The sequence below is a fragment of the Tiliqua scincoides genome, chromosome 5 (genome assembly GCF_035046505.1).
Source record: "Tiliqua scincoides isolate rTilSci1 chromosome 5, rTilSci1.hap2, whole genome shotgun sequence".
Lineage (NCBI taxonomy): Eukaryota > Metazoa > Chordata > Lepidosauria > Squamata > Scincidae > Tiliqua > Tiliqua scincoides.
The window spans coordinates 67,484,970-67,773,327 of NC_089825.1; the positions used below are offsets into that span (position 1 = coordinate 67,484,970).

Genomic DNA, 288,358 nt, shown 5'->3' on the forward strand with positions numbered 1-288,358 from the left:
AAGTGAAAGGATCAGAAAATGTTGCCCCCCCCCCCAAAATAGCATCTGGAAAACACAGAAGCCACTTAAAGATACAGAAATTGGCCATCCCTACCAATGGCCATCCTTCTAGCACAGTGATTTTCAAACTATGCTGTGGCTCATTGGTGTGCCATGAATGGTCTGCAGATGTGCTACAGGAGTTTGGGGCACAGCAGCTGAAAATAACTGAAAATCTCTTCTGGTTTGCAGCTCTGTTTCTAGAGCAATTGTCTGTTGTAAATTGTTTGTCCTGCCGGCAGAAGAGAGACAGTTCATTACTACAGGCAGTTGCTCTAGAAACAGAGCTCTAGAATCTGGAAGAGTCTCCAGGAAGTGATATCACAAGAGGTGAAGACCATAGAGGTCAATGTGTCATGAGAAGAAAAACATTGAAAATCGCTGCTCTAGATCAGGGGTGTCCAAACTTTTTGGCAGGAGGACCACAACATCTCTCTGACACGGGGGGGGGGCTGGGGAAAAATGAATTTATATATTAATTTGAATAAATTTACATAAATGAATATTAGAGATGAACTTATGAATGAATGAAGGTCTTGCAATAGCTCAAGGCCTATAAAAGGCCTTGCACAAAGCAAGGCTGGCCTTTCCTTCGCTGCCACTCTACATCACAAACATGAAACAACAAGCAGGGGAGGGAGCCCTCAGCCCACATGAGAGGTCCAGCAGTCACCCTCATGCTGAGGGAGGGCCAGAGGCTCATTAGAGATTGCAGGTTCCCCACGGGCTGGATTGGGGGGCTGCAAATCGTCCCTGGGCTTGGGCATCCCTGCTCTAGATCATGAAGATAGAAGCAGGCTTGATTCTTATGACTTGTTTTCAGTTCTGTGGCATAAAAAGCCATAGCCTGCAAGACTGCAGCATAACTAGGCATCCCACAAGAAACTTAAAAAAAAATTAGCAGGCAAAATTAGCAACCAACCTATGGTTATTGGAGGATCAAATAAGAAGGCACTAATTCACAGTTTGAAAAAGACAAAAAGAACAAGCACAAAACTCTGATGTTGGGACTGCAGTTCATTACTCACTGGGCAGCTCCCTCCCATTGGGTAGGCTTCTGAAAGTACACATGGTGGACAAGATCAAATGTTCCATTGCTAGCATGAGCAGCAGACGCGAGAACTGCTCATGCTTTTACCTTTCCCCCATCAACACAAACACAGGACTCACTCTCACATGAGTTTCATACATAGTGAGATCTGCATCTTCAATAAGATAGATCTGGATTGTGCTATTGATTTCCTTTGTCTGATTCATCCACACATCAGAATTTGCCAAGGCAGCAAAACAAACAAACAGCTATAAGAGTACTTGAAAGAAACTACAATAGTGGGTAGTAAATCCTTGATATATGTACTACCTGAATAGAGTTATTGTCTGCATTGGTAGAGGAATTAGTTCTGACTTTACATTCCAATTAGATTGTTACATTCTTCATCAGCTTTACATTCCATATTAATAATCAATACTAATTCCCTACATTCATATGCACTTGCTTAGTGTTAGAACTAGACCTGTGTTTTGATTTTTCAAAATTGTAATTTTAAATTCTAAATTAATTCTACTGTAAGGGTCAAACTAGATGTGACATTTAACACATCTTTCAATCCTCTACTTGGGGTTCTCTGCATCTGGGTTTTAACCACATGAAAGGGTCAGCCCCCCCTTTCCATTCAATCTGATCCAGATCAAGGCTCTTACAGAAACAAGATATGTCAAGCACAGGATTCAAAGGTTTATTAAATGTTACATCTGGTTCGGATTCCTGGAGCCAAAGCAGAAATGGCACAAAATGTGTAACACCGCCCAGTGGGTTTGTTTTTTGTTTTTGTTTTTAATAGCAACCAGAAACACAAAAGGGAGTAGAGTGGTAGGGGATGGAGGGCTTTAGGACACTGCCCCCAATATAGTTCTATTTCTGATTGTGCTTCAACCCCCACAGAAAAACGCTTCCCTTGATTGACAGAGGCAAAAGTGTGGGGGCAGTGCTCTAAAACCTCCACCCCCACAATGGTTTTCCCCTTTTCACAGCTCAACCTCCCAGCTCCCTTGTTGGAGGTGGGTAGCATGTTTGAGATGGGTAGCCTCCAGCACAGGTGACTTGCAGCAGATGTTATCCCCTCTGGAGCAACCCAATGTGCCCCCTTTTCTCCTTGAACTTACACCAGCTAGAGTGCTGGTGCAGGTCTAAGGAGATGCATTGGCAGTTTAAGGGCATTCCTTTTTGTTTCTTGGCAAATGCACAGTAATTCAGAAGTAGCAATGAGCCAAATTTTAAAAAACCTGGGTTCTTTCAGATTGCTTCCTCAAGAAAGGTAGCTGCTCTAATTCAGCAAGGGAGATTCATACTAGGGAGCAGTACTTCATATATGGATGGATGGCTGAGGCGGTTGCAGATGCACAAATGCATCCTCCTGTATGTTGCAAACTCATCTGGTTCCCACTGAACTGGCCAGATGCACTTGGATGTCTACATTCCCATAAGCTGTTTTGCATGATTATGGTAGCTGCTTGTCAGTAGACCTAGATTGGTTCCATTGTAGAATATCCAAGTCGAGAAAGATTAATTAAACAGGAATTGATAGACAGCAAGACGTTTCAGATAATCCTTCACATGACACTGTTTGTAGGTTCAGTTAAACAACATAAAGATTACTTTGGAAGTTATGGTGCAGAGAAACACAATGTTCGCCTTGTTCCCTCTTCCTGCTCCAGGTTCACCTAAGGTTTGCTTTATGGGTGAATGCCACTTTTCGACCTCCCTCCAGATCTAGACTTCCTGTCACAATCATGGGGTGGTGGACCCAACCAGCAGATGGTGCTGTATCAAGATAAACGTTTGGAAGTGCAAAGACCTGGAAAGGCAGAAAAATTAAGAGTTCAGCTGGGTGAAAGTTTGCATTTCAGATATGAGGCACTCTCTTCTGCTGAGATGGAAATCTCTGTGGATAAACGTAGATGCTCCAGATTGTTCTAATCTGAATAAGTCCTCTGTTTTCAAATGCTTTTATTATTGTATGTTGTTTTTGTATGTTGATTTTATCTTCCTTGTACAGTTTTTATGTTTTAATATCTGCTGTCTGCTGCCCTGGTGGCCTTTGTGGGGGTGGAAGAGTAGAGGTAGATATCTTAATTGAAAAACATTTAATTGGTTTAGCATATGTAACAGTTGTGTAGCTAGAGGGGTGCAAAACACTCTTGCATGCCACAGTGAGGCTCCCTGCAAAGCTTAGTGCTTTGCACCCCCTCTAGCTACGCCACTGGTCGGCACCTCTCCATGTCTTCCGAGAGAGGTAGCAGCTTCTACTAACATTTGGTAACATTTCCAAATTTTTAAAAAAGCTATAGGGGCAAAATTAACGATCCCATGACAATTCGGAAAACTTGCATTTCTTTTCATTTGTGGTAGAGCATATACTGTAATTCATATACAGGAGTAATTTGCAAATATACACTTAAAGAGTAAATTCATACAGTATGCTATTGGCCCTACCAGTATCCAACCAAAGCTGCAGTTTCTATTTGATAATAAATACTGTATATGATCAATCTTGCATTCTATGGTTACTGCATTTATTCTGGACAGATGTTATAGACCAAACCACAGTTTGGCAGCTGGTAATTCAACAGACACAGCTGTTTGAGCCATGAAGATATAGGAGTGGTAAAGCTATGCCTCTTTAATTTCTTCTTCTAACACTTTTTTTTGAATAGCAATACTCAAAAATAAAATTTAAATAAAATAAGATCTCCTAAGCCACAAATGTAGTTTCATAAAGTTCACATTTTACCAGAACAACTCTGTTTAATAGTAAACTCTAGACAAGTACAGCATGTAAATTGTCATTCAGCAAAATCTTATGCTTGTCTACTTAGAGGTAAGTCCCATCATATTCAATGTACTCACAGGAACAAGTTAGAGTAGTGTTTCTCAAACTGTGGGTCACGACCCACTGGGTGGGTCACGAGCCAATTTCAGGCGAGTTCTCATTCATTTAAACCTGTATTTTATTTTTAATGTACTAGATTTGATGTGGCTGTACTTGGGGAAATGTTACAGATCTGTACCTTTAACAGGCTACTATATATAATCTTTTAACAATGAGGCTTACTCCCAGGTAAGCATGGATAGGATTGCAGCCTTTGGGATGTTTGGGAAATTTTTTTTTAAAACAGATCAGCAATTGCTTGGGAGGGTTAGGAGGGTTCTTTATTTTAAATAAGTTTTTAAACTTATTGTAAACTTTTAATGTGCAGCTCAATCCTATCTTGTGCTGGAACAGGCAGGCTAGGAGGCCTGCATTGTATCCAGCACAAGATTGGGGCAAGAATTGGCTCAACCAAAGGCAAGCGGAAACTCTTCCCCTCACCCCTGGTTAAGTCACCACAGCCTCAATGGGTCTCCTTGGACCTGTGCAACCTCAGGAGGTGGCACAAAGAGAACAGAGCGGCTTCGAGCCTCTCCGTGCTGCTCAGGGAACAGGTTGGGATCCTACATAACTGCTGGGCCCCACCTCCCTCCCCCCTGGGCCCCACCTCCCTCCCCCTGCTGGCCGAGCTCAGCCAACACAGCCTTCCTGGTACAAACCACCAGGAAGGCTGGATGCAGCCTCAATGTTCTAGCACTGGGGTGACCAAACCCCGGCCCGGGGGCCACTTGCGGCCCTCAAGGCCTCTCTATGTGGCCCTCAGGGAACCTCTAGCCTCCAGTGAGCCTCTGGCCCTCCAGAGATTTGTTGGAGCCCACACTGGCCTGATGCAACTGCTCTCAGCATGAGGGCGACTGTTTGACCTCTCACGTTAGCTGCGGGATGAGGGCTCCCTCCACTGCTTGTTGTTTCACGTCTGTGATGCAGTAGCAGCAGCAAAGGAAAGGCCAGCCTTGCTTTGTGCAAGGCCTTTTATAGGCCTTGAACTACTGCAAGACCATTCATTCATATAAGTTCATCTTTAATATATTCATTTATGTAAATTTATTCAAATTTGAAATGTAAATTAATTCAGTGACAATTAATTAATTGACATGGTGTCAGAGAGATGATGTGGCCCTCCTGCCAAAAACTTTGGACACCCCTGTAATCTAGTACACCCTCCAAACGCTGGCGCAGCTTGCTCCTGGGGCGCATGTTTGTGACCCTCCTAGGCTGGCACAAGGTTAGGATTGTGCCCTTGCTTACTTAATTCGATTTTATTTTGTCACATAGAGGGTGTTAAAAACAGAGGCCCCTGTGACTGTTTTCCCACCATAACATGCAGTGCATGCCCCATTGACACTTGTGCACCAGCACTGGAAAATTGGATAGGATTGGGCCCTAAACTTCCAGCATGGATTGACTACACTGTCATAGTGTCATAGAGGAGCATAGCAGACAGAAGTGTCTTGGGTCACAATTGGCAGAGCTTGTCTACCCCTAAAGGTCTCTGGCTTTCACTGGCTGAGCTTGTCTAAGGCAAGGAAGTCAAAAGTCTTAAGGAAGAAGGGACAGGAGAAGTAGGGTCCCAGTAAAGAACAGATGGTCTTGAAAAGGAAACTGACCAAGGGGAGCAGATTGGAGGGACAGAATGGGCTGAAGGTTCAAGGGGAAGAGCAAAAAATCAGAGAGAACAAGGAAGACTAGGAGAGTGGACAATGAAAAGCTGGAGGAAAGGTGAAGTTCATTTGTTGATCTGAAGTACAGAATCAATCATGTGGCTCTAGGCCTAGTGTCATCTATTATCCTTGTACCAAGGATCATGGAAATGTTGCTCAGAGCTGGAATAGGGAATTGCTGACTTTCCTTCTGATTGTCAGAGAATGCAGTTGCTATGCATGTATACCACAGGCCAGGCACTTACAGTTAATAAGAAAAGTGTGGTATATTGTCATCCACAAAAGCTGCAAAAAATACTGTTGCCATTTACAATGTGCTGCCTGCTTTAGCATGTACATTTTCTTCTTCAAGCACAAACATGACATTAACATTTGCATGAATATTCACAGTACTATAGGACGCAATTCTGCTGCCTTGCTACATGTCAGCCTTCCATTGGAACCAGAACCTCAGCCGCTGCGACAGAATGCCGTTTTGTGGACTTTGGGGTCAGTTCTCATCTGTTAATAATTGTTTTCAGCACCCTCCATGGCATACACTGTTTAGTACAGGAGTGGCAAACCCAGAGCACCCCACTTCTTATGTAGAGAATCTTGAATGTGCCACTCCATCTTAATGTCACTTTTAGCAATTACCACAGTAGTTGAGCTGACAAATTCAAAGGCAGTATACGAATTGAGGACAGAATCCTAACCAGGTCTACTCAAAAGTAAGTCCTATTTTGTTCAATGGGGCTTACTCTCAGGAAAGTGTGGTTAGGATTGCAGTCTGAGAATCATTATTTGCAAGGGTTCCATTCCCAGAACTCAAGTAGATGGCAAAAATCACATTAAAGCAAGTCCATTCAAAAAACAGTGTCCCTTTGCTATGCAATTTCAAAACAGCCTTTGTGATGTAAGATAGAGTCATTAGGCAGACAATTCATCTATCAGTCTCTCTCCAGGAGCTTAGAAAGACTTTACTCCAGCCCCTCCTTTCACCAAGAGCTGGGAAAGTACACACAGTAATTATCTTTCTTTCACATGCTCAGGGGGAAGGGAGAGGTTGTTGGCTTGGAGTGAAGATGTTCTAAGTGCCTAAAGAAAGAATGATTGATGATTTCAGCCAGCTGCTCTCTCTCACACATTAATAGTAGTAGTTGGCAACCTTCAGTCTCGAAAGACTATGGTATCGCGCTCTGAAAGGTGGTTCTGGAACAGCATCTAGTGTGGCTGAAAAGGCCAATTTGGGAGTGACAATCCCTTCCACACCAGGAGCAAGTGCAGTCTGTCCCTGGCCTGTCTCCCTGGCTATGGGCCTTCCTTCTTTGCCTCTTAGCCTCAGACTGTTGGCAAAGTGTCTCTTCAAACTGGGAAAGGCCATGTTGCACAGCCTGCCTCCAAGCGGGCCACTCAGAGGCCAGGGTTTCCTACTTGTTGAGGTCCACTCCTAAGGCCTTCAGATCCCTCTTGCAGATGTCCTTGTATCGCAGCTGTGGTCTACCTGTAGGGCGCTTTCCTTGCACGAGTTCTCCATAGAGGAGATCCTTTGGGATCCGGCCATCATCCATTCTCACGACATGACTGAGCCAACGCAGGCGTCTCTGTTTCAGTAGTGCATACATGCTAGGGATTCCAGCACGTTCCAGGACTGTGTTGTTTGGAACTTTGTCCTGCCAGGTGATGCCGAGAATACATCAGAGGCAGCGCATGTGGAAAGCCTTCAGTTTCCTCTCCTGTTGTGAGTGAAGAGTCCATGACTCGCTGCAGTACAGAAGTGTACTTAGGACGCAAGCTCTGTAGACCTGGATCTTGGTATGTTCCGTCAGCTTCTTGTTGGACCAGACTCTCTTTGTGAGTCTGGAAAACGTGGTAGGTGCTTTACCGATGCGTTTGTTTAGCTCAGTATCAAGAGAAAGAGTGTCGGAGATCGTTGAGCCAAGGTACACAAAGTCATGGACAACCTCTGGTTCATGTGCAGAGATTGTAATGCAGGGAGGTGAGTCCACATCCTGAACCATGACCTGTGTTTTCTTCAGGCTGATTGTCAGTCCAAAATCTTGGCAGGCCTTGCTAAAACAATCCATGAGCTGCTGGAGACCTGCATTAACATTTATAAGGCTATTGTTAAACAACTTTTTCCCTTTAAGGGGCCCTGTTTTGCCAGATTCCAAGGCAAAGCTCCACCTAGAGAATTATGCCCACTTTGAGCTAATTAGCTCCCATTCTTTCCCCAAGAATGACCCTAGTTCTGCCCTGCAGCACTGCTGGACCCCACAACCAGGGTAGCTAGCCTGTCCCACCTGCAGAGGTCCTCCTTCTTTCCCTCTCCTGCCAGCAGCTCCTCCTGCCACTACAGCAGCAGGTTGGTCCTCCACAAGTCTTGGGCATGGCAACCAAACACCAATCTCAGTGTCTCCATCAGTCTGTTCCAGCAGTCTCCAAAGTCCATTCACCAATCAGTCCATTAGCTCCACAGTCCACTAATCCAGTCTGTTCTTCCTCAAGCTTTCCTCCTTCTGCTACCCACACCAAACTCTCCCTTCATCAGGTGCTTTTATGCCTGAGGGCCCTATTGCCTTCAAGTGGCTGCAGCTGTGCAGCACACCCTCTGTTGAATGCCCAGGCCTTAACTCTTAAAGGGGCCACTGCTGACACCACATCCTCCCTCCTTGACAGATTTTCTATGATACAGGCCCTTCTGTTGAGATAGAAAAATCAGTGGATTTTTCCACTATTTGGTGAAAAAAATCCATGGATAATTAGAATATACCTGTAATCACTTGCAAGACTGTCTCTACAACAGTAAGAAAAGCTGTTCTTTTAAACTGGGATTTTAAAGGGATGCATTTTTCCCTTTCTCCAGGGATCAGCACATTCCTTCTCATTTGCAGTGGCCATTCATGTTGAGACAAATCCGTGTATAAAAAATCCGTGTATAACAAGGTTGGACCTGTATTTCCACGTGCCATATTGTACAGCGCAAGAATCATTGGAGTGCTGCTGTCTATTTGGGGCTTTCTAAAGATACATGGCTGACTGCTAATGAGGCCAGAAAGGCGGACTGCATGAACCTTTAGTCCAGCCCAGCAGGACTTGTTCCAAGGTTCATATAATACGCTATCATTATTATTTAAATGTTTTTCAAAAATATATGGCAACTCTGTGTGTGCCACTTAGAAAGTGACCATGTGCCACGAATGGCATGCATGCTGTGGGTTGGCCACCCCTATTTTAGTACATTTTATAATTGATCTATTAACTTAGAGTATTGTTTCTCAAACTGTGGGAGCAACCCACTTGGTGAGTCACAACCTGATCTCTGGTCGGTCATGATAGGTTGGTGGCCACCATCTTGGAAGCTGGCAAATGAGCTGGGCCACGCCATCTTGGAAGCTGACAAATCTGGGTGTCACCACAGATGAGCAAGTCCAGCATGGTTTGATTTGAGTCATGAGTCTCTGCCCCCCACGTCTCAACTCAAAAAAGAGTGTTAATGGCCAAACTTTCCGAGTCACCCAGAGCGGTTTGGTGACTTCAAAAAACTTGAGTCACTCGTCTTTCCCTTCAAAAAACCAGCTATGGCTCTATGGAAAAAAAACAGAGCTGCTGCTAGGGTGTGTATGTGTGTCAGAGTTCTCTTTAAACACTCCCTGCTGTCCCCATCCCACCTGTAAACTAGGTAGGAGGGGGTGGGACAAACTGCGTGAGAGTGGGAACTGAAGCAGCAAGAGGGTCAAATGCAGCAGCTGGGAGGCTTGCCATTTTGATCCAATCCTTTGCAGCTCTACTCAGAAGTAATCCCATTTGCGCAAGTCATTCAATGAGGCTTCCTCCTCCTAAGTAACACCAGATTCCAAGCGGACATAAGGTTGGAAAGTGTGATTGCTACGAACCGCCAAAACCCCCCCCCCACTTCCCAACCTTCTTTTTTCCCCCTCCCTGGGCTTCTCCAGCCAATTCTAAGGCAATAATCCCCTTGGGTGAGTGAATTTGGGGTACATTTGAGTGATCTGCAGGAGTATGTGAAGAGGGTTGGAAGAATTGGGGTGAGTGAATTAAGCATCTGGGAGATCTGCAGGAGTATGTGAAATGGAGTGTTAGAAAAAGGGGTGAGTGAATTAAGCACTTTGCTATTGGAAAATGGTTGAGAAATAGCCTAATAAATGCCATGAGATACTCTCCCTTTAATACAGTCAACAATTGTACCTCCACCATGTGGTGTTGACTATATTAAAGGGAGGTATAACTTCCTGCTTGATGACACAACTTCCAACTCTGGCATCATCATCATTATTAACAGTATTTATATACCGCTTTTCAATGGAAAGTTCACGAAGTGGTTTACAATCAAATAACCAATGGCACTTCCTGTTTGATTATGTCACTTCCATCCAGGACATCACTTCCAGATTGATTACATCACTTCCAGAGGGTCTTGGACAGACTGTCATTCTCAAAACTGAGTCCTGTACTAAAAAGTTTGAGAACCACTGACTTAGAGAACCATCTAATGAAAGGTCTGTACATATCTGAGCCATCTCTGACTGGGCTCATTTCACGCCACATTCTTGAATGTGCTACCCTGGAGGAGTGGCGAGAGGAGCCTCAGTTGCATCTTCTGCTGTGTAACTAAGACCCCAATCCTATCCTTTCCCTCCTCACCAATGCAGCTGTGCTACAGGAGTGCGCACTGCATCCTGTGGGCTGAGGGGGAGTCCTGGGAGACTTCACAGGAATAAACCTCTGGTGCCACAATTGGTGTACATGGACCTGCACCAGCAATTTCTCTGGCTCAAGTCTGAGTGAACCTGAGAAGATGGATCAAGGCATGGAAGGGGGACAGGATATTGACAGTGTCCAGCCATCAATACCAATCTACCACCCCTGTTCCATCCCTATTCCTCTTCCTACCCCACTCCACCCCTTTCTGCCTCCCTTCCACCCAGGTACTAACTTATTAGCGCTGGGGGATGTGATGGATCCACTGGCAGGCTGCTACCACTCATGGCAGTGAACTGGCTGCTCCAGATGGTGTCTTGTGTTTTGTGACAGCCATCAAAGATGTTATAGCACTAGTTCCAGCAGCATAAGGCCTATATAGAGTCACAACCTGGGCAGTGCTGGTGGCTCCTCTGGAGAAGGTGACTTTTGTCCCCTTCCCCTGGATGCGGGGAGTAGACATGCAATAGGGTCACTCGATTCTATGGTAACCGAAGGATCGCCATAGAATCAAGAGCCTGTGTGTCGGGCCAGCGACCCAACATGGAGGCTCAGGTGGAGTTTTGCTCCACCAGTCCCACTTCCCTCCCACCCCACTCCTTCCACCAGCATGCCTCCTCCCTACCCTCTCCTCACCCTCACCCTCTCCCTGCCTCCCCCTGCCCTGGAATGCCTTCTCCCCACCTACCCCAATGCCCTCATCTACCTCTCTGCGGTCTGCGTCTGCATGACCATGGAGTGATGGAGCAGCAGTGGTCCACCAGCACTAGCCCAGTTGAGCAAGCACCAACGCTGGACCAGCACTGAGGGCCACAGACAGTATGTTTGTGACAGTGCAGGCCGGTGGTAATCTGGTAATCCAGCTAACAATCACAAATGACACAGAAGGTTTTGTCAGTCTCACCTTGCAAGAAACAGAATGCAGAAGATAGTGTGTGTATGTGTGTGTGTGTGTGGGGGGGTCGCTATTGTTTTTATAAAATAGAAAATTTTCATCCTGAAGATCAGAAGCCAGTAATTCTCCAGTATTCTAGAAAACTTTGAGCAGTGATGCATTTTAACTGGATATAAATGCTTACCTCTCTCCTTTCTGAATTATGCCCATGTCCAACGACTTGGATTTTCATATAATTTGATCGTAAAACTGTCAAGAATGTGTAGATTTAAAGAAAGCAGTGCTAATATTTTATCTTGCTAAATTTGTTCTGCCTCTCAGCACACCTGTCAACTGCACAGTTTGGGTGCAAAAATCCATAGGCATGCAGAAAAGTAGGGAAAACAGAATGAATATTTCAAAGGAAAAAGTTACGCATTTTGTATTCCAATTATTTTTAATGCTTTAAAAGTCTCTGTTTGTTTGTGAGAGAGAGAGAGAGAGAGAGAGAGAGAGAGAGAGAGAGAGAATGAAAAGATTAATACCAGGCAGGTTTGGAATACATTGATCACAACGCTTGTACATTCAGAGTGGATTCACACATTTATTATTATTATTATTATTATTATTATTATTATTATTATTATTATTATTATTATTATTATTATTATACAGTTTTTCAACAAAAAAAGTTCACAAAGCAGTTTGCATAGCAAAATAAAGAGGTTAGGATGGGGCAACATGTACTTAAACCAGAAATAAATTCAGCTGAAGGCACAGAAGGAGCAAAACGCATTTTGGGGGGACGGGGACACAAGCTTTATCCCACATGTTCAATTTCTGAAAAAGAAATGACAATGGGTTCATGAACAAGCATCTTTGAAATAATGGGATAACTTAGGCTGCCATCACTGGGGAGTAAACTTCGTTCTACACAATGGGACTTGCTTCTCCATAATTATGCCTAGGATTGCACTGTACATCAAGACTACTAACTTAAGGCCCCAAGCCGATGGGTACTTTCTGCTGACAGAACTAGCGTTCCTTCAGCAGAAGGTTCTGTCAGCACTGCAGGCACAGCATCAAAACATGCAAAGCAGCTGCCAGCACAAATAACTGGTGACACCACATGTGCACCAATGAGGACCCAGCCACCACCAGAAAAGGGATATTGGCACTGGAAGTGGGCAGTGGGTGGGAAGGGGGAGTAACAGGGCACTGCAGAGGATGAACCAGGGAGGTGTCCAGGTGTGTGTTTGGTCATGCATTCTGGATCTTACCCCCCGTTTTTCATCCTCCACCCACCCTCTGGCTCTCCTCTGACTTGTGCCAGCTATATACCTGGCATAGGTCTGAGGAAAGCCATAGGCTATCTGGGGAAAACATTTTCCCTTCTCACAGGCCTCCTCATTGCTCCCACACCGTAGCATGCAGTGCACACCTCCATGACACGGCTGCATGCTTCAGCATGGCAGGGGATAGGACTGGGCAGTAAGTCTCATTGATTTCAGTGGGAATTCCTCATGACTAATTTTATTTGAATTCAACCCAATACAAATTATATCATAATATTATATATTATATTTTTATAACATCATTATCATTATTATTATGAACAAAAAGGTTCACAAAGCCATTTTCAGGGGAAAATAAATAAATAAATAAATAAATTGTTCCCTAGGTTTGCTCTAATGCAGTGGTTCTCAAACTCTCAGGGAGTTTGTAACTCTTTGTGGGGGAGGAGCGAAGAAAGCAACATGATCCCCAGGATTGTGCCACTGCCCAGGGACAAAGAGGGTTTACACCTACCTGCAGCCAGCACTGGCCTCTGTGGGGGGGGGGGTATGGATAGCCCTATGGACACCTCTGGAGGACTCCACAAGCCTCCACAAAGCTGATTGAATCAAATCAATCACAAAGCTCCAATCATGATTGAAATCCACTTCAAATTTTTGATTGTGAAAACTGGGATTGCGAAAACTGGAAGTGGGATTGTGAAACTAGAAGTGCGAAACTAGAAGTGGGAAGAGATTGTGAAGAGCTCCGGAAGGATATCGCCAAACTGGGAAACTGGGCAGCAAAATGGCACATACGTTTCAATGTCAGTAAATGTAAAGTCATGCACATTGGGGCAATGAATCAAAACTTTACATATAGGCTGGTGGTTCTGAGCTGTCTGTGACAGATCAGGAGAGAGATCTTAGGGTGCTGGTGGACAGCTTGATGAAAGTGTCAACTCAATGTGCGGCTGCAGTGAAGAAGGCTAATTCCATGCTCAGGATCATTAGAAAAGGTATTGAGAATAAGACAGTTAATATTATAATGCCATTGTACAAATCAATGGTAAGGCCACACCTGGAGTATTGCATCCAGTTCTCAAAAAGGATATAGTGGAAATGGAAAAGGGGCAGAAGAGAGCAACCAAAATGATTACTGGGCTGGGGCACCTCCCATATAAAGAAAGACTAAAGCATTTGGGGCTCTTCAGTCTAGAAAAGAGGCGCCTGAGGGGGGACATGATTGAGACATACAAAATCATGCAAGGGATGGATAGAGTGGATAGAGGAACACTCTTTTCCCTCTCACATAACACCAGAATCAAGAGACATCCACTAAAATGGAGTGTTGGGAGAGGTTAGGACAGACAGAAGAAAACATTTCTTTATCCAGAGTGTAATTCGTCTGTGGAACTCCTTACCAAAGAATGTGGTGATGGCATCTTGTTTAGATGCCTTTAAGAGGGGATTGGACAAATTTATGGAGGAAAAGTTCATCACAGTTTACAAGTCATGGTAGGTATGTGCAAGCTCCTGGTTTTAGTGGTAGGCTACCTCTGATTGCCAGATGCAGGGGAGGGCAGGGGAGGATGCAGGTTGTGTCTTGTCTTGTGTACTTCCTGAAGCATTTGGTGGGCCACTGTGAGATACAGGAAGCTGGACTAGATTGGCCTTTGGCATGATCCAGCAGGGCTCTTCTCATGTTCTTATGGGTTCTGATTGCAATTTTTAGCTTTGTGGAGGCTTGGGGACCTCTGTAGAGGGGTCTGCAGGACTCTCTGCACCCCCCCAGAGGCTGGCACTTGCTGCTGGTAAGTATAAACACCTCCCCTTTGTCCCTGGCAGTGATGTGATCCTGGGGATTGCATTGCTGCTTTCATCCCACCCCACTCCACCCCTAGGAAGCCCAGGGGCAGAGCCTGGGAAGCCTAGTGAGACCCACCGGTTTGAAAAATTCTGCTCTAATGAATACAGCTATAACGTGTGAGCTGAGCAGCCATGTTCGCTGCAACTCCTGTGAACACCATGACACTTTTTCAACTTGTCTCAGCTAGGAGAGTTGCTGTAAATTATATCCAGCTGTATCCATTTCACATGTAACTTGTGTGCCAATGAACATGTGACCCAGGGATTGCTCATATATACAAGAAACATATTGTATGAACTGCCCCGACACTTTTGCATCACAGTACGAACAGCTAACGTCTTTGCAGCTTCCTGGCGATGTGAGGAAATATGTGTCATTGGCCCTGAGCCAGCAAAGCACTTACCCTTACCCATTTTGTCTCTGCAGGTACTCCATGACCCTTATCAATAGCATTTGAGTGTTCTTAAACCTTTAATGCATTTTTGCCTAGCAACACTACTCTGAGCACAGGAGTCCTAAAGAAGAAGGGGGACCACAATAGCTACAGGCTTTTTCACATGAAACTTTGTGAAGAAAGAAAGAAAGAAAGAAAGAAAGAAAGAAAGAAAGAAAGAAAGAAAGAAAGAAAGAAAGAAAGAAAGAAAGAAAGAAAGAAAGAAAGAAAGAAAGAAAAACTTTCCACAGTGACTACTTTGTATCAGGCAGACTCACAGCAACAGCAGGGCTATGTGCTCTCTGTGCTACATTAACACAAAAAGAAGCTGCACAAAGCAAACTCTGCATCCAGAAAAGATGGATTTGGCAAATTAAGCAGCATAATATCTCTTATTTTACATAATTAAAAAAATTATTTTATATAGTGCGTATCATTGGCGAGGGTGGCCTCTTCCACAATCACTACCCTTTCGCAGCATGCGCACATATTGATCATTCAATATCTCTTCCTCTCAACATGTTCTCCTTTTTAAAAATTGTGCAATGAGTCCAATATTATATTCTATAATAATAATTATTATTATTATATACCACTTTTTAACAACAACAACAGAATGACTTTCCACACAAGATAAGTCAGTACAGAGGAAAGATCATATGACCTGTGAAAGGCCAGTAATGTTCCAAATGACAGCCAGGTTATTATAACCCAATTATATGGTCATTCCCCCCCCCCGGCCAATACAGCCATGTCAAAATGGCTACTGCTGCATCCTGTGGGGGGGGGCAGTTGCAGAGAACTAGAACATAAGAAGAGCTCTGCTGAATCAGGCCCAGAGCCCATCTAGTCCAGCTTTCTGTATCTCATAGCAGCCCACCGAATACCACAGGGAGCACATAAGATTACAAGATACGTACTTGCATCTCACTGCCACTCCTCTGCATCTGGCATGCTATTTACCCTCACACCCCCAACAGGGGTCTCCTTCCGTTAAGGAAAGGCTTGTTCTCTTACCTGGTGTTAAGCCCCTGCAGCATGGATGGGTGGACCTGTGCTAGGAAAATTGCTGGTTCAGGTCCATATAGACCCAGTTCGTGGACCATGCAAGGACCAACACGCTTGATAAGTAGACAGGATGGCGCATTCCAGACCTTTCCCCCAGCCCCACAGTGAGTCTGCATTTACCTTCCCCACTCTTCACATTCCCCTCCATCAATGAGTCCAATGCCACAAGTAAAGCCATGCTTTTTTCCATACGTATCACTGAGAAGTATGTTCCTTCCATTTAGAGGAGGGGCCATGACTCAGTGGGAGAGCACCTGCTCTGTATGAAAAGGTCCACATCTCCAGGTAGGGCCGGGCAAAACCCTTGTCTGAAGCCTTCGATTATTGATTGGATCAGTGTTGGCATTACTGATCTGGATAAATCAATGGTGTGACTCTGAAAAAGCAGCTTCAAGTGTTCATACCTGCAGAGCCATTCTCTGGGTTCTGTTTCTCGGTCACACTAGATCCATATTCAAGCATTATGTCTCTGCACATGAGGGGGACCAACAGGTGCCCACTTAGCCGTGCCTGCTAGCCACCTCTAAGTGTTCCATAACCACCTTGTTGTTGTTGGCAACCTTCAGTCTCGAAAGACTATGGTAACGCGCTCTGAAAGGTGGTTCTGGAACAGCGTCTAGTGTGGCTGAAAAGGCCAATTCGGGAGTGACAATCCCTTCCACACTGGGAGCAAGTGCAGTCTGTCCCTGGCCTGTCTCCCTGGCTATGGGCCTTCCTTCTTTGCCTCTTAGCCTCAGACTGTTGGCAAAGTGTCTCTTCAAACTGGGAAAGGCCATGCTGCACAGCCTGCCTCCAAGCAGGCTGCTCAGAGGCCAGGGTTTCCCACCTGTTGAGGTCCACTCCTAAGGCCTTCAGATCCCTCTTGCAGATGTCCTTGTATCGCAGCTGTGGTCTACCTGTAGGGCGCTTTCCTTGCACGAGTTCTCCATAGAGGAGATCCTTTAGGATAACCACCTGGAGGAACACTTTCCATCATTGGTCTCGTTTTCTGCAGACAAGCACAGAAAGTGGAGAAACAAAGAGTGATGGTTAGTGGATGTGGGGAGGTGTCACAAACAGGTGCATTTTCTCTTCCCATGTTCAATTTAAGAAGGGTTAGACTAAAACTTGAGAAGGGCTTAAAGCAGTGGTGAACTCAAGGGGGCACTGCAGGATGTCCCCAGCACCCTCTTCTTACAGGCTCTCCAGGGCGCTGCTATCTTGAATCATGTGAGATGGTGGTGGGCAATAGTGCTGCTGTGACAGTGCGCCATGACTGCAATGTGCCATGACCGTGGTAAGTTTGGGAACTGCTGGCTTAAAGTGTGATGGAATGCCAGGGAGGGCCTGGAATACTGAGAAGAAATAGAAAAAGATAGTTTTGTGTTAATAACCCCGGACTGGAAAAAAATGCACACACAAATACCTGAACACATGCCAATGATCCTTGATCTTGTAAACAAAGTACACAGTCTTCTCTTGTGGTGAAGCCAAGAGCACAGCCCTTTCAATTTTAAGCTTGGCTATTTCACAGATGGCAAAACCATCTTATGAGATGCCTCATGTTGCACCAACAGACAACTTGCAAGTAAACAGAGTGCAGAGCAACCCACCGTAAATCAGCCTAGTATACAGTGACACCCAAACACACATTACTGTGAGGCTGGCTGCCAGTAGTGATTACTGCACAACTGGCAAGGCAAAAATAAAAACAATTACATTTTCTGCTCCTTTCCCAATGGATATGCTATTTAGTTGCAACATTTGCAGCTATCAAGGCAGCTTGCTTCTCTTCTAATGGTAATCTCAGGCTGTTTCTATTTTTGTACATGCTATGCCTAGTTTAAAAAAAATAGCTGAAGAGTATGTCCTCGGCACATGCAGGATAATCAGAGGAGAATGAACTCTGCAGGATTTATGGGAGCTGCTTGGGGGAAAGACCTTCACAATTTCTGGTAAAAAGACCCAAACCTCTTGGTTTGTGGTCCGGCAGAGACCTTTTAGTTTTTCCAACCCAACTAGGGAAGGCAAAAAATGCCATTCCAGACAGGAAAAGACAGTGTTTAGCCAAAGGTGTCCAGTGAACACTACTGGATTATATTGCATGTATCTGTTGTCCATTTGGGCATAGGCATATATCAGGGGTTGCCAAACTGTGGTTTAACAGTTGTGTGATAGGTAGAAATTCAGTAGATGCAGCATGCTCTGACATAGAAATATGGTGATGGAGAAATCATCAGTTGATGGATTTGCCATACTGCTATTAAAAGCATAATTATAGCCCGACTGGGACAGGGGAAAGCAGAAAGGGGGGTTGGAGCAACCCTATTGGGAATATACTCCCTACAGCTACTCTTTTGAGAGGATGGGAGGAAAACACTTAGGTACCAGATTCTCAAAAGTTACAGCAGCTTAGAAGTAAGATTTACTTTCAACAAATATATCTATGACAATTAAGAGTTCACATAAAAAAAAGAATACACTAATGGCCACTTTGACTACAATACAACCATTAGCCAATCTTCCCTCCCCTGATAAAAACTTCTGCTCTAACGTCTTGGGATAGCTCTGGTCAACTATCCAGTTGCCAAAAGCACATTTCCACCAGCATTGTCTTTCATAACAGCACAGCAGTCTGTAACTTGCATAGGAAAGTCAGAATCCTGCAATAGTTAGACCCCTTAAGTCCAATCATTTCAATAGGCTTAAGGATGCATTCCACTGTGTTAGCTTGGGGCTGAGATGGTCAGCAACGGATACAGCATTGAATTAATTAACTTACACACAGGTCGATCCTACTGGGCTTCACCGCTGTTGGCACTAGAGTTCCAGGAGTGGTTCCTGCTTTACGGCAGACACAAAAGACTCTCTGGCAGTGTATAAAGCCTCCCGCTGCCAAAACACTGGCAGAGAGGCCAAAGCAGCTCCATATGCTGCAGCAGGTCGAGGACGGCTCACCAACTAAGGTAGGTTGGTGAGAGGGAGGGTGGAACAGGGCAGAACAGCGGGAAGACTAGTGGCGTGACAGAGGCAAGAGGGAGTGACACCCAGCACCCAGCACTGTGCTGGATGCTATCCTTGCCACTGTTTGCAGTGGTGTTTCTAAAATGGCCACCGGCAGGATTCTGTGCATGCTGCTGTATGGCCATTTGTGACAGCAGAAACTCTGTTAGCTTTCATAAACATTAGCTAGGACTGGGCTGTCAGCTGGGTTTAGGACTTACCATTTAATGTCAGAATTGGCTGCTTCGACTTAAGAATTATTCAGCAATCACCAGGTTTCTGATATTCACTCTCTCCCTCTCTCTTACGGAATATGTTCAGAGAGCATACACCACGCACTGTAGCCTTTTTTTTAATGTCACAGTTACAACGCCCGCCCCCCCACCCCACTGCAAACCATAAGATGATGTGGGCAGTGGCTGTAGTGTACAGTTCTTAAAGCATCATTTTATTCCCCACTATGCATGTTTCTTTTTGAAATAACTCATCAAACTAACAGCCTGATGACACAGATGATGCTCCAAGAGGAAGAGAGCGGAATGAGAATTGAAGCTTTTCCAAAAGTCCATTAATGGGGATGAGAAGTGACTTCTGAGACACTTCTATAGATTCTGCCATATCAAAGCAGGGAGAAAAGAAATAGAATCAATGGAGACAAATTAATGGATGAGAGGGAAGATTTTGGTTCTTGTTATATTGAGAAAAGATTCTTCATTTAGATATTATAAACCTACCCAGGGGACCTATATCCGTGAGTTTCAACAACCAGGAGGTTGCTTCCCACCGCTATGGCAGATGAATTTAAACTTTATGGGGAGAGATTAAAATATAAACAGAATTTTATCATTCTTAATATAATTTTGCAATTATAATTGTTTAATATACAGCAGGACAGAAAGGGAAGAACATGATTGTAGCTATTCTGTCTCCAAAGCAAGGAAATGAGCAAGGCTGGCCCCAGAGCCATAACTAGGGTTGGTGACAGAAATCCTGGTGTCAGCCCCCATGAACCTTCTCCCATACCAGACCAAACAGAATCCTTACTAATGTTTTTTGCAGTGATGCTATTCGTAAATCGTAATTCCTGTATATCACTGAACGGAATGGCAACAGTAGTGACAAACAACTAGCAAAATTAAAATTACACCTTTAAATTGCAATATCATAGACACATTTAGGATCAAACTGCACATGTATCTAGTAAAATACACATGTATCTGATACATGTGTCTCTGCCATCTTTCACTTTATTTTGACATGTGAAATAAAAGGTTTTCTTACTACATTTATTTCTTGTATCTTTAACAATTTTCTACTACCGAGGTGTTTTCACGCCACTGGTAACATTTTTGTGTCACCTTTCTCTGAGGTGTCACCTGGTACAGTCTGCCCCTCATCCTCCCTAATGATGCCCCAGCCTGGCCCATCCATGAGGCCAACTGAAGCAGTTAGGTGGAAGGGGTGTCTACCTCAGGCTGCCCTACATACCTCCACTACACACCCTCAGAACTGGCTACAACACAAGGTAAGGGGGGGCAGCATTTGACTCTGCCCCAGGTATCAGAAGCCCCTGAGTTGACTCTGGGCAGAAATTGAATTACTTTTTCTGTGGAGAGCTAAAAATCCAGCTTTAAAACACTGAACCCTCCATTCTTATTTACTTCCTTAGAGTTTCCTCTCTGATATATTCTTGTACAGGAATTTTATTAAAGCCTTGGAGGCCTTTACAACAGGGAAAGCAGGGCTGGCTCAGTAATACTTTAACAGAGCATATATTGTTGCCGTAATCATAGCAATAATTCTGTATTTCAGGGTCAGTATTATTCTCATACTGCAGTAGGGGAGTTGAAGCAAAGTGATAATGTCTTGTATGAGGGCCAAACAAGACGTTTAGATTTCTTTCTTTTTACTTAAATAGCAGCTGTAGGTTGCTGGTGGTCAGGACTGGAACCATGATGAAGGAAGGGTTATTTCAAACATTCTTTCCCCCCCCCCCCCACACACTATAATCCCAATTTAGGGGTGTGATTTTTGTGACAGGAAAATGGCACAGAGGTAAAGGGTTAAATACCCCTACTTCCCCACCATGGTCCCAATCCATACTGCACCCCCATGCAACCACTGCTCTCAAGCACCCATCTACATGGTGATGAGTTTAAAATCTTATGCAGTTTGACACAAAGACATAGAGTCAATTCTTAATTTATTCCACTTCTGTGCATATGATAGGATTGGGGAACTGGGGCTGCAAAGCTATACATATTTTCCTGGGAGTAGGCTCCATTGAACACAACGGAACTCATGTCCGAGTAGACAAACCTAGGATTGCATTGTAAGACACACAAAGGGCTCGGCATTGTTTGCATCAGGGCTATTCCAAGACTTCCTGGTGTGCCAAGTGCTGCTCCACCTCTTCACTGGTGATGTCCCTGTCTCTGCTCCTCCCACTCTCTGGATGGGAAGAGAAGGATGGAGCAGAAGAGGAGGTGTGGAGGAGACAATCTAGCCCACCTCTTCTCCACGCTTCATCTTCAGCTCCATCCCGCTCTTTCTTTCCCAATCCAGGGAAGTGGAAGGAGCAGTGGAGGTTGGTGGGTAGGCAGAGATGACCACCCCCTGCCTATGGTGACTGTATCAGTAGGCCTCATAGATAGGCCAGCCCTGGTGTACATGATCTGTAAACACACCAGGAAACAGTATCAGATGAATGGAATTTTTTTTCTGTGCATGTATGCCATAATGGGATCAACTGCAAAGGCAGCGGCGGCGACCCTGGTTAATGTACATGCAGAGGGGCCTTGAGTGGGGAAAAGTGGGTGTAGTGAGAACGTTCAAAATACAGCATTCTGATGCTGCAACATGCCTCCATCCCAGGAGGTTTGCAACTTGAGGATTCTGTTGCTTAACACAGTGGTTTCCTATTCCTTTGGCTTGGTTTTAGCACAATGGAAGGCAGAGAAATAGCAACTCACCCATGCATGGGATCCCTCCTGTCATAAACTGCTAGCTGCTTTATGGCAGATTGTGGTGGATAAGAGGGAGCTGCATCACACATTTATAGCCAAGTAAAAGCCTCACATTACCCAATTTACTTAAATGCCTCAGTTTTGCTGGCTTGTATATTTTCCATTAGCCAGAGTAGAAATTGATTATTTCTTTTATTAGTTTTGTAAGACTAGTAAGACACCTCTTAACCTGATCTACCCTTTGCTCCTTAATTACCTGGCCATTTAATAACTGAAAGCTCTCAAGCTACTACTTGCCAGCTTGAAGGTGCTGGAAAGGATTGCCTGGAACACAAGACAGGCGCTCCTCTGTTCACTGCAAGGGTGTATATAGGATGACATCTTTTCGTTCTGTTCATTCTGTTGATGCCTGGGAATGGGAGCCGCAGACATTGGTGTGCCCTCAGCATCCGACCAACAGGGGTGAGGGGTTGGTGGGAAAAGAACCAGGGAAAGACTGAGATGGAAAAAGTCTCCGCCCTGTCCTCTTCTAGGGTTAAAGGCCTGGAGTTTCCTGGGTTACTACTTGGCAACCCTCCTTATAGGGCTTTTAAATCATTGCCCTTTACCTGCGCAGATGCTTATTCATTTCTGTAAAGGGGAAATTGATTCCTTTCCTGCTGTTTGGGGGGGAGGGGGGAAGTGCCAGGACTATGCTATTTTTAGACGCTCGTATGCTGCTGCCTCATATGGTGTATAGCTACTAGGTTTCCTCTCACTTTAGTATTACAAAGCCATTCATGTGCCTAGCATTCTAGAGAATTTCCTAGGCAAAAATAAACAGGTTCCCAGCCCCAAGGAGTTTACAATCTCCATTTACAAGTGACAACAGAGAAAGAGAGTGATAAACTGACTGCTTTTGTGGAAATGAGAGCAAGACGGAAGAGAAGTGGCCAACGTAGGGTGCCAGGAGCTGCGATGGGATGGCAGTGATGAGATAATGACAAGAGAGGAGCTATCTTGTTTTCTCAATAAGAAAAATTATACCTAATCGCACCTAACCCTGCCCCAGCCGATGCAGCTGTGCCACAAGAGCATGGACTGTATCCTCCAGGGGAGCAGAACCAGAGGTCTCCTCTAAGTAAGGGAATATTTGGAAGTCTTTCCACTATCACCACTTGTTGGAATAGTATCTTAAAGGAAAGGTATCCCAATGAGTAAAAAAAAATAAATTCCTGGATTTGTTTTTGAATCTGATCTTATAGTAGAAGCAGAGAATTATGTTTATTACATTGTGAATCATATGTACATTTACCCATCCTATAAGTTTCAAAATATCTGTTATGTTATGTTGCTGACATTAAGCATCAATAGCAAGAAAAGCATGGAAGTTTAAGGTGGGTCTGAGGTCTGGCCTGGTTGAAGACAACTGTCAGCTAGATTAATGGGATCAATACATACAACCCTAGCTTTCTCCTAATTAAGCTAAAGGGATTTTGCTATTGACATTGGTGAAAACAGCAGCAGCAGGACCAGATGGATATCCTCCACATATATGCAGGCTGTTTTGGCATCTGAGGTCTAATTAAATGTGAAAACAAATTGCTACCAAAACAATTGATCTACAAATGCTTTCCCAACTGTAGCTAATCACTTGGGTTACTGAACTTGGTTTTTTCTTGCTTACATGGTTACCAGTGCAATCCTATGCATTGTCTGCTCAGAAGTAAATTCAATGGGAATTATTCCCAGGTAAATGTTTTAGGATTGCAGCCTAAGGCCCAAATCCTAACCAACTTTCCAGCGCTGGCATTGCAGTGCCAGTGGGGCATGTGCTACATCCTGCAGTTGGGTGGCATTCACAGAGGCCTCATCAAGGTAAGGGAATGTTTTGTTCCTTTACCTCGGAGCTGCATTGTCCTTATGTCGGTGCTGGAAAATGGGTTAGGATTGCGCCCTAAGTTTACTAGTTAACAATTGGGCCAATCCTATAGAGAGCTTATAGCAGTAGATATTGTGATTTACTGCCATAAGTCGTCTAATGCATTGCAAAAGATATACTGCTTTTGTATGTGGTGGAATCTCTGATACAAATGGGTGCAGGTCCTGTGTGTGCCAGTGGCTCCTGGATAGCATGCCAGATCAGGTGTGGTGGTGGAGGGAGTGATTCAGGAGAGGATTGTGATAGGGAGCAGGCTGAACCAGAGGCAATTCAGAGTTGGGAGGGGAAGGATCTCAAGCAGCAGTGCACACCATGATCCCATTCCCACCCTCCTGCCCCAGATCCACCCCCAGGAGTCTCCTTGGATTTCCACCAACAAAAGAGCTGGCATAGGTCTGATGAGACGCAATGGCAGGCAGGTGGCCTACAGAGAAGTAAATAAAAATATTTTTACTTATCTCTCTAGGGCAGTCTGATTGCCTCTCCCACCACAGCAAGCAACACAAATGCATGGTGTGAACTGGTGGGGGGTATATTGGGCTGTATGTTGCATTATGCAAGGATTTCTGAACAATTCATAGCCAACATTTCCAGACAAGTTAAGGAGCCTTTTAGCATTCATATATCATGTTAAGCCAGTTTTTCCAGGGTTATTTACCCCACACTGGAAAAATACTTTAGCTTGAATTGTCACATTAACCCATTTTTGCCCAGCCCACAGGTGTACACATTTGATCCCTGTTGTGTATATGTAACGTTGGGCAGAAATGGCTTATTGGCTCCCCACAAAAAGACTGTGATGAATTCTGCATGTTTCCAAAATGCTCTCAGACTTTGTTGATTTCCCTCATTCTGGCAGCGAACATTTGTGGCCACAGAATATTAATGCAACAGGTCCCATTCGCAGCCAAGGAGATTAGGCAGTTGCTGGGATCTTAGTAACTGGGTCTGCAATCTGGTGGGACGTAATCAGGCCATGTTGCGGGACTTATCAGGTATTGCTTAGAAGTGAATTTCCAGGAAGTTTAATCATAAGTTAAATTTGGAAGCCATGTTTTGAGGAGTGAAGCATGCCCATTTGAGAAGTTATTTTGGGCACCAATAAAATAAGCCTGCATCCATCGCAGAGAGTAGCTCACATGACAAGGAATGACAAGTAAAAACAGTTGCAAGGAAAAAAAAATGCACCCCCACCATAGAGCACTTTGGTATGATGGATGCACTGCCTGCCAGGAATTCCATTCACACACTGGTATCCTGGGAATGGAGCACAGATTTTTGCGTAAGATGCATGCAAAAATAAAAGGAGGGGGCAACATTCATCAAACTCCAACATTACTGATCTTCGATACATTCAGAGGTCAATTGTGAGAAAGATGTATACTTCCAGAGCATTATTGTTATCATTTTCTTCCTATCTCTATAAGAAGAATAGCAATGTTATCAACAGAGGAAAGATATGTCCTCCCCCTTACTTTTTTCAAACAAAAGTAGGAGTAATAATAATAATAATAATAATAATAATAATAATAATAATAATAATAATAACAATAACTTTATTTCTACCCCGCCTTTCTCCCCGAAGGGACTCAAGGCGGCTTACAACATATTAAAAACAATTTAAAAAACAAATAAAAACATATTAACACATACTAAAAACAGCAGTCAGAGTAAAAAAAAATAGGTAAAAAGAGCATAGAGCAGCAGCAAGTCATAAAAGAATCAGGCCTGTAAAAAAAATATTAAAAGATGTTAAAAAGATGTTAAAAGGCCAAGAACTCAGAAGGCCTGTTTAAACAGAAGGGTCTTCAGGCCTTGCCGAAAGGTCTCAAGAGAGGGAGCCATTCTTAAGTCAAGGGGAAGGGAGTTCCATAGCGTTGGTGCCACTACTGAGAAGGCCCTATTTCTTGCAGCCGCCCCACGTACCTCCCTAGGCGGCGGCACTTGTAAGAAGGCCTTCTCTGATGACCTGAGAGGGCGAGCCGGATTGTACGGGAGCTCTAAGATACCCTGGTCCAGAGCAGTATAGGGCTTTAAAGGTCAATACCAGCACCTTGAATTGGGCCCGGAAACGAATGGGCAGCCAGTGCAGCCGCTGGAGAAGCGGACTGACAGGGTCGAACCGCCTATCTCCAGTAACCACACGGGCCGCCGCATTCTGCACTAGTTGCAGTTTCCGAACCGTCTTCAAGGGCAGCCCCACATAGAGTGCATTACAGTAATCTAATCTCGATGTCACCGAGGCATGGATCACCGTGGCCAGGTCTGCACGATCCAAGTACGGCCACAGCTGGCGCACCAGCCGAAGCTGAGCGAAGGCCCCCCTTGCCACAGCCGCCACCTGGGAATCCAGGAGCAGCTGCGAGTCCAGGTGGACCCCCAAGCTGCGGACCTGCTCCTTCAGAGGGAGTGCAACCCCATTCAGGGCAAGCCGATAGTCCAGCACCTGCATCGAGGATTTCCTAACCAGGAGAGCCTCTGTCTTATCCGGATTTAATTTCAGCTTGTTAGCCCCCATCCAGATCCTCACTGCCTCCAGACAGCGCTCCAGGTCCTCAACCGCCACCCTGGAGTCTGGAGGAAAGGAGAGATAGAGCTGGGTGTCATCAGCATATTGATGGCACCCCACTCCAAACCCCCGGATGACCTCTCCCAGCGGTTTCATGTAGATGTTAAATAGCATGGGGGACAGAATTGAGCCCTGTGGCACCCCGCATCTCAAGGGCCAGGGTGTCGAACAGGCATCCCCCAGCACCACCATCTGGGACCGACCCTCCAAGTAGGAGCGGAACCACCGCAAAACAGTGCCTCCAGCACCCAACTCGGCCAATCGGCCCAGAAGGATACCATGGTCGATGGTATCGAAAGCCGCTGAGAGGTCCAGCAGGACCAACAGGGACGCACTCCCCCTGTCCAGTCCCTGGCGTAGGTCATCCACCAAGGCGACCAAGGCGGTTTCCGTCCCAAAGCCCGGCCTGAAGCCAGATTGAAAAGGATCCAGATAATCCGCTTCATCCAAGACCCTCTGGAGTTGGGACGCCACCACCCGCTCAATTACCTTGCCCAGAAACGGGATGTTGGAGACTGGCCGGTAGTTATCCAACACAGTGGAATCCAGGGAGGGCTTCTTCAGGAGGGGGCGAACCACCGCCTGTTTCAAAGCAAGTGGTAACGTCCCCTCCATCAAGGAAGAGTTGACCACCCTCCCTGTCCACTCAGCCAGCCCACCCCGGGCAGCTCTTATCAACCAAGCTGGGCAAGGGTCGAGCAGGCAGGCAGATGGCCTCACACTCCAAAGGAGTCTGTCCACATCCTCAGGCTGTACAAGCTGAAAAGAATCCCACAACACAGGACAAGCAGTTGCCAAGGGGACATCGTCAGACACTGTCAATGTGGCATCCAAGTTGTGACGAATACGATCGATTTTGTCTGCAAAATGTTGCGCAAACACGTCACAGCGGCTGACCGTGTATTCCTCCTGGTCTACTGGGGGGGGCTGATGGAGGAGGCCCCGCACCACACGGAACAGCTCTGCCGGACGGTTGTCAGCAGACACAATGGTAGCAGAGAAGAACGATCTCTTCGCTGCTACCACCGCCACGGAATAGGCTCTATAATGGGCTCTACTCCGTGTCCGGTCGGATTCATCCCGAGTTTTCTGCCACCGTCGCTCTAGACGCCTGCCCTGCTGCTTCATCATTCGCAGCTCCTCAGTGAACCAAGGAGCCGCTCCGAGTCTGCGACGTGGCAGAGGTCGCTCCGGAGCAATCTCATCCACTGCCCTGGTCATTTCCCCATTCCAGAGGTCAACCAGGGCCTCAGATGAGACGCCAGTCTTGGCAGTGGGGAAATTCCCCAGAGCCCTCAGGAAACCTTCAGGATCCATTAGCCTCCGGGGGCGGACCATAGAAAACGGTCCCCCGCCTCTGCGGAGGTAGGAAGTCGCAACAAGCCTAAACCTTACCAGGAAGTGATCTGTCCATGACAACGGAGTGATCTCGATCTCCTCTACGTCCAGATCACTGCCCCCATGCCCAGCTGTAAACACCAGGTCCAGCACGTGTCCTGCAGTATGTGTCGGGGCCAAGATCTTCTGGGACAGGCCCATGGTTGTCATGGCGGCCATGAAATCCTGAGCTGCACCTGACGCAGGGGCCTCGGCATGCACATTGAAGTCCCCCAGCACTAATAGGCGGGGGGCCTCCAATGCCACCCCCGAGATCACCCCAGTCAGCTCAGGCAGGGAGACTGTTGGGCAGCAGGGCGGGCGGTACACCAACAGAATCCCAATCCTGTCTAATGTTAGACTGTCTAAATCAGTCTAATGTTTTTCAACATTAATACACTATTTGCTGGTTCAGATGTCACATAATGAGCAGTTGAGTCTTGGGTTAGCTCCCTGCTTTACCCCACTGAGTTGCTTCAGAGTCATGTGAAGCTAGAATTAAACCATGGTTTCACAAGTCATCCCTTACTCTTGGAAATGCATGCTCCCCCACCCACAGGCATAAGGAAGAATAATTCTATTTCTGATTGTTGTTTGTAACAAGGCAGAGTCAGCCATGACATGCAAACCATGTTTTCAGAAGAAATCATGTTTCCAAAAGACTGCAGTTTTCAAAAGAATGATCACAATCTGAGACCATGATTGAAACTTCAGAATATGATTTATTTTGAAAACCAGGATTAGGATAAACGATCAACTGGCTGATTCTGTGTTACAAACCACTGTTGAAAATATAATTATTCATATAGGGGAGGTGAGGGAATACACATTCCAAGGATGAGGATGTCTCATAAAACCATGTTTTAATTCTGACTTCACATGACATCTGAACTGGCCCAATGTGAGCAGTCCCAAGACGTCAGTGCTCTTGAGGAATGAGAATACCATCTAGAATCTGGGAAATGCAAGCACTCCAGGTGAAACTGATGTAAGAAAAATAGTTCATGAAAATTTGATAAATTTAACTTTCAAATAAGCCTACTTAGAATTGCAGCCTTTGGGTGCAATCCTAACTTGCGCTGGAAACACTCAGGTCAGTGGGCCTGCGCTGTATCCAGTGCAAGTTTGAGACCAAAAGCGGCTCAGCCGGGGCAAGGGGAAACCTTTCCTCTTGTCGTGTTGCAGCGGCCCCAATGGGTCTACTCGTATCTGTGCCACCTGAGAAGGTGGCGCAAATCCAAGTAGTCAGGGACTGTCTATGTGTGTTTTCTCTTAGTGAGTAAGCTTGGAATGGAAGATAAAGAAAAGACTTTCTCAGTTTACGTGACTTTTTCCAAGAAGCCAGAGCAGCACTTCTGAGGGTACTAAACAAAATAGGAAGGTTTTATCCAGAGTTACAAATGGGCATATTTTATGCCCACATTGTGCACACACCGTTGTTGGCAACCTTCCGTCTCGAAAGACTATGGTATCGTGCTCTGAAAGGTGGTTCTGGAACAGTGTCTAGTGTGGCTGAAAAGGCCAGTTCGGGAGTGACAATCCCTTCCACACTGGGAGCAAGTGCAGTCTGTCCCTGGTCTGTCTCCCTGGCTATGGGCCTTCCTTCTTTGCCTCTTAGCCTCAGACTGTTGGCCTCAGACTGCGCACACACACACACTCATTTATTATCCATTTCCTTGACGTGTCATGGTTAGACGTCTGCCAGTATCACCTTGCAAACCACACCCTTTTTATCCGAAGCTTTTGAATGTTGTCCAAGCCATACCAAATAACAAAGTTGTCCTGAAGTTGACTGATCACAAAAAATGCAAATTAATTACCACATGTGTTATTTACCGACCAATTGACCACAATTCTGCATATTTGTACAAAAGGTACCAAAATATGGTTTTATATATATATATATAGATATAGATATAGATATAGATATAGATATAGATATATATAGATAGATATAGATATAGATATATATAGTTATATATAGTTATATATATATAGTTATATATAACCATAACTATATATATGGTTATATAGGTTATTTGATTATTCCAAAAGTCACTCTAATTTTTTCTTTCCTTGAATGTTAGTTACATATGTCTTCTACAGCTCTAAATAGTACCATTAAGTAATTATGATATGCTTAGCAGGGGTCACACAAAAGCTAAGAACACACTGTCCTGCTCTTGGCAAGATACTTCTGGGTGAATCGCTAGTCATAAATGTGTGGTTAGCCATAAATTATATAGATTATTTACAAAGTTTGATATCCCGTTATTAATTCTTAGCCAGAAGTGACATCATTTGGGCTGATGCAAGTATAAAAAGTGCCTTAGTTGTTGCCTTGCTTCTCCTGTCCCTCGTATAGGGTCAGAGACGCAAAAAAGGGACCAAAGTGTTATGAATCTTTGTAAAGGGGGAAGCTGTTCTGTGTAAAACAACATGTCTTTCATCAATGCATTTTTTTGCACATGTTATGGGTAATTTAAGAAAACAATAATACAATGGTTGAAGGATAGCAGAAACACCTAGTAACACCCAATGTGATGGTACAAACATCAAAGAAGATTGCACCACAATTCTTGTTATACTAGAGCAGGGGTGTCCAAAGTTTTTGGCAGGAGGGCCACACTGTCTCTCTGACACTGTGACGGGGGCCAGGGGGAAAAAAGAATTAATTTACATTTAAAATTTGAATAAATTTACATAAGTTTACATATATGAATATATTAAAGATGAACTTATATGAATGAATGAAGGTCTTGCAATAGCTCAAGGCCTATAAAAGGCCTTCCACAAAGCAAGACTGGCCTTTCCTTTGCTGCCGCTACTGCATCACAGACGTGAAACAACAAACAGTGGAGGGAGCCCTCATCCCACAGCTCACATCAAAAGTTGCTCTCACGCTGAGAGCAGTTGCATCGGGCCAGTGTGGGCTCCAACAAATCTCCGGAGGGCCAGAGGCTCATTGGAGACTGGAGGCTCCCTGAGGGCCGCATTGAGAGGTCTCCAGGGCCACGAGTGGCTCCAGAGTCAGGGTTTGGGCACCCCTGTGCTAGAGCAACAGTCTCCAAACACAGGACCACTGCATCTAGAAAATGCCTTCTCCACGCAGCACTTACCATTCTGCACCATAACTGCTTATCTTTCCAGCTAATCACCCTAGCAACTCGTGCCAGGCAGCTGCTTCCACTGCCCATTGCCCCAGCAGGCTATGCACCTGGATTTTTGGGCAGAAACGGCTGCCTGGTGCACGTTTCTAGGGTGATCAGCTGGAAAGAAAAGCGGCTGTGGTGTGGGATAGCAAGCACCATGCCAGGAAGCAGTGGCGTCGCTAGGGTTTGCATCACCCAGTGCGAGATGCCAGCACATCACCTCCCATGCAGTGGGCGGGGCAACACCCCAGGTGGTGGGTGTCGTGATGTACCATCGCCCCCACTGGTTTTTTGGCTGTACCTTTTGATGGAACACATTCTGCATGAAATTACTCATTGATTGATATATAACATGATGGTATTATTCCTCCAAACGGATTTTAGTGGTTTTGGTCACTAGTGGTGTCACACCCCCCTCAGGGTGTCAACTTACTAACACCTTATTGCAGCAGTTCTCAAACTTTTAGCACTGGGACCCACTTTTTAGAATGACAATCTGTCCAAGACTCACAAGAATTGATGTCATGGTGGAAGTGACATCAGGCAAATTAAAATAAAAAAGTATACATAATTAAAGTAAAACAAATAATTAAATAAGCAGAAGCCAGCCCTGTTCCACCAAGTGAATTTCCTCTGAAGCCTGCCTGTAGTAACACCCCCTCCAAAACCAGTAAGGTTTTAAGCTCTACCCAGTGCCCAGTTCAATTTAAGAACTTCTGTTTAAACCAGATCACTGTCAGGATCCACCTGGCTTTGCAAGTCTCACAAAGGTTCACCTTATCAGCTGAAGCCTCTGTTTTGATCCTTCTTAGTGGGGGGGGGGGGGGAGGCTGCCTTCTGGAGCACTTGTTTAGATCCAGGTACATAGGATCAGGACCATTCTGGTAGCCTTGCACTCTCCTTCACCTGATCTTCCATACCAGCCAAAGCTCGTTTGCTTACTCGCGAGTAAACGCGACTGTGAGTTTCGCTTTCCATAGGGCTTAATACATTTAAGGTTTAGCCGCCCTGGGTCCCTTTGGGGAGAAGGGCGGGGTATAAATAAAGTTTATAAGTTTATTATTATTATTCATCTGCTTGGAGGGAGGGACTTCCTTTTCAGGTATTTTTGGGGGCTGCATTCATTGGATCAGGACCATTCTGGTATCATTGGATTCCTCTCAGCCTGCGCTTTCCAATGGACTAAGGCAAGTTCACCTACTTGCGAGTGAACACATGATACGGCTCACTTTCACTTTCCATAAGGATCCATGCATTTTTTTGTTCTCCTGTTTTTTGGCCATAACTTTTGATAGAAAGGAGATATTTCACTCTGGGTTTCTGCATTGCATTCCACTCGAAATTCCACATCCAATGGTATATGATTTGATATGGTTACTCCTAACCACCGCAATTTTAGCATGTCAACCTCCCAGTGTGAGTCACCCCCCCCCGTGCGTGTCACCCGGTGTGGCCCGCACCCCCTGCACCTCCTTAGCGACGCCACTGCCGGGAAGGCATTTTTCAGATGTCAGATCTGGCCGGTGGGTTGAGTTTGGGCACCTACTGTGCTAGAACATTGTTCCAAAAATGGTACTTTTCCTGTAACAATGTGCCCTACAGATGGATGAGAGTTTGCATAAGTAGTGAATGGAAACTGTGGCAGGATCTTTGCATCCTGGACGACCAGGAAATAGGGCCTTCCCGGTAGTGGTACCCCCATCATGGAACTCCCTCCCCCTTGATTTACGAACGGCTCCCTCCCTGGAAACTTTCTGGCAAGGCCTGAAGACACTTCCTTTTCGACAGGCGTTCTGAGTTCTCGGCCTTTTTTTAACATCTGGTTTTTTACAGGCTTAAAATTGCTGCTGTTTGCTCTACATCTGATTGTTGTTTTTAAGATCCTATTTATTGTGATGGGTTTTATTGTTTTAATATTTTAATTTGTGTTTTTAATTGTGTTTTTATGGCTTTGTATGTCTAATTATTGTTATATGTTGCCTTGGGTCCCTTTGGGGAGAAAGGTGGATATAAGTACAGTAAATAAATTAAATAAATAAATAAATAAATAAATAAAAAACCATGTCCCAGCCAAACGTGTCCTGGTCATTGGCACCCCTGTACATTTGTGTCCTTTCTTTTCATTCTGCACATTTGTGTCCCAATATATGTATATTTATATTGGATGTACTTTTATTTTTACAACGCAAACATAGGGTTAGAGCTTAGGGTTAGAGCTTAGAGAATATAGGATCCATATGTTATATAGGTCCTATATTTTTAGGGTTATTGTCTTTTTCAATACAGTACTATTGAACACAATCACAGAACGTCACATAATATGAATAGAACAACTGTGAAAAATATAGGTCAAAATTGTACTCTACTAACAATAAATACTCTATTTTTATAAAAGTATGTCGTTCCTTCCACAGCAATTCAGTCTGTTGGTAGAAAGGGGACAAAGATAAATTCAATGGAGAATGGAAATGTGAAGAGGAAGTCATTGTCTGTTCCACATCCTACTGCACTCTAAATGTTTATTATTCGAGAGCTGGTCTTGACCAGTTTCAGTTTTGTTTTCTTAATTGTTTTCAAAAGAATGGACACTGCTGTTCTCTCTCTCTTTAGCTCTCATTTTAATGAACCATTGAAATAGTACAGTATTTCATTATATACCATTGTCCTTTATGCTTTTATGAAAAAATAGTCAAGACCTATTTAAAAAGAAACAATTATAGACAAGATTTCAGCTCTATTTTTGGTTACCGTTAGGCATAGAAGCATATGATACATAATATGTATAATTAAAGATTTATTTTTGCTTTGTCGCTGCAGATTGTGATAATCACCTAGTGTCACAATTATATCTCCCAGTATTAATAAATATATCTTATTTAATCATGAAACATAAATTCTTTAGGTGACATTCTGTGAAATCTGCACATTTACTCTGCAATGAATAACTGTTTAGCAATGGGAGAAAATGACATTATGGAGCTTGATGGTTGAGCGCCTGGCCTGGCATGCAGAAGCTCCAGTGTTCTGTCTGAGATATCTCCAGGTAGGGCTGGAAAAGATCTCATCCTGCAATTCTGGAGAGTCACTGCCAGTCAGTGCAGTCAACACTGAGCTAGATGGACCAAGGGCCTACCTCAGCAGAAGGCAGCTTCATGTGTTCTGATTATAGCTTACTGCCTCCCAGCAGACTTCATAATTCATATTTTATATATGAGAAAACCAAGGCTCAAATAAGATTTACAGCCCATCCTAACTGAACACCTCCCCCCCCCCCCCCGGCTATGCAGCCATGCCAGCAGGGCACACACTGTATCCTATAGGGGAGGCAGTCACAGAGGTCTTCTCATGGTGAACTTTCATTCCTAACCAATGCTGGTGTAGTGGGGCCAGCGCAGCCATGTTGTCTCCTGTGCAGGAACTGAGCAGGCTTGAGGTAAGGGGATATTTGTCTCCTTGCCTGGGGAAACCCCTGCTGAAGCAGTGCATCTACTCGGAAGCACCTGCTAATTCACCAGCACAAGTCTGAATAGAGCCATGTTGGCAGATCTGACCTGGAAGAGGGGGACAGGGCCCTAAAACCTACTGGGTCTCTGCAAGCCTGCATGCTTACTGGCAGCAGGTGTAGGTAACTGACATCAACTCCTCCCCCAGTCCCCATCAGCAAATGTGCTGGTCACTGGGACATGGGATGAGGCCTGGAAGACTATTTTTTTCATCAGCAGCTCTTCTTCTGCCTCTTCTAGCAGAAATGTTAAAGTCTTTTTCCTCACCACAATCTGTAGCACAGCAAAGCTACTTGATACAACTGATGTTTTAAATGTAAACTGTAGTATTTGCTGTGTGCAAGAAGAGAGGAGTCCCTTTATGACTCTTTTCATGCACATGGCTCAAGATTTAAAACTGTATTTGCTCAATACGAGGCTGTGCAGCTCAAGCCTGAAACTGGAGGGAGATCACAGCCTCCTCGTTCATAATTCACTTTCTTGACGCACATGACTTCATTTATTGCATCATGTCCTATATCATAGGACAGCACATCATGTCACATCATTCTGAATACGGTCACTAAGTGGCTGTATAATATCACTCCCAGAATAGAAAGGAACTGCTATATAAAAATGAGCAACAATTTCTGAGCTGGTTAATGATTTTTCAAACAATTTGCACAGGAAAGAATAAGGCAATACTTATACAAGGCAAAATTCATCAGAAAATGTGCCCTTTGTGTGAAAAAGATAAATGGGAATAGCAGGGTTGAAAGGTTGAAGGGCCATTTACTTCATACATAATGCATTTCCTTTAAAAATGCAACAAGTGAAAAATTCATGTTTGGGAACTTGTGTGTCATACAGAGACCAGCTGGGAATGGCCAAGTTGGGCAATTGGTGAAAGCCCACACCCATTACAGGACCCATCTGACCAGGCCACCCCCAAACCCTCAGTAACAGTAAACTGTACGGTGGGGGTTTCCAATTGGGACCCACTGCAGGACTTTACACCAGTGCCCTACGCAATTTGACACTGGCACCATAATAGTTACATTCATCAGAAAACCAGATCGGCTGCAACTTCCTCCTAAATGTATATTCAACTTCCCGCTAAACGTATATTCAATGGGAAAATTGTGTTGTAATCCGGAATGGTCCATGTCATTTACAAAATTTTCATTAGGAGGATTTGCTTTGGCTAGTGGAAAGCAGAGTTAAATGATGAGGATCCAGCTAGGGCCAGCACTTTGAGGAGTGGAGATTTACTCAGATATTATCCATACCCAACTTTTGTTCTTAGGATATATGTGTGGCTGGCTGAGGAGGGAGGTGAGAAAGAACTACAAGAACTCTGTGCCATCAGCCTTAGTTCACCCTTTGTGGTCTTTTCAGATAAGGAAGCTGGACGTGTTACAATGCTGCTTATCACATGAATGAATGAATGAATAAACCTTTATTAGGCATAGATCGAGAAATCATGAGCTTATCACATTTCTTACTGGAAGTTAGACACAACAATTACAGCTAATCTTTCATTTATTTATATTTTCAGTGAGTAAGTCATGAGGGAGTGGTACAACACTCAACACCAAATAACTTTTTCCTTCCTTCCTTTTCTCCATAGTGCCCCCCACTGCTCAGTTCCGTTCCACTTGTCATTCAAAGTTGGAACACACCTTACAGGTGTGTTTATGTAACAATTTGGACATTAAAAGCACCATTAATGGGGACATTGTGTACAAGTCCATGGAAATGAATGGGGAAGGGAGGTTATGCAGTTTCTTGGCACATTGTGGCCAAAGGATGATACTGGGGAACAAAGGTAATGCTTTCTTCCTTTGTTCATGTATTAGGTTTACATTCTGTTCTGGCAGAGGGGTTCCAGCGGTCTCTCATTCAAGGGAGCAATATTGTAACACCCTTATGCAAATCTGTGGTGTGCCCATACTTAAGGCAAATGAAAGGGAGTACTTCTTCACCCAACCAAGGCTGGCATCTTGGTCAAGCCCAGGAAGAGGGTTGGGCTTTGGTGTGCACTGCCCCCTCCCAGGTCTGATTTGCTCTCCTCCCCGCCCCCAACTTGTTCTGCCCACCCACTCCCCTGTTCAACCCAGTCCAACTCCCTGCTTTTTCTTACCTCCTCCAGCAGGTCTCTGTAGATCCACCATCGCATGCAGCTCTGGCCTGCCCTCTGGCTCTCCAGCAGCACTCACTGCCAGAGTGCACTTTATGGGTGGTTTATAGCAGCCAGTGTTGGCAAAACTCATGTTCCGTTGGCGCAGCAGCCCAATAGGATTGCACTGCCCATATAAAAAAGCATCATATATTCACTGCACCTAAACTTTATTGCAATTTTGTCATAGAATCAAGGCTTTTGTTGAGAGACGTAACAGGAAATCCCAGCAAATCTTGCAAAAGCAGCAACGGTCATCCTTTCTGGTATGAAAGTTTTGGAATTTTATTGGCAAACAAAACCTTCAATAGGTCAAGGCAAAGAAAAAGTCAGGGAATCTGCCCCACATTTTTCATATTTTTTAAATACTACAGCTTCCTGACATGGCTAGAACTATTGGAAGAGCGTCTGCAGACAAGCTAGACATGTACAATAATAATGGTAGGAGTGAGTATATGTGCTCAGTTCCAACCAGTAGCATTCTGTAAGCTACACGGTCACACGGCTCTAATTGAAACCCCACACAGCTTCTCTCTTGGCAACGACCACTATGCCATCACTGAGTGTTCTGGGGCCACTCTCACACAGCCACAGCAGGCCTCTGTGTGCTTGGGGGGAGGGGGACTAGTGGGGACACTGCTCATCAGCTGAGGGAGTTGCTCCCTATTCAGTTCCTTAGACTAGGAACTAGGCTTGTGGGTTGTTCTCTCCTGCTTTGACCAGACTTCTCATTAGTCTTTTTTCCTGTCTTGTGGTTTCATGACTCCATGCCTAAGCAGCCATGACCAATTACTTCTCTTGTTTCATTCCACAGCTTCCATATATGCTTTATGTAACCCAGCTTTGCTGTGAATGAATGCTTTTTCCACAGCTCTGCTAACGGAAACAAGGAAGAACCTTCAAAGGGCCTTGTCCTCATGAGACCAAGATTTGGACACTGATGTTAAGTCTTCTAAATACGATGGTGAAGCCCTGTTCTCAGTGCTAATATTGATCTTCTTGCGACAAAAGTGATTTTGCAGAGAGGTAGTCATGGAAATCACCTTTGTGTTGATTTATTGTAGGACAACAAACAAAGGCTCAGTTTGTCACCTCTGTACAAAACATCTTTAACCCAGTGTAAGCAAGGTCCTTCTGTGTCACTGAAGCAAGCCTATCAAATGAATGGGGGGGGGGCAACCTTTGTCATTAGTTCACCCCCAGTTTGATTACAGATGATGTTGTAAAAGCACCACAAGATCTTACATTAGCACACTGAAGAAGGAGCTGAAATGAGATCCCTGACATTCTTTCTATTTTATACCTTTTCTGTTATATCTGAATTTGTGCATCAGGAACATTTTTGGTCAGCTTAGCCACGCTGGAAGAGAAGAACATTTACAGACAAAAGCAAATTGTTAGAATATGCTTTTCTTGCTCTGATAAGATTCACCCGCAGATTGCTCTACTAAAACAATTACCGTTCATTTCTATGAGGCAGGATGTTAATATTTAATGGACAGTGATAAAGACGGCTCATTTTATGAGGCCACTGTGTGTTTTCTGAATACCTTCACTGTAAATGCCAACCAGCTGACTACTTACTGGCTGATCCCTACAAAAGAAGCCATTTACTGTCAAAGAAAGAAAGCATCCACATCTCATTGTTCCTATTTAATATGAAAAACTATCGCTCTGGTTTTAAAGTCAACATCATCTCTCCCCTCTTGTCAATCTCATTGCTATTTATTTTATACCCCAAAGTTAAACAGGTTTACAGCTGGATCCTCTGTAGAATGAGGTGCATCTTATATAGTGCAATCCCATGAATATTTTCTCAGAAATGATTTCTCCCAAGAAAGCACACATAAAATTCTATCCTGTGCCAGCCCAGAGCATGGAGCACCATTGACAAAGCGCATGCTATGGTGGAGGGGGGAGAGCAATCAGATGGACCAGTACAGGCAAGTAAAATTATTTTTTCCTTACCTCCCTGTCAGCTGCCTGGCATCCAATAGGTCTCCTCAGACTTTCACTGTTTAGCTGATGTAAATCAGAGGAGCCTCAGGGGGCATGTTGGGCTGGGAAAAAGGGGTAGGATCTTGGCATGAGCCATTGCCTCTGAGATCCTCCCCTGTCAGCCCCCAATTCAACCCACTCCCCACCCTGATCCTTCCCTGAACTGCCCCTGCCACCACTTTACCTGTTCCAGCAGGATGTCTGGGAGCCATTGGGATGCATGCAGAGCCTCTGGCCATTTGTGTTGGCAGCTCTGCAGTGCATGATGATAGCATGGCTTTCATGCTACTAGGATGCAGCTTACACTGACGGATTGTGAGATCCATCAAGATAAGCCCATGATAGGATTGGGTTGCCCATCTATTCAGTGGCAGTGTAATGTATTAAGTGTTACTGTGTGCTTGTTCGGGACCCATGTTCTTGTAATGTCATAGATCTCAAACTGTTCTTTCTGTAGTCCAGAGTATGTTTCCTGAGAAGAACAATCTGTGAACCATTTTTCTTTTAGCCAATTATTCTTTAGAAAATTATTAATATTGGGAATAATTATGCTTTAATGGCATTACCACATAGCATAATTGTTATGGGGGAGTTGCTCTGTGGGTAGCCCCAGTTTGAAGGTTTTCCTGTCTCTGTGTGTGGTTCCATCAGGGAGATGAGGAGCCAAGATTGGTTTGAAGGGCATGCTTGTTTTTATTTAGCTGTAGGAAGATGCCTGTTGATGGGGTTTTGTGGGCAGAAAGAGTAATTCAGTGACTAGTAATTAGGAGAGATGAAGAGGAGACAGCTGCAAGAAAATGAAACAGTATTGAGGAGGGAAAAACATAGATAGCTATATTAACTGTCCTAAATGCCATGGTTTTAGAAATCATGACTTTAAGGGCATTTTGCACATTGCATGGTAGCAATCGGGTCTGCTACCAAGCATTCACAAAACTGTGAGTTGCAACCAATCTTGGCTTCCCCAAAAGTATACAGGTAGGATACTCATGTTTGCAATCCCATTTGTTGCATTTTTACTTTGCATTTTTAGGTCATATCATATTACAAAAATGTGATGTGTGAAGAGACCCTTATTAATAATTTTTCCCCGAGAGGGGGAATTAAAGGCAAAGTTTGATAACTGCAAATCTTGGAGCTCTTCAACAGTGAGGACTTTGGTTATCTACAGAGGCACAATCAATCCTCCTTGCTTGGTTTCTGCTAAGGTAAGTTCCATCTCACTAACCTGGAGTTCTTTGAGAGTGTGAATAACCAAATAGATGGAGGCAACCTAGTAGATTTTTGTATACTTGGGCTCTTCAAAAGCTTTCTAAGGGCCAAATCCTATCCAAATTTCCAGCACCGGTGCAGCCACAATGCAGCCCTGAGGTAAGGGAACAAACATTCCCTTACCCTGAGGAGGCCTCCATGACTGCCTCCCTACCACAGGATGCAGCACAAACCCCGTTAGCACAGCTGCACCCACACTGGAAAATTGGATAGGTTTGGGTCCTAAGTCCCTCACCGAAAGCTCTTGACTAAACATAGCAGTCATGGAATTGACAGGTCCTTTTATGAATTGGCAACTGGATAAAAAAAACAGGAAGCAGAGAGTAGGAATAAATGTGCAATTGCCAGAGTGGAAGGAAGTAAAAAGTGGGGTCCCTCAAAGATTTGTCTAGGGACTCTTGCTTTCTAAGTTAATAAATGGTGTGGAATTAGGGGGAAACAGGAAGGTGGTCAAATTTGCCAATGGCATCAAACTATTCAGGGTGGTAAAAACCAGAGAGATTGTGAAGGGCTCAAACAGGATCTCTCTAGACTGAGTGAACAGGAGCCAGATGGCAAATTTGGTTCAGTATTGATAAGTAAAAAGAGATGCATATTGGGGCTCATAATCTCAATTTCATACAGTCCTGCTTGCCACATGTCAGGAAGAATACAGTACAGCTGGAGTAAGGTGGAAAGAAAGCAATCAAAATGATCATAGCGCCAGAGCATTTTCTTATGGGAAATGGCTACAACGTGTGAGGCAATTTGGTTTGAGAAAAGGTCCTTAAGAAGGACATGACTGACAGCCACCCTAATCCTATCCTTTACCCCACCAAGGCATGCAGCGACACCAAAACAGGTTGTGATGCATGCTATGGTGGGAGGGCCCTCTTGGGAGGCTTGGGATAATATTTTCCCTTACCACTTCATAAGCCCCTCCCTCAATCACCAATGTGTCACCTTGGACCTGTGCCAGCTCCATAGCTGCTGCAAGTCCGAGGAGATGAAGGGGGCATATTGGGAGGCTTTGGAGGGGATAACATCTGATGCAAGGTGCTTGTGCTGGGAGACATGACTCCAGCATGCCCCCATCTCTCTCCCATCCACCCCAATTCGCCCCCCTGCCCCATTTCTCCCACTCCATAGACGTACCGATGCCAGTAGAGCTCTCCTCACCACTGCTGCATGCAGGGTCCTTCTTGGCATCTGTGGTGGTGGTCCAGAAGCATGCTTTCAGACAGACATTTACAACACCATAGAGGGCACTCTGCCACTGGCAAACTAGTTCCGGCGGCAGGACCACTTGATAGGATTAGGCTGTGAGACATATAATTAGGCATGGCATGGAGATGTTTTTCTCTTTCTCTCACAGTGTGAGGATCAGAGATCATCCAATGAAACTAATTGGTGGGAAATATATGATAGACAAAAGGAGGTACATAATTTTTTTAAAATTAGCCTGTGGAATCTGTTGCCTCAAGTTGTGGTGGCAGCTCGGATGACTTTAAAAGGGAATTGGGTAATGTCATCAAGGCCAGGACTATCAGTGGCTTTTAGTGTGACCGCTATGCATACCTCCAAGTTCAGCAGCAGCAGTCTGCCTCTGAATATTAGTTAGAAGAGCTCAATGGCAGGAGAAAAGTATGCCCTTCTTTCCTGCCTATGGGCTTCCCAGAGACAGCTGAACTAGGTGGGCCTTTGACTTGATCCAGCAGTGCTCTTCTTAAGTCTCATAATGCAACACACAGTAAACAAAGATAAGAAAAAGATTAGACTTCTTTACACATAGCTGGGCTCCTCTTGAAACATGTTTCACAGGTCTAATGAACAGATATAGCCATGGGTTCAACTTTAGTCTGTGGCTGAATTTGTAATGGCACAGTACTGCTGGTTGACTGATCAAACCACCCACAACTAAGTCCCTCTACCACATAGGGTTTCCACTTCCCTACTGACAGATATTAATTTAGCTGCCTGTGAAGGAGCTTTCTGAGCATCCCAGGGACACAAAGTGTTTTAGGGAGAGTGAAAGTGGTGCTGGGAATTATTCACATGCTCCAATACTCAACAAGCCTGATTGTTAGCAGGGAGGTGTCCATGCCACTCTGCTTTGCATCAGAGATGAAAGATGTGGTGAGGTGTCTGGAATAGGCTGATACATTTCACACACCCCAAAACAATGACATGCTGTGAAGCCAAGTCTCAGATGAAGAATGTGATGGCAAAGTAATTAAGCTTGCCCTGAACTCTCCCAGGCCCAATCTATGAAACTTAGGATTTGGTGGCAGAATAGAGGAACTGAGCATAGTCCTGCCGGTCCTGATCCTTCTTCATATATACGTCTTCTTAGATGTTCTGGGGGGAATTAATGCCATATGCAGGGCCTGCCTTAGGAGCTGTGGGGCCCAAATGGAAACAGTATTTTGTGGGGCCCCATGTTCATTGCCAAGGTCTGTGGAATCTTAGAGATCTAAATAAAATGTATTATAGACATTATATCTCTATGGTAGAATTGAAAGCAATCAAAATGTGTGCTTTAAAAGGGCATGTGAGCTAATGGGCCACATGGATCTAAGCACATTTTAATATACAATTGCATACATGTAAGCCAACAACAAACAAAATGTGCAGATTACATGTGAAAAGTAGAAAAGTTACAAAACCACTTGTTTTAGTGTCTGTGAAATGATTTAGTAAAAATATTGATTTATTTTTCATTTTTACCTTAGTGCAGGGGCACCTTAGGCATGGTCCAATTGGTTTAAAGCTGACTCTGATCACATAGTAAGGTATAATTCAAATTCTAATTTTACAAATCCAAACAAATATTCTCAGCCCCCCGACCTACAGGGTGAGACTACCCATCCTTCATTTCAGAACTGAACCAGCAACTTAAGGATGGATTTTTAACTACCTTCTGCTTTACTAGCTGAGCAACTGAAGGAACAAAACTGAGCAATCAAAGGAATGAAGAGTAAACTATGTGAGGATTGGGTGTTCCGTAGTTTAGCAGCTGTGGTTGTTTAAGATGTAAGATGATTTATGTTTCAATTTTATTAAGATCAGTGTCCACGGTCCATAGCTAGAGTGGGTGGTTAATTTCTGACACTTTCTGGAATGTTGATCGACCCGTTAAAATGTTGCCAGTGTCAGTCACCCAACAAGAGATATGATGCAATGATTAGACGTATCAGTTCCCTGATCACCCTATTTAATGACTCTGACGGCAAGAAAGTTCAGCCACTTTGGCCATCAATTGCCCAATGACATCATACATTTCGTGCATGAAAGCACTCCTGTGGTTCTAATAAATTAACCACAAATCAATAAATTAAATATGATTCAGCACAACACCCTATAAGGCCACCACATCACCCAATGCAATCAGGAATGATGAGAAAGAAACTGTAACATTGCATATATAGCCAGGATTGTGCTACTATATACTGTATATTCAATGATTGTATTTGGTGAAGATGTGGCATTTGAAACTATACACCATAATCTGCCCTGAAAATGTCTATCCAGTCTCATGAGAATAAGAAGGCAGAAATAACATTTGTCTGTTTGGATTTACTCCCACCACATTTAATGTTTTAAATGTATGTTTAAATGTATGTTTAACACATGTATGTTTTCCCTTTCCAGGTCAAGCGCTAAAAATTTGTCCTGCAGAATAGCACCAACTGGCTAGCACCTATGAGGTCACCAGCACAATTTCCCTTCATTCGCAGAGCAATTTTGCAACTGTTATTAAAACATTTATTTTCTTCTCTTTTTATAATGCGGTGTAGGATTAACAGGCGAATAGATACTTACATATGGCACTATTAAATTGAAAACAACTGAGCAGCCCACCTGAAAGATGGAGGGGCAATATTAATGGCTGACCCAATGTTTGAATTGGTCAAGTGTATGTCCACCATGTAAATTATGAAGCCATAATGAAGTCAGTCTTGCAGCGAGAATAAAATACCTGTTTTGACTTCTCTGTCTTCACTCCTAGAGACTTGTGGTTATGTAAGCCTACCCAGTTTGAGAAGCTATTTGGAAATCATAGTCATGACAAACTTGCAACCGAGAATATGATTATCTAATTACAGTGTGTTCATAATTAATTATAACCTTAATTAACTGGTACAACCATGCCAAGAAAATGAAGTTGTATCTTACTAAAGATCATAGGAAGGTCTACTTATTCCACAGGTCTCAGGCGTTTAGAGAGAATAAACTACACTTACAGCACAATCCTATGCATGTTTACTCAGAAGTAAATCTCACTGTATTAGTGGAACTTACTCTTAGGAGAGTGCACAGAATTGCAGTGTTAGAGAGAGGTGAGAAAGATACAGGCTGTGCTTAGTGCACATGAAGAATCTCACTTCACAGGGTCAAACCAGGTAGGTCTTTACTTCACTTGCAGTGACAGCGTAACATTCACCCAGTGCTAATGATATACAGGGTGACCCCAAAAAAACAGAACCCATAAATCTTTGAATAAAACTGTTAATTTTAATTTTAATTTTTTCTTTCAGGTATACAAGTCAACTTCGTGCATGAAATATTAGAACAATAATCTTCCCCAATCTAGTAGTATTGGCAACCTTCAGTCTCGAAAGACTATGGTATCGCGCTCTGAAAGGTGGTTCTGGCACAGCGTCTAGTGTGGCTGAAAAGGCCAATCCGGGAGTGACAATCCCTTCCACACCGGGAGCAAGTACAGTCTGTCCCTGGTCTGTCTCCCTGGCTATGGGCCTTCCTTCTTTGCCTCTTTGCCTCAGACTGTTGGCAAAGTGTCTCTTCAAACTGGGAAAGGCCATGCTGCACAGCCTGCCTCCAAGCGGGCCGCTCAGAGGCCAGGGTTTCCCACTTGTTGAGGTCCATCCCTAAGGCCTTCAGATCCCTCTTGCAGATGTCCTTGTATCGCAGCTGTGGTCTACCTGTAGGGCGCTTTCCTTGCACGAGTTCTCCATAGAGGAGATCCTTTGGGATCCGGCCATCATCCATTCTCACGACATGAGCAAGCCAACGCAGGCGTCTCTGTTTCAGCAGTGAATACATGCTAGGGATTCCAGCACGTTCCAGGACTGTGTTGTTTGGAACTTTGTCCTGCCAGGTGATGCCGAGGATGCGTCGGAGGCAGCGCATGTGGAAAGCGCTCAGTTTCCTCTCCTGTTGTGGGCGAAGAGTCCATGACTCGCTGCAGTACAGAAGTGTACTCAGGACGCAAGCTCTGTAGACCTGGATCTTGGTATGTTCCGTCAGCTTCTTGTTGGACCAATATGTCTTGGTCAACCAAGGAAAAGACATTTTGGACATTACTGGACCTTTGTAGGATTTAATAAAATTTTTATGGGTTCTGTTTTTTTTGGGTCACTCTGTACTTTCCTGTAACTTTGCCAGATTGTAACCCAGATGTAGCATGCCACCCCTATAATTCAGAATTTGGGTGGGCTTATTCTTCCTGAGTCATTAAAGTAGCTTAGTCCTGGACCACCTGCCACCAGGAGTGGCCCCATAATGAGGTCTGGTGGGGTAAAAGCGCACACTTGTGCCCAGCCAAAGCTCCACACTGCCATGAGAGTGTTTACTGAGCAACTGTGGGGCAGGACAGGAACTGTGGCCTGTCTTCCCGTTGCCATTTTACAGTACCCACATGTCGTCTCTGATGCTTCTTCAAGGTCCCAGGGCACCTGGGAATTGCTAACCAGCACCAGGGAAGGAAAGAGGATGCTGTTGGATGGCTGCTGCAATCTGCTCCCCTCTCCTTGTAAGCATCCCCCACTGGGTCTTGGGCCCCTGATTGGCTGACTAGGAGGCAAAGGAGAGCAGCAACAGATGATACTAAGCATCATAAGAACATAAGAACAGCCCCACTGGATCAGGCCATAGGCCCATCTAGTCCAGCTTCCTGCATCTCACAGCGGCCCACCAAATGCCCCAGGGAGCACACCAGATAACAAGAGACCTGCATCCTGGTGCCCTCCCTTGCATCTGGCATTCTGACATAGCCCATTTCTAAAATCAGGAGGTTGCACATACACATCATGGCTTGTAACCAGTAATGGATTTCTCCTCCAGAAACTTGTCCAATCCCCTTTTAAAGGCATCCAGGCCAGACGCCAGCACCACATCCTGTGGCAAGGAGTTCCACAGACCAACCACAAGCTGAGTAAAGAAATATTTTCTTTTGTCTGTCCTAACTCTCCCAACACTCAATTTTAGTGGATGTCCCCTGGTTCTTGTGTTATGTGAGAGTGTAAAGAACATCTCTCTATCCACTCTGTCCATCCCCTGCATAATTTTGTATGTCTCAATCATGTTCCCCCTCAGGCGCCTCTTTTCTAGGCTGAAGAGGCCCAAACACCATAGCCTTTCCTCATAAGGAGGGTGCCCCAGCCTAGTAATCATCTTAGTTGCTCTCTTTTGCACCTTTTCCATTTCCACTATGTCTTTTTTGAGATGTGGCGACCAGAACTGGACACAATACTCCAGGTGTGGCCTTACCATCGATTTGTACAACGGCATTATAATATTAGCCTCTTCTACCCTAGTAACATTTTACAAATCCTGCTGCTGTTGCTCCCCATCACCACCTGTTAAGCCAGCCAAAGATTCTGTGGGGAGGTTTACCAAGATGCAGAAGGGAGCAATTTGCAACCATTGATGCAAATGAAATTTCTTTCTGAATAAAAATAGCACCCCTAGAGGCTGTGATCATGATGGGAACCACAGTGGTGGGTCACAAAGCAAAACCCCCTACTCCCTCTAAGGTGGTTTTGCCTTATTTCAGACCCACAGGCATAATGTCTAGTTTGGCCCTAAATATACTGGGAAACAAATTGTTAAACTGAGATTCCCAAAGATCAATTTCAGCACAATCATATGTATGTCTACTCAGAAGAGAGGCACTAGGACTTACTCCCAGGTAAGTGTGTATAGCATTTCAGCTGTAGTTTACTCAGTATTTAAATAGTTTGGCATGTAGTTTCAGTCCTGGCATTTGAAAAGCAATTGTTAACCAATCCTATTGTCCAAGCTAGCTCCCTCTGCATAATATATGGGAGGGCAGAACCTCATTCCACCACTAAACTTGCAATGCCAAACTAGACAATTGCAGCTTTTGCGACTGGAGCCTGCTTGTCTGGTTTGTGATATGCAAATAGCCATGCAGAGCTCAGTTGCCAATCCCAGTCTCCAGGAATCAGCATCAATTCTCAGGTGACTACTGAAAGCACCTGGGGGCTGGGGATAAGAATAGGCTCTCAGTTTGGCTGTACTTGTCGTAAGAGGCGACTAAACAGCCACCAGGTAGATGGGACTCCTTAGCCTGGGAAGGCAGCTCATCTGAGAGAAGGAAAACTCTGATCCCAAACCTTCACTGCCTTGTGGCTACATCCAGTTAAGGAAAAGGCTTCAGGAGTCAACCTCGAGGCAAAATCCAGAGCCGGAGTCCCTGAGGCAGTTCATGGCTGAACACAGTCACGTTCTGGCAACTCCTGCGACACCACTTGAACCAACCGTATTGGCCTCTGCCTTTCCATTGGACCATTTCAGCAACGTGGAGAGGGGGGATTTGCTGCATGGGTAACAGCCTATCCTCCATACCTACTTTACCCAGGCTTCGCGCACTGGAGAGGACACTGTTCCAGAAGCACCATTCAGAGCGCGATTCCAGAGTCTTCCGAGACTGAAGGATGCCAACAGATACTGAAAGCAAACCTGGGTATTGCAACAGGGCTTCCAGGAATTTTCAACATTCCTGGGAGGGGGAAAAAAAATCTCCAGGAATGCTTTCAGTCAAACTTGGCTACCCAACACACAAATTCTAATAATACAAACTATGTACCACCTGCTTTGGCCTGCACTGCAACTCATGGGCAGCCCAATCCTGAGTTACCCAACACACAGGGCTGCAGAGGCATCGAAAATGGCTGCCGCTGAATCTAGCACACCCCAGGCGGCTGCCGCCTCCTCCTCAGGAGAAGGGGACTTTTGTCCCCTTCCCCCAGGTAAGGCGAACAATCCCACAATGGGGCTATTCAATTCTACAATGACCCAAGGGTCAGCATAGAATTCGGAGCTTCTGTGATGGGTGGACAGCCCAACATGGAGGCTCAGGATCTGGTGGAGCAAAGCTCTACTGGTCCCGCCTCCCTCCCGCCCTGTTCCCTCCCTCTGCATGTCTCTTCCCCGCCCTCTCTCCGCCTTCCCCTGCCCCAGAACATCTCCTCCCTGCCTCCCCCCATGTCCACACTTATCTTTCCGTTAAGTGGCCTTATAGCGCGCTGTGACAGTGCATAGGATTGGGCCCTGAATCTCTCCAAAACACTTCAGAACTCTAGAATAACTATTCTTAACCTGGGGGGGGGGTGTCACAACCCAGGGTACCACATTCGGATTATCCTTTCCCCTTAAGGGGAGTGGTGAACCAGCAGAGCCCATAGGCAACAGCGCCCGTCCCTTCTGGGTTCTCCCCACCACCATAGTTTTGATGTTTACCCAGGTCTTCCAAGTTTGCTTGGAAACCAAAAGGAATGGCAATATACCGTAGTCATGCTCTACCTCAGGGGTGCCCAAACCCCGGCCTGGGGGGCACTTGCAGCCCTTGGAAGCTCCCAATCAGGCCTTCTGGGAGCCCCCAGTCTCCAGTGAGCCTCTGGCCCTCCAGAGACTTGCTGGAGCCCATGCTGGCCCAACCCAACTGTTCTCAGCATGAGGACAACTGTTCGACCTCTCACCTGAGCTGTGGGATGAGGGCTCCCTCCACTACTTGCTGTTTCATGTCTTTGATGCAGCTGTGGCAGTGAAGGAAAGGCTGGCCTTGCTTTGTGCAAGGCCTTTTATAGGCCTTGAGCTACTGCGAGACCTTCATTCGTTCATATAAGTTCCACCTCTAATAAATTCATTTATGTAAATTTATTCAAATTTTAAATGCAAATTAATTCTTTTTTCTTTCAACACAGTGTCAGAGGGATGATGTTGCCCTCCTGCCAAAATGTTTGAACACTGCTGCTCTATCCCATCAGTTTGGTCCTGATCCAGCTGAACCATACATTGGATTATTAATTTTGTTCTAAAGAGTAAAATCAAATCTATTTCCACAACAGCAACAAAATGCTGTTGGAGTAGAAGAGAACAAGATACTTAAACACTGTGCCCCAGCCCAGTAATCATTTTGGTCACTCTCTTCTGCACCTTTTCCATTTCCACTATATCCTTTTTGAGTTGTGGCAACCAGAACTGGACGCAATACTCCAGGTGCGGCCTTACCATCAGTTTGTACAATGGCAATGCAATCCTAAACACACGTACCTGGGAGTAAGTCCAATTAAACTAAATCCTATGACATGCATAGGATTGCACTGTTCTTCACTTTAATCAAATTCTTTCATAAGCTGCATCAATAAAATCAGAATTGCACACATCTACATTAAAATTATTTGCATCAGTTAATGCAAATATGCTTATTTTGTCTGGATTGGATTCCCATGCTTTATCCAGATCTGATTTTTTCAGAAGGTTTAGGCAATCCTTTACGCAGCTGAACACAGTGCAACTTACTTCTGAGTAGAAATGTATATGCTTGTGCTGTTAGTAGTTACAGGAATTGGAGTAAGCAAGGATAGATTTTTTTGAAGCTATGAGAAGATGGCAGGCTCTGCTGAAGTGTCTCCAGACCCCCAGGACCCCTGCACTGTCTGTAGGTAAGTTTAAAAAAAACAAACCCTCCCATTCTGGCAACAGCGTGATCCTGGTGTTGCTGCTTTAGGGCCCAATCTTATCCAATTTTCCAGTGCCAGTGCAGCTCTGCCAATGAGGCAAGCACTGCATCCTTTGGTGAGGAGGCAGGCACAGAGGCCTTCTCAAGATAAGGGAATGTTTGTTCCCTTACCTCAGGGTTGCATTGCAGCTGCACTGGTGCTGGAATGTTGGATTTGGCCCTTAGCCCCTTACACACACACACACACACACCTCGGATCACAAACTTTCAAGGAGTTTGAGAACCAAGGGTCTAGCCCTAGCTGGTTCAAAACAAATTGTAGCAATAAAAAACAAACATGAAAGAGAATCATTTCTGAGATTGTGCTCTAGGAAAACTCTCATCACTGATTTTTCATGGTGGCCATTTTACTTTTTCACTTTCTTCTGGAAAAAATCTAAATACATTATACTTGGCTGTGTAAAGAATAAAATATATACTGTGGTTGAACTAAGCTGATATTTTTGTAAATATGTAAGAATATATATGGCTAATAACAAGGAACTGGTTTTGAGAAAAAAAAAATCCTTTCCAGCATGTTAATGTAATTGTTATCTAAAGTTTAATTATATTGCAGCAATAATTATGTGTTACCTGTATTTGCACAAATTTTCTAATGGTAACCAGTAATATACATAATTACAGAAACTGCTCAATTATTTTAATGTGATTCAAACAAATTGTGTTCTTATAATACTCTATCTTTGACAGCAACAGATAGACATTTGTGTTTGTTTTGAATAGATCATATAAAAATAGCTTATTCCCAGAAAATATTTATATAAGCAAAGAGAGGTTCGTATGAATCTGTAGTACAGTGCAACAGTATCCTGCAGTCCCCCACTTTCCTAAATGGGAAGAAGGTCCATGATAACCTGTTTTCTGTTCAATTTCTTTATGGTGAGATAATGCTAAAGATTTATGGTGCCTTCTGTAATACAGTAATTTATTTACTAATATACAGGTTGAGCAGGTAGCAGGCAGGTACATAAGCAAGCTGTGCTAAGCCCAAAGCAGCTCCAGTTCCTACTGTGAGTCCAACACATCTAGAATCCAAAATTCTCTGCAAGCTTTTTTTTACACCTAGCCAAATTCCAATCACCTCCATTCCAGGAGGAGGATCTCTTCCTGAAATACACCTTATATGCAGGCTGGGCAACCAGTTTCACAGCTTGTCGTGGGTGGAAGGTGCCCTGTTAAATAACTCAGGTGATCTGTTGTCTTGACTGCATAATAATTAGCATTAAAATTGGCCCAAGGCATGCCAAAAGTAAAGGTTAGAAATAACATATCTAACACATTATGGAAATATACAACTGTGTACATGAGTAACAGCCCAATCCCAAGGGCTGCCCTATGACAGTGGGACAGTGTCCTGCTGTTGTAAATGGCTTTATGATGAAGTGCGTTGCCAGGAGGACATTTTGAAGCACAGCAGTGGCAGGATCAAGGAACACTGCTGCAGATGTTATAATGGGCAGGTGCCAGTATGTCAGCATGGGGGGCATTGTGGATGGGGAGGAGGTGTTAGTGGGCCAATTGAGGGGAGCGCAGGAGGTGGAGACAAGACCTGAGTGAGTGAGTCTGGGCAGCAAACATGCACACCAAATTCAATCCCCCTTGAATGCCCAGTCTGTGCTGCCTGCTTATTCACCCCAGACTCCTAGAGCTGGCAGAGGTCCAAAAAGGGCACCAGGGGGCTTACCTCAAGTAGGCCTCCTGACTGCCCCACTGCCATAGGATACAGTGTGTGCTTTCACAGCACGGCTGGGAATGGACTGGAGAGTAAGAAACACAGATGTAAGACATGCCTTTTCTTAGGAAAAAAAAATCATAGTATGGAATGTTTTATATACCAGAATGTTTACAAAATTGAATTCTAAAAATTTCATAAACACAATTAGTTTTTAAAAAAAATAACTTGAAAACATTGCTTTCAAATTGAATTTGTACTTTTTCTTTTACAAACTTCTCAAATTACTTTGGTGATCACATCTTCAACTGCATATAAATGCAGAATATCACTGTAAAGACAGAGGCGTGCTTCTATTCAAACTCTTCTATTTTAATTATTTCAAAAATGTTATACAGAAGCTGATTAAAAAGCAAAACGGCTTCAAAAATATGAAAAGAAGGTACTTGGTAGGTTTCAGGAGACTCCAATTCTTAAAGAGCAGACCTTTGGCGTAAAACATTCATGATCTGTTTCTGTAGCTTGAAGCAGTTTACATGTGCGTGAATGAACGCACACCTGTCCGAAGCTGATGAGCCTTGACTGTTTGGGCTATACTTTGTATTTCTTTGTAATCATTAAACATTTTTGTATGTATTTTGTATGTAGACATTATAATGTGTTTCATAGTCCAATCCTATCTTTCCCAGTGCCTGGAGGAACAGTGATGCCAAAATGGCGACTGCTGTATTACATGGGTGCTGGGAAACTGCTGGAGGTCCCCAAGGAAAGCCCTAGGACCCACAATGGGGCTTCCCACATCTGAACCGGCTATTTTGCCAGTGCAGCCAAGTGAACCTCTGTGTTGCGCTTTTCACCCAACATGGAGGATAGGATCTGGCAAAGCAGGACTCCACCTGTCTCACCTGGGCCAGTTCCTTCTCCCCCCTACCCTCCCAAGAACACCCCTCCCCCGCTTTGAAAGTCCACACTGCCGCCTGCAGCTCTTACCTTCCTCCAGGCAGTGTCCTTCTGGCACTGGGCCCAGCACTGACACTCCTTCCTCCAAGGGTGCCATAAATGTGCTTTACTGCATGTTACAACACCCAGTGCCACCGCTGGAACTCAGCGCCAGCACTATGGCCCATTAGGATTGAATCCTCCTTTTATTATATTTTATCAACCAGTTTTAAGAAACTGGGAAGTCTTGGCTTTAATTATTTACCATCTATTTTGTTGCTGCTGCTGTTGCTTCTTCTATGCTGCTTTAGTATTATTTATTGTCCACTTCATTCTGTTTGTATTATTGGCACGAGAAGAGACAAATTGCCAAAGCATGATCAAACACTCCTAGGGCTGCAGCATTTGGTGTTTATGGGTTTGAGTTTTAAAATGGTCATGTGACGCTCATGTTGGGAAAAACTACAGTTTGAATTAGTTTTTTCATGTCGACTTTTAGGGTGCAGGCCTGATCACTGGATTATCCCCTAAAATTCCAAATACTCTTTGCTCAGATTCCTATTCCCAGCAAGATGCTAAGCTATTCATGAAGTCCAACTTCTCAACTGCTTGGATGCCAGAGAAAAAACTCTCAATAAATCATTATTTTAATAACTTTTGCATAAAACACGGTGCTGTAATTTATGGTACTTTTGCTGGTGATACAGGTCCTTCTGTTCTTGTTGAGATTTACAACGGGGCTAAAATTTATGGACTAATTTCAGTGTGGAAATGGTTGGCAAGATTGACTTGTCAGCATTTTCTTATTTAATTGCTCTTTGATCCTTCAGACTCACACAAATTTGCATTCTCTGTTTAGCATCTCTTGGCAACGCACACACAATATAGCTAAGGTGGCAGCAGAAGTTTAAAGCCCTAACTCAAGAGTATTGTTCAACTCCTATACATAAATACAATGCATTTTGTTCTTAATGCTGACTTAAAAGCAATGCTGGACATTCTAAAAATCTATACAACATTACATTATATGTGCCCAGATTCACATTTAAATTGCTCTCTCAGCAGCCACATGCAGGGCTGGTCCAAGCTGCTCTGCTTACAAGGGGTCCTGACACTACGCTACTGGAGATTAGCACCTCTTTCTTTGCCATCTCCTACTCTGGTTCATGGCCTCCAATGATTTTAAAGAGGTTAGAGGGATTGGAGGAGGAAGTGTGTGGAGAAGGGACAAATGGTGTTCCAGGAGATGCTCCAGGCTGGGGTGTGTGCGTGTGTGTACAGTAACAGCATGAGCCTATACATGGCACCTGTTGCAGGTTGGTTTTGTAAATCATATTTGTATAACAAGAGAGACAATCACTAGCAGAGTGGGCAAGTGCTATTCATAGCCATTGTAAGTTATTAAGGCTATATTCACCTATACTCTTTTGGCGCTGTATACTGTTCATTTGTTGGGACACCCTTGCACTACTGTTACTGAAAACTAAGCAATTAGCATCTGTAGATTATGGAACAGAGTGGGATGGGACTTCGTGCAGGCCCAACATTTCCTTAGAAGTTAGTCTCACTGAATTCAGTGAACTTTTTTCCCAACTTGCAAGTAAATGTGCAGTGATTCCAGCCTTAATCTGTATTCTGCAATCTGTACACAGGTTTGCTCCTATGTGTGTGCAGGATGAAGACATTGTTCCTTCTGTCTTTGAGGCTGCAATCCTATGACGGATTAGAGTCACCCAAATCCCTTGGTTTCAATTAATTTAGGACGCAATCCTAACCAACTTTCCAGCACTGGCATAGCTGGGCCAGTGGGGCATGTGCTGCATCCTGCAGTTGGGGGGGGGCAGTCATGGAGGCCTCCTCAAGGTAGGGCAATGTTTGTTCCCTTACCTCAGAGTTGCATTGTCCTTATGTCAGTGCTGGAAAATTGGTTAGGACTGTGGCCTTAGGCACACAAGGCTTCAATTCTATGTGCCTTTACTTGGGAGTAGACCTCATTGAATTTAATTACCTTCTGCACAAGATTGGGCTGCAAGTTCCTTGTTTGCCACAAAAGCCATAATCACAAAGGCATTTTCTGCTGCACAGGAAAACCCCATCTGCACAGCAAACAAACAATGCAGCATGATTTCTTAATGCTGTGCGGCTTCTTTTAACTATGCAAGATCACCTTCTTCCCTGTGCGTGCTCTCAATGTCTCCTGGTAAGAAGATGACAAGGTCTCTTGTCTACTCATGGCATCCACAAAAAGAAGTGTGGGAGGGAGAGACTGGAACAAGCAGCAGCTGCTGTAAAAGCAGCTAAGAGAGGGAGTTGCAGCAAAACCACAAGTGAAAGAGCAGAACACGCAGACACACTGCACAAGAGTGGCCACAAAGCAAGCACATACATTTGCTGGCTAGGAGGCACGCTGTGCAACTGTGCTGTGACTCACCTGCTTCTAACACAGCTAAACTGCTGAGGGTTAGAATGATTAGTTATTTTCACAGATGTAAAACCAACCACGAGCTGAATAAATAGCTTCCACAGGACAGAAACAGCTTGGAGGCCATATGTTTGAAACCTGCTCTAGGCCACCACTTTTCTCTTTGATAACATTTCCACTTCTGTTTCCTTGACTTCTATTTTTTTTTTAATTGTGAGACACCTAGAATGGGAAGAGGAGCAGTGGAGGTAGCTGTCACTGAGCTGGATAAGGGGGCAGGTGCAAGGGGCAGCTGAAACACAGGCATAAATGCTTGCATGCACACACCTTCAATCTACTGCATGTGGTGGCTGCTTCACCAAGCCTCATCAGCAAACAGACCCCTGGATGTGTCTGCAAGCATCTGCTTGGGCCATGATTCCTGGTACGCTAATACTAAATGAAAAGGCAAGGCAGCTTGATTTTAAGGAGCTGACTGGTGTGAGGAATGTTTCATGGCTAAGTGTATCTTAAACATTTGGCATCACAGGCCTCATTCTAGTTCCTAAGCCTTCAGCAAACTCTGTCTACACATCTTCTAAACAGAAACTATCACCAAGAGTGTGGAAGATGCCCAAGACAACTACAGTGATAACAGTTCAAAAATGCTTTATAAATAGAACACAAGGACACAGTGATGTCATGTTTTGTTAAGGGGTGCATTAAGATTCATGCTAATATATTGCTTGTGAAAAGTTTTGCTTTAATTATAACTGCAAAAGCATAGAAAAAAAAATTCCCAGGAGTTTGAATGTAAAAACAGACAACCCCAAAACATTTCCAAGAAAGGAGAAAGTTAATAGTTTTTAAGGAACTGTCAGTCAGACATACAGAAACAGGAGTATGCACTTGTTCCTTTGTCCCCCAGTCACCCCTGGTCAAAGACGTTTTTGAAGCACTGTGAAAAGTGCAAAACTTTTTTATCGGGTGCGATAGTGGGATGAACCAACACATTGCAAGCAAGGAGGTTGCACTCTCATGCAACCTTCAACTTTCTGAAAAAGGAAAAAGTAATATCTCTTCAGCCTCGTTTGTGCAAGACGGAGGCAAAGATAACATGCAAATCTTGCATTTGTTTAATTTGTGGCACTAAATTAGGTTAGTATTTTACAGTATATACTATATGGTCCCTGGTTTGCAGATGGCCAGCAGTATGCTTTATAAGGTTAGCAGTATTAGATAGTACCTTTAAAAATCTTAGCACTAAAGCACTGACAGTCACTTTAGACTGTGGCCAGTGCCATAATGATTACTAAACAAACATAAGTATGAAGGTTCAGTTCAATAGCTCTTCAATAACATAATTAATGCAAAACACCATGACTATCATTAAGTTAATTTCCTTTTTAACAAAATATTTTCAAAATATATACATCATTTACTAAAGTAGCTTAAATTTAAAAAAACCATTTAAACATGTTTCAGACATGACCCATGAGAACTGGCTCATTGTTGGGTATGTGGGGTGATTGAGAGCGCACTGAAAGGGCTGGAATCCTGCCCCACTAGCAGCACTTTGGGAAACAAGTTACAACTAGCAGTTTCTAGGTGATAGAGAGTACTTTTAATTACTCGTCTGACTTAGAGCACAATCCACCAGGAAGTTCTCCTGTGCAATCCCAACTGAAATGAATGGGAGCTGTGTTCCTTTGATGCTCCCATTCATTTCTATAGGGCTTGTACAGGAGGGACCTGTGCCCTTAAGAATGCAGATTTCTATTACTTTTCCTGGGGGTTCAGGACATTAATATATATTGGTATTTTGTATTTTATATCACTTTCCCCCACCCATCCCAAAGCCTGTCAAACAGACCTTCTGGGTCTAGATCTCTACTGATTATTTGCCTAGCTGGAATGAAGGAAAACGAACTTGCTTGTGTATAAAAAGCGATGTCTTCAGCATATGGCAATTCAAGCTATTAAGTATCCACCATAATCCTTTTCTTTCTTGCTATTAATTGTTATAGATCTATAATCTGCACTTTGGGATTGAACTGCTTTTGCTTTTAAAAAGAAAAGAGTATGATTCAACTAAATGGTTCAGAATAAAAGAATGTTGTGGTTCAGATACACAGCAAAAAGTGCTTGATTTTGCCCACAAACACACTTAAGTGTTAATGCAGGACTATAAAGTGTTCATAAGCTTATTAACCTGCCAGTAACGATAGTTTTATTGGCAATGGTTTAACTATTTGGAGGCAACTCCCAAATCCTTGGCACAGAAGCTGTGTAACAACCTATGAACCAATTAAAAATAAAAAGGAACACACAGATAGTACAACTTATTTTGGCCAGTAAACAAAGAGGAAAATATATACTTCTTGGAATTCTCTGTCATAGATGTCCGTGATTCAGCAAATAATGATGCACGTAAAATTACATAAGAAGTCAGTAACTGAAGCATCTCATGTTTAAACAAGGAGGGGAACCTGAAATAAAACAAAAATTATCATTCTTAATATATAGTATTCCATTTCAAAAGCTCATATGTTATTAAATCATCCTGTCTTATTTTATTATATTTTTCTTTACTAGACTCCCTTACGTATCTTCCACTAATATTTATTTTCTCTCATATTAGACAATATCTTTTTTTGGTATCAGGAAGAAAAGGATCACTAAGAATTATGCAGGCTGGTAGCATTCAAAAGTAAAGAAGGATGTAGCAAAATTCAGCCCTTGTGCAGGCATTCACAAATCTATTTCAGCAGTTTGCCACCTCAGGAATGTTGACCAGCAGTGTAACAAAAGTACTTAGGGGAGGGGGATTGCCCACTTATGGAAAACCCTCAACTCACTTCCCAGTTTGATTCCGTCAAGTTTATCTCCATTCAGCATTTCCATGTTGTTCCACATTGTGACCTGTTGCCAGTACCACTTTCCACTATTCAAAATGCACCTCCCCCCCACACACTTTTGAAGTGTGCTATATTCAGTATTTTAATTTTTTTTAAAAATCCCTACACAGGTAAGGATAACTCTTCTGAAGAAATAAAATAGGAAAAAAATCACCCCTTGTTGTCTGCTTTACTCCTTTTTGTTACATTTATCAATTCAGTTTTGTGGAGTCTAGTACTGGAGATAAACTTGATCCTGGCAGCTAAGATAAATTGTACAGAAGAAGGCAATTCTGATCAGGAAGTCTGCCTCACTGTTCATAGTGTTATCTTCTTGCACACTCTGAGGCCACTGTTCGTAAATGTTGTTTACAGTAAGGTTTCCAAAATTATTGATTTCCTCACATAGTAAGTAATGATTTTTTTTGTGGTTTGTGCTTTCTGACAAAACTATTTGAAAGTAATACCATTTGTTACATTATTATTATTATTATTATTGTTATTGTTATTATTAACAGTATTTATATACCGCTTTTCAACTAAAAGTTCACAAAGCGGTTTACAGAAAAAAATCAAACAACTAATAGCTCCCTGTCCCTAAAGGGCTCACAATCTAAAAAGATGCAAAAGAACACCAGCAGACAGCCACTAGAAAAGACACTGCTGGGGTGAGGTGGGCTAGTTACTCTCCCCCTGCTAAAAAGAGGAGTACCCACTTGAAAAAGTGCCTCTTACCCAGTTAGCAGGGGTAACTCACATTACTTTTGTGAGTTTGTTTTTCTTTAAAGGACAAGCAGATAAGGTTACCTAATGTTTACATGATTATGGTAGGAAAATTCCATCTGTGTTTGCAAACACACACAAGATAACATTAAGATGTACTCCTTACTTCCTGGGAAATTCTGAAAGAACATTAATATAAGAGAAATCAACAATCTCCATTGGTTCTACTAACATCACTCTGAAGTAACTTTATTGAAGCCTTAAATTGGACTCTGCTTACAAATGCTTCTGTAAGTCAGAATTATACCTTGGCATTGAGCCTGGCCAACTGGTCCATGGACCAGTCAACAGAGTTCTTCTGTGCAGCCACAGAAGCTGAATGACTGATATTCTCAAGAGGCACTGAACAACCTGCTCAGCTTTTTGCCTCACAGCCAATCTGTGGGCTAATGCTGATGTAAGTTTATCTTTCTTTTGTGAGATGACTTGAAAAGGTATCCTTTTCCCACCCCATCCCTCTTGCACTAGACCTGCGGTTTTCAAACTCTCAGGGAGTTTGCAGGGGAAGGAAGGGAGGCAGGGAGGAGGCAGGGAGGAGGCAGTGACATGATCCCCAGGATCTTGTCGCTCAAGGGGGGCTGCAGGGACTGGGATGCACTCACCAGTCCCTGCAGTAGCATCCTGGGGGTGCGGGGAGCCCTGCGTGAGGGTCTGCAGGGCTCCTCAGCTTCCAAAAGTGAAAGTGGAGTGATCGCACCCCCAGGACACTGCTGCAGGGACTGGTGAGTGCATCCCGGTTCCTGCAGCCCCCCTAAGCGACGCGATCCTGGGGATCGCATCACTGCCTCTTCCCTGCCTCCGCCCGTTAAGTGGACAGAGGCCAGGGCCTTCACCCTGGGGCGTTGCCATGCCCCAGTTTGAAAACCACTGCACTAGTCAATCCTGCTTCCCTACTTCATGTCCTGTCTGTGGCCCCAACCCATATTTTCTCCCAATCTCAGGGCTATCTTCTCACACAGATGCTGTTTACCTTTCGTAAACGTGCTGCCCCCGTGCCTGAACGAATTGCTTCCATCAGGGCTTGCCTTGCATCTCCTGGGTTATCTGTTATACTACTTGCAAAGGACCTATGAGTTTTCACTGTCAACTGTGAAGGAGGTGGCAGTGGTGGCGGCGGCGGCGGTAGCGAAGGCTGACGATACTGCTGCTCTGTGGGAGTGGCTTCTCTGTTTTGCAAGGCTACTTCTGCACTTCGGAAACTCTGTAGCTCTTCAGAAGCATATGAAGAAATCTACCAGTGGAAAGGTTGAAAGAAAGCAGACAAGTTAATAATATGCACAATGCAACAGTAATTTGATATTGGATGCATATTTTAATCTTTCTCCTCCTGAACAATTTTAGCTTGTTCCACTGAGGTAAAACTTTTTGCAGATTTTGTTTACCTATAAGTCTGAACATCTGTTCTTGCTCTCTCACATCACTCAAAACAACTGATGACCATGATCAAGGATTTGGCCTTGAAGGAAGCTCAGAAATTCAATCTTTATTTACTGGAACTCTGGCATCCTGGAAATGCTTTTGGCACGTAAGGCAAGAATGCTGTCGGTTGTCCATTATATTAGGTACAACCACAAGGCTTTTGGAATTAATATGATGCATTAGGCATCACCTTCCCTAGAACAGTCTCTCTTATAGCAATAGTTATTATAAATCTATGCTTTCAAATCTAGCTTCAATTTTAAAATCTCAAGAAAAATGTATCACTGTTTCAAACAAATAATCAAATAAAGCAACTACCATAATCAAGACTAAATAAAGCACTTTTCCAAGACAATCAGGCCTTTAACGATAGGAGTAGCATGCATACATTAGCTACACTTTCAAAATGTACAGTAAACTTCTAATTAATGAAGTAATTGCATGTTTCATGAAGGAAGGAAATGAGGCTGAAGTGGTCAGTAAATCATCATGTAAGCTCTAAGATAATGCAAGAGAAGCTTGACGCTTTGCAAAAAACCTGCATTAGATAAATGCAGGGTGCAACTCAACTTCACAGCCCACAGTGTGATCTATACTGGTCTGTACCACACATGGGTGCAATGGTGATACCAGTAAGATAGAAATGGCATGCAAGATGGCAGGAGTAATGTCATATCATTTCTGATTACAAAGGACTGATGTCACTATTTCTCAGTCTCACCTACCTCACAGGATTGTTGTGAGGACAAAAAGGAGGAGAGGAACTATATAAGCCACCCTAAGCTCCTCCGAGGAAAGGCAGTATAAAAATGTGAAAAATAAATTTCTCACGTTCCCACTTTGACCAAACATTGCTAAAACAGAGGTGCTGCAAGGATCAGCATAGGCAAGCCCTAAGAATGTCTGTGTATAGTTGTGCCTTGGCATCCATGGGGGTTCTGTTCCTGGAACCCCCTCAGATGCCAAAATCCACAAATAATCAAATCTGCGGGTCAGGAACCCAGTTACACTTTGAACGTGACATGCTGTGCGTCCAATGGGACTTCTGAGAGCCAGGGTGGCAGTTGCGTGGCCTCCCTGACCCTCAGAAGGTCTTTGAAGGCCTTCTGTAGGCCGAAAATGGTCACTTCTGATTTTCAGCCTGCAGAATGCCCTCTGGATGTGACCACAGTACAAGTCTGGTTGAATCCACAGGTTTGGAACCCGTAGTTAGACAAAACCACAGGTCCCAAATTCTGAGATAGAGAGGCATGACTTGCACTGCATTAAGGGTAAATTTCTAGGCCATCACTTTTCTGAAGGGCAGCCTGAGAGGTAGCATGTAGCTCTTGGTACATTAAGGATACAATTCTTATGCAAATAGACCTGGGAGTAAGTCATACTGAGCACAGTGTAGCTTCTGAGTAAACATGCACAGGCTAACACCAATATACCTTTTACAGTTATCTGGGATATTTCTTAATTCCAGTCTTCAACTTTTATGCATTTGTATACATTTTATACATTTGTTTTAAATGACCTCAACCACTCCAAGAGTTTGGGATGAACTGAGTCAAATCTATAAACGGAATAAAATAATTTTCAAAGTAGAAGAAGTAAAAGGAGAACAGAACATTCTGATGAAAAAATGCACCATTGATTTCTTCTGTTATACAGTCATAGTTGGAGTGTAGGTGTCATGACCACCTCCCACATTTGAACATTTATCACTACTTTGCTGTACACACAAGGTACTTTACACTTAAAGGACCTCTCATATTTGTACTAGTAGTACAAATACAAACTCTAGTATTTGTAACACTGCAACAAATGCATATTTGTAAAAATGCATATCATATTGACTTTCATGCAGGGGAAGGGATTGGCTGCAGCTCCCTGTTCAGTATACACTCACATTTGCTTGAAATGGCCCTTAATAATCAGCAGAGATGACTAGGCGAAAGGAAAGCAAGGAGTTTTTTCTATAAAGAAAAATAGCTTTTTGGCTGTTTTCCAAAAAGAAGAGCTTTCCAAGCATTTATGAAATAATAGTTACAATAGCATTAGCAGTGGTTATTTTGTAGTGCGCCATATTCTTCAGTCTAACTGAAGGAAGCACAAGAAAAATAAGAATACTTTTCCCCAGTTTATGTAGCCTCTGAAATCACAGACACCTCAGTCAGCTTGCAACTGTCAGGAATTACAGGTCTTAGGACGCAATCTTAACCAGCTTTCCAGCACTGACCTAGCCGCAATGCAGCCCCAAGGTAAGGAAACAAACATGCTCTTACCTTGAGAAGGCCTCCTTGACTGCCTCCCCAGTGCAGGATGCCGTGCATACCACATTGGCACAGCTATGCCACTGCTGGGAAGTTGGTTAGGACTGCGCCCTTAAACTTAGAGCACAGCCCCAAGATTGCAGAAGCAAGCTGCTGAAAGGATGTTGATGTTTTGACCTTACCTTTCGCAATCCTGAGGTTCCACTGTGACCTCTAATGGCTGCTAAGAGGGCAGAACGCTCGTTCTCTGGTTCCTTGATGAACAGTTTCTTCTGAGTTCCATTTACTGGGTTGTCTGAAATCTAGCATGTGATGAAAACAGATGCACACAACCTCTTTTTACTTAAAGACTGAAAACTTCGAGCATCTGGAAGATGAAAGCAAGCCTATGTGATTTTGGCCTTATACTTAACATACCAAATTTTAACTATAATTTGTGTATAAAAGTCCTGTTTTTTATTGATCAGAAACAAGAAATCAGACTTCCTACATATATTCTAAAACCAAAGGCAATGCAATATCTTAACAAAGCATTTCATGTTTAATTAGATCTCCTCCATGCTTTGCATAGTTATACATTATTACCTCTACTGGGCAGAGTTAATCTTAAGGGTGAATTATAATTCATTCTCTCTCTGAAATACATACTGTATTCCTTTTGCTACTTAAAATAAGCAATGTCATTATTGCTGTTACATAACACTACATGGTATGTGAAGAACTGACAGTAGCCTGGTACAGGACCTTATTGTACGTTTTTAAAATGTATGTGGCAACTCATCACAAACAGCAACTGTTACAAAACAGGCTGGTATCTGTCAAGCTAAAAAGGCAAGATCCACCAAGAGTTCAAAGATTTTAAAATCTTTTTAAATTTTAAAATTTCACCAAAATCCAAGATTTTAAGCAGCCTAGGAGCTTAAGTGTGGTGCCTCCAGCTGGTGATGCTTCCGGAAACATCTGAAGCCAATCTCAACCAAGTTACTTTACCTTTCGAAGTTTCTCTCTTCCTCCTGCAGTCTGGATGGCTTCCATTAAAGCACTATGTAATGATGTGTCTTTTGGAAGTGGCTTCTGGATAATGGGTTTAAACTTCTTCTTTGGCCCAAAAACATTGTGGAGGTTATCATCTCTACTATTAGACTCCGGTTCATTCCTTGTGGGTAAACTGTCAAATTTATCTTCTTTTTCTGTAACAGTGCTGTTCGATGTATCATTTAATTCTGATAATCCATTGTTGACGGTATGCCCCCTAGCTGACTTCACAAAGGAGCTGGAAGTGATGGAAGATGTGTGAGCATTAGATGGTCTAAGGAAGGAAGGAGAAGTAGCCAATTCTCCATTTTGGTTCAATCCAGGAGATCTCTCTCTAACAGTTACATTTTGCATGAAGACCTCTTCTGTGCTGCCATGGTCCTTAGAAGAGGTTGTGGTAAGTGGTGCACTGATGCTCCTCCTGTAGCAAACAGTAGGAGTGGGCTGATTCAGTGGTTTGATGTTGGCAGCATTACTTGTCAACCTGGAATGAGCACCAAGTGGCAATGTGTTGGATACATTTTTACTGCAACTGAAGATATTTGAATACAGTTCTTTTGTTCTTACTGGCTGTGTTTCTACTGGGTAGTATTTGGCCACGATAATGCATTTTCTAGGCAGTGGTTCTGTTTCAGTTTCCCCTCCTTTTTCATCATTATTTTCACCTTCTTTTTCATGCCTTTCTTGGTTGGTTTTAATCTGCGGTGAATCAATGTATTTAGCAATGGCAGAGGCTACATAATGGCTTGATGTTCGCCTATGTGGTTTCTGAAACTGGAGCTGGATCTTATCTTCGTTGACCAGTGGAGTTGTTTGTGTTTTCATTAAAGACTGTGTGAGATGAAGAGGTGACTTTGTCTTTTCAGATCCAAAATTATTTTCAACTGCTTCGGAACTAGCTAGTGGTGAAGTTGCTGCTTTCTGACTTGTAAGGCAGTCAGGCTTAGTTTCAGACGTTTTACTCAGAGGTCTGGAGTTGACGACAACCATTGGCTTGTTAGAATGGCCTACTGGGGATGCCTCAAATTGTTTTCCAATTGAATTTGACCTCCAGTATGCTTTGGCTCTCCCAATGAGAGTTTCCTCTGTTTCACTTGAAGCCATGTTAACTGTCACTGTTTTAATACCTCCAGCATTTGGAGTCACCAGATTGCCTAACTCATCTATTTTAATGGCACCAGTAGAGAGGGAGGCATCTCTGTCAAAACATTTTACTCCAGGTTTTGAAGGAACAACTTTAAAGGTTGTCAGGCCTGTTTTAGGCCCATAGCTTGTTACTGCACTGTGAACACGATGACACCACAAGGGTGACGATGGGATCTCTTTCTTCTCATCAGGAGATTTTGCTGATGTAATCCTGGATTCCAGTTCAGGTTTAATGTTGCTCGGAAGCCCTTCCTTTGTATGCAGTGGCCTTACTGTTTCCTTTGTTCCATTAACTTTGTTTGTAAACTTGAAGTTAGAAACAATTGTATTGGCTTGGGATTCTTCAGACTCAACCCCCTCTTTAGAGGTGACTTTCAAGGCTGCCTCATTTGTGTTCCTTTGTTCACATGAGGATGTTTGTGGCTCAAATTCATGTCCCTGTTCTTTTCCAGCTTGCTGTCTGAACTCTTCTTTAGGTGACCGCTGTTGTAACAAATTCTTGGACATGTGGCTAGATTCAGTATCTACATATTCCTTACTGGAAGACCCTGCATTATTGTTTTCATTTATTAGCTCCCCTGGGCTAATGGGATCCGTTGAGATATCTTCATTAGCTTGCATCTTGGAAAACAGAGAGTTGACGTCTTGCTTAGTGGGATGGATTGCAATATCAGCTTCTGGAACTTCGTCTATGATTGTTACTGGCACAGCAGGTGGAGCATATTGGGCAGATTCACCATTTGGTATAAGAGGGCTGGATGCACCATTTGTCTCACTAGATACAGATCCAGTTTCAGAGTCATCCTGAGTACTTTCCATCGCTGCAAAGAATATCAACAAGTATTCCAAAAATAATAATGTCAGTAGCATTGCAGTTTACTCAAGAATGTTATGACAACTGGAATTGGGGGAGGGGCTTCAACTTATTTCTCTGAACAGCAGCCTTTATACTGCAAACTACCTCTGAAACACCAATTGCAAATGCAACTTGCCACACAGCAAGTAGGTTGCTGTTAGGAAATAACAAGTCAGTAGCTCCACTGAGTGTATTGGTTGGTTCTGCTGCTCTCTGGAACACAGACATAACCTTCTAAGCACTATTTTACATGCAAGTCAAAATTGTTCCAAGATTACTTTTCCTTATGAACAAGAAAATGGCACAACTCCTATATTTGGATAACTTTACTAAGAATATATCATATATCCAGCTATATCTATTCCTAGATAGGACTCCAAAAATTATGTGGTCCCTATATTCTTCTGCAACTAAGGGCACAATCCTAATCCCTTATGTCAGTGCTTTCCAGCACTGACACAAGGGCAATGCAGCTCTGAGGTAAGGGAACAAACATTCCCTTACTTTGAGGAGGCCTCCGTAAGTGACACCCAACTGCAGGATGCAGCACATGTCCCCTTGCACTGCTATGCCAGTGCTACAAAGCACTGACATAAGGGGGTAGGATTGCACTCTAAGCCTATTTATGTGTACATGAACTATTTGCATATTTTTCCCCATTTACCTTGTCGTAACTCCCCTTCTCTTCCTATACTTCTGTTTCTCAGCTGTAAGACCCTCAGAGCAAGGACCTGCCCTCTCATCTGTTGCAAAGCATCAGGAGCTAGATAACAATAAATACCAAGATGCTGCTAATAACTGATGCTAATAATTTGGATTGGAAAATGGAAACAAGCCCGAAAATACAGTTATGAGAAATTACCAGAGGGGCTTGCATTCTGTGTCTGCCACACAGAATTTTTAACAAAATAGTTCAAAATAGTTCTGTTACTATTCTAGTAACAGAATAGTCCAGTGGTTCTCAAACTTTTAAGAAGATTTACTCCCTAAGTAAGTCTTTGCAGGGGAGCAGGCGAGGGCAGCAATGCGACCCCTAGGATTGCATCACTAAAGAGGATGGGGGGGATGCTTTTACTTACTGTGGGCTTGGGCAAGTAGCAGGAGATGCAGGGAGCCCCGTGCTGCCCTCCGCAGGGCTCCCTGAGGTTGGGAATGTCGAGAAACAGCACACACAGACCACCTCCTGGTTGCGACGCAAAACTGGAAGTGGTTCGTTTCTCAACATTTCAAGCCTTGGGGAGCCCTGCAGAGGGCAGCCTGGGGTTCCCTGCTCCTCCTGCTGCTTGCTCAAGCCCACAGTAAGTAAAAGCACTCCCGCTTACCCCCCCCCCCATACCAATGAGATCCTGGGGATCATGTCACTGCTGTAGGAAGCTTTACACGAACTGGTGGGTCAATTTGTGTATTATGGTAACCTTGCCCTCTTTCTCCAATCCTACAGATTTTTTATTTTTAATACACACCCACAAAGAAAACAGGAAAAGTATGCTCAATTGCATACTCAATTGCAGCTATAGAAAAAAAGCTGTGCATTGCAATTTGAAAAACACTGGGCATAATTTCTTCACTGCACAGTTCTACTGAAGATATGACAACAGACAATGTGGATATCCAAAGCTACTTCTGTTGGGGATACTCAATACTTCCCACATAGTTACTAGAATAAAGAATAATATTAAGATTTATTTCAATGTGTTGCCCTATTCCCATACAATTTACAGTGTGAACATAGCTCTAATCAACAGAGTGCTGTATAATTTAGGCAAGCCCTCATTGTGGTGCCTGAAAGAGGCATGGCAAGGCTGGCATCAGAAGTAGGACAATTTCATGAGATGTAGTGTTAGATGCTGCTTTTTAGTAGGATAAGAGTTATGTACCTTTACTTCCTCCACCAAAACTGCAATCTTATGCACACTTTCCTGGAAGTAATCCCCCCAAAGACAATGGGACTTATTTCTGAATAGACAAGCATAGAATTGTGCTCTGTGTCTCCAATTTGGTCAGCTATCAAATCTACTGGACTGGTGGACTGCCACTACTTGTCTCCTTTCCTTAATCTTTCTGCAGCACAGATGTGCTAATTCAGTTGCAACCTACCTTCTAGGTCTTTGTCCAGAGCAGCCAGTGTCTGTTCCATCCGAGCAACAATGAACATATCTGCATTCTCAAACTTAGTATGCATCATTTCATCACCATCCCTGCTAATAAACAAAAGGAGGGAAAAATTGGTATCTCTTCCACCTGCCAAGTGCCACAAACATGCTATAAGGCACAGTCAGGAGTTACTTCGACCAGTGCAGCCCACACCAGCTCACCCAGACCAAACCCAAACTCTGTGCTAGCTGTATGGGGTAAGTTTGCACAGGAGGTGCAGGGTGGTGGAGAGGGGGTGTTTTGGGGCAGGGGGAGTGTGGGACGAGAGGCAGATGGGGCCTGAGGGTGGAATTGGTGGCAGCAGTGCAGGACCCGCATTCTAACCCCCACTCCTGGACTGGACAGCCTTAAACGAGTTGCTCAAATTTGCATTAGCTGAATAGCTGACATTGGGGTAGGGCAGAGGTTTTCAAATTCTCTAGGAGAGTTTGCACCACTGTAAGTCCTTGTGGAGGCAGGGGGACGGCAGCGATGCAATCCCCAGGATCGCTCCACTTTCACTTCTAACAAGCTGGGGAGCCCTGCAGGCGCTCACACAGGGCTTCCCGTACCCCATGATGGCTGCTGCAGGGACTGGCGAGTGCATCCCAGTCCCTGCAGCCCTCCTGAGCAGCACAAGAGCAGTCGCTGCCTCCTCCCTGTCTCTTCCCTGCCCCCACCCCTTAAGGGGAGAGAGGCCAGGGCCTTCAGGCTGGGGCGTCACGATGCCCCAATTTGAATACCACTGGGGTAGGGGAAAAATATCCCTTAGCCTGAGGTGACCTCCAGCCTGCACCTCAACTGCACTGGATACAGCACAGGCCACTGTGGCCTGGCAGTACCAGCACAGGTTAGGGTTCTGCCCCGAGTTATTCTGGAAAAATTAAAAGCATTCAGAATCATAGTTTTGTATCCATTAATGCTGCATGGAGGATCATGGTTGGATGACTGCAGAAATGTTTCAGACATCTCAAGAAAGGAAATGATTCATAAAGGCTACTGCTAGATCGTCCTGATTGGTTATTTTGGAATGGTCATGAAACCTTTTTTTCTGTCAGCTTTTTAAACTGTAGGCAGTTGGGAGTTTCTTTTTTATAAATAGATCCCTATTCACATACTTGTTGTATGTTGATAATTTGTAGAATTTTAATTGTCCTATATTGTAACAACTGCATTTTTAAAAAGAAAGGCAACTCACCAAAGCAACAGCATGAGCAAAAATATGGGTACATGTATAATCAACTTTTTCAAAATATAAAATATGGTAGAGAAAACCATAAATCTTACATTATCAACATTGGGAGTTCCTGGTTAATTGCATCAAACAACGCCCTTTGTTCCACTAGGTAAAAAAAAAATAGCAAAAACAACCAGAGGTATTGGAAGTGTAAGGCCCACCTCTATATTTCCTTCCTAAATTGATTTTATCTTTGTAATCTCTTGCATAAACTCAATATTCTAGCATTTCCACAAATATTTCTTTCTAAATAGTGTTCCTGTAGCCAACATTCACCTATCTGCATGTTAGAAAGTTGACTAATAGCTAAGTGATAATTGAATGTCTAGCATTAATCTCATGTGGAAAAGGCAATGAGTTTAACAATAAAATACACAGCAATGATGACAGTTTCCAATTATTTCAACTACCATAATTGTCTGAGCAATCATGTCCAACAACCACTGACTCCTTTTTTCTAATTTTTTTCCTTTCCCCCTTCCTTACCCTCCTCTTTCCTCCTCTTTTGAGAAAAAGTAGTAATTACAATCCTTATAGTATAAATCAGGTCAAAGTACTCTTGCTTTTTTCTTTTTTTTTAAAGAATTAACTGAACTTAAACAGGGCTAATACTGTCAAAACCCAGGTGAGTATTAGTTAAATGACTGGTGCTCTAATTTAGTCAATTATGCACTTTCATGAAATAAAATCCTAAAAACTTTACCAAAGCACCAGAGGGAGAGAGTGAGAGATTTAACTGATACATGAGATATAAGTTGCAAACTGGTCCATCCAGCTACATTACCCATTTCAATGGAAAATTTATGGTATAGTTTAGTTTAATACATGCTCCGTAGTGCCAAGGAACTGGGCCAGATTAGGATGAGGAGAGCAAATGCTTTGCATTGTCCTGGTCTTTATCATTTCATTGCTGAAGAAGCAACAAAACTACCTAGAAACAAAACTGCCAGCCATCCTGTTGTTTCATAGAAATTAATTTTACCAATGCGGTTACTGTTCAGAGTTGGATTATCCAATTAATTATAGTTGAAGAGGGGCAAATTCCCTTCACCAATGCAGCTGCACCACTGGAGCTACCACTGCATCTTGTTTGGGAGAAGTCCCAGAGATCTCCTCTAGGTAAGGGAATATTTGCTCCCTTGCCTGGGGCAACACTCCGCTGCCATGATGGGTCTACTTGGACTTGCGCCAGCGATTCTGCTGGCACAAGTCCAAGTGAACTTGGGTAGGTGGATTGAGGCAGGGAAGAGGGATAGGATATAGGCAGAGCTGCCACCTCTGGTGTCTGCCCCTTCCTTCCCTTGACACACCCCTTCCCTTCCCTAGTTCCCATCCCACCCTGCCCACTGCCATCCCCCTTGCCAACTTACCAGAGCTGCAGTTCCTATGGAGGCGGCTGCTGCCTGGCTACCACCACTCACTGTTTGTGGTGGCAACCAGGATGTGCTTTATGAACTATACTGAGAAGGTAGAAGCTACATCTGAGTCAGAGCTCTCCTCAGTATCATTCATCCCCAACAAACCCAGACATTCAACCCTCTGACACTAACTTAACTTTGTTCCTTATTATTCCTTATTGTTCCTTTGTTCCTTATTATTTGTTCCTTATTCCTAGGAACTTAACTTTGTTCTTTATTATTCATACTTTTATATGTTTAAACATACATTATATTTCTCTATCTTGAAGGGTGGTGATTCCCAAATTGTGAGCCATGGCTCCCTGGGGAGCCATGGAAACCAGCCAGAGGAGCCACGGAATCCTGGTGAAAAATCTGCCACCCTATACAATGTATAGAATTGTAGCCCTAATGGGGAGCTGTGGCAAACAGCCCAGTTTGTCACAGGAGCCACCAGGCTAAAATGTTTGGGAACCACTGCTGAAGGGAATTAAACAATTCTGGTCATGATGTGATTTTCAGAAAACTGGGACAGCATGTCTCTTTAGCTAGTATTCTAAAGGGTTCTGGCTCCTCACATGGGCAGGTTCCTTACATGGGACAGTGACAAGATACAAAGAAGAGAATTTTCTGTCCCCCATAATAAATCCATGCTTTTTTGCATAATCTGCATTCTCAATCTGTTTTCCCAAACTAGAAAAAAAATACAATAATGAAGAAATATTGCCCATTTGAAAGACAAGCGCTTTGGAAAGCCACAAAAACAATGTTAGCTATCATTTATATCTGGAAATAAGAGTATATTAGTATTTTTCTCTCTTTTTGATTTTTAAGGAAGGTGACATTTTGTGCCTGTCTTTCAAATCTGTTTTTATATTCACGCTACACTTGGTTCTATAGCATTAGAGTCTTGAAATGTCTGGAGACAGAACAATCGAGTGGAATACAGCTCCAACAACTGGAGTCGGACACAAAAACTGACGCTGAAACACATTAAAAGCTTTGTTTTGCACAGGCATATTTAGCAATACACAGCAAACTTTTAAAAAGCAGTTCCTCTCCAAATCATTTCCCTTCTGTGCTGAGAACCCTGCCCCTCTAGACCTTTCTTTTGTTGACAGGCCTGCCTTGGCTTGCATTCAAGCAAAACACAAGGCTTTTTTCTGATTGTGTTTTACAGGTCAGATAACCATTACCAATAGCATTTTTTCACACACTCTTTTTGACATAGGAAAGAACATGATAAACTTTAGGCCTCTTGCCTCATGAAGTACAAGGTGTTGAAATTATACCTCCTGGGAATTTCTTGAAGGAACAGATGGATTAGGAGGGATACATACAGCATAGCATCAAGAACAGCAAAGACTTAGAGGCCATTTGATTACTGACTTTTGCATTTTGCTAAACTGAGGTCACAATATATTATTAACCTGCAGCAGTCACTTAATCAGCTGGAGACAAAAGTGAAGGTTAAAACAGCACTTTATCAAATCAGCACCATGGAAGCTGGGCTGTATGAGAGACTTGTAACCAAAAAGGAACACCAAAATTGCAAAGAGCTGCTGTTAACGCAAAATCAAAACCACAAATGCCATAATACAACTTGTACGAATTATTTTCATTAAAAATAATGAATTCCATATATTGAAATAGGATGTTAACACATGTGAATAGGATGTGAAGGAAAAGTTGTTGCTATAACAATACCTAGTACAGCTGAGCAGTCTGGGAAAGCGTGACAAGCTGCAGTTTGTGGAACTGAGCCCAAGCAAGTAATAAAAAGCAATTAAAATTAGTTTACTAAAAGGCTGGGTAAACAAGGTAAATAAAGGAAATAAAGGAAACAGAGAGGGAATGAAAATTATTTTTTTTAAGTAAATGCAGGTCAACAGAAAGCAAATCTTTCCAATGGCTTAGTAAAGTTGACAAAGAACTTAAATGATGTGCCAAAAACAAAATAAAGTACCTAAATACAATTGCTGTATTTATCTACTCACACTGTTCAAGAGAAGCAGAAGGAAGTGTGGTTCTTGCACCCTAACAAATCATGGGCAAGGCCCGGACTTGGCAACAGTTCTGTATATGTCCTAGGTTTGCTGATAACATTGGGTCAGCAGACTGAAGAGCCTGCCATCCCATTACTTTGCCAGATGGGTTGGCTGCCCAAGTCACGGGTACATGGCCATCTCAGCTAGAAAGTTTGATCAGCATCCTTTGTCTCTGCAGAAGCCTCAACAGATGACAGAGAATCTACATTCTTTGACGAGGATGCTATGTGGCCATCCTATCACGACACTGAATTCAAAAGACAGGGCTTAATGTTGCAGTTGCTTTTAGGATACTAAGATAATACAGAAGCTTCTTGGCAGGGGGAAGGGTTTAGAAAGGTTCAAAATTTGTGGGGAAAAAATAGGCAAAAATGAGGGGAAACAAGTATTTTTGCCACAAGACATCATGGGAAAATCCTATTTATTATTTATTTATTAATCAGGAAGGAGGAGGGAAGGAAGAAGACAAGGAAGGTTATCCTGTGGGGCACTCTAGATCACCAAATCATAATGTAGTGAGCTGAGAATGGCCTAAGCATGCTTTCTAATGTATAGATCCCAAAGCACTTGGAAGTATTTCCTCCCAGTTTCTCTTTGCTATTTAGAGTAGGTAACATTTTCCTATTCTGATCACAATAATCTTGATGTGGGCCATAATTATTCTCCCTTTATTGATCAGGCAATGGACTCATCCAAGTCCATCTGAAGCAGAACTTCAGGGGGGTGAAGCAGTAACTACTGCAGTACCACAATGCACCATGTGAGTGGCCCCTCCCACTCAGAGTCATTCTAGGTGACAAAGGCAGCAAGCAAGTGCTCTTGTGTGCTACCTGGAATGACTCTGATAGGGAGTGGGAGAGGCCACTTACATGGTTCATTGCAGCACCTGCAATACTTACCTCACCACCACCCCTCTCCCCCCCCCCCCCCCCAGCTACAACACTGGCCTGAGGCATCCGTACCAGGATCTGGTATTTCAGTCCAAGCATCTAACTTTCATTCCACTGGTCAACGCTTAGTTGTCCCTAGACCTCATGTAGTGAAGTTGCTTGCATGAATATCACAGGGCAGAGTTCTAGTTCTGCTGACAAGCAAATTTGTGTAGAAGTTGAGTTCAGCTTCTGCACAAATTGTACTCTTGGAAAGGGTAAACAATTCAATGACATATGTTGGTGCCTGATTTAAGACTGCTGGTTCTATTCCACTTCAAACTTATCTGCTCCTCACCCAGTGCTCTACCATTTATCTCATCAAAGTTATAAACAGGGACACATTGTAATCAAACAAGCAGGGTGCAGCACTCATGTTCCACCATTCCTTTTGCTTTTAGAAACTTTGTACCAAAGGCAAATGACTACTATTATGTAATGAGTCCCAGATGACATGTACTTTCCAGTATATTAAGGGAACAATTTGGCATTGTTAGCAGGTTAGATCACATTAGAAGTTTCTGTGCTGAAGTACTGTAAGTTCCTCAGAAATGAGAATTAGCTAGATGTAAGTTGCAAGCTGGAGCAGACATGCCTAGTTGGTGCGAATGTAATGAGAGCCAGCTGACTAGACCAATGGTACCTTGCAGTTTCCCAGCACTGGAAATGCGAGTAAGTGACTCAAGTTGTGTGTGATTTTGGGTGACTTGGCAACTTGTGAGTCATGCACATGGAAGACTCTGAAAAAGACTTGACTCAGGCCTCCCCCCCAGACTTGACACGTCCCTACATGTGCTGATTCGAGTTTGCCTGTGTCTGGGTGTGCTTGCTTACTGTTTTTGCAGCATGAAAAACCTTGCGAGGCCAGCATTCCAATGGGGCCAGCAGTAGGAAAGTTCCAGCCAGGAGGCAGGAAAGGGTTAATGCTTCCTTTCCCAGTCAAGTGGGGGGGGGGGGAGAAGGAGCAGGCTTTTAGCCATCTCTGCTAGGAAGGAAGAAGCTGATTATCACTGGACAAAAGATGGGCTGATGGAGGGCAGGAGGAGGAGCCAAGAGTGTTCATGCCTTACAATTGGCTGCAGAAGCCCAGGAAGGAGGAGAAAGGAGGAGGGGACATGGGAGGGGAGGTTCGTAGCACCAATCATGCTTTCCACTGCATGGCTGGCTACTGTGAACTGAGCTCCATGGTTACTTGGGAGGGGGAAGCCCTATTGAATGACTGGCTACAGTGGGACTACTTCTACCAAGGATTGGGTAGTCCTGGTAAGTCTTGCAGCTGCTGTGCATGACCCTCCTCCTTCTTGCTGTTTCTGTCCCACTCTCTTGCAGTCCCTCCCACCCCTCCTGCCCTCTTTAGAGATGGGCAGGGACAACAGGGGAGTCTTTAAAGTGAACTCCCACACACACGTACATCTGGTAGCAGCCCTGTTTTTTCAGCGCAGCCGTGGTGGGCTTTTTAAAGGGGGAGCTACTCAACTCGAGTCATTTAGAGTCACTAAAGGGTGACTCAGCAACTCGGAAAGTGTCCTCGTTATGACTCATTTTTGAGTCGTGTCACGGGGGCGGTGACTCGGTGACTCAACTCAAGTTATGCCGGGTTTTCGCATCCCTGCGGTTTCCATCTATGAACAGTCAGATGTCTCTGAGATGCTGATAGACAGGGCATGAAGGCCCTCCTTGGTGAGTAGATTCCAGCATCTAATATTCTGAGATATAAAGAGATGTATGTGCAGATTCTTTCGCATACATGAAGCACTCCAAGATTATTAACTACTGTACTTGCAAAATCCCTGCTTCACAGAACCTGCAGTCCAAATTGCCTTTAATACAGGGAGTCAGAATGTCAGATGGGAAAACTGAGGGCATGGGAGAAGAGAGAGATTTTTTTTTAAATGGGTTTATTGCTAGATGCAATATTTAAACATCTCTGTAGTGTTCTAATTATTTGCCTAACAAATTAATTTTTTGTAAGGATTTAGTGTAACAGAGCGTGTTAAATGCAAAAGCTATGATGCTGCATGTAAAATAAAGGTTATTGTTTACAGTATTGTACAAGCCCCAGAGATCTCAGTTATGAGGACAATTCCAATTCTTGAATTATGACCCTAGATATTCCGCCTACGCAAGAACATTTCTTAACAAAGTTATTGATTTTACTGCCCAAAGGACACCTCACCTGAAAATGTTACTTTTTCGAAACTAGCTACATATATACTGTGTACGAAACAGAAATTAACTTGAGCTAGGACTTAGGGCTAAAAGTCAAATTATATTAACATCACCAGAAATCTCCTCCACGAGATAGTACTGGTACAGCCTGCAACTGCATGCAAAAATACCCCATGAAACAAAAGTACACAAACAGATTAGCAGCATAAGATTGCCAGTAAGGGAACAAGGGTGGGACGAGTGAGGCATGTCCCATGGATTCAAAAATGTTAAAGGGCGGGGTAGGGTGGTTGTTTGAAACCCTGAGAGTCCATTCTTGCTCTATTTACAATTGGCTCAATTTATTTTTAAAAAGTACATTTTTTGCACTCAGTGAGTCATGACTAGCTGCCTGAATTCACATCTAGACAAGGCAGTTCAAGATGATGTGTTAAGCCCCACCCACCACTTCAGACAGGGAGAAAGTGGAGGGTTACAGCATTCATTACATATATCCACTTTCTGGGATCCTAATTCTGCCAGTTATGGGAGAGGGGGGGGGGTGCTCTTTCCTTGCACTAATTTCTCTTGTCACGTCACAGAAGATTGCAGCAATTCCCATTATTATGCTTTAATATTATTACGATTATCAATTACAATTTTGAGAATCATTGCAATTCGATTGACAAGTGTGTTCCTCATTCATACAATACTTCCTCCATGCATGAGCCTGTGATGGGCCATAAGTGAGCTACCATACAACTGCATGGAGGAAATCGGAAAGGGCTACTGCTATGTAAGCCAACCCTTTGCCAAAGACCTTGTTCATCCCTGTCATGCATGTATAACAAGGATCTATAACCTTATGCAAAGCCTCTTTCTTCTAGCCTTAAACTAAAATTACCAGCCAACATCACTTGGCTTCAGAGGTACAATGTGCTGGTAAACTGGAGCACTGGCAACTCTCATTTTAGATGTTTAGATTTAGAATGGTTGCCCGACTGCCTTATTCTGTCCTCCACCACAGCTGTCATTTATTAAAAAATTTAAATACATATTTGTAAGGTTTATTGTTTGGTAATGGTAGCACTGGTATTAACTCAGGCAACCATTCTAGATAATTGCATGTTGGTTTCTTATCACAGGGTTTGGGTATTGTACCCCTTTCTATAACATGCAAACAAGCTTTACCAAAGAGTCTGCAATCTAAGGTTACTATTGATAATGATTATAATGGAAAGTTCAAACTCAGAAAAATGAAAAAATCTGTCCAAAATAATATATAAGCCTAAAGGCTGCAGCATATCACAATTGATGGACAGCATTTGGTTTAGCTTCTCTGTTGAGGTTTTCAAAAGGCTTGCCGTTGCACTCTCTCGGAGTGTAGTCATACTTCCCTTATAATAACTATAAAGATAATAATTACTTTTGGGTTATAAAGCCACCCATGCCTGAAGGTCTCTGAAGCCTTGACAAAATGAATTAAAGAATAAAATGAATTAAGGTCCACAAGATATTTTAATACATCCTAAAGCATGAGCAAAATCTTTAAGTGAATAAAAAATGGTAATTCTTTTATTTAAAATAGTAGTACTTCCTTAGGTTACATCTAAAATTTGGAGGCAAACCTAATTTCTTTCAAAATACAGTTGTGTGGGGATACGTTCTCCAATCCCTGTTATGTGATGAGGTTGTTAAGCGAACATTCAGCCCAATCTAGTGTCTTTGTTGTGTAAACAGACACTCCCTGCCAGACACTCACAAGCTACACAGGCTATTGGAAACCAATTGCCTCTTCTTTGCATTAAGAGCATCTTTGTTGTGTAAACAGACACTCTGCTGCAGGCTGCATGGGAGTCCTGACTGCCTCATTAAGAGCTTCTTTTTTGTGCTTTGACCACTGTCATATATGCGGTCATTTGTTAAGCAGAAGGTTGTTAAGCGGCGCACACCTGCACATGGAAGAAGAGAGGATGTTGTGCAAATCCTGTGGAAGGTACAGCGGACCCATGCTCAGTACACACAACATGATGCATGCTCTTTAGGCTGTACAAAATGCAATCTAAAGTGCCATGTACATTGATGTGGAGCAACAATATGAACCACCACCATATTTCTATAAAAACCAGGAATCCAGAACTGACGTCTCTCATGAAATGAAAAAATATGTATGTCCATGGTTTTTTCCTAATTTGGTTTCTTTCCTGATTTCTATTCGATGTCATTATTGCAATGTTCTGGTTAAAAAATACACAGAAACATTTACAGTCACAGGCTTCCAACCTAGGTACACTTAAGTGAGAGTAAAACCCATTGAAATCTGTGGAACTGCATAATCTCCAAAGGGTTGTGCTGGAAATCCTGGTTTCCAGAACCAAATGAATAAAGCTAGCTTCATAAACAGGACTTTTTAAAAATTAAACATCTGTTTTTGATCTGGCAGTACAAAATCAAGGTTGTGTTATGGTGGGAAGAATAACTATAGAAAGCTACAGTGTAACAGCAGATGTCCACAATGTAATTAATGCTGAAAAATCAGCTTTAAAATGCAGGATTATTTGAAGGGGCAAGGGGCACTGAGGAATTCACCCAGAAATATAGTAGCCTGCAACACTGACAATTATTTAAAAAATGACTTCTGCTAACTGCTATGAACATACTTTTTTTCATTAGAATGAGCTCTTAGGTGTCAATTTGGTGCCAGTTTCTGATACAGAAACAAAAGGTTTTTTTAAAAAAAGGAATAGCTTGCAACACATTAGATGAAGCAGAGATGATTCTTCCAGATTGCTTCATATTTAGCAAGGGGAGAGCAACTGTCCTTCTATACCCTAGCATGGTATCTTTTCCAGTGGCTGTTGTTGGTGTCTCTTCAGTAATTTTTTTTAAAGATTATTAGCCTTTTGGGAACCATTTATCGATATATTTTACAAGATAAACCATGTGTGGTCTTGTTGAAAAGTGGTATACAGTAGCACAGCTAATGAACGTGTAGACCGGTGCCAAGCTCAAAATGTTGTCCTGGAAGTGATGTCACAACCAGAAGAGACATCATTCCCAGGTTTTTTTAAAAGTGAAAATTGGGAGGAACCCACCTCCTCCCCCCAGCAGCTCACCATGCTCTGCTGCCTCCTCCCAGTCAGTGGCATAGCTAAGGCATCTATCTGCTACCTGGGGTCAAAGAAGATTTGTAGCCCCCTCCCCCCAGACAAAATCAAATTTAATAAAAAAGTGTGCCCGATTAGTTTGGGACACTGCTGGGGTGAAGAGGGATGGTTATTCTCTCCCTGCTAAATATATGAGGGGCACCACTAGAAAAAGTGCCTTTTTACCTAGTTAGCAGGGGTAACTGTATTATGATACATGGAAATGAGAGCTGACTCATATTAACACCTTATTGGTTTCATGCTATATCATGATAACAGGTCATTGCATGTCAATCACATAATAATATGTCATTGGCTCTCAGAACAATGGCAGCCCAATCCTATCCACAGTTTCCTGGGAGCAAGCCCCATTGACTCTAATGGGACTTACTTCTGCATAGTTATGCACAGAATTGGTCTGTCAGTCTCATAGGTCGGTTTTGAGTTAAGAAAATCCACTTTTTGTTCCATAAGGCAGCTTTGTTTTCATTTTCCAGTTAATTGGCCATAACTTTTGATAGAATATAGATATTCCAATGCAGTGATATAATATGATGGTATTATTCATACATACCAAGATTTTTCACAATTTTGGTCACTGGAGTCAAGTTGAGCTTGTTGTCCCCCTAAAGTTGATGCCCGGTGCAACAGCTACCCCCTGCACCTCCTTAGCTACGCCACTGGTGGTATATAAGCATTCTTAATAATAAGTGAGACTTACCTTTTCTGAACAGTTCCAGACTCATCACTACTGAAGGAAGGATTCTTTACAGACCATGATTCTGCAACCAATGTGACCATTTCAGCCGAAGTCTCCTGGACACTGATAAATTTGTCTCTTGACTTCACACTGTCATTCTGAGAATCCAATGATACAATATCAGACGGGGAACTCATAACACCTGAATCTTCTGTGGTGTCCTCCGAAGCAAAGCAGCTGCTAACAGAGGTGGTCTCCTCTGTTTCTGACAGTTCCAGAACTATATCATCCATACTATAAATATCATGTGAAAGCTGTAGATTGCCTAGACAAAACATGGCAAAAACCAGTTAATAGCCGTTCTTTACTCTTTAAAGAACATAGACCCAGTACTACTCTGTTTACTACTCATTTATCACCAAGAGGGAATTTCTTCCTCTCAATTTTTTGTATGGTGAAATGAACTAGTGAAAGTAGACTCTCCAGAATGAGAGCGTAAGGGTCTATAAACTGAAAATTATCAAGCCACTTCACAATAACTTTGCTGTTTCTAGTCTTGTTATATAAATTGTCTCCTACATAGAGGTTATCATGACTTTGAATAATTACGGACAATGCTGTTGCATTAACTTGGAATAAATGGAATGCTTTAGACAAATCACACCCAGTGGAACAATAGGGGTTATATTTCAATAGAGATACAGTCAGCCCACATCTTATGCGAGGGTTACATTCCAAAGTCCAAGTGGAAAGCCAAAATTGCATATAGTCAAAATGTCCTTAAAGTCAATAAATATGTACTCTGTCTTTAAGAACTAAAAACACAGCATGAGAGACAAGCTACAACTGAGGGACCAGCAGATTTGTTCTCCTATTCCAGGTTGCTCCAGGGCATAAACAGAGTAAGGGAAATGGCAGATTGAGTCCTCTCCACTATTTAAACTAATGTTTTTCTTTTTGGGGGTGGGTGGGTGGGTGAGTGTATACACTTGAATTTGAGAATGTCATTCGCAAGTAAAATGTGGGCTGACTATATTGAGACTTCGCTCTTGATACAATATCTGCAGAAAGGACAAGAAATCGTATATTAGAGGTTGTACCACTTTACATATCAAATGAACAAAATCTTGCACAGAATGAACAAGAGAACAGACTCCTGCACAGAATTACTGAAGGTGGAAACCACCGTCTCTCTGACCCAAATTAGGAGGATGATCTTCAATATGAAAAAGGAAATCAGGAAGCTACTTGAGGATATGAGGATATAATCAGGAAGGCACTTATAAAATATTGTTATTATGGTTTCATTAAACTTCGGCAAACCAAAATTAAAGGCAAGAGAAAGAGAAATAAGAGGACAGTATCACTAAAAACAGTAAAATAACACAAGAAAAGTTTTCTCACAATACATTAGTACAGGGGTCTCCAAACTTTGGCCAGAGGGCTACATCTAATATTTGGCACAGTGTTGAGGGCCGGAAAAATAAATACATTTTACATAAAAAATTTAAATAAATACATTAGAGGTGGAACTTAGATGAACGAATAAATGAATGGGCTCTAAGTTCCAGGATTTCTCCAAGCATCAGCACACACTCAAATGGAATTCATGCCCGCACTCACAGCTTACTTACATGTACAGGAGTAAATAACTCAGAACCAGCACACTACAGGAAACACCCAGGGCATGTTCTGAGGGCCATGGAGGCCTCTTCAACCTTCAGACAGCCTAAGGTCTTCAGAGGGTCAAAAAATGTAACTTCTAAGGTATGGCCTCTCCGGCCCTCAGAACACCTTCCAGATGCGAGTGGAGCAAAGCTCGGTTCACATTTGGTCAAATGGGCCAGAGGCTTGTTGTGAGCTGGATAAAGGCTCACCACGGGCCACATCTGGCCATTGTGCCGGCGTTTGGAGACCCCTGCAGTAGAATCCAAAAACAAGCCAGGGAGGTGGTCAGACTGTTAGATGATAAGGGTGTGAAAGGATTGCTAAAGAAGGACAGGGAGGCTGCAGAGAAACTAAATTAAGGAGGCAATCCCAACCCACTTTCCAGTACCGACATAAGGGCAACACAGCTCCGAAGTAAGGGAACAAACATGCCCTTACTTTAAGGAGGCCTCCGTGAGTGCTACCCAACTGCAGGATTCAGCACAGGCCCCATTGGCACTGCCCCACTGGCAGTGCTGGAAAGTTGGTTAGGATTTAGGCCCAAGTCTTTACACCACACTGTGCACCAACTCTATGGATGGACAGTTACCCACATCTGAAACGGGTTTGACTAGATAGCCTTGAAGACCCCTGCCAACTCTTATGATTCTATGAACTACATCAAACAGAATTAACGTGGCGTTATAGGGCTAACCAATGAACGATGTACCCCTGGACCTGATAGGATACACTTGAGAGTTTTTAAAGAGCTTAGATATGAAATTGTTGATACAATCTTGACAAAAAAAATCTTCAAATTGTCACTAAAATTAGCCTCCTTACTAGAGGATATGTACTCTTAAATTCCTTTGCTTTTAAGAGTCTGGTATGTGCTTAACTTGTTCTCTATTTTTAGAAATACTCAAAACTTCATGTGTATGCAGACAATTTGAGTAGGATGTTGCTCTGTAATAAGTTTTTAAAGGAAATAATTTATTCTTAATCTGATAACCAATAGAATGAAGTTTCTAATTTTGGGCCCAAACCTATTTAGTTTCCCAGTGTTGATGCAGCTATGCCAACAAGGCATGCACTGCATCCTGCAGTGTGGGAGAAATTATGAAGGTCTCCTTCTTGGGGCTGAACTAGCACTGATAAATTGGATAGAATTAGGTTATTTGAGAACTTTGTTAAGGAAACACAGGATTTTTTTCTCATGTGTTCCATTTTGTCTTCAAAGATGATATGGGTCTTAGCTGCCATGTGATTTGTCAGTTTGCACTTTAACTTGTATATATTCGGCTTTTTGTTGGGTAGATTTTTTCATTTCCACAGTGAATAACTGCAATATCAAGGAAACAAACTCAGAACAGCATCAGTGAGAACAAAAATTAAAGGGGAAAAAAATACATATGTTAATGACAATTAGAGAACATGACCAGAAAAAGACACATATTGAAAATCATACATACAACTTCTCAGTTATGAAGAAAAATAAAATATATGAAAGCAAGAGAGGAGATAGTGTTAGAAATAGGAAAGTACACAGTTACACAAGGTGGACTTTTGCTTTACAGTAAATTCAGAATGCAATTTATGTGGGTGCTTGGTAATGTGGACATAAAAATTAAATGGCTCCTACTGTTACTATTAAAATGCTGTGGAGCAAAAACTGATTGGTTGATCCTATTATCTAAGTAGCCTCTTAAAACTAGCTAATTAGACCTGTCCTACCCCATTTTATATACCTGAACCTACCGGTGAGGCATCCCTTTTGTGTAAAATCTACCAACCATGTAAAACGCAAGATAACTCTATAAATGCAGTTACAAGTTAATTATCTTTGCTTTTAGATATAATTAGCAACAGTATTGACTTCTCTCTATTGAAGCCATGAGACTAGCCTGATCCAACGCTAGTAGCTCAGTAACTGTACAAATAATAATGGAAAGGGAGGGGAACACACAACTGCAAGGAAAAATCCCCTTTTCCATAAATTCTTATTTCAGTCACCTCCTCTAACCCAGTGGTGGCCACACATTTTGACTGATGTGCCACAAGTCAAATGCAGAAATGCAGAAATTTGATACAATGTTTCATACCCTATTTTATTCTATCCATTTCTATTTTTACGCTACCCTGTGTGCCCTCTATGTTTTCTCTTGTAGCTGGCTGTTGCCACATGTATTATGTATGTATGCCAATAAAGGTTATTGGATTGGATTGGAGTAAAGGAATTACAATTGCAAGCAATCCAAATGTGGATCCAAATGAGCCATTCACATGATTGGAAGCTTATCAGGGACAAGCTTTTTACTGCCATTAGTGGTGATGATGCATAGAGCTAGCCAGTTATCACATAATGAGTGCAATCACCACAATTTACACAATTGTGTGAACCTGCACTGAAGAGCATAGATCTCAGCTTTTAGTTCCCTTTCTCTCCTCCCTGGTCCTAATACAGGGGGTCTTCTTTGTAAGTTAGGGTTAGGGACTGGAAACCTTGGCTTACAAGAGTGTGACATGCGGTATACCTCCCACAGTGGTGGCCCATCTATTGTGTGAGCTGAAAAGTTCATGTCAGGTGGTAAACTGTGAGAGGCAGCAAGTTGATGGGAGGTCCCATGTGAGGCCCATCTAAGAACTTGAAGGGTAGGGGGAGGTAAAAGAAGAGCATGCAGGCTAGGTGATGGCAAACTCTAAATAATCTAGGGATGTCCTTTTAAGACAGTGGTTTTCAATTGGTATGCCGCAAGGCTGCCTCAAGTGTGCTGCGGGCCCTGAGGAGTAGGCAGCAGCCAGATAAGCAACTGCTTGGAGCCTTGCATGGCAGCAGAAGAAAGAGGAGCTGCCCACGAAGGTGCTTTGAAGCTCCTGTTGTTGCTCATGCCTGCCCCATGCGTGCTGACTGGGCAGCCAGCCAGTCAGCTGGGCAGCCAGTGAAGCCTGGAGATCTTGGAAGAGCGCACTCCAGGTGGACGGGCAGGTGGGAACTGTGAAGGGAGTGAGAGTGAAGTGAGTCAGAAGGCGGGAAGCAGGTAGGAGCATTTGAGCCCCAAAGTGACCCTTCCTGCATTGCCTCCACTGATAAAGCACTTTTGGGCTTTTACAGCCAGGACATTGGGTCACAATTCTATTCACACTTACCTAGGAGTAAGCCCCATTGACTATAATGGGACTTACTTCTGAGTAGACGTACAGAGGCTTGGGCTCTTGCACACTCTTTTTCTCGAATATATGAGCAGGCCATTGACACTTCTCTTCTCCCCCTCCCCATCTTCTCCCCTCCCACATGCACATTCCCCCAATTTCATAATCATAACACCTCTCTTACTATTCCTCCCCTGGCTCGTCCCCACCTTCCAAAGTCCAGAATCAGTTGCCTAGCATTATCTCTCTCTCCCTCCCCAACCCCGCCTCAGTTTGATCCTGCACTTGTTTCAGTCACATCTCCTTACTGCCCCTCACCCCACATTTCTCCAGTATGTGCTCAGTCTGACCTCTTTGCCAACACTTACTCGCACTTCTGATAACAATCTGATCACCCTACTTCAAAACATTATTCCTCCTTTTCAGAAACCGCATACACTTTCCTCTCCAAGCTTCTTGTGAATTTATTTAATTGTCTGTAGTGATCTAATTGTATTAGTTTTATCAATTAAATTAATCGTAACATAATAATTTAATGTAATTAAAAACCAGTAGTGTGCCTTGACAACTTTAGTGCCTTGGCAGTGTGCCGAGATCTGAAAAGGGTTGAAAATGGTTGCTTTAAAACTTTGGAGGAAAAAGAAGGGCATGCTAGCAGAGCAATGGCAATAAAGGACATAAATATGTGGAATTTTTTCATCTAGCTCCTCAAGAACTGGAGGATTTAAATACAGGGAAACCGATAATGGGGAGACTTACAAGGGGGGTCCCTATATTACAACCAGTCTGATACTTTTTTTTTAACATCATCACACAATTATAAAGTGTTCCAGTGGAGTCACTCCAAAGTGGTTGGTCTACCACACAAATTAGTTTCTGACATTTCTTCTCCTAGGGAACCCTGGAGAAAGTAGTCCTGTGAGGGAGGTACAGATTTGTAACAGAACTCTTCATACCTTCACCAAATGAAGGTTTCAACCAGGATTCTTTGGAAGAAGTCTTGATATTCAAATTGGCATAAAACCAGTAGTAGTGTATAAAGTTTGTTGTGTAGATATGCCATTCAAGATCTTTATCTAAAAAGCAGTCTTGTCACAGAAAGTCTCTCTTCAATTACATCAGACAAGAAAACAGCAGCTGGAAGGCTATCATGTTGGAAGCACAGCACACAAAACAATAGTCTGCCTTCCAAAAACATCATGGTTGAGATCTAGCACACAGTTTGCTTGATTGTATCCTGGACTTAGGCACATAATTCTGTTAGTTCTCAGTCTATACATTTTACCACAATATTTAAATAAGGTCTACATTGAGAGGGCACAGGTTTACTATCTTATACATGCAGTATTCTGGCAGTTTAGAGTGGGTGTAAAGTGCTGCGTGCATGTGTGTGTGCAAAGTGATAACTGTGATAAATAGCATAGGCATGTGTTAAATAAATAAGCTGTATGTGTGTGCAACTTATCACACAGGTTAGACTGATCACATAAATATACTAATCCACTTGGAATGTATTTCAGTTTTTAAGGCCCTTTTGACTCATTACTTTTCAGAGGGGGAAAAGTTGTGACGTGGCACATACTCCCTCCACTGCCCCCTTTTCACCCACCTTTATTAATGAGTAAACTGGGGTTTGTACACAAGACCTCTCTAACCCTGCAGTCCACCCCCCGGATTATAAAAGATGGAAGGCTGAAGGGGAGGGAAAACAACACAGAATTCAGAGGCACAGAGATCTTATGATTCAAAATAAACGTAGCACAAACCGGATTACTAGTTACATTACCCACACAGCAAGGGAATGGGGCAGGGAATATGAGAATCCAAGATTCATAACAAGTAGAGATTTCACACAGGAAAGTCATAAGTGAAAAGGGCCTGTATCTGGGTCTCTTGCATAAATCCAGAGATTGGCTGTGTATCAAATGCACAATCAACACAAGGAAACTACAACGCAGAATGAAGGAAATCTCTATTGTGAGTTAGCTATGACATTGTGTGTCTCATTCATCCTCTCCATTTCCCCCAAAAAACCCCTCAACTGCATTGACATGCCCATATATTACAAAGCGAATCAGGACCAGTGAAGGAATCCAAATCTCTACCTTCTTCAGCAAGGGACACATGTCTTTCAGGTTACCATCAAATGCTTGTTTATGCGGATAGAAGGAGAAGGAGAAGGAGAAGGAGAAGGAGAAGGAGAAGGAGAAGAAGAAGAAGAAGAAGTCTCTTGTTATCTGGTGTGCTCCCTGGGGCATTTGGTGGGCCGCTGTGAGATACAGGAAGCTGGACTAGATGGGCCTATGGCCTGATCCAGTGAAGCTGTTCTTATGTTCTTAAGAATGTTACAATTAACAACTGCAGAAATGAGAGTTTAGTTGCTACCATAATGTGTTCTGGGTTAGACAAGTTAGGCCTAAATCCTAACCAACTTTCCAGCGCCAGCACTGCTGTGCCAATGGGATGTGTGCCGCATCCTGCAGTGGGGTGGCACCCACGGAAGTCTCCTCAAAGCAAGGGCAAGCTTGTTCCCTGCCCTAGGAGCTGCACTGCCCTTATGTTGGTGCTGGAAAGTGGGTTAGGATTGTGCCCTTAATGATTCTATAGTTTTAGCGTTGTATAGCATTGTGAAGACTAGTCTTATGTTTTTGATGTTTCTACTGCTTTTTCAACTCTGATTTACATATACATTGAAATGAAAAAGAAGCATAGAAATTTTTAATGACTGAGAATATACACTTAATTCACAACCATATACATTTTCTTGTTGGCTTCAATTTTAAAACCATTCCAGTTAATGGACTTAAAAACCAAGGAGAAACCTTCCTATACACTCCCTGTTTCAGTTTGCATACAGGGCAACAAATCTTAGCAGCTACCTTAGGTGGCCTCTAAACATTTCAACTATTATTGATTATGTATAAAAAGAGATCCATTTTTGAAAAAAATAAAATAAAATAAAATAAAACCACTAATCAATATTTCAAGTGTAAAAAATTGTAAATGACAGAGAAAAGATATTTTGCCTTTTCCATTATTCTTTATGATTCATCATACGCATTGGATAACATGGGCCCCATCTGGTGGTCAAAGCCTTGATGTTATCCTGTATCTTCAGAAAATGCACTCACTAGGGTTGAATACACAGTTGCTACATGAAACAAATGGAAATCCGTCCTGTGTACTTGATAGCACCTGTGGTCTAAAACTGCAGTTAGGCATTTGCTATTCGTGATTAATATATATGGAAGCAGAAAAAAGAGCTGTACACTGTTGCTCAGCTAAAGCTGTAAACTCTTATTAATAGCAATATTTAGGGAAAAAACACACTATATAATTACAGAGTGCTTTGCACCCATTCTCTCAGTAATCCTTACAACAATCCTGTATGATAGGCTAGTATTACTGACATTTTGTATATAAGAGACAGAAGCTGAAAGACTGGATTACCAAAAAATTGCCTATTGAGTTCACTGGTGGATGTAACAAAGTGAGGGGTTTTTCACTCTACACTGACTTATGTGAAAACACTGGTTTTGAAAAGCTTCATTACAAAAATATGATGAGGTTGATGTTGATGCCATAGGAAATTATTTTCATTGCCCCCTATCTTCAACTTTCAAATCGCTGTTCTTGCATCCTTTGCCCATACCATTCACTACATGAGGGTAGGGTGGACCACTCCGAGGTACAGGAAGCTGGATCAAACCGGCATTTAGCCTGATCCAGCAGGGCTCTTCTTATGTTCTTATACTCTCATTTCCACTGTGGTTTAGAGCACTTCTAGACAGGGTATTTAGTCCAAGATTGCCATAATGATTCATGCAGTCTTAACTGGAGGTTCATACAATGCCATCATCCATTTGTACTTTCCCTGTGCTTAAATTGTTACATCCAAATTAATAGATTTTCCATGTTAATGAATGTGATGATGTCACAACAGGGAAACTACAGGTGTCTGGAAGTGCCCTGAGTGTTTAAATGCCAAATCTGAGATCAGATTATGGAATAAGGACACAAAATTTTAGTTGCAAAGGCTGATTCCTATTATTTTGCTATAAAGATTTTGGTCTTTGAATTATAGCCATACAAACTTTGGTCTGCTTTGAATTATAGCCATATAAACTACTGCAGACTGGGTGAATCTGCCTGTGAGGAGAGGTCACTTTACTCTCCTGACAACAGAAGGCATAGTTATTCCCCTCTTCCTAATAGGGAGCTGCTCCCAGAGCAAGCAATGTAACAGCTGCTTTGAAACCACTAGATCAGTGTTTCTCAACTAGTGGAACTGGTACCATCAGTGATACTTGAGGTGGTTTTTGGTGGTACTTGAGGGACCCCTGGTCATCTGCCGCCTGACTGTGAGACCAGCAACGTGATGTGACAAACAGCAGGAGGAGGCTTGGCTCAGTGTGCAGAGTTCCAAAGCATGCTTTTCATGTGCTCTAAAAAGCCCTCCCCCATCCACCCCAAGCCTCTCAAGTCTGTCATGTTGCATCTGGCCTCTCACCCCTCTCACCCTCTCACCCCTCTCTCAGAAGTAATTGACACTGACGTCACTACCAGTTACTACTGGGTGGCTCTCCAGAGGCAGTTTCTGGAAGGGACCATCAGGCCCAGCTGGGGAGACTGTTTGGCTGGGGGGTGGAGTCTGCAGGCCTGCCTGATTGCTCTCCTCCTCCTCTCTCCCCAGGTATTTCCAGCTTGCTGGGCTTGCCAGAGGCTGCTCTCCAGAGGCAGTTTCTGGAAGGGACCATCAGGCCCAGCTGGGGAGACTGTTTGGCTGGGGGGTGGAGTCTGCAGGCCTGCCTGATTGCTCTCCTCCTCCTCTCTCCCCAGGTATTTCCAGCTTGCTGGGCTTGCCAGAGGCGCGAGCCTTTGGCGCGAGCCGAAGGGCAAGAGCCAAAGTGCTCTTGGCCCGTGGCTCTTAGCCTGGGGCTCGTGCCCGGAAGATCAGGTGCCCTCTCCATCAGCAGACCAACTAGCAGTAGTCGGATACCCTCCCCGTCGGTGGAGGCAGGGGAGAGAGGAGCAACAATTGTTTTTACAGCAGAGGATCCGCCTGCAGGCCAGTTTTGGAAGGCGGGCCTCGCCACATGTGTGTGCTCTTAGGAGGGAGCTCAGGGGAAGGGAAGGGTGCCACTATCAAGAGAGTGACAGGCCAGGGGAGATATGGCGGTGGGGGTTGGACAGGCCGTTACAGGAGAAGGAGAGTTAATCACAGGCAGATCATCTCCCCTTCTGGTCCCTCCCCCAATTCTCGGATGCCTGGTGGTCTTGGCGGTGAGTCCCTGGATCTGAAGCTGCTACTTTTGAATGCCAGGTCGGTGAATAATAAGACCTGTATCATCCAGGATTTGATTCTGGATGAGAAAGCCGACCTGGTATGCATTACGGAGACCTGGCTGGACGTGGAGGGAGGCGAACTTTGTCCGCCAGGCTTCCAGGTGTTGCAGCAGCCAAGATTGCAGGGACGGGGAGGGGGAGTTGCAATGGTCTATCGTGAGTCCATCTCCCTCACCAGGTGCCCTGTCCAGCAGTCTGCTGGGTTCGAGTGCCTGCATGTTGTGTTGAGAGGACCGGACAGGATTGGGATTCTGTTGGTGTACCGCCCGCCCTGCTGCCCAACAGTCTCCCTGCCTGAGCTGACTGGAGTGATCTCGGGGGTGGCATTGAAGGCCCCCCGCCTGTTAGTGCTGGGGGACTTCATGCCGAGGCCCCTGCGGTAGGTGCAGCTCAGGATTTCATGGCTGCCATGACAACCATGGGCCTGTCCCAGAAGATCTTGGCCCTGACACATACTGCAGGACACGTGCTGGACCTGGTGTTTACAGCTGGGCACGGGGGCAGTGATCTGGATGTAGAGGAGATCAAGATCACTCCGTTGTCATGGACAGATCACTTCCTGGTAAGGTTTAGACTGGTTGCGACTTCCTACCTCTGCAGAGGCGGGGGACCATTTTCTATGGTCCGCCCCCGGAGGCTAATGGATCCTGAAGGTTTCCTGAGGGCTCTGGGGGATTTCCCCACTGCCAAGACTGGCGTCTCATCTGAGGCCCTGGTTGACCTCTGGAACAGGGAAATGTCCAGGGCAGTGGATGAGATTGCTCCGGAGCGACCTCTGCCACGTCGCAGACTCGGAGCGGCTCCTTGGTTCACTGAGGAGCTGCGACTGATGAAGCGGCAGGGCAGGCGTCTAGAGCGACGGTGGCAGAAAACTCGTGATGAATCCGATCGGACACGGAGTAGAGCTCATTACAGAGCCTACTCCGTGGCGGTGGTAGCAGCGAAGAAATCATTCTTCTCTGCTACCATTGCGTCTGCTGATAACCGTCCGGCAGAGCTGTTCCGTGTGGTGCGGGGCCTCCTCCATCAGGCCCCGCCAGTGGACCAGGAGGAATACACGGTCAGCCGCTGTGACGTGTTTGCGCAACATTTTGCAGATAAAATCGATCGCATTCGTTACGACTTGGATGCCACATTGACAATGTCTGATGATGTCCCCCTGGCAACTGCTTGTCCAGTGTTGTGGGATTCTTTTCAGCTTGTGCAGCCTGAGGATGTGGACAGACTCCTTTGGAGTGTGAGGCCGTCTGCCTGCCTGTTTGACCCTTGCCCAGCTTGGCTGATAAGAGCTGCCCGGGGGGGACTGGCTGAGTGGACGGGGAGGGTGGTCAACTCTTCTTTGGGGGAGGGGACACTGCCGCTTGCTTTGAAGCGGGCGGTGGTTCGCCCCCTCCTGAAGAAGCCCTCCCTGGATTCCAATGTGTTGAACAACTATCGGCCAGTCTCCAACATCCCGTTTCTGGGCAAGGTAATTGAGCGGGTGGTGGCGGCCCAACTCCAGAGGGTCTTGGATGAAGCGGATTATCTGGATCCTTTTCAATCTGGTTTCAGGCCGGGCTTTGGGACGGAAACTGCCTTGGTCGCCTTGGTGGATGACCTACGCCGGGGACTGGACAGGGGGAGTGCGTCCCTGTTGGTCCTGCTGGACCTCTCGGCGGCTTTCGATACCATCGACCATGGTATCCTTCTGGGCCGATTGGCCGAGTTGGGAGTTGGAGGCACTGTTTTGCGGTGGTTCCGCTCCTACTTGGAAGGTCGGTCCCAGATGGTGGTGCTGGGGGATGCCTGTTCGACACCCTGGCCATTGAGGTGCGGGGTGCCGCAGGGCTCAATTCTGTCCCCCATGCTATTTAATATCTACATGAAACCGCTGGGAGAGGTCATCCGGGGGTTTGGAGTGGGGTGTCATCAATATGCTGATGACACCCAGCTTTATCTCTCCTTTCCTCCAGACTCCAGGGTGGCGGTTGAGGGCCTGGAGCGCTGTCTGGAAGCAGTGAGGATCTGGATGGGGGCTAACAAGCTGAAATTAAATCCGGATAAGACAGAGGCTCTCCTGGTTCGGAAATCCTCGATGCAGGTGCTGGATTATCAGCTTGCTCTGAATGGGGTTGCACTCCCTCTGAAGGAGCAGGTCCGCAGCTTGGGGGTCCACCTGGACTCGCAGCTGCTCCTGGATTCCCAGGTGGCGGCTGTGGCTAGGGGGACCTTTGCTCAGCTTCGGCTGGTGCGCCAGCTGCGTCCGTACTTGGATCGTGCAGACCTGGCCACGGTGATCCATGCTACGGTGACATCGAGGTTAGATTATTGTAACGCGCTTTATGTGGGGCTGCCCCTGAAGACGGTTCGGAAACTGCAATTAGTGCAGAATGCGGCGGCCCGTGTGGTCACTGGAGCTAGGCGGTTTGACTCTGTCAGCCCGCTTCTCCGGGGGCTACATTGGCTTCCCATTCGTTTCCGGGCCCAATTCAAGGTGCTGGTTTTGACCTTTAAAGCCCTATACTGCTCTGGGCCAGGTTATCTTAGAGATCACCTACTCCCATACAATCCGGCTCGTCCTCTCAGGTCATCAGAGAAGGCCTTTTTACAAGTGCCGCCGCCTAAGGAGGTACGTGGGGCGGCGGCAAGAAATAGGGCCTTCTCAGTAGTGGCACCAACGTTGTGGAACTCCCTTCCCCTTGACTTGAGAATGGCTCCCTCTCTTGAGACCTTTCGGCGAGGCCTGAAGACCTTGTTGTTTAACCAAGCCTTCTGACGTTCTGGCCTTTTTAACATCTTTTATATATCTTTTTGTTGCTTTTTTACAGGCCCGATTCCTCTAAGAACTGCTGTTTTATGCTCTTTTATTCTGACTCTTCTGACTACTGTTTTTATGGGTTCTGCTAATGTGTTTTTTAATATGTTTTTATCTGTGAAATTATGTTTTAATTTGTTTTATATGTTGTAAGCCGCCCTGGGTCCCTTTTTGGGAGAAGGGCGGGATAAAAATAAAGTTTTATTATTATTATTATTATTACTTCCAATAGGTGGACTATGTGAAACGCTACAGTGGGGAATAAACTTTGAGAAACTCTGCACTAGATATTAGTGCTCCAAGAATGACAGTGTGGGGTAATTTTTTTACATATACCCATATAAAACTGACTTTATTGACTTAGGGATGTCTGAGTTGCCATGACTTGGTTACTAGCTACCCAAATTGATTCAGACCATTGATCTATCAAGCCCAGCATAGTCCATGGTGACAGTGGCTTCCCAAAGCTTTGTGTAGAGATTTTTCCCAGCCCTGCTCCCTGTGATTCTCTTAACTGGAGATCACATGGACTGAACGTGGAATCTTCTGCACACAAAGAACATGAGCTACTGTAATACTGAGCTACAGTCCTCCTCTGGCAGTAGATGTCCTGAGTGCATCTATCCTGCCTGTCTGTTATGACTCTGATGGGAAAGTGTCTTCTCCTTTTGTTGAGATTCTAAAACAGGCAGGAGGAGACTCAAATGTGCCTCCTCATTAGGCAAGTAACATAAGATTTATCCCTGAGCCTGACTGGGAGAACAGTAAGTTGATTTGAATTTCAGTGCCAGATTTCAATCTGACTGCTGGTCTCAGAACAAGATCAGTAGACTTCTTTTAATAACAATGATGTTTAATGGTTACAGTTACTGAAAACTGGTACACAAAAATGCTGGAAAAAGATGTTGGGATTACAGGATTCACGAGGAGCAAATTTATTGAACTACACTGAGCCACTTTAATTTCAATATGTTTGTTTCCCACCAGAAAGGTGGAGTAACTAGAGAGGGAAGTGGGTCAGATTTCCATTTTGAAAGTTTATGGAAATTAATGATTATGCCTTTGAGCCAAATATACATGCTATAGATTTGTTATAACTTGTTCAGGTGTTTCTCACCCTACTTGTGAGAACAGTTTTTTCAATGTACGGAAACAATCCAAGGCACATGATTGTGCAGAGAGGACAAGTTATTCAAACCAGAAAAGCCTATTACATAATATAAAACATCTAACACCTACAGGCTTTTGAGGACATAATTCTGGGTGTGAATACCTCTTTCAGCTCATAAAACCCATGTTTCATGATTCAGCATGAGTTAAAAAAGTTGTGTCCATGGGCTTTTCACATGAATAACTTTCACTGTCAATGAAAAGGTCTGCAATTTTGCTAATCAGGAGCTGATTAAGAACAAATCACAAGAATGCATTGCGTATGACAAATAATATAAAAATGATATTTGTAGAATTAGATTTATATCCAAGCAAATAATGGTTTAAAATCATTTCATACATCAGTTAAATAGGTTATAGTATACTTAAAGAATCACAATAAAATACTTAAAAGGCAGAAATTGTATGAAAAGTAGAAAAGACTATGAATGAATGCACCTCAGATACATCTTCCATACGATTCCTGTTATGTCTGACAAACCTTAAGTTTCTTGTTTTTTTGCTCAACGGGAAACCAATAAAAGGCACTTTGAATGCTTATGCTAAAATAAATGTATTAGCCTTCAAGGTGCCATAAGACTTTCTGTTACTTTTTCTGTAATACACAGGTACTCTTCTGGAAGCACTGGATAAGGTACCCTGAACTGCCAGTCCATCCAGATGGCAAAGAACAATATGAGTAAAGAAAATGTCTCATGTTGTTGTAAAAGTGTTGGTGTTTAAACCAAAAGAACAAACAAACAAAAAGAGAAAGAAATTGTCCAGAAATCTTTGGATTTTCAACAAGTGTTGCATGTATGAAAAAGTTTAACTAATGGCCCAATCCTATCCAACTTTCCAGCACCAGTGCAGCCGCAATGCAGCCCCAAGGTAAGGGAACAAATGTGCCCATACCTTGAGGAGGCCTCTGTGACTGCCTCCTCACCACAGGACGTAGTGCATGCCCCATTGGCACAGCTGCACCAGCAATGGAAAGGATTGGGCCCTAAATCAAATGAAATATTAGCCCCAAATTCGTATACAAATAATAATTCATCAGTATGGCAACACAAACTATGGTAACCTGCTCAGTACACTTTTAGGCCTAGAGAAGACATATCTGACAAATGTGCACAACTGTATCTGAAAACATTCTGTATTTGTTAAATGAAGTTGTGCAAGTTCAGAAGGAGAAAAAAAGGCAAAGATGCAATTCAGACAAAAAGCAAGTTTCCCAAAGGGAAGGAACAAGGCAACAGAAGAGTCAGGGAAGCAGAGGCAACGGGTTTCAGAGGTATGGAGGTCATAGGAAGAGGAAAGCTGTGTCAGACAGGCTTGGTACGTGATGGGAATGATGCACAACAATAAACTGTAGAGAAAAAAGAAAGCAAATAATACATTAAATGTTGAGCAAAACACCAGCATGTTCCTTTATGCCTACTGCTATTACCCCTGCTAATTGGGTAAGAGGCACTTTTTCAAGTGGGTGCTCCTCTTTTTTTAGCAGGGGGAAACTGGCCCACCTCCCCCCAGCACTGTCTGTTCTAGTGGCTGTCTGCTGGTATTCATTTGCATCTTTTTAGATTGTGAGCCCTTTTGGGACAGGGAGCCATTTAGTTATTTGATTTTTCTCTGTAAACCGCTTTGTGAACTTTTAGTTGAAAAGCGGTATATAAATACTGTTAATAATAATAATAATAATAATAATAATAATAATAATAATGCTGGCATAGACAAACCCATTTCTGTAACCAGAATTGTATTTTCTTGCTCCAACACAGGAACGCCCAACTTCTGTATTCTCATCAGCCATACTGTTCTATAGACAGCTGGTTTTCAAACCAAGTTCTAAGGTACTTTGAATTTCTTTGAATGTTTATCAGGATCCTCAATGAGAACATTAATAATGGCAGACAAGCTTCCCGAAAGACTGCTTTCCTCTCATCTACTACCAGTGTTCATCCGCAACATAGAGTCTTAGGGTACAATCCTAACCAGGTCTACTCAGAAGTAAGTCCTATTTTGTTCAATGGGGCTTACTCTCAGGAAAGTGTGTTTAGGATTGCAGCCTCAGGGCACAATCCTAACCCCTTATGTCAGTGCTTTCCAGCACTGGCATAGTGGTGCCCATGGGACATGTGCTGCATCCTGCAGTTGGGTGTCACTCACGGAGGCCTCCTCAAAGTATGGGAATGTTTGTTCCCTTACCTCAGAGCTGCATTGCCCTTATGTCAGTGCTGGAAAGCACTGACATAAGGGGCTAGGACTGCACCCTTAGGGAAGCAATGGTTGTATTCCAGGGAGCACTTTCATTTCACATATAGCAAGAGCAGTTTTGAATGCTCCCTTGCAAGAAAAACCTCTTGCATGTAATAAATGGACACAGCAGAGAGAAAGACTTAATGTGACCTTCTATCAAAGGTTATTGATTGGGTGATAGCAAGAGTGGGCCTCAGAACTGAGTCTCATCCTGGACAGAATACCAGCAGCCGAATAATGTCTTATCAGGCCTTGTTGCAAAATGTTTCCAGAAGGTATATTGTATTTTAATCTACAAGTACAAAGACTATTCACTATTCAATGTAACATTTAGACTGCATCTTAAATGCTTTCACCAGGATGCAAGTCCCATTGAACAGGACACACAAACAAATAAATATACTAATAGGAAGCTGTTAATAGAACCTCTGCAAACTGTGCATGCAAAACGTTACTGTTTAAGACCTATACCAATGACAATTCAACCAAACTCTGCATAACAGGATAGAGAAAACCAGATTAGTATATTTGAAGGGAAAAATTAACCCACTGATACATAGTGTTAAAACTGCATGCAATACGCACATCTACACACTTAGCAGCCTAAATGTTAAAGGCACAAATAATTTAAGAGAAAGAAATAAGTCAAAAGAACAAATCAACAAGTACGCTGCAATGTTGAGTGTCTGCAGAGGAGGATCTTACCATCATTACAAAAGAACCGAAATTTCACTAAAGGGATACTGTTCGTAACTATATCTGACATAAGATGAGAGCAAGCACTCATTGCCAATTCCAAATATAATTCAGTGGAAATGCGCTTCCTTTGCAATGAGATTTTCAGCGTATAATGAAACAGTTTTCTAACAAGACACATAGCAGAAGAATGAGGAGGCATGAAAAAGTGATATATGATTAAAAATGAAACTAAAGTTGAAGAGGCTATTTGTCATATAACAACATTGACATAACATATTCAGAGCAATCTCCTCTGAATTGCCTAAGCATTTAAGTGCTGTTTAATGGGTACCTCACGTGAGCCAGGAAGAAATTTTCCTATTTGAAAATGGACATGGCTCCTTCTTGGTTAAAACACTGTAGTAACATGATACTCTGTTATTACAATATAGTATGATTTCCCCTGAAGATGCAGAACCAGGAGCACTTAGAACATGTGTTCCCTCACTCTACTGCACACAGTTCTATATTGCCTCTTGTATGAGTTATACACACAAACCAATTTGCTTGTCCTCATGACTTCTCTACAATGTAAGGGCATTATTATTCCCACTTTACCAACAAGGAGTTGAGAGAAAGAGAGTAACATGTCCAACTATCAACCTATAATTTCTACAGATGAGCAGAACTTTTAGCAAAGTTATCCCAAGCTCAATCACCATGCCTTTTCATGCTCTGATGTTCAGAGCATGCTCTGATGTTCAGAGCACATGATGCCATTTAACTGTACATGAAAGTTTGTAGTTTGCAGCAATAGATCCACCACTACCATTAGGTAGTGTTTCTCAAACTGTGGGTTGGGACCCACTAGGTGGGTCGCGAGTCAATTTCAGGTGGGTTCCCATTCATTTCAATATTTTATTTTTAATATATTAGACTTGATGCTACCATAGCATGTGACTGCATTTGAGGAAATGTTACAGACCTGTACTTTAACAGACTACTATGTATATGCTTTTAACAATGATAGTAAATAGGACTTACTCCTGGGTAAGTGTAGTTAGGATTGCAGCCTAGGATTGTTAAAAATTTCCCTGCTCAATGATGTCACATCCAGTCATGACATCATTTCTGGTGGGTCCCAACAAGATTCTTTTTCTAAAAAGTGGGCCCCGATGCTAAATGTGTGAGCACCACTGCACTAGGGGATTATTTCCACACACACACCACTTCTCTGTTGTCTGCATAACAAGGCAAAACTCTTGAGATGTGCAGGCTTGAATACTTAACTCATCACTATGGGGAACCACAGACATGTCAGAATTTCTTATGCCAACTCCAGAAGGTCAGGAAATATCCACAAAGAACCCACAACCTCCCTTTTCTTCTTTTTCTAGATGAATCACACATTACCCAGGCTGCAAATGTGCATGAATGGGTGTGCCCCACCCCACTGATCCATGTTTAGGGTCATAGGTGAGTATGATTTGAACTATTGTAGTGGAGACCCGAGATTAATCTTGAACTTCCTTTACAGATAAATCCCATGTCACTCCAGTTACCCAAACTACCAAGAAGCCCAAGATCAACCGCTTACCAGAAGCTGTGGTGCCAGTTAGGAATGTTTATCTGGTGAGAGAGACTAGCTCCACCACTGCAAAAAAGTGAAGTGATTTCATAGCCCACTGAAAGGCTCCTCCTGTAGCTCTTGATTCAGGTTATAGAAAACTGCTTTCCAGTCACAGCTGTTTTCCATGGCCTGAACTACAGGAACCTTTTCTCTCTCCTTTTTCTTTCCTTTATACCAGGGGTCTCCAAACCCCGCCCCGGAGGCTAGATGCGGCCCGTGGCAAGCCTCTATCCAGCCTGCAGCCAGCCTCTGATCCCCTGAGACCCTCTGGCCCAGTTGACCAAACACAACCAGAGTTGTGCTTGAGGGGGTGGGGGAATGGGGGTCCATTTAAGTGTGTGCTTTATTTTTGGGGCTGTGTTCGTATTTGGACAAGTCCTGGACATTTGAGCTCATTCACTTATTCATTCATCTAAGCTCCATCTCTAATGTATTCATCTAAGCTCCATTCCCTAACGGGGGACATCCACTAAAATTGAGTGTTGGGCGGGTTAGGACAGACAAAAGAAAATATTTCTTTACTCAGCGTGTGGTCGGTCTGTGGAACTCCTTGCTACAGGATGTGGTGATGGTGTCTAGCCTAGACGCCTTTAAAAGGGGATTGGACAAGTTTCTGGAGGAAAAATCCATTATGGGGTACAAGCCATGATGCGTATGTGCAACCTCCTGATTTTAGAAATGGGTTATGTCAGAATGCCAGATGCAAGGGAGGGCACCAGGATGAGGTCTCTTGTTATCTGGTGTGCTCCCTGGGGCATTTGGTGGGCCGCTGTGAGATACAGGAAGCTGGACTAGATGGGCCTATGGCCTGATCCAGTGGGGCTGTTCTTATGTTCTTATTTATTTAAATTTTATATTTAATTTTTTTTTTCAGCCCTCGGCACTGTGCCAGTTATTTGATGTGGCCCTTCGGCCAAAAAGTTTAGAGACCCCTGCTCTATATCTTAGAACCCCCAATTTACCGATGACCATTCTCCTCTTCTGTTCTCCCTCCATGCTTGTACCACTATATGCTCCTTCCCTGTCTTTTTCCACTCTATAAATGGAACACTTAGGCCCTAGCTATAAATGAGTGCCTAAGGGCCTGATCCTATCTTGCCTATAGCCAGCGCTCCACTGGCACCGCTGGTCTAACTGTTGCAAAAACTGCTGTAAGACACTTTCATGCCAGAGTTACAGGCGTACCCCCTGCCACCATCCCAGCAGCAGTCAGTGTGAGGCTGCGGTACTGAAGGGCAAATGATGAGGGCTTCCAGCAGTAAGTTATACCTCCAGTTGGCAGCAGAGTGTTCCAGGATGGGGGGGAAGGGCGAGGAGGCAGCAGAACTGGGTGGGGGAGAGCAGGGAGAGGGCAGGAGCAGGCAGCAGGCTCTGCCGCCATATCCGGATCTCCTCCTGGGCTGGGAAACCCAACACGGGTCTCCTTGATTCTGCATTTGCTCAATAGTGGGCTCAGATCCTAGGAGATCCATTGGGGCCACCTGGCTGCTACACAGAGCATGGAAGCGTAAACTTCCTTACCCTGAGGAGACATGGCGCTGCTTCCCTGCCTATTGGATGCAGTGGTCGTCATTTCGGTGCCGCTGCAGCCCTGGGCGCTAGAGAAGTTTAGGAATGGGCTGTAAGAAACATTACACAGCTTTATTTTGATGTCTGTTCACTATTATTGTTAAATTATTCCCACAATACAGTTTGTGTGTTGCACCTTTCACCCTTATCTCTTGCTTCCTTTCCCACCAAACAACTGAGCTTTACTATTGGGCACCCCATGCAGAACCTCAGCACCCAAACAGGCAAACCCCAGCACCCAAACTAGCTTCCCCCATGTATGCACGTTACACATGTTTAAAAGCACAGAAAACATTGCCTTTTTTCTCTGAAAAAGTTGCTGCTGCAAATGGTGTTGGGACAAAATTTCTGTGGGGGGGTATGGGAAGCAGAATTGCTTTCGGATGAGAGGGCAAGACAAAGGGACTTTGGGGATATTAATCATCAGGAAAAAAAATGCAACCCAACAAAAAGTTCAAGTTCCTCTATCTCATTCCATCACATACAAGAGACACAGTAACACAGATCAGAGTTGTACCATGACTATTTGAATGAGGTATTTCACAGACACTGTGACTGAAATCCTGCATTCTTTCCAAGCATGGATCATGGGTGTTATAACAATATAATGCTCAAATAAACATACATTTGTCCAAATCAGAAGTTACTGTCCTACCCTTAAATCCTTTTTAAGCCATAAATATTGGTTTTAATCTTTTCCTGCACATACTTTATAGGTGTAGGTACAGATATAATTCCAATGATCCTGTACATACATATAGACATACATATTCTATTTTAAAATGATGAAAATGCGATTAAAACTGTACAGTACTGGTTCCGATAAATACTGTTGTACAGGCATAATAATTGAGATGGCTTTGAAAAAGGCACAGTCTTTCAGCATTCTGAAAACACTAGATTGAATGTGTGCTGTTAAGTACCATATCTCAGAGGAGTATCTTTATGACAGGTAGACTGCAAAATTCATTGAAAGGGAGAGAAATACAATCAAGTTAAATGAAACAAAGACAAAATAATGAACCTCACCCTTTCAGCATGCGAATGCATGATGCATCATAATTTAGTGTTCTTTGAAAAGTTACAGATGATTCAATCAGTAAAGACACCACATCATTTAATCCCCATATTAATTAGCCAGGTTAATATAATGCAGTGAATATTTCAAAAAGGAGACAAGTTAGAAAGGAAAGCATGTATGACTGGAAAGAGAACAGAGGAAAGTCTGGAAAAAGCCCCCATTTGCTGCCACAGAAGAGAAATATACAATTGTTCAAACATACGTTTAAGTACCAGCTTGGTTGAGTCTGTAACATCTGCTCCACTGTACAATACAGTTGGGTCCATAGTATCTCTGTCAGGAGGAGGGTATGGTGGGGGTGGGGGAATCACTAAATGGGGTGGACCACGCGTATTGCCCCTACGAGGCTTTTGTGGCACATGCCGTCTGTTACCTACAGGGGAATCAATTGGAATTTACTAGTTACTTTTGTCATTAAGTCAAGTATGTACTGTTTTAACTTTGCTTTAATGTATGTATTAGTCTATTTCTTTCCCAACACCACCCCTAGCTAGTGTCTGGAAAATGGGATATCTCCCAATACTCTTTATTGATAACTAATGAATGGTTTTTCATAAATGTGAATATGGATGCTGGACACAGGAAAATCGGTTTGTCACTATCAATGCATTTTCAAGATCATCTAAGACTCAGCAGCATGCTTAGATAATAGCATAAGAGATCACCACATCATGTACAATTGCTTACTTGAAATAGTCTTTTCAGTTTTAAGTAAGAGAAATAGCCCATATTTATCCCACTGTATCATATTTTATTGTCTTCTCTGCCTGACTTCTTCAAAGACATATTGTCTTTGGTACAAAGACAAGACCACCACCCCCAAATCACACTCTCATATGAATGACACTAAAGCTTGCCTACACTTCTACAAAATGTTATGGAACTGACACATGGGTTTAAGCCAGTGGTCCCCAAAATTATCTGGGTCATGATGTCCCTGCAGCCTTTTCTTCCTGACTCAGCTGTGAACTGCCATCTTGCATCTCATGAAAACTCATGAGATCCAATATGGAAGCACCCAAATCCCACAAGATCTCATGAGATCCAGGATGGAAATGCCCAAATCTCACAAGACTTTGTGAGATCCAAGATGGTGGCGCTCAGGAGAACAGGTAGGAGGTGCCACTGGGGAAATCCCATGGCCCCTTTGTAAGTGTGTCGCAACACCCTAAGGCAGGGGTGCTCAATAGGTGGATCGCGATCTACCAGTAGATCGCGAGGCAAAATGAGTAGATCGCGGAGTGCCGACCCCCCCCTTCAGGTGCCTCTGGGAGGAAACGCCGGGAGTAAGCCCCATTGTACTCAATGGGGCTTACTCCCAGGTAAGTGTGGCTAGGATTGCAGCCTCACAGCCTAATCCTAGGCATGTCTACTCAGGAGTAAGTCCTGTTATACTCAGTGGGGCTCAAGGTACACCAACATACATTGTACACATAAATGTTATATGTTATGATGGCGCGAACATTGTAAAAAAAACTCTGGTAGATCTCCGGGCCTTGCTGGGTTTCAAAGTAGCTCTCGAGCCAAAAAAGTGTGAGCACCCCTGCCCTAAGGTGTCTTTGAGAACTTTGGGAATGCACACTTTGTAAATCTCTGGTTTAAGCCTATGTAATTTCACTGAATCTTTTGTAATGTATTCCTGCCAATGTACAATTCTATTTGTACCACTATCAAAATTTTATTTATTACATTTATAACTTGCTCTTCCTCCAAGAAGATCAGGGTATAATATATGGATTCCCCCAACACACTCTATTCTCACAACTATACAACATAATCAGGGAGCTTCTTGGATTAGAATCCAAGCCTTCTCAATCCAATGCTCTATATCACATGATGGGCCACCAGACATCACTGGTTGTCTTTCATCCAACTTGGCTATACAATGACATATGTTATCAGGAGACAGAAATAACTCCCAGTGTCACCAGCAAACATACTGAGGTTGCATTGAACATGAAGGGAACATGAAGTTTCTGACAACCACAGTGACTAAAGGGATTACAAATTTTCTGAAAACGGGAAACAAATATTCTTCCTTGAGGATCTAAAGAAGTCAGCAGTGTTTTCTATTAAAACCTTTACACACTCAAGGAAGAATGGGGTGGTTCAAATGATACTGTCCAATCACTAGTTGTCCACCATGCAAAGAGGAGAGTGAGTGCGCAACTCCTGCTCCCGACACACAGTTCCACTTCATATAATCACATGGAAGTAGACCACTTGAACGGCTCACACACAAAATTTAGGCACTGAACACAGTGTGTAAATTGTGATCCAGAAAACCTGCAGTTATGCAAGGTTATGCATAACAGTTATGCAAAGCGGAATGACATGCCAGGAGGTGGTGGGACATGCATCCTCACACTCTTTATCACATAACGAGTGAGGCAGTTTGGCATATTGCAGGAATCAGCCCACTGCATTGTGGTGAAGGAGGGCAGTTTTCAGAAAACTGGTAATCTGTTGAACCGCTGTGGATATCATAACCTGACTATTCTCACCCCTACCACTACATTTACTATTGGTACTGGGATTTATTTGTTATCTTCTGATAAATGTCAGGGACAATGTAAAGGAAGACAGAAAATTATAGTTACCATTGCTAGAACCATTAAAAGGTTACACCTTTTCTTATGTGACATTTTCTATACTGTATCTGAAGGGATGTATTTTTGCTTTATGTAGAGGATTGTCAATAATTTTGTCATGTAATAGTTTGATAAATGAATGTTCATGTCTAAAAAAACAAAAGAAGATCTCAAAGGTGCAGGGCATGTCACAGGATAATGGACTCTTGTTGCTACTTAAATACTGGGCCATTAAATATGAAGCATTTAGTGAGCATAAATGTAGAAATAAAGCCAAGAGGTTTCTTCTAAATGGGTGACATTTGAATGTAAGCAATTAGACATGACTAAGTGTTCATTTATGTTATCACATATGCATGTCTTGAGTGCTTTATGAATGTGCAAAGACATAAAATAAACTCTTAAACGCATCACATAACCTTTAACATGGTTCTCTTAATGTACTGGTTAATTACTTCTGATGGGTATGACTTATTTCATAGGTTTCAAAAATCAATCAAAAAGACAGCTTGCTAAGGATATGACCAAACATAACTCCAACTGTTCTCAACAAGATTTTCAACAGACAATGCTTGTTGAATACTTGAAGGAGAAAATGGGAATTACTTACCTGTTCTGGGGAGAGAAAGTGGAGCATTCCTGACCCTTCAGGAGATGCCCCACCACTAGGAGGCAGGGTCAATCCAAAGTGTTGTCTCCTCCTGCTGTAGAAGACATCCTGCCCCCAGACTCTCCTGGCAGTGGCATAGCTTTCTTTTTTTTTTAACACTTTCCTCTTCCATACAAGGCACCCTTCACGGCTTTTGTCATGGCCTTGGATCAGCACTGCTCATGAGGGAGGACAGCGTTCCACCTCACAAAAACTGAGGCTGCTGGAACCAAGCAGTGGAGAGGCTGGGTTGGTCACTTTGACCTGGGTCATTCATATTCCTGGGCTTGCCATGTTCTCCCTCTCTCTTCTTCTCCTTCTGTCTCATGCAGTTGGCACAGTGCGGGCACAGCACAAGACAGGGGACATTGCACTCTACCCAACTCCACCCAGTCCATGGAGGCATAGAGCAGTGGTTCCAAAACTGTGAGCCATAGCTCCCTGGGGAGCTGTGGAAACCAGCCAGGGGAGCCACGGTAAAAAAAACCCGCTGCCCTATACTATGTATACAATTATAGGCCTAAGGGGGAGCTAAGGCCAATGGCCCAGTACATCAAGGAAGATGCCAGTCAAAAAATTTGGGAACCACTGGCATAGGGTAAGAGAAGACTGCAGCTGGGGTACATCGGGCAAGGTCCCTGTGAGTAAGAGTGCCGAATGTGCAGGCTTGCCAGACCGTACCAAGCCGACCAAGAAGGGCAAGGTGGGTTAGGGAGTTCTGTGACTCTCCTACAACTTTGCCACCACGGTTGTGATCTGAGTGTGGCAAAGCAGAGCCCTCCAGGTCTGTTGCACTGGCAGGGCTGGGTACATGGAAGTGCTGGTGAAATGGTTGCCATGTTTCCCAGAAAAAAAAAAAAACACACTGAAAGAGCACCAAGACTACTGCTGGGTGCCTTCCTGCCTGCCTGTCTCACCTATCAGGAGCCCCTGCCAAGCCTAAGCATGTGGGCCACAGCCTGCTCTTGTGCAGTAGCACAGGGGAGCTTGTAGGTTGCAGTTGCTGAAGAGAATCTGCCGGAGAGAGCCCACCTTTGCCTGTGTGAGGCCTGAGTCCTGACTAAGGATGCAGGGAGAGAAAAGGGTGAAGAGAGAGAAAGAAAATAAAGATAAAACACTCAGCTACAGAGCTCAGAGGATTAGTGTCTTGCCCTAGTAGAGGCAGGCCCAGTCTGGGGGTGGTATGACTTCTACAGCAGGAGGAGACAATGCTTTGGATTGGCCCTGCCTCCAAGTGGTGGGAGAGGCAACTCCTGAAGAGTCAGGAATGCCTCCCTTTCTCTACTAGAGAATGCATTTTTTTTTTGTCTTGGATTTATGTACACATTATAATTCCAGGCACCAGCTAACTGTGCCCATACAATCACACTGGATACATGTGCAAGTGTTGTATGAGTGTATAAGAAAAAAGCATCCGAGCAGCATGACCAGATGTCATCATAACCAGAAACAAGGACAAGACACCCCAAATGTAGGACATCCAAGAAAAATGTAGGACATGACAAAATGAAAGCTAAAAACACTTGTACATTGATTTTATATGTTTAATTTAAACACTATATTACAGGCATGCCCCCATATCTGCGGGATCCCCCTGCGGATATGGAAACTGCAGATATGGGGGATGCTATAAAAATAGGGACCCCTGTGCTCCCCCCCAGCTCAGCCATTACCTTTGAATTTCCCAACAGCTGTGCAGGTGTGTTCTTCCTTTAACTTAAACAGAAGGTTGGACTTGCAGACTATCAGTCTGCCACTAGAGGAAGTGCAGGCAACAGCCTGCACATGGAGTCTTCTGTTTAAGTTAAAGGAAGGAAACCCCCGTGCAACCATCAGGGGATTAAAAACAAAAACAAAACTAATGACTGAGTGGTGGGGGCTAAACTGCAGACGAGGGTCTCCCTGTGCACCCCTTACCTTTCTTTTTGTATCGTGGCGCTGGCAATTTTGGTCTTTCTTCCTTTAACTTGCTTAAACAGAAGACTGGACTTTGCAGGCAATCAGGCAATAGCTTGCATGTGGAGTCTTCTGATTAAGCAAGTTAAAGGAAGGAAGACCAAAGCTGCCAGTGCCATGATGCAAAGAGAAAGGTAAGGGAGTCCCCTCTCTGTAGTTTAGCCCCCCCCCCGTGCTGCCCCACGCAGCCATTACCTTTCTCTTTCAATCTCCAGATGGTTGCACGAGGGTTTTCTTCCTTAAATCTACTTAGGCAGAAGACTGGACTTGCAGGCTATTGTTCTGCTGGAACAGGTTTAAGGAAGAAACACCCCCCCCCCCCGCGCAGCTGTCCAGAGATTTGAAGACAGGGATGGGAATTAGAGTCAATGACTTGGTCTCAAGTTGTGAAAATTCGCTTTTTTGAGTGACTCATTGACTCGTGAGTCATGCATGTGCAAGACTCTGAAAAACACTTGAGCCAGGGGCCCCCTGACTCAGCACTTGCCTCCACATGTGCAGACTCAAGTCTGCCTGTGCCTGGGTGTGCTTGCTTACTGCTTTCACACGTGAAAAACCTCATGGGGCCAGCATTCCAACCACGTGAGTAGCAGGAAGTTCCAGCCACAAGGCACGGAAGGGTTAATATTCACTTTTGCAGAGGGCAGGAGGGGGGAGGCGGGAGTGGGTGTCTGATAAGAAGGAAGGAAGGAACCGATGATCATTGGATTTTTGGCTGAAGAAGGGCAGGAGGAGGAGCCCAATGAGTTTCTTGACTTATAATTGGCTGCAGAAGCCCAGGGAGGGGGTGGGAGGCAGTTTGTAGTGATCACACTTGCCAACCGCATGGCATGGCTGCTGTAAGCTCCGTTGTTACTTGGGAGGAGGGAGCCTCATTGAATGACCAGCTACAGTGGGACTATTTCTGAATAGAGCTGCCAAGGATTGGGTTGTCCTGGTAAGCCTAGCAACTGCTGCAAGTGACCTTCCTCCCTCTTGCAGCTTCTGTCCCCACTTTCTTGCAGTCCCTTTCAACCCTCTTTATAGATGGGATGGGGCAGCAGGGGAATCTTTAAAGTGAACTCATACACAGAGAGAGAGAGAGAACCTGGCTGCAGCCCCGTTTTTTCCTCATTAGGCTTCTTAAAGGGTGGGGCAACTCAACTCTTTTTGAGTCACTAAAGGGTGACTCAGAAAGTGCCCCTGTTATAATTCTTTTTTGAGTCGAGTCACAGGAGGCAGTGACTCTAGACTCAACTCGAATCAAGCCCCACTGGATTTTCCCATCCCTGTTCAAAGACAAAGGTAATGGCTACATGGGGGTGGGGGTGGATCCCATACCGGCGGATAACTGAAACCATGGATACAGGATCCACAGATGTGTGGGCACACCTGTACTAATTATTAAATTGAAAACTGTATTAGTAAACCGTATTAGTAATTTTTAAAACAACCACAATAAAAAAACCAAAAAAGAAACTACCACCACCAAACTAAACCTTCAAAATAATGCAGTGACAACTTTCCCAAATTATGACATCTCTATGTCACACAAGCCCTGCAAAATTGATAACAGAGGAAGATATTCTCGTTTACAAGCCCCTTTGGCCTCCTAATGTGCGGACACTTTATTCTCTTCCTCCTGGAGAGCTGAAAGGATGGGCAACACAAGGCCCCTTACTGTACACTTTGCAGGTTACACAGCAATATAAAAGTGAGCTCTGGCACCTTGGTATTTACATTCCCACATTCCCCTTCAGGTCAGTCCAGCAAATCCTTCTCATCTAGTTCCAGCCAGAAATGTGTGCAGATCCATCTTCCCTCCCCCTCTCCTTTTTGAAAACTTCTTTCAGACATCATGTGGAGAAGCTGGAGTCATGTGTACAAACACCTAATCTGCATCATTTCAAGAAGCTAAAATCATACCATGTATATGAGAGAGAAGTGGGATTATCTGCTAGGACCAGAGACCTACTGAGCACCCTCCCACACGACCTTTCTTTCTTTCTTTCTTTCTTTCTTTCTTTCTTTCTTTCACTCACTCACTCACTCACTCACTCACTCACTCACTCACTCACTCAGGGCACAATCCTAACCCCTTCTGTCAGTGCTTTCCAGCACTGACATAAGGGCAATGCAGCTCTGAGATAAGGGAACAAACATTCCCTTACTTTGAGGAGGCCTCCGTGAGTGACACCCAACTGCAGGATGCAGCACATGTCCCATGGGCACCACTATGCCAGTGCTGGAAAGCATTGACATAAGGGGTTAGGATTGCGCCCTCACTCACTCAAAACAGGCATCAAGCCTTCTTCCCTCCTGTGCACGAAAAAATCTTTACAAAGCTGGGAAACAGCTTGCACTCACCCCCAAACTAACACTGGTCCTCAGCAACAGCCTCCGATGACCTTGCAATGGGCATGCGTGCCACTCAGTTCACAGGGGAAAAGTGAAGGATACTCAAGCACGTTTTGCTCAGTCGGCTTCGTGCCCTTCTCTCCTGCGCCAGGCTGTGTCACATGACTATCAGGAGATTGTTATGATTGGACCCTAAGCTGGGATGCTAACAACAGGAGTCTGAGCTCATTGGAGAAGGCTGCATGCGGGGAGGGGCTCAACTCACATTGGAAAAAAAACCCGAATGGAGGACACAGAAGCATATTTCCCAGACTCTCAGACAAAAGGCTGAAATCCCAGACAATGTCTGTGAAAATCCAGACATCTGGTCACCCTGCATCAGAAGAGCCTTGTTGGACTGGTCCCAAAAGGTCTATCCAGCATTCTTTTTCCAATAGAGATCTGCCAGGTGCTTCTGAGACAAATTTGGCATGAAGGCCATCGCTCTCTGCTAGTAGGACACAAATGACAAAAAGTCCTGCTAACTTTATATATAACCAAGTCCAGGTATCCCAACAATCTTAACATTAAAAAAAACATAACAGTTAATAATAAATGCTGATGCAACATTTGCACATGTATCCTTTAATCACTGATCACGATAGTCATGGGAAGAAACTTAGTGCATGAATCAGTCTTCTATCTGTGAGAGAATGGTAGAGTAGGCTGATGATATATTAAATAAGGAAAGGGTTTTATAACACCCTTATTGCTTTGTTTTGTAACATTAACAGAGATTCATCTGAAAACAAACTGAATAAGACAATTGCATTTACACAGCCTATCAACATAAAATAAGGGTGAATATAAATGAATATATGCATAATTAAAATAAGTGGTTTATTGAGTAACCATAATTAAAATAAGAATCATGGCTTCAGATAGCATGACTCAGCCAAAATTAAACTCTTTTAAATCTTTTTAATTTCAGTGGTTTCAAGCTAAATGAAAGCTCTTTCACTGAAATCAAAGGGACTTAACAGTGCTTAACTCTGGATCAAACTCATCCCATGTTGGGAGGTGTCGACATTTTAAAAATTACTGTCAATGACAGTTGGCTTACTCCTACCACTTGGTAACCTACTCAGTCTCAAGGCATGGTCTATCAACTCCTATTGATTTCAATGGAAGAGTTAATTATATCCCTTAATCTCTCCCAATGAAAAGCGATTTAACTTTGTGAGGCTCATACCCTACGCTGTAAAGTAGTTGTTGATCAATGGTACAGAGGAAGAGCAAATATTTGCTGCATCTTAAAATTCTATTATTTAACACATAAAAATATCATATATAGCAGGGAGAGCCAAACAGCAGTTCATGATCCACATGTAGCTATGACAAAAAATGTGCAGCTCATGGAAATATGTTGGCTAAGCTTATTTTTGCATCAAAATTAGTATAAAGGGTAAAATTAAAAAAAAATTCAAGCTAATTTTTTACTGGATATAAACTGAGAGTCCACTGGATTAAAATATGTTTAATGTTCATTGTGAGTAAATACATTTAAGAATTTAAATGTCATTAAATATTGTGGCTCTCAAACATCCGACGTTTATTGTATTATGTTAAGTGAGTTGGGCCAAGAGTGATATATACATCTTTACATCTTTCTCCAAGTTCATCAACCATCACTTAAAATATCAAATGATTTGTTATTTCCAGACTTTCATTCTGTCAGATTTATAATTTTCCAGATTACATAATGTCATGTCTATGGACAAATTTTTTAGTATTACTACCAACTATCTAAACAAAATGCACACCAGAATAAGGCACATGCACTGAGTTCAGCAGACAAAACCAATTCTTACCAACTGTGCTTTTCCTCTTGTCTTCCAAATCTTCTGTCCTGCTTGGCATTAGCGGAGTGGGAGGGGGAGGGGCACGCCTCTTTTTCTTTTGTAACTCATTTTGTGATGAGCTTTGGGACATCTGATGAAGGGGGATAAATTAACGATTTTAATTATATGGACAGTTTGAAGAGTCAAGCATACCGAATACTAGCAGATTATTATTTTTTTTAATAATATATTACTTGAAGGCTATAAGTGCCACAAAATGAGGTTTCATTGCCAAATTTTCACCTTTTTGAATAAATGTTAATACAACTGCTAGTGAAGTAGTGGAGACCCTTATGTTGCAAAACAAACACTCCCCATAACCCACCCCAAGCATTAGCCATCAGTTGCTCTTTCCAGAATGACCATGAACAAGGGAGAAAGGATGAAAGAGATTTCCTTCCTAAGAGCCAACACAGTTTGGCACACTGGCTTTGTTTATACTTTTGCTATTCCAGGCTCCAACCTGGAAATTTTAAACTAGCAACATTTGACAAAGACATCAAGTTTATGGAAACTTCAGGGTTTAAACTGTTCTCTTGTGATCTTTGCTGCATAAACTCCTATATATGGTACAGAGAATAGATAGTAATTATAATTAGCTTTTTGTACATATTTTAAATCAGTTTTTCTCAAACTATGCGTCAGGATCCACTAGGTGGGTCGTGAGCCAATTTCAGGTGGATCCCCATTCATTTCAATATTTTATTTTTAATATATTAGACTTGATGCTACCGTGGTATGTGACTGAATTTGGGGAAATGCATTATAGCCAGAATACTTGATAACTGTACTGACTAGAAAATACAAACACGAAAAAAAAATCACCACTATCTCAATCAACAAATCTAAAATCACAGCCAATAAGCCCACTCTTCACCCAATAAACTCCCTTACCTGATTACATAAGAACATAAGAACAGCCCCACTGGATCAGGCCATAGGCCCATCTAGTCCAGCTTCCTGTATCTCACAGCGGCCCCACCAAATGCCCCAAGGAGCACACCTGATAACAAGAGACCTGCATCCTGGTGCCCTCCCTTGCAACTGACATAGCCCATTTCTAAAATCAGGAGGTTGCACATACACATCATGGCTTGTAACCCATAATGGATTTTTCCTCCAGAAACTTGTCCAATCCCCTTTTAAAGGCATCCAGGTCAGATGCCGTCACCACATCCTGTGGCAAGGAGTTCCACAGACCAATCACACACTGAGTAAAGAAATATTTTCTTTTGTCTGTCCTAACTCTCCCAACACTCAATTTGAGTGGATGTCCCCTGGTTCTGGTGTTACGTGAGAGTGTAAAGAGCATCTCTCTATCCACTTTATCCTTCCCATGCATAATTCTGTAAGTTTCAATCATGCCCCCTCTCAGGAGTCTCTTTCCTAGGCTGAAGAGGCCCAAATGCCGTAGCCTTTCCTCATAAGGAAGGTGCCCCAGCCCAGCAATCATCTTAGTTGCTCTCTGTTGCACCTTTTCCATTTCCACTATATCCTTTTTGAGATGCAGCGACCAGAACTGGACACAATACTCCAGGTGTGGCCTTACCATAGATTTGTACAACAGCATTATAATATTAGCACTATCTCCACACTTTCAGTTGATTTGCACGTGTAAGCTTGATTCTAACTGCCAGATGGTTCATACTAAGTTGAACTACTAAGTACTACTAAGAGCTACTAAGTTGTAAGGAAAAGTACTGTATCCAATTGACACCAATCTCCTTTCTTGAACAGGACCTCTGAAATAATTCTAGCTAAGTCATTACGTTTTTAGTTCTTGATATTGGAGATCAGCAAGGCAAGACTAGATAGGATATGGGATCAGAACCAGAGTTCAAAACCCTACTCAGGCATGATGAAGATCTCTTAGTTGAGTAGGACACTACCTCTCAGCCTAGCCTCTTACACTAGGCTGAGAGATAGTGTATCAAGTATGCTGCCTTGATACAAATATATAGGATGAAAATATAATAAGTCAATAAAATGAAAAACAATGTCTGCCAAGAGTGTTCCAGTGTCTTGGCTCAGTCTTGTCAACTACAACTTTCTCTTGAAAACTTTTGCATTTTATTGTAAACTGTCTAGAAAACCGTAAAGGCAAGATACAAAACTTTGAAAAAATAAATAAAAATCCTGGCTAATTCAATTACCATTTTTAAAAAGCATAAAAATGGCTTAAAAATAATTTAATCCCAATCAGTAATGTTTCATAAGAATTGTTCACCCCATTGATCCAGTTAAAATCCAGATTCAGACTTGAATTAGCACTCATATACATATCTTTGGTTCGACCATCACAATTACTTCTAGTAACTGCTCCATCTGCAACCACAAGATTTTCTTTACGTGATGGGGTGGGGAGGAGGGTAGATCAGGCCCAGAAAGGAGATGGTATCAGCAGCAATGGCACACACCAATATCCTACCCCCAGTCCCGATCTCAATCCCCTGGCCCAGGTCCTTGTGGACTAGTGCCAGTGTTATAGCTGGCACAGGTCCGAGTAGACCTAGTGGACTGGCTCAGGGTTACCCCAGGGCAAGGGACCAAATGTTCCCTTACCATGAAGAGGCCTCCAGAGGCCAACTCCCCAACAAAATACAGTGCACTGCATTGACACAGCTGTATAACCACATGGGGAGTTAAGTAGGATTGGGCTGTTAGCCATGATCAATATGAGTTCTACTCATTTCAAAGTGGCACAGCAACAAATTTAGGTTTGCCACCAACCCGGTGTACACTTGACATGAAGCAGTAAGCACCTTGAAATCCCTGATGGGTATATATGCATAATGCACATACTTTTAAATACTTATGGATCACATTTACACATTAGTTTTCTAAGTTCAAATAGAAAGTTAGAGATAAGTAAACAAATAATGCACAGTCCAATTTTTTCCCCAAATGCACTCAAAATCCATAGGCGGCTACTCATCTTTTATCTGTGAAGTTGTATTCTTAATTGCATCTCATACAGATGACAAAACAATTTCACGTTTTGAAGAAAACGATAAAGACAGTGAATGCAGCATTTCAGTAACTGAGGTTGGACCAATCACCCTTGCATCCCACACACAGTTCATGATACTGTAAGCTAAGTGCTACATACTCACAAACATGGAGAAGAAGTTAAAAAGCTTACTTAAAACCAGCAATAAAAGTCTATAAAAATGTGTATAGTTCAAGACTGGGTCACAGAATTGGTGGAACATGGTTTGCTAATGTCAACCTTGGTAATTCTAGAAGGCTAAACATAAATGGCAAAAACACAAAGAACATTGTGTTTCTGTTTCACATTGGCGTATAACACAACAATAGAAGTTGAAAATAATTTGTTATGGCTGGCTGCTTCTTTTATAAAGAAATCAAGCCTTAACAATATTATCTGAAGCAATTTCCCATCCAAACTTTGTTATAAACACCCCTTGCTGAGTGCATCAGATTCTTTGCTGTTCTCAGCATTCATTTTATTTTGGGGTGGCCCTTTAAAGAAAGATTCCTGTCTTCCTTATTAGGTGAGTTTCTCATTGAGTGTCACACCACCATCACTTTTGAAGACATGATTTAAATATTTTATTTGAGATAAATTACTTCTTCATACATTACATTTTAAAGCATATATCTAAAAATTTGAAATATGAATCTGGGCCTGTTCCACCACTATTCCTAACCAGCCCAACGCAGAGAGAAGAAGCCAGGGAAAACATGTTCATCCCCAACCCAGCACTTCATCACATAGCCATTCAGGGACATCATTCAGCACATGAATTAAAATCTCCTTTAAGTACTATCTATGCCCCTGCCCATTGCTCGCCATACTATTTGACACCAGAAATGTTCAAAAGGTATACTTGGGCTGCTTGCTGTACTGCTTAAAATGCTAAAGTACACACACTCATGGCTTTATAGTAAGGGAAAAGCTTAGTCTTTCCAACTACCCATCCTAGCAGACAGTACTGGACAGATGAACCAACAGCCTGATGTTATATAAGCTTCACATATTCATCTCCTATTCCGAGCCTTTGTCATGCACATACAGTATTTTACCCTTTGGCTGAATGTGTCAGACAGGAAATGGTATCTATAAACAAATTGCCCGTGTTCAGTTACTAAAATAGCTACAATTTCCTCTCTGCAAAATCTCAGAATTAATCACAGGACTATTTCCACCCAAGGAAGTAACTGTGCAACACCAAATATTTTCACACGCATTGAAATGTGTAGACTACACAGGTCTGCGGATGTTTGTTTTGGCAGGGAAAAAAATTCAACTTCCTCAGTTTTTCCAAATTCAAAGTAGCCCTCCTTTTTGCAATATTCATTTAGACAAAATGGAAGAAACTCCAAACGTTCAGAAAACTTCCATAAATCATGTTCTATTTGGATCCCCATTTAAAATGCATCTAACAATACTTGATGTTAGTGGGGAAGAAAGAGACATAAAAAAATACATGGTTCAACAACACATGGTTCCAATGTTAAATTTTCTTCATACTTAACTGATTAGGTGAGCTAGGATGTGAATGTCTCAACTAAAAAAGTGTATTAAAATAATATTGTATTATTATTTAAAATGTAATAAAATATTAAAATAAGGGAGTATTTTGGAGGTAGTGCAAAATAACCTGGAGGTAGTACAAATTAAGATGGGACATTTGGTTATTGCAGTCCAGACTAGAACTCCTCGTAATATACACCACACAGATCTACATAGCCACATCACGAATGAGTCCCATCATCACATAGAAATACTGTATTGTGATTGTGTGACTTCCCAGAAATGGAGAAAATCACTATTCCTCCATGAATGCGGATGCCAAACAAAAAACCTATACGTTTTCAGTGCATCTACATGTTCCCTAATTAAAAGTCACATTTTTGAAAATTTGTAAGCAGTTTTAAATAAGCCCACAAGCAGGAAAAAAAGGTATGCCTGTCTCTCCCCCCCCCCCAACTGCTTGCCTACAGCTTTTATTCACAGGCTTACTGCTGCTGAACCGGGAGGTAGTACAAATTAAGCCGGGACATTTGGTTATTGCAGTTCAGATTGTGATGCTTTAACAGCTGCTACTATTCTTAAGGAGAAAAGTAATCTTTTAGTGCTGCACCAAGGACAGGGTGGATTTCAGTGCTGCACCAAGTGCTGCACCAAGTGCTGCACCAAGGACAGGGTGGTTCAGTAGTACAAATTAAGCTGGGACATTTGGTTATTACAGTTCAGATTGTGATGCTTTAACAGCTGCTACTATTCTTAAGGAGAAAAGTAATCTTTTAGTGCTGCACCAAGGACAGGGTGGATTTCCACGTTGGATTGCATTCAGGAGTTTTATACCCAATTCACATCTCTCTGTGTGTATGTGTGCATGCGCACAGATGCAGGTGTGTGTATGCTGGAGTTACAAAAACTAAGTACAGTATTCCAGTTTAAATGGCAAAATATATGAGTGACATCCATTAGTTGTGAATGGTGCATGCAGTTTAAAAGTCTAAATCTACCTATAGTAAACAGGGAAGTAGCCTTTGGGAGAGAATGTAGCCTCTGATTTTATTTTGTTAGAGGAAACCCAGCCATCTAAATGCACATGCCCTTCACAAACCACACTGTTCATGTGTATTTTGCTATCTAATTTTGTCTTTGTATCATAATGTGAAGTGCACAGTGACCTGATGTCCTCTTTTTCCAGGACATGTGCTCTTTTTTAGCCTTGTGTCCTATCCTCCTTGTCTCTGTGAGCGGGCCCCTGCAGTCAGCACATAGCTTTCTTGAAATTAATAAATTATATGTAATACATTATATGTACTATAGTTTTTAATTTAATAATAAGTAATATAGTGTTTAAATTAAGCACATGAAATCAGTGAATGAATTAACCACATGAAACAAGTGATTTTAGCTTTTATTTTATCATGTCCTACAGTTTTCTTGGATGTCCTAACATTTTGGGGTGCTTTTGCGGTTATGGTATCTTGTTACCCTGGTCAAGTGTGAATCACCTCTTAGTGGTTTAAGCTCCACCTTTTGCTGGCCATATCCAATTACTTCAGTGGTCCCCAAACAAAAACACCTTACAGAACAAGTTGCATTAAAGTCACCTCAAATGTTTTTTTAAAATTAGTATTATTTTGTTCTCACAGGGCTAATCACAGATATTTTTCTGAGACAACAGGATTTCCACATGACAAAGTGCAGCGGGGGATTCAGCATCTTTTGTAGTTCTTGCTTGACGCAATACTATCCCTTCTAATGAGAGTACAAACCTAATAAGATCTCAGTATGCCCTATTTCTCTGACAACTCTGGCAGAGTTCAGTTTATTTACAGAACATTTCCATGCTGCCAAATAGGAAGGCTGCACAGAACAATATGTTCGGGTACTGATTATCTTGCCAGCTCTGAATGAAGCACTTGACAGGGACTACATGTGTAGGTCAAACACTTGTATCTTGAACTTGGCCAGATGGTTCATTATGGTATTATTCCCAAGACAGGTAGCAAAGTCAGCTGAGGAATACCTGGCAGCTGCTTCATGAACTGACAACCAACCGCAGTACTGAAAAAACCATGGCATGCTTCTGACATGGGGGGATACATCTTCTCACAATTACTCTGAAGTCAAGGCTCTAACTTTTCCATATCTGCCAGCAACTAAACACAGACTACTGACTGCTTCTTCCTTTTTCAAATGGGGGAACTCTGAATCAATTCTGGATTCATATATAATTATAGGCACTTGGGTGACAGGTCAAGAATCGGCTTTGTGGTGGAAAAAGCAAAAGATACTAGATGAAAAGATAAGTGGCTTCCTCTGACACATGCAGAAGCTCAAAGGAATCACAAACTTGATGACATATGTTGAATATGATTTTTAAAAACACAGAGTCTATGAGAAACATGCCCAAGTCTTTCACTAATATTGACTGAAATTCCATTCAGATACCTATGCAGCTGTGTGGAGTGGGGTTAAAGGGCAGATCATTTTGTATGGCTGGTGCAGAGCAGGGAAAATTTTCAGAACATGTCCCACCACCTTTGCCAAGGGAAAGGTGATGTAGACATTTTGAAAACCAATTCCAATAAATTCAAATTCTTCCAGATTTGGGGAAAAGAACACGGATCATTTCAGAGTTACTGCAGGATGAATGGGGAAGTATTTGCCCTTCTCTTCCTGCTGCTGAACTTCAGGTCCATCTGAACTTGTTCCACAAAGGGGTGTAGATCTTCTGTGAGTGAAATGGGCTTTGAGTGACCAAAAGTATGATCTGCTAAAGCAGGGGTGTCCAAAGTTTTTGGCAGGAGGGCCACATCGTCTCTCTGACACTGTGTTGGGGGCCAGGGAAAAATAATTAATTTACATTTAAAATTTGAATAAGTTTACATAAGTTTACATAAATAAATATATTAAAGATGAACTTATATGAATGAATGAAGGTCTTGCTATAACTCAAGGCCTATAAAAGGCCTTGCACAAAGCAAAGCTGGCCTTTCCTTTGCTGCCCCTACTGCATCACAGATGTGAAACAACAAGCAGTGGAGGGAGCCCTCATCCCACAGCTCACAGAGGTCAAACAGTCGCCCTCACTCTGACAGCAGTTGCATCGAGCTAGTATGGGCTCAAACAAATCTCCAGAGGGCCAGAGGCTCATTGGAGACTGGGGGCTCCCTGAGGGCCACATTGAGAGGCCTCGAGGGCCGCAAGTGGCCCCAGGGCTGGGGTTTGGGCACCCCTGTACTAAAGACTCAGAAGTATGGTTCTTTATTTGTTTTATACTTTTATAAAGTGACTTTTTGGTTTGGCATCCAAAGTGGTTTATAAATAAAAACAACAAAAATCACATGGGACAAAACAGAGCTCAGATAGGTGCTCGCTCCTTCAGGAAGAGATGGTATGTGCTCTCCTGGCCTAGGTTCTAACCTCTTCCTTCCTCTTTGGACTCACAGATCTAAGCAGCTTCTGTGAAAGTGGGGGAGGGTCAGCACTCTCAGGCCAGTGCTGGTCTCTCTAGGACTGGTCTAGGAGTTAATGGTATAAACTCCCCTTGCCTGGATCCCTCTTCTTCCTTCCCTCAGTTACTTTTTTGCCATATGAGCAGAGACTGAAAGATTTATGTGTGCGAGCGACAGGAAATATAGAAACCAAAATACAGGTTTCTTTCCTCACAAACCTTATAGTATTCTTTGAAAAGGTCAACAGGCATGTGGATGCGGGAGAACCCGTGGACATTATATATCTGGACTTTCAGAAGGCGTTTGACACGGTCCCTCACCAAAGGCTACTGAAAAAACTCCACAGTCAGGGAATTAGAGGACAGGTCCTCTAATTACACCAGTTTCTGGGTATATTTGGGGTGCTGATTCCAAAAATGGCATCCGTTTTGTCCTATCATGTCTAGTTTTGGAGATATAGTATAGCCTCATTAGTGAATGGTTCAAGCAGCTTCCTCATGAAGAAGCCATGGTGTAGGTTTCCTCATGAGGAAGCTGCTTGAACCATTCATTAAAGAGGCTATGCCTTGTCTCCAAAACTAGACAGGGCAAAACGGATGCCATTTTTGGAATCAGCACCCCAAATATACCCAGGAACTGGTGTAATGTTTAAGGAAGCAAAATGTGTGTTGGGCTGTGTTATTAGTGTGTAGTGTAGCTGAATTAAAAAGCAGAACTTCACCACTGCAAATCTTCCCCCATGAACCATAAGGTATACCTCTTCCCAGAACATGGTCTTGCTTTGGAATTGAAACCCAGAACTCTCACACCTAAATAGGTGCGAACCATGAAGCGTGACTTCCAAGATGTATATTGCATTCTCCAGTACTGCTTTATAAGTACTGTGCACAGGCTACCTGCACAGCTATCATGAGTCTAGTATCTTGTAGCTACTTTAGGAGTTTTCATTATAAAAGATGCAGAGTGTGTAAAAACAAAATGAAAAACAATAAAGCTATATGTGAAATCCAATATAACCTTACCTAGGCATATATAATCCAGATCATTCGTTACTGCATTTTCTTGTTATGCCCAAAGCTCTAAATATTTCATGGAAGTTTTGTCTGAAGGACTCTGGTTTTTAGAAAGACACTTAGGAACACTTAGACACTCAATCCTCTCCTGGATTAAGACCTGGTTGAAGACCAGGAAACAGAGAGTGGGTGTCAATGGGCAATTTTCACAATGGAGAGAGGTGAAAAGCGGTGTGCCCCAAGGATCTGTCCTGGGACCGGTGCTTTTCAACCTCTTCATAAATGACCTGGAGACAGGGTTGAGCAGTGAGGTGGCTAAGTTTGCAGACGACACCAAACTTTTCCAAGTGGTGAAGACCAGAAGTGATTGTGAGGAGCTCCAGAAGGATCTCTCCAAACTGGCAGAATGGGCAGCAAAATGGCAGATGCGTTCCAATGTCAGTAAGTGTAGAGTCATGCACGCTGGGGCAAAAAAAAATCAAAACTTCACATATAGGCTGATGGGTTCTGAGCTGTCTGTGACAGATCAGGAGAGAGATCTTGGGGTGGCGGTGGACAAGTCAATGAAAGTGTTGACCCAATGTGCAGCGGCAGTGAAGAAGGCCAATTCTATGCTTGGGATCATTAGAAAAGGTATTGCGAACAAAACAGCTAATATTATAATGCTGTTGTACAAATCTATGGTAAGGCCACACCTGGAGTACTGTGTCCAGTTCTGGTCACCGCATTTCAAAAAGGATATAGTGGAAATGGAAAAGGTGCAAAAGAGAGTGACTAAGATGCTTGCTGGGCTGGGGCACCTTCCCTATGAGGAAAGGCTACGGCGTTTGGGCCTCTTCAGCCTAGAAAAGAGACGCCTGAGGGGGGCATGATTGAGACATACAAAATTATGCACGGGAAGGATAAAGTGGAAAGAGAGATGCTCTTTACACTCTCACATAATACCAGAACCAGGGGACATCCACTCAAATTGAGTGTAGGGAGAGTTAGGATTGACAAAAGAAAATATTTCTTTACTCAGTGTGTGGTTGGTCTGTGGAACTCCTTGCCACAGGATGTGGTGATGGCGACTGGCCTGGATGCCTTTAAAAGGGGATTGGACAAGTTTCTGGAGGAAAAATCCATTAAGAGGTACAAGCCATGATGTGTATGCGCAACCTCCTGATTTTAGAAATGGGCTATGTCAGAAGGCCAGATGCAAGGGAGGGCACCAGGATGAGGTCTCTTGTTATCTGGTGTGCTCCCTGGGGCATTTGGTGGGCCGCTGTGAGATACAGGAAGCTGGATTAGATGGGCCTATGGCCTGATCCAGTGGGGCTGTTCTTATGTTCTTATGTTCCAAAACCATTTTAAGTTTAAAAGAAAAAAAGGTTAGAAAGATAGTTTTGTTTGAATTTCCCTCCCAAATAGCTAACAGAAAATGGGAGAAGATCTAGAGCACGCAGAAGGGCAACCTCCTGCCTATTCAAGTTCTGAGATTGGAGAATCTGGAGGAGACAGGAGTTGGAGTCATTTGGAGAAATATAGTGCGACCAATCAGTAAACTGAATCACCTAAACTGGATCACTAAACCGAATTGCTAAAATGAATCTACATAATCTGTGAATACCACTTATAATTAACCTCATGCTGCTGGAAAATTGAGTTTTCTCACTTAGCCCTCCACCCTTTGTTCTGACTGAGAACCAAGCTGAAGTGTGAACCAGGCACTGGGTTCGAGAAATTGCAAAAGTCCCTAATCCCTGAAAGCTCTGTGAAGTGCAGGGGCTTTGGCAAGATAAGGACTGGTGGCAGTGCAGAAACAATGAAGAGGGTCAACAACAGGTATCCCAGGGTCTCTGGACAGGAACCCCAAGAGCACCCCCCCCACACACACACACAGTATCCAAGGAAAAGGAATGTCATCTGTTGCTGTTGAAGCAACAGGCAAATTGATGTGATAAAGAGATATCTGAGTGCTTTAACTACCTTGCTTGTGCTGGAGGCCTGGGTTGCACAAGCAGTGTGCAATGGCTCGTTTCAATGCAGACAGGGTAAATGTGGCAGTGATATGTATGTACCAATTGGGCTCTCACAGTCAGTACTGAGGCGCCATGTATCAGTGCAGAACAGACAAGAGTTTGGCACAGTATTGGTCAGTTGCATCAGAACCCTGGTGAGTGGCAGTATCACATGGGCAGCTTCTGGAGGCTCAGCATTCATTGTGGAGGGTTTGCATCAAGTAAAGATCTCTCTCCTATGGACAATCAAAGCACTAATAGACTCACTTCTGTGTGGGGAATTCAGTGTAGTATCATATACAAACAGCAATCCTGTATTTTTTGGCAGCAGATGCAAGATTTCACACAGTGCTCTTTTGTTAAAGCATGCAGGACAACCATTGTTGCAATTTGAAGCCGGAACATTCCCCTTACGAATGCAGCACTTCTTAAACACTACCTACTATGCCATAGGCACATGAGTGGAGAAGAGGGAAAGAAGTCTCTCTTTTTTTTTTTCTTTCTTAAAATCCATGTGTAGAATGAAAGAAATTCAGAGGAGGAAACAAAAGAAAAAAAGAAAAAACCTAGCCACATGCAGGAAAACCTCAGTAAGATGAACTAACAACTTAGGAAAAAAGCTCTCAATAATGCTGCTGTAGTACTGCTCAGAAAAAGGTGTGACTCTAAGTCAAACAAAGGGAACAGCAATAATTCCTTCCTAAAGATCTCTAAAAAGGTCTGAGAATTTTCTGTACAGGCACAGAATCCCATCTGTGGAACTGCACAAAGACCACAAAGAAGAAAACCTCAGTGACTCTCAAATCACTTATACAACTAGTCAATTTTTTTAATTGGCTCACTATATTCAGACTATTACATACAGCTTGCACTCTACAACCATACATTGTCAACCACTGCGAATGTCCCTTGGGACAATCTGAGGATGTGTACAGTAAGAAGGAAGGATTTCTGTACCTCTCCATTTTGTCTTATGTTTAATTTGATTTGCTCTGCTGAAAGGATGGTTACCATGAGAAAAGACTAATGTCAAGAGGTTTGAACAAGTGACTTAAAATAGGTTCAAGTTTCTAGTGATCACATAAGTGGTTTGGACCACCTCTGTACCAAAATGCAGTTTTCCACCAGTACCTTAACTATTCAGATACTCCAGCAAAGCCCACACAACTACTGATGCATTTATTACACCCGCACACATTTTTCAAACACAGAAAATGTTCCTAGCTGCAACTGTCCTATCCTCAGTCTGAGGCTAGTTACAGCATGTGGATGAAGTCTCTTACATATGCATTATGTACAACTTCTGGCTTCTTCTGTGTAGGAGTGGTGGTTGATCATGAGGTACACTTGTACTTCACATTTAACCTATGAGAAGTTAAAATGTCACATTTTCTAGTCAATTTATCTCACTCCATATAAAGCACTGCATACAAAAATTACACTACTCAAATATTTATGTACCATATTTCAGCAAAGTGTAGGAGGCTTAAGCTTCTTTATACAGAAACTCTCACAACTGTTTTAACAGAATTGATAAGTAGGAGACAAAAACTCATAGTATAATGAATTATCAGGGGAAAGGGAGGACTTAAGTGAAATGGAAAATATCACTGCAACATTTTTTATAAGCTTCCTTTTAAAAATGTAACATTGGTGGTGCAACAACAAAACGATTAACCTCAAGAGAGGCCGAAAGGATGGGTGTGAATCTGGATAAGAACGACGGAAAGTAGACACCCGACACATTACACAGAATTATGTAATGTGCTAGCTGGAACATGTCCTGAGCTGACACTCTTCAAATATGTTCAAGAAGTCAATTCACAGACACAGCAGATATTAATATAAACCACTTGGCAGTTCCAGGCTTCAGTTGCTTTGCTGCTACCTGCATTCTTGCTCTGGATACACTGAGTGTAGATTTGGCTTTTAATACTAGGGTTCATGGGCACATGTACACAGACACGTACACACACACACGCACGCACCCTCTCTTACCTAAGTAATTTTATTTGGTTCTGCTCTCATTTCCACAATAACTCTTTCGCTTCCATTTTAGTCATTCAAGTTGTAAATGTGTCTCTTCTCAAATACTTCTCATGTGTAGTGAGTTTATTCCTTTCCTGCTGAGAATGGCTACCTTGTGCTCCTTATACTACACAGGTTGGTTATGCTCAGGGCACACTGACAAGGCACTAAAATTGCGAAGGCACACCATAGTAGTTTCTTTCTTTCTTTCTTTCTTTCTTTCTTTCTTTCTTTCTTCCTTTCTCTTTTGATATTGCACACTGCACTGCCAGCCAGGGGCTCACATGCCCCACTGGCCCTACTAATAAGTGACCATCCCCCAAACTCCTGTGGCACACCGTGGACCATTCACAGCATACTAGTGTGCTGTGGCACGGTGGTTGAAATTGCTGCTTTTAGGCATCTATTTCTAAATGGAATAACCATTATAAATTCCAGAACCAGTCCTGCTGGCCCCAAAGTGTTCATAAATAATGCTGGTTCTTCAGCAACAGATAACTGAAACCAATATCAAAGTACCTTGGGGCAGCTTACATTGACATAAGCACTTTTAGCAGAGCTGGTGCAAAACCACCCTGAGCTGACAAACAGGTACTAAAAAAATGGACAAGCCTTGCTTGACTGATAATGAAGGGGAAGAAAAATGGATCAATTCATAAGTTACCTCAGTGTGATTGTTATTGTAGGGCTACGTTCCTGTAGTTGGGTTCAATAACAGACAGCCCAATCCTAACCAACTTTCCAGTAGTGATGCAACCGCTATACAGCCCCAAGAAAAGGAATCAAACGTTTCCATAACTTGAGGAGGCCTACAGGAATACCCCCCTGCCCCACAGGATGCAGTGCATACTCCACTGGCGCAGTTCCATCAGAGTTGGAAAGCTAGATAGGCTGGACTCAGAGAGATGTTTTGGCCATGTGGATAGTCTAGTGTGCACTTCCTAAAATAGTGATAGTGGTTCAGACTGGGTGGAAAGGAACCACCATGAAACTTCCTATGTAATCTAAGCTACCCATGTGATGTATACATTCCCATATAGCATGTGTAGTATAAAAAACAGCCTTGAGAAAACCGCTTTTTGGAGGCAACCACTTTGTAAAGGTAAAGTACACAGTGAGACTGAACGAAAAGAGAAATGCAGGTGCTGGCTTGAGTTCTAGAACATTTTGGAATTAATAAGATCATGTAGGGTCCAAGGTCAACTCATACACTAGAGCATATTTTGCTGGCTGCCCTTCTGTTAGCTTCTTTCACATATTTAGTAGCCACAGTGTACAAATAAAGCTCACAAAGTAGTTACTACAGAAGTTATTATGAAAACAAAAGCAGATGTTGGCTTTGCAACGAGGAGAATGCTGCTGCACTGCATTCATTTTAGAAATTATGGCAAAACACATTTAGTAAGTGTTCTATTTGTTGTTGAGCAGTGATCTGAGAAAATGTTAGGTCTCTGATTTGAAGTTTCTAGCACAACAAAATAAACTGCGTGGTTAGCATCTTGTAGCTCCTTAAAGACTAGTAAATTTATTTATAAGCATATGAAAATCTATATGAAAAATTCACAAGTATGACAGGCTTAAAGGGAGCTCTGCTAACTTACACCAATATACCAATTGCCAATCTGGCCATATATGCTTATTTGCGGAACCAAAACTAATTTGAAAGCGATACGTGCATTAACGTGTGGTTATGGATCATATTATTTATTTACTTAGTTACTTCATTAGTTAAAAGATTTTTATCCTACCTTTCCTCTGCCAGAGCAGTTGCCCAAGGCAGTTTACAATTCATGGGAGGGGTGGGGGGGGATTAAATAAATAAAGAAAAAGCTAATTGGAGGAGAGCAAAACTATTAACACTCAAGGAACTGCTATAGAGGCACAGGAAGCAGACAACCCATCACTCAAATGCCAAACTGAACAAAAAGGTTTTGAGCCCAGGCTGAAACACCACGAGGGAGGGGATAGATCTTAATTCCCCTAGTTGGGAGTTCCGTAATTGTGGCACCATTACCGAGAAGGCTTGCCCCGTGCCACCATCCCCCTAACTTGGGAGAAAGGTAGCACTCAAAGGAAAGTCCCCTCAGATGACCTACGATGGCGGGCAGGAAAATATGGAAGAAGGAAGATTTTCATATTATTCAGATCCATCCAGAACAGAAACTTCAGACACTAAAGAACACTGGTGTTGCTAATTAGACTATGTTGCACCTTTAGTGGAATTCTAGGAGAAATGTATTATTAACCAACAGAAGAACTAGATAATTTCAACAATACAACAGATACCTTTAGACTTTGTAATCCTTGCCTTTGAAATTTGTGAAATTACAGTCTACACACCAAGAATTCTATCCTAATTAATGCTCTATATAGCACATAGTATATCATTAGTAAATTTATTTGTCATTCATACTGGACATAGTCAAAGTCAAGTACTTTTATACTGAATTCTGTATCAACAGTTCTCAAACTGTGGGTCCAGGACCCACCAGTGGGTTGTGACCCAATTTGGGGGGGGGTCACAAAACTGACAGGGCAGATTAGGCAATGTGCACCAAGGATTAAACAAGCTACTGATTTGAAGGGGGGAGCACTGCTGCCCGATCACCATTATAGCTACACCCTTGGCATTTTTAAATCAGACAGCAGACTCAAAGGCCTCTAAAAAGTTTGAGAACCACTGCAATAGAAATTGCATTGCACTGTTGATATTCATGGGACTCAGAAGTGTTTGCTTTGAACATTTACCAGTGAAGGAAAAAAAATGGATTTCATTATTTTTATTTTCCTATAACAAGGAGGCATTTGGTTGATTCAGGAAGTAGGTGAGGGCATGTCTACACCACAAATTTAAACACACTATTACAGTTAAACGAGTTTCAAACTTGTTGACAGTGTACAACAGCAATTTTCAAACTTTTTCATCTGAAGGTACACTGACAAACCACTAAAACTGTCAAGGCACTCCAACCGTATTTTGGACAACTGACAAGGCACACCACACTGCAGGGCCCCCAATGGCCCTACTAATAAATGACCCTCCACTGAACTCCAGCGGCATCCCTGTGGAGCATTCACAGCACACCAATGTGTGTCGCAGCATCCCGGTTGAAAATCACTAAGATGGAATATAAATACCCCAAATGCCAGTCAAATTCTTTACTCAGCAAGAAGTTTCCTGGCGAACTCCCCAGATTTCACATTTAAAAAGTCAAGCATATTGGCCTCACTAAGCTCTTCATTATGAACAGCAAGCAAACTGAAAGCAGAGAACACAAGCCATCTTTTGAAATGCAGATAACAGCAAAATGTCAATAAAATAATCATAATCATAATCATAATGATGTGATTGGTGATCCCAATGATGATTGGCTCTCGGTGTTATTCCAAAACACCTTGAAGAGCATTTGAACAGCATAAGGGCCATAGAAATTACCATCAATCAACCGCAAAAAGCAGCGTTACTAGAACAGCTTACATTTTGCAATGCTATTTAAAGGGTAAAAACCAGGCATCCCAGGTCCTTGGGAAGGACTTGATGTCTGGATAAAACAAACCAGCTAAAATACCTGTCTGTGCAAAAATAATAATATATATTTTTGCACAGTCATGTTTTTGACTGGATTTTGTATACCGTATTTTTCGCTCCATAAGACGCACCTGACCATAAGACGCACCTAGTTTTTAGAGGAGGAAAACAGGAAAAAAATATTCTGAACCAAACAGTGTAATAAAATATTTAATAAACTATAACAGAATAACATTTGAACCATGTAAAGTGAACAGCAGTCAACAGTGGCATTAAGAACCATTATCACTGTCATTAACAAATGGAGAGACTTAAAGGTTTGAGTACTCTAGTTTTCTGGAAACCCCAAGAACTCATCATCGATAGAGTCAGAATTTATGAAGCTCACAAAAGCAGGTGCACTCAAATAGGGGATCACATTATCTTTCTGCTACAATGATGTTCTGCCAAATTCCAATCCACTGGGCCTCGTGCCCGCTTAAGGCTGATCAGTCCCCCTTGTGCAACTCACCAGTGCAGCAAGCAAAAGTGAGTCCAGTTCCAGTCCCCAGATGCCAAGTAAATCAGTCCCATCAATCAGAGTTGCCAAATCAGAGTCCAGAGCCAATAAGCCAAATTACAGTCCAAGGTCAGGTTCCAGGTAGGTCAGTCAAATCCATCAGGGTATCCAGGTCCAGTCACAATTCACAGTCAGATTCCAAATTCAATAAACCCAGTCAGTCTCCTCTCCAACCTGCACTCCTTCAAAACCCACAAACCCTTTCTGCCTCAGGTACTCCTTATATCCCTGAGGGGCCTATTGCCTTCCAGTGGCTGCAGCTGTGTAGCACACTCTGCTGGATGCTCAGGCCTTACCCTTAAAGGGGCCACTGCTGACACCACATCTACCTCCTCGACAGTTCTTCCATGATTCCAATACAAATGAACAAGTGGAAAGTCCAACCACAACTTGAATTCTCAAGACACAACAAACCTCTGGATTTATGGTCAGAATCGAGCCTTACCTGGGGCTTGTGCAATAAGCAAACACTGGCATTCTGACCAAGGAGACAGTTTTTTCTTTGTGATGGGGGGGGGGCTTACATTCAGATGCTGGATGAGGTGAGTGAAAGCGCCCCTCCCCTGCTGTGTGAGTGTGTGTGTGTGGGGGCAGAGCATCTGTGTGTGTAAGAGAAGGGGGAAGCCTGTGTGTAAGAGAGAGGGGGGAAAGTGTTTGTGTTGCAGAGAAGTTGTGATGCTCCAGGCTTGGGGTGGGGGGAAAGAGAGTCTGTGATGCTCCAGGCTTGGGGGGGGGGGAAGCAAGAGTCTGTGATGCTCCAGGCTTGGGGGGGAAAGAGAGAAGCTGTGATGCTCCAGGCTTGGGGGGGGGGAAAGAGAGAAGCTGTGATGCTCCAGGCTTGGGGGGGAAGAGTCTGTGATGCTCCAGGCTTGGGGGGGAGCAAGAGTCTGTGATGCTCCAGGCTTGGGGGGGAAGAGAGAAGCTGTGATGCTCCAGGCTTGGGGGGGGAAAGAGAGAAGCTGTGATGCTCCAGGCTTGGGGGGGGGGAGAGAGAGGCTGTGATGCTCCAGGCTTGGGGGGGGGAGAGAGAAGCTGTGATGCTCCAGGCTTGGGGGGGGGAGAGAGAGGCTGTGATGCTCCAGGCTTGGGGGGTGGAGAGAGAGAGAGGCTGTGATGCTCCAGGTTTGGGGGGCAGAAGAGAGAAGCTGTGATGCTCCAGGCTTGGGGGGAGAGAGGCTGTGATGTTCCAGGCTTGGGGTGGGGGGAAAGAGAGGCTGTGATGCTCCAGGCTTGGGGGGGAGAGAGAGGATTTCCTGGGAGTAAGCCCCCCTGACTCTAATGGGACTTACTTCAGAGTAGGCATGCACAGGATTGGGCAGCGAGACTGCCACCCCACCCACACTTTCCTGGGAGTGAGCCCCACTGATTCTGAGACTTACTTCTGAGTAGACACGCAGGCTTGGGCGCCCTCCAGCGCTGCCACAGTCCGTGCCGGCACTGAGGGAAGGCAGGAGCCCCCCAGCCAGCTCAGCCTCTGACTGCCCGGGGAAGCCAAGCAGAGCAGAGTGAGCGGGCAGGGGGCGGGGCCAGGGCCAGGGCGGAGTTTTTTGTTTTTTTTAGTATTCGCTCCATAAGACGCACACACTTTTCCCCCCACTTTTTGTTTTATGCTACTGCATTACAAATATTTATTTATTTATTATTTAAGTTTTCTACCCTGCCTTTTCTCTGCTGAAAGCAGATGCCCAAGACATCTTACCATTGATAGATTTTTAAAAAATACAATAGAATAAAAAACCAGAAAATGCAATTAACAATAGCAAATAAATTGGAAATACAATGGGGGGGGGACATCAGTTGAAGGAGGGCAAAAATACTCAAGGAACAGCTATAGAGGCACAGGAGACAGACATCCCAAATGCAAAATGAAACAAAAATGTTTTAAGCCCACGTCAAAATGCCATGAAGGAGAGGGTAGATCTTAATTCTCATGGGGAATTCCATAACACAGGCCTACAAAACTGAGGGTCAGAAAAGTTTTTCCCAAACTTTACGGTGGTTTGATATGAATTTGGGGTACCGATTTCAAAAATGGCATTCATTTTGCCCTATCACGTCTAGTTTTGGAGATACAGTTTAGCCTCATTAGTGAATGGTGATAGGGCAAACTAGAAAACTAGACGTGATAGGGCAAAACGGATGCCATTTTTTGAATCCGCACCCCAGATATACCCAGGAATTGGTGTAACATTTAAGGAAGCAAAATGTGTGTTGGCCTGTGTAATTGGTAGGGAGTTCCATAATTGTGGCACCACTACTGAGAAAGCTTGCCCCCATGCTGCCATTCCCCAAACTGGGAGAAAGGCGGCACTTGCAGGAAAGCCCCCTCAGATAACCTAAAAGGGCGGGCTGGAATATATGGGAGAAGGCGGTCTCTCAGATAACCTGGCCCCAAACTGTGAAGGAGGTAAAAACCAGCACCTTGAATTGGGCCCTGAAACGAATGGACAGCCAATGCAGTCACCAAAACAGCAGTCCAAGAGAATCAAACTGCCTAGCTCCAGTAACCAACCTGGCCATCGCATTCTGCACTAGTTGCAGCTTCAGAACCATCTTCAAGGGCAGCCCCATGCAGACAGTGTTACAGTAATCTAATCTTGAAGTCAATAGGGCATGGAACACTGTGGTCAGGTTTGATCAACTCAAGTACGGCTGCAGCTGGCACACCAACCAGAGTTGAGCAAACATATCCTTGGCCACAGCTGACACCTGGCTCTCCAGGGAAAGTTGTGAATCCAGGAGCACACCCAACTGTGCACCTGCTTCTGCAGGGGGAGTGCAATCCCATTCAGAGCAGGCAGATGGCTCAGTACCTGCAACAGAGTGACCTAAAGGACCTCTGTCTTTTCTGGATTCAATCTCACCCTATTGGCCCTCATTCAGACCCCAACTGCCTCCAGACATCTCTCCAGGACTTCCACAGCCTCCCTGTAATGAGATGGTAAGGAGAGATACAGCTGGATGTCATCAGCACCCCACTCCAAATCCCCGGATGATCCCCCCCCCCAGCAGTTTCAAGTAGATGTTAAAAAGCATGGGGGACAGAATAGAACCCTGTGGCACCCCACATTTTTAAAGGCCAAGGTGCTGAACAGGAGTCCCCCAGCATCACCATCTGGGACCTGTCAGCCAAGAAAGAGTGGAACCACTGCAAAGCAGTGCCCCCAGTCCAGCCAGACAACCCAGAAGGATACCATGGTTAATGGTATCAAAAGCTGCTGAGTGAACCAAGAGAAATGCTCCCCTGTCTAGTCCTTGGCAAAGATCATCCAACAGGGCAACCAAGGCTATCTCTGTCCCAAAGCCTGGCCTGAAGCCGAATTGGAAAGGGTCCATATAATCTGTCTCATGTAGGACCCCATGGAGCTGAGATGCCACCACCCACTCAATCACCTTTGCCAAAAAAGGAAGGTTAGTTACTGGTCGGTAGTTGTTTAGATAGGTGGAATTTAAAGAAGGTTTTTTCAGGAGGGGGTGCACAATTGCAATCTTCAGGATGCTAGGCATCACTTCCTCCCACAAGGATGAATTTACAGTGGCCAAGTGGCCAGTCCAGCCCTACCAGATTGAATTAGCCATGCTGGGCAAGGGTCAAGCAGGCATGATGAAGGTCTCAAACTCTAGAGGACCCTATCCACATCCTCATTTCTCTTTATAGAGATGGCACTTGCTGTTTGTTGTTATTTTTTCTACTTTTGCTTTTATGATTATTATTATACCAACAATGGAAATACTTCCCCTTTTGAGTAGACTGACTTTGCTTTAGTGCAGGGGTTTCCAAACATTTTGGAAAGAGGGCCACATCATCTCTCTGACACTGTGTTGGGGGTAAAAAGAATTAATTTACATTTAAAATTTGAATAAATTTACATAAATAAATTTATCAGAGATGGAACTTATATGAAAGAAGTAACTCAAGGTCTATAAGTTTCCCCTGCTAACTGGTAAGAGGCACTTTTTCAAGTGGGTGCTCCTTTTTTATTTAGCAGGGGGAGAGTAACTGGCCCACCTCACCCCAGCAGTGTCTTTTCTAGTGGCTGTCTGCTGGTGTTGCAACTTTTTAGATTATGAGCCCTTTTGGGACAGGGAGCCATTAGTTATTTGATTTTTTTTCTGTAAACTGCTTTGGGAACTTTTTATTGAAACGCGGTATATAAATGTTGCTGCTGCTGCTGCTGCTAATAATAATAGGCCTTGTACAAAGCAAGGCCAGCCTTTCCTTCACTGCCACTGCTACATCACAGATGTGAAATAGCAAGTAATGGAGGGAAGCCTCATCCCACATCTCAGGTGAGAAGTTGAACAGTCATCCTTCTGCTGAGAGCAGTTGTGTCGGGCCAGTACGGACTTCAGCAAGTCTCTGGAGCGCCAGAGGCTCATTGGATACTGGGGGTTCCCTGAGGGCCAGATTGGGAGCCCCCAAGGGCCGCAAGTGCCCCCCGGGCTGGGGTTTGGGCACCCCTGCTTTAGTGTCTCGAAGGGGACTTGTAGAACTGGAAGTTAGACTGGAGAACTTTATAAACGGAATTGTGCATCCTAGGTAACAGCATAGTTACAGCACAAGACACTGATTCACTGCATCCTGCCTTAGAAAACAAGATGAAAAATACCTAAACTTACCCACAAGAGACTATTAGATTCACAAAAGACACAATTCACAACAATGTTGAGGGAACAAAGGAAATGTGTCATAAGAAAAAGGTTAAGATGATATGACCCATGGACCTTGAAATCAAAAGAAACCTCCCTTTCTCTCTGAAGAAAGACAAACACATACTCCTACTTCCTGATGTCTTGCAATGATATTTTCGGATCTAAACCTAAAGAAGATAACTCATCTTAACCCACCCATCCTTTCTGTTAAACCAGTATTTCCATTGGAACAGATTCCTGACAAATGAACTGCTCATAACTGTGATCTAAGACAAAGTTATACAGGGACAAAAAAACAAAATACATAAAACTAATATTCAGAACCATGAGTGAAATAAAGATAAGATGCCCCGATGCATCTTATTACACACAGCATAGCTGTCATAGCATCAATAAAGGATTTCTTAAAAAATTATACCAAATGGAGTTGAAATAAACATTTCATTACTGACTTGACAGAGTAGGACAGAGTCATTGGCATCCTTCAGTCTCGGGAGACTATGGTATTGCGCTCTGAAAAGTGGTTCTGGAACAGCGTCTAGTGTGGCTGAAGAGGCCAATTCAGGAGTGACAATCCCTTCCACACTGGGAGCAAGTGTAGTCTGTCCCTGTTGTGTCTCCCTGGCTGAGGGCCTTCCTTCTTGGCCTCTTGGCCTCAGTCTGTTGGCCAAGTGTCTCTTCAAACTGGGAGAGGCCATGCTGCATAGCCTGCCTCCAAGCGGGACGCAAAAAAACCCACCTCCACATGCTGGTAAATGTTCTTTGGCTATTCAGTTATCTGCTTGTAAACAGCACTTGGGAAGTAAGCATAAACCATGGAGTAATTCAATGCAAAACAGCTATCTACATTTAAGCTACATGATAACACTGTTTACAGGATATCATGTCAAAACCGATTTTTGTACCATCCACATCCTAGAATTGTAGGCATCTTCATCTTAATAATACACATGCCTGCAACAGGACAAAGACAGGCTTGCATTGATATAGCTACACCACTCCCTAGAGTTAGGAAAGTATGTCTTGCCCTGCTGCAAGCCAATTCAAACACTGTTAGAAAAAATATTACTGCATTACTGAGCAAATAGGGATCGTGTTAACACAGTTGGGGCCCAATACTATCCAATTTTTCAGTGCTGGGGCAGCCGCAATACAGCCCCAAGGTAAAGGAACAAATGTTCTCAACTCTTAAGGAGGCATCTGTGACTGCCTCCTCACCACAGGATGCAGTGCATGCTCCATTGGCATGACTGCACCAGCACTGGAAAACTGGATAGGATAGGGCCCTTAGTTCTGTGGTACTAGAAGTATCCAAGATTTTGGACTGACGATCAGCCTAAAGAAAACACAGGTCATGGTTCAGGATGTGGACTCACCTCCCTGCATTACAACCTCTGCACATGAACTGGAGGTTGTCCATGACTTTGTGTACCTTGGCTCAACGATCTCCGATACTCTTTCTCTCGATACTGAGCTAAACAAACGCATCGGTAAAGCAGCTACCACGTTTTCCAGACTCACAAAGAGAGACTGGTCCAACAAGAAGCTGACAGAACATACCAAGATCCAGGTCTACAGAGCTTGCGTCCTGAGTACACTTCTGTACTGCAGCGAGTCATGGACTCTCTGCTCACAACAGGAGAGGAAACTGAACGCTTTCCACATGCGCTGCCTCTGGCGCATTCTCGGCATCACCTGGCAGGACAAAGTTCCTAACAACACAGTCCTGGAACGTGCTGGAATCCCTAGCATGTATGCACTACTGAAACAGAGACGCCTGCGTTGGCTCGGTCATGTCGTGAGAATGGATGATGGCCGGATCCCAAAGGATCTCCTCTATGGAGAACTCGTGCAAGGAAAGCGCCCTACAGGTAGACCACAGCTGCGATACAAGGACATCTGCAAGAGGGATCTGAAGGCCTTAGGGATGGACCTCAACAAGTGGGAAACCCTGGCCTTTGAGCGGTCCGCTTGGAGGCAGGCTGTGCAGCATGGCCTTTCCCAGTTTGAAGAGACACTTTGCCAGCAGTCTTAGGCAAAGAGGCAAAGAAGGAAGGCCCATAGCCAGGGAGACAGACCAGGGACAGACTGCACTTGCTCCCGGTGTGGAAGGGATTGTCACTCCCAGATTGGCCTTTTCAGTCACACTAGACGCTGTGCCAGAACCACCTTCCAGAGCGCGATACCATAGTCTTTCAAGACTGAAGGTTGCCATTACTACAATACTAGAAGTAAATCTGGTGCATAGATAAGCAACTCACCTTGTCTCATAAAAACTCTATTCCATACCATTTAACAGCTTTATAGTATGCCACATCTGTTTAAAAAATGTATCTGGCATTTGTTCATCCTGTTAATACATTGTATGAAGTGGAATTAGCTCTTGACACTAGCACAAGACAGAAGTTTATGATCAGAGCCTGCCCCAGTCTGTCTCAGTGACAGACCTGTGACGGCATATTAGGGAGAACAGCCAAGTCATTGTCTAATTGCCCTCTGTGAACTCATAGATGCCAATACAGCTACCACCTACCTCCTTCTTCTGGCTCCCTGACTGTTTTTAAAGGGCACAGAGGGCAGAAGGAGGCGGAAGGTGGGAAACAGCCCTCTGGGCCACCAATACTGGCAACTCTCTCACTTCTTCCCTTCCCTAACAGAGCAAGAAACTGAATCCATGGCTCCCATGTCCATGCTTAACAAACATTCAGAACAGATTTCACTGAAAAAAATCTCACAGTAACAGTAGTTCAACTTATTATAACTCTAGTTTTATGTAGTGCTGTTTTTATGTTCGTTTTTAAAAAAATGTTATTACAAGCTACCTTTGATAGTTCCTTCAGGCCCAGAAAAGCAGGGTATAAACATTTTAAGTAAAAATCTACATCTAAAATAAGCAACAGTTACAAGCAACTATAACTGTTAAAATTAACTTTATAACTTAAGCATTAACATCCCATTTTATAAAGAAAAGCCAAATTCTTGCATGAACTTTAGCACACAAATAAGATTTTCGCAAACCAAGGCAAAACTGCCAAAAATGACTCCGGAGAGCTATAATATCAGGGCACACCAATTTATATAAAAGATGGCAAGCTTGTAAATCCTCTTTGTCAGTTGACATGTCTAGTCCTATCAAGGGAGCACATTCTTAATTTAATACAGAGTAGAGTCATATATAAACTATCCATGACAGTCTCAGTACAGGTGCTCACAGAAGCCCCTAAAAATCTCATTTCCAAAAAGGCTAATAGTGAAATCCTATGCATGTCTATTCAGAAGTAAACTCCACTGAGTTCAATGGGATTTACACCCAGGTAAGAGTGTATAGCAGCAGTTCCCAAACTGTGCATCACTCTGGGACATTATGGGCTGCCTGCTGGCAGGCTGGCCAGCCACAAGACTGCACAGGAGGCTGCAGGGACAGGTAAGAGGATCGGTTTGGCCGGCCGAGCTCCTGAGTGTGGTTTTTGCATGCTGTGAAAGGCCTGCCTGCTCACCCCAAGTCTCTTACTGGTCTTTATAGCATCCCATGCACTCAACGAACCTGGAAGTGACTGGCAATGACATCATCGCCAGTCGCTTCCAGGAGCCATCTGCTGCATTTGCAGCATGCAGAGATGTCGCTGGACGCCAAAGATTAGGGAGTGCTGCAAGCCTAAGAACTGTTACCAGACGCACTTTTAAGACATGTTCAACATGTACACTTATTGGAGGGACCCCCCATGTCTGCAGGGACCAAGTGTAGCAGCTAGTGGCACAACTTAGTGGAATGGCATGAAGAAGGAGTGAGGCAAGTTTAAAAGGTGCCCATGGTAAACATGCTATGGTTCATAGCCTGCTCCTGCCATCCTCTGATCACCTAAAAGGGGATGATGTTGAATCCAACACCCCCAAAGGGAAGTGGGACTCCATCCAACATGCCTCACACTGCACCAGAAAGCACAGTCGGAGAAGACAGTTTGGGGATTCCTGAATATTGAGCCAGTCAACACCACGCTGGGGCTCTTGAGTGAATGGAGGCCGCATTCAGTATCCTGCAATTTGTTTTGGACCCGTTGGATATGACTGGACCCTAAATTAAGTTCTATCAGGGTCAGTCTAGTTTCCTTGTGGGTCACATGACTTGAATATATTGTATAAATCCTTTTGAATTTATGAAGGCTGGAATATTTTTACATTTCGGTTCAGTACTTTTTATATGGTTCTTGGAAAAAAACTGATGCAGCTAAAGAAGAATTTTATTTATTTCCTTTTTAACACAGAACACAAAATATATTCTATTTTTCTTATTAAAAATATCCACTAATCTCATTGAAAAGAAACATGTTCTCTGATAGCACGATCTTCCTGTTAGGAACAGTTGCACAAAAATAAAGTTCTGTAAACAAACTTCTTATCTTTTTATGGAAGGAAGTCCATTAATGAGGAATTGACGTTCTTCCCTAAAAAAAATTGCAAATCCACTCCCATAAACTAAAGAAATAAGATGAACATGCTGACACTTTTTGCTCCCTTTTCACAGCAGATGGGATAACCTACACACAGATAAAGTACATTTGTTGGCGTTTCCAAAGAAACAGCTTCCTTTGACTATTCTTCTTTCTTCCCTCAGGGCCAATTTCCATGTTACAAGTTTTATTCAGCAGAATTACTCAGTCATTGACATGGGAAGAATCTGCACTTGTGTCTACTTGCAGAGCCACAGCTAGGCCAAACCAGATTCTCTACCATATTTCTATCTGATTTGTAGACATACACAGGTAGTACTCTTTGTTAAGGTTTCTGTCACACTAGCGATCTGCAAGTGCAATCCCATATACAAAAGTACACTATTGGTAGCAGTGGAGCCAGTTCAGAATGAGATATGGTTCATTTCTCTGACTTCACTCTTAAAGATTTCTATCAAAACAACCCATTGTTAAGTGGCCCATTGAAGTTTCAGATCTCAGCAATATGACTTTTACTCCGGGTCAAATAATAAGACAGACAGATCTGCCACAACTCTTGCGTGCTTGCATGAGACACACACACTCTCTCTCTCTCTCTCTCTCTCTCTCTCTCTCTCTCTCCCCAATGCAAATTAAGCTCAAATGTAACTTTATCTTGCTGTGCATCTTCCCACTTCCATTCACAACACTGGCTTGCAGAGCCAAGGAGATATACAGCTTAGGCCCAAATCCTAATCTATTTTCCAGCACTGGCATAGCTGTGCCAATGGGATGTGTGCTGCATCCTGCAGTTGGGGGGCACTCACAGAGGCCTCCTCAAAGTAAGGGAATGTTTGTTTCCTTACCTAGGAGCTGCATTGCTCTTCTGTTAGTGCTGGAAAGTGGCTTAGGATTGTGCCCTTCATGATATACATGTATTGTTTGTATTGGAAGGTATAAGGAAGAAAGAAGAAGCATCAAGCTGCAATTCTTTTATCATATCTAGTTTGGCCTCAAAATGACAACTCTGGGTAGAACAGAGACTTATTAGCTAAACGTAGCAGAAATTTTACTTTGGCTTTAATTCTGCTATGACAGCTAACAATAACCTATTCTCTATTTTTTCTATTACTTATGTGCTTTTTTGTTCTGCAGCTTCTGTTTCAATTCTATTGCTTCTATATTTCCCTGTGTAAATGCAAACTCATTCCTTTTAACAAAGCCAACTCAGAGTTTCAACATCGTTTTATTGCCCCTTCATAATTCAGTGTAACCCAGTATAGAGTATAATTGGTTTTCAAAACAATTTGCCATTTCAGAACTATGCTAGCTGCTACTGGCACCCAAATTAGGCTACCCCAGTGTTCTACAACTGACAAAATGGATTCTAGTCATAAAAATCTTACACCACAATATATTTGTTAGTTCATTAAGAAAGTGGTTCCCAAGCTTTTTAGCACCAGGACCCAATCTTTAAAATAACCAATCTTGGACTTGGTATAAAAAAGAACTGGAAAAAAATATTTTATTTATAATAACCAGAGAAAGTTCCTCAAACTTTATCTCTCTATATCTACATATGCTTGCAAACTGCAGGAGCTGAGCTCGTTGCAGGGCAATTAGCAGCTAATCTGATTTTTCAATAGCCTCAGGGCTTGAGGCAATTATTTACCTGATCTTTCCATCATCCTTTGGCGACCCATCAAAAATCAGGTCCTGACCCACAGTTTGGGAACCACTGCTTTACGGTGTCACAGGGACTGGAATTGTTGCTATAGTAAACTAACGAAAAAGTGGCATCAGGGGCTGGCTACATAGCTGGACAGTTCCTTGATCCCTCAAGTACCAATAGGAGTGATAATGACCAATGTTGGTTGTTGGTTGGCAACCTTCAGTCTCGAAAGACTATGGTATAAGCCTACAGCACCAGGTATTCCCAGGCGGTCTCCCATCCAAGTACTAACCAGGCCTGACCCTGCTTAGCTTCGGAGATCAGATGAGATAGGGCATGTGCAGGGTAACAGTGGCATCAGGAAAAAATGGAGTGCCATGGGGCATCCTGGCTTTCCTCTGGAGAATGCAGCAACCTAATGCTGACATTGCCTCTGAAATTCAGACCAGAACAATTAAGTTTGGAATTTTTTTTCTTCAAAAACAAAAAACACTGCAAAGCTATGGTAACAGTGTCATGCTGCTAGGAAATTAACTTTACGAAATGTATTTCTTGTACCTAAAATTAATACCATAAAAGAGAAAAAGCAGATGAAAGCACATCTGATAATGAAAGTATACATCGTGATGCAAAATGCTGAACCAGTTGTTCCCAAATAATCCCAAAAGCCTGCCCTATTGGCCAACTTGAAATATAAAATTATACCTTACATAAATTCAGAACAGTACAGAATACAGCAATATTTTACACTGTGATGTTTTAATGTATGCTGCTGTAGTGCCTCCTGCCCATCTCATCCTAAGGGGGGCTGCATTCTACATCATATGCCATCGAGTAAGACATTTTATAGGATTTGAGAGGCACAAAGGGAGGGAGAGATAAATCAAGCAGGAGTCTAAGGTGCAATCACCAAAGCCCTTTTATTATTCTCAGTTTCAAATGGTTATAAAGCCAAATCCATTTCTCCCACTGGGTTCTTTATCAACTCAAATGGAGTTTGCCTGAACCCTGGCCTTGGGAACTACTGGTGGGTATCACTGAAACCGGTTTATGGCCTTCTATGTTTACTTGGCCCCGCCCTGGTGATGGCCTTGGGTCCTGCTGATACCACACCTGGGATGGGCTCCGAGTCCAACTGAAAGCCTAAGGGTGCAATCCTAACCAACTTTCCAGCACTGGCATAGCTGTGGCAGTGGAACATGTGCTGCATCCTGCAGTTGGGGGGGCAGTCACAGAGGCCTCCTCAAGGTATGGCCATGTTTTTTCCCTTACCTCGGAGTTGCATTGCCCTTATCTCAGTGCTGGAAAGTTGGTTAGGATTGTACCCTAAGTCTCCTCCTTAAGGGACTGGCCTCATGGGACTCTACAACCTCAGCTGCTCTCCTCCCCTTTCCTCCCTTCTTGGCTTCCTTCTTAGAGTTTTGGTCAACCTTTGCTTTTTTTGGCTTACTCCCTTGCTGACCTATATTTTCCTTCCAGCCTCCCAGTTCCCACTTCCTTCCACTCTGTTGTTTCCCGTGTCCCTATCTTGTCTCTTTCTTTTCCTCTTTCTCCTTTATATTTCTGTCTATTTTCAGTCCATCCCTCGCTTTCCATTTTCTGCTCTACCTCCCTGCCTATTGAAGTGCTCCCACTCTGGATAGCTCCACCCCCTTTCAAGGTTGCAACTGGCTGGGACACAAACCATGTATCATGATATCTCAGCACCCAGCAATGACATCATCACCGAGATAATACAGGGAGCTGGCCCAAACCAGCACAGACTCAGCAAGGCTTCCCTGGCCTGCTAAATGTCACAGCCACCCATATAATGTTGTGAGCCACTTGTGCAGAAATACCCCTGTATAAAGAAAACAGACAAAACACGTACACAAACTGAAGTCTAAAGACCACACCAATCACTGCAACAAAAAAGGTGTAAGTCTAATATTGTACTCTTATAAACCAAACTACATATGATATAGTGTGTGGTCAGAGTGCAGTTACAGGCTTAAAGTTATTCGTAAGAAGTAGTGTCATAGAATATGATTTGGATTAGGACTGCAGTGCAGAAGTATATGGTATTTCATCCTTTACCTCAGTACCATTTTGCCCTAGAAAATTCCTCCTCTCCTGAAGAGGCTATTTAACCCCTAAAGTGCTATTGTCACAAAGGGCACTTTCAGCATTAAACAGCTTCTAGGGAAAAATTTTCTGCAGAAAAATGTTGCAGAAGTAAACCACCTCTCCACTGCTGTCTCTGCCTCAGCAGCAGCTGCATGTAGGTAGAGTACAGTTATCTCTACCTACATGCTGAAGTATTTAATATCACATGTAGACTATCTCTGAGACAACGGCATTTCAAAACAAAAACTCCCACCAAAAAAACCACCAAACACCAGATGTCCTTGGACACAAACAAGCCAAACATGAAGGGAATGGCCCTCCCCAACAGTATGACTAGTCAGTACTGGTACAGTGCCAATACATGGAAATACCATTTAACTATCTTGGTTTAGCCATCAATAGAGTTATTCTCCACAATTTTCTCCAATCCTTTTAAAAAACCATGTAAGTAATTGACTTCACATCATGTAATGGTCAACTTCATACATACATAAGAACATAAGAACAGCCCCACTGGATCAGGCCATAGGCCCATCTAGTCCAGCTTCCTGAATCTCACAGTGGCCCACCAAATGCCCCAGGGAGCACACCAGATAATCAGCACACCAGTAAACTATACATTGTGTGAAGAAATACTTTCTTCTGTCTCTTCTGAATCCATTTCCAATCAATTTAATTGGGTAATCCCAGGCCCTATTATGAAAGAAGGAAATAGATTTCTCTCACACCTCTATGCATAGTTTTATAAATCTGGACCATATCTCCCATTAGTCGTTTTTTTTAAAACTAAAATTCATACATGCTTTAGGCTTTCCCATCACAGTGAAGGTGTTCCAGCCCCCTTGATACTTGGGCAGCCCAAACCTATGCCCTGGAGGCATCGCAAGGTGCAGTGGTACAAAAATGTATTCTGTGGGGATGGGACAGCCACTGGAATCTCCTCCAGATAAGGGAGCAAATGTTCCCTTAACCCATGTAGAAACTGCGACAGCCCCAATGGGTCTCCTCAGAGCTGTGCAGAGCCAAGGAGGCCTGTGTAGGGTTCCATGGCTCAGGAGAGGGCACAGGATACGGCTGCAACCTCTGCCACTATCTGCACACCCTTCCTAGGCCCGATCCTCCTCTGGCCCACCCTCTCTCCACCCAGTTCTGCCCCCTCCCCCATTCCCCCTGGCCACCTGCTCCAGTAATCCTCCTTGCTGTCCAATAGGGATTCTTCCTGCCTGCAACTCCAGTGACACGTCCTCCCAGTGCTGAGGCACAGCACCAACTGGCACTGGCCTCTCTGCCAGCACTGCGGGCTCACCATCCACGCCGGACCTTGTGCTGACAGTGGGCCACAACTGCCAGTGATAAGCCCAATAGGATTGGACCTTAAGGTGCCATCTTCTCTTGCTTTCTGAGCTCTAGCATATCCTTTTCATTTTTAAACGGATAACAATATACATTTCCTGGTGCTCGCTATCATTTTGTCTTAATTTTGTGCTGCTATATTTACTATTTCTGCACTGAAGTTTCTAGGCTTTATCATCTCTTAAGATCATCTCTTAAGATCTCTTAAGATCTTGGGGTGGTGGTGGACAGGTCGATGAAAGTGTCGACCCAATGTGCGGCGGCAGTGAAGAAGGCCAATTCTATGCTTGGGATCATTAGGAAGGGTATTGAGAACAAAACGGTTAGTATTATAATGCCGTTGTACAAATCTATGGTAAGGCCACACCTGGAGTATTGTGTCCAGTTCTGGTCGCCGCATCTCAAAAAAGACATAGTGGAAATGGAAAAGGTGCAAAAGAGAGCGACTAAGATGATTACGGGGCTGGGGCACCTTCCTTATGAGGAAAGGCTACGGCGTTTGGGCCTCTTCAGCCTAGAAAAGAGACGCTTGAGGGGGGACATGATTGAGACATACAAAATTATGCAGGGAATGGACAGAGTGGATAGGGAGATGCTCTTTACACTCTCACATAATACCAGAACCAGGGGACATCCACTAAAATTGAGTGTTGGGCGGGTTAGGACAGACAAAAGAAAATATTTCTTTACTCAGCGTGTGGTCGGTCTGTGGAACTCCTTGCCACAGGATGTGGTGCTGGCGTCTAGCCTAGACGCCTTTAAAAGGGGATTGGACAAGTTTCTGGAGGAAAAATCCATTATGGGGTACAAGCCATGATGTGTATGCACAACCTCCTGATTTTAGGAATGGGTTAAGTCAGAATGCCAGATGTAGGGGAGGGCACCAGGATGAGGTCTCTTGTTATCTGGTGTGCTCCCTGGGGCATTTGGTGGGCCGCTGTGAGATACAGGAAGCTGGACTAGATGGGCCTATGGCCTGATCCAGTGGGGCTGTTCTTATGTTCTTATCAACTTTGCAAGATCTTTGCTATTAGATAAAATAGCTTTTCGCAGGAAGTCTGCTCCTCAGGGTAAATTGAGCAATTTAAACTTTATAAGAGTTTATCTGCAAGACTGGAGTCTGTTCAAAAAGAAAAAAAAATGATCAAGATTGAAGCCTTCAGATTTCACACTAGTGCAGTAGCCCCTGGGATCTGAAAGAGAAACAAAATAGCATACTGGACTCAGATGATCCCATTCACCAGAGGCCTGTCTATGCTCATTTTGTGTCTTGACTCCTGTAATTACCACTTGCCTCCTGCTGACTGTAATTGTTTCTAGGCCAAACTTTGCCAAAACCTGCAACCAATGTTTTCTCAAATTTTCATGATTTAGGTTTGCATTTTTAGAAAACAATTCTTACCTGACTCAGTATTTTGTCTTGTCCATTTGTCTCCTCATTGTGCAACTGAGGAATCTCTGTTGGTGGGGGAGGTGCTCTTCGTTTTTTAATTTCAGTGCTTGCAGTCATTCCTGAGATGTTCCCAAGAGATAGTGATGGACCCAGTGTACCCGAGCGTGAATTCACTGAAGGAGAGTTTGCAGACATCATAACTCCCTGCAAGTAGATGCACATCAACACTTAGTATAAAATGAATGTCAAAAGTCAACCTTTATAATCTACACCCAAGCAAACAAAAGCCCCCTCCTACTAATCCTGCTTTCAACACTTTTCCTCATGTTCTAGATAGGCTACAAGCAGCTGCTTATGCCAACTAATGGTGTCAACCTTCATGCAGGCATTCATTTCTGAGGGATACAAATGGACTAGGATACAAGAACAATTAGTTATAGGATTTACAGAATTGCACTGAATTTCTGTCTTTATGACAACAGTCTTAGAGTTATTAACCAATTAATATGTTAAATAATTATAACTAGGCTATGCCTTGTATGCACACTTATATGTCACTATGCCAAAAGTTATTCCAATTCTCAAAAATTGCTCTCATAAACATCCTTGTGTTCTTGGTGCTTCCTCTGCTTTCATGGAATACAAAGGGGAACTTAAAGGTCAGTGAAAAACAGAACACAGTCTGCGCCTGAGTGCGATTACGCTTCCTGTTCTCTTTCCGTACTGGTCAACCACATTTTTTCAACACATTAAGCTATTTTTTTTGTTGGGGGGTTGCCGTAGTCAAGGCTTTCTTTTGCAGTCCTTTGACAAAACCCACATACTTGAGCTATCTGTCTCAATAAGCAATTTCCTCATTTACAGAAATTGTCAAAATTAACCAACTGGGTTTGTTTTAAATGTTGGAGTAACCAGATACAGCAGTTACAGGAGCAATTCATTTTTTTATCACCAGGACTGAAAGGAAGAACTTAAAGCAAACAAACAAAAATACTTCTATACAGAGAACTGATTTTGTTCTGAATCTGTTTGAATTTGGAAAACTAACAGCACAATCATATGCATATCTGCTCAGAAATAAGTCACACTGAATTCAATGATTGACTCCTAAGTATGTGAATATAGGATTGCAGCTGAAATCCAGGCCTCATAGCTGTACAGGCAAGGCCCCTGTATATATGGATTTACTTATTCACAGATCTGTGAATCCATGGGTTCCCCTGCACACCTATTTCATTAGCTGAGTTTTACTGAAGAAGTGCTTGCAACATGAGTGCTTCTTTCTTAAAGAGTCTTGCTTAACTAAAGAGCTAAACGTGCAACCAACCAGACCACACACTACAGAGTGACCAACAGGAAACAAGTAACACCTTGGAACTGAAAGTGAACATTTGATATTGCTTGCCTTTAATTATTTTATAAGCCTAGCTTTTAAAGTAAAAGTAAGTAAAACTTTAAAAGTAAGGAACCAAAGGAATTACTTTATTTGGTCTTCAGCTCAAGTGGGGCTGAGTATTCAACCAAGACTCTCCTGAAACACTGACACAAGATATATTTATTTATATTTCAAATAGGCAAATGTATTGGCAACCTTCAGTCTCGAAAGACTATGGTATCGCGCTCTGAAAGGTGGTTCTGGCACAGCGTCTAGTGTGGCTGAAAAGGCCAATCCGGGAGTGACAATCCCTTCCACACCGGGAGCAAGTGCAGTCTGTCCCTGGTCTGTCTCCCTGGCTATGGGCCTTCCTTCTTTGCCTCTTAGCCTCAGACTGTTGGCAAAGTGTCTCTTCAAACTGGGAAAGGCCATGCTGCACAGCCTGCCTCCAAGCGGGCCGCTCAGAGGCCAGGGTTTCCCACTTGTTGAGGTCCATCCCTAAGGCCTTCAGATCCCTCTTGCAGATGTCCTTGTATCGCAGCTGTGGTCTACCTGTAGGGCGCTTTCCTTGCACGAGTTCTCCATAGAGGAGATCCTTTGGGATCCGGCCATCATCCATTCTCACGACATGACCAAGCCAACGCAGGCGTCTCTGTTTCAGCAGTGAATACATGCTAGGGATTCCAGCACGTTCCAGGACTGTGTTGTTAGGAACTTTGTCCTGCCAGGTGATGCCGAGGATGCGTCGGAGGCAGCGCATGTGGAAAGCGTTCAGTTTCCTCTCCTGTTGTGAGCGAAGAGTCCATGACTCGCTGCAGTACAGAAGTGTACTCAGGACGCAAGCTCTGTAGACCTGGATCTTGGTATGTTCCGTCAGCTTCTTGTTGGACCAGACTCTCTTTGTGAGTCTGGAAAACGTGGTAGCTGCTTTACCGATGCGCTTGTATTACCCAGAAACAGCATCATTAGATCCACAGTAAGGAGCAGGCCCTCTTATAAGCAAACTGTCCAATGCTTTCAAGCTTTGGTGATCCAACAGAGCAGCTCCTTATGATTTGAGATCTGTTCCACCATAGCCATCAGAATGATATTAATAAACCATCAGAGAAGAGATAATGTTTGAGAATTAGGGTAAGGACAAAATGGCTTCCATCCACAGTACGTTGGACTCCACCATTTTTGTTATACAATCTGTTGATATATCCAGAACATGACTGGTCAGGTGTCATTGCATGAGTTTCACTTATTAAGGCTCAAGGATCTTGGCAAAGTATATGGCTCACCATTTTGCTGCTAAACCCTTGCCCACTGTGACTTGTTAACAGAAGTGAGCGGACTACATGGATTCTAATGCTGGCCTACGTGAGGAAGTTCCACTGCCCACACTGAAGGAGATGGCTGTATGGCCACTTCTACAAGCACAATTCTACGTATGTCTACTCAGAAGTAAGTTCCACTGAATTTAATGGAACCTGCTCCTAGGTATGTGTTATAGGATTACAGCCTAAGTCTATCCTGGAAATTTCTCCAATATCAGCTGCTCTTTTCTTCCTCCACACAAACAACTTATAACAGTCCTTAAAGGTTCTTTAATTGTAAATAGTCCTGTGCATCTTGTTATACAACACTCTGTATTAATGATCATCCATATATTCAATTATCTGGAAATTTTAGAGTGGATCAGCTTTGTGCCCACATGGTCCTACATATAACATAGTCCTACACATAATAAATCATGGTCCTACAGATAACTATACAGATAGTGCAGTGAAATGGCAAGAGCATGGCAAGAGTCTTCAAGCATTTTCGCTTTCTTTTCCCAGGTGAGATCTTATTCAAGTTATGTCAAAGGAACTTTTTGAATTTTTCTTGTTTAAAATGGCAGTATTGCATTATTATTTTCATTACTAAAGAGAAATAATGAAATAAAATAGACAGTCAGCATCCCACAAGGATATTTATTTTGAAATCCTATGTCAAAGAGACCTCTCTTATCTCAGCAGAGCCTCTGCTGACTTGCAAGCCACTTGCAAGCCACTTCAGTATTCTCTATTCTCAAACAGACAATTTCAGCTTCCTCAATTGATAAACCACTTCATATCTTTCCCCATGGAAAACTCATTAATGAGTATTCTGAACTCCAAAAAATAAGACAATGCCCAAACCAGATCTTAACATTAATATTAAAGACTGGTCTACTGATTACTGATGTCACAAAGGCACTCAACCCTACATACTAAGAGACTTTTCCTGGTTCTATTCTGCACTGCACTGCACTCCTTGAGAGAAGGGGCTCTGCAGGAGGGAGTTTGCAGATTCCCAAGTACAACTTGTTCCTCCCTCTCAACTTTTCAGTTTTACTATTCTCACCCTCTATAGCAGCTTGGCAATTAGGAGAAGGAGGAAAGACATTCACACACATTTCATTGAACACAGAAAGGTAGAAAATCATATATATAAATAACTAGGCAACGAGGCACTTTTAAAAGTTGTGCTTCTCTTTATATGTAGCAGAGGGAGAACAGCTGTCCTGACTCTTCAGTATAGCATCATTTCTAGTGGTTGGTGTGCTTTCTGTATCTTTTAAAATTATGAGTCCTTTTGGAACAGGGAACCACTTATTTATTTTGCTCTGTAAACCACTTTGTGAATTTTTTGTTGAAGAGTGTTATATAAATATTCTTAATAATAATAAAAGAACATTCAACTAGAGTGGCAAACAAGGAAAATTCTGGCCAATAAACTTGAAGGAAAATGACCTATCCAAGAATTACACATTGTCAGAATCAAAGGTAATGTGACTCCTATGAATCATTACCAATGTAAATTTTAAGACGAGCTATAACACCATAGTTAAACCAGGAATTCTTCCTGCATATGCACAGTTGTGGCTAATAGGAGAACAGATAGTTCCTTCAGTAAATTATGTTCTGCCAAGCCACTCCTTGATTCTTTTTTACCCAACTCATCTCTATCCAGTTCTCAGATGGTTTGGTGTTCTTCCAAATCGAACAATGTGTATGTGCTTTGTAAGCAACAAGAATGAAGCAACAGAAGCACTTCATTTGCATCAGATTATGAACCAAAGAAAATGAGCAGTCCTAACTTTGACAGGCAATTGGTTCAGTCAACAGCAAAGTCCAGTTTAAAACCCTATGCAATAGTTACTTGGGAGTAACTCTCATTTAAATCACTAGGATTCAGAATAACTTTGCTAGGACCTGGCAGCACATCTTCAAGCATAAATGATGACAACGGAGCCTAGAACTGTACATCTAAGGGCGCAATCCTAACCCCTTATGTCAGTGCTTTCCAGCACTGGCATAGCAGTGCCAATGGGACATATGCTGCATCCTGCAGTTGGGTGTCACTCATGGAGGCCTCCTCAAAGTAAGGGAATGTTTGTTCCCTTACCTCAGAGCTCCACTGCCCTTATGTCAGTGCTGGAAAACACTGACATAAGGGGTTAGGATTGCACCCTAACAGCGCAAAGATGACGTACTCTGGATAGTGTACTTTGGCTACAACTTCAGGGTTGTATTATTCTTGCATTATAAGGGTTGTATTATAGATGATATTTATACTTATAATTATTATAATTATAAATTAAGTTTAATTATTAATTATATAAATTAAAATATTTATACTTATAATTATTATAATTATAAATTAAATTATAGTTTATAATTTGCTTTTCAGCAAAAAGTTTACAAAGCAGTTTACATATCAAAATACATATCAAAAAAGAAAGCTCCCCGGGCCTCCGGGGGGGGGCGGCCCCCTGGGACCAAGTGTTTGCCCATTTCCGTTGTTTTAGCTATTGCGGGCGGTTCCAGAACAGAAACCCTGCTGATAAGGGGGTATGCCTGTATCTCTTTCCAGTTTCCACTACAGTTTCCACTAAATGTGGAAAGTAACATGTGCAACACAAACTGTGGAATTGGCTTGATGGGCAAAGAGGCTGTTACAGGTAGAAACACAGAACAGCACAATTAAATTATGCTCCGTGGCACATTAAAGATGTAGAAATGTCTGCACTATGAACTTGAGCTATACCACTATGACTGTGACACCTTTGGAGAAACCAAGGAATTATAAGGCCACATGACATGTTACATTAAGAATATTATTACAACCGACAAGCTTATGGTTTTGTTCTCTCCCCCCCCCCCCTTAACAGGAGCTGGTTTTTATCTAAGGCTTTTACCCTTTAGCACCATGGCACAAGCAATCTGAATTACCCATCATCTCCACAAGCCATGGATATTATTCATCCTACAACAGAAGTTCCCAGCTTTCATTGGGTGCAGAGTTGTTTTTGTTATCTGACAAACAAATATGCAGAAACCATTACATGGCTCTGTCTCCTTGTCAAGGTGATAGGCACTGAATCACTGAAGATTTGTATTAGAAAGAAGAAAAGCAATTCATTATAAAATGTTGCAGGTCGGGCATTCACAACCCTTAAGATAAGTGCTCCTGTTCAGGACCCCAAATAATTGGAACATGCCTTGTGCTCTGCAGGCCTTGCAGGTGGAGAGACTTTCAAAATGAGGAAAGGCTTTCCACTTATGAGCCTCTTCAGCCTAGAAAAGAGACGCCTGAGGGGGGACATGATTGAGACATACAAAATTATGCATGGGAAGGATAAAGTGGATAGAGAGATGCTCTTTACACTCTCACATAACACCAGAACCAGGGGACATCCACTAAAATTGAGTGTTGGGAGGGTTAGGACAGACAAAAGAAAATATTTCTTTACTCAGCCTGTGGTCAGTCTGTGGAACTCCTTGCCGCAGGATGTGGTGATGGCATCTGGCCTGGATGCCTTTAAAAGGGGATTGGACAAGTTTCTGGAGGAAAAATCCATTACGGGTTACAAGCCATGATGCGTACGTGCAACCTCCTGATTTTAGAAATGGGCTGTCAGACTGCCAATGCATGGGAGGGCACCAGGATGCAGGTCTCTTGTTATCAGGTGTGCTCCCTGGAGCATTTGGTAGGCCACTGTGAGATACAGGAAGCTGGACTAAATGGGCCTATGGCCTGATCCAGTGGGGCTCTTCTTCTGTTCTAAGATGAAACAATTTTTTTTTTCTTTCCCATTAAGGCATTCAGTTGCTGTGCTATACAGTACTAGAGGTTTCACAGCTGGGTATAATCCATGAACCTAAGTATTTTATTGCTATGTAACAGGTAGTGGTGGTGTCTGGAGAGTGGAAAAAAATAACCTTTTTTTGTTTTTCTTCCTAAAGCATCCCTATGCGGCAGGGGTTTCCAAATTTTTTTGACTGGTGGCTCCCTTGATCTACTAGGCCGTTGGCTGTGGCCAGTGGCATAGCTAAGGGAGTGCAAGGGGTAGCAGTCACACCGGGCAACAAGCTTTAGGGGGGCAACAAGCTGAGCTTGACACTAGTGGCCAAAATTGTGAAAATCTTGGTATGTACGAATAATACCATCATGTTACATATCATTAGAAAGGTAATTTAATGCAGAATGCAATGAAACAAACAATATCTGTATTCTATCAAAAGTTATGGCCAATTAACCAGAAAACAAAAACACAACTGCCTTAAGGAACAAACAGTGGATTTCTTTAACTCAAAACAGATCTATGAGACAGATTGTTCTGATAGCCAATGAGATGTTATTATGATACAGCATGGAAGGAGGCAGGTTTCCCCCCCAATTTGCACTTTTTAAAAAGCCTAGGTGTGATGTCACTTCTGGTTGTGACATCACTTCCAGGGCATCATCTTGAGCTCCACACTGGGCTACACGTTCAGTAGCTACGCCACTGGCTATGTCTCCCCATTAGGGTTACAATCCTATAAGGGTGCAATCCTATCCTGCACTGGAAGAGGCAAGCCAGGAGACTTGCGCTGTATCCATCGCAGGATAGGAGCAATAAGCAGCTTAGTCAGAGGCAAGGGGAAAATTTTCCCCTTACCCCTGGGTAAGGGCTGCTGCCCCCAATGGGTCTCCTCAGACTTGCTCCATCTCTTGAGGTGGCACAAGTTCGAGGAGAGCAGAGCTGCTTGAAGCAGCTCCATTCTCCCCAGGAATGGGGGAGCATAACTGCTGGATCCCAGCCCAGCCTCAGCTCCCCACCTGTATGCCCCCAGGGCCACCCATCGCCTGCCCTCCACTGCCTAGGAACACCTCCCTCTCTCCTCCTCCCCACCTCCTACCTTTTCCGCTTGTATCAGCCCAGCAGGGCCGAAGCAAGCATCTGAGGGGAAGCCGGAGCAGAGGTTTCCGTCAGCCTCCGTAGGCTGGCATTCCTCGGAGCGCCAGCCCAAATCCCCCTTGAGGACCCTCCCAGGCCTAACTACAAGTTAGGATTGTGCCCTAAATTGTATAGGGCTGCAGCTTTTTTTGTGAGAATTCCGCTGCTCCCCGGTTGGTTTCCATGGCTCCCTGGGGACCCATGACTCCCAGTTTGATAACCAGTGCTGTGTGATCCAGGGAAGATTTTTGTTGGGTGTTTTTTAAAGCCTCACATCATTTACATATCAACCTCAATCCTCCCACCACTTACCCCAAGATACTAGGCTATCAGGGCTTGTCCAAGCCAGTTTCCTCTCTTCTCTTCCCCTTCTAGTTTCCTTGTTCCCCCCCCCCCCGTACACTTTCAGCATTCTGTGTTGCAACTGCTCTCCATCATAGGATAGTTAGGCAGTCTACCTGACTTCTGGCTCTTTTGGATCCTCTTTTCCCCCTCTCTCATGGCAGAAGTGAGAACTGCCCTTAGAAAATAACGGAAAAATCCAGCGAGGCAATGATCATGCAGTGGCCCTTTCCCAACAAACAAACAGTTGCCATAAAGACAGGAGTTCTCCCTCCTTAGACAATGAAATATGCTCTAGCATTTTCTAATCTCTATGCCTTCAACCAGTAGTGCATCAAGCAGGGGGTCACGTACTAAGCATGTTCCATGTAAAAGTGTCACATTGGGGACGAGGGGAAGAGGCCCAGGAAGATGGTGGCCATCACCTCTTTTGTTTCTTGGAGAGGCTGCTTCTTTGCGCACCCCCCCCCCAAGGGGCATTAAGAAAGGGTGGCTCTGAGACAGATTGTAGGCCTGCCTCCTCCTCCCAAGTGGGGGGAGGAGGAGGAGGCAATTGGCTGCCCTGAAACTCAGTCAACCTGAAGACTTTCACCTCAGCTGAAGACTTTTAGGGCAGTCAATTACCACTGCCGCCACCTCTCACCCTGATTGGCTTGGAGGGAGGAGGAGGAGAACGAGGCAGCAATCAGCTGCCCTGAAATTTGGCCAAGCTGAATGCTTTCGCATCAGCTGAGTTTCAGGGCAGCTGATTGACATTGCTGTCCAGAAGTAATTGGCAGTGGCATCACTGCTAATTACTTTCGGGTCTTGGAGGTGACACAAGGAGTCACCGCCCTAAGCACCCCCATAAGTTTGTATGCCACTGCCTTCAACATTCCATAAGATCATGGAAATGCAGAAAGTCATGGAAACTTACATTTTGTTTAATTCATTTTTCTTTTAATTTCTAAATACTTAAGGAGTCCCAAGTATGTAAACAGAAACTACTAACTCATTTGTGAATGACTCCATTTTGCTTTCAGACTTGCACTCAAGCACCAAAATTTGCTGTGTCTGTGTGTGGGCAAGCATGTCTGTCTGTCTGTCTGTCACACCTTTGCCCCTTCACAATTAATGAAGAAAAGTCATGTGCCCAGCCACCTCCAGATAATGGCTAAACGGCTTACATTAAGCAGGGATGTACCTCCAGAACTGAAAAATATTCCACAAGCAATATAAAAATAATAACATTCTTTTATAACACTTCTTCAAACGTTATGAGCTGATGCAAGGAACTGTCAGCACAAAACCTGTTATATAGAATTCTTAAAGTTTAAACTGGGTTGCTAGGAAAGCTTGCACTTAATTCCTCTCACAATACGGTTAACAAAAGAGGACAATAGTCATTATAATCACATGCCAGTTAAAGCCCATTTAATTACTACCCCCCTGTCCTGCTGAAAACCAATATTCCAATATTTTTAAGTTCAGTTAACAATCTTTCTGACCTATGCCCCTCATACTTGAACACGATTCTGATTTGGCTTTAGTTAAATTTAGATGGCGCCACTGTCCACTATTACTCTCCTCCCACCGAAGCTTCGCTAATCTCTGCTGCCAGCTGCTCAAATGTTTACATTCGGAGGGCTCTCTCTGTTTGCACTGAAACAGTCTCTGTTCAGTATCTCATCTGTACAGATGCCAGACTGAAGGCAAGAAAGGTTTGCTGCTAGAAACTCATGATTAATAGTCTTCAATGTGTTTTTAACCCCCATTGGTCAAATCTGTTTCTGTTAGGCTTTTTACCAAAGCAAACTTGCACTACTTCAATCTGCAGGCCTATTTCTACTTTCGAATATGCCTCTGTGCATCAAATTCTGCTGCAGTTGGACTAATTACACCACAGTATATTTTTAACAAGCACAAAGTCAACTCCTAAATCTTATGCTATCCGTGCAACACATATACAGTTTATCAGTTACAAGTAAGGTGATCGTCATCTCCCAATTACATAGGCTGGGATCTAAAGAGCTACTTTAGGCATCCGCAAGGGCTTGACGCACACAGTGGAATTTTTGACATTTTTTTTAATGAACAACGGGTCCTCAGGCCATACCAGAAAATACTTTTGGAGAGTCCCACTCATTTCCAAAATGGTTTATTATGTGGTATGGGGTGGGGCGGGGACTGTTCTTCACTCTCTTCAAGATACGAAATCCTCTAAAGGCACAGTGATGATGACCCTTTTGGGCTTGGCATGTCAAAAAGTCAGAAAATGCCTAACCTCTGCTGGCGTGTCATCCTCTCCCCAGAATAAAAGAGAAACAATTCTTTACATATTCATTTATTTAAAAAATACAGTCCAATCATGTGTATGCTATGTATTATATAAAGAAAAGCCAAATAATTAAATAAATGAAATACAAGTAAATCAAACTTAGTTGTTGGTGAATGTTGGTATGTCACCCAAAATGTTGTGGCATGTCACCTTTGACATACGTGTCATAGGTGTGCCATCACTGCTCTAAGGAGAGCAATTACACAGTTCTTTGAATCCCAGCTATGAATTTTTATTTTTTTTTGGGGGGGGGGGGAGAAGTATGACACAAACTTTTCAAAAAATAATACTGAATGTATGGGATGGTGAACAGATGACCAGAGACAGAAGAGGGTCCTTAAGGATCAGTCAGGTGGAACAGCAATTGAGTAACTGATCCATTAGCAGGCCCACCCAGCTGATCATGGAGATCTACTGCTCTTGTACCCAATTACTGTGGTGGCGCAAGTCAGCTCAAAAGGTATTCACAGGAGATCCATTCCAGGACACACACACACCCCACAGATACAGAATTCTGTGGATAATGAAATCTGTGGAGGAGCCGCACTGGCATATTAGAAGTCATTTTTGAAGCATCTGAGATGCCTTCTGAGGCATGAGGGGTTGCAAGCAGCCTCATGAGAGGTGGGTAAAAGGGGTAATTTGTACCCAGGTCAAAAACAGGGCCCAGAAGCCACAAAAGGGGGCCCAGAAATTTCCTAGGTTCTTAAATTTTCCTGTCTCACCTGTACTCACTGCCCATGTGGGATGCTGGGGCACAGCTGCTGCTACCGGAAGCTGGGCCAAGGTATGCATACAAGACACTCCTTAATACAGTGTCAAATCTGGGAAGAAACTGGCCTGCTAGAGCAGCTCTTTGGCATGTAGATTCATTTGCCATGAAGGAGTGAATAGGAGCTCAGAGACACAGCTGCAGGGCTACAGCTGCTGCAGAAGTATGTTTTGGTGCAAACAGGACACTTTCCATTTTAGTGTGAGCCTAAATATGATGCTGCTAATTATATGCAATATTTTCTATATTTGAAAAAATTTAGAGTGACTTAGGAGTGTGTTTAGTTTCCCATATTACTGTACCTAGCAGCCGCCACTACTCAGGCAGGTAGACCTGGGCTCTGCATTGGGGGGGAGTCCAGGAGACCTGAGCTCCAAAGACTTTTCCTGCTGTTGCCAGCCTCCCCCTGCCCTGTTCTGCCCCCTCCCCACTCCTGTTCTGTCCACCTTTGACAACACCCTCTCCCACTTTGTTTCAACTCCTCCCCCTTTGGGAAGGGACCCAAAAGAAACTTTGTACGCCCTGATAAAATGCCTTCCCGAGGCCCTGCCTCAGAAGACCTCCTAATGCAACTGGAGGCACTTCTGGTCACACCTGGGAGGTCCTCTGAGGCCCTCCAGTTGCAGGCTCAATGCTCAGAAATATTCAAATTTGTGGATGCTGAGCCCATGGATAAGGAGGGCCCATGGCATTTGACATGGAATAATGCAAAATACTGCTTGCCAAAAAGAAAAGTCAAATATATAAATAGAATGTGGTGTGCAAAGACTAGTCTCTTACACAACTGAGAAGGATCCATAGATCTGCAAAACACAGCAACCTTTGGAAAGTGACTCAACATGGTTTAAGATCTGGATAAAAGGCACATAACTATTAAAGAGTACCTGTGCTGTAATTCTATATACACTTTCCCATTAAACTCAATGGAACTTATTTCTGAGTATACGTGTATAAGATTGAGCTGTCAATAAACGGGCACTTCAGACTCTTTAAAATACAACCATGGTTTTTTCCCCTGTAATCTATGAGGTGAAGTATAGCTCTTAACACCATGGACTATTTCTAGTCCACCTAATTTTATTTCCCTGGAGCAAGAAAACCTTTGAGAAACAGCCCGCCTTCAATTTTTACTATTTCCCTCCCTTAAATTTATCTAAAATGTAAACAACTGTACATTAGAGGTCCATATGGCTTAGTACTTGGGATATGTTCTCCTTACTCTTGATTTATGGAAATATAAAGTCTCTTAAAATAAATGCAACTAATTTTAGCCTACATCGATATGAGCCTCACATTACATGGATATTGGCTTTTCTCATGAAGACAGAGACATCAAGTGGCAGCCTGCATTTAATGTTCTGGTTTGATTGTAATCAGGGATGGGCAATCTCTCCATTCTTGGAGGCAACCCCATTCTCCAGAGGCTGGAACAAGCGACATCCTCACAAATGATTGGGCTCTAAAGGAACATTGGCATCACAGAGGGCCTCTTCCCAGGATTAAACCTCCTGTTGCAGATTTTCTGGTGCTTTTTGAACCTTAGAGTGATTTGCAACCCACACATCTCTAATTAGCCAAATGAATGCTGCAGCTGTTTTTCCTCTTGGAAAGAACTTGTATATAACCTTCATCAGAATGTTGAATCTCTTCAACCCCAACCCTGTGTTCTGCTATTATTGGTCACTGCAATTGGGTTACTATGCAGTTTTGAGCTCACCTTTCACATGTTTTTGTTTATCATATTTGTGGGATTTGGGGGGCATGTAAATGTTTTCTTTTAATCAGATATCAAATCCACAATAGTTCTATCAGCAAAGCAATGCACCTTCAGGAAAGTTCCAGCAAGCAACTAGAGTATAAAATATTTTCACATTGCAGCACCACCACCTAGAGACCATATTAGTACTTACATCAAGGCTCTGTTCACTTGCTGTTGTAGATTTTAAAGGCTCTTCACTGCAATAATCCTCATCCATCCTCATAAAGCACTCCTCTGTCTGGAACATAAATAAGCATCATACATAACCATGACAGAAAAAATGCATTCCATGTTAGCTATGGCAGGACAAATCACTAAAACACTGTGTGGGTGGAAAAACTAACTATACACACAATGGTCATTTGTTTAGTGCTTTGGAAAGCTGCCACAGTGGAGCCAATACCAGAGGAAGATCTAAGAAAGACAACAGAGGGATCAAGCACAGAAAGGGAGTGGACAGAAGAATGCAGAGACAGAATATTAGCATAAATTAAAGGATGAGGTTCTCCCACATCCACATGCCTGCTGAACTTTGCAAAGAATTCTGAAAGGTTTGTGAGGCAAATCTTGCCCTTACAGAAGCCATGCTGATTCTCCCTCAGCAAGGTTTGTTCATCTATGTGTTTTCAGATTTTATGTTTGATGAGGCATTCCACCACCTTACCTAGAACAGATGTTAGGCTGACCAGCCTATAGTTTCCTGGGTCCCCTCTCCTTCCTTGTTTAAAGGATTTTTAAATTCCTCAACATCAAACAAACAAAATATGGATTTGTGCCCTTTCCCTTGCTTACAGTAGTGCATGAAAAATATATTTTTTTCCTTACTGTCATCATTAGAGATACAAATCTAGGACAAAGTGTATTTTTCTACAAAAGGCAATAGGTCAGTATTACAAACTCAATTTCTGATATAGGAATTCAAATGACACAACTGAGAAAGAAGGCAGTTCATTAAATATCAACTTTTAAAACTGAGCACTCAAATCTACCCATTTTATTACAATTGTTAAAACCAACATTTTCATGCTTAGAGGTTAGTAACGTCTTGAAAAGCAGAACTGGAAGACTCATTTCTTTTGAATTTTTTTTTAATGAAAAATAATGCCCAACACATTTCTCAGAAAAAGACAAAACTGAGGAAACTTCAATCCTGACTTCAGATACTGTTTAAATAATTGAAATACTGTATGTAAAAGCATATTTATTGTTAAAATGAGGGAAGGAAGACTCTTAAAAGTTTTCCTCCAGAACTGTAGTTAACGTTTGATCACACTGAGCCAGGAATGTTTGTGGTAACTCTAATCAAGTACATGGGCTAAGAATCATAGAGTTGGAAGGGGCTAATAGGTCATCTAGTCCAACCCCCTGCCTTAGGCTGGTAAACCTCTTAGAGCATCTCCAACAGGTGCTTGTCAAGCCTCTGCTTGAATATCTCTAGTGAGGGAGAGTCCACCACCTCTCTCAGCAATCTGTTTTCCTGATGTCTAAGCAAAATCTCCTCTCTTGCAGTTTGTACTGATTGGTTCTAGTTTGGTTGTAATCAAACATATATTAAAAATTCTCATTTCTTTTGTTTTTAAATGAATGAACTACAAAAGCAGTGGGGGGAGGACACAAAACTGAACTGGAATAATTTGTTTAATAAAAGAAGAAGAAATATTCACCTTACTGTTTCTTTTATGTGTCTTGAAAAATCCCAGAAATCGTTTCTTTTCTTTTTCTGTTGTATCACAGTTAGTTGAATAATTCCTCGCCTCTGTAACACATATAATTCATCGTAAATACTCCAACCCAACTCAAAATTGTAATAAAAAATTCAGCTTCTTAGTTCTGAGGATAAAATTAGAAGGGGGGGAGCGATGGATATGAATTTTAATGCTTACCACTGCAGTATGAATTGGTCACATTAGGCCTGTGATGTTATTCCTGATTTAAATACAATTTTAGTGCTTAAATTCTTTCCTACTCTACATTTTTAAATTTTATTAGTAAGCATTCGAACTGACACCAACCAACATATTTTGACTGGGTTTCCCTAGTTACACGACTAATAGCCCAGTCCAATGCTGCCCTGGCACTGCATAGTACAGCAACGCCAAAATGGCCACCGTTGTATCCCAGAGCAGCTACCAGGTGACTCCAGGTTACATTGGTTCCCTTACCCCATATTCTGCTGGCCCCAAAGGGTCTCCTTAAATCTGTGCTAGCTCACCAGAAGCAAGGAGACCCATGTCAGGCTATGCAGCTCGGTAGGAGGGATAGGATTTGGCGGCAGCCTCTGCTGGCCACCTCCTGGGCCCAATCCACCCTCAGGCTTGCACTCCCTCCCCCCACTCTCGTTCCCTCCCTGCCTTCCCTCTCCCTCACCTTCCCCATTGCCCGGCAGGGAAACTTGTCCTGGCGCAGAGGCCCAGCACTGACTGGCATGGGCCTCTCCACCTGGCATTGTGGAGCATAGAATTGGGCCCTAAATCTATACATTTTACTTTTACAGTAAGGCAAATATAAAATACTGCAAAATTTCCCATTTGAATTGACATAAAGGACTGTGGGCTCACAAATGCACATGATAGAAATCTAATGTCGTGTTTCTCTTTGAAAAGTCACTGTGATAGGGTCATTAGGAGCAGAGAAGCAGTGTGTAGAAAGAAATACTTAACCCACAGACGGGAAATCCAGAGGGCAATTTGAAATGGGGATCCAATAAGGTTGAAATGGTTAAGCATCTCTGCCATTTCAATGCTCCCAATCACCTTCCCCCGCCCCATGGGTCATTTTTCAAACATGTCTGCCCTATCATCTGAAAATACTGCAACTTTATTGCTGTCTTCCTTGAGTCTGAATCATTGCTATAGGTTGAATGTTGCATAAAGACTGAGCTAATGGTTCCAAAGACAGGACACAAATTGTACAATTAATAAATGGCACACATCAGAAGAAGTTCTTCCTTCTTCTTTAGAACCTTCTAAAGGTTCTTCCTATAAAATGTTCTGCACTATAAGCGTTAACTGCCATTCTCTCACATGGACTGCTTGATGTTAGACTGAATTAAATTAACAAACCTACTGAGTTATTAAAATGCATTAAACAGGACATCAGTACAAGGCAAAAGGATCAACATGCCACAAATGAACACAGGATTCTTCAGTGTATTCTAATGTACCTTACATAAATGCATGAAAGATGACCTTCTCCCATATCTGCCTGTCCACTCCTCATCCAAGGCCTTACCTTGGGTCCCAACTTTTAGTGGGACTGGTAGGGAAAAGGGACAGGGCCTTTCCAGCACTGGCACCAAAACTGTGAAAGTGCCTCCCTTAGAAGGTACAACTGGTATAGGAAAAATTCTATCCAACTTTCCAGCACTTATGTAGCTGTTCCAATGGGGTGTGCACTGCATCCTGTGGTGGGAGGGTGGTTATAGAGACCTCCACAAGGTAAGGGGACATTTGTTCCCTTGCCTCAGGGCTGCATTCCAGCACCGGTGCAGTTGCAAAGTTGGATAGGATTGGGCCCTTAGTCCATACTGATTTTCTAATGTATGGTCAAGGTCAATTTATTCCAATGACCTTTAGTCAGTGTTGTTCTTTACTCTCTGCTCTTCTTTGATATATGCTACAGCTCCTATTCTATATGATGATACATTAGATTTTATTTATTGATCCTAGAATTTGTTCTTTTAATAACTGTTGCAAGCCACTTTGGTGGTCACAATGGGGCTAGAAGGGAAGGACAGAATTTTTTTTTAAAGCAAACTAACCTTTCGCATCTCAGTGCAAAATACAATATGCAAACATGTTATATACTCTGTCCATATTAAAATTGCCACTAATCTGCATTGCTAATTGGTCACTGACTAAATGATCAAGTCAATTGCGTCATCACTGGCCTAAAATAGGGTAAAATACTGTTGGTTCTACTAATATTAAAAAATAATGATTAAAGAATAAAACTTAGTCAAATGGCACACATGCTATATGGCCTTGAGCCATGAGGCTTCTTCATCTTTTTCCTGTCCTGGGTACCTTTAAGCTGAGCAGGGGCCCTCTAAGATTAGAAGAGGAGTCAAAGGTCCTGCACAGGGCTTGTGTTTCACTTGTTTTTTGCCTATTAACAAGATAAATTTGCAGTGTATGTAATTATAAAGATATTCTCTGCCAAGTATGCAATCAGACTTATTCTTATGGATGAGACGGCCCAGCTGTCTAAGGCCTGTATGATGAGAACACTTTGTTATTGCAACCACTTGTGCTCATTAATTAATACTAGTCTGCCATTATGTAATCCAACTGTAGTTTGGCAGTAAACACTTTGAGGTACAGTCAGTTCTCTTTATGTGCGAATTTGCTTATCTGTAAGAGGCAGCACTGCTGTTTACCTTTCATTATCCATGACTCTGTTCTCATTATCTGCTAAATTCATGCCAGTGCACTGGAGTGGGGCTTAGCGCAGTTCCGAGGGGGTAGGCAGGGGCGAGAGAGATTGTGGGAGGAAGAAGAGACAGTGGCCTCCTTGTGAGCAGGAGGCACTGCCAGTGCTGTGCAGGGGGCAGAGGAGGAGAACGTATATAGCCGGAAGGGGTGGGGTTGCAGTAATTGCATCCAGCCAATAATACTCCTCGTTTTTTAGACAGTTATCTGGAGTGTGTCAAGTTTCCACACTGAATGGGCATTGGGATTGGCATGTGGAAAGTTGCCGGACATGTTTGTGTCCACTTCCAGATTTGCCCTATCATCTTGGGAACTCAGTCGGAACCTTCACAACCCTGATGACGATGAGACACCTAAGATGAGAAGTCTACCTGAGGGCCGGGGCTGAGACAAGCCCAGGGAAGGAGCCAAGGGACAGGTGGAGGAGGAACAAAGGAATTCTGAGGTCTTGTTGGACCAGAAACCTTCAACGAGTTGAGGGATAGCCAGCATGGAGGAGGAAGCATCAGATGTTGATGAGCCCTCACTATCATCCAGTTCCATACTTCAAGACTTCATTATAAGATTCAGGTTCATAAAGTTCACAGAGTGTATGGTGAAGAGGGTCCCCTGGAACCTAACCCCATTTTTCCCATAAGCTCAGTGACTCAGTATCCAGTAATTCGGTGTCCAATAGGTTTTCCAGGAACCTAACCCTAGCAGATAACAAGAACTGACTGCATATAGGTATGTAATTTTGCTTTATTTGTTGTTCGAAGCTGGCTATTGTCTGTGGCAAATCATCTGTCCATTCCAGGTTATTGGGCACACATGTGCATTGTAAGTTACTTAATAAACCTCCTTGTAAGTAAACCTTGGATCGATCTCTTCATTTTCTTGACACCCAATAAGTTTGCCCATGGCGTTTTATTCAAAAGACTATCAAGAGAAGTGGGGGGGGGGGAAAAACTAACGCTACTTTGAGACATGCCGACATCCAACTAGGGAAAAGTATTGCTTATTTTCTGTGATTGTATCATTGTTCTGAGATGTGTGGTTAGTCGCTATGCATGTTTCAGTTCACTGTTGTTAATGCTTGCCAGCATACTCATGTTCATAAAGGATGAGTTCAATGGAGAAAATTTCCTGAATGTTTCTTTGAATGCCAGTGAAATGCAATGGTGCTCATAGCAGCCAACACAAAGAACCAAAATTCCTTAGTCAAAGCCATGCATAAGGAAAGCTTAAAAGAGAAGTTCTCTGTCTTCAAGTCTTATTATACAGTACCTCTATAGTTCAAAGAAGGTTCAGACCGAGCTTTTGATGGAAGAACTGGAAAAGCCAGGAAACGAAAGGACAAGAAAAGAGGAAGAATATTAAAACATGCAACACACAAACTCTGAATATTAGCTCTCACAAATGTAACAGGGCTATTGACCAATTCAGCAGCCTCCATTTTATCCTCTTAGCCTGATGCAACTACTCACAAATAATCAGGAGCGCACATTTCCAGGCACTTGTCTTAAACCATTTCCCAGGCTGAAGTCTTTCCATCCTTCCCCTATTTTCCTTATCGTGCAAACAGATGTGAGAGCTGCACAGTCCTGGGACAAGAACTCACATTTTCCTAGAGCCCATTTTTCCCTAGCTCCGACCAAGGCAGCTTAGTAGAACTTGAGAAACACCTGCCCTCACCTTACACTGCTCTCCGTGAAAACACCAAAGGACATACTGAGCCTGTAGGAAAGTGCCACACAGCCATGTGTGACTGGGGTAGCCAGCGTTTACACAAGAAAGAAATAAGGTTTCTTGTCCTAAAGTGCTCAATTTCAAAAAAGAGACACAAAGAGATGGCAGAGAAAGGGGACAGAAGTAGAAACAAAGATAAACTTTGAAATAATTTGTTGAAATTTCATGTTCATTATTTAAGCTTAGTTATAATCAATCAGTCAGTCCTCACAGGAAGGGGCTTAATAGAGTTGCCCTCCTCTATCACATATGTTAGCGAAAGCTCTGGTTGCTCCTGCCACATCATTATTTTAAGGCACACCTGGTTTTCTGCACAATACTTGATGCACAATGAGGCATACAAAGGAAGTGTTAAAGATAATGTAGGACTGTAGCAGTCAGTGACTACACAGGTAAGGCCTTGGTATCATATTCACACAGTGAATATTACAGGTAAGGCCTTGGTATCTGCAGGGGATCTGTTCTCAGACCCTCCGCTGATATTGGAAATCGTGAATAATTAAATCTGTGACCTTTGGTCCCTTAAGCCCTCCAGAAGGCTCTCCGAAGCCCAGGCAGGCAGCGTGCGTCCACCCACTGCCACTGCGGGTCTCAGAACTGCTCTTAGAGCCAAAAAAAATGCTGCTTCAGGCTTCCCTCATTTTTATGCTTTTTAAGGCATTCCAAGGTCGGGGAAGCCCTCCAGGGGCCTCCCCAGGCCTCAGAATGCCTTAAAACAGTGGTTCTCAAACTGGTGGGTCGTGACCCACCAGTTTGTGTAAAGGTTCCCCTGTCCCTTTAAGGGGTGAGGGAGAGGCAGGGGAGCTAACCCCAGGATCGCGCTGTTAAGGGGGGGCGAGGGGGGGGCTTGTGACTTACTTTATGCAGACAGAGCTGCAGCAGGCTGCAGGGGGTGCAGGAAGCTCTGCGCAGCCCTCTGCAGCGCTCCCCAAACCTCCTGCAGCCTACTGCAGCTCTGACTTCATAAAGTAAGTCACAAGCATCTCCCCTCGTTCCCCCCTTAGCGGCACGGTCCTGGGGATTGCGTCGCTGCCCTAGCCCCTCCCCCGCAAGAACTCACTGAGGGAGTAAAGCTTCCTCAAGTTTGAGAACCACTGCCTTAAAAGGCATAAAACCGTTACTTTCAAGAGAAATCAGAAGTCGTGTTTTTTCTGGCTCTAAGAGCCATTCTGAAGCCTGCAGAGGCAGCAGGAGGATGTGCGCTGCCTCTTTGGACTTCAGAAAGCCCTCTGGAGGGACCAGAGCAAAGCTCTGGTTCCCTTCAGAGGGCTCAGGTGAAGCCAAGTCTGGCTCAATGTGAGTTAGAGTCTATGAACTAATTTACAAATATCTCAGTACAAATCTCTAGACGACTTCATCCAGCAGCTTTATACAGATATAACAGATAGTGGTCCTCCAAGTTACCAGATTGAGGTCTTTTTTACACCTGTCAACCCAAGTTCTTTTAATCAGGGATGTCAGGGACTGAACCCGAGACCTTCTGCATGCAAAGCATATGCTCCAAGACTGGGCTAAGCCCTTCCCAGATTATCTTTGGTCATTTCTATCCAGTTCTTCGCAGCGATCTTTCCCATGGGAAACCAAACTATAAAATACCTAATTCAGACAAATATTTCAGAATAGATTCAATAACCTAAAACTGATTCATGTTTTCCAGAGAACTGCATTTTTTAAAAGATGTTCTTGTTATTTATTTTTTATTTCAAAAGAAATATTTATTTTATTTTTCACATTTTTATATTGCCGTTCCTCCAAGGTGGCATACATGGTTCCTTCCCTCCTTTTGTCCTCACATCAACCCTGTAGAAAGTTTACATATGTTGTATAAATGTGGTTTGACTCTTCCCACAGTGCTAGACGCAAAGGACTTGGTAATGAACAGGGTAGTTGAGCAGTAATACTTGCTACAGTTTATGGTAAGAGCACTTTAAAATTCAATAAAGTTTGGGGTGGGGTACAGTCTTGCTTATTTAAAAAAACAAAGTTTGTCTAAGTTTTTAAAATGCCAGAGGGTTTCTTTTAAAAAGAAAATAAAAGGTTATTTATCAGAGGAATCTGAAAGCAGAGACAGAACATAAATAAATTACTACATAAATAAAACATAAGTCCATCGAGGTCTTTACATGGAGGTGATACAACAAATAAAACACCAGTAATTCTGCAGGAGGTCTACAAAGGAAACACAGGATATAAGTTTTAATGATACCAATTCTAATAGTGGCACAAACATTTTTTGAAAATGAATTTAAAGTAGCTATTCATGTCTTTTGAAATCAGCCTAGGCCACAGTAGTCTAAAGATGAGGTAGGTGCCATGAAAGTTTAGAAAAAAGGAAACACGTGTTGTTGATTTTTAAAGAACAAAGAGATACCTCTTCAACTCCACTTCAGGATGAACAAACAGGTTTTCCCTGTGTTTTGTTTGTTTTAAAGAGAAAAAAAAATTGCATCTGAATTAGTTGCAGTTGTTCCTCAGAAGCAGGACCCCTAGTACACCTTGGCTCTTCTAATGCAAATGCAATACATTCACACAATGGGGCTCTCGTCCCACAGAGAAGTAAGCGGCTTCTTTCCAGAACTGAGTCTGGTGCTGCTTAGATGCCTGTTGACAGCAGCACTTGGAGGCAGGGCAGCCCCACCCTGTGTGTCCAGATCAGGCCAATCACCTGCTTGACAGCTGTTAGCTGGCATGATGCCTGGGAACAAGACAGGCTATTTGCAATCCAGCGGCAGCTGAACATACTCTGTAGCAGCTGCTGGCATGGATGATAGAATTCGTAAAGGGGAATGGATGTCACTGTTCTGATTTAAGTCATGTTGCAATGCCAAGTAGGTACACATAATTTGTACCAACAGCCATTTTTTAGTCACTGGTGAGGGAGTCAATGTGTCCACTTTGCACTGCTAGAATATTCCACACTGACTCCAATCTTCGCTATAAGTTTCTCAGGTGCCATGACTAATCTTCCAAATCTACTTAAGCACAGCTTCATCTCTTACGCAGGATTCTTCTGCTAGTCTGCACCTCCAGAAAATTCATATACTGTACTTTGAAATCATCTGATGCAGCAGAAGACTGGAAGCTGTGGCTTTCCCCACCCATTTCCCTCCTCAATCCTTGTTGCCCACAGCCCACCTGAAGCAGGAAAGGAAATGGGGGTGAATCACAGGACTGGGGATAAGAATAAGCAGGACGAACACTGCCAGACTTATCTGCCCCTGCATTGGGGAATTTGAAAGGTACATAAATATGCTCTGCAGGAGACAACCTGGCAACCCTACATCTACTCCAATCTTCCCACAGCACTGTTCCTATGTGTCTGCAACTTCTAACTGAGATTACTTCTGACCAAGGCAAATCATGCAAATACTCCCATCACCCTCCATTGGCATAAAATAGGAACACTCAGATTCTCCAGTGTGGGAGACGGACAAGACATTCCTCTTCTATCCTCTCTTTATTGTCTGCACAGCTTACAATAGCACCTGCTGAATGAGGAAGATGCTGCTAACTGAAACTGTTGCTCGTTATGTGTCCTCGCCTGTAGTATTCTAGGGCAGGGAGTCTCTAAACTTTTCAGCCAGAGGGCCACATCAAATGTCTGGCATGATGTCAAGGGCCAAAAAAATAAACAAATTTTAAATATTAAAATTTAAATAAATACATTTGAAAGCCTCAGAAAGCCTAAGGCCTTCAGACAGCCCAAAAACATCACTTCTGGTTTTTCAGAAAAACCAGGAATTGATCTTTTCAGGCCATTAGAAGGCATTCTGAAGGGAGGCACATGGCCTCCCTGGCCCTCAGAACACCTTCCAGATGCAACTGGAGCACACCTTTGGTCACATTTGGTTGAGCAGGCAAGAGGCTTATAGGGGACCAGAGATTTGCTGCAGGCCAGGCAGAAGCTTGTCACAGGCCACATCTGCCCCTGGGGTTTGGAAACCCCTGTTCTAGGGTATCTGATCAGAGGGCCAGGAGAAATTTCAAGCTGGGTATGGCAGTATGAAAAATAAAGCACTCTCCTTACTTCTCCAGTTTTTAAAAAGGTGCATTTTAAAGTATAATTCTGCATACCCTGCCATAGTGTACATGTATGGTGAGTATCATCACTAACTGCTAGTAAGTATTTTCCTCACTGTATGTTAGCATATGTCTCAACTTACCTCTTTTCCTGTCCCATGCATAAAGCTCCTTTATCCCCAGTTCATTCAACGACTTTGTAAGTTCTAGTTCCTCCCCTGTGACAGCATCTTTCAAGAGGACAAGGTGTTCCTGACTGACCTCACATTTCTCACAAATGGCTGGAACTATAGTCTGGAGGGGAACCTCTGGGCTCACTCGAACCACTGCCTTCTGTGTCTTCAGGTAATTTACTACGAGCCTCATGGTTTTCTGGGAAAGCAAACCAGAAAAGTGAAAGAGACTATGAGCTACAGCACTTCAAGTAACTTCAAAGCAAATTTTGCAACATTATTCATACTGGGCAAGAGGGTTAAAGAAAACTCAAGGAATGTCCTGTTCAATGAACCAGGACATATACTGAAATGACAGAACAGGATTCCACATCATATTGTTCTTGTAAATGCATCAACACTTTTAAATCACTTGTGAAACATTCATACATAAAATAGTGAAAAACATTAACACAGCACTCAAGAAAGAAATGCTGTACAATTATTCCAATCTGAGATTTGGAGAGAAAAAGGAACAAAGATTCTGTTGCAAACTTGCAGATATTGCTTCAGCTGTAATGGTTCTGACCTCCCTACAACCTCCTTTATAAAACAGCTGCATATGTGAACTATGTAGAATTTTCCCAATAAGGAACATAACTTCTTGCAGTAAACGAACTATACTAGGCACAGCGGGGAAAAATCCCACCAAACTCTAAACCTCCACCAGGTGGCAGGATTTTTCATTATATCTCAATGTTGTCCATTTTACCCTCTGCCTTCCAAAATGCGGTATTTATAGTATTTATTCATCAATAGATGACTTCACAAATAAAGCAGTCAGCACATTTTCAAAATGGTTTTTCTTTCTTTTCCAGCTGAATTGGTACATATTTTGTGATACAAAGATCTCAGAGTTCTGCAATACATATCAAAACACAGACTACATGTGGTAAAAATAACCATCAACCAAGAAGTGAACAAGTTAAGTTTTTAGTACTGACAGCACTTGTTTTCCCTGATGATGAAGAAGAGTGGGAAGGAAGCTATATCCACTGTCAAAATGGCCACTAAACATACCCAAAATTAATTGTGTACACTTCCCTTTCCACGAGGTTATGCTACGTGTTCATCTTCTACGTGTTCATCTTCATTTCTTCTTCTCACTAGTTCATCTAGTGTTTCTCAAACTGTGGGTCAGGACCCACTAGGTGTGTTACAAGCCCATTTCAGGTGGGTTCCCATTCATTTCAATGTGTATTTTATTTTTAGTATATTAGACTTGATGCTACCATGATTAAGTGACTGCATTTGGAGAAATGTTACAGATCTTTACTTTTAACAGGCGACTATGTTTATGCTTTTAACAATGATAGTCAGTGGGGTTTACTTCTGGGTAAGTGTGGATACGATTGCAGCCTTTGGAATGTTTGTGTAATGTTTAAAAATATCATCATCGTTATTATTCACATTAAAATGACAATACAGCTGATAACTATCAAATATGTACACACAAAAACCACAACATTCATCAGCTGGTAAATCCTCAACCCCAAGGACATCTGCCTGACATCTGTAGATGAGGTACATTATTATTATTATTATTATTATTATTATTAAATTTTCGCACAGTCAGGTAGGTGTTACTGACTGGTTTGTTTGATCCAGACATCAAGTCCTTCCCAAGGACCTGGGATGCCTGGTTTTTATCCTATAAATACCGTTGCAAAATTTAAATTGTTCCCAATAATGCTGCTTCTTGCAGTTGATTGATGGCAATTTCTGTGGCCCCTATGCTGCTCAGGTGCTCTTCCATGTGTTTTGCATCTGTTCTTAATGCAATAAAATTAATAAATTATTAATTATAATATTTATTAAGAATATTTATATACCCCTTTTCAACAAAAAAGTTCACAAAGCAGTCAACAACTGGGAGAGTCAGGAGTTCTTTATTTTAAATAACTGTTTAAACATACTTATTATAAACTTTTAATTTACTTAGGGAGCAATCCTAACCCCTTATGTCAGTGCTTTCCTGCACTGGCATAGCGGTGCCAATGGGACATGTGCTGCATCCTGCAGTTGGGTGGCACTCACGGAGGCCCCCTCAAAGTAAGGGAATGTTTGTAAGGACATAAGGGAATTGCCCTTATGTCAGTGCTGGAAAGCACTGGGTTAGGATTGCGCCCTTAATTGATTTGATTTTGCTGAATTGGGGGGGGGGGGTGTTAAAATTTTCCTGCTTGATTATGACACTTCTGGCCATGACATCACTTCCAGTGGGTCCTGACAGACTGACATTTTTAAAAGTGGGTCCTGGTGCTAAAAAGTTTAAGAACCACTGCTCTAAATGTTCCTGAACTTTCTGACCTGTTCTGGACACAATCATCTTGCGTCATCAACAGCCATGGCAACTACTCCATATTGCCCATAGACATCACTAGCTGAAAAACAGGAGCTATCATTACATCACAATAAGACAAGATCTTAATGTTAGTCCTCAAACCAAGTGCTAACTATTTCAGGATCAATACATATATATGGAAACAGGACTTCACAACATCTTGATATTTGCCCAGAAAATACTTAGATGACAGTTCTGACCTCAGGAATCTTGGGTGGGGGCCGTTTTGTCTTTCCTTCCGGGACTTTCTCCTTCAGAAGTATCTTCTGTATATCCAGGGCCCCTATCAAAGTATTTGGCTTATAACTCAAAGGCTGTTGGGCCCCCCAAGGCTGCAGTTCAAGAGTGTGGTGAGCTGGATTTAAGCGGTATCGGCTGCACAAGTCAACTAACAGGTCCATCACTGCCTTACTGTAAGAAAGAAGATGCTGGGGGTTATTTAGACAACAGGCCACAGGGAATAATGTTGGTGGATGGGATAGGGTGAAACAATACCTAGACAGTATAAATATCTGCAAGAAATAATATTAGGTCATTTTTTTGCTTTAAAGGAAGAAAAAGTTTTAAAAACTGCTAGAGAGGGGACCTTTTCTAGAATCCAGCTGATACTCACAACTAAAGATAGCAAATTCACAATCTCTTTTGGAGATAAAATCCTCTGGATAAAACTGGAGACCCCTTTGTAATGAAGATTAAAATCCAGTGCAGGCTTTCCTTAGCGTAAGCCCTATTTAAGTGTATGGCTTACTTCAAGTAAACATATACAAAATTAACCTGCAGCATTTTTTCTTCAACTAAACTTCATTTTAAAAATTTTAGATCCCACCTTTCCCATGCCAAAGTAAATGCCTAAGGCTGCAATCCTAACCCCTTATGTCAGTGCTTTCCAGTACTGGCATAGTGGTGCCAATGGGACGTGTGCTGCATCCTGCAGTTAGGTGTCACTCACGGAGGCCTCCTAAAAGGAAGGGAATGTGTGTGTGTGTGTGTGTGTGTGTGTGTGTGTGTGTGTGTGTGTGTGTGTGTGTGTGTGTGTGTGTGTGTGTGTGTGAGTGAGTGAGTCATGCTTTGAGCTCTCGCCGAAAGGAGGTAGTTCTTAATTCCCCCAGAAGGGAATTTCATAGTTGTCGCACCACTACAATCTTGCCTGTTGTGCATTTACTAGTAACACATGTTGCACACTGTAATTTAGTTAAGACATAACCTGTGATTTCATTTTAGACAATTTGTTATAAACATGGATACAATGATCAGAAGAACAGACTACCTACTAAGGTTTCGAAAGACAATGTTCTGCATGAATGAACAAAGCCCACTTAGGAAACATTTTTCATAGTGTGAAATTGGAACTGTTGCTCCAGGTCTGGAATTCAGACAGCACTACGAACTTCAGAATTAACTCTGTAAGGTCATGTCTGAGAACTACTTCTGTAGTTATCTTGAGGCTTTGGAATACCCTATATTTAGTTCTCCTTGTGTCTATTTGAAAAAGACTGCCTTGCTCTGATTGGATACACTATAATTCTTTGTATCTGAACCCCTAGATATCATAATTTAAAGTACAGGAAACACTCACAAAGCCCATGCGTAAACATTTGTCACACTCACAAAGTCCAGGAGTGACGTCTGTAGTCACACCTTTATTTCTTCTTCCTCCATATTTTTGCATTCAGAACTCAGAAACATCAGTAAGAAACATGATTAGGATTACGTTCTCCTAACTACTATTTATATAACCCAGGGCAGTAAGTTTTCTCTGCCCCCACTCTTGCTTTATTATTAAAAAGGCATGATATATAAAACCAAATTCTGGAAAGTAGAGACGACAGACTTCTCTGTGTAAGCAACATTTATCAGAATGACCTCATCTTTAAGTATCAAGTTATATAGTTTACTAGGGTGTCACATACTGTAGCTTTCCCCTGTCTAATCCTTGGAGAAAGGAGATTCAGAATGGAATGTTTGAGAACAAATAGAGTTGCATTCACTTTTGTGAGAATAACTTCCCAGTTGTGTCTCTACTCCAGCATTGTTTCAGACTCCTAGTAAGTCATTGCCAGTAGCAGGCTGTCATGTTTAAACTACAACGTTCAGAAACTTGATTGTGAAAAGTAACTACAGAAAAGTATCTTTGTACAGAATCATTCATTGACAACATACATGTACTACTATCAGGCCTAGCAGCCTGGAACAAGCTTGGAAGCAAAAAGGCAGTAAGGGCTCAGTCCCTCCCAAAACAATGATTTGCTTAGACAGAGATGGCAGGCTAGAGCCAGGAATGAGGTGGAATCCTATGGACCCCTTGCATCCATGCTGAGCTGGTATACCACCCTCTGCTCAGTTGCAGCAATAATGCTAAAATACAACAGGGAGCAAGATGCCATAGTACAGAAAATAATTGGGTTCTTCTGCCCCTAGAGGCCGAAGTTCAAGATCCTTGGTACCTTACAAAAAAGTGGACTCTGCATTGTGTCAAGGTTATGCTGCAGAGAAGGACCCAGCTTGAACTGAAGGCCAGAGCTGTTATTGTATGGGAGAAATTAAAAACTGCAGAACAGTCCTATCTGGCCACAAAACCCAGCTTCCTAAGGGTCTCAGGTTTCATTACAACAAAAGCAAGATTTTGACCCTTACCATTGCAAAACCAAAGTGGTAACCAAAAAATGTTCAAAGTGATTTCTTGTTAATGAAAGTTAATGAAAGTCAGGAAGGAAAGCCTACAAAAATATTAAAAGGTATGTTTGAAAGGATTTTGCCCCTTCTTTTTAGAGAATAAGAAACAAAAAGGGAAAAATACATAACAAATGAACTACTGTACATAAAAGTTATAATTAGTAAGCAACCTATACATAAATATCTAAAAAAGGACTAAAATGTCTTTACAATGTCCAAAAAAAACCAGTATTCTTTTCCATCTGTAAGTCAAACAGGATGATCAAAAGCAGCAAAATCAGAAGCTGCCCAAGGCATAGTCTGAAATCATATAATACCAACACTCTGCTGAAGCTAAGCAGGTTTAAGTCTCATAATTGCCTGGATGGGAGACCGACTGAGAACCCAATGTATACAGTCTTGAGTTCCTTAATGGAAGACAGACAGGATACAATCATATATATAGGCGTACCTCCATATCCATGGGGGTTCTGTTTTGGAACCCTCCACAGATACCTGATACAAGAGGACACCTACCCCCACCCTCCAGAGGGGTCGGAAACTCTTCTCCCCTCGTCTTCGGAGGGTCCTCTGAGCCCAACAGAGGCTGCAGACATCCATCCGCAGCCTCTGCTGGGCTTGGAATTTGCCTCTAAAGCTCAGAAGTCACTTCTGGTTTTACAAAAAAAAAAAACGGAAGTGATTTTTTTTTCACCTCTAAGACTCAGTCTGAGCCCGGCATTGGCCGTAGTTGGACATCTGTGGCCTCTGCTGGGCTCAGAGCACACTCCGGAGGTAAGGGGAGTAGAGCTTTGGGGGAGGGCACATGCTGAGGGGGTGCACAGGGAGGCATGGACCTGATCCGCAGATAAGTGAATCCGTGGTTCGGAGATCCATATAGACAGGACCCCTTGTATTTTATTTGTGACCAAGTATCTAGGGAAACAAAATAGGAGCTCCCAAACGACTATGTAACAATGGGTTATATGCAGCAGAACTCAAGGAGAAGCAAGAGATACACTGTTGTGGACATCTCCCTCATCAAATTATTATTGTAGAAGGAAACATTTAACTGTCTGAAACCTTACCTTCCATGCACAATATTTTTCTGTTCTTCTCCATCTGGGAGAATGACTGTAAAATCCACAGTCCTATTAATCAGATTTTCCTTCATAGTTATCACACCCTGATCAGCAAGCATTTCCTGGTCTGTGGTTTGTCTGTGTTCATTATTAACTTTACAAGCAGCAGGAGGTTGGTTTGGCGGAGGGGGTGCACGGGCCTTCATTCTTCGCCTGAAGGTGAGGAAAAGACAACAGAGAATAGGTTTAATATGTACGAACCGTCCTCCATAATTTATTTATCCTTGATAAGAACTGCCTCATTAACAAGTAGTTCATTGCAAAACAACAGAACAGGCACAATTAGGTATTGACTCTTGTTTAAGACAAAATGCAATGTTGCATCATCCAGGGCTTTTTCATATTTTGTGCAGCAAACATTCAATCATGGTTCCCCAACAGATAGCCATTTCATGTTTAGATGTGCATGTCTCTTCTACAAGCTGTAGTATTCATTTCAGGGCACAAAGTAGCTACACGGACATTTCAAAGCCACATATTTTGACATCTTTCTGGTGCAGGATATTAGTAATGTTTTGTGCGTGTGCTCCAGTGAACTACATCTTTGATTAACCAAGTTGAAAACAAGAAACTGTTACCTGGTGGAGACTGCAGATGTAACACTGACTACCTGCAAACTCTGTTTTGCAAATCAAGAGTGAGCCTCACAAACATAAAATCCTTCCCAGCTCTGGAGTGATTCTCCTTCCTTTAGTGTTTACCTTGATGTGTACACCACCACCATGTGCCTCTAAATTTCTGCAAACACGGGCGGGGGGGGGCCTAGATAAGGACTATAATGTGGCAAGGTGAGGAAAGTTTAGCCTTTCTCCCTATCATTTTCCCCAAATAAAATCCCCCCAGCTGCTGTTTGTCCCATTACAAAAAACATACATGCACACATACAAAGGTTTTTCATAACAGGACAAACAGAAGTGCTTCAGTGAGGCAATTCTGAAACTGCTAAACTCTCCCCAGCACTGCAGTCCCATCTCAATTCCACCTATCCACAAGCAAAGTGTTAAAGAGACTGAGCATCTGTTCATGCATCTCCAGTATACAGTATGGTCTGGTTTGCCCCTTAGCTTGTTTGTGTCTGTAGAGCAAAATATTTACAAGTTGATAGCTGATGAGCTTCCTTCACATAGCTGTAAATTTTAATAAGGCCCAGTTTCAGGAAAATCACATCCAGTGCATTCAGACAGAGAGAGAGAGTAGAGAACACTCTGTTGAACACTGCTTCAACATGCACACTTTGACCATTTAGTCTTTCCAGTGTATACACAGTCAATGTGTGAGCATTTCCATTGAATTGCCACCCTCTACCTGCAGCTTTAAATGCGCAAATCAGGTTGGTCTCTGTGTCATCTCTATATGGAAAAAGCAATCTACTCTTAAACAAGTCCACTAAGAATTCCACTGACGATACTAGATCATGTCACTGATGACAAGCTAGGTTTGGCAAGGAAGAGAACTACCAAGTATCACATTACTAATCCAGCACACAATATATTGGCAACGAAAGCATATTCTTACACAATCTCTCCTACACGATGTCCAGTGTTTTCTAAAACCACCCAAACAAGAAGAACATAGGCATACCTGCCTACAGCAACAGGTATCTACAATCCACATATTCAGAATCTTGTTCATGCACACATTTGTGTTCATCTTATAGAAAATACAAGACCATTGCTGAAAAGACCAAGTCTGAAGTGTCAGATAAATTAAAGCTTGTTGTTGGCATCCTTCAGTCTCGGAAGACTATGGTGTCACGCTCTGAATGGTGGTTCTGGAACAGAGTGTCCTCTCCAGTGTGCGAAGCCTGGGTAAAGTAGGTATGGAGGATAGGCTGTTACCCATGCAGCAAATCCCCCCTCTCCACGTCGCTGAAATGGTCCAATGGAAAGGCAGAGGTCAATACGGTTGGTTCCTATAATTAAAGCTTATTGTTTCCTATATGGCATGTACCGCACCTCAGCTTGTACAGTTACATCTGCTGAGGCTTAAAAAGTACTTTTGCTGTTATTGTTCAATTTGCAGAATATCTGCAACTCAACGGTTAATAAGGACAAGTTACCTCTATATATTATCCTTCCTCTCAGAGTTAGTTTCTTGACAAAAGATGCCTCCAAAGGAAAAATAAGAATGAGCTGTCTAAACACACACAGAATGAACATGATTCCCAAGATTCACAAACACTGAGAACCTGAAATGCAATGAAAGTAAGTGAAAGCCCTTTGGACTGATACTTATCTTAGTTATATATTAATAAAGATCAGTAGCAATGTAACCTTGGAATAACAAATCCTATGCTAAGAAACACACACAACAACTTCATCCCACTGGATACCTTAAAAAAATATATATATACACAGAGGAACAAAAAAACCACAGCCAGACTAAAATTTCCACCTACAGCAGGGGTGTCAGACATAAGGCCTGTGGACAAGATACAGTCCACAGAAGCTCTTTATTCAGCACCCATAATAATTGGGCTCTTCCAGCACCACCATCAGCTACTCTCACCTGCTGAGCTGCGAAGTGACACATTAGCAGAAGTGGCATTGCTGAAAGGGTGGTGCTGGGAGAGTCTAATTGTCCTGAGGTGTTGGGACAGCCCTATCACTTCTGGCTTGATATCACTGACAACCCTCAGCAGATGCTATGAATGCTGCTCAGCCTGCTGTATGAAACACATTTGACACCCCTGACCGACAACATAAAGAACTGGTGAGCTTTACTAATATATCAAAGTGCATCTAGGGAAATACTTGGGAAGTTGCATCTTGCGTTTTTGACTGAATTTGGGGAGGGCATATTACTTTTGCTAAAGTGAGCAGAGAAGAATTAGCACCAAGTACAGCATTTATCTGAAAAACAAGAACAGCATTTCAAATATTCATATGATGTGTTCCCCACTTCCTCAACCAGTGAGACATTCCAGGGGCAAGGCTACCCTGGTTTAGCTTCCTTTGGAACAGGGAGATCACTGGAGATTTATGGTGGCATTGTAAAATTTGATTTATTTACAAATATACATGTTGCATATCAGGTGGAAGTAAACTGCAAAGCACCCTGCCAATTAGTAAGTTCACTACATCATTTCTAACTTCTAAAGAGACAACCCAAGGCACTTCTAGCTCCCTCTTACCAGTCATACTGTATCCCATGAAAATGTACAAGAGCAGTTCCTATTCACTCACAAATCAGTCCTTCCCATCAGCTATGGGTGACAAGCTGAGTCACCTTGTAAACTCTGAGGAATTCCTACCTCCCAGAAAAATCTCCCAGTAATGCAGCATCAATTAAGGAATGCTAGCACTTTTGTGAAATGTCTGGTTATAATCAAGCTTTGCCTTTGGATTAGACTATAGTGATAGGCCCATTCACCAGCAATCAGACAACAATCTCGAAAATAACTTCATATGAATTTGAACAAATACGTTTGCTGCTTACATAGGACTTCACTAATACGGAAAGAGTTTTACAATATAAGTCTTGAATTCAAATGTGGCAGCCACATTTGCTGCCCAAATTCCGTTTCCCCTGGCCCAGTGGTTCTCAAACTTTTTAGCACTAAGACCCACTTTTTAAAATGACACTTTAACACAGTGATTTTCAACCTTTTTCATCTCATGGCACACTGACAAGGCACTAAAATTGTCAAGGCACACCATCAGGTTTTTGACAATTGACAAGGCACACCATGTTGCCAGTGGCAGGTTCACATCCCCATTGGCCCCACTAATAAATGATCTTCCCCCAGATTCCTGTGAAACACCTGTGGACCATTTGTGGCACACTAGTGTGCCAAGGCACAGTGGTTGAAAATGGCTGCTCTAACGGGACCCAACTAGTTTTACAAGACTTTAAAAAGGTGATCAAGAAAGAAATAATATTTTTATTTATAGGAAATATTTATTTATGGTTTGCAAAACAAACAAACAAAAAAAACCTTGATCAATTTCTCGTAATGAGGCAGCCCTAATGAATAGCCTTAAGGCTGAAGGGGCTTAGTTATGTGACCCAGCATTCACCTGCTACCACTACCTTTCACTAACAGACTTGGAAAAAGCCAACACCAGAAAAAAGACACTCAAACATTTATCTACCTAAATTTATACAAGCTTGCAAACTGCAGCAGCTAAGCTGTTTGCAGGGCAATTGGAAGCTATCTTGCAAACTGCAGGACACAAAACTTTGCAAGGCAGTTAACAGTTATCTGATTTTTGAATAGCCTCATGGCTTGAGGCTGAGTTATCTGAATTTGGGTGCAATCCTAAAGAGCAGTTATGCCGCCATAGGAGCCCTGGGAAGGTCACAAACGTGGCGTAAAGCACATTTGTGCCTCCATGGGAGGAAGCTGCATTGGCGCAGCTAGATGCGCTGACGCATGGAGGCTGGCAGAAGCCTCCACGGCAGCTTCCTCTCTGCTGCTTATGCCACCACACCCGCGCCGACACAAGCGGTGAAGGTAGGCATGGGGGGCGTGGAGGAGGCAGGAGGGGGTGTTTCTGGGCAGGCGATGGGCGGCCCCAGGGGCAAGCACGCGGGGAGACTTGGGTGGGGCTGGGACCCAGCAGTTATGCAAGAGCTTCCTCTTGCCTCTGGCTGAGCTGCTGCTGGCCAGAAACCCGTGTTGGATACAGCACAAGCTTCCTGGCTTGCCTGCTCCGGCGCGGGTTTGGATTGCGTCCTTTGTTATCTGATCTTCCCATCACCTATGTTTTCACTTGAGGCTCTGTGGGACCCACTAGAACAGTGTTTTTCAAACTGTGGGTTAGGACCCACTAGGTGGGTCGTGAACCAGTTACAGGTGGGTCCTCATTCATTTCAATATTTTATTTTTAAAATATTTTGACAATGCTACCATGATATATGACTACATTTGGGGAAATATTACAGACCTATACTTTTAACAAGCTACTATGTATATTATTTTAACAATGATAGTCAATGGGACTTACTCCTGGGTAAGTATGGGTAGGATTGTCACCTAGGATTGTTAAAAATGGTCCTGCTTGATGATGTCACTCCCGGTCATGACATCACTTCCGGCGGGACCTGACAGATTCTCATTTTTAAAAGTTGGTCCCGGTGCTAAATGTGTGAGAACCACTGCACCAGAAATAAAGTTACAACTCACTAAGTAACTTTCAAATTGGGTCCCGATCTTCAAATTGAGAAATGCTGCCCTAGCCTAACTCAGGTATAGAAATGAACCAGGCTTGAATTAAAGTGTCTGGAGCAACAGAACACAGGGAGATAAAAAGAGGTCTCAGCTTCCCTCATCCACAAACCTGTTTTGTTAAAAAAAAAAATCAGATCACTACCCCAGTCAGAGTGAATAGGACAGACATGCAATTAAATGAGAGCAGCTACTGCCATGTCTAGTTTAGTCATCAGATGGGATCTAGCATAAATTAGTCTGCAATGTGAAGGTAAAACCTACACTATACATTCACTGTTTCTTCCTTTTTTGCATGAACAAAATTTGCACATGGCAGAACTAGTGCAACAGGGGCTCAAGGAATCAATTTTGAGCCTCAGATTTGAAGAAGTCCAGAATGACATGACAAAACTTTTTCAAAAGCTAAATTGGGCAGTATACAGAGAAGTGCAAAATTCATTCAACTAAGTATTAATTTGGAAAAGCCCTATGTATTAAGAGGAGGCAATGAAATACAATGGACCAGAATTGAGTTAGGCACCAAAGTAAATTAGCATACAAGAACTCCTGCTATAACCACCAAACATCAGAATCCCAGAAGTCACCTGCATAGTGAAAGAAGAAGGGGTCTCTATTTAAAATGCAGCAAAGCACGTCTGCTCAGCAGTAAGTCCCACCATGGTCAACTGGGCTTACCAGCAGATAAATGTGCACAGGATTGCAGCATTAGATACAATATTCTTAATAATAACTATGTAAAGCACTTTGTGAACTACTCTTGTTAAATATTCTCAATAATAATAATACGTACAATTCAGATAAGTGGGGCTGTAACAGAGATTGACATTCACTTGACATAGCTTCACTAACTAAATACACTGATAATCTTTTTCAAGGGCTTTTTATGCTCTTAGGTTCCTAGGGGGCACACCCAAAGGGTGCAGTAACAAATCTCTTGAGGCATGCAAACAGGTCAACCTTAATGAAATGGAAAAAATTGGGTTGAGCACAAAAAAGAATTTTACTAGCTTGGAGTATCCCTTCCTCCCTTTTTAAAAACACATCATGCACTAATCGAGAAAGGATTTGGAGAAATCAGCTACAGAAGCAGTGCATTCAAAGCGGGTACCCGAAAGACCAAAGGTAGCAGTAAGAACAGCCCTGTTGGTGGCACCACTACCAAAGAAAGGCTTAAAACCAAGATGGGAACTGCAGACGTCACAGTTGGAACCAAGAGAATTGCAGGTATCTGAATCAGAGTTGAGGGGAGGCTCCCAGATATAAAAACCACAGAGGGTCATGTTGGCTGTGCTAAAGGCACTATGTACTGCAGTTGAAGTTAAAATGAGTACTAGCACAGGAGGCAACAAAGCGACCACTCCCATAGATGTGGGTGGTCATCAGAGGTGTGGAGCAGTGCATGCCCAAAACACTGGGCTAAGATGGGGCAACAGGATCTTCATATCCCCATGAAGGTCAAGCAACCACTAAGGATAGAATCTTGTTCCTATAATAGGAGCATAAATCCAAAGAGGCATATCAAAAATTCAAGTAACAGAATAGTATACCAATTAGATTCAGTGGAGTGCCTAGATTTTAACTAGTGATGAGGATAATAGTGAAGAGTATTAGAAAGCTTGGGCTCAAGACAGAGATCAGAATCAATACAAAGAATATAACAGGGAGTGACCATCCTTGTCCAGGGAAAAAGAGAAACTGAAATATGTATGGCCCAAATCTGACCTGGTCCAGGGAGACTGAGGAGAATGATAGGGCATGAGATGAGCAAGCAAGCTTCTCAGATAGAACAGTCGCTTCAGCTGTGTAGTTTCTTGGAAAAATGGAAGAGATTCTTGGAAAGCTCATCACAACCTGACAGAATATAAAGAATATTGGAGTTGATGGCAAAATCAGCAGCATGAGGCAGCAGGATTGCCTGTTGGAGCTTATTTTAAAAAATGGGTTATTTTTTTTATAAGAGAAGAAGCCTGCACTGAGCATCACAGAGCCATAAGACATCATCACCACCAGAGGGGGTGGTGGTGAAGCAGCAGGCTTTTGTGCATGGAAAGGGGGTAAATTCTCAAATCTTTTTTCTTAGGCTTGCTTTCCCCGAAGAACTTTCTCATTGTGCTTTGAAGCCAACTTCTTTACCAGAGAACTTTACCTTTTTGATAGTCAAACCTAAAGGCCTAGAGACTGAGGACAGGGTGATAGAGCCTAAAAGTTCAAGATCAGAAAGCAAAAGGTTCAAATCTAAAGACATTGGAGGTATCAGAGCCAAAGAGGAAATTGGATCACTTGAAAAGTGAGAATGTGATAATACAACTGTACATACTGACAGTGAACTCAGGTCCTGCTATGAGGATTTGGGATGGAGATGGCTGAAGAAGCATCAACAAAGGTGTTAGTCTAGATCAGGGGCGCCCAGAGCCCGGCCCGCGGACCACTTGCGGCCCGCTGCAGGTCCCCACCCAGCCCCCAGGGGTTCCTCCCATCTCCTATGGGCACTCGGCCCTCACCCCAGCCCGCGCTGGCCCGCCACATGAGCTCCGTGCCTTGCTTTCCCTTGCTGCTGCCGAGCTCAGTGGCAGCAAAGGAAAGACAAGCCCAGCGCGTGCGCAGGGCCTTTTATAGTGGGAAGGTAATGTGAGACCCGCAGCACATGCCTCTGAGGGAGGGAGGGCTGGTTCGTCACCCAGCCAGCCAGCCAGCCAGGAAGGCAGGCAGGCAGGCAGCAGCAGCACATGCTACCCTAGCTAGCGAGGAAGGGTGGTTAGGTGGGCGGGCAGGCAGGCATGCAGCTGGGGAGCAGGCAGGCAGCCGAGTGGGCAGCCAGGCAGGAGCACACACCACCCAAGCAAACGAGGGAGGGAAGGCGGGAAGGCGAGGGGGCAGGCGAGCAGGTGGGTGTATGTGTGTGAAAGTATGGAAGATTCCCCCCTCCATTTGTGTGTATGCAGTGGCGTCACTAGGATTTGCATCACCCGGTGTGGGAGGCCTGCACCTCACCCCTTGCAGTGGGCCGGGCAACGCCCCAGGTGGTGGGCGTGGTGATGCGCCATCACCCCACCCCACTGGTTTTTTGGTTGTACCTTTTGATAGAAAACAGATATTTAAATGTGGTTTGTTTAACTGCATTCTGCATGAAATTACGCATTGATTGATATATAACATGATGGTATTATTCCTCCAAACTCTGATTTTAGTGATTTTGAAGACTTGTAGAGTCTCTCTCACACACACACACACACCCTGTGTCAACTTACTAACACCTTATTGCAGCAGTTCTCAAATTTTTAGCACTGGGACCCACTTTTTAGAATGACAATCTGTCCAGGACCCATTGGAACTGATGTCATGGCCAGAAGTGACATCATCAAGCAAATTAAAATAAATAATTATAAATAATTAAATTAAAATAAAAGAAATAATTAAATAAGGGGGAGCCAGTCCTGTTCCACCAAGTGAATCTACTCTGAAGTAAGTCCTATTGTGGTCAATGAGGCTTACTCTCAGGAAAGTGTGGGTAGGATTGCAGCCTGTGAGCCCACTCCTATGCATGTCTACTCTGAAGTAAGTCCCATAGTGGTCAATGGAGCTTACTCTGTAGTCTGCCTGCAATACCCCCCCCAAAAAAGAATCAGTGAGATTTCCAGCCCTCCCCAGTGCCCAGTTTAAAGTTCTTCTATTTCAAGTATATCAAGATAAGGACCCACCTGGCTTTGCAAGTGCAAAATAGAAAACTTCCCCTTACCAGTTCAAGCCTCTTTTTTGTCCTTTTTAGTGGGGGGGAGGCTGCCTTCTGGAGCATTTGTTGTGCTCCAGTTCCATCGGATCGGGACCATTCTGGTGTCCTCACATTCCCCTTTGCCTGGCCTGACCACCAGTCAAGGCATGTCTGCCTACTCGGTGTTTTTGGGGGCTGCTGCATTCATTGGATCGGGACCATTCTGGTGTCATTGGAGTCCTCTCAGCCTGCCCTTTCCGATGGACTAAGGCAAGTATGCCTACTCGTGAGTAAATGCACGATACGGCTCACTTTCACTTTCCATAAGGCTCCATGCATTTTTTCTTTCCGGTTTTTTGACCATAATCTTTGAACGAAAGGAGCTATTTCAATTCTGTTTTTTGCATTGCATTCCGCTGGACATTCCACATCCAAGGTGAATGGCTTGATGCAGTAGCACCTAATACCACGATTTTAGCACGTCATCCCCCTAGGGCGCGTCACCCCCCCACGCATCAACCAGTGCGGCCCGCACCCCCCTAACAACACCACTGTGTGTATGAATGAAATCATAAACTGGCATGAAGATCCCCCCTTATTAGGGTGAATGGATTCATAAACTGGCATGAAGATCCCCCCGTATTAGGGTGAATGAAATCATAAACTGGCATGAAGATCCCCCCCTTATTAGGGTGAATGGAATCATAAACTGGCTTGAATTCATTCATTCATTCATTCTCCATCTCTAATATATTCATTTATGTAAATTTATTCAAATTTGAAATGTAAATGAATTCAGAAAGATGATGTGGCCCTCCTGCCAAAAACTTTGAGCACCCCTGGTCTAGATAGAACAAGACCCCCCTTGGTTCTGACATGGGTTGCTAGCCAAGGAGTCAGAAGCAGAAAGCACCTTCTCCCACAAAAGCATTCAAAAATAGAAGGAGCTACTAGAATGAGCCCACTTAATAAGCTTCTTACAATGTACACAGAGGTATTAAGCTTAGCATCCTCTCCCAAACACATGAAATAATATTTGTAGCCATCCATCAACAGAAGTTTAGCTCCACAAGCAAAACGCTTCTTCAGAGACCCCCCTCTCACCACAGGATCCAAGGAAAGTGTCAAAAAGGCATTACAGTAGCATTGTGATAAGCATTTTGTTAATCAGTACACAAAGACTCCAGATTGAATAACTGCCTGCAAAGTGTATTTTATATTAGGAATTCTCAGACAAGTCTATTTTTGCCAAGTCTATTTCTAGAGGTTCAGTCCTTGCCCCACAATGTCCCCGCTTTCTCCCCACCTGATAACCTGGGGGAGGAGAACATACAACAATGAGCAATGCTATACATACCCTGGACAGGCTAGAATCGGGTCCCTTGCCTTTTGCATATCCATTGCCCGGCCCCACCTATATATTTTACTGGTAATGCAAGCATGCCAGGTTTCTGCAACTCTCCCACTCTGGTCACACTCCTTGCATACACTTATCAGGCTTCCACTGCCCATTACTGAAAAGCCCTATTTTACCTATGTATTTGCTGTAGTAAGAAATGAATCAGGAATAAAAGGCAATTAAAAACTCTTCCCACTTTAGAAATTGCTTTAATGGATATTCAAATTTTGTTTTCAACTTGAACCAAAGGCGAGCATGGAAAATTCAGATGCAGTCAGTTTCTCAACTCATTCCCAATTGTTAATGAACCAAACATGCATTGCCAATGAGGTAATGAAGTGTCCAGTTTTAGCACAATAATAGTGCTGTTGTTGAAACCTCATAATGATTAGATGCCTCTGTAGCTATTATTAGGAAATTCCACCACTTAATTTGAACATTTAATGCAATTTGGGTGTTGTATACTGAAATACTGTTATGCCAAATTTTTGTTATGCCAAGAATATGCTATTTTCTTCAAATTCTAGGATATTTGCTTAAAGACAGACATTTCCACAGAGAACAAACACAGTAAGTATACCACCCCCAAATATTTTCCTGCCTGCAATAACGCATAGTATTCTAAACCCAATGTACAAAAATACTTTACATTTCTTTATCAAATTAATTTTATCCAATGCATCAGAAAATGCCACAGAATGTACATAAATACCACTACTACATGTATTCCTACAGTTAATAATTATTTTGCTGAAGCTGTACCAAACTTGCACTCATAAAATTTCTGGTGGAAATGAGAAAAAATAGTACATAGGACTCTCTACAGACATTAACATATGTACAATTTATACTTACAGTTAAATAAGGTTATGGACCCTGGAACTTTTTATAACTGCAGAAAATATTAACTTCTGGTCAGTTGTTCTTAGTGAGCTACTTAACAAAAGGCTCCATAGGTGATTTCATACTTTCCCACTGCTACCTGTTGAACTAACACAAGTTTTAGAACACCACAAAAGCAACAGAAAGCTTTTCTACGCATAGCTCCCAACTGTGTTCCTTCATTAGGCTTTGTGGAAAGTGCCAACCTGGATCAGCTTCAGGGTAGCAAAGCATCAGTTTAATTGCTTTGAGTTCTAGCTGACATACAAAGACCTAAACAGGCAAAACAAGATAAGTAAACAGGCATTGCTAAGAGAGCAATACTTACGCACCTGATTCATCTGACATTACCCAGAAGATAGTTCAACATAAAGCAGTCAAACAACTCTGAAAGAATCCAAGTCAGCTAACAAGGCCATTCTATTTCTTCCGATGAGGATAAAACAAATAATTGCCTCTTGTTCTTGGTTTCCCTGCACTGTGTCACTTTGGTGTTTGTGCATCCTGTTGGCAAGCATCAGGATGCAAAGTTAGGGTGCGGCTCTGTCATACAGCCAGGTATTGTAGATAAAGCTGAGAGAAACCATACAGGCAAGTGCCTATCCAATTCCTTTTAGGACAGCCAGTAAGGCATTCTTTCCCCAATTTTTTATTTTCTTTCCCTTCCAATCCCTTTGTATGTTATTACATTATTACCCACAAACACACTGAAAGCAGTGGACTAGAACAGTGTTTCTCAAACTGTGGGTTGGGACCAATTTCAGGTGGGTCCCCATTCATTTCAATATTTTATTTTTAATATATTAGACTTGATGCTCCCATGGTATGTGACTGCATTTGGCGAAATGTTATACGTCTGTACTTTTAACAAGCTACTATGTATATTTATTTAACAATGACAGTCAATGGGACTTACTCCCGGGTAAGTGTGGGTAGGATTCCAGCCTAGGATTGTTAAAAAATTTTCTGCCTGATGATGTCACTTCCGGTCATGACATCACTTCCAGAGGGTCCTGATATATTCTCATTCTAAAAAGTGGGTCCTGGTGCTAAATGTATGAGAACCATTGGTCTAGAAGGTCCATTTAAATATCTAACTTGTCTCCTTCAGGAAGTAAATTAAAAATATTATTTCACTTAGGGCACAATCCTAACCAGGTCTACTCAGAAGTAAGTCCTATTTTGTTCAGTGGGGCTTACTCTCAGGAAAGTGTGGTTAGGATTGCAGCCTTAGGCTCAAATCCTAACCAACTTTCCAGCTCTGACCTAGCTGTGCCAGTGGGGCATGTGTTGCATCCTGCAGTTGGGGGGCAGTCACAGAGGCCTACTCAAAGTAAGGAAATGTTTGTTCCCTTACCTTGGAGCTGCATTGCCCTTATGTTGGTGCTGGAAAGTGTGTTAGGATTGTGCCCTTAGTCATGCAGCCCAATTCTAGGTAGGTCTACTCAGAAGTAAGACCCACTGTGTTCAGTTGGGTTTATTCCCAGTAAAGTGTGCACAGGCTTGTAGCCTTTGGGCCCAATCCTATCCAATTTTCCAGCACCAGTGCAGCCACAATGCAGCCCCAATGTAAGGGAACAAGTTCCCATATCTTAAGGAGACTCCTGTGATTGCCTCCCCACTACAGGATGCAGGGCATGCCCCATTGGCACAGCTGCGCAGGCACTGGAAAACTGGATAGGATTGGGCACTTTTTCTTAAATTGCTGGCACCTACTGCTCCCTTGTTTCTGTATGTTTCTAGTATTTATACTTTCATTATGATTTTTTAAAAATGTAAACTGCTTTTGAGAACACTTGCATGGAGAAACAGTATATAATCAAATAAAAAAGACTTTACGGGGAGGAGGGAGGAAGATTCTGTGAGAAGATTAAAAATGTATAGACTAGGACAACCTGATTGTTAGTGGGTCATGAAACCAACAAGCTGATAGCTAACAAAAAAATATACAGAGCCATATGGGAAGGGAAACTGAGCCACACGTGTGCATTTGGTGCAAGTAGGTGAATGTGCCTCGGTCCACATTGAAGGGCAGGCCGAAAGGAACACAACAACACCAGAATGATGTTGTTGACAGAATTGCAACCGGAAAACCTTGGTATAAACCTTGGCTCATTCCTAAAATTCACCAGATGGGCTTGGGTCAAGTTCAACTGTATTAGACCACCAACAGAGTTGTTCAGAGGACAGAATAAGATATCTACATTTATTTCTCTGTGCTCCTTTGGGAAGGGTGGGATACACTGATAAACAAGCAGAGCACCAGTTTCCAAACAATATCATGAGATTCAATCTGTGCTCCATTGTATACTTAGGATACCAGTAAATCAAAAGTTATAATGAAAGAGATTATCTCATCAGCTGGTCTCACAGGCATATGAAAGTTGCCTTAAGGAAGGAAGGCAACTTCAACAACATCATATTAGAGGACAAGCCAATACATTATTTTGCTATGCCTTTGCTGCTATTCCCAGCGAAGGATTAAAAAAAAAAATCTTTCATTAAGACATCATTTGGACGAGCAAGTATAAACTAAAATCAGCCACAAGCAATGGTACTGTATAACTAGCCAAGTCTCTTCTTTTTAAACATGGGAAAGAAAACGCTTACATGAGTATATGGGTTAGGCTTAAACAAAAATTCCAAACATTCTTTTCATGCACTACCTTTATAGCTAAATACAATGCCTAACTCTAAAGTAAATAATAAAAAGAATAGGAAGAAAATTCATTCCTCTTAAGTCCTTGTAACATGAGTGATAAAATCTATGTTTAACATTTATATCTATCTATCTATAGCAGTGTATTTCTCTTCCAGGTAAGAACAAGACATGATTAATACTGCATGATACTACCTGTGGTAGTTCCAGATGGAATTTTTTAAAGGAATATGTTGAAGTAGGGTACCCAACACTCATAGCTTGCAAGGAGGCGGTACCAATTACTGATTACAGTAGACCAGAGTTAGGTGCTGTGGGAAAGCGAAATATTTGGAGACTTTCCCCTTGAAATACCTTCTGCCCCTGCCCTTTTCCAATTTAGCAACTCAGAAAAGCACAAGCCTTTTATATTTGCAAAGTGATTAAAAAATTTTCTACTTTTTAGAATCCTTTTTAACTTCAGCTTCCCTACTAAGGACTGATAAAGGATTCTAGGGCATGTCCAAGATCACACTTGGTTCATATGGGGACAATGGCCAGTTCTACCGGACCTTACTGTTGCCCTGCCCTAGAACGTGCTGAACTCTTGTCTGCAGTTGAATGGTGTGGGGAAGATGAGCAACAGAAAGCATACTGTCTTTCTGGGAAGCTTGCTCTTCATTTATTTCTTAAACGTGTTCCTTTCTTCCATAGCAGAGATCAAGATAGTGTGCATGGGATTTCAAACAGTCTCCTATTCAAGCACTGGGCAGACCTACTTAAGCAAGGTGACTGCCTCACATGCCCCAGACCTTGGATGATGTTCCAATGGATGCCCAGAATCCCCAGGAACTGTTCATTACAAGTATAGTACAGCACCTCAAAATGGACTAAGTCATGAATCCTTTTGGGACAGGGTGCCATTTATTTATTGTTCTCTGTAAGTCACTTAAATGGGAGAACACTTCCCAACAGCCCATGCTGTGGCCTGGAACGGGGAGGGGAGGCCCTGCAGGAGAGTGAAGAGGTTGTAAAAAGGAGGAAATCTGAAGGACACAGGAGAGGCAGAGAGTTGCAGGCTAGAAGCAAATCTATCAAAGGCTGGTGAAGACCCAGTGAGGGACTGATGTGCAAGGACTGTGATTGAAGAGAAAGAGCAAAGGTAGCCCAGTGTCTGCTGCTGCATAGGCTTTGCTGGGGAAGTCTTGGGTAATATGGACCTGGTATGCGGCTGCACCTGAGGGCTACTGCCAGGGATGGGCAAGTCAAGCTTGACTTGAGTTGAGTCACAAGTCTCCGCTCCCACAACTTGACTTGAAAATGAGTCCTAACAGGGGGACTCTCTGAGTTGCCCAGAACATTTTGGCGTCTTGAAAAGACTCGAGTCAAGAGTTTTTCCCTTCAAAAAGCCAGTCATGGCTCCATGGAAAAAAAAACGAGGTTGCTGCTGGTGTGTGTGTGTGTGTTGGAGTTCTCTTTAATCATTCTCCTCATGTACCCATCCCATCTATAAACAAGGCAGGAGGGGGTGGGACAGACTGTGTAAGAGAGCGAACAGAAGAAGCAAGAGAGAGGAGGGTCATGTGCAGAAGCTGGGAGGCTTACTAGTACAACTCAATCCTTTCTTTAAAAAATTTATTTTTTATTATTTTCCAAAATAAAAACAAACAACAAATATCAACAAACACATAAGAACATAAGAACAGCCCCACTGGATCAGGCCATAGGCCCATCTAGTCCAGCTTCCTGTATCTCACAGCGGCCCACCAAATGCCCCAGGGAGCACACCAGATAACAAGAGACCTCATCCTGGTGCCCTCCCCAAATTGAACACAAATTCAATACACAACACACACACACACAAAACACAAAAACACACTGTTGGAGGGTGCAGGCAATCATATAATATCTAATCAATCAATACATATCTTCTAATCCTATTCTTTTTCTAGCTTAGCCTCTTAATATCATTTATCTATCATATCATATCTTGTATATCATGTATACAATACATTCATCTAAATGCCCAATCTTATATATCTACAAAATCAGATGTAGTGTATCTTCCCCTTTCTGTTCTGGTACATTTTGTATTCTCACCACTCGAGCTGCACTCTCCACCTGAATTTCCATTAAAGTTGCCTCTCCATCATATTGGTTTTGTTCTATCTCCAGTATTCTAGATTGATCTTTTGTTGTCTTTTTTTCTAATTTCCTAATCTTCTGTGTATTCTCATAGTGTATACATAGTGTAGTGTACATAGTGTAGTGTAGATACATAGTGTAGATACATAGTGTAGATACTACACTATGTATCTACACTATTCTGTTCTGTTCTATGTATCCCTTTCTGTTCTGGTACATTTTGTATTCTCACCACTCGAGCTGCACTCTCCATCATATTGGTTTTGTTCTATCTCCAGTATTCTAGATTGATCTTTTGTTGTCTTTTTTTCTAATTTCCTAATCTTCTGTGTATTCTCATAGTGTATACATAGTGTAGTGTACATAGTGTAGTGTAGATACATAGTGTAGATACATAGTGTAGATACTACACTATGTATCTACACTATTCTGTTCTGTTCTATGTATCCCTTTCTGTTCTGGTACATTTTGTATTCTCACCACTCGAGCTGCACTCTCCACCTGAATTTCCATTAAAGTTGCCTCTCCATCATATTGGTTTTGTTCTATCTCCAGTATTCTAGATTGATCTTTTGTTGTCTTTTTTTCTAATTTCCTAATCTTCTGTGTATTCTCATCCGCTTGATCTTTAACAGCTTTCAGTTGCACACTAAGATCATTTAGTTGTGTAGTTAAAACATCCAGACTAGCTTGAACCTGCAAAAATTGATTTGTGTGCTGCTATCCCATCATCACTAATTTTTCTATATTGTCTTGTAATGTCTGCTTCCAATCTTTCTCTTTCAGTTCCTCTTGTGTTAGTTTTCCCAAGCTTGACTCCAGGGCGGGTGAGCCCCTAACTTTCGCTCCTTTTCCTCATCCTTTTTCTTCCTTCTTATATCTTCTTTCTTATAAAACTCAAATACCTGTTATTCACTTGTCAAGTCTTGTTCTTATCCTTGCAATCCTTGCAATGACATAACCCAATCCTGAGCTCTACTCAGAAGTAGTGCCATTGGCACAGGTCATTCCATTTGCTTTCCTCCTCCCAAGTAACAATGGAACTCACAAGAGCCACACATTTGGAAAGTGACTGCTACAAACAGCCTCCCTGGACTTCCCCTCTCTCGTTCTCCAGCCAATTCTAAGGCAAGAACCCCCTTGGGCCCCTCCTTCTGCTTTCCCTCAACCAAAGAAAAATATTCAGACCACCCATTCTTTGTCCAATGATCATTGGTTCCTTCAGAGATGGAAAAGAACCAATGCAAAAGCATTCCCCCCCCCCCAATGCAAAAGCAAAACATAACCTTTCCTGCCTCCTGGCTGGAACTTCCCTGCTGCTCACCTGGTCTGAATGATGGCCCCATGAGGTCATGGTCCCTGCAAGGTCATGCAGACTTGAGTCTGCGTGCATGGGGACCATGTGCCAAGTTAGAGGCCTCAGACTTGAGTCAATGCCCAAGCCATCGACACATGACTCAAGTGTAAATGAGTCAGCAAAAGCATGTTTTTGGGACTTGGATTCAAGTCACCTGACTTGAGTTCCCATCCCTGCCTACTGCTACTGAGGCCTACTCCTGAATTACCAGCCCCAGAGGCCTGGTCAAAGACCTTACCTCCCCTTTTTGAATCCTGTTCTTGTGTCTCATCCCCAAGAGACTATAAGCTTCCCCTGCTGCTACTTGCCCTATTACTAGAGGCCGTCTAAAATGGTAAAAATGAAATAACACTGCCATAACGTGAAATTTGGTTTATAAAACGACAAAACACTATATCCTGCTCAATTAATGAAATAACACCGCCATGTACCTTAATAGTGGCTCTGGAGCCATTGCGGAGCCACAATCTGTAGATTGTCTCAAGTGCTTCTAAGCCCATGACTCCCTTGGAACTCTGTTGCTGCTGCTCTGTAGAGTCTTCTGAGCATGCTCAGAAGCTGCTAAGAAGAATGAACAGAGCCTTATGGAAAGTGAAACTTGAGCCACAGTGCACATTTAACCATGAGTAGGCAACTGTGGCTTGTCCACTGGAAAGGGCAGGCCAAGAGGAATGCAACACCACCAGAATTGCCCCAGTCTGATGAATGCAGATCCCAAAATCACCTCCAAGCTGATAAATGTATTGAACCCTATGGAAAACAGGTCTGCATTTACTTATGAGTAAGCAAATGTTTAACGGTTCCTTGTTATGTTGGTGTGTTTCCCCTGCATTTTAAAACCAGTTTGTTTCCATAGCAATTCAATGCTAAATTTAATTCTGTTGGTTCAAGTTGCTATCTTCTCAATGTTTTAATCTGGCAATGTTTTAATTTGTGTTTGGAAGCATTGGGTCCACTGTAGTTGCTCATACAAGTAGTATGCAAATCTTAAATGGCTTCTGTAAGTTTAATTCAAGTAGTTGTGCTCTTGGGGGGGGGGGGTTTATGCCTGTTTTATTCCTGTGGCTATGCCTGCTGACAGTCACAGGCATAAAAACATATATATCACCTATATGACAGTGATTACACTTGATAAAAATGCTTTAAAATTGATTGAAATATTAATTTGGAATATAAACACATAACACTGATATAACACTGCTTTCAGCCCTTTCTTTAGGAAATCACCACCATCCATGAAAAAATATAACTGTTTTAGACTGCCTCTACCTATTACACCCTCTGTTATTATTAACCAGGTATTAGTGTGGTTTTTGGAACTCACCAATGTTAGCAGAGACCTGCTAACCTTGAAATACCATCAGCACTTGCCTCCAATTATACAGGATGCTACAAATTCACCCTCACATGATGCCATGTTATGAATTTTTTTTTAAAGCACTATATAAACATTATTATTATTATTATTATCAGCAGTAGCAGTTTCTGGCATCTTTGCAACTAACTGGTTCTTATGAAATGAATTTTTACAGTTAACAAGTTGAAATGGTTGTAACTCTAAAAGTTCTGCTATCTGAAAGCTCTGTAGAACGTAACTACCTTATCCCACCCTTTGCCAGCTCCAAATATTCCTGGTAAACCTTCCACTTCAAATGCACCTTCACTGCAGCTTTCAACGTCGTTCCAGCCAAATAACTACTCACTCAAGTACTGGAAATGCAGTAAGAACAGGAGTTTATGAAGTTAGCAAATGTCATTATGAAAGGGGCATTGGTTTTACCAGACAATTTCTATGTCTCAGCTTCCATGGACTCAGAGGTCTCAGCTTTTTCGATCTGAAATTGCATCTAATGTTAACTGTAGCATGAGTGCAGGATGATGCACTTGAGAGTATATAACACTTTTCAAGGATGCTTTATTATTTTAGTAATGCCACCGTGATTATCTAGTCTGCAAGAGTATCTTTCCACTTATCAAAACCAAAAATCTTTCCACTTATCAAAACCAAAAAGAAACCCAAATATCAGCTTTGAGGCTAAAATACCATGTATGCAAAACAGGAAATAAAAAAAATTCATAAACAGTATTTTCATTAATTAAGAAGTAGTACCAGGGCTTTTTTTCTAATGGAACGCGGGGGGACGGAGTTCCGGCACCTTTTTGCAGGAGCCCCTCCCCTTCGGATACATTCCAGGAAGGGGGGGAGCAAAACAGAGGCAGAGTAGACAGGCACAGGATTGGACTCTAAGGCCCATTGACTAAAGTGGACTTCTGAATAGACATACATAGGACATGCATAGGACTGGGCTCTTAGGCTGCAATCCTAGGCACTTTCCTGGGGGTAAGCTCCATAAATAAGTAATGAGACTTACTTCAGAGTAGACATACCTAGGATTGGGCTCTTAATCCTGGCAGAGATATATGTCTGCACCCGTTTTCACATGCTAAGGGCAGGTGAAAAGGGATTCTCCGTGTGTACAACGTGCTGTCCAGCCTTGCCAGAGATCCTCCTCATCCTTCCCCCACAAGCATGCCCTCCGCCAGCCAGCGTTTGCAGCTCCTCTCCAGCAATGCAAAGCAGCTGCTCAGGGCAGCAGAGAACATACAATTGCATGCCAAGCGCCTTCCCAAAGACACAGAGAATTCTGATACCTGAATTAAACCATATTTAATCGCTTGTTTGCAAAAGTAGCTGTTTCTATGTGCACCTCTCATGTAAGAATTCCTTTTTTGTTCTTACTCCCACAGTTACTTAGAGTAATTTTACCACATGGAACTCATGTAAGCCATTTTTTGGAATCCATTCACTGCTTCCTCTCCTCAAAGTAGTGCCACACTACATACTACACGCTACAAGTGCACATGTACAGTATTTTTCCCCATGTGTAGAAAAAGTAGCTAGGGGGAAGGGGATGTGGAGATTGACAGCCCAATCCTATGCATGTCTACTCACAAGTAAGTTCATCTTTAGGGGGAAAGCACATAAAAAATATTTTATTTCTCCAATAAAAAATGGTTAATAAATAAATAAATAAATAAATAAATAAATAAAAGATTAACAAGTTGTGAGTTCCTGCACCTTTTTTTTCACAAAAAAAGCACTGAGTAGTACAATGAATTATTCTAGATGTTCTCTCATCACACATAGTTCACTGGAAACCTTTTTTAAAGGATCTGTTGTGCCTCATGACTTACAGTGGTCCTTTTTTCCATTTTGGAGTTTTTGTTTTATTATAAAACAGGAAAGTCACAAGATTTAAATCAAACATCTGTAACCAAAAAAAATGCTATGCTTTAAAGTCATTAAGAACTTGCAGTGAAACTCGGAACTGCAAGAGACCTACTGTATCTGCTCTTTTTCAGCTGAAAACTAGTCTTCAGATGTACAAGTAAACCATTGTGTGCAAGAAAAGACTACTGTCTCCCTTACTAGTGCTCATACAATAACCCCTCCTCAGTATCCAATTCTGGAGTGAGAAAGAAGCGGAAACATTAACTTACTACCAGTGGAATGAGATTACACTTGATCAGGGGAAAAGCTATTTCTACAGCTTTAAGAAATGCCGGGTATCTAAGAAAGCCCTTTTATTTTAATTTTCCATCTTCTTATTTATATTTCCAATATGAATGTGAAGTAGACCTGAATTATACACTAGGTCACATTATTCAATTCTAAAAGAAAACAATGTTATTTCTGACATAGTCTCAGAAGACTATGGTATTGTGCTCTGAATGGTGGTTCTGGAAAGAGTGTATTCTCCAGTGCACAAAGCCTGGGTAAAGTAGATATGGAGGACAGACTGTTACCCATGCAGCAAATCCCCCCTCTCCACATCGCTGAAATGGTCCAATGGAAAGGCAGAAGCCAATACGGTTGGTTCCAGCGGCATCGCAGGAGTTGCCAGAACATGACTATGTTCAGCCATGAACTGCCTCAGGGACTCCGGCTCCGGATTTTGCCTCGAGGTTGACTCCTGAAGGCTTTTCCATAACTGGATGTAGCCACAAGGCAGTGGAGGTTTGGGATCAGAGTTTTCCTTCTCTCAGATGAGCTGCCTTCCCAGGCTAACTCCCTGGGTAGATGGGACTCACTGGGTAGAGTCCCATCTACCCAGTGGCTGTTTAGTGACCTCTTATGACAAGTACAGCCAAACTGAGGGCATATTCTTATCCCCCAGCCCCCAGGGGCTTATATAACGGTCATATAACCTGACCGTTGCAAATATCAACACTGGGTGCCAGTATGCTCACAAACACAATTCAGGTGATGGTATTTGATCTAAACTGCTTGGGTCCAGGATGTTTGAAGTCCCACCTTTTCCCATATGAACCTGCTCATTTGTACCTGCAAAGGAGGCTCCCGCCCATGTAATCCACCTTTTTCAGACACACAATTGGTTGGGAACTGGGAGCTGGTTGGGAACTCTGCAGTCCTGCCCAGACTCTAGAACCCAGCTTGTTTTAGAAATGTATCTAGCTTGCTTTTTCTTGCCTTTCTGCCAAGATGTAAATACAATACATGGCTACTCCGGCAAGCTTTTAATTTGTAGGCATTAAGTATTATTCTGCTGGTTCCTACTCTGTGTTTGATATCACTCTGGGGAGTTTTAGTGCTGCTTTTATCATTGTTTTATTGATACTGTACTTCCGTTTATTTTGTTTATAGGGCTCAAGCTCTAAGTGTATTGTTAGTTTTCATTGTTATGAGCCACTTTGAATTGCCATTTTAATGACAGAAAGACTAAACAGAAATTCCTAAAACAAATAAACATTTAACATAGACATTATAAATAATGTCCTGGGCTCGGCATGCCAATCCTGGGTTTGGTGTGCCAGTTCACCGCCGGCGTGCACTGTCAGAAACATGCCGTAAGGCATGTTTGCAAGGCTTACTGCTGGGCTTACTGCTTGGGATTGTCACTCCCGGATTGGCCTTTTCAGCCACACTAGACGCTGTGCCAGAACCACCTTTCAGAGCGCAATACCATAGTCTTTCGAGACTGAAGGTTGCCAATACAATACTGCTGGGCGAGCAGTGGTGGTAGCCCAGCGCCTCCCAGTGCTATGCTAATGCTGGGTGGGAGCTCAAGCTCCGCCACTCAGCAGTCGCACGGACCGCTGAGCCACTGAAAGGTAAGCAGAGGCATGGGGGGAGATGGGGAGGAGGTGTTCCGGGGAGGGGGGAGGCGGGCGGAGGGTAGGGAGGAGGCATGATGGGGAGGAGGGAAGAGGGCAGGGGGAGGAGGAGGCAGGACCAGTGGAGCTCTGCTCCACCAGATTCTGAGCATTTGTGTGGGGCTTGCCGCCCAACCCTGAACGCTCTTCCCTCTTCCCATTGCAGGGCTACTTTCCTTACCTGGGGGGACGATAGTCCCCTTCTCCCAAGGTGCCACCCATGGTTGCCGCAAGAGCGCAGGATTGGGCTGCCCGTCAGGAGTGTCAAACATTTCATGTAGTGGGCCAAATAGCATTCACGGTACTTGCTGCCGAAGTGACATCATTTAGCAGATGACGGCCAAAAAATAAGCACTTTGTTCTCACACAGAAACTCATCAGCAAATGAAAGAAAATGTGCAAATCTTGGTGTGCCAATCTGAGGATAGCCCCTTGAGGTTCACCCTCCAGAGGTGTTCTGAGGATTGGGGAAGACACGCGCAGCCTCTCCAGCCCTAAGAAGGCCTTGTAAGGCCTTCTGGAGGCCAAAAATCAACACTCCGGTTTTCAGTCTGTGCATTGCCTCCCTGGCTGTCAGAATGCCTTGGGGGGGGGGAGGCAGTGGGCATGTGGGGGGGGGCAGCACCACCAGGTGTGGGCGGTAACCCTCAGGTGTGCCCCAGCTGGCCAGGAAAGGCCACTGCTTGTAAGTCTTGTGAAAGCTTTGTTAACCAGTATTTTTGGATAACTAGCAATCTCCAGTTCCATGCATGCCAGATAATAAAATGATTACTGTATATGTTTATTCATATAGGCAGGAGGTTAAAGGTTTACTACTACTCATATAGGCAGGAGGTGTGGACTGACGGTTGTGCTGCCTGAAGAGCTAAGCAGAAGAATCTGTGGTTGTTTTTGGACGGGAGACAGAATGTCAGGCTGTGACAAACTGCAGTACCCATGTGGCAGAATGGAGTCACTGTTCAGCTGATTAGCCACACTGCGAGAGGAGAGTGGGAGCATGTGAGAAGGCCAACTGGCAAAGAATGGAGGAGGACCTTGAGGACCTGATAGCCTACTGAAGCTTGATGGCAGGCAGCCAAGAGATAACCACACTGTGAAGGCAACACTTGGTGATTGAGAATTCTGTGATTCACATATTTGTAAAATCCCATTGAAAAATTGTGGTTTAGACTGCCCATGTAAACTGCCTTGAAAGGTGGTGTGTGTGTGTATGCGTGCACGTGCGCACATACACATAAATATTCAGAAGTAAGTCCAGAAATAAGACCCTCTAGGTCCAAAGAGGCTACTAGTACTTGTATATGGTAATATGCTCTTATATTATAGAACATACATCTGCTGTGAGGAAAAGATGTCAGTTTTTCTTATCTGACAGAATAGTAAAAAATGAGACAAAAGAAATATAGGATGAGACATTTTTGTATTACAGTTGCTACCAAGGACAAAACTACACATGGCATTCAACAACACTGCCACCCTAATATCATGAATTATTTTATAAGCCTACATTCTTCATCAGTGGCATCGCTCAGGGGGGATGTGGGTTGCACCAGGTGATGTGCACAGGGGGGTGACAACACTACTTGCCAAAAATTTTTAGAGCTTGATATTTTTGAATAATGCCATCATGTTATATATCAATCGATGTGTAATTTCATGCAGAAGGCAATGAAACAAACCACACTGAAATATCTATAGTCTATCAAAGCTTATAGCCGAAAACCCAGCAGGGCATCCCACTGCACTGCCCCACCCATTGCATGGGAGAAGGTCCATCATAGGGGTAATGTGCTGACCTCCTGCAGTGGGTGACACAAACCCTAGTGACGTCACTGTACTTCATGCCATTGCTTTGCAACCTGAAAATGCAACATGCATGGCAAGTATACTTTAAGCAAACTTTTAAAAAAATTATAATCATAGAACAACCAAATACTATAAATTCTGAAGCTCTTCTACAGGCAGTATATATAATTTCCCAACAGACATTCATAGGATTGTTATTAACAATCCAGAGGATAATTTTGCACCTGCTCTTCCTCTCAAGTTACCATCAGATCCCTCTACGTCTAAAAGTCCAGCTCTGAATGGAAGCAGTCACGCAAGAGTTTGCTTGTTTAAAATGTACTGGTATATTTAGAAGCAACAAAATATTTTCTGTCTAAAGCAAAAAGGTACAACATACGTTCATCAAATAGGAAATAAATGATCTAGAACAAAATTAATATGATGGGAATTAGTTTTCAACTGGTAAAGTCAATATGAAGTAAAGAAGGACAAAGGATTTATTTATTAAACTTATCTTTTGAATACGGAACCGCTCATTCGACAATGTAAAGGTGGGACCTCGGTATTCACTGATTTGACTCACCACTGATACCGAGGTCCATATAATATCAGATCTAGCAATACACAAGAGTTTCACAGAAATACTGGCAACCTAGTGGTGATGGGGAAAAGCACAAAGCATACAGCCCATGAACCTGGTTTCCTCCAAGCAGTCTTGGATCCCTCACGAGAGACAGATGAGACAGAACAAGACACACTGCCACAATATTCCGTGGTGGAGTAGTACACTGCCAAGGATGAGAAAAAGAACAGAAAGGTCTATATTTCATGCCTTCCTCTGTCAGCACTAAGCATCTAGCAATCTATTAGCACAGTAGTAGAGAGCTTGAGGAAAGAAATGGGTGCCAACTAGCCAGGCTTTCTCCATTCCTCTGCATGTGTGCACAGACTCTCTCTCTCTCTCTCTCACTCACAGACACACTCTTATAGCAAACCTACTAGTATTTAGACCAGGGGTGCCCAAAACCCGGCCCTGGGGCCACTTGCGGCCCCCGAGGCCTCTCAATGCAGCCCTTAGGCAGCCCCCAGTCTCCAATGAACCTCTGGCCCTCTGGAGATTTGTTGGAGCCCACACTGGCCCAACACAACTGCTCTCAGCTTGAGGGTGACTGTTTGACCTCTCACGTGAGCTGTGGGATGAAGGCTCCCTCCACTGCTTGCTGTTTTACATCTTTGATGCAGTAGCGGCAGCAAAGGAAAGGCCAGCCGTGCTTTGTGCAAGGCCTTTTATAGGCCTTGAGCTATTGCAAGACCTTTGTTCATTCATACAAGTCCATCTTGAATATATTCATTTATGTAAACTTATGTAAATGTATTCAAATTTTAGATGTAAATTAATTCTTTTTTTCCCCCGGCCCCCGACACAGTGTCAGAGAGACGATGTGGCCCTCCTGCCAAAAACTTTGGACACCCCTGATTTAGACAAAGAAGTGGTCTGTTGGGGAGAAGAGGCACTAGATCCTGAATGAGACAGGCAGGTAAGACTTAAACACTTTCTTCTTTATAATTTTTTAAAAAGGTAATACAGAGCTATGCAAAGTTAAAATAAGAAAAAACAAGTACTTGAAATCAAATGCAAAATGAAATGAAATCCTGATGCAGAAATTACCTACACCCTAGTTTATGACACCATAGCCCAGAAGTTCCCAAATTTTGCAGTGCCACAACCCACTTCATCCCTGTGGTGGGTTGTGATGCTCCTGGAGATGCTGGAGGCCTCTCCCAGCCTAGTGACCCACTCTGCATATCTCTGTAGGCCTTAGAATGGCTCTCAGAAGCCTCCATAAGCCACTTCCAGATTTTGAAAGCAAACCAGAAGTGGCTTGCAGAGGCTTCTGAGGGCCATTCTGAGGCATGCAGTGGCCCACAGAGGCATGTAGAGTGGGTTGCCAGGCTGGGAGAAGCCTCTAGAAGCTCTGGTAAGTAATGGGGCTTCCCAAATGGCTCCTATTTGGAACCAAACTGGTGCAAGGGCATCAGAGGCCCACCAGTGGGTTGCAACCCACACTTTGGGAAGCATGGTCCTAGCCCACTGTCTCATCTGAGACATGCCAGCCTTACAGCACTACCAGCACAGTGCCAGGTTAAGCTTTTCCAGATGATGTGAAGAGTTGCAAAAGTCATAATGGCAGAGCAGCACCTGTATTTCAACGTGGTTTGGTCCACTGCATTCTGCATTAAATTACCCATTGATTGATACGTAACATTTTGGTATTATTTGAAAAATACCAAGATTTTCACATTTGACCACTAGTGGTGTCATTCCTCCCCCCAAAGGGTGTCAACTGGTACAGTCTGCATTCCCACACTCTCCTAGTGGTGCCACTGAGGCACACCCATTTACTCTCCATTAAATGCAGGGACTAGGAGTCCTGGGACAATGTAAGTAGTTAGAAATGACTATGTATTTCAAGTTATATGTGCTCAGGAATTAGCATTGTTTGCATGCTTGGGATGGTGGCAGTAGATATCATTTCTCCTCTCCCCAGTCAACTGCTGAGCTAGTAAAAAAGAAAATGGGAGAGCAGGAAGGGGTGTGTGCACATTAACCTCTAGGTACTACTCCCCTTGGTCAGCCTGCCTTCTCCCAGTACTAACTCTGTCTTAACTAAAGTGAACTATAATAGATAATATTCCTTTGGTTGTGCTGGAGGCCCAGGATTTCTTACATTACTCTAAATAACACTGGGGGGGGAGACCCCTTCTTTTAACAGATTCAACATCTGAATGGGAGAATTCAAGCAGGCTTCTATGCACAGATCATCCTTCAGTTCAGATTCCTTGTGCAAAAGAATGCTGCATAAGTTAAGAATGAGCACCTGGGTTTACACATACCAGTAATTCATACCAAGCTAGGTCAATGCACACAGCCACAAAAGAGATAATAGACTCAAAATGCTGCAAAACACCTTTTTAACAACCAGGTCCACCCACTAGCACTAACAAAGCTGATAGCAGTGACCATCAAATGAACATACATATTCTGATCCTTATGTGCAGGAGTACACATATAGATAGACCAGTGCCTTCATCCATAGTTAAGGATTTAAGTTCACCCAGCAACATTTGTATTTTACCCAAACTCTCTTGTGTTGTTTAAATTTAATATAGAAGTTAAGACTTTCAGAGAAGACTAATATATTCAAGTCCCAAATGCCCTAGCAATTAAGATCAAGAAGCATCACAACAAAACCATACCTCCCATATATAATTACTGGCTCACCAGACAAAATTTTATTCATTTAGCAACTCCTCCATGCAAAACAATACATATAATTGCAGCTAATTAAATGTTTGGTATAAGGTGACTGTAAAAGTACTGATATAACAATTTTACCCCGTGTAAGTATTCTCTCAAAAATTATAAATAAAGCATCCAGTCTACTAGCTTCCAATCAGTTTCTTTTCAGGCTTAATAAAAATCAGCTAAAAATATAGAATTTAATTTTGTATCATATTTTGATATAAAAATACTACTCTGAGATAAGGAGAAAGAGTATATGTGTGTGACCATGTGATTTAAAGTATCAAAATAATGCAACCCATCATTCTATCATTGACTGTTTTTTTCCTACGTATGAAAAGGCTTCATTTACATACATACATGCATTCGAGAATGAGTGACAGAGAGAGATACTACTGACTAATATGGGCTCTCCCTAACACAGTTCTAGGAGACAGAAATTTAATCTAGGAAAGCCCCAGCTGCTGAGTGAAGTCATTTACAACTGTTTGTTTTAATAAGAATAATACTTATGAAAGATTTATAGCCATCCAGGTACCATAGCACACATCTAGCCAGGTGTTACACACAGTACAACAGCCTCATTGCAACCTGAGCTTCTCTATACTGTGTCTTACTAAATGATTCAGCTCACAATACAACCACATTCTGACAAAACTGCAGCCTATGTGTTGATGGGTTTAATTTCAAGATAAAGGAACTTATTTTTAGCAATGACTTGCAGAAATGTCTACTGTCAGGGAACCCTTTCCACACTGACTTGTTTACAAAGCACCTGCCAACAAACTCCAGCATGCTCCAGTGCATTCTGAGACTAGGCAACAGATTTTCTTCATAAATCATTGCCCTGTAAAGAATGTTTCACGCCCCACTTGTATACCATCATGTTTTATTGTCCAGAGTCAAGCACTGCTGGTGCACCTAACTCTCACCTTGAGATAGGTCCACAGGCACCCCGAATGGGGGAGGACACTGTTACAAGAGCCATGCAGGAACAACCTGCATACTCCTGAGTAACAAGAAACATGGCTTGGCTGATGCATTGGCAGCAGCACCACATCCAAGGAGAAGGGGCAGGGACAATCAGAGAGAGAGAGAGAGAGAGAGAGAGAGAGAGAGAGACACGCACCAGCTTTGCCAGCTTTCGAGTATAAAAAGCCTACCACAGGTGAAGCATGAGAAGACTGGACCAGAAGCAGTGGGAGCAAGCCCAGTGAACTCATTTCAGAGAGGCACAAGAGGCAAGTCCCAGTGTCAAGACCACAAACAGCATGGAGAAGGACTGCCAGGGTGCAACTACAATCCCCTCTAGACTCTGAGGCCATGGGGTGTCGTCATGGGGCCCTTGTGCACTGCCACAGACCCCACCCAGCCTGTGCCAGCAAGAATCCAACCCACTTTCCTACCCTCCCAAAGGGCACACTGTGCTTCCTGGGCCATGCCCCAGGTGCCACAAAGACAAATGTACATGTATCTCTTTAGGCAAACACAGTATAATGTTATTATTAAATAGATTTATGTCCTTATAGCACATGTGCAGTTTCCTATAGTCACATTTGTGCAGAAAACTACAGTGACCCAGAAACCCAATGCCAGAGGCCCAGGCATTGGCTTGGGCAGCATAGAAACAAGTTGTTCAGTTACTGGACAACATTCACCTAATGTCTCCCTACATGGCATGATCTCAGGAGCACAAGATAGAAGGAGTGACTCCATTCATGTAATCACATAACTTCCCTCCCCAAACAAAATCAGGAAGGGGAACCATATAGATTGGCCACATATGTCATGAGTTCTATGCATGTAGGCCCCTAGTTCAAATGCAACATCCTACACGGTTATTGAGTAGGTGGTGGGATGGGATGTTATACTGGGGGTGGAACAGAGAAGTGCAATTCTGATTCCCTAGAATTATCTAGGACCCTATCCCCTTTGTATAGGGGCTATGCTATGCCTTATATGTTTGGTTTTAGTGTGAATATTATTAACATTATTTATACAGTATACCGCTTTCAGCAAAAAAAGTTCTCAAAGCAGTTTACAGACAAAATCAAATTTAATCAATTAAATTAAATGAATATTATTCTTACTATTTAACGCACACACAGCCACACATGTTTAATGTTCAGGCAGTTCCCTATATTAAATTGGCTGATGAATACAACACTAGAGTGCTATTTCATACCAAACAACTCTCCAGAACAGGAAAGTCTGCAACGTTTTTCCCCCTAGCAGGAAAGGCAAGGGCTATGTGTTAATAAGTTTTGCACTTAGGACACATTTTATGCTGACACATCCTCTTTTCATAGGCATGGCACACATACTTTCTGCTATTTAAAAAACACAGCCCTAAGCCACTTCAGGGGAAGGAGTAACACTGCTTTTCAAAATTACTACAGCTAACTTAAGAACATTTTAAAACAAACAGAGACTAAGAGAGGTGTGGCTTACTTATGATAATCACAGGAGGAACACAACAGTATTATTCAGTTATTAAAAACAAGATTTGCCCTAACTAACCACATATCTCCCCACCCCTTCACTGCAATGGTTCCCTGTTAATGGTATAGAACTATGTTTCTCATACTGTGGGTCAGGACCCAGTAGGTGGGTCACGAGCCAATTTCAGGTGGGTCCCCATTCATTTCTATGTGTATTTTATTTTTAATATATTAGACTTGATGCTATCATTGTATGTGACTGCTTTTGGGGAAATGTTATAGATCTGTACTTTTAACAGACTACAAGTCCAACCTTGTTGTAACATGTATTTTTTTATACACAGATTTATTTTTTATATATGGATTTGACTCAACACGAATGGCCACTGCAAATGAGAAGGAATGTGCTGATCCCTGTAGAAGGGGAAAAATGCAGCCCTTTAAAATCACAGTTTAAAAACTGCTTTTTACTGTTGTAGAGAGACAGTCATGCAAGTGATTCCAGATATAACCCAATTATCCACAGATTTTTCTATCTCAACATGATGAGAAGTACCCTTTAAATTAGGGGTCTCCAAACTGGGGAGACCAGGGGGCCAGTTGTGGCCCACAGCAAGCCTCTTTCCAGCCCACGGCCAACCTCTTGTCCCCTGAAAGCCTCTGGCCCACTCAACTGAACATGACCAGAACTGTGCTCTGATTATGTCTGGAGGGTATTCTGAGGGCCAGAGAGGTTGAATGAATGAGCCCATTCATTCATTTATTCACTCATCTAAGTTCCATCTCTAATTTATTTATTTAAATTTTATATTTAAATTGTTTTTCCGGCCCTCCACACCATGCCAGATATTTGATGCGGCCCTCTGGCCAAAAAGTTTGGAGACCCCTGCTTTAAATTAAAGGAAAACAGTAGTTTAACAATAGCCTTTTAATGCAAGAGAGGGCAGCCAGCTGACAATCCATCAATCATTCTCTCTCCAGGCTTCATTCCTTCATTCCCCCTGAGCATGTGAAGGAAGGCTAAATGACAGTGATTATCACCTCCTTTCCCGCTCACTGCTGCTCCTGGTGAAGGGAGGGATTGCTACCTCCTAGTGAAGCCTAAGTGCATGGAGAGAGACTGATTGCCTCTGTGTGCCTTACAAAAGGTCAGCAAGGCTGTTTTTAAATCACTGGAGCAAAGGTTGGCAACCTTCAGTCTCGAAAGACTATGGTATAAGCCTACAGCACCTGGTATTCCCAAGCGGTCTCCCATCCAAGTACTAAACAGGCCTGACCCTGCTTAGCTTCCAAGATCAGATGAGATTGGGCATCTGCAAAAAAAGTGATTTGCCATCCTGGGAACAGAACCTTCTTGAATAATGAGACTCAGCCTGTACTATGTATATGCTTTTATCAATGATAGTCAGTGGGGCTTACTCCCAGGTAAGGGTGGATAGGACTGCAGCCTTTGGGATATTTGGGGAATTTTTTAAAAAACAGATTAGCAGCTGCTTGGGGGAGTTAAGAAGGTTCCTTATTTTAAATAAATTTTTAAAATTATACTTACTGTAAATTCTTAATTTACTTACTTGAGTGATTTAATTTGATTTTATCATATGGGGGGTGTCAAAAACGTCCTGTTTGATGATGTCCTGTATTTAAAAATACAATTCCCCACCAGCAGTTTGAAACTGTACAGTGCATTCTAATGCATGCATAGACTCAACTTAGGGTGCAATCCTAACCAATATTTCAGCACTGACTTAGCTGCATAGCAGGCTCAAGGTAAGGTAACAAACATGCCCTTACCCTGAGGAGGCACCCCTTGTCTGCCTCCCACTGCAGGATGCAGTACACACTACATTGGCACAGCTATGTCAGCACCAGAAAGTTGGTTAGGACTGCACCCTTGGTATACCAAACACTAAGGTATCCTACCGAACATTCCAGCACCGATGCAGATGCAATGTAGCCCCGAGATAAAGGAACATTTGTTCCCTTACCTTGAGGAAGTCTCCATGACTGTTCTCCCACCACAGGATGCAGAGCACACTCCATTGGCATTGTTGCATTGATGCTGGAAAGTTGGATAGGATTGGGGCCTATAGGAATTTATGTAACCATTATTTGCTGTATTATTATAACCAGTCTGACAAAGTCAACTACACTGACTGCTACCACTGTTAACTGTTGTAGTTAAAAATGCATCTACACTAAAATGTCACTTCTGTTCTCCACAAATTCAACCTCTGCTTGCCTTAAATCTTATTGATTTGGTTTCAGTACAGGATAATAAAACACAACACTTGCTTCTGGTTCTAAATGTAGATATTAGATATTGCATTTCACATCACTCCCCCGCCATGCCATACCATGCCATGCAATCACTGTGACTCATATTTTGGCATGTACTAAATCTCTGGCTCCTTTCATTTAATATACTGTAATGCTGAAACTATGGCAGTGATATATTACTCACAAAATCAGCTTACTACTTACTGCTCTAAAATATACTGTACATTTAACCTGGAATTTTTTTTTTCCAAATTACATTACATAACCACAGGGTGTCACAGAAGCTAAGATTGTGGTCCTATAACACTTACATGGGAGTTAGCCCATTGAACATAATGGGACTTACTTTTGAGTAGACATGAATAGGAGTGGGCTTTAAATCTCCTAAAATCAGAACTCTTATGATATGCAAAAGAATTAAGAAGTTTGAGAAACTCTCGTATTACTCTATAGAATGAGAACCTTTTTCTAGTCCCCATCTCTAATCTACTATTTGGCTCCATCCAGAAAATGTTCTGATATAATACTGGAAAATATTTTAATGTGAACATTGACCATTTCCAAGCTAAGCCTTTTTTTTAAAGAAAAGTGTGCCTACATGCAATGCATCTTTATCCCAGGCGTCTGGATTCCTGAATGAGGAATTCAGGCACGTCTTCCAAAATTAGCCCTTATTTTTATTGCATTTATATCCTAGTTTCTTCCATCTCGGAACTGAAGGAGGTGTACATGGAGTTCCCATGTTGCCGTCCATCAAAGTACTGACCCAACCCAGGCCTAGATCTAATTAGCTTCATCATCTGGGGTCCAGAGATGTGCAGACTGTGCATAATATGCACACCCTTTTGCAGACAAAATGTACACATTCCACATTCACAAGACATTCTAGAAGCAAAGACAGAGAGTGATCAACTCATCCATGCATGCTCTCCTATCACAAGTGAAGCCACTGTCGCATACACTCTCAGTGCTTAGCAAAGGAGAATATGTGAACTCATTCAGCACTATAAGGGAGAACAGAGACAATGGTAAAAGAGTTCCAGATCAGTCCGTCCAAGGTATTTTATACTGATTACAGGTTGCCCACCAGATTTCCTAACTTAAGCCCATTACAAGACAGTTATAGGAACTAGTACTTGGAGCTCAGTTGTTAAGAGTGACAGCAATAAAGTAACTCCTTTTCCTTTTTTGAAAAGAAAAACAAACAACATTAAAAAATAGATTAAAAGTACAGATTAAAAAAACCACTAATAGTGTAGCATGAGCAAAGTCGAATATTCTAATCACTTACAGTTTTAATAATCTGAATTTCCCCCCTTATATATGTTATATCTCTGACAGCCCTTTTCAAATCGTTATTTCAGAATAATATTCTCTATCCCTTCAGATCTAATCTTCAAATCCACAATTCATTAACTCATTTTTCTCTCTTTCATGCAGAAATTCAATAATTGATTTCCAGTTCTTCATAAAGTTTTCTGTTGATTTCTCTTTAAGTAAGGTCATCAGTTTGTCCATTTCTGCAAAGTCCATAACCTTTGTCCACCATTCTTCTATCGATGGAGTATCTTAGTTTTCCAGTATTGTACATAAAGTATTCTAGCTGCACTTACCATATATAAAAATAAAATTTCAAATCTTTTTTCCACATATATCAAGAGTCATTGACAAACTGGAGGAAGAATAAGCAGAGAACTCCTGTTGTTTGTTATATATTTACCAGGGAGTTTAGTCTATAGGCCCCTCACAATAGCTGACAATAAAATCGATGAACTGTTTCATAAAGAGGTCATTACTGGTCATAAAGAGTTGGGAAAACAAAAAAGGAACCAAGTACTTTATAAACAGCCAACAAATAAGATGATAGTGGGGAAGAGACACTGGCAATTTTCAAATGTTTAAGTGCATGCCCCTCTCCTGGGGATTAATTATGCAGGATGATTGTTCAGTTTAATTCACTGAAGAGAAAATATGAAGCAAAGGCTTTAAATACAGACAGGTCCCAGTATAATGGCGGAACTGTTCCACCACCACCACCACCCCTGTGGATATAGGGAGGGAAACTCTGTCTGCGTGGCCCCAACACATCCCAGGAAGATGCATTACTGGAGTGGCCAGTAGCAAGTGCTCCTGCTGGCCAATGGTGAGGCTTTTTTGCGGTGGAGGCAGGGTAGGGGGAAGGTGGAACTGTGCAGAGGGAGGGCAGACCAAGAGGAGGATTGGGCCTTGGAGAGGGGAGGGATGGCAGCAGAGTCAGCCACCAAATCCTAAACCCCTTTCCACGCCTGGAAGCCAGACACAGGCCTCCTCAGTTCTGCAGCTGCTAAATAGCGCAGGCATAAATAGATCCAAGGAGACCCAGTGCTGTAACAAACATTGCCCTTGGGGTAGGGAAGGACCAGGGGAGACACCAACCCAGCCAGGACTCAACCCCCCTCCACCACCCTCAAGAGCAATGCTTATTTATTTTTTTGCTTACTCCAAGCCAGGTCCCAATATCATACATGCCCTGGTCAATTACTGCACCAAATGTTTTACATAAAAGATTTTTATTAAACTTAAGGGAGTTCAATTGCTCCATAAAAACATTTTCATATGCAACACAATAGCTTTAAAAACAAGAAATCTTAAAGAGGCTAAAACTATACTTACAAATCTCAGTATTGCTTCCACTATCAAGCTATAAGCTTCCTTCCCCCTGCACTCTCCTTTCCAGGCACCCAACCCCAGGTTTTATTCCTTAGTTGTTAATACCCTACACCTGACCCAGCCCATCTTAAAGGGGAAGGGACTTGCCCCACCCCGTGACACGCCCCTCCCAAGTTGGAAGAGATTCCAGCCAAAACTGGAACTATTCCAACCCACGGAATGACAAGTGCCGCCAGCTGACATGGGCTCAACAGCTGAGGAAAAGACAAGGAAACATTGTTCCCTTGTTCCCAGGGATCTCCAAACTATGGCTCAGGGGCCACATCAGGCCCCCCACAAGATTTTATCTGGCCCTCAGCAACTTAAAATATTATTAATTGATAATTTTTTCATATCTTTTGACGTTTTTACTCATTATATATCATTTCTCAGTTTGAGCATGGCATTTTTTCTTTGTAATTGTCACATTTCTCTTTGTTCTGAATCATATCGTGCTGAATATAAAAAATAGATCCAAATAAAACTTATTTATTCATTGATTTATAAAACGGATTCTTTTTTGGTCCAGGAAAATGTGTAAAATATATGATGTAGCCCTTGTACTGAAAAGTTTGGAGACTCCTGCCTTACCCCAAGGAGACCCCAGCAGCTGACCCAGCCCCACAAGATAAAGTGGCAGCTATTTCAATGCCACTGTTCCATGTGGTGCTGGGGCAGCAAGGGATTGGGCTGTAACATATTTTAATCCTCCCTGTACAGAAGTAACATATTGTTTGTCACTATTAATAGATGCAGCTCCCTTCCCTAGTTTCTCTTCTTTATCCATGATCATCGATAATATCATGTCTTCCCTACACTGAATGGACAAGATGGGGAGAAAAATCTTGTTTCATGTGCCCCCCCCCGAATGGACCCCTGTATCTGCAGATACCAGGGTTTGATTTTAAATTCCTTTAAACACACACAAAAAGGTACCAAAATTCGGTTTCCTACCTTGCACGGCAAAACTCTGCTATTTCCAGACCTCTACACTACAGCTATTTTTAGCCCTAAAAGACCCGCTTCTGGGTCACATGATGCATACTGGGAACAGGTTGGGAGGCAAGAGGAACCTCCACACCACCCAGAAGTGAGTCTTTCAGGGCTAAAAATAGCAGTAAAGGCTTGGAAAGGTGCAGTTTGGCTGCACAAAGGTAGGAAATCCAATTTTGGTGCTTTTTAGTATTTTTAAATGCATTTAAAATTGGACCCTGGTATCTGCGGTGAATCAAAACCATAGATGCCGGATCCACAGATTCTGGGGTCCAACTATGCATTTTTTTTCTTTAAAATGTAACTGAGAAAAGAGAACTGAATGCTATTGAATTGCTATATCTTAACAAATTTACTATTCCGTTAAAAATTATTTCTAAGGCTGCAATCTTACACACTTACCTGTGAATAAACCCCAATGTATTCAATGGGGTTTAGACATGAACAGGATTGTGCTGAAATAAAGCTTTGAATGCATTTGAATATAACATTTAATCCAAATTTACATCACATTCTTAAGCATGTCTATTCAGAATTAAGTCTCATTAAATTACTCCCAGGGAACTGTATATAGGATTGCAGTCTAAATTGCTTTGTTGATTTTTTTTCTTATCAATATTTCAGTAAACATACTTTTGGCCACTGTAAAAACTCTGAGATACTTATACAGCATGTACAATTAACATTGCATGTGTTTAGCTTTTTTTTACCTAGTTTCTTCACTCTGGATAAGTAATAAAGGCTTGACAAATTTGCTATAAATTTAGGAGCCAGTGCAAATATTCAGATGAATGGCTAAATAAATAAAAAGATAAATCTCGCATTCCACCAGTGAATAGCATGAGTCAGATTTCTACATATAAACAAGCGTACAGAAGAACTTCATGTCATAAAGTGTAACACATTCTAATGTGGAAAGAACAAATGTGCTATTACTTTGCATTTTCTTGTCTGCCATCTGTTTATACAATATTTGTTTATATAGTATTTATTATTTATATAGTATTTGTTAATAAAAATACCTCAATAGAGCAAATTAACACACGCACCCATGAGATTATAAAGAATTGTTCGTCATGAGTCTACAGTCTATGCAGATTTTCAAACCAGCACACAAACTGAGCTCTTTGCTCAGTGCCATGCATATAAGAATGCCCATCAATTATACACTGCAATACACACAATAATACATGTCACTAAGGGCCCCATCCTATGGGCCATTAGCACTGGCGCTGAGCTCCAGTACCGGTGCTAGGTGCCGTAAATGTGCCATAAAGCACGTTTAAGTACCAACGTGCCATAAAGCACATTTAAACACTGCAGGAGGAGGGAGCCCAGGCACCCGGCCAGTGCCAGTCGGTGCTGGGCCCAGTGCCAGGAGGATGCCAGCTGGTGGTGCAGGTGTTCAGGGCAGGAGGTTAGGTATTCCAGGGTGGGTGGAACAGGGGAAGGGGATGGGCGGGAGGGGGTGGGACTTGTGCAGGCCTCCTCCACCAGTCCTTATCCCCTGAATCAGGCTGAAAAGCCCAAGATTCTCAAGTCTGCGCCAGCAAAATAGCCAGTGCAGATATGAGAAGCCCCATTGCAGAGCCTGCACCCTTACTGTAGTTGCCATTTTGGCGCCACTGCACCTGGTGGCGCCAGTGCCCATAGGATTGGGCTGCCCACCAATAATCTGGCACTTTGATTAACTGCCAGAGATGAGCAGTTGAGCACCACAATCACTACTGTTCACATTTTATTGTCACAACATTAAGAAAAGTGAAAAAAATGTCAAAAACACTAGGCATCACGATAAAATTTCTAGGTGCCATGGCAACCTGTAGCCCAGGATTTGTGGATCCTCAAGTCAAGCGTACATGCTAAATCAAATCCCAATCATTTTACGTCACTGGAAAATATTCTAATTCAAAATTCTTCAGAAAAATAACATCACTGGTTCTGGCTTCCTAGGGTTTCTTACAAAGAAAATAAACTAGCAATAGATAATTCTACTGTAGACTCCTTTGTGGATATTACGTGAATAGAATCTATACTATACCGACTATTACTCACCTGGTGAGTAATAATGTCTTATATTTTTAAACACTGTCTTAAACACATATAAACACTGTCTTATTTTTGGGGGGGGCTCAAAAAAACACACTAGGTCTTGTTTTCGGGGTAGGTCTTATTTTCTTTTAATGTACAACAATCCACAGTCATTCATGTACAAAAATATACCTTACAAAAATATCCCCTCAGCACCCAGGAGGATGCCTGTCTACTCAGAAGTCAGTCCCTTTAAAGTTAATGGGACTTACTCCCTGGAAGGTGTGGAGAGGGTGTCCCCTAAGCACCCAGGAGAATCCCTGCCTGCCTGTCTACTCAGAAGTCAGTCCCTTTATAGTTAATGGAACTTACTCCCTGGAAGGTGTGGAGAGGGTGTTCCCTAAGCGCCCAAGCCTACTCAGAAGTCAGTCCCTTTATAGTTAATGGAACTTACTCCCTGGAAGGTGTGGAGAGCCTCAGAGCCTGGTAGGCAGGGTTGCCACGCTTGCTGCTTCCTGCCTCAGCTCCTCCTCAGCGTCCTCTGCCCAAGGCAGCACAGCAGGCGCTTTCTAGGTGGCACGCACAGGAGTGCAGTATTCCCAGTCATGTTGTCCACGCACCCCCGCCCAAGGACCCCTTCCGCCCCCCTGTCCCGTCCCTGATCACAACTAGGTCTTATTTTGGGGGAAGGTCTTATATTTCAGCAATTCTCAAAAAAAAACACTAGGTCTTTTTTTCAGGGTAGGTCTTATTTTCGGGGAAACACCGTCAGTATCCAAACTTGAAAGTATTTATGAATTGCTTTTCCGCTAAAACTCTTCAAAACACGCTTCAAAACAGTTAAAAGCAACAAGACTAGAGGAAAAAATTAAAAACAAAACTTAAAACTTGCTAAGAGGCAAACCAAGTAAGAGACAGAAATCCATAAAGTCTATAAAGCAGCAGTTATTAACTGAATAAAACAGTAAGAACAGTTTAGTACATGTATAAAGTTAGTACAAACAGTGCATTATTAAAAGGGTTACTCCATTTGGCAACTGGTAGTAACAAGTCACACACTCTAAATATTTGCCAAAGATGACACATGCCAAAATTAAAATGGCAAGGCTCCAGTTGGCTGTGCCTTTGACTTATTTTAAAACAAAGACCAGCATCCACTTTGAGAAGCACTATGCCATGCAACACTTTAGTACCATTTATCTGCACTAATACATACCAAAAAGCTTTTCAGTAGATACCAAGCAAAACATTAATTTTGCTCACCTCTAACAAAGACAGCAAGTAATGTTATTAATTATTGAGGTAGAAACAATGGAAGCTTGTTTAAGTTTTGTTTTTTTTAAGTACAAGGGGGAAACAGTCTCTGTAGCTTGCTAAGATAAGACTAGTGCAGCTGCACATGGAGTAACAAACCTGCACACACCTTATATACCAGGGGTGGCCAAACTTGCTTAACATTAAGAGCCACATACAATAAACTTCAGATGTTTGAAAGCTACTATAGCAGCCATTTTCAACCTCTATGTCATGGCCATAAATGGTCCGCAGGTGTGCCTTGAGAAGGGAATTTGAGGAAGGGTCATTTATTAGTAGGGCCATTGGAGGATGTGAGCCCCCACCACCACTAGCATGGTGTGCCTTGCCAATTGTCAAAAGACTGATGGTGTGCCTTGAAAATTTTAGCACACAAAGGTTGAAAATCACTGTGCTAGAGAGATTTTTGAGAGACACAATATTTAAGAAGCATTTATGTTCTTAAATGTATTTACTCACTATGAACATTCAACTTATGTTGTAATCCAAAGAATAATAACTGTGATGCAAAAAGGAGCTCAGCCAACATATTTTCATGAGCCAAACATTATGTCGAAGAACTGAATGTCAGTCCTAGGCCATAGTTTGGCCACCCTGGAGTTAAGCAGTGCAGATTGTTGTAGCTCTTTCTAGCACAAGATTACCATTTCCAAAAAACATAGCAATGATTCACATAACTGTTAAAACATCACTTTTTAAATATTATATAAAAACAAATTAAAGAAATCCATTCCACCGCCACTTCCATCTCTGTTTTAGATTAAGGAGCAAATTTCCACCAGTATCATATAGTAAGATTAGAAATTCAATACTGGCTCAATCAGGTATGTGGGGAAGAATAGGTAACAGCTATGTATACGAAAGGTCACAAGTTCCCGGTGAAATTGGTAGCACCCACTAATGTTCCAGCACAGACGACATTAAAGACTGTGTAACTGTATCTAACAGGTACACTTCAAAGTATAGGACACTGTCATGATTTTGATAAACAGTGAATGCTTCAGGGTGTGCAGAGGAGTACACAATAACCATCTTCATAACTGTATGAACTGATCAACGTTCACATGATATACTCATAAAAGCCTGGAAAAATATCACAACACAACATTATAGAGGAGTTCTATAATGATGTGTCTCAATGGTTTTTTAACAGCTGCCCAACTGAGCAGCACAGGGTGGCAGTACACTCCCCTCTGCATTTTCCCAATGAAGACTGCTGCCCTTAAGTTTCCAGTTCTGGAGGAAAAAGACAAACATCTGTATCATGTTTGTCTTCCCCTTCCTCAACAGGGCTCAGAACAACAGGGGTGTGTGTGGAGAGAATACTGATCAGGAGACTCCAGCATCTGAAGAAAGAATTACACACCTGGTCAGAAGTGAAGTCTCTCACAGTTGCATTTAAAGTTTAAAAGGGAGGAATAGGAGATCTTAGGGCCAAATCCTATCCAAGTTTCCAGTGCGGGTGCAGCCGTGCTTATGGGGGGCATATGCTGCATACTGTGGTGGGGGGCAGTCACAGAGGGCTCCCCCTCAGGGCTGCAATGTGCCTGCACCAGCAGTGGAAAGTTGAATAAGATTGGGCCCTTAATCACATATCTCCCTGTTGGCCTTATAATTAATTCTCTTATCCTTCCTATCACAATAATGGTACATCATTGCTAACAAGCATATAAAAGTAAATGCAAAAACTAATAATGCATCACTGCTAATAACGCATCACTGCCAACAAGCATATAAAAGTAAATGCAAAAACTTGCTACACAATTCTGATAATTCATTGTTTGTAAGAGACAAGGTATCACACCATGGTTTCTGATAACACAAGTTAGCTCCCACTTCCACAAACATTCAAAAGAAGAAATGAGAAGCATCATTCAACACTATCAGAAACATCCTACTACTATTTACTTTGGACCAAATTCCAAACTAGCTCCTTGATGAAATAATATCACCATAATTAAGCAATTCAGGAGCTTACCATGTGGTATGTATGAGGGTTAAAGTTAGATTTAAATATACATAGCCCAAAGCATCCCCCACCCCCGGGAAAGACTATGATATTAAATACATAGAAAAATAGTTCTGAAGAACAGCAGCAGCTCTTCAAAAGGCACATGAAAACAATGCTCAAATCAAGAATCTACAAGCTTATCTGCTGAGGTCATGAAACTATGATTACTTCTAATTGAATGTGCATGGGTAGGACTGTGGTATGTATTTATGCCTATAATGACATGCTCGTTGTCCTATGCACAACTATAGTTTCACTGCTGCTAATAGCTATTGTGATGTTTCATCATGCCTATACTCCCAATAAACATTAATTCAAGATCCTGACATTAACATAGATACCTCTGGCTTATTTAGGGCTTGGGCTCTTTTAGCCATGCCACCATTGATGGAGGTGAAGAGGACTGCAGTGAGGAGCTGACCCTTTGCAGTGGTGGTACTCCAACTATGGAATTTCCTCCCCTTGGAATTAGGCTTCCTCTTTGGAGACCTTCCAGTGGGGCCTTAAGACATTTTTATTTATAATGGCCTTTGATGGCAAATGCAGATGGTGACTGACTCTTGGACATGATTTAATTGGGGTTTGTTTTGACTGATGCTGATCTGATGGGGTTTTTAATTGTTTTTATTGTTTTACTGCTTTACTTAGCATCTTAAGATTGTAAACTGCCTTGTGCCCTCAAAGGAAGAAAGGCAGGGCAAAAATTAAATAAACAAATAAATAAATACCAACTATATAATTTTTATTTCTACTCATGTCTTTTAACATCCACACATCAGAGTTACTATAGTAGTAATATACTAGTATTGGGTATTTGTAAGTTGTTAGCCATGCAAAGAAAAGTAAAGATCCAGCAGCAATAAACCAAAAATCAACTACTACCAACACATTATGCAGCTAAATGTACCAGTTTTATATTCATTAAAAATGTCTACTAATGGTTTTTAAAAGGATTTTGTATCATCTTAATATAATCTATATAATCTACATTTACCTGAGAACAGTTTATAGTACGGTATACCATTAGCATCAAAAAATAAAGGAAAGCTTTGAGGATAAGAATCATGTCATACTTTAATGTTAATCCTAAATAAAACAACTGAACATGGGGAGAAAAGGAAACTAAGAAGTTGAACAATGTACATTGTGGGCTTAAAAAAACGAATCTGTTTTTATTTGAATTTACTTTGTTATGTAAATTGTAATTAAGGTGCTTATGTTTATTTAAGCTCTGAGAACAAACGAAAGAGCATTTGTAACTCCCAAGTGATCAAAAACGTTTGTTGATACTATTTAACACCTAGTGCAATTGTGCACTTAATGAATTCATTTTACAACAGATAATTCTGCACTAAAGTGAACTGTACAATTTGCTGCTAGAACCAACAATCACAAAAATTAAGAATCAGCCTCATTGAAGGAGGACACATACAGAAAGGGCATCCTAGAGTCGGGGGGGGGGAATTTTTAGAGTCTAAAATACTGCATAGGGTGCTCCATAGCAAACAAGGGAAGTTGCTATACTGTAGTCTTATTGCAAAAGCAGATTGTCTCAAGATTTCCTCTATCACAGAAGAAAAGTCTAAAAATGCAACCTTTTATTCCTTTTCTATACCCCCATCTATACCCTCAATACGTTAAAAACTCGACTTTAGAACCTGAATACATTATTTCCTTCCTATTACCTCAGGATTTCCAAAACCTCTGCATTTTATTCATTTTTCCCCTTTTGTAACACCAAACGTTTACAGCTTCTCTCATTTGCCGTATTGCAGTTCCAGAACTCAAGTGAGGCTCAGAGAAGTCTAGGATATGATGGAGGCATTTCTGACTAAAAGTAATGATATTTTTCCCTCTCATCTTATTAATGGCAAGCTCATTTCTCTGAAAAAGGGAGTGCCCATGAGATGTGTATTTTGAAAGGGCATGCACTCTAAAAATAACAGGGCAATGCTATGTATGTGTACTCAGAAATAAGTCCCTCTGTTTTCAATGGAGGCTTGCTCTCAGGCCATTGCATACAATTGCAACGTATTTTAATGTTTTCTAATAACACCAACATACAACTCTAGGTTTTAGGACTATCTTTAATTAATCCGTCTGAACAACCACCCCTACTCTATGAAATCATGCCCCTTTCCTGAATATATGAGATTTTCAGTGCACCTCTCACAGTAAATGTGCAGAGTTTACCCTCCTGGATCTATTCTTTCTTCACCACACATCCAGTTCATAAACTATCATCTGTCCCATTTTCACCTCTTACTCTACTAGTAACTGTCAAGGTCTTGAATTCCCAAGATGATGTGATCGGCACTATGGGAAACTCTGAACACATTATGGGAATAGGCCTTTCTAGGTCTAAACTAGCATACAATCCTCTAGGGTTGTATGACCCCCCCCCCCCATATACCCCTTGCTCTATGAAAACAGAGACAAGCCAGTGTTTACCCTCTTTATTATGTACACTTATTAGAGCTTTCTCTTCCTCACCTGTATCTAAATCAACATCTTTTATATGAGATTCACAGCCCTATCCTATCCAACTTTCTAGCACCAACACAGCCACAATGCAGCCCAAGGTAAGGGAACAAATGTGAGCACCCCCCTCTGCAGGTTGCCACTCACACCCCCACTGGCACAACTGACAGCATCAGTGCTGGAAACTTAGTTAGGATTAAGCTATCATTAGCCTAAAGTGTTGTCATAATCACAAATGTATAATTGCTTCAGACTCCACCCGTGAAATGAATGCTATTCAGGAAACTGAAACTCCCCCACCCTTTTGGTTAACTCTCCTTTAGTCACCTGAACTAATGAAGACATGCATTACATCATCTTGTGAGCAACATGGGATTTCTCTTCTATTTAGAATCTCCCCTCTGCCATAGTGGTGTATTCCCCATTAATGAATCCAGAACACCCTCCCATCCTTCATTCAAGATCACCAATACTGTGTGGCATCCCCAATTGGAAAACATCTCCACTGAGAGGCTGAAGAACACTCTCTCTTTTAAGAGCAGCAGGTCTTGTCAGGAATCCAGGAGCAATGCTGCTTTCTGCACTGCATCTCCCTGCCAGGAAACACTGCCCCCATTTTCTTTCCGCCTGCTATGGGGCAACCTCTTTTTTTTAGTAGCAAGCTTCAGTCGGAGTAACTAAAGTACCCAGCTAAACTGGGCAAAGAGGCACCTTTTCAAGAGGCGGTCCTCTTAAATTTAGCAGGGGGGAGAGCAACTGTCCCTATTTTCGCCAGCACAGGGTCTTCTGGTGGCGTTTCTTTTTCAGACTGCCAGTCCTTGAGGGACAGGCACCAAATACTGAGCTGCGTAAACTGTGTGGTGAACTGTTTCTGTGGAAAGGCAGTACAGCGTGTAACCATTCTGAATTGTACATTAAAACATGCCGCAGGATCCAGGAGGCTCTCCCAGGTGTCACCCTCTCTCACTTGCCCAACCTCTGAAGAACTTTCTTTGAAGCCCCCCCAGTGGCTTTGCTTGGCCGTGGGCCTTTGCTTGAAAGGCGTCCCCTTTTCAAGAGTGGCCTCCAGGGCTGTTTCTCTCCAGAGTCCTTCCCTCCTCCTCCTCCCCCCTTCCACCTGTCATCCAAGGCCCCGCCTGCCGGAGCCTCTTGGCAACCGCTCCGAGCCTGCCCCTTTCACCGCCTGCTGCCAGCTTCCCCGGGCGGCTCGCCTTCCACCTCCACCCTCAGCTGCCTTCCGGGCTCCAGCTCCTCCCTCTGCTGTCATCGCGGGGAGGAGGGAGGCCCAGAGACCGAACTCCAGGGGGGAGACCCCCGCGCTCCTCCTGGCCCAGTGAGGTCTTGCGTGAGAGAGTTGCTCCAGAGGGGCGACACCGTCGCTGCCTTTGTCCCTCCTGAAGGGCGAGGCAGGGAGCCTTCGCAGGCACAGAGAGGAGGAAGATTCGCCTGCCTGCCCTTCCAAAGGCACAGAAGGGGGGGGGAGACTGTCAACACTGCTGGGACGAAATTCCCACCAGGGACTTGCAGTGGGTGAGGAGGCAGGTGAGGCAGAGCCTCCCCACCAGAGTCCGTTGAAAAGCTCCACTGCAATACCCACAACCCACATGCAGAGCGCATGGGTTGTGGGTGCTTGGGTGCCTTCCAGGTGGCAGCGCTTTTCAAAGGACTCAGGTGAGCCTCCCTAGGCGGCACGTTCCAAAGGACTCTGGTGGGGAGGCTCTGCCTCCCCTGCCTCCCCACCCAGAGCTTTCCAAAGGAGTCCGCTGGGTAGGCTCTGCCTCCCCACTCAGTGCTTTTCAAAGGGCTCTGGTGGAGAGGCTCTGCCTCACCTGCCCGCCCACCCAGCCACCGCACGTCCCTGATTCCCATAACTAAACAGGCAGAATTTCGCGCACTGAGGCAGGAGCAGCGCTCAGGGAGCGCCTCTGCAAGAGTGCCAAACCAAAGGCGCGCCATGGGTGGACAGCGGAGCGCCAGCGCTTCCCTGGACGCCTCTTCTCCCTCCTGGGAGAGCTTCCAGGGCGTCCCGCTTGCTTCCGCCTCCCCTTGGAAAAGCGCAGCGCACAAGTCAACTCCCCTCCTGGTTTCTCATTGCCAGGCCGCTGCTTACCCGCTGGGGGGTTTGGAGTCCGCGGGACGAAGCGCCGTCGTCTCCATGGGCAGCTCGCTGGCGGGCGGCGGCGCTCCTCCAGCTGCCTCTCAATGAAGCTGCTGCTGCTGCTGCTGCTGCTGCTGCCGGCGGGGCTCGATCGAGTTCCAGGCGCTGGTGGAGGGAGGGGAGACACACACAGCCGAGCAGCAGCTCTCTCGCCCCGCCGACGTCCGTCCTTCATTCACACTTTCCGCCCACGCTCGCTCAGGAGCCGGGCCATCCCCGGCGAGAGGCGGCTGCAGGGAGGCACGACACGGAGAGTAAAGTTACTGCTGCCTGGCAGTCAGCGAGGCAGCCTCCGTCCCTGCTCTCCAGCCCGGGGACGGGAGAGGAGAGGAGGGTTCAGGCAAGGGCAGCCTCCTCTCCCGTTGCGTTCCCGCGGCCGGGCAAGGAACACCCAGCCGATATCTGGGGCGAGAATCGAGCCGCCTCCGCTCGATTTGCCCGAGGACAAGGGAATGCACGGGGGGCGATGAAATATTGATGCTTCCAGCACAGGTATTTTCTTTCGGAGCGCTGAGCAAACCTGGTTGGTGTGAAACGGGGGCAACCACTGCACAGGGCAACCAGCAGGCACAGGGCATCTGGCTCCAAGGTAGAGCAGACGTTCGGCGTGGTGGGGAGGCTCTGCCTCACCTGCCTCGCCCCCCACCCACCGCACGCCCCCTTGCTTCGAGAATCCAAGACAGTGCAACCATCCCAGGTTGACAGCCCAATCCTACCCACACTTTCCTGGGAGTAAGCCCCACTGATTTTAATGAGACTTACTTCTGAGTAGACATGCATAGGATTGGGCTGTAAGGCTGCCATCCTATCCACACTTACCTGGGAGCAAGCCCCGTTGACTGTAATGAGACTTACTTTTGAGTAGACAGGCATAGGTTTGGGCTGTAAATTCGGGCCAGGAGACGGTCTCCACACCTTTCTAGTTTGCCAAAAGGCAGGGGGGGAGGACGCTACAAACCAGCCGACTCAGACAAACACACGTGCCTCTGAGCATACGCAAAGTGCCTTCTGACACCCACCCTGTGCGCACCCAGCGCTCCCACTGAATCCAGTGGAGCTGACTTTTTAAACAGTCCTAGAACGGGGATCTGGAGTAAATAAACACAAGGACCCCTCAGACCCCTGGATTTCCTTAGTTAGGTTGTGCGCCCTTTTGGGACAGGGAGCCATTTAGTTATTTGATTTTTCTCTGTAAACCGCTTTGTGAACTTTTAGTTGAAAAGCGGTATATAAATACTGTTGTTAATAATAATATTAATAATAATAATAATAATTTCCAAGCTACTGCGCCTCATCAGAAGTTAATCGCTGGGAATTAGGGGGGGGCAGCAGGACAATGGACGCGATTGCTGCGAAGAAGCGCAAGGCAGCAGCACCGATCCACTTACCTTGTGGCTGGACGCCGGCTCCAAGCCTCCGTGGCGAGCCCTGCACTTGTCCGGGGCTGTCACGCAGCAGTCGCCCCCTGGAAGGAAGAGCCGAGCGCTGCTCGCGGGCCAAGGCCACCTGGCGCTTCTCTAAGGCTCGCTCTGAACGAGCCTGAAAGTTGAGGCGAAGGGAGGGGGAGGCCGCGTCGGCTCAGGCTGCAGCCGCCTGCGACGCGTTTCCATGTGACTGCTCGGGACAAATGCAAACAGGGCGGTGGGAGGGATGCCTGCCGGCGGGCGGGGCGGTATGCGCACGCGGGGCAAGCCCTGGATCGAGCCCCGCTCGGCCAAGCCACCTGCCGCAGTCTGGAGGAAACTCTTTGCTTACATAACCCACACCCGGCACTGGAGAGGCAGATACAACAACCCGCCCTCCCAAGTACAAAGGGGAGTTGTGTTGTGCATGATTAGCCAGGCACATCATTCCCCTGAAGGCTGGGGATAAGAATAGGCCCTCAGTTTGGCTGTACTTGTCGTAAGAGGCGACTGAACAGCCACCGGGTAGATGGGACTCCTTAGCCTGGGAAGGCAGCTCATCTGAGAGAAGGAAAACTCTGATCCCAAACCTCCACTGCCTTGTGGCTACATCCAGTTATGGAAAAGGCTTCAGGAGTCAACCTCGAGGCAAAAGCCGGAGCCGGAGTCCCTGAGGCAGTTCATGGCTGAACACAGTCACGTTCTGGCAACTCCTGCGACGTCGCTGGAACCAACCGTATTGGCTTCTGCCTTTCCATTGGACCATTTCAACGACGTGGAGAGGGGGGATTTGCTGCATGGGTAACAGTCTATCCTCCATATCTACCTTACCCAGGCTTTGCACACTGGAGAGGACACTCTGTTCCAGAACACTATTCAGAGTGCGATACCATAGTCTTCCGAGACTGAAGGATGCCAACAAGGAAGGTGTGCTGCCGCAGGGCTCCATCCTACCCAACTTTCCAGCACCGGTGCAGCCTCAGTGGAGGCCTGGGGTCAGGGAACACGTGTTCTCATGCCTTGAGGTGGCCTCTGTGCATGCCCCTCCACCACTGTTAGCATGGCTGCCCCAGCACAGGAAGGTATCCAGCTTGGGCCTCACCTTGAGGATAAGAACTTCCATCCTCTCTTACACCTTTTGCATATCACAGACCTACCTGGAGAGCAACATGTTTGAAACAGAGTAGAGTTCCAGTCACCTGTAACCCTGGTGGACGTGATCCCCAGTAAAGCAAATCACATTGCAAACGCTTTTGTTCAAAAATAAATCGGCTTGGGGGCATTTTAGTTCAGGTATATGGCTATTAAGAGCTGTCACCAGCAGTAGCTATCTGTACATTATTGCTTCTCCTAGAAATGCAATCTGTACCATATTTCCCCCCCCCCCATTAGTTTTAGACCTCATCTAAACATTTTTAATTGAACTCCAGTATGTCTGAATACAGGCCTGGGACGGTTGACAAGCCATATATGATGGTGGACAAGGCACAATAAAGATGCTTTTAATGAGGCAATCACGCCTCCCATAGCCGGCAGCAGAGTGTCTCTTTATACAACAAAGAGGGTCTTCATGCAAAAAAGAGGCAATCTATCTCCAGGAGCCTGAGCAGCCAGCTAGTGTCTGGCAGGGAGTGTCTGTTTACACAACAAAGGCAATACATTGGCAATAGATTGGACTGTGTGTTCACTTAATGACCTAACTGCATAACAACAGGGATTGGAGAACCTTATGAGGCACACTCATGTATTTTATTTACAGCTCAATCTTATGCATGTCTAACCTAGAATTTACTTCTAATTCCATTGCATTTGAGTTGGACCAACTTCCAGAGAAGCATGTACAGGATTGTACCCTAATTCATTTTATGACATTATGTGTATATATGGTATTTTACTTTACTGATATTAAGAAAAATAGTGTCCTAACAGCATATACTGTAATCTGAAGTCAAGCCCACCTACCAACAATTGTGTTGTCTACTTGCAGTAAATAATTACATATTTTAAACACAGGCTGTTTTGTTTTTTTTAATTAGGCCTCCTTTTTTTAAGTAGAACTACTGGTATGATTGAGTCTGCCTTAGCAGTAGCTCCGAAACTAGTCCACATAGATCGAAAGACTTTCAGCAGTGTTGGTCAGCTTCCTTGTATATTTGCAAACCACGGAAATTATTAATCTCCCAAGGGGTCATCTGTCACTTGTGTGGTTTATAAACACACAGGAAGTCAAGCCTTGTGGGCAGAAGGCTTTGCTCCCATGCCAAAGTACATGTAAACACAGAGGCATTTGGCAACAACGACAACAAAAAAGATATACAGAGGGTTTCACATTATCATAGCAGGTCATAACTGAGTTTCTAATCAACTCATTTTCTACAATATAAATCACACCACCAGAGCTACTTAATCAACTGCAAAGGTACATTTAATATAATCCTATGCAGCACTGGTGCAGTGGGGCTGCCAGGCCCATGCTGTAACCAGCACTGCAACTGAGCATGCTGGAGGTCTCCTTGGGGTAAGAGAACATTTGTTCCGAAAGCTGGCTTAATGGGGCAACTAGGGCCAGCTAAATTGCTGGTGCAGAACCCAGTAACCCCATGTGTGGCTTTCAGAGGCAGAATAGGATGCCACAGGTGCCCCTCCCCCACACCCATTCTACCCTCCCCCAGCCCCTGGTGTCCCAATTGTGTAGGCCTTCTCACTGGCGCTGCTTACTCACAAATTTTCAAAAAGCACTTTACGGTGCTTTTATGATACCCAGCACCAGCACTGCCCAGCCATAGGAGTGGACCATTAGCCATCAAGCATATTTGCGAACAGCGCCAGTGGAAGGGCCTGCACAGGCCCACCAGGGCATCAGCAGCTGGTGGAGGCAAACACACTGCTGAGTGGCACAGGGGCTGGGGAAGCTGGAATGGAAGCAGGGAGGGGTATAAAGGGGCAAGGGAGGGTGTAACAGAGAGTGGTACATACTCAGGAGGGGTTTGGGATCGCCATATCCTAACCCTCTTCCCGGGTCAGGCAGTTTTACATGAAGCTTTGATTTGCAATAAGAACATAAGAACAGCTCCACTGGATCAGGCCATAGGCCCATCTAGTCCAGCTTCCTGTATCTCACAGCGGCCCACCAAATGCCCCAGCAAGCACACCAGATAACAAGAGACCTGCATCCTGGTGCCCTCCCTTACATCTGGCATTCTGACATAGCCCATTTCTAAAATCAGGAGGTTGCACATACGTATCATGGCTTGTAACCCGTAATGGATTTTTCCTCCAAAAGCTTTTCCAATACCTGGAAAAGGTATTCCTTTTAAAGGCATCCAGGCCAGATGCCATCACCACATCCTGTGGCAAGGAGTTCTACAGACTAACCACATGCTGAGTAAAAAAAATTTTCTTTTATCTGTTCTAACTCTCCCAACACTCAATTTTAGTGGATGTCCCCTGGTTCTGGTGTCGTGTGAGAGTGTAAAGAGCATCTCTCTATCCACTTTATCCTTCCCGTGCATAATTTTGTATGTCTCAATCATGTCCCCTCTCAGGCATCTCTTTTCTAGGCTGAAGAGGCCCAAACGCCATAGCCTTTCCTCATAAGGAAGGTGCCCCAGCCCAGTAATCATCTTAGTCGCTCTCTTTTTCACCTTTTCCATTTCCACTATGTCCTTTTTGAGATGTGGCAATCAGAACTGGACGCAATACACCAGGTGTGGCCTTACCATCGATTTGTTCAATGGCATTATAATATTAGCCATTTTGTTCTCATTACCTTTTCTAATGATCCCAAGCATAGAATTGGCCTTCTTCACTGCCACCGCACATTGGGTCGACACTTTCATCAACCCGTCCACCACCACTCCAAGATCTCTCTCCTGATCTGTCACAGACAGCTCAGAACCCGTTAGCCTATAGGTGAAGTTTTGATTTTTGGCCCCAATGTGCATGACTTTACACTTACTGACATTGAAACGTATCTGCCATTTTGCTGCCCATTCTGCCAGTTTGGAGAGATCCTTCTGGAGCTCCTCACAATCACTTCTGGTCTTTACTACTCGGAAAAGGTTGGTGTTGTCTGCAAACTTAGCCACCTCACTGCTCACCCCTGTCTCCAGGTCATTTATGAAGAGATTGAAAAGCACCGGTCCCAGGACAGATCCTTGGGGCACACCGCTTTTCACCTCTCTCCATTGTAAAAATTGCCCATTGACACCCACTCTTGGGTGTTTCCTGGTCTTCAACCAGTTCCCAATCTATGAGAGGACTGCCCTCTAATTCCCTGACTGTGGAGTTTTTTCAGTAGCCTTTGGTGAAGGACAGAGTTGAATGTCTTCTCAAAGTCCAGATATATAATGTCCTCGGGTTCTCCCGCATCCACATGCCTGTTGACCTTTTCAAAGAATTCTATAAGGTTTGTGAGGCAAGACTTACCCTTACAGAAGCCATGCTGATTCTCCCTCAGCAAGGCTTGTTCATCTATTTGTTTTGAGATTCTATCTTTGATGAGGCATTCCACCATCTTACCTGGTATAGATGTTAGTCTGACCGGCCTATAGCTTCTCAGGTCCCACCTCCTTCCATTTTTAAAAATCGGTGTGACATTTGCTATCCTCCAATCCTCTGGCACCGTGGCCGTTTTGAGGGACAAGTTGCATATTTTAGTCAAGAGATCAGCAACTTCATTCTTCAATTCCTTAATAACTCTTGGGTAGGTGCCATCAGGGCCCGGTGACTTATTGATCTTTAATTAATCAATGAGGTCTGAAGCATCTTCTTTTTAAGCTCTATCTGACTTAATTCCTTGGTCAGGAGGGGCTGTTCGGGCAGCAGTATCTGCCCAAGGTCTTCTGCCATGAAGACAAATGCAAAGAATTCATTTAATTTTTCTGCCATCTCTAAGTCTCCTTTTATCTCCCCTTTCCCTCCCTCACCATCCAGAGGGCCAACCGCTTCTCTGGCAGGTTTCCTGCTTCTAACATATTTGAAGAAGCTTTTATTATTCCCCTTAATGTTGCTGGCCATGTGTTCCTCATAGTCTCTCTTGGCCTCCCGTATCACCTTCTTACATTTCTTTTGCCACAGTTTATGTTCCTTTTTATTCTCCTCATTAGGACAAGACTTCAATTTACGGAAGGAAGCTTCGTTGCCCTTTATGGCCTCTCTAACTTGGCTCATTAGCCATGCAGGCACTCTCCTGGACTTAGTGGAGTCCTTCTTCCTTTGCAGTATACACTTCTGCTGGGCCTCGATTACTGTTGTTTTAAGCAGCTTCCATGCACTCTGGAGAGACTGGATTTACCTTACTGGATTTACCTTCCCTCTTTTTACCTTCCCTTTCAACCTCCTTCTAACCAGCCTCCTCATTTGAGGGAAGTCCACTCGCTTGTCAGAAGTCAAGGGTTTTTGTGACAGATTTGCCCAGTATTCTTCCCCCAACGTGCATGTCAAAACGGATCACAGCATGATTACTGTTCCCCAATGGCTCAGTAATGTTGACATCTCTAACCAGGTCCTGAGTACCACACAATATTAAATCCAGAGTCACTTGTGGGCTCCTGGTGGGCTCCATGACTAACTGCTCTAAGGCACAGTCATTTAGCATGTCAAGGAATCCGGTCTCCTTTTCGTGACCAGAACACAAATTGACCCAATCAATGTGAGGATAATTGAAGTCCCCCATGATTACAACCCTGTCCCTCCTTGCCACCTCCCTGCTCTGTTTCCTCATTTCAAGGTGACCTTCCGGTTTCTGGTCTGGAGGACGATAGTACACCCCCAGCATTACATCAATCCTCAGGCCTGGTAATTTAACCCACAGAGATTCTATGGTGATTTGCAACAGTGATTCAGATCTGAGTAAATCCATTGGGCAGGAGCAGATTCCAGTAAACCCATTAGACAGTGTTATGCAGGATTCAAAAGAGACCACTGACCCCAAACTGAGTTCAAGGCTTTTATTGTGAGGAATAGAACCGGAACCAAACCAAACCAAACAATCTTGTTCCAAATTCCCTGATTGAGGACCTGAGGCAGGCACTAGGCAGGCAGGAGGCAGCAGGACTTGAGGCAAAGGCTGGCTGGTTGCTCCCTGGCTCTCCCAGGGGCTCCTTGCTGCAGCTCTCTCTCCTCAGTTCCTCCTTTGGCTTGGTCTCCTCAGCTCTTAGGTTTCAGCTCTGCTCTGCTCTGCAGCTCCTTCTCTCCCAGCTCGCCTGGTGATCTTTCTTCCTCTGCAGAGCTTGTTCTCCAAGGCTCCTCACAGCAGCTTTTCCCTGGTGGTCTATATCAGCTCTCTGCTTGTGCAGCCCCTTTTATAGGCCTCTGCACACAGCAGCCTCTACCTTCCCTCCACTGGTACTGCAGCCTCCTCTCCTGCAGCAGTTTTCCCTCAGGTCCTCCTCAGACTGAGCCCAAGTTTTACACATAACAGGTTTTACATGAGGGAGGGGGGAAATATTCCCTTATCCTGAGCAGACCTCCGGCCTCCTAACTAGTGCTGGAAGGATACAGTGCAGGTTGCTTGGCCCAGCTGCACCAGGGCAGATTAGGATTGGCCTGCCTCTCTGGCACTACGATCCTCAACACAAAAAATGGCAGTAGATAGCCTAAATTCAAGTAGCACCAGTTTTTAGTATTCTTAAATAAAACTATGATCCATTAAAATAAACAGGGGGGATCTATTCTAAGAAAGTCACATTCTTTAGTCCCATTGAAATTAATGGATCTTACATTAGTCATAATTAAGTTGTCTCATTGTTTTCAGTGGTGCTTAGTTAAGATTCCCTTCCTTTGGAAACAGTCCTGTATTTGCTCCCAAGTCAATGATTATGGTTCAATGTAGTGATATGCACGAATTCAATGCAACAGCACACTGTAATGCAAAAGAGGGCTGAAACCCCCTGTTTCACTTGGTAATGTTACTGCAGCCAATTTCTATGACTGGATTTGTCAGGTTAGTGCTCGGTCCCCATCAACTAACAGTGACACAGTAGGATTGCTTCCAAAGAATTTTATTAGAAGCTTTACAACAGTGAGCCAAGCTCATAAAGGGTTAACGGTAAAAATTAAAGTATATTCCCCAGGTGGTTTTCTCCTCAGTGGTGCTTTCCAGGTGGTCTTCAGAGAATGCTTCTGATGGACTTCAGCTCCTATCAAAGCTTCTGACCAGCAGTTTGGCTTAGAGAAACTGTCTCTCTCCCCAACGTTCTTTTCCAACTGCCCTTTAACTGCTTTTTCCACCACACAAAGTTCTCCTTTCATAGAATGTCTTCTCTCATCTCTTCCTGCTTCCTGGGTGCACAATATTGATGCTATTCTCCACCACTAGTGACAGTGCCTAACCAACCCAATTTCTCAGCTCCAAAAGCACACAGCTCCCACCACAAGATCTTGCCTGAGCCCTTCTTTCCCCCTGTAAATTAAGGTTCAGCTGAAGTCAGGACAAAGTAAGGTGTCCTTCACAGTGTCCCTTCCTCTGAGACCCAACCAATCAATTCCTTCACAAATCCCCCTCCCCTCAAAAAAATTCTCTCAACACACACATACCCAAAAGCTTTTACAACCAACTTCTCTTTCAATAGGTTTCTCACCAACTGAAATTATTACAGGCCTGTGCAGCTTGACAACTGTTCACATAACAACAGACCGCATATATGATGGTGGTCAAAGCACAATAAAGATGCTCTTAATGAGGCAAACCTGTCTCTCATAGCCTGCAGGAGAGTGTCTGTTTACACAACAAAGAGGCTCTTCATGCAAAGAGGCAATCTATCACCAGTAGTCTGTGCAGCCAGCTAGTGTCTGGCAGCGAGTGTCTGTTTACACAACAAAGGCACTAGATTGGACTGAATGTTCATTTAATGACCTAATCGCATAACAATGGGGATAAGAGAATGCATCTCTCTTAAGTGGCAGACATCTGTATTTAAATTCAAAATGCTTTTAGTTTACTGGGAGAGGGGCTGTGTATTGAGGCCAGCAGAAAGACCCCAAGCACAAACACCATTTCAGCATGCACATACCTCTGTACCACAGCTACCATGTGCTGTTCTTAATATATCTCCATGGAAACAAGTTAGGCTAGAGCCAGTGGTGTACCTAGGGTATCTGGCACCTGCTGTAGGCTGCTCAAGTTTCTGGTCTCTGCCTCAAGATTCTGCTCCCCCTCCCGCCCAGTCTACCAGCTGTTTAAAGCATAGATCTGGCCTCTATCTTAATATCCCTGGGGGAGGCTAGGTCAACTAGTCATTCAGTGGTGCATTTGACACCCAGGGCAGATATGATATCTGGGGCAGACTGCCCTGCCCCACCTCTGGTACAGTACTGGCTATAGCCCTATAGTTTGTTATCCAAGCATTCCTTGTAGGCATGTTCATGAGAGCCAGGACAACAAGCAGGCAAGGCCTGCACATGAAGGGGTATTTGTTGTTGTTATTGTTCAGTCATCAAGTCATGTCCGACTCTTCGTGACCTCATGGACCACAGCACGCCAGGCCCCCCCCCGTCTACCACTACCACAATTTGTCCACATTCATGTTCATTGCCACCATGACACTATCTTACCATCTCATCCTCTGCTGTCCCCTTCTCCTTTTGCCTTCAGTTTTTCCCAGCACCACGGTCTTTTCTAAAGAGTCCTCCCTTCTCATGAGATGACCAAAGTATTTAAGCTTCAGCTTCATCATCTGTCCTTCCAATGAACAGTCAGGGTTGATTTCCTGACAGATTGACATTTGATCCCCTTCCAGTCCAGGGAACTCTGAAAAGTCTTCTCCAACACCATAATCCAAAAGCATCTGTTCTTCAGCACTCAGCCCTCCTTATGGTCCAGCTCTGAAGTCATATTCTAAATGGGGGGGGGGGGGGGAGATGACCTGGCCATAGTGATCCATGCTAACATCCATGCTAACATCCAGGCTAGCCTATACAAGGCTATCCCTGACAAATGTCCAGAATTTGTCACAGAGGGTGGAGTGAAACTATGAGCTTATTTTGCCAGTACTGAAAGAGATTCAAGGGCTACCAGGAGAGGTCAAGCATGGAGGGAAAAGGGGCATTTTCCCCAAACCTTGATATATGGGGGCTGCAGACTTTGCTGCAAGCCAATTACCACAACAAAAAAGAGGCTAAATTGTAGATTTATTTAGGTTTATGCAGATTTATTTTGCTAGGTTGTCCAGCAACCTAGATTTTTGTAAAGTCTTGTGAAATCTGTTCAGAAGCAGAGTTAGAAAAGTCTACAATCAACATTCTAAACCAGTGTTTCTCACACATTTAGAACCAGGACCCACTTTTTAGAATGAGAATCTATCAGGACCCACCAGAAGTGATGTTATGACCGGAAGTGACATCATCAAGCAGGAAACTCCTAGGCTGCAGTCCTACACACACTTATCCATGAGTAAGTCCCATTGACTATCATTATTAAAAGCATATATATAGCAGCTTGTTAAAAGTACAAGTCTGTAACATTTCCCAAAATGCAGTCACATACCATGGTAGCATCAAGTCTACTATATTAAAAATAAAATATTGAAATGAATGGGGACCCACCTGAAATTGGCTCATGACCCACCTAGCAGGTCCCTACCCACAGTTTGAGAAACACTGTTCTAAACAATTACACAGGCCAACACACATTTTGCTTCCTTAAATGTTACACCAATTCCTGGGTATATTTGGGGTGCTGATTCCAAAAATGGCATCCGTTTTGCCCTGTCACGTCTCGTTTTGGAGATATAGTATAGCCTCATTAGTGAATGGTTCAAGCAGCTTCCTCATGAGGAAGCCTACACCATGACTTCCTCATGAGGAAGCTGCTTGAACCATTCGCTAATGAGGCTATACTATATCTGTAAAAATAGACGTGATAGGGCAAAATGGATGCCATTTTTGGAATTAGCACCCCAAATTCATATCAAACCACCATAAAGTTTGGGAAAAACTTTTCTGATCCTCAATTTTGTAGGCCTGCATTACCTGCCAGTCCACGTCCTTCTCAAGCAGGAACAGTGGTGATTGTATATGAAGCACACTGGAGCTTGTAGTTTGACAAATGTAGAGACACGTACAGTATTTGTTTAAACATTGATTGGTAGCCACAAGAGGCTTTTTTTTTAAATGAGGAGGTGAATATAAATTTTTTAAAACAAAATTTTAAAGCAACAACAATATACAGTTTATGTTGAGGTATCTATACAGGATGAATAGTTTCCTTCATTTGATCAGAGAGACCAGAAATAGGACAATGTTCCTGAAAAATATAGGTATTTTTCTCCAATTTTAGGCTCATTTGTTTCTCTGTTCCATACCCTTCCACCCACTCTATTTACTCCATTTTTCACTTCTTTTGGTAACTGTTGTGGAGGATTTTTACTGTTAATGTTATTCTCACTCTGATTGGCCAGAAGGCGGTGGTGTAAAAAGGGGAGGCTTTCTGGCGGTGGCATAGTTGGAGGGGGGCAGAGCAGCGAGCATGGCAGGGAGGCGGGTGAGCGTCCCCTCCCTAAATAAGCTTTCTTTAAGAACCAAATGATAATGGGTGGTAATAGCTAAATTAGTTTGTCTCTAGGATTCAAGAAATAGGAAACTATTATGCTTAGCAGAGTTTAGAACAAAGAGAGCATTTATGGTCTCTGAAGCTGCAGCAAAGTAGCCAAACAATAAATTAGGAAGATGTTACAGCCAATGACCAACAGGCTACTGCACTAATGATGCCTAATGAGTATTGCCTGTAAGGTTGTAAAAACACAGAAAAAGGTGTCTGGAAGCTGCTAAAGGCACACCGAAGGTTCACAGAAATGCCAAATAAGTTATAAAACTAGCATGTAGGTTAATGGCTGTAGAGTGGGATTAACAATATATATAAAGGCACAGTAAAGAGTTTAGCTGTTCGATTACATAAGTTTAGCAAGAAATGCACAAGAAAGGAGAAAGCTATTAAGTTTTACTTAAAGCCAGCTCTAATCAGGGACTGTCTCAGCCTGTATCCCTGCAGCCTTGAAAAACAAATGCAGCACAGATAGTTAATCAAAGGATCATGGACTTGGAATGTAATATTCTTATCTAGGCAAATGTATTCCAGACTTTATATCATGCCTGTCAGCTTAATAGAACCAGATATTAGGGATTGTACAGACAATTAATGATTTTCTCTTGGCGCCAGAGGTAGATAGTAAGTCCAGAACAGTTAATCCTGTTTGACAGAGCTTGCTAGATACAAGACAACTACAAATCTTGGTTGACAAGAACCGATTCACAGGGGCATCTGGAGAGTATCATAGGGGCCCAAACTAACACAAACATTCCAGAGAGACGCTGCCTGCATTCTAAAATTAACAGAGAAAGCAGACTTTAGCAAAGGAAGAAATCACTTTAAAAACCTTGTTTTTAAGCAGAATTTGGATTGTTTGGTATCAAATTAAAGTTATGCATCTACTGAGGATCATAAAGAACCTAAGATTTAGTTTTTAAGAGGCTTATATTAAATAATAGAAAAGAATTCAGAAATTAGCTCTGAATAAATGGGTACACAGTGCCACCTACAGGTTGTTGTAAACAGTGTTTTCTGGAAATATGTATTTTCCATATATGGCAGTAACCTGAGACAAACCAATCAGATGTTTGAAAGCATGTGGCCAATCATAGGAGAAGCTCCATTTCTGATGTCACCCACCCTCTAGCCAATGGGAGAGAGATTTTTCAGACAAAGGAACCAGGACTATTTAAGCAATAGACACCCATTGAAATGCTGCTATTCTCTGGAGAGCAATGAGAGTCACCACACAGCTCTCACTGCTTTCATCACTTTGAACAAAGGAGAGGCCCGTTGCTGGCAACGAATAAAGCTTTCAGACGACCACCACTCTTGTTTACAGAGTCTGCTTTTGAACCCTGAAGTTACCTTGCAACAAACATACCTTATTATACCAGTTCTGAGGGAGTAAACACAATGCTCAAGTGTATGTTTTCAGTTAATGCCAATCAAAAAGTTGAGGATCCGACCTTTATCATTCTTATCAATTGGCCTCTGTTATTAGGAGGAGACCTGCCTACCCCTTCTAAATTAAATCTCCTGCATTTCAATGAAGGAAAATATGAGTTTTAGAGCCTTATCCTATCCAACTTTCCATTGGTGATGCAGCTGTGCCAACAGGGTATGCAGGAGCTGCGGCTGTCTTTTTTTAACAGAAAAGACTCAGGATTTGGGTCTTTTAGAGTCCCCAATACACTCTGGGTGACTCCAAAAGTTGGCCCATTAGGACTCATTTTTGAGTAGAGTTAAAGGGGGCAGAGACTCGTGACTCAAGCCACACTGGATTTGCCCATCTTTTGCCATAGGTGCTAGAAAGTTGGTTAGGATTGGGCCCTCAGTCTCTGCATGGAGCTGTGAGATGTCATGGAGATTCCGTTATGATGTCTAATTCCATTATGATTTCAAGATTCAGTACTACTATTCTGCTACAATGGGACATGACCCCCAAAAAACAACAAACACTGAACATACATGGCAACCAAGCAAATATTTCTTAGACATTACACTACTATTTAGCATTAGTATATATTATGACACAAGCAGGGCTTCACGTTAACTGTGTTCTGATAGTTGAAACACATGTTCTATTGCCACTGAGATCTCAAGTTGCCATTTTGGATTACACACATGTAGGGCAAAAGATTCCTAGCAAGTTTTAAAGATCTATTCCTGGATACATCCAAGATTAATAACATGTTTCTAGTACAGAGAGCATTATGTAAAAGATATGTTGCGATAACCACACCTCAGTATTAACCAAGACCTTTAACAAATATTACACTATATGTATATTCCATATATGTCAAGATAATCAGCAGCACTCAGGAGTGAAATGTTAACTGAAATTTCATCCTAGTTAATTTAAGAAGTAACATTTGTAGAAAAAATTACCCCAAACTCCCAAGAGCGAGATTCCCCTAAGGGCCTGTGATGTCACAACTTATCACCACATAGAGGCAGCTAGGTAAGTTAACACACCTAGGGCACAAGCCTAACCAGGTCTAATCAGAAGTAAGTCCTAGTTTGTTCAATGGGGCTTACTCTCAGGAAAGTGTGGCTAGGATTACAGCCCTAATCGGTTAACTGAAAGCATTAGGGAAAGAAGGTAAGCAGCATATAATATCAGACATACACCAAGTAACTCCTATCCTGCCAACCATAGAATACCCACTGGCTCAGTGTTCACTCTACAGGTTTACCAATACCTCAGCCAACAGTGACATCCTAACTTTGCCACAGGAGAAGAGAGAGAAGCCCCAAGCAGTTGAGTTCCTGCCCTCCTATACCTTTCCTCTGGCAGTAGAACTGAAAAATCTGGACAGAACTCCCTCTGTGCAAACAGGCACAGCATGGTAAGGCATGCAAATGATGTTAGGCTTTGGAACTCTCAGCCAATCAGAGTCAGCAATGTAAATGAAGAATGCTAGGGCTCTGGAACTCCAGCCAATAGGAATCAGGCTGCCTTGGACAACATATTCATTTTTTTTTTTAATGAGAAAAAGTTGAAACAAGGGTTGGAATCCAAAAGAGTGCACACACATTTTCCATTAACCAAACATGCTGTCACTACTATTTTTACAAGACTTCCACCTCAGAATAAGAACCTGCTGAAATGCCGGTCGCCCAGAAAGTAATGCACCACATTTTTTTTCTTCAACAATTATTTATTGAACACAATGAAACCTACACACAAGAAAGAATGATGTTTCTTCTACACTCCCTATTTTTCCACGTAATCTCCGTCCAGTTCTATGGCCTTCCTCCAGCGAGACACAAGGGCATGTATGCCCTGTCGGTACCACTCCTGGTTCTGGTCACGAAGCCATTTCTGCACTGTGCGAATCACCTCTTCATCATCCTCAAAATGTCTTCCGCGAATGGCATCCTTTAATGGCCCAAACAAGTCTGAGGGAGCTAGGTCAGGGCTGTAGGGTGGATGGGGAAACACAGTCCAACCCTGTTTAGTTATGTGTTCCAAAGTCCTCAAACTTGTGTGAGGCCGAGCATTATCATGTTGAATGAAACATTCACCTGGGTTGTTATGGCGCCGAAGTCGCTGGAAGTGCTTCTTGAGTTTGGTTAATGTCTTCACATAAGCTTCAGAATTAATGGTGCTGCCTCTTGGCATCACATCAATGAGTATGACGCCCTCACAGTCCCAAAACACAGTGATCATGACCTTACCGGCGGAAGCAGTTGCTCTGAATTTTTTCTTCTGTGGAGATTGAGGATGACGCCATTCCATCGACTGTCACTTTGTTTCGGGCTTAAAATGGTGAACCCAGAATTCATCACCTGTCACAATCCTGGACAAGAACGCTTCCCCCTGATCTTCAAAATGTTTCAGCAACTCAGAAGAAATGTTTTTTCTGAGAGATTTGTGGTCCACCGTAAGACAGCGCGGAACCCATCGTGCACACACTTTTGAGTAATCAAGAGCACGGATGATTGCATCCACACGTCCTTTGCTGATTGACAGCTTCAGCGCCAACTGCCTAGTCGTTATGCGTCGGTCCTCGCGAATGAGCACATCAGCAAGCTGCATCTTGTCAGGTGTGACAGCTGTGGATGGCCGCCCCGAACGCTGCAAATCTTGGAGCTCTGCTGAACCGCCTTCTAATGGCCTCACCCTCTGTGCCCAGCGATTAACCATACTTCTGTCGACTGCAGATTCTCCATAAACTGTACACAAACGTTTGTGAATGTTCCCAACAGTTTCTTTCTCTGCAGTGAGAAATTCAATGACGACACACTGCTTGTAACGTACATCACTTACAGACGCCATTTCGAAACACTGCTGCAGCTACGCTATCTGTCTGAAGAAACCCAAAATTTGTGTGCGCACTCCTGAAAATTCAAATAATGTATATCTAAAGTTTCGCATTCGTACCATTACTGTAGGCTGAGAAAAAAAATGTGGTGCATTACTTTCTGGGCGACCTCGTAAACTGTGGTGTTACTAAACTATGAAACACATTTAAAATGCAACATTCCTGTTTTTCATTGTTTCAGATGATGGTATTTTTGATATTTGAAAAGTCTATGACAAAAAATTGACCAGTTTCCTGTGATTAGCAAATATGACATTGTACAATGTTTCTCAAGGATTGGCCTCCACTGTACCACTTCACACGGTCCACCTATTTGAAGTACCACTAGAAGTAACTGGCAGTGGTGGAAGGGCTTTTTCAAGCATGGAAAAGCATGCTTTGGAGCTCTGGCCAAGCAGCTCAGCCACCTACCAGTCTCTGTTGTGTCACATTCCTAGTCTCACTGCTGGGTGGCAGGTGTCCAGGGGTCCAGCAAGTATCACCAGACACCACCTCAAGTACCACTGGTAGTACCCATACCACTGGTTGAGAAACACTGGCATAGTATAAATTATAGAGTTGGAAAGTATTAAGATTTCTAGCGTAAATGAACATGTGTGTGTGTGTTACAAAAATTCCTAAGCCCCAGCAGGAATTTTTGTCACTGCAATACACACACACAGAGAGAGAGAGAGAGAGAGAGAGAGAGAGAGAGAGAGAGAGAGAGAGAGAGAGAGAGACCAGCCAGTCTGATCAGAAAAAACAGAAACAGTCTGATGAGCAGTTGAAACATAAGAAGAGCCCTGTTGGATCTGACCAAAGACCCATCTAGTGCATCTTCCTGTATCTCACAGTGGCCCATCAGATGCCTCAGCGAGCACACAAGATAGCAAGAGACCTGAATCCTGGTGCCCTCCCTTGCATTCTGAGGTAGACTACTTCTAAAATCAGGAAGTTGCACATACCTATCATGGCTTGTAACCCATGATGGATTTTCCTCCAGAAATTTGTCAAATTCCCTTTTAAAGGCATCTTGGCCAGATGCCATCACCACATCCTATGGCAAGGAGTTCCACAGACTAATTGCTAGTTGGAGATAAGGCTTGTTTACAGAAGCCTCAGAGGACATAGGAGGGAGCTGCAAGCCTCCAGGACTTTGCAGGAGGCCAGCTCTGCCACAAGGTAAGAAATAAGCCCCTTTTCGGCAGCAGAGCTGCAATCTCTGTAGTGCTATTGCTGTCATTGGAGCAGAGTCACTTCCCTTAAGGGAGAATGCCCTGCTTTTGGTTCCCCTGGTGAGTCGCAACCCACCAGTTTGGAAACCACTGATTCAGACATAGCACAATCCTGTACTTGTCAACTGAGAAGTAAATATCATTAAGTTCAGTGGGCTTGCTCCCAGTAAGCATGTATAGGATTGCAGCCTTAATTATTTACTGCCTTGCTTATTTGATGCTAACACTGAAAACTTTTTTTTCTTTTTTACTAAAGCATTGACATTTTTCTTGGGAATTCAAATTGCTTCATTGTGATTCCCATGTTTGAAATTCAGCTGCATGGGTACGACTATAAAAGCTTCAGTGAATAAAAGCTATGAAGCTTCTGGCTTGAGAACTAGAGAGGAAAATGACAGAACTGTAAACCTGCCAGGTCTCTGCTGCAACTCTAGCCAAGTCCAAAAGAGGGAATTGCAATTGTGTTCTGTATGTAGGTGGAAAAACTGGAGCATATTACTAAAGCCTGTGGAGATTCTATCACATGACGCAATTCACTGTAAAAGTGGGATCATTCTTTCTTTGCGCATGTATTGAGGACCTTGTTGATCCACTGAACTTATTGGTCTATGCTTGATATTTCTTTGGCAACATCAGTCAAAATATTTTGTTCACTGGTGATCTGTCTTTTGCTTCATTCCAGTTATAAAGTAATATAGTGGTGCCGAAATCAGTACAATTGCCGTCGTATTTAACTCTTCTTTGTGATGATCGTTTCTCAGCCTTTTTGCAAATATCAAACTGTCAGAAATATTTCTTTACACAACACAACATTAACTTAAAAAATTCACTGGCCAAGATTTGGTGATGGTTACTAGTTCAGATGACTTTATATAAAAAAAAAAATGGATGTATTGTCCATGAACAATTATTTACTCTGATTACCAAGTAGAAGCTCCTTGTGCAGATATGGCATTCCTCTGGAGACCACATTCAATGGATAAACAGTAGAGGAAAGCCTGCACTTTCAGGCCCTGTTTACAGGTGCCCAAAGGCCTCTGGCTACCTGGCCATTGTTGAAAATAAAACAGATGTGCTGTATCCAGCAAGGCATTTCTTATCTTCTTACAAATGACTGATGTCTGTCCACCTATGCAACTGAGGGCAAAATCCTAACTGGATCTTCAGCCAGCGCAAGTCCCTTGCGCTGGCCCAGGAGTGTTGCAAGCATGCTATAAAGCACATTTGTGCCTCCTTTCAAGTCAGCTGGGTCAGCACAAGGACATGTGTGCCAGCTCATGGCGATTGAATCCAGCCTCCGCAATGCAAAGGAAAGGTTGTGCTGGCCAAAGATGGCCAGTGCAAGGGGTTGGAGAGGGTGGCAAGAGGATGGAATGGGAATGGTTGCAGGCAGGGGGAGGGCAACTGGACCCAGGAGGGAGTGCTACTGGCCTAAGTGACTTAGGCCAGATCCTAACCCCCCTCCCAGCCAGGTGTTACACTGGGCTGCTCAGAACTGCGCCAGCTATTTCACTGGCATAGATCCAAGTAGCCCCATAGGGGTGGCTACTGTGTGACACAAGGTAAGGGGGAAAATATCCCCTTGTTCCACATTACATGGCAGCCAATTCCAACCCTATGCTGGATATAGTACAGGTCAGTTGCCCTGTCTATTCCAGCATGGAATAGGATTGGGCTGTGATTCTTTCTGAGTTGTGGTGGGTAGTCATGACAAAGCACTCTAGCTGGATTTTTGAACCTGCCTGCACTGTGCAAGGAATGCTGAGCAACAGCTTTCTTCAGCCTGACACATCTTGTTTCATGTTACCTTTTCTGACTTGAGCAATCTTTGTAACCGATTCTATGTAACTTAGGACATCACCTTTCAGTTCAGCCAACCTAGAACTTTTTGTGCAGGAACTAAGGGGACAGGGCTTGATTCAGTTGTGATAGAAGCCTTACATTAGCCTTGTACAAGATTAGCACAGTCCAGGGCACATCTGCAGCTTTCCTTCTTTCTCTGGCAATACCTTACAAAGTGGTTTTCACACATTTAGCACTGGGACCCACTTCTTAGAATGAGAATTTGTCAGGACTCACTGGAAGTGATGTCATGACTGGAAGTGAAGCAGGAACATTTTTAACAATCCTAGGCTGTGATCCTACCCACACTTACCCAGGAGTAATTCCCATTGATTATCATTGTTAAAAGAAGATACATAGTAGCCTGTTAAAAGTACAGGTCTGTAACATTTCTCCAAATGCAGTCACATTTCATAATAGCATCAAGTCTAATAAATTAAAAATATGATATTGAAATGAATGGGGACCCACCTGAAATGGGCTCATGACCCACCTAGTGGGTCCTGACCCACGGTTTGAGAAACACTGCCTTACAAGAAGGGGGAAGTACCATAAGTGGCATTTCCTTAGGAGAAGGAACAGTTTGGCCATGGGAGAATTCCATGCTGGCACACTCACATCAAATGCTGAGCCAAGCACTGCTGACAAAAATGGTTGGCAGGAAGCAGACTTATGCTTGACTTGTACGTTGCTTACTAGGTAGTGCTGGAAGCTGCTTCTGTGCAGTTGAGGCTCCATTTCAGTGGAAATGTATGCACATGACAATCTCACTGGTGGCTCAGGTTACGTGGTTACTTTCCATGGTAACCACTCTACATGAAGGTCAGGTGTACAACTGCCATTCAGAATTCAGGCCTTTCCCGTTCGATTGAATGGAAATCAGCATTTTGTCAGTGACAAATATTTGACCATAGTTATTTAAAGTGCTAAGGAAATGGCATCTTTCCTTTCCACCCACCCCATTAGTCTACTGCAATTGTGAGTAGTTAACTGTGATCTACCAGATTGCCATTAGAGAAGTCGCAAGCCAAGCAACTATTCATGCCCCCTTCTATAGTCTCATACAGTTTTGTAAATGTTTACTTCTAGAGCAGGGGTGTCAAACAAAAGGCCCAGGGGCTTGATGCGGCCCCCAGAAGCTTTTTATCTGGCCCTCAGCTGCTGAATAGTACTGAGGTGTTAGTGCTGAAAAGCAGCCTATGTGAAAATTGGGCACCCCCATATCTTGAAATATTATCAAGATTTGCATATTTTCTCTTCTGTCATTTGCAGTTAATGAGGTTTTTTGTGAGAACAAAGTGCTGATTTCTGGCCATCAGCTGTTTAATGATGTCACCTTCTGCTTAATGACATCACTTCCGGCCCTCAGCAAGTGCCCTGAATGCTAACTTCGGCCCTCTGTATAAAACAAGTTTGACACCCCTGATCTAGAAACTGAGTTTTTGTTACTCACACACACTTATCTAATGCCTGGGGTACTCAACTATATTGTCTGCTGTGCTGCGCAAATGCAGTAGTATTCAGGTGACAACCAACAGTCAAGCTATGCACCCTCATTACAGCAAAGTCATTCTGTAGACCGGGTTGTCAAACTCATTTCATACCAAGGGCCGAATAGCATTCATGAGGCCTGCTGAGGGTTGAAAGTGATGTCATTAGGTAGGAAGTGATGTCATGAGTGATGTTCACTCCCGGATTGGCCTTTTCAGCCACACTAGATGCTGTGCCAGAACCACCTTTCAGAGCGCGATACCATAGTCTTTCGAGACTGAAGGTTGCCAATACAAGATGTCATGAAACAGGTCATAACCAAAAATAAGCACTTTTTCTCATTTCTCTTGAAATACATATAATCAAGATTTGTGTTAGCAGCAAATGACAGAAAACACACAAATCTTGATTATATTTTAAGACATGGGAAAGCCCAATTTTCACGTGGGTTGCCCTTTCAGTACTACCACCTCAGCACTGCTCAGCAGCTGAGAGCCTGAGAGCTGGCTAAAAAACTTCTGTGGTCCACATCTGGCCTCCCGGCCTTGTTTTTGACACCACTGCTCTAGACTTTCCCCTTGTTATTCTCTTTAGTGTTTTTGAAGGTTATGCCCACCTCAGCATGCAATGCCCATCTGCCCATTGTAAAACAAAACAATATCACTTCCTTGTTTTTGGTCTATTCAAGAAATTAGCAATGTTCCCTTTAAAGGAAAGAACCAAATCAGCATAATTACCCACCTGCCAAAGCAAAGTCATCTATCTACATAACCAGCAAGGGAATCTGACACACATCTTTATCCATCCCTTGAGGATTGATATTTCTTTGGAATTTGATAGAGGATCATGAAAATGAAAAATGTATGTGATTGAGAGCGCAGTCCTATTCTACACTAGCGCCAGCGCAGCAGCCGCTACACTGATGCTAGCCATTGTAAAAGTGCCATAAATAAAACACTTTTTGCTGACTCAAGAGCAAGCAGCACCAGCAGGAAGGCCTGCACTGGCTCACCAGTGTGGCAACCAGGCCCCCAGGACACCAGCAGAGATTAAATTTGCACCAACTGGCATAGGGGGAGGGTGGAAAGAGGGTGTTTCAGAGGCAAGGAGGGAGTGTTTTTGGGTGGGAGGAGGAAGTGGGACAGGCCAGAGAGGGGGGTAGGAATGCCAGAAGAAGCCTCCACTGTATCCTATCCTCTCTCCCGGGGTTTGTGGCATTACACTGTGATTCTTTGATTTGCGCCAGCTAAGTAGTTGGAAGAGATCCAAGAAGCCCCATAGGACAAGCTGGGGCTTTACCCAGTGTAAAGAGAAAAATATCCCCTTTCCCAGAGTAGACCTCCAGCCTCCTCCTAACCTGCACTAGATATAGTGCAGGCCATGCGGTCTAGCTGTGCCAGTGAAGGTTAGAATTGCGCTATGAGATGTACAGGATGTGTTGATAAGCCCATGGTGTAAAAGTGTCTTGCTTATCACTAAAGTAGAAGGACTGAAGTCTGATGATAAATGTAATTTTTTTAAATCAGAAAATTAAAATCATTCCAGTGTTAGCTCAAAACAAAAATTCATTGTTGCCTAGCAAAAGCACTTCATCTTACTAAGTGCAGCAAGCTTGTAACTATCAGGTTCAGATTGTAACAACAAAAAGTGTTATTTATCCTCAGTTCTAGGAATTGTGGGACTAAAGTCTTTCAATAGTTTTATATTATATCCAAAGGTGGAACTAGAAGCCCTGGTGGCTGGGGCAGTGACATCATGATGTCACATGAGCTGAAGAACTCTTGATGTCTTGAACTCTTGATGATTGTGATGTCACTTTTGGGTTCTCCCTAGAGGAGGTGGTGGTGGTGGTTTCATGCCCTCCATTCCTGTCCTGTGGAGGCTCCCCAAAGGGCTCCCCCTCAGTTATACCTCTGATTGTATCCTGAGGTTTGGGGACCACGAGGAATACCTGATAAATGGAATACAACAGAGGGGGAAGCAAGAGAAATTTGCATCCTCTTTTGCACAACCCGAAATGCTTTTCTATTTGCACAGACCTTCTGTAAGATCCAACTCAGTTTTTTCTGGTGGTTCTTCAACATATACTGGACACAATTGGCACAACAGAGCCTTTTTTGTGGATCACCACAATAGGCAGTTGGGCCCCAGGAAATCTCAGGTATATGAAAACGCTAGATTATAGATGGCCTAAATACTGTGCCATTACTGCCTGTGCAGTCATTCCTGACTGAGATCTAACTCCCAGATATACCTAAGAGCGCAATCCTAACCAACCATACAGCACTGAGATAAGGGAAATGCAACTCCAGCATAAGGGAAGAAACATTGCCTTACCTTGAGGAAGCCTCTGTGACTGCCCCCTGCAGGACACAGCATATGTCCCACTGGCACAGCTATGCCAGTGTTGGAAAGTGGATTGTGACCTAAGTTTTGTTGAGGCTCAGCAGTCTGGCATGTGTGTGCATGGGGTTGGGGCACATCAGTTCATTTTTGTGTACTGCACCTTTTGTTGCCAAATTTTCAAGCTTTTGGCTCACCCTTTTCCAGTTACCAATGGACGTGCTTAGTTATGTCAACACTCATTGAAAATCAGTCATATTTTGCATGTAATTTTCTTGGTAATTGGTAGATGGTTAATTTAATTTGTGTATGCATAACATGTGTTACAAGGCAATTGCTGAAACTGTTAACTATATAAAACCTGTTCACAGATAAAATAGGATTAGAACTAGAAGGAAGATGTATTACAATTGTCTTTTTATGCTTTCTGGTTTATGTCTTTAGAACATTTGTTCAAAGATTTTTAAGACTATGTAGTAATCTAAATGGCGCCAGAATGTTACGGCTAAACATTAATTTAGAAGAATGTGTCAGTCAGCTATTCAGAACTTTCTCTGGCTCCATGATCTGGGAAATATTAGACACTAAATGCTGGTTCCTCGGGGCTTGGTGCTTAGAAAAAGAGGCACCCCAGGGAGAAAAGATCACTAGAACAGGGGTAGTCAAACTTGCTTAAGTGAGAGCCACATACGATAAACTTCACATGTTTGAGAGACACAATATTTAAGAAGCATTTAAGTTCTTAAATATATTTTCTCACCATGAACATTAAACATATGTTTTAATTCAGCTGACTCTCAATTATATCAGATAAATAATTATAAAGCTTGAAAATTTCTTTTTATTTTTTACCTTTAGTGATGCAAAAAGGAGCTTGGCCAACATATTTCCAAGAACCACATATGATATGTCAAAGAGCCACACGCAGCTTATGAGCCACGGCTTGGCACCTGAGACAAGAATTGGTACTAAGAAATGGTAGAAATCTAGAGGAAAAACTTACAGCACAATCCTAGAATCCTTAACTCAAGCCCCACTGAGTTGAACAGGGCTTCCTCTCAGTAAGAGTGTATAAGACTGCAGCCCTAGTCTATTTATTTGACAGGAAACTGAACATAAGAACTGCCCCACTGGATCAGGCCATAGGCCCATCTAGTCCAGCTTCCTGCATCTCACAGTGGCCCACCAAATGCCTCAGGGAGCACGTAAGACAACAAGAGACTTGCACCTGGCATTCTGACATAACCCATTTCTAAAATCAGGAGGTTGCACATACACATCATGGCTTGTAACCCATGATGGATTTTTCCTCCAGAAATTTGTCCAATACCCTTTTAAATGCATCTAGGCCCAATGCCATCACCACATCCTATGGCAAAGAGTTCCACATGCTGAGTAAAGAAATATTTTTCTTTTGTGATATTTAGGAGTATCTTCTAACTGTCACCAAGGAATCAGAATCCATGCAAAAAAAAAAAATGAAAGAATACAGACACACATGTAGATTAAAGAACAGACGATCAAAAAGTAACTACATAGGGCAAGTTGTTGATATGCAGTACCTCTTGATGACGTTCAGGCCATTTTTTCCATGCCTACTTCAACTGCAAAAAAGGAGGCGTTTGGGTTGACAAAACTCTGACCTATTTGGAGAGTCATATCACACGGCATGCTAATTCATTGTGCTGCTTTCATGTCATTGTATTTGAAAACAGCTATCACACTGTTTTCTTATGGCAACTCTGCCATAAATTACAAGTGGGCCAAATGGTACAAACTGGGCAATTCCAAAATGGGTTTGATGAACCCAATCCGAGGTTAAACAGGGCAGGAGGGGGTTTAAAGCAGTGTTTCTCAAACTGTGAGTCAGGACCCACTAGGTGGGTCGCAAGCCAATTTCAGGTGGGTTCCCCTTCATTTCAATATTTTATTTTTAATATGTTAGACATGGTATGTGACTGGATTTGGGGAAATGTTACAGACCTGTACTTTTAACAAGCTACTATGTATATTCTTTTAACAATGATAGTCAATGGGACTTGCTCCTGGGTAAGTGTGGGTAGGATTGTGGCCTAGGTTTGTTTAAAGGGACTTGCTCCTGGGTAAGTGTGGGTAGGATTGTGGCCTAGGTTTGTTTAAAAAATTTCCTGCTTCATGTCTTCCGGTCATAACATCACTTCTGGTGGGTCCTGATAGATTCTCATTCTAATAAGTGGGTCCTGGTGCTAAGTGTGTGGGAACCACTGGTTTAAAGCATTTGTTTGTTGAATGCCTCATTTTCCCTTTGCCTCTGTGCCTGATCTTCATGCTTGCAGAAAGGAAGGGAAATTCAGTGGAGACTGGAGCTGTGACACTGTATGTATGTGGTAAGCTGCCAGCCAACTCACAAAAGCCTTTTGTTTTAGAGGGCTGTTTAAAGGTGATGAACACTAATGGCTCAATGCAATGTTGTAGAATTTCAGTTTGCCACTCCGGACATTCTGGGTGATCTTTACTTATCATAGTTGTATGCACCCTTCCCTCAAGGTCAAACAAAGGAAACTTGTGGAGCTCAGAGCAACATATAAGGAAATTTCATTTTATTCATACAACCATTCTGTGAGCTTGGTGAGAGAAAAAATACCAAACTGTGCATGATACCAAAAGAGTCATTGTGTTTCTCTTTTCATAGCAGCTGCAGGACTCCTAATATGGGTTAGGATTGCAGTAGGAGGAGGGGGAGGGGCTTTAACCCTTACTGAACAGTTACAGATTTTTAGCCACTCTTTCCCTTGGCAGCAATCAGATAAATAATTACTCAGATGCCTTCCAGATCAATATTAAGATCTTTCCACCACCAGTGAAAACTAAATTCCAACCCAAGAAATGTGAAAATATTTTTTGCCCTTTAAATTCCTGCTTTGAATGTGTGCTGTGACACTTCAGAGGCTGAGTTGTTGCCTCTGAAAAATCATGGAACATGCTTTCTTATGTGCAAGTAGTAGGGCTGCAAAGGAAGGTGGATATATAGAGATAAAGGATATGCCACATTAACAAGATGAAAACTAAAATATAGTAGGGACGCAATAAGACATGTACAGGATCATTAAAAATATTAAGGCATTTAAATATGAAGGTAATGAACACAGCCGATGTAAGTTGGAAACTAAACCAATTTTGAAGAGAGGCGTTATCAGATTCCAGTAATTTTTTAAAAGTCTGATAAAGTCTACAGCACCCTCTAGTGATCAAGCATGCATCAAATTTAGTAATCTAACCATCTTGAGATGGGTTTGTGCAACTTATGACCCACAAGGATGAATAATGCGCACCGTCAGTCATGGTGGAAACCTGGCGAGGTGTGCAAAACAGAGGTTGATATTTACCAGGGAGATTACAGTATGAGCTAGTTGCATATATTGCAGTGATGGTCACCCACCCCTTGTTCAGATTATCACCAAGCTGTCAACTGTTCACCGCTCTCAATTAGCTTACTTCACTAGTGTTTGTTTGTGTACTTTAAGAGGGTGCACATCTGGCTGCATGCAAATCTGCATATTTAATTTATGCTATACCAAATGAAAAGATTCTAGTCATTGACAGGACTTTTTTAATGGCTATATACTGCAACAGGATACAAAGTCAATTTCATAGATGCTATAGAACAGGGGTGCTCAATAGGTGGATCGCGATCTACCGGTAGATCACGAGGCAAAATGAATAGATCGCGGAGTGCCGACCCCCCCTTTCAGGTGCCTCTGGGAGGAAACGCCGGGAGTAAGGCCCATTGTACTCAATGGGGCTTACTCCCAGGTAAGTGTGGCTAGGATTGCAGCCTCACAGCCTAATCCTAGGCATGTCTACTCAGGAGTAAGTCCTGTTAGACTCAGTGGTGCTCAAGGTACACCAACATACATTGTACACATAAATGTTATATGTTATGATGGCGCGAACATTGTAAAAAAAACTCTGGTAGATCTCCGGGCCTTGCTGAGTTTCAAAGTAGCTCTCAAGCCAAAAAAGTGTGAGCACCCCTGCTATAGAAGATACAGAATACATTAAGAATTGAAGAATTCTTTAAAGCCAAGTTGTACTAAGACAACCTTAAAGTCACCTTTGCTATTACTGCGCAAATACTACACTACACAACCAGCTAAAAAGAATAGGATCAACCACCACATGGTTGAGATCAAATTGTAAAAGTATGTTTTAAGCTGCTATTTAAAACCAATCTTTAAAAAGGCACAGAAGATCGTTTTACTTCTCTCCACTTTGTGAAACTACAGGCCATAGTTTGGGCCAAACTTAATCCATGATCAGAACTCCCAACATTTTTTTTAATTAAAAAAACTGTGGAAAGAGGCAATTTGAAGCCCATTGTGCTGGCAGAAGGGAAATTTAATTGTTCCCAACTACAATTTCCCCAACTTAAATTGCCTCTTTTAAAAACTTTTATTAGCCACCAATGGGAGGGTGGGGAAAATGGGTAAAATACTTGTCTTTTTTCTTCTCCATGGCTAATAGCAGCTTAGGGAATATGATCTGAGTTGGGAAAATGACTCAGGAAAAACATTAACATGATTCTCCAATCACTGCATTCCCATTCAAAAGGGCCCCTGTGGTTTCAGTGGTTCTGTGAAAAAAACCATAGGAGATACAATCACAGAGCTCCCTCCCATTTCAGCTAGCATGCATGACACCAATATTTGTGTTTGCCCTTTCAAGACAAACATGTCCTCTCCCCCCTGCATTTCTCCTCTAAATAATCTTGTGAGGTGTTCTTAGTGAGAATATGCAGACAGAGAGCAGAGACAAAGCGATAATAAATTCGCCAGGCACCAGTTGCTTGAATCCACAGATACATTGCAACCAGATACAGCCAAGGTCATTCACTGAATGACTTTGATTCATATAAGCACTAGAAAAATGTCACCAAACAAGACTTCCTGGTTAATGCCAAGTCTGGTCACACAAATACTCCCCACCCAATGGAAAAGATTCTGCTTTCATAACAGTACACTGACACATGCCACAAGAGTGTATGTAAACCAAGAGTGGGGTTCAATTAAGTTTATTCCCAAGTAAGCGTGCATACGATTGAAATCTTAAGCTGTCAGTGAAATAAGGCAAATTTTATACAGAATTAAATAATGAGGTGGTCATTATTATTGGAAAGACACCCAAGGATAGCTGACAAAAAACTAATTTTGCTATAACTTGCCTTTACAATGCACTTCATGCTGCTCATTGTTGGGAACTGGATGAAGAAATAGTGATATATGTAGACAAATCATTTAGCCCAGGCCCAAATTAATAACATCCTTCCATTTATTTTTTGAAATAAGTCTTTGGTTATAATGAGAAAAAACATCTTCATACCTTATTATAAATCAGCATGTTGACCAGGGGCACATCAGGAGTGCTTTAAAACCTGACCAGCTGATCAGCCCGCTCTTCTCTGGATTTGTCGGCAGCCCTAGACTTGCACCCATACCTGGAACAAGGCTCATTTCTTCCAGACTTTGATTCTCAAGTACTTTGACTTTATGACCTATTTTAATTTCAAAGGAACATTGGCAGGGCATCTCAACAACAGCACGCAGTTCTGCAGGATTAATTAGAACTGGAACTCACAGTCTTTGTTTTCAGTGCTGTGCAATGGTTCACTGGGGTTTAATCTCTTTTTAATTGAAAGCTGATTTGTCTGTCCCTGCACTCTAAAAATATGGAGCTGTTTATATAAAAGGTTCCATCATATTATATTTGGCATGGACATCAATGTGTTTTAACTGCTAATTAGCATTGGAAACGGAAAAAGTTTATTCTACATGAAGTTTAGAAGAACTGCCTTTTTAATAGCTAGAAACTCCATGTCTTTAATAGCTGCGGGCAGAAGGAATTAAGAGCAGAGGCTTTGCCCGAAGTGGAGATGCAGTGACAGAAAAAGATTCCCGGTCATGTAGTGTTATAGGCACAGAGCCATGAAAGAATCAATGCGAATGATATCAAAAGTCTATTGAGAACTGAGTATGTGCATGTAAAAATAAGCTAATACAGGCCTTAAAAAAAAAATCAACACTCAGCTGCTACACAGCAGTAGATTAACAGCCCAATCCTGAGCTGCCCGGAGCTCCAGGACCCAGTGGCTCCACAGAGGGCTGCCGCCCGATCCTGCGCCTCCCACGCTACCATAGGAGGCTCCTCAGGAGAAGGGGATGTTTGTCCCCTTCCCCCGAGTAAGGGAAGCAGCCCCACAATGGGGCTACTCACTTTAGAGGCAACCCTTTGGTCATCACTAAAGTAAAGGTGCTTGTGTAGGGCGAGCAGCCCTGCACGAGCACCTTGGATCCTGCGGAGTTCGGCTCCACGGATTCGCCTCTCCCCCTCCCCAACACGCCTCCCACATGCCCCCAGCCACGCCTCCTCCCTCCCCGGAATGCCTCCGCCACGCCCCCGGCCACGCCCCCTTCTCCCATTCCGTAGCCTGGCAATCCGGGAGACCGCTGAGCTGCGGAACCCGGGCACCTGCCACACGCTGGCTCAGCACTGGCCGGAGCTGGGCTAGCTCCGGCGGGAGCCCAGCGGTAAACCCCGCAAATGTGCCTTACGGCACGTTTGCGACAGAGGTCTGTGTTGCGGAGCCGCGCCGCAGACCTCAGGATCGGGCTCTAATTTGTCTATGGAAAGAGTGCATTCACATGAGCAATTCTATAATTAATATTTTGCAGCCACTGTGTGATGGTGATTTACATGGTGATGTATAGTAGTAGAAATATATTGAACACCCATTTTGGTAGTCCCACTACCATGCTCCCAATAAATTCAATCAAAGGCACCACCCAGCTACCTGGCCTTCATAATTAATGACTACTGCAAAATTAATACCATTTGCCAAGTAGGTAGTCCTTCCTTACAACAGAGGAAGGTGCAGCAGTAATAGAATCTACCTTTATAAGCAAGTGGAAGTACAGCTGCAGGATATGGGTCAGAATACAGAAGGAGGAGTCTGAGAAGTAGAACTGGAGCATACTCCTTAAAACTTGAGTCACTGAAGCTAGGTCTCTGCATTCCTTAAATAAACTAAGCACTATATAAAAGCACTCATAAAAGTATTTTCAGAATGAATATGAATAGTCCAAGTGTAATTTGATTACCCAACGCATTGCTAAGACCATTTGGGCGCCATGGAAAACAGATCTTTGCATCTCCCACATCTATAATTTGAAATGTGATATGTATGCTGACTAGATACCATTAGATATCTAGACTAGAAAGTACATTCAACTTAGAATCATCACTCTTTCACTTCCAGGTCTGCAGCAACTAAGTTCACATGTGCATAAATACAAAGAGCATACAAAGCACTCAAAGGTTGTTTTAATGATTCAAGTGAAGATACCCCAAGATACAAATCCAATAGTTTCCAGGGAGTAAGCACCATTGAACACAATGGGACTCACTTCTAAGTATGTATAGGATTGTGCAATTAGAATGTTAGAGTTAGAGGGGTTATTCAAAGGCATCTAGTCCAGCCTCCTGCTCATTGCAGACAACAGCTACAGCATGCCTGACACATGACCATCCAGCCTCTGCTTGAAAAACTTCAATGAGGGGAGAGCCCACTTCATGCTAGGAGTTAGTTTCTAGATGCCTCACCAACTTTGTTGCCCTCCTCTGAACCCACTCCAGGTGTCTGCTGAGCTGTGAAGTGATGCATCAGCAGAAGCAGCACTGCTGAAAGGGTGGCACTGGGCAGGAGGTCTGGTCTAGAGGGTAGAGCCTCCGTCTGCCTGAAGATAACATCCACAAGGTTGCCAGTTCGAGGCCACTGGCACCGTGCGACCTTGAAGCAGCTGACAAGCTGCAGCCGAGCTATTCCATCTGCTCTGAGCGTGGGAGGATGGAGGCCAGAATGTGAAGCCAGATTGGAATGAAACACCTGGATGTAGTGGTTCTTGAAAGAAAGAACCTTCTTTCAATTGTAAAAATCCCTATTTAATAAGGGATTTAAAATAAGCCTGCCTATGTAAACCGTCTTGAATAAAGACCAAGAAAGGCGGTATATAAATACCTGTTCATCATCATCATCATCATCATCATCATGCAGGCCACCCTTTCAGCAGCAATGCTTGTGCTAAGGCAGGGGTGTCAAACTCATGTCATACAGAGGGCCAAAAAGCATTAATGATCATGCTGAGGACCGGAGGTGATGTCATTACACAGCAAGTGATGTCATTAAACAAGTCAAAACCAGAAATAAACACTCTGTTCTCATGTAGGAATTCATTAGCTGCTAATGACAGGAGAGAAAATACACAAATCTTGACCATATTTCAAGATATGGGAGAGCCCAATTATCATGTGGGCCACCCTTTCAGCAGTGTCACCTCAGCATTGCTCAGCATTGCTCAGCAATGGCCCTCAGCCTGAGGGCCAGATAAAAAAGCTTCTGAGGGCCTTATGTTTGACACCACTGTGCTAAGGTGTTGAAAGAGAAGCCCATGTGAAAATTGGGCTCTTCCAGTGCCACCCTTTCAGCAGTGCTTCTTCTGCCAAGGCACAGTAAAGGAGAGAAAGAAGGAGGCCTCAGAAGGTGAGGAATGGTAAAGAGGAAGAGGCAGACCAAGGGGGTAAGAAAGCCAGAAGGGAAGGCACTGGGAGAGCCCAGTAATCATGGGGGGGGGAGGCACACACCCTTTCAGCAGCACCACTTCTACTGAGGTGTCATTTTGCAGAGAGTTGCTAAGTTGCAAAGTGAGGCCTTAGGCAAAAGCAGTGATGCTGAAAGGGAGGCCTGTGTGATAATTGGGCTACCACATATCTTGAAAATATGGTTAAGCTTTGCATATTTTCTCTGTCATTTGCAGCTGAGTTCCTAAGTGAGGAAAAAGTGTTTTTTTCTGGTCATCACTTGCTTGTTGATGTCACTTCCTACTTAATGACATCACTCCCATCCCACAGCAGGTGCCATGAATGCTGTTTGCCCTGCTGGATGAAACAAGTTTGACAAGCCTTGGTTAGATGATACTACTTTTAGGTGGTTTCAAAGCTGGTTGAACAAGTGTTCCCAAGGAGTGCTAATAAATGACTCCACATCAAGCTGTGAGGTATCACAGGGCTCTATCTTGGCTACCACATTACTCAACATTTTCATAAATGATCTGGATAAGTTGTGGTTTAGGGCATGTTTATCAAATTTGCATATGACACAAGGCAGGGGGCAGGGGAAGCTAACATCCTGGAAGACAGCAACAGAACGCAAAACAATCTTGACAGGTTCCATACCTGATGGGCACTTACCAACAAGTTAAAGTTATTGGGAGACAAATGTAAAGTTCTGCATATAGGAACAAAAAGTAAGAGGCATAAGTACAAGATGCGGGAGACCTTGCTTAGCAATAGTATGTGTGAAAAAGTTATGATGGGTATATGCAACCTCCTAGTTTTAGAAGTAAGCTTCCACAGAATGCCAGGCGTCAACAGGATGCAGGTATGTTGTTGTCTTGTCCTCCCTGATGCCATTGTGAGATATAGGAAGCTGGACTAGATGGGTCTATAGCCTGATCTAGCCGGACTCTTATGACCTAGTCTGTTCCTCCATCCACTACATATACATGTTCTTCTTGCTTATCAACTTTTCAGAAAGCACTTTGTGTAACCACAGTGGTTACTTTAGACATCTTCCAACTTTTTGTCTCATGAGAACTGTCTGCAACTGTGCCTTCAGTATCTTGCTTTTCAAAATATACCATCTCTCTTTTAGACGTTTTTCTCCTTTAGAAGAAAAGATAGCCATATCCTCTAAGCCTGTTAAAATCAGCATTCATGAAATCCTGAAATCACTTCTGAAATCACCATTCCTGAAATCTGACTAAAACTTCACTTTCTTTTCCCTCGACTTCTGCAATCTAAAGACAACAAGCTGCCCAAGAAAAGCTTTTTGAAAACTTTACTTTCCAATACCCAAGCATAGGCATGACACAACCACAAAATCAACAAGACATAAACAGCCATAATGGATGTTTCTAGAGGTCAAACTGTCCATTATATTAAATTTAATGTACATTAATGTACATTAATTTATGGGTTGAACACAGGAAATATTGTATTGGCAACCTTCAGTCTCGAAAGACTATGGTATCGCGCTCTGAAAGTTGGTTCTGGCACAGCGTCTAGTGTGGCTGAAAAGGCCAATCCGGGAGTGACAATCCCTTCCACACCGGGAGCAAGTGCAGTCTGTCCCTGGTCTGTCTCCCTGGCTATGGGCCTTCCTTCTTTGCCTCTTAGCCTCAGACTGTTGGCAAAGTGTTTCTTCAAACTGGGAAAGGCCATGCTGCACAGCCTGCCTCCAAGCGGGCCGCTCAGAGGCCAGGGTTTCCCACTTGTTGAGGTCCATCCCTAAGGCCTTCAGATCCCTCTTGCAGATGTCTTTGTATCGCAGCTGTGGTCTACCTGTAGGGCGCTTTCCTTGCATGAGTTCTCCATAGAAGAGATCCTTTGGGATCCGGCCATCATCCATTCTCACGACATGACCAAGCCAACGCAGGCGTCTCTGTTTCAGCAGTGAATACATGCTAGGGATTCCAGCACGTTCCAGGACTGTGTTGTTTGGAACTTTGTCCTGCCAGGTGATGCCGAGGATGCGTCGGAGGCAGCGCATGTGGAAAGCGCTCAATTTCCTCTCCTGTTGTGAGCGAAGAGTCCATGACTCACTGCAGTACAGAAGTGTACTCAGGACGCAAGCTCTGTAGACCTGGATCTTGGTATGTTCTGTCAGCTTCTTGTTGGACCAGACTCTCTTTGTGAGTCTGGAAAACGTGGTAGCTGCTTTACCGATGCGCTTGTTTAGCTCGGTATCGAGAGAATGAGTGTCGGAGATCGTTGAGCCAAGGTACACAAAGTCATGGACAACCTCCAGTTCATGCGCAGAGATTGTAATGCAGGGAGGTGAGTCCACATCCTGAACCATGACCTGTGTTTTCTTCAGGCTGATTGTCAGTCCAAAATCTTGGCAGGCCTTGCTAAAACGATCCATGAGCTGCTGGAGATCTTTGGCAGAGTGGGTAGTGACAGCTGCATCGTCGGCAAAGAGGAAGTCACACAGACATTTCAGCTGGACTTTGGATTTTGCTCTCAGTCTGGAGAGGTTGAAGAGCTTTCCATCTGATCTGGTCCGGAGATAGATGCCTTCTGTTGCAGTTCCAAAGGCCTGCTTCAGCAGGACAGCGAAGAAAATCCCAAACAAGGTTGGTGCAAGAACACAGCCCTGCTTCCCTCCGCTTCGGATGTCAAAAGGGTCTGATGTGGAGCCATCGAAGACAACAGTGCCCTTCATGTCCTTGTGGAAAGATCTGATGATGCTGAGGAGCCTGGGTGGACATCCAATCTTGGGGAGAATCTTGAAGAGGCCGTCTCTGCTGACCAGGTCGAAAGCCTTTGTGAGATCTATGAAGGCTATAAAGAGTGGCTGTCGTTGTTCCCTGCATTTCTCCTGCAGTTGTCTAAGGGAGAATACCATATCAGTGGTGGACCTGTTGGCTCTGAATCCACACTGCGATTCTGGATAGACGCTCTCTGCAAGTACCTGGAGCCTCTTTAGTACAACTCGGGCAAACAGCTTTCCTACAACGCTAAGGAGAGAGATGCCGCGGTAGTTGTTGCAGTCACCCCTGTCACCTTTGTTCTTGTACAGCGTGATGATGTTTGCATCCCTCATGTCTTGAGGTACTCCACCTTCTCTCCAGCAGGAAATAACACAGGAAATAAACCAGTAATATTCCCTTTTAATCAAAACTATAGCCATAAAGACCTGGCTTCTGGCTCTGGATGACTATGCATGAAGGGGGTTAACACTTTCCACCTGTCCACTTTCCACCATTTTATCAGTTATCTTTTTACCACCAAAAATCAATCATAGAGTTGAAAGATACCTACATTTGCTCCACCCACCCACTCCCCTGCCAGTAGTAAGAAATCCTTCTAGGGCATCTCCAGCAGGTGCTGTTAAGCTTCTGCTTGAAGATCTCCAGTGAGAGAGAATTCACCATCTCCCTTGGCAATCTGTTCCACTGCCAAATTTCCCTTTGAAGAACACTATCATATCTCATCTCAGCCTTATTCAGGCTAAACAATCCAAGGTCCCTCAACCTTTCCTCATAGGGCTTATTCTCCAGTCCTCCAATCATCCTTGTCACTCTTCTCTGAACCCACTCCAGTTTGGCTGCATGTTTCCTAAAATGAGGTGCACAGAACTGGACACAGTACCCCATATGAGGGCATGAGGACATATAAGGTCTGACCAACCCAGAGTAAAACAGAAAACCCCCCATCAGAACAGTTATCTGCTGCAAATATGCACTTCGGGGAATTTGGGCAGAAAAATTATACAAAGGAAAAGGTGTTAATCCCTATGCATTGTGATCCTGAATGACATCAAGTTCCCAGTTATTCTTTATAAAAAGCAATAGTTACAGTCCACTGCCTGTTCTAAACCCATAAATTCATTTCAAGCTTAATGTAATAAGTCTGAACACCAGCAACAGCCACATTAGTTATAATTAGTGCAAACTGCTGACAGGAATTTGCCTGAACTTTAAAAGAAAACAAAGAATTTGGTGAACTTCACCTCATTCTCATCAAAAGGAAAATAACCTCCTTATTTGTACTTTAAATCTACTTTTAGATTATGAGCCTTCAGGACAAGACCTGTTTAGGTTTTTTCTTCCTCTCTGTGTAAGCTGCTATGTACGCTGATGTCATTAACGATGATAACAACTTGTATACCATACCTTAGCATGACACCATACCATACCTGAATTCAACCTCCCAGCAATGCACTGAGGCTAGAACTTTAGTCCCAACCAATAGGAACCCAGAAAGAGAGAGGAAAATAAATTTGGGGCATTGTTGGAAAAGCACAACTGTACAAAAAGCATAAAGAGAACTGATGAAGGACAGCTGATTCTAGAAAAAAAGAAAGCAGGTCCCCCTGTGAAATGTGTGTTGGCTAGCCAGCATCATGCACTAGGAAATAAGGAATTAACAAGGGGGGGGGGGAGATACAGTACAAGTTACAATCTAAAGCAACAAGGTTTCAAAGCAGCAAAACAAGGTTGGTCTAATCATATTTTCCTTCCAAGTGAACATGAGTTCAATAGGATTTGTTTCCCAAGTCACGGTGGCTAAGAAAGGACTGCAACCTGATGGCAGTATACAGTTGTACTCAGAAGTCACTAAACTTAGTGGGGTTTACTCCCAAGGATGTACATGAAGGATTCTGTCTTTTGAAATGTTAATGAACAACCCCAGACAGGTCTTAAAAGACTGAATTCATTAAGTGCAGGGCACCAGGAGAGCTTTAATGGTTAGTGAGTCACACTGTTTGTGCGAACCACAATACTGTAACCTCAGCTCCAGTGGCCACAGCGAAGTCTTCATTGTTTCCAGTGACTTGGAAGGAGGGGAAAAAGAATCAGTATTAACTTGTGCAAACTGTCTCTCCTTCTGTTGCTGGGAAGGAGACTTTTCACATTTTTCTGGCAAGAGCCTGGTGCTTTGAAGAGCTGCATGCCAGCCACTGTCCACAGATCAAGAAAAACACATCTGTAGAATGGACATGAACATGCAGTGGGTGGAAGCAATGCACCTGCTTCCGCACCCACCGCACCTCCCTGCAGGAGACGAAACTTTCGCGCACGCGCACTTCATAGCAAAAGCCGTCCCTTGGGTTAAGCGCACGCATGCGCTGTGAGCTGTTCGCGTTCCCTTTTCCCCCTTGGGCGATGCAATGCGGCGCATGCGCGTTGCTTATCTGCCTGTCGGTAGCTGCTGTGAAGTCGCCAAGGTCCCAGGTAAGCACGGGGGGGGGGACTGCGTTAGAGAGCAGCGCGTGACTCTGTGTTCGCTTCAGAGACGGGCGGGTTGCTCCTGGAGACAGGCGGGGGGGGTATTTGGAGGCCTGTCGTCCCAGGGGGTGATCACGCGTTGCGGCGCGCGGGGGTGGTCGCCTTCTGGGGGAACTGCCTTTCTTCTCCGAGGGCGTTCGTTTCTCTCGAGGCGCCCCCTTCCTCTCGTGGGGCCGGGGCGCGTGTGGCGAGGTTTAAAGGCTGGAGGGCCTCTCAGTGTCTGTAGGCTTCTCTTGTGCTGGGAGGAGGGAGGCTTGTATGGCGGCCTCCTCCAGGACCCAGCAAAGAACATACCACCACAGGCGCCAGCTGCAGAGAAGGGGCTGAGGTGGGTGGGGAGGCAGGGGAGGCAGAGCGTCCCCTTTGGAGTCTTTTGGAAAGCGCCCTTGGGGAGGCAGAGCCTCCCCACTGGAGTCCTTCAAAAAGCGCCACTGCCGTGTGAGGCCCTCACAATCCTCGCGTGGAAGTGCGTGGGTTGTGGGTGCTTGGGTGCCTCATGCGGCGATGGTGCTTTTCGAAGGACTCCAGTGGGGAGGCGCTTTCAATGGACTGCAGTGAGGAGGCTCTGCCTCACCTGCCTCCCCACTCACCTCGCATCCCTGCTGCAAGGTGGAGTCCTGTGTTCATTCACCCACACTTGGCTGGCATGCATACAAATTCACACACAGAAGTGACATTTGTTTTTAAGTGCGAGGCAGGTCAAAGTTTAAAAAAAGTTTTCATTTGTGCTGCCTGCAGTATCTCTAGAACAGTGGTTTTCAACGTGGCACATGCGAGGCTGCCTCAGGTGTGCCTCGGGATCAGAGGAGGCAGGCGGAAGCGGCTGCTTTGAGCCTCCCGCACAGGGAGAACAAGCAAGGGAGCAGCCAGGGAAAGGGCTGGTCAAGGCTGCTTTGCATCCCATGCAGCAGCTGAACTTGGAGCTTGCTCCTGCTACTGAGCACAACTCAGGCTGCAAACTGATTGTCACTTTCCTGGGAGTAAGCCCCATTGGCTACTATGGGGCTTACTTTGGAGTAGACATGCATAGGGTAGGGCACAAAGGTGGTTGTTGCCTGCCTGCCTGCCTGCGTGCTGATTGCCTAACCAGAGAAGCCAGGAGGTGGGAGCTGCGGAGTGAGTGAGAAGAGGGAGCCAGAAGCAGGCAAGCAGGTACATATGAGCAAGTCTGCTGAGGCCCCCAACCTAAGGACTGGCTGACTGAAAAGGGTTCCTGAAAGTCCCTTTTCCTTGCCAGTTTGTCTGCAATTCCCCAAAGTGACCCTCCCTGCACTTTGGGGCTTTTAGAGGAAGGGTGCTGGGCCACAATCCTATCCACACTTTTCTGGGAGTAAGCCCCATTGGCTATAATGGGGCTTACTTCTGAGCAGGCATGCATAGGATTGGGCTCTGGGGGTGCTATCCCATCCACACTCACCTGGAAGTGATTATAATTGCGCTTACTTCTGAGCAGGCATGCATAGGATTGGGTTTTTGGTTGCACTCTTTTTTCTCAAATACACAAGCAGGCAATTGGCATTTCTCTCTTCCTCTCCCCCACCCCACCCCCTTTCCCAGGCATATTCCCCCCCCAATCTCACAATCACAGTTAGCAACTCTCTTCCTGTCCCTCCCCCCACTTGTCCACACCTTTCAAAGTTACAGAATCACTGTCTCACATTCTCTCTCTCCCACCCCCAGTTTAATCCTGCACTTGTTTCAATCATGTCTCCTCACTGCCCCTCACCCACCATATGATCAACCTGCCCTGTCCTTGCCAACACTTTCTGGCACTTTTGATAAGAATTTGAACATAGAATTTCTCCTCCTTTTCAGAAACCACATATACTTCCCTCTCCATGCTTCTTGTCAATTTTTTTGTCGTGTAATGATTTAATTGTATTAATTTTATTAATTGAAGATTAACTGTAATGTAGTGATTTAATGTAAGTAAAAAACTGGTAGTGTGCCTTGACAATTTTAGTGCCTTGTCAGTGTGCCGTGAGCTGAAAAAGGTTGAAAATGGCTGCTGTAGAAGGTGCTCTTCCTTTTCTTACAGGAGGACATGAATACAGGAGTTGTATTTCTATGGCATGATTAGATCTGGAAATGAGTTCTGGGGGTGGGGGGTTCTGGTTCTGCAAGTTCACAAGGCTCTTGTGCACTATGCTGATTGCACTATACTCCTCCCCACATGTTATCAACCCAAAGCCTCCCATCCACTCCTCAGAACAGTTTCTTATTTTTATTTAAATGTCCTTTTCTTGTAAGTAATAGAGCAGCAGATTTGGTGCTTTTAAGTCACAAACAACAACAGTAACAACAAAACCAAAAATAAAGTGTGGACAGTTCACTTTGAAACAGGGTGTTCAGAGAACAAGACCTATGGTTCAGCAGTACTTAATTTGCTGGTGTACATGTCTGTCACTTCAGTTACATAGCTGGGAGGAGGACTGGCTCACATTGCAGCTGAGGGATGCTTTATCTTCTCAGCCTTCACCCTTTCTTTCACTGTACAGTATACAACTTTTGAGCTGCTTGAAAGTATTATAGCCTGATCTTATGCGTAGTTAAATGACCCCATTGATCTATGGCAGGGGTGCTGAAACCCGGGCTCTGGGGCCACTTGCAGCCCTCAAGGCCTCTCTATGTGGCCCTCAGGGAGCCCCTAGTCTCCAATGAGCCTCTGGCCCTCCAGAGATTTGTTGGAGCCCACACTGGCCCGACGCAACTGCTCTCAGCATGAGGGCAACTGTTTGGCCTCTTGAGTGAGCTGTGGGATGAGGGCTCCCTCCACTGCTTGTTGTTTCACATCTGTGATGCAGCAGCAGCAGCAAAGGAAAGGCCAGCCTTGCTTTGTGCAAGGCCTTTTATATTCATTCATATAAGTTCATCTTTAATATATTCATTTATGTAAATTTATTCAAATTTGAAATGTAAATTAGTTCGGCCCCCGACATGGTGTCAGAGAGATGATGTGGCCCTCCTGCCAAAAACTTTTGACACCCCTGATCTATGGATTTAAGCTTTTATAACTCTGTACAGAGTTTGATATGCTGTTTTTTTTGGTGGTGAACGTATGTAGGTGTCCATATTTCACAAAGCTGTTCTACAGCCCAGTTGTATATATTCTTGTTTCTGAGGCATCAGATTCCTGTGGAACAACCCCCCACCCCCCAAAAAATCTGGGTATTTGTGAGCAGTAAAAATAATTGTGGTTTAAATGAGTTGTAAATCAGATGTTTCCCTGATTTAAACATCAACTCTGCCTCATATATTAAGGTGGTCAACTTAAAACAACTCTTTCAGTCACAATTTCATCCTGGTTTTATGCTACCTCTGTTTTTCTCAATAAGGAAAACTTTTAGTACAATATGGTTGCTTAAAAAAGAAAATGGAAATTTTGTTTCCAAGAACACACTATAGTTCAAACGTTGGCATCAACTAAAACTGAAAATATAATTTTTTTCTGATCCACCATCTTTACCCAAAATACTGTGTTTCTCTGTACAAGTTCTCAATTTGGTCAAGACACTTATAAGAGAAAGTAGGTTTGTTTTGTCATGTGTACTGTATTACTAGTTAGTTAGTTAGTTAACCTTTATTGGCATTATAAATATTACAGCAAACAACTGACAACAAAGTGGAACAATACAACCGTTATCCACTAGACTAGTTCAGGAAAACTAAATAGAGAAAAAAGAAATAGGATCTAGAAAGAAAAGGAGCCAGAAGGGACAACCTTATCCTTTCAGTAAAACAGGTGTTAGATGGAAAAAGGTGACTACAAAAATTTTAAAGAAGATTTTATAGAACTAAAGTCCGGCGTTTTTTGTAATGTATAGGCCAGAAAACTAGCCACTGAATACGTCAAGGGAGCAATAGAGTCTTCCAACAACTGGGGAAGGGGTGATACCTGAGGGGGAAAATTAGAAATCCAGGATTCTAGATAAATCCTACGATGAGAATCATGAGAGGGACAAAAAAGCAAAATGTGTAAAAGAGTATCCGGGGTCTCCCCACAGAATAAACATAATCGTTTCTCGCGAGGAACTCGCATGAAACGACCATAATGAACAGCTGAGGGAAATATGTTGAGTCTAGCGAGCATGAAGGCTCTCTTCAGTCTAGGATTAGTGAGGTGAAAAAAATAGTTTGAAGTGGCAACAACATGTTGCGGAAAAAGACCTAGGGAAAGGGGGGAACAGGTCAAATTAAGAGAATTTTTTAAAGTATTGAATTCGGCTAGAAAAAGGTGGTCTTTGATAATTTTATAAGCTTGAGATAAGTTTAGATCAGCAAGTAATTCTACTGATAGGTTAATAGAGTGGAGTTTAGTTTCCACTATTTTAAACCAAATAAAGATATACGTGTCACTCATTAATTCTGTAATTAAAGAGTCAGGGGAAGGAGATAAATGAATCCTTAACCAAAACTTAAAGGTAAAAAGCCAGGCATAAGTGGAGGGAAGGTGTAAACCAAGTTCTAACAGAATAGTGGACAACCGTATAAGATTAGGAATACCTAATATCTTTCTAAAAAAGGAAGAAGCAATATGATCCAAATCCTTAGAAACTGCCTGTATCCATATCGGGATACCATATAATAAATGAGAAATAATTTTTGCTTTAAAAATTTGAATCGCTGCTGGGATGTATTGATTTCCTGCATTAAAATAAAAATTTGTTATAGCCAAAAGGTGGGTAGTTGTTGAAGAAATAACTGACTTTTTATGTTGAATCCATGATAAATTATAGTGAAAATGTAAACCTAGATATTTAAAAGATTTAACTTGAATGTAAGATTGGGAGTTGATTGACCATATAGAAGGAGTCCAGGAGCGGGAAAAAACCATAATTTTAGTTTTGTTGACATTAATTACAAGATCATTTGAATGACAATAAACTGTATTACTATTTAACTGTTACAGTTAAAATATTCTGTTTCAAAGAATAAAGTTTTAAATTAAAACTTAAAAAATAAAGTTTTCCTTGATTGGAGTTGGAGCCAGGATCACAAATTGCTTTCTTCCCATAATGTTGCACCCCCACTGGGTGTGTCTGGAGGCCTTCTGAGGGCTGGCAGGACTGCTCACAGCTTCCACAGTTCCCAGAAGGCCTTCTCAGGACTCCTGAGGGACTTCTGAGGTGCCCTCAAAAGGAAAGGCTCGGAAGCTAAGCAGGGTCAGGCCTGGTTAGTACTTGGATGGGAGACCGCCTAGGAATACCAGGTGCTGTAGGCTTATACCATAGTCTTTCGAGACTGAAGGTTGCCAACCAAAGGCCTGAAAAAAGGGGGCGGGGGGGAGAGTTCTCAGCACTGCCCCTTGGGTAGCACCCAGGGCATTTTTCCCCCTGTATATACCAGTGATCTCTTCCCCCCCCCAGTCTAAAAAGAGTTTTTAAACTTAAAACAAGCCTCCCCCACCATCTCTTGTGCCTGCTTATCCTTAAGCTAGGAACAATTGAATTTTGTATCTAAAGGTGAACTTGTGTAACAAAGTTGCATAGGCTCTAGTTGCATCTATAATATGGGCAACTTGGCTACATGTTGCTCTCCATATGTTACCAACAGGTGCTGCCAGAGAACTGCGCATGTTATTTTATGGTGGCTGATGCTTTTTCATGTGAATCCACTCTCCATTTGACTCGCATTTGGGTTAACTTGGACAATGATGTGTTTGGGAAGGCAAGATCCCTAATCTAATGTAATGGAGCATCCATTCACTATAGCACACTCAGATACTAGGTCAATCTTCTGACAGTGTGAACAGTTCAGCTGTACAATCACTGAGTAGTTTTAAAATGGAGAAGTTAAATGAAGTAATTAATCTTCTATTTGTAATATGTCTTTCTCTTGCTGGCATGCTACAAGCATAGCATGCTGTCAGACCTGTGCAGCTATTGACCTGTGCATTCTTTGTTTGCTGCCCAATTGTCTTTTTCACTAGCAAATGTATTGGAGCTGTTCATTTTATAAATTATGTTTGAGATAAAATGGCTCTCTAAATATTTTATTATTCTGTTTCTCCAGTGTCCCTTGAGATATGAGGAACTCTGCATTGTAGGCCTTTGTTTTAAAATGGAGGAAACAGGCAAGGAGGCAGTTGCAACTGCCGTACAGCGGGTGGCTGGGATGCTTCAACGGCCAGACCAGCTAGATAAAGTGGAACAATATCGTCGAAGGGAAGCACGTAAGAAAGCTTCTGTGGAAGCTAGACTGAAGGTATGAAACATCAAAACTGAGCCTGTTTTGTTTTAGCTAAGAACAGAATATGGTTGTCTAGAATATTGGTAAAACTGTTAACTATGGTAGAACCATAGTTTTGGAAGAAGTCAGAGCTTATCTGCTTCGGGGTCCAATCCTATCCAGCTTTCCAGCGCTGATGCAGCACTGAGGTAAGGGAACAAATGTTACCTTGAGGAGGCTTCTGTGACTGTTCCCCTCTCCCCCCCACCCAGAATGCAGCACACATTTTCATTGGCACTGCTGCATCGGTGCTGGAAAGTTGGATAGGATTGGGCCTTCATTGTCTTGCAGATGCAGGATTCTTCTTCAAATATGCCTTCCCAACAAGATGCTTCTAGTTCCCCTCCTGCCCGTTCAAGTGTGTGGGCTTGTAAGGGGAGAGCAAAATGGCCACAGTATCTAGCTGTTAGCAAAAACAATCTTCTCCCTTGCTGTCTGCTTCACTTGGCCTACTTACTCTTGGTTCAGCCAGTAAGAAAAGGTATGCTTTTGCTGCTGCTGCTTAAAGCAGGAAGTCGGACAGAAAGAAGCTGCCTTGAGGAAAACCTTTCTCTTCAAGCCCCAAAAATCCAGGGGATCCCTTAAAATCAAACAGTAGGTGGAATATGACAGTCTGAGAGGCCTAGCAGCCCACTCCCTTTGGAGTGAATATAGACCAAAAGGTAAAACAGTAAAAATAGAAGAAGCTTACTAATGGGCTGAGAAATCAAACCAATAAATGGCAAAGGATGAAAGCAAGGAGGTGATCCACTCACAGACAGAGAAAAGAGGATGAGGGCAACCCAGGATAAAAACTGTTGATCCATGAACAAAAGAAGATGAAAGGAATGAATGGATGATGAAATTTGGCATGAATATTAAAAGGGAAGTGAAAACAAAGCAAAACCCTTCTGTGGCTAACTGCGTATGATCCTAGCCTAATTACTTGCATTGTTCCAGGATTTTGGTCCTTATACTAAATGCATTGCATTTATGGGCAGGCAAACCTTCCATGAAATAGCAGTTGCTTCAAACAACAGACCTGAACATCAGTTTGAGTGATGGTGGGGAAGGCTTGATCTCACTATATATCACTGAGGGCATTGTGCAATTAGATATTTTGGAGTCACCTGAGTTTAGAAATCAGGTGGGCTTCTCAGTTAAGTGAACTGGCTCATAGTCAAGCTCTTTGTTTATTGATCAGTTGGGGAAGAAGATGACGCTCAAACAAAGGGCGATGACTACTGCATCTGGATGGTTCATCTAGGCTTTTTAGGATGATGAGGAATTGCAGGGCCTGATCCTGTCAGGCCTGGCTCTGGTGCTCCATTGGCACCACTTGCCTGACTATCACAAAACGTTCCATAAGGCGCTTTTGCACCAGACATACAGGACCCAGTGGCAGTCAGTGTGGGGCTGAGGCACCGGAGGACACACAGTGAGGGCTCCCAGCGGTGCGTTTTGCTGCTGTCTAGTGGCAGGGCATTTCAAGGGAGGGGAGGGAAGGGAGGAGGTAGAACTGGGCGGGGGAGGGGAGGAGCATGACTGGGAGGGGGCAGAGATGGGCAGGATCTGCTACCATATCCTGACACCCCTCTTGGCCTAGAGACCAGATATGGGTCTCCTTGAATTTGTGCCTGCTCAATAGTGGATGCATATCTGAGGAGATTCCTTGAGGCCACCTTGGTCTTGCACGGAGTAAGGGAATATAAGTTCCCTGACCCCAAGGAGATCTGGCAGTGTTTCCCTGGCCCCATTGGATACAGTGGTCAACGTTTTGGTGCTGCTGCATCCTGGGTGCTAGGGAAGCAGGATTGTGCTGTCACAAGCCTCTGTGGGATTAGAAGGTCCAAAACAGGGAGAAATAGTTAAAAAGATGGGAACAAATTAGGATCTTTACCCCAGGGGCTTGTCTCATTGGACTGAAGAGTACTCTCATTTTCCCAAATGGCAAACAAATATATATGCCTAACAAATATACTGAAGTGTAAGTTTTCATGGGCAGAGCCCACTTCATCTGATACAATTGGGCTGTAGCCTATGAGCCTTACACCACAGTGTTTTTGCAGCAACATACAACATGGTACACCTCTGGCATTTAGCATTTGAAATTTAATTTTTCTTTTCTAATTTATACTACTGGTCCATTTAAAATTAGGTGGTGTTGTTTTTTTTGGCCTACCAATCTGCTCCTCCTAATATGAGATCATGCTTCTCCTCAGTGCTTTCCTTATCTCACAAAAGCCTCCTTGATGTGCCTGAATCCTACTTTAACTCCCAATTCAATTGATTAAAAAGGTTCAAATCTTGAACTGAAAACCACTACCTAATGCTTCAGAAAAAAATATGCCTATATTATGTATCATTTCCATGGGTTATTATTATTAATCAAGGCTTCATCTCCCAATGGGCATTCAGATTCCATGTGAAGTACACTATGAGGCCCTCCACATATTTTCACATAGATTTTAATGCTCCCTGGGCAAAATGGAAATGAAGTGGGGAAACTGGATTATGATGTTACAGAAATGTTGCGCTGTTTTGGAAAATACAGACTCAAATATTTTGACTGGAATTAATAGAACTTCTACAGCCTTAGAACTTGCCTGCATGCAGTGGGATTTTAGACTTATTTTTGAATTGTAGGCCTTCATACCCTATGACCAACACCCCTCAGTTTTGCAAATTCAAGTTCCTGTTCAATAAACACAAACCAAGAAGTATTTGTATAGTCCTTTCGATCTAGTTTTTAATCACAATTTTGAGTGTCGCTAGTATTGTACAGTAAATTATTTATCTATTATTAACTCATAGGTAGGATTTTCTTCAAGGAATGGTAGTTATATTGCTTGAACATAAATGGGTTAAGCTTCTGTTTTTGTTATAAGATTTCCTTTTAAATATTGCTTCATTGTAGTGTTGTACATATTTTTTCTTATGATTTGTTTTCCTGTAACTTCTTGAATACTTCATATGTTTCTTTATATATTCAGTTTTGCCCTTGTGTGTTGTTTGGTTTGTTATGCTATTTTCTTTTGTCACCATCACAACAATGTCTTACAAAATATTTTGTGTTATCAGAGAAGTTCTTAGCCCATTCTCTACGCAAACTAAACTTTGCTTTGTCTTTTCAGGCAGCAATCCAGTCACAGCTAGATGGAGTCCGAACTGGTTTAAGTCAACTGCACAATGCATTGAATGATGTCAAAGACATTCAGCGTTCTTTGATTGATGTCAATAAAGACTGGAGGCAAAGTATCAACACAATAGAAAACCTCAAAGATGTTAAGGATGCTGTAGTTCAACACAGCCAACTTGCAGCTGCTGTAGAAAATCTCAAAAATATATTTTCAGGTATGATATGTAGCTTCACACTGAGGGAACAATAGAACTGTAATGCTATGGTAACATCATCAGAGGCACCATTAAGGTTGGCTTCAGTTACAGACCTAGCCCCATGTTGCCCTAGGGCTCAGGTCTGCAAAGTCACTCCCTCCCCCCATCACACCCCCCAGGATACTTACATAGCCGCATGGAGCCTTGTGTGGTGTTCAGGACTGCTCTGGAGCACTCTTCTGGAGCACTCTTAAACAGTACTTCCAGTTTCCTGTAAGTACTGCTTAAGAGCATTTCAAAAGGCTTTCGGATCAGTCCTGAACACTGCACAGCACTTCATCTGCCTGCAGAATGGCAGCAGAGGTGGGCAGTGGAGGTTGTGCCACAGGTGCAGTGCCTGGGGCTTTTGTCCCACCTGCCCATCCCCTGGCCTGACACTGGTTGGTTAATAATTCTCAGAAAAGGAAAGAAATGGTCAAATTTGCATTATGTCTCATGCAACTTTGTTTCTGAAAGAAGAGTTACAGATTGTATGATGTAACATTACATAACTTTTTTCCTCTTAGTGCCAGAAATAGTTCAGGATACCCAAGACTTGATTGAGCAGGGGCAATTGCTGCAAGCCCATCGAAAGCTGATGGATTTAGAGTGTTCTCGTGATGATCTAATGTATGAGCAATACCGTATGGACAGCAAGAACACCCGTGACATGAACCTCATTGATAACTATTTTGGAGATATGCAGAAGCTTTCTGAAGAGCTGGCCAAGCAACTCTGGATGGTCATTCAGAGATCTTTAGGCACTGTTCGTCTTGATCCAACCTTGCTGGTTTCAGTTGTCCGAATAATTGAGAGGGAAGAGAAAATAGACAGGCGTATGTTAGATCGGAAAAAGCAAACTGGATTCATCCCTCCTGGCAGGCCTAAAAAGTGGAAGGAGAAAATGTTTAATGTATTGGAACGAACTGTCACCACCAGGATTGAAGGCACTCAAGCAGATACACGAGAATCTGACAAAATGTGGCTTGTTCGCCATCTGGAAATTATCCGTAAATACGTTCTTGATGACCTGCTGGTTGCTAAAAATCTGATGGATCAATGCTTTCCACCACATTATGAAATTTTCAAAAGGTTGCTAAGTATGTATCACCAGGCATTGTCCTTACGCATGCAGGACCTGGCTTCTGAAGATCTGGAAGCAAATGAAATTGTTAGCCTTTTAACATGGGTCTTAAATACTTATACCAGGTAAGGTTCCAGTGTTCAGCAAGTAGCTATAAATGGAGTAACACCTCTTTTAAATTGATATTTATAGGTATATATACAGTGATGGAAAGTTATGGGTGATATTTTTTATATGTTGCTTGTTCTCATAGTTTTTAGCATGGGTCTCAAGCATGGCATCTTGTTATGAAAAGTCAGGCCATTAGTCCTTGTGGCCCTGTACTCAGCCTGGTAGAGGCTCTCTATGATCTCTAGGCTTTTCCTATCGAGCTGTGGTAGCTCCTTTTCTCAGTTGGAGGTGCAGAGACTAAATCTGGGACCTTCAGCATGCAAAGTCTTATAATGACCCTTCCCCAAATGTGTACAAGTACACTGATGGATATTTCAGTTTTATCAATATCAAGCTGGGTATAAAATGAGAATAATCTTTCTAAGATTGCACATTTACAAGGGATGAAGTTCATTGAACTTGGTGAATCATAATCCTGAATAAATATTGTTATACTGAAAGTTGATTAATTATAGGCAGGGTTCGTAACCCCTGCCTGCACCCCCAGTGTTGTGCCTGGGATAAATTTAAACAGATTTTCACTTATAGCAGATACCATTCTATTTCAAGATAACTATTTTTCAAGGAATTTACTATAGAACAGCATTTCTCAATGTTTGTCCTCCACTTTACCATATCACATGGTCCACCTATTGGAAGTACCACCAGAAGTAACTGACGATGATGTCATAGTCACTTACTTCTGGATTGGGAGGCCAGACACTACACAACAAACACTGGTAAGAGGCTCAGAGTGGACAGGAGGGCTTTTTCGAGTGCATGAGAAGCACATGCTGCAGCTCTGTTTGCAGAGCTGAGCCTCCTGCTACTTTTCACATTACGTTGCTGGTCAGAATGCCCGGTGGAGGGAGTTTGGGGGTCCCACGCATACCACCAGACACCACTTCAAATACCACCAGTGGTACAAATTTCACTAGTTGAGAAATGCTTTAGCAATTTAAATGTATGAAGATTAACATTGTTGCATTTAATACCTTTAAGAATATTAGAACACTTGTACTTCTGTATTTGCTGTTTTGCATGGATTTATTTGCCCTATTCTAAAATGTTTGGCCACTGGCCTGCTCATTTTTTCATTACAGACTTTAAGGGCTAGGAAAAAGAAGATCCTGGCTATAATTTCTATTGCAGCAATACTGTAATTTAACTTGTGTTTTTATTCACTTGTCATCTGTCTGTTCTCTCTTGAATTCAGTGTAGAGATGATGGGAAACCCAGCACTTGCACCAGAGGTGGATGCCAATTCTTTGCAACCCTTACTCTCTCAAGAAATAGTGGATGAGCTTCTTAGTACATACATGTCAACTCTTACAGTAAGTGGGAGCAGTAGTTTTGCCCACTTCAAAGAGATAAATATGAATGCTATTACTTTTTTTCCAGCACAGATTTTACCTTGATGTGGCAAATCAGTGGTTCATATTGAAACACACATTGCAGTTTGGCATGCTACCACAAACCTTCCTAATGTGGATTGGGTGGTGGTGTTTAAAATTGTGATTTGTGATCAGTAAGTGGCTGAAACATAGTGGTTGAGAATTTGAACCCCTTTATTCTTGGTTTCCTTTTGAATTAGGATGAAGTAATTCTGTTTTCTCTTGAACTTTAATTTTTCTTTAGTCCAACATCATTGGCTGGCTACGAAAAGCACTAGAGACAGATAAAAAAGACTGGCTAAAAGAAAATGAGCCAGAAGCAGATCAAGATGGATATTATCAAACTACACTCCCTGCTATTGTATTCCAGGTATAATAATTGGTTTCTGTAAATTAATGTAGAAAAAAATGTATTTTGAGAATTGAGGAATGAATGGATTGATGGGTACTATATATGGTTTGTTTTTCGTTTATGGATTGGATTGGTTCATTTTGTTCATTATGGGTGATGGGCAGCCCAGTCCTACCTTCCTTCCCGCTCCCCACAGATGGAGGTAGGCCAATGGAGCACATACTGCATCCTAGGGTGGGGGGGGGGGCAGTTGCAGAGATCTCCTCAGGGTAAGGGAATTTTTGTTCCCTTTTCCTGGGGAAAGGCTCCACTTTCCCTGTGGGTCTCCTTGGTCCTGAGCTAGCTATTTTGCCAGGATAGAACTGAGGAGTGTAATGGTGGCAGAGAGGGATAGGATCTAGCTGTATGGGAGTGCTGCTGATCCCACCTCCTTACTCCCCTATTCCTCCCTCTGCCACTCACCTCACACTGGTAGATGGAGTCTTCTCCAATGGTCAGTGAGCCTGGGCACCAGTGATTACGCAGATGACTATGCTGCACTTGCTGACAGAAGTGACATCTCATCCTTCTGCCGGCAGAACATGTGTTTGGCCAATGATGGGGAGGATAGGACTGGGCTGTGAATAACTTTCCTGCACCTACATTTCAGCAGTTAATTCCTTGGACATATCATCAGATTCCCTATCAGCTCATCACTACAGCAGTATTAGTGGTTTGATGTCTGACCAATTAACTGTTTTCAGGACAGTAACAGCAATGTGGGTCCTCAGGTAACCTCTTTATGTATCACCAGCAAAATATCTGTAATAATAATTGGCTAGAAGATTGATGGAGAGCAAGTGGATTGTAGGAATTGTGGTGAGGGTATAGGCACAGTGCACTGTCCCACCGAAGGCGCCACCCTCCACCAAGAGCAGAGGCACTGTATCACTGTGTGCCTTGTAGCACCAGCCTACAAGAAGCATAACTCGTAACTTGGCATTTTGACTAAATGCAATATTGGCTTCTGCTTTTTAGATGTTTGAACAGAATCTTCAAGTGGCTACCCAGATAAGTGAAGATTTGAAACTAAAAGTTCTACATTTGTGCCTTCAACAAATGAGTTCATTCCTCAGCAGGTAAAATTAAAATATTAGGCTTAGCTCAATGCTTTTATGTTACTAACAGCCCAGTCCTAACCAACTTTCCAGTGCTGATGCAGCTGTGCCAACAGGGCATGCACTGCATCCTCCAGTGGGCATGGGGGATAGTCATGGATGCCTCCTCAAGGTAAGGGAACATTCTGCATTGGTGGTGGAAAGTTAGGATTGGACTGTCAGGCTGAAATTCTGTACACGCCTGGGAGTATATTCCACTGAAAATATTCTGATCAGACATGCATAGGATTACACTATCGGGGACATTTTCTTTAAATACACAACCAGGTTCTCTCTTTGTTGTTTACCTTGGAGGTTACCTCCCATAAATGTGAGCCATGAGGGAAGGAGTTGTTGCCAGACATGTTTATATACATGTGTATGTGGTGCTGGGTGCACTTCAGGCAAACATGACCTAGACCTGTCTTGTGATGTTTTCCTTGAATTGATAACAAGAATCGTCAGGTCCCCTAGACTTTTAGGGAAAGGGATAAACTTTTGTTCAGTAGAGCACACCCTCCCATTCACTTGGGATAAGCCTTTCCTTTGGAAAGTTCTATGGCTCGTCAAACTTTGCTTGCTAGCAAATTTAAACAAGACTACATCCTGAGAACCTTCTCCATTAGCAATTTCACAAAAGAAGTGTCTTCAACCTTGACTTTCCTCAGTAACATAATTGCAAATTCAGTAATAAATTATGTTAATTGAGGCACAGGCCTTCAGAGCAATCAAGGAATCCCCTGCTGCACCTTCCTGGTGTAGAAAAGGTAGAGGACAACCATCTCCAACCAGGAATGGACTGTCAAGGGCCATCAAGACACAAAAGAACTGTCATTGATGAGCTCACCCCATAATAGCCTTTAGGTTGTCTGATAGGGATTTTGTCTATAGAAAGCTGGGTCACAGACCCCCCTCATGTACCTTCTGTTACTGTCCATCTGTTCATTCTTTTGTTTTGTTGCTTGTGGATGCCTCCGTCACTTGCTAGTCCTGCATCAAGAAGCCCCATTCTCTCTGCTACCCAGAAACTGCTGTGCCAGCTGGCATCCAGAATAGATTTTAGAATCCTGGCATAAGAGGGAGCCTTCATGGCCATCTTGTTCTCTCTAGAGCATCTCCAAAAGGTGCTTGTCAAGCCTTTGCTTGGAAGATCTTCAGTGAAGGAGAACCCACCACTCCCTTGTTAGTTGGCTCAATTGTTGAACTGCTCTTAAATAATTTCAGTATATTGAATAATTTATCACTTTTTCAAACCTTGGGATTTTGGTCTTATGTAGGTACAAAGAAGAAGCACATTTATATAAGGAAGAGCACCTAAGAAATCGTCAGTTTCATCCATGCTATGTTCAGTATATGGTTGCTATCATCAACAATTGTCAGACCTTTAAGTAAGTTTTGGAAAATCTAAATTGATTTGCTATTATAACTTTATTTATTTATTTATTTTCTACCATTTTTCAATGCTCAAACCAGTGTACAACAATAAAATTATAGTGACATGTAATTAATAAAAACATTAAATAAAATAATTTAAAACAACATTAAGCAAAGCCAAGTAAATTATACTGGAGCAGATTAAGGGTGCAATCCAAACTGCATGTTTTAGCATAATGGAGTTTGGTTGGGAAGATCTGCTTGTGGAGAGTACTTATTGTCTTGCAATCAGGGTGGGGTTTCATGATATTACAACTTCTTTAAATAAGTCAAACGTTTTGAAGAAGACAAATGTATAAATAAAAGTGCAACAGTCCTTTAGAAATGGGGTCAGCATGTATGAAGCATGGGGGTGAAGTAAGATCAATTGCTGAACCAGTTTTGATTTCCTGGTATGTTTGCCATGCAAAACCACAAATCTGGAGGGAAACTGGTCTCATACCATGGATGAAAAACCCACTGTAATTTCTCCCCCCTTTCTTATATCTGTTGTAAAAAAAATCTTCATGTTTATAAATCATTTCCTAGATTCCATCACCAGGCAAGGCTATGCAGATGAAAGAATGGGCAAGTGTAAAGTCTCACATTCAATTCCTGGCATGTCCAGTTAAAAGATTCTTGTAAAGGTCTGCCCTATTTATCCACAGGTTTGGAACCCGTGGATTTAACTCACTGCGGGTTCCAAACCCATGGTGAAGAGCCTGACCTGAGATGCTGGACGTGACCAGAAGTGTCTTCCGGTCATGTCCAGGAGGCTTTCTGAGGCCCAGGGAGGCTGTGCGCAGCCTCTCTGGGCCTCAGAAAGGTCTTTGGAGGTGTTGGAAAGGCACTTCCAGTCACATCCAGGTGGTTCCCAACTGGTGATTTTGCTTATCTGTGGATTTTGGCATTCACGGGGGGGGGGGGGGGGTTCCCACGGATGCCAAAATCAGGCTGTAGAATTAAGGATTATAGGAGTGGTTTTCAGCTGTGACTGTAAGAGTGCAAAGAAGAAAAGAGAGCCATATGAATGATTGAATCTCTATCACTTTACTAGTGTATTGTAAACCAAAAAGTCAGTCAGTTGCACAAAAACCCTAGAGCCCGGTTATCATGTAGGAGCAAGCAGCCTCAAATACAGAGTTTATCTAAGCCAGTGGTTCTCAACCTTGAGTGTACCTTTTTTTACCTCAGTTCATCCATTGGGGAATCCCAGAGCTTTTGTGACAGAACATTGCAGGGGCCCTGGCAATCACTATTTCAGAGAAGTCTGTCCACTATTCTTGATCTTCTCAATGGCTTGAAAACCACTGGAGTTCCAAGTGAACATTTTGCATTTGGTGCTGATTTGCCCAGTCATATTTTGTCAAAAGATAACTTCATCTGTCACACAAGAGTTTGATTCCTGAGCAGCTATTTCATATGTGTGAATGGCCTGCTCCCCTCAACGGAGGCTAGCGTATCAAGTGACATCCCATGATTGTTCTTCCCTTAACTAATACATGTACATGAAGGCCAATTCAATATTGATATTTAAGGATTTTGTCTTGCTTATCACAGGGAATCTATCATCAGTTTGAAAAAGAAGTACTTGACTCCTGCAATGGAAGAGATGTTGACAAGCAGCCATGCAGGCATTGATGCAGTTCTAGATGAGGTAGCCAAGGAAGGATGCTCAAGTCTGCTAGACGAAGTATTCATGGATTTAGAGGTTAAACTTTATTTCCATCAAAGGTCTCCTTCTTTTTAATTAAAAATTGTTTTGGAAGAGTACTTGTGTTAGTCTGAAGTGGAACACGGACATATATGCTGTGCTCTAGCAAGAGAACCATGTGTGGACATGCATCTGGGCATGAATGCACATTGCAGTGCGCATCTTATGTGTGCTGATTATAGCACAAGCTGTTGTAAGTAATAGTCAACTTTGTCAATTGAACTGTGAGTTCTTGAGAATGACAACTATAAAAATAGTTAATATTTACAGCTACTCAATTTTATATATCATACCAAATTCTTCCATTTGTAAATTATATAGAAGTGCGCGCACGCTCTCTCTCTCTCTCTCTCTCTCTCTCTCTCTCTCTCTCTCTCTCTCTCTCTCTCTCTCTCGGCCCATGATAGATGAACATCTCAAGTTGTTATATTCAAATAATGCTATAAAAATAAGTTCCTATTCTCTAGGAGCCCAGAATGTTTAGTCCCATGAAGGCAATAGTTATTTAATTTGACCGAGTTCCAATTTTCTGAAATAATTGCGGTTATCCATTTACAGTTCTTAGATGTAAGTGGGGAACACAGATAGATGTTTAAACATGGTTATAACCTATATTCATTCTGTGTGTGCACTCTATCTCTCTTTTAGCCACATCTCAGTGAGCTGATGACAAGGAAATGGCTGGCAGGATCCAATGCTGTAGATACAATATGTGTAACTGTAGAAGATTATTTCAATGATTTTGCCAGAATAAAGAAGCCCTGTAAGAAGGTATTTGCAAACCTAATTTAACATGCAATTGTGTCATCCGTTGACGTTACATACTGTTCTACAGTTCTTGAGCATTTTATTATGACTTTGAATTCACTGTCTCTCACATACTCACACTCCTGTGCCGAAATGGTGAAAGCCTAATATCACTATAATGGCCATACTTGGTACCTTGGCAATCTGCCAAAAAATATTTGAAGGTGAATACCACTGATCTGTTCTGCTCAAAAAGGTTTTTCACATCCTCATTGTACCAGTGGTTCTCACAGATTGAGCAAATTGTTTACATTCGTAATTCCATAATTGCAGATTTGCAAATCTGAGCAGGAAAAAACATCTCACAGCAAGTCTTTTTGTCTATTTGTTGGCCATGATAGCCAGCCTATTCATGAGGCAAACTGAAAACTTCACCTTGGGCAAGGGGAGATAGCTGGTGGGGGAGGAATGCTGTGTACCCTACACCAGCCCACCATCTTTCCTAGCAACATCCTCTTCTAGTATGCATGAGAAGAGGGTGGGGTTTACTTTCTCCAATATTCAGCACTGATGCTATTGTGTCAAGTGGCTAGCAGAGGAACTAACAAGCTCCCAAGATTTTTTTTCCATCAACCACTAGAAGAAGTGGTGGTGAACGAGGTGGTAAACCTTCCTCACTTTCTGAGCATGAGAAAAGGGGATGGAACCACTAGGCAAGCAGTAGGCAGATGATCATTTCCGTGACATGTACTGTTGATGGGTGCACTATTTCCTAGGATTGCCTGCTTTATGAGAGACAAGTGCTTATTTGTATGTGTGAAGCAGCACAGTCCACAGCTGCATTTCTAAACACTCTTCCCATTGAATTATTTCTGAGTAGAACAGCATTTCTCAACATTTGTCTCCCACTGTACCATTTTGCATCATCCATCTATTAGAATTACCACTGGAAGTAACTAGTGATGATGCCAGACATTGGTAAGAGGCTCAAGGTAGAGGGGTGGGCTTTTTTGAGTATGTGAAAAGTGCATGCTGGAGCTCTGCCTGCTGAGCCAAGCCTCCTCCTGCTACTTGTCGTGTTGCATGGATGGTCTCATTGCCAGGCAGCGGGGGTCTAGGGTTCCTGCATGTACCACCAGACACCACCTCAAGTATCACTGGTGGTACAAGTACTGCTGGCGGAGAAATGCTGGAGTAGACAATTGTAGGATTGGGCTATAGACATTATAAACCTTGAACATTATACAGAGCTATCCCTAGAAGGGTGTGGGCGGGGTGCAGGTGATCCTGGTCATGAAAGTATGGGACCCAGGGTGGCTGCCCCAGTTGCCTCACCCAAGGGACAGCTCTGGGTGAAGGTATCCAGAGCAATGATGAGCTATTGCTCCCTATATGGCTACACAGCTACTGTCTGAAAATAGTGAACCCACCATCAAATCTGCTATAGAATTCAGGAGCCATTTAGACACAATCGCAGCAAGTGATCATGTATCGCCTAATGTGTCACTGAACCAGAGTTAATTTTGTAATACCCAACTCATTGTAGAAGTGTAATGTTAGCCTTTGATGACATATTAAAAGTAATAAACTGGTTATCAGTTGCATAATTTGATTATTTCTTTCTATCAGAAAATGACTATGGAGTGCCATCGCAGAGTTGTTGTGGAGTACATTAAAGCTATTATGTTAAAGCGTATAACTTTCAAGAATTCAGAAGAAAGAAGAGAAGGTGCTGAAAGGATGAACAGAGAAGCTGAACAATTCAGATTTCTGTTCAAGAAACTTGCTGCTGTAAGTATCAGAAAACTAAGAGGTCAAAAGAAACAAAAAATAGATGTAATTAGAAATTGATATCCTGGGCTTTCCCTCGCTAGCACTGTCATAATGCTTCTGCACTGTCAGTATATCACTTCTTCACATTGTCATCGCAGAGTAGTTTAAAAATATAGCTATGGTGTATCAAGTTTATATTAAACCAGGGGTGTCCAAAGTTTTTGGCAGGAGGGCCACGTCGTCTCTCTGACACTGTGTCAGGGGCCGGGGGAGGGGGAAGAATTAATTTACATTTAAAATTTGAATAAATTTACGTAAGTTTACATAAATGAATACATTAAAGATGAACTTATATGAATCAATGAAGGTCTTGCAATAGCTCAAGGCCTATAAAAGGCCTTGCATAAAGCAAGGCTGGCCTTTCCTTTGCTGCTGCTACTGCATCACAGACGTGAAACAGTCTGAAGGGATGAAACCCTCATCCCACAGCTCACGCGAGAGATCAAACAGTCACCCTCACGCTGGAAGCAGTTGTGTCGGGCCAGTGTGGGCTCCAACAAATCTCCAGAGGGCCAGAGGCTCATTGGAGACTTGGGGCTCCCTGAGGGCCACATTGAGGGGCCTTGAGGGCTGCAAGTGGCCCCAGGGCCGGGGTTTGGGCACCCCTGTATTAAACCATTGATTTGCTTTAGTTATCTGTTAGTATAAAAACACAAGATGATCTAATGCAGTTAATTTCCACTGTTAAACTTCCACAAAGAGAGATTGACAGTATATATAAATATATGATAATATATTTTAATAAAAAGCTAAACATTATGCTCTCCATGCACTTTCAACATTTAATTGCTTCTCAGAAGGAAGCTGATCATACTTGTTTCAGTATAAATGTTTGTTCAGCAACATTTATATACCATGCTTATGAAAGTCTGATAAATCTGGGCCATGGAAATTTCCCTGTGTCCTCATAAAATTCAGACAGGGCTGTCGCACCCATGGATGTGGATTGAAAACCTTGTGTCAAGCATCAAATTGACAAGGTGAGCCCTGCCGCCCTGTCTACTGGCTGTTTCTCTCTGGCCTGCTGCTCATCAATCTCCTTTATCCTTCTGGAAGAGAATCAGGACAGTGGTGGCTCAACTCTTCCTCCAGCATTGTTAGATGAAAGGAGGGAGAAAAAATGCTGCTGCTACTGTTGTACCACCTCCTCATTCCACCAGACTGCTTAAGCCATGGAGTAATGAGAGCTGAGCACAACGACCCAGATCCTGCCCTACCCCTATTCCTTTACCTGCAGCTTTGACATGGCCTTCCTTCCTCTTCACTGATCCTATTCAAGATAAACAGGACAGAGCAGACCATGCTGGGGGACCAACATTTTAAACAGGACCAGTGTTGAGGAAGGGAGCCATGCTGGAGCTAACACCATGCAGTCATTAATCAGCCAGTCAGTAGACAAAGTAATCTGTCCTTAAGAAGAAGAAAAGAAAAAGTGGGGAGGGGGGCCTTTATAGTCTGTTTTTACAATTAAAGGCTGAGAAAACTGACATATGAGAGGCCAGTGGTCTTCGACCTTTTTTTATGCCATGACCCCAATAAATAAATATTGAAGTATGAGACTGGGAACCCACCATCCCGCACCCTCCCAAGACCCTATCCATCCACCCCACCCCCATCACTGCCCATTTCTGCCCCCTTAGTGCCTTCCCAGCTCTGTTCACTATAACCAAATATTCTTATTACAGACAGTAGAAAAGTTTACCATGTAGACTGGCACTAGTAAAAACTATTTTAGCACAACTGCTAAGAACCTGAGTGGGACTGGGAGACAGTCCTGGTACGTGAAGGGGTACACCAACTGCCTGCCCCTTTACCTGGTGGGACTCTAGCTCAGTGGTCTTCAACCTTTTTCATTTCCATAAGTTGGTATGACCCCACAACTGAGATGTTGCAACCCAATTGGGGTCCTGACCCCAAGGTTGAAAAACACTGTGATAGGCCATCTAATTTAAACATTATATCTTGTTTGAAATTAACATTGCAATGTAAGATAATAGCCATACAGCCATCTTCTATGTATACAAGACTTCCATGCACAGATTTGGGAGAAATATGTTTTGTTAGATTGAATAGCTATCGTTCACCCCAGACTTAGGTACACTTGTGTCCAGTGAAATCAAGGGATGGTATATGTTGGTGGTGAATTGCTGTAGTTTCTAAATTTAGGTCACAACTTTTTGCCTGCTTCCTGTCATGCTGCTACTTGTGTGCTTAACATACTTGTAAAAGGAGATGTCTGAAAAGGATTATATATATTTTTAAAATGTTTAATAGGGATCTGGGGAGGACACAGAAGGTCTTTGTGATGTAATTGAAGCCATTGCAGAAGTGTTCAAGTTGACGGATCCTTCACTACTTTATCTAGAAGTTTCAACTTTGGTTAGCAAACACCCAGATATCAGGTAATACTGTCATTTAATATAGTTAACGTTCTGACAGTATTCTCTTCCATGATCATGAGAAGGCTTGAGGAAAAAATGTTAACATGCAATTTTATGTCAATTTTTTTCCCCATGATAAAAATTCTTATTCACAACAAGCATACCGTACTAAGGCAATGTTTGAACACATAATGTCTCCTATTATCTGATTCTCAAATCTGCAAATTACCTGAATGCTATCATGTAGTCTTATTAAACAGGTTTACTTGAAGATTTGACTATGTAGTTACCTTGGTGGTCCTTGGAGTAGGATTTAGAAAGATGAGTTGTCTTGGGGGCAGCACTGTATATTATGAAGAAACATCCATTGTCTGGGAAAGAATTTGCAGATTAGTTGGTAGGTGGGTGATACTTAACCCCAATCAGGTGCAAACCAACTTTTACATCACCTAATAATCTTTTGGCAGACTTACCTAAACTAGTATGTTACAAGCAGAAAGCAAGAGCAAACCAAGGAGCTTCAACACCAAGGAGATTCAAAAAAATAGTCTATAACATCACATGGTACAGGAAAAGGCATTCCCCCCCACCCTCGCAATCTGATCTGAGAGAAATTGTTTTTCTGGAAACCAGGCAGAAAGCAAAACCCAGCTATTACTGAATACTCTTCTTGAAAGATGGCTCATGGTCCTTTAGCACATCAGTGCCATTCTGCTATGAAAGTCTGTACTCTAGCCCAAAGTGGGAAGAAAATAAACATCTTGGATAGGTTGGAACCCTTTCTAACTCCTGTGAGCCTGAAGCATTAGAAGAAAATATTCTTTATGACATTATCCAATGTCCTGAAACTGGAGAAATTTAATTAATAAATTAAAGGGAACTTCTTCCAGAATTTTACTCCACTGATATTTAGAAATCTTATTCAGCTTCTAGGGTGGGATTGCTGGGAGGTAGGATAGGGTTGCATGTGGCATGTGAAAGTTGGAGGCATGTAATGGTGCTGTTGGAGTCAGGTAATTGCAGTCTGGTTTAAGGTCTATGAAAATAGAAATGTGGTTGACACTAGGATTGGTGCACTGAGGAAACTGAGTAGAAATGATTTGGGGATCCATAATTTATAATATTCAGTACGCATCATAGTATATGGGTTGCTTGTGAAAAGTGATCTTCTAACAATGGGAGACTGGAAAATTAGTTTGCAAGCCCAATTTTACACTGTCTGGAAGGTAACAGTTGGAACTGGTTTAGTGATGCATAGTGCATGCTACCAGTTGCTTTAAAAAAACAACCACCACCATGGGTTTTGTGTTAATACTGTACTTCTTTGATTGCCAGGGATGACCATATTGCAGCTTTGTTGACAATGAGAGGAGATGCCAGCAGAGAGATGAAGCAGACCATCATTGAAACTCTGGACAAAGGTCCAGCCCAACTAAATCCAAACTATGTGCCAATTTTTAAAGAAATTACAGTTCCAACATTAACTGTGCCAAAGCTGCTTAAGTAACAGAAACAGACTTCAATAAATATAATTTGTGGTATGGTGTTAATATCTTAGGAACATTTGTAGCTTAATTTGGTCATGCACTTAGAAAATACATGAGTGTTTCTTACTGGGCTTTTGTTTTTTGTGTCACGTGTTAGCATTTAGCCAGGTTGGTTGCTTGAAGAATACATAGTATTCTGATGACCAGAGTGAAGATGATAGAAGAAAGCATTATCAGCAACAGACTTCTTAACAATTATTTATCTTGAGCTGTATGTGTATTCTCTGCTGCATAATTGCATATGTTTTAGAAAACTCAATTAAGGAAATATTATCTAATCAGCTTGCTGGAGTGAACCAATGAAAAGCAATTTGACATTTCCGAGGTACATCAGTGGTTTGTGATTTTTATCAAATTTTCACTTGATATGAAAAAATGCATAAATAAATAAATAGTAACACTGGCATTATGTGTTGGAATGCAGGTTGTTCAGAGTTCTCTCTCCCTTCAGAAAACTTTCACGCACGTCCAAACTCTTTATTTAAATAGAAATATTATACAGTACTTTGAATTATACTGTAGTATCCTTTTGTGCATTCCTCTCATTTTAAGTATAGAACTGAAGATGAAGAGAGCTTATTAATTTCTTATTTTCTGTGAGTGCTCTGCTTCCTAATATGAGTCAGTACTTGGTTTCACAGTAGGTGAAGAGGAAACAGAAGAGGCAACAAGGGTTGAGCACTAGGAAAAGCAGGTGTACACAGTGTGGTGTTAGGAATAAAAATTAGGGAGTTAAGCAAGAGTTTCAAAGAAAATGGGATTTCAACAGGTATTAAAAAGAAAGATGACATTATAAAGGCAATATTTGAGGGGAGTTTAGACATAGGGCTATACAATGAGAGAATGGGGATGGTTGTTTAGAAGAGAACTGGAGACAACTTTTGAGTGACTGTCCACAGTCACAGACAGGAAAAGATGGCAAGGGGGCATAGGGCCATGGAAGGCTGAAAAAGTAAAGACAAAGAATTCGCAAAAAGTTTTAAGAAGCCACAGTAGTAAGAAGAGGCATCATGTACATTGGAGGATGAGGGTGACAGGAGAATTATTTTGGTGGCTGTGTTCTGGATATGGTGAGAGATCAACAATAGAAGAGAAGGCTGTAAAGTAGTAAAGACTTTGACAAAAGGCATGCTAGGAGGATTTTTGCATTATTTATGTCTTATCATTCAGACGTAGCCTCTGAAGGCAGCTTACAAAAATCAATAAATCAACAATGGGTGTTGTACAGGAAGAAGCAACATCACAGTGGATTAAAGGTGTGTTGGAGTGGTTGGTAAGCAGAGCACAGCAACACAGAGAAGAAAGTTCCCTTTGTAATCAAAATTACTTACTATCACCAGGCTGCTTGCACTTAAGACTAATTGATGCACATAAGGAATAAAACCTGAGGCTGAGGTAAAATACCAAATACTTTCAGTTCTCAGATACTTGGATAGCGTCTAGTTTAGGGCTAGAGCTTCTAATAGCTTTAAACATATAACCTAGTTTGTTTTATCTTGGTTTGAGAGTATTAATTGCTGAAAAAAGCTCATCAAAGCACTTCCATTTCTCTAGAAGTTCAGGTAAAGACACTTAAACTGTCACTGATGATTGACAGGTGGTAACTGCTGCGTCATGGAACACTCTTGCCCATAGAATGTTGTGTTGCTCCCTTCAGCTTTTGCAGCTGATGGTACCCTTATTTCTAACAAGGTAGGAGGAGCACAAGAGAGGAAGGTATCAGATTAAAGCCAGTTTCTTGTCTAGTTCAGAGGTCTCTATGTGGCTTGTAAAAATGTACAATAACAGCATTTGGATACTGCCTTGTGAGAGTTCACATTGTGCGAGTCATACAGACTCAAAGCAGTTCACAAAGGCAGGCTATACCATGCTCATCTTTATTTCAAATGAGTTTTTAAAATAATTGTTCTATGAGCACTTGTAGAACCCTTCACTTTCAGATGGAATCCTTCATGGTGTGGTAATCGTATCTGGGTATGCCTTCTGAGCTTCCAGCAGGAGTAGCTTCAGATCAGCCAAGCTGTTAATCTCTCTTTCTGGGAAATATGGAATCTCTCCACATTCCTGCAGCATTGCTTGTGAGTCTGTCACCCTCTTACAGTCATGTCACAACAGCGACTCCTCCTGGCTCTGTCCTCTTATGACAGCGTCATCAGCTTTTTTCAATCTCCAATCCAGAATTCAAGTTGGACTGCTCCTGCTTAGCATTCTTTGGGCAGCCTTCAGCTCAACCACCAGACCGTACCTCCTGATCAACATAATACTTCTATGACTACCTTTTATGAGCAACATGAACTGTTACAGTTTGGAACAAACAGAGGTGAGCTGTAAAGCTATTTTCTTCGTGACTGAAAGAAGTTGAAAACAGCATCTTCTATTTACTCTGTACCTGTATAGTATGAATTTATTTATTCATACATGTACAGGTATAGACTTCATTTATTCATACCTGTACAGTATGAATTATATCCATATACTCACATTGGCATCCTTCAGAATTGGAAGACTATGGTATCGTGCTCTGAATGGTGATTCTGGAACAGAATGTCCGCTCCAGTGTGCGAAGCCTGGGTAAAGTAGATACGGAGGATAGACTATTTCCCATGCAGCAAATCCCCCCTCTCCATGTCGCTGAAATGGTCCAATGGAAAGGCAGAAGCCAATACGGTTGGTTCCAGCGGCATCGCAGGAGTTGCCAGAACGTGACTGTGTTCAGCCATGAACTGCCTCATTTTGCCTTGAGGTTGACTCCTGAAGCCTTTTCCATAACTGGATGTAGCCACAAGGCAGTGGAGGTTTGGGATCAGAGTTTTCCTTCTCTCAGATGAGCTGCCTTCCCAGGCTGACGAGTCCCATCTACCCGCCTCTTACGACAAGTTTAGTCTTTGGCTGTTTAGTCGCCTCTTACGACAAGTACAGCCAAACTGAAGGCCTATTCTGTTGTGGAGTGTAGGAGTTTCCAGCAGAGCCATGCAAACGGCTGCACAGCAGAAACTTGAAGCCTATGCTCAAGGCAGTCCCACAGGAGGCTCGTCAGTTGTAAATAACCATGCCAAACAAAAAGCTGGGTTCCACCACCAAGGTATATATATTTACAGGAGATATTTACAGCAACTTAGCAGACAGCAACACTGGTCAAACAGCCAACACCACACATCCAGCTCCACAATCTCCTATGCCCCCAGGAGCATTAGTTTGCAGGCCTGCTTTATACATACGACCACGCCCAAACTCAGGTGCACAGGGTTTGCAATTAGTATCACCTGCCACTTGGATACATGGAGCACAACAGAATTAAATACCTACAGGCTACATCAGGTACAGTGCCTGTAACATTTCTCCTGTGAACAAGACCTGAGGGATTTCTCAGATTTCAGATCTCAACAGGTTTTTATCCCCCAGCCCTCAGGGGTGACATCTGGGATGTCAAGACTTGTGCATGAATTGGATTAAAGTGAGGGAGAGGTGCGCATAGTCAGCCTCACTCTCTCTTCCCAAATTCCATCTTGCTCCAATGGCAGGACAAAAGTCGAGACAGTTGGAGATGGGCTGGGTGCAGTGGTTGCCCAGGACATCGTTCGTGTCTTGCCGTGCTCTTAGCGTGCCACGTTGCTTGCAGAAACCGCCTTCATGACTGTTGGTCCTATTCTAGTAGGTCTCATCCACTCAATCTGCCGGAGTCTGTCTTCACATGCTCGGGATAGACAAGTCCCAATCTCATCGAAGGTCAATGACCCGATGGCTACCCTCAACCTGGTTTGGCCAGCCTGTCTAAGCTGTTGCCCAGGGTGTGGCTGCTGCACATGCTACAGCTACTGGGAGCCACAGGTGAGAGCTGAGTGACAGGTGGGGACCAAAGGTGGATGAGGTGACCTAAATGCCCCTACACCAGAGGTACTACCCCTCCCTGAACACCCCATACACCCATACATTGTGTGTGTGTGTGTGTGTGTGTGTGATGCTTGAGTATCACATGCATCTACTTGAGTGCATCCATGACATCACTGACAAACAGCTCTCGCACCCTTTCTACTTTAAAATAAATTTACTATATACTATACTATACTATATACTTAGTATAGTATATATACTATATACTATATAGTATATATGATGATGGCCGGATCCCAAAGGATCTCCTCTATGGAGAACTCGTGCAAGGAAAGCGCCCACAGCTGCGATACAAGGACATCTGCAAGAGGGATCTGAAGGCCTTAGGAGTGGACCTCAACAAGTGGGAAACCCTGGCCTCTGAGCGGCCCGCTTGGAGGCAGGCTGTGCAGCATGGCCTTTCCCAGTTTGAAGAGACACTTGGCCAACAGTCTGAGGCTAAGAGGCAAAGAAGGAAGGCCCATAGCCAGGGAGACAGACCAGGGACAGACTGCACTTGCTCCCGTTGTGGAAGGGATTGTCACTCCTGAATTGGCCTTTTCAGCCACACTAGACGATGTTCAAAAACCACCTTTCAGAGCGCGATACCACAGTTTCTCGAGACTGAAGGTTGCCAACACAACTATATATATATATATATATATATATATATATATATATATATATATATATATATATATATATATACTATATACAGTATATATACTATAGTATATATACTATATACTTTATAGTAAAATAAATTTACTATATACTTTAAAATAAATGTTACTATATACTATAAATTATATATAGTATATACTATTTATAATTTCTACCACTGTTTCTCGAACTATGGGTCGGGTCTCAATTTCAGGTGGATCCTGAAGGAGAAGAGGGAATTTTACTTTCCCCACCAAGACAGAGTAGCAGCGGGCAGCTTATTGTAAGGCAGAGGAAATCCGGCAAAAGAATAAACACAGAGTCTGAGTTTCAACATTAAATCTGTATTTAACTATGTACAGGATCAAGCAGATATGAAGAGAATTCAACAGCACCTCAGGTATAAAACTCAGCTCTGACAGAAAAAAACAGTTCCACATACAGAGCAACTGTCGTTTTTGGCCCCGCCTACTAGATGGCCGCAAGCACCAATCAAAAGACTGATTCCTCACCCCCTCATAACTGACAGTTTTCTGGGAATCTGGGGATCGCATGCGCTTGCTCCATTCAGGCCACAAATTTCAGGATCCTCTGTCTAGATACCCTGACAGATCCCTATTCGTTTCAATATTTTATTTTCGGCATGGTATGTGACTGCATTTGGGGAGATCTGTACTTTTAACAGGCTACAATGTATATGCTTTTAACATTGATTGTCAGTGGGGCTTACTCCTGGGTAAGTGCGGCTAGGGTTGCAGCCTAGGATTGTTCAGATTTTTTCCTGCTTGATGATGCCACTTCCAGGTTAGCGACATCAACTTCTGGTTGATCCGAACAGCTTATCATTCTAAAAAGTGGGTCCTGGGCTAAAAAGCTTGCGAACCATTGAATTATAGTACAATATTTTGTAAAATGTGATATTTAAATACTTTTATATGGACACTGGTAGCCTGTGCTCACTCTGCATCACCTAAATGCTATTCTTTAGCAGTGGAGAATCTACACATTCTGTACATGTAGAGTTATTCTTCACATGCTAGGACTACATAGGGCCCATGTGGAATTGTGTGATTTGACAGCGCTATCTAATCAGCCACCAGGTAATCCCTCATGGAAGTCCCTGTAAAGATCCTGCATGTGAGGAGGGCCAACAGAAAGGGTGCAGATCCAGCAGTGCTGCTGATCCTGCCAGGATACTCACTGGACCAGGAGATATACTGCCCTGAGAGAGGCAATCCATTATACTCAACAGCACCCTCCCAAATATGTAGATTAAATATGCCCTGTGCTTTGTTTCTCTCAAAACAAAGAATTCATAGAAAATCCATACATGGAACTGGATAGCTTTTGCTCCATTCTCAGTTTTTTCAGCATCCATTAAGCATGAATAAATTGTGTGCTAGTCATGTGCCAAGGATTTACCTGCTCTGACCCGTTCCTTTCTTTAGTGCCAGCCAGGGTGAGTCATCCAGCTGACCTGAACATAAGAACATAAGAACAGCCCCACTGGATCAGGCCATAGGCCCATCTAGTCCAGCTTCCTGTATCTCACAGTGGCCCACCAAATGCCCCAGGGAGCACACCAGATAACAAGAGACCTCATCCTGGTGCTCTCCCCTACATCTGGCATTCTGACTTAACCCATTCCTAAAATCAGGAGGTTGCGCATACACATCATGGCTTGTACCCCATAATGGATTTTTCCTCCAGAAACTCATCCAATCCCCTTTTAAAGGCGTCTAGGCTAGACGCCAGCACCACATCCTGTGGCAAGGAATTCCACAGACCGACCACGCGCTGAGTAAAGAAATATTTTCTTTTGTCTGTCCTAACCCGCCCAACACTCAATTTTAGTGGATGTCCCCTGGTTCTGGTATTATGTGAGAGTGTAAAGAGCATCTCCCTATCCACTCTGTCCATCCCCTGCATAATTTTGTATGTCTCAATCATGTCCCCCCTCAGGCGTCTCTTTTCTAGGCTGAAGAGGCCCAAACGCCGTAGCCTTTCCTCATAAGGAAGGTGCCCCAGCCCCGTAATCATCTTAGTCGCTCTCTTTTGCACCTTTTCCATTTCCACTATGTCTTTTTTGAGATGCGGCGACCAGAACTGGACACAATACTCCAGGTGTGGCCTTACCATAGATTTGTACAACGGCATTATAATACTAACCGTTTTGTTCTCAATACCCTTCCTAATGATCCCAAGCATAGAATTGGCCTTCTTCACTGCCACCGCACATTGGGTCGACACTTTCATCGACCTGTCCACCACCACCCCAAGATCTCTCTCCTGATCTGTCACAGACAGTTCAGAACCCATCAGCCTATATCTAAAGTTTTGATTTTTTGCCCCAATGTGCATGACTTTACACTTACTGACATTGAAGCGCATCTGCCATTTTGCTGCCCATTCTGCCAGTCTGGAGAGATCCTTCTGGAGCTCCTCACAATCACTTCTGGTCTTTACCACTCGGAAAAGTTTGGTGTCATCTGCAAACTTAGCCACTTCACTGCTCAACCCTGTCTCCAGGTCATTTATGAAGAGGTTGAAAAGCACCGGTCCCAGGACAGATCCTTGGGGCACACCGCTTTTCACCTCTCTCCATTGTGAAAATTGCCCATTGACACCCACTCTCTGCTTCCTGGCCTCCAACCAGTTCTCAATCCACGAGAGGACCTGTCCTCTAATTCCCTGACTGTGGAGTTTTTTCAGTAGCCTTTGGTGAGGGACCGTGTCAAACGCCTTCTGAAAGTCCAGATATATAATGTCCACGGGTTCTCCCGCATCCACATGCCTGTTGACCTTTTCAAAGAATTCTATAAGGTTGGTGAGGCAAGACTTACCCTTACAGAAGCAATCAATTACCTGCAATCAATTGGCCTGGGAGGGGGGCGGCAAATCCTGCCTTCTTGGCCAAAGAACAGAATTTAGCAGTGGGAGAAAAGAACTACTCTTAAGTTAGACCAGGTAGTTGTGTAATATGCCTGTGGCTGATGTGTCTGTGATTTAGACAGATTCATCAAACTGAAGACAGGAACTAGTTTTTCATTCATTGCCACACTAGTTACTGGGAAGAACATTACACATTCAGGTCTTAATAACTTGTCCAATGAGATTTTGAGTCATTTTATTTATGTAAATTTTTGGACTAAACTAGAGCAATTGGGGCATAACTTGCCTTTGAAATGTATTTTTCAAAACCTCAAACATGGAATGGAGTGTTGTCCGACTTGCCTCCCTTTGCCTATGTTCATCCTTTGAAAATACCCTTGGTCTTGTGGCAGTCCCCAAAACTAGAACAATGAGGAAGGATACAGTCATGCACTTCCGTGGACTCTATTTAGCAACAGTGAACTTGTCACATGCCTGTTGATTTGTTTATCAAGCCCATGAGCTCCCTTCCCTGCTTCCAACAATTGACTAGTACAGCCATCAATCTATAGGGTATCTGCCTGTTCAGAAGCAGGGAAGAGAGCCAGATTTTTTGAAAAGATTGCCCCTCCCTTTGTATTGGCAACCTTCAGTCTCGAAAGACTATGGTATCGCGCTCTGAAAGGTGGTTCTAGCACAGCGTCTAGTGTGGCTGAAAAGGCCAATCCGGGAGTGACAATCCCTTCCACACCGGGAGCAAGTGCAGTCTGTCCCTGGTCTGTCTCCCTGGCTATGGGCCTTCCTTCTCTGCCTCTTAGCCTCAGACTGTTGGCAAAGTGTCTCTTCAAACTGGGAAAGGCCATGCTGCACAGCCTGCCTCCAAGCGGGCCGCTCAGAGGCCAGGGTTTCCCACTTGTTGAGGTCCATCCCTAAGGCCTTCAGATCCCTCTTGCAGATGTCCTTGTATCGCAGCTGTGGTCTACCTGTAGGGCGCTTTCCTTGCACGAGTTCTCCATAGAGGAGATCCTTTGGGATCCGGCCATCATCCATTCTCACGACATGACCAAGCCAACGCAGGCGTCTCTGTTTCAGCAGTGAATACATGCTAGGGATTCCAGCACGTTCCAGGACTGTGTTGTTTGGAACTTTGTCCTGCCAGGTGATGCCGAGGATGCGTCGGAGGCAGCGCATGTGGAAAGCGCTCAGTTTCCTCTCCTGTTGTGAGCGAAGAGTCCATGACTCGCTGCAGTACAGAAGTGTACTCAGGACGCAAGCTCTGTAGACCTGGATCTTGGTATGTTCCGTCAGCTTCTTGTTGGACCAGACTCTCTTTGTGAGTCTGGAAAACGTGGTAGCTGCTTTACCGATGCGCTTGTTTAGCTCAGTATCGAGAGAATGAGTGTCGGAGATCGTTGAGCCAAGGTACACAAAGTCATGCCCCTCCCTACTTCCTTGGTTAAAGGACAGATGTAATGAGAGAAAAAACTTGTTACCCATGGAGTGGCAAACTGGTGAACACAAAGCTTTATGGTGGGGGATTCCTCCCACCCCCTTCAGAAGGCAACTGCTCCTGGAATAAAATGCAGACACAGGAAGTCAGTTGAAGGATGCATGGCAGGAGATAAATGATAGGAGGGGAGGGATTACTGTAGTTTTCACCACAAAAAAAGCCCCTGAATTGAACTCTAGTTGGAAATCTCATATTGGCTGACATGCATGGATGTATCATTGGTGTAATTTAATTTCCCATGGAATAATTTCAGGTGCAGGCCTGAGAAATTCAGCCTGAGGGCCCAATCCAATCCAATTTTCCGGCCCCCCTCCTGGTGCAATTACAATGCAGCCCCATGGGTAAGGGAACAAATGTTCCCATGCCTTGAGGAAGCCTCTGTGACTGCCTCCCCACCACAGGATGCAGTGCATGCCCCATTAGCACAGTTGCACCGGCACTGGAAAATTGGATAGGATCGGGCCCTTAGTTACTCGGTGGCAGACGTTCCGTTCTTAGTTCCAACTGTATCTAGAACAGATTCTGAAGGCTGATAGGACAGCAGTGCTCTTAAGCCATTTCTGCCCAACGTTGCATATACGCAACAGGGACCAAATGTGTACACCTGTGGACTGGGCTAAAATGGGTGAAAAAGAAGTCTCGATTCTCAGCCCTGCTCTTCAGTTTGGCATTTGCTCAGTGGTGCGGCAGGCACTCTGGACAAGCTCTTTATTTTCAAGATGGGTTATTATCAGACAAGTTATAATATAGGCAGGGTATAACATCAGACAGATGTATAATTAGATAAGTCATTCAACTAGATTAATGCTGTGGGGCGTTATTAAATATTATAATATGGAAGAGTGCACGGCAATCTGAGAGCCCAAGCCTATTCAGGTCTACTCAGAAGTAAGCCCCATTATAGTCAATGGACTTACTCCCAGGTAAGTGTGGAGAGGACTGCAGCCTTTCTGCCACTTTCTCCTCAGATGAAGAGCCCAAGCATAGGCACGTCTATTCAGAAGTAAGCCCCATTCTAGTCAAAGGGGCTTCCTCGCAGGAAAGTGTGGCTAGCACTGCAGCCTCAGTTGGAAGCAGCCAGACCCCACTGGAAGCCCCCTCCCTGCCGCCCCGTTGCCGGGCTATGATGATGCGGAAGAGGCGGACAACCAAAGACAGGCGCCGGCGTGGCGGGGGGCAGCCCGGCCCCCAAGGGAGCCTGTCCATCCCAGCGGCCGGGGCATTGGGCGCGGCCGGAGCAGCGCAGGGCGCCCCCTCGCTTGGGCAGCAGCCGTCGACACGGCGGGGCTTCCCTGGGCGGAAGGGGGAGCTCTGCCCTTGCTGTGCAAGGGCCGAGCCTGAGGCGTCCCCGTGGGAAGGGGAGCGGCGACGGCCGAGGCGGCCGCCCCATCCGGAAGATGACGCGCCCTGATCCGGCGAGGGCTGCGCTGCCGCTCCTTCCCCCTTCGCAGAGCCCAGGAGTTTCGTCAGAGGAGTCTTCGCGGCGAGAGGCGGCGCTTCGCCTTCGCGACGGCTCTGCCTGGAACGCGGAACTTGGGCTGGGCCTCCTCGGGCCGCGAGTGGGGCTCTGCCGCCTGCGCCTCCCCCCGCCTCGGCTTGGGCCATGGCGACGATGGGGCTGCCCGACCCGAGTTTCCTGTGGGGGGTCTTCCAAAGGTGAGAGTGACGCTTCCCCCCCCGCCCCGCGAGGTGGTCAGCAACGGCCAGCCCTGCTCCCGGGTGAGGGCCGTCAACGCTCGC

At 43.2% G+C, this 288,358-nt stretch overlaps 3 protein-coding genes and 1 pseudogene across 8 annotated transcripts in view; 2 read left to right on the forward strand and 2 right to left on the reverse strand.

Moving 5' to 3' along the window:
* Window positions 1–55,308: 55,308 nt before the first annotated feature.
* Window positions 55,309–218,880, reverse strand: COBL (cordon-bleu WH2 repeat protein). 5 transcript variants are annotated; one of them, XM_066627783.1, is made up of 17 exons: window positions 218,725–218,880; window positions 217,289–217,566; window positions 171,319–171,525; window positions 167,779–167,989; window positions 165,166–165,394; window positions 160,541–160,585; window positions 156,509–156,600; window positions 154,996–155,082; window positions 142,060–142,254; window positions 109,344–109,464; window positions 100,163–100,333; window positions 78,679–78,982; window positions 67,017–67,117; window positions 62,873–64,884; window positions 62,065–62,184; window positions 59,176–59,436; window positions 55,309–57,014 (listed from the first exon to the last, which is right to left on the reverse strand). In XM_066627783.1, exons 2-17 carry the CDS (start codon window positions 217,333–217,335, stop codon window positions 56,997–56,999), a joined length of 4,221 nt encoding a protein of 1,406 aa, XP_066483880.1. In that variant the 5' UTR covers window positions 217,336–217,566; window positions 218,725–218,880; the 3' UTR covers window positions 55,309–56,996. The 5 variants fall into 5 exon arrangements, with proteins under 5 accessions (XP_066483880.1, XP_066483879.1, XP_066483881.1 ...); XM_066627782.1 differs by having other exon boundaries at window positions 67,017–67,120; XM_066627784.1 differs by lacking the exon at window positions 217,289–217,566 and having other exon boundaries at window positions 67,017–67,120.
* On the reverse strand, window positions 137,442–137,561 carry LOC136654572 (5S ribosomal RNA; annotated as a pseudogene).
* A 35,369-nt stretch (window positions 218,881–254,249) lies between the features above and the next one.
* Window positions 254,250–278,110, forward strand: EXOC3 (exocyst complex component 3). The gene is made up of 13 exons (XM_066627969.1): window positions 254,250–254,317; window positions 260,384–260,575; window positions 263,713–263,932; window positions 264,481–265,162; window positions 266,404–266,521; window positions 266,826–266,951; window positions 267,951–268,051; window positions 269,347–269,457; window positions 271,043–271,193; window positions 271,845–271,967; window positions 273,573–273,734; window positions 276,051–276,178; window positions 277,493–278,110. Exons 2-13 carry the CDS (start codon window positions 260,432–260,434, stop codon window positions 277,662–277,664), a joined length of 2,238 nt encoding a protein of 745 aa, XP_066484066.1. The 5' UTR covers window positions 254,250–254,317; window positions 260,384–260,431; the 3' UTR covers window positions 277,665–278,110.
* A 10,014-nt stretch (window positions 278,111–288,124) lies between these two features.
* Window positions 288,125–288,358, forward strand: part of PDCD6 (programmed cell death 6) — a 17,029-nt gene continuing 16,795 nt past the window's right edge. For both annotated transcript variants that reach the window (XM_066627265.1, XM_066627266.1), the window contains exon 1: window positions 288,125–288,274. In XM_066627265.1, coding sequence (XP_066483362.1) covers window positions 288,222–288,274 — 53 coding nt within the window. In that variant the 5' untranslated portion in view covers window positions 288,125–288,221. The remainder of the gene's footprint in view (window positions 288,275–288,358) is intronic.

Bases quoted from the DNA above. Each gene is read 5' to 3' on its own strand.
- EXOC3 (XM_066627969.1), top strand. From the start codon at position 260,432: ATGGAGGAAACAGGCAAGGAGGCAGTTGCAACTGCCGTACAGCGGGTG. The intron at 265,163-266,403 runs GTAAGGTTCCAG...TCTTGAATTCAG, and splicing joins GTCTTAAATACTTATACCAG to TGTAGAGATGATGGGAAACC. The intron at 268,052-269,346 runs GTAAAATTAAAA...GGTCTTATGTAG, and splicing joins ATGAGTTCATTCCTCAGCAG to GTACAAAGAAGAAGCACATT.
- COBL (XM_066627782.1), bottom strand. From the start codon at position 217,335: ATGGAGACGACGGCGCTTCGTCCCGCGGACTCCAAACCCCCCAGCGG. The intron at 78,983-100,162 runs GTATGTTTGAAC...TGTTTTGTCTAG, and splicing joins AACCAAGCTGGTACTTAAAC to GCAATCTACAGCTTTCACAT. The intron at 64,885-67,016 runs GTAGGTTGCAAC...TATTCTTTGCAG, and splicing joins TCTGGACAAAGACCTAGAAG to CGATGGAAAGTACTCAGGAT.